Raw genomic sequence first — 281,243 nt, 5'->3', positions numbered from 1 at the left:
TAGGTCACTGCAGCCTCCATTTCCCAGGCTTAAGTGTTCCTCCTGCCTCAGCCTCTGAGAGGCTGGGACTACAGGTGCATGCCACCATGCCTGGCTAATTTTTTTTTTTAAGTAGGCATGAGGTCTTACTATGTTGCCCAGGCTGGTCTCGAACTCTGAGCTCAACCAATCTTCCTGTCTTAGCCTCATAAACTGCTGGCATTACAGATGTGAGCCAGCACACACAACCTCAGGTACATTTTTAAACGTGTCCTCAATACATTAATCTGGTCTCTGAAAAACTCTGAGGGGTCCCATCATATAACAGTAAACCAACTTAAACTGAACCAGTTGATGGTCCAATCACAGTTGTTTTTCTTGATATACTATCTTCATGAACACAGTCTCTGGCACTTGGTATGCTGCTCTTGGATGTGGGAGATGCGTTCTTTTCCATCCCCTTAAAGAAGGAAGAGGAGAAGTGCTTCCTATTTACTTGAGAAGAGTAATAGTACACATTTCTAATCGATCCAGAATTCTGTCAAGTCTTCTGCTCTGTCACAACATAGTTCAAAGGGACTTTGATTAGGCACTCCACAGCATGTCACGCTGGTCTATCTTATGGATGCTGGAAGAGCAGGAAGAAGCAAGTGCTGTAGGTGCTCTGGTAAGACACATCTGCACCAGAAGGAGGGAGATGAACCCTAGAGTTTCAGGGGTCCAGCCCATATGTGCCATCTTTAGCAGTCCATGCTCTGCATTCTTGTTTTGCATTTCAAGGCTCTAAGGAAAAAGCATGGTGCTTAACAGGCCTCTTTGAAACTCTTGGGAATACTGAATACTGCTTGGACTTATAGGTGACTTCAGCATCCACCCATTTTGAGTAGGGCCTGGCAGATCCAGGGAGAGGTAAAAGTGGCCCTGCCATTTGGGCCATAGGACCTAGTTGACTTCACAGTGCTAGATGTCTCAGTGGAAGATAAGAATGCCATGGGGCACCCCTGGCAAGCCTCAGTAGGAGCGGTGCAGGGCAGACGAGGGCATGTCATTTCAGCAGAGAACCACCCACCGTTCGGAGCCCCTAACACGCTGCTGTGCCAAAGTGGAGATAAACAACCCAAGCAACCTCATGACGCAGTGGCTCTGCCATTACCCAGCTCATGATGGGCGGCTCCAGCCACATGTCACTTGCAGTCTGAAGCTGCTCCCTCAGCTGTCACATGGATGGCTTTGTAAGGCATTCCCTATAATCCACTGTCAGGGGAGGAAGCAATCCAATATGATTTATGAGCAGATGAACTTGCAACAGTATGATTTCTTCCGTGCAGGATTCAAAAAACAACCAGGCCCTTGCTCAGCGCACTAAACAAGGGAATAATTACCCCAAGAAATGTCCAGATACTGTTTAACTCTGATAGCAGGGGAAAGACAGTTATGGGGTCAGGGAGAGGCATATAGGGGCTTCCAACGTCTTAATAATGATTGATTTCCTAGGCTGAATGGTGGGTACACATGTTTATTTTTAGTGCTTGCGCTATATAGATGCCTCATATACATACTCGTGTATGTGGTTTGTTTATTTATTTATTTATTTATTTACTTATATTTATGTATTTGAGACAGGGTCTCACTTTGTCACCCAGGCTAGAGCACAGTGGTGCAATCCCAGCTCAATGCAACCTCTACCTCCGGGGCTTAAGCAATCCTCCTATCTCAGCCTCCCAAGTATCTGGGACCACAGGCACACACCACCACACCTGGCCAATTTTTGTATTTTTTGTAGAGATGAGGTCCCACCGTGTTGCCCAGGCTGGTCTCAAACTCCTGGACTCAAGTGATCTCCCTGTCTTGGCCTCCCAAAGTGCTGGGATTACAGGTGTGAGCCACCGTATCCAGCCTACATTTTTATTTTAACTTTTATTTTTAACAAGTATCTGGCAATAAGATGGAAAGAAATATGAGGGTCAGGGTCAGAAGTCCTTTCTGTAGTCAGAGGGGTTGTGTCTCCAGGCAGGATACCAATGGCCATAGGGTGTTGTAAGTTCTCCCGTCCATAGCTCTGTCCAAGGAGTTCTCCAAGGCCTGCTTACCCAGAGGATGGCACCGAGTGTGCTCAGGAGCAGAGGCACCTTCAGGAGTAAGAGGAGCAGGAAGTAGACGTTGCTGGACCTGTAAGACAGAAAGAGTGACCGGCAGTGAGCTGCCTCCTCCGGGAAGTCCAGGCTCTGCCTCTCTCCTGCTTTTCTTCAAGATCTAGTCCTGTGCCTTCAAAACCCAACATCAGCATCAAGCCTGGTGGGTACTAGCGTCCGGTAGTCCCATGCTGAGGGTCACAGGCTCCTGACCTTCAGTTCGGAACTAACCTTGAGTGTCAGGACCCAACAGATGCAGGAAGGAGGTTGGTGAGGGATGGAGAAGAAGAGAGATATGGGAACCCAGGCAGGAACTGGCTCCACAAACAACTTCCTGAACAGATCCCTCAGCCACCGAGGCCTCCAGGAACTCAGCTCTTGCTGGGAACAAAATCTCAAGGATGAAATATTCCTGTACAACCACCCTCACTCAAATTAAATATGATCACGAGAGCAGCTCTTTGGCTTCAACTGCCTAACAACCTCAACCCCTAGGAGTGACCTCTCCAAGCTCAGCCCACAGCCAATCCCCTCACCCCGTGGGTCCCACTACACTGCCCCCATTCCAACTCCTCAAATGCTGCATTCTCTCCCTAAAACAGGCCATTGTGCCATCTCTCCACCTTCCAGGCCCTCCACCTGTAGGGCTTGTCTGACGCCCTCCCTGATCGTCTCTAAGATGAGCCTCTTTAACAAACCCTGTTGCTGCCCTGCCCCATACCCTCTTTGCCCACTTGAGCTCCTAGCAGCGGCAGGCAGTCTTGGCCCCACCAAGGATTTCCCAGCTCAAGCTCCCCATTTCTGCTTGAGTTTATCTACAGGAGCGTACACATTTTCCTGTGCAGAGCAAGCCAGATGGGCCACAGAATTCATGCCCCCAGGAGTGCCTTCTGCCTGGAAGATTCTGTCTCCGGTTCTGAGGAATATTCTACACAATCTCTCATAGGGTGCCCAGAAGGACTGAGCTCCAGTTACTCCAGTTACGACAGTGATAACCACTTCATTACGGTACATCTCAGTGACTTTCCCCTTTCCTGTGTCACTTTCTGCTCTCTCAATGTCCTTCCTGAGATCACCTCTCAATAAACAAAATGCTCCTAAGTCCTTCTCTCAGGACCTGATTCTGGGGAATCCCAAACTAAGACAGCCCCTTTGTTTTTTGTTTCCGTTGAACATCTTGTATTTCCTTGATAGCCTAAATTACGCCCCGCCAGCTTCCCACACACCCTGTCACCCTATCTCTTTACACCTGCTTTATTTTCCTCCCTAGTAATTATCATGAGTTGACTTATTTCCTTGATCTATCAGCTATCTATCCATCTCTATTACATCTACCATCTATCATCTCCATCTGTCTATCCAGCCAGCCAGCCAGACAGCCATCTCTGTCATCTGTCATGTCTCTATCTATCTGTCTGTCTGTCTGTCTGTCTGTCTGTCTGTCTATCTATCTGTCTATCTATCCATCTGGCCATTGTCTAAATCTAACTATCTGCAACTTCCTCAAGAGCACAATCTTGCCCATTTGTTCACTGTTGCATCTCTAGAATCTTGATCCGTTTCTGGCACATAACAAATAAATATTTGTTGAGTGGGAAACCTGTGTCTAGGAAGCCCCACCCTAGGAAAGAAGCTACACAAATGGCAAAAGACACTGGGACATGCGCACCTTACCGTTGGCATTGGCCGGGCCCGGTGGGAGATCCAGGTGTCTTCACAGAGTTCTCAGTCCCGGAGCCTGTGGTGGAGGCTGAGGGTAAAGAACGGAGGCTCAGTGCCCTATGCCTGACTCCTCCCGGCTGAGTACCTGGCGCCTGCATGGTTCTGACTTCATAAAGCAGAGGACACTCAAGGAGGCAGCTGGACAGATGTTCTGGGATCATCTCCCTGTAGGCAGACTGAGGCCTGACTGGAGTAAAAGAGCATCCCCGTCCAATCCCGTTCCAGTGGATGCTCCGCTCTGCGGCCAGGCGGGCATTTTATAAACCAAGACCAGAGGATGACAACCTTATCCCATGTTGGTGTCCCCCATCTCGCTGAAAACAGACATGCCGAGGTCAGTTAGACTGAGGTTCCCAAACCCCCCATCCTTGCCACACACCACCACTACCCTCCAGCATACTCTCTCTCACACACACACACACGAACTCTCACACCTGCACACACACTCTCACATGTGCATGCACACACCTTCACACATATACTCACACACACCCACTCACACACACATGCTTACACACACCTTCACACCTGCATTCACTCTTACTTGTTCACACACAACTCATCTTCACACACTTAACAAACACACTCACTCGCTCAAACACACACATATTTCCCACACACATTCACATGACACACTCCGTCCTGAGTCTCTGATGCACCACAGTTTCATGCCAAAATGGCAAGCATGGTTGTCTGCACCAGTATTTGTTAAACATCTTGTATTTCTCTTCATACCGACACTGCACACTCAGGGATGACCCCACAGTCCCCGTCCCAGTGCTGGGGCCACTCACAGTCAGACAGCCTAGAAAACACAAGTGCGTTTCCCCATCTTCACCCGGAAGAGCCTGGACCAGTGGAATCTGGGATGTCAGGTCCTCTGCATGCCCAGTGTTGCCTGAGGCTGGAGGAGGGAGGAGTCAGGAACCAGGTGTGATGCCCGGTGTGGGATCCTGAGACTCCAAAGGCCATGCCCAGCCTGGGTGTGCTCAGCCATCTTAGAATATCACAGGGAGAGACTTGACCTTGGAGGCTTCAGACAGGTTCTGGGTCCCTGAGAAGTGTCAGTCCTGAGAAGAAACACCTGTAGGGCTCCGCTCCACACTATATTCAGTCCAGACCCTGACCCTGAGCCAGCGTGGGCAGCCCCTCCTCCTCCACCCCGACCCCGCTGCCATCCAACAAGCTCCCCACCTACCCAGCCTTGCAAAGAAATTGACTTTCTCCTTCCACTGTCATTTACGGAAACTCTCAGACAGGCTGGCCACAAGTTCCCAGCTGTCTCACCCTTCTAGGTCAGACATCATCAGAGGTTCCTTCCCACCCCCACTTCTCTACAGCACCCATCCGCCTTGGCATGTCCCAGGCTGCTTCAGATCTTCTGCCTCCTCCAAGATTTCAACATTACTCTCCCTCTTCCAGTCCCCTTCTCATTCCTCCACCCATTCTGCAGACTCCGGGTCCAAATGATTAGGACCCAGCCGCATAAACTCTCTGCTTCCTGCCTCAGGGGCCTCACCAGTCCTAAACAACTGCTGTCTCATCTGCTCTTGGCAGGGAGGTGGTTAACCCAGGACACAAAGACTATCAAGAAATGGTTTCAGCAAAATGCCAAGCTCCTGAAAAGGAATTATGGATGTAATCTTTCTACCTATCATTTTTCTATCTATCCATCCATCCATCTTTCATTCAATCACCCATCCATCTAGGTAATATGTTGCCATCCACTGATGGCGATGCTTTGCTATGTTTTATTGTGAATCAAAAGTAAAACCTGGCCAGGGGTGGTGGCTCACGCCTGTAATCCAGCACTTTGGGAGGCTGAGGGGAATGGATCACATGAAGTCAGGAGTTTGAGACTAGCCTGGCCAACATGGTCTAACCATGTCTCTACTAAAAATACAAAAAAGTAGCTGGGTGTGGTGGCAGGTGCCTGTAATCCCAGCTACTTGGGAGGCTGAGGCAGGAGAATCACCTGAACCCAGGAGGTGGAAATTGCAGATGAGCCGAGATCCTGCAGATGAGCCTGGGCGACAGAGTGAGACTCCATCTCAAAAAAAAAAAAAAAAGAAAAGAAAAACCTTATCTTTTGCATCTTCATTTTATTATCTCACATTTTCTTATTTTATTTCCCAGAAAGCAGGCTTGAGGGGCCCACTGATCTATTCTGCGTTAGAATGCTGTCTGCTCTCTGAAGCAGTGGTTCTCACCTGGGTGGGTGAGGGGGACCATTTGGCAATGACTACAGATGTTTTTGGTTGTCCCAACTTGGAGTGGGGAATTGCTGCTGGCGTCTGGTGGGTGGAGACCAGGGATGCTGTTAAACATCCTACAATGCACAGGAAAGCTGCCCATACACAGAATAACGCAGCCCCACATGTCCACAGTGCTGAGGGCCAGGAGCCTTGTCCCAGGGAGCTAACTGCCTCCCAGACGCAGGCCTGGGAGGAAGGAAGGGGTGGCGGTACCCAGTCCTCTCCTGCAATTGCTGCTGCTCTAAGCTCAGGCTCTGGGGGCGCTGTTAGCCTGCTCTTTCAGGTCCTTAAACTTCTCTCTTCATGATTTGAGGCTAATTCCGCAGGTCTGGAAGAACATTGTGGGCACACGCTGAATCCCACCACGGAGCCTCCCTCCCCTCAGATATTCAGTCCAGACCCTGACCCTGAGCCAGCATGGGTAGCCCCTTCCACTTCCACCTCCACCCCAACCCTGCGGCCACCCAGCAAGCTCCCCTCCTACCCAGCCTTGCAAAGAAACTTTCTCCTTCCACCATCATATCATTTATGGAAACTCTTGGACCAGGGCTGACCACAGGTTCCCAGCTGTCTCACCTTTCCAGGGGCAGGGTTCCCACGCAGGGATGGACACCCAGGGTTCCCACGCCGGGATGGAACAGTGCCTCCAGATATGTAAGCAAAACTTTACAAGGAGGCATAGCGGAAATTGACATGGAAGTATAGAAGAAGCAATGATCTTGAAAATAAAAGTTTTTTAGGTTTGCACCTTGATTGTGCCTTTTATGAACTGTTTAATCTAAATTATTTGCACCTCTATGAGCAAGCCTGGGTCTCTCGTTTTCATCAGGATTGCAATGAGAATTAAATTAGATAATGGGAAACAAGACCTGTGATGAGCCCAGTAAGTACTGGTTTTCTGCCCCTTATTCTCCCTTTTCTCTGATGGATCGAGGCAGCATTCCTGATTTTAATAATGATGATAATAATGATTAAAGTTGCCAAATCTACTTAGGGCTTACTGTGTGGGAAGCAGTCTACCGTTTAATCCACACCCTATCCCGATGAGGAGATTCGAGAAGCTTCTATGCACACCTTCCTCCCTCTTTCTCGACATCATTTCTTCCCCTTGCCCCTGACCAGCCTTTTCTTGTCCTTCCTCACCCTGACCTGCCAGAGCAGACCTCCCTGCACCCAGGACCCACCCTGCTCACCTGGGACACAGAGAAGGAGCAGAGCTGAAGGCAGCCCGGCAGCCCGAGCCCTCTGAGTCATCTCACCGGCACGGAAGTCCCTTGTGGCAGCAGGGTCTGAGGCTGGAGCCCAGTCACAGAGGGTCAGCTCACCTGTGCCCTCTTTGCTGTTCCAGACACCGCTCGTTTCCTTCTCCAGCCTCTTCTGTGTTCGGTTTTCAGAGCTGGTCAGAGTATGGAGGAAGCCGGGGACACAGGGCACTGTGTGGTCAGGTGAAAACAGTGCTGAGAACTTGCTGAAGTTCTTCCTAGTAAAACATGTTTGCATTTACAGTTCCCCTTTCTGTTCCCAGTGAAGACAACGTTCCTCCCATTAACCACGACTGGCAGACCTGCCCTTCTCCAAATCACAGCACGGCCCGGGACAGCAGTGAGACTGGGCCAGCTGCCATCTGCATTTTCTGGGCAGGTCCTCCCCTCTGTGAATGGTCAGTTTCCTGTGGTCGGCATAAGCTGTCCCAGGGCCTGGCTCAGCCTTCTCTGGATGAGACCAGCGATTTGCAGGGCCCAGTGTAGGGTTCCACGTAGGGTTCCAAAATGATTAAGAATTTCAAGAATTTCAAGATGATGATAGCCAAGCATTAAGCATGGGGCCCTTCTAAGAGCAGGGCCTGTGAGGCTGCATGGGGTGGGGGCACACCCAGGATGCCCGCTGGTCTATCTCTGATCCTTGGTGGTACAGATGGACTGGGTGCAACCTCGGGGGCTCTGACCTCTTACCCCCTGGCTCTTGCTCTGACCTCAGCAGACCCCAGAGGTTCCTGTCTTGGTCATGTGCTCCTGACCGTTTCTGCAGACCTGGCACCCAGCAGGGCTTGACAGACCAGCTATAAGCCTTGTTTTTGAGCTGTGTGGCTCTTCCTGTCACCCAAGATGGTCACAGAAAAGTTTCAATAAATCAAGAGCTAACTCGGGGGAACCTGGCCAGAAGTGTGCCCGATATACACAGAATGGCTGCGGAAGATGTGTAAATGCAGGCACAGCTTCAGAACGCCTCATCCGGGGACTTGGATTCTTGGAACGAGGAAACTCGAAAATCCGGGCATTCTGCTATCAAATGTCTCCTCCTACGTTAGTGTTTCAGTAAGTGTATTTCCTGCTTGTTCATTTTTGCTGCATTTGGAGTCCTCATATTTTATGTGTGTGTGCACCTGTGTGTGGTGGATGGTATATGTGTGTGGTATGTGGGGTATATATGTAGTGTGTGAGGTCTGTGTGTATGTATGTACATGTGATGTATGTGCGTGGTGTGTGGGGTGGTGACTGTGGAGTGTGTATGTGTGGTGTGTGTGGTGAGTGGTGTGTGTGAGATGTGTGTAGTGTGTGTACGTGTGTATATGTGGTGTATGTGTGTGGTGTGTGGAGTGGTGTGTGGAGTGTGTATATATGTATGCATGTGGGGGTGTGGGGGTGTGTGGGGTGTGTGTCCATGCATGGTGTATGTGTGTGGTGTGTGGGGTGGTGTTTGTAGTGTGTGTATGTGTGTGCATTTGTGGGAGTGTGTGATGTGATATGTATGTACATGTGCTGTGTGTGTGATGTGTGAGACGGTGTGTGGTATGTGTATACGTGGGGCATGTGTGTGTCCATGCATGGCGTATGTGTGTGGTGTGTGGGGTGGTGTTTGTAGTGTGTGTATGTGTGTGCATTTGTGGGAGTGTGTGATGTGATATGTATGTCCATGTGCTGTGTGTGTGACGTGTGAGATGGTGTGTGGTATGTGTATATGTGGGGTGTGTGCGTGTCCATGCATGGCGTATGTGTGTGGTGTGTGGGGTGCTGTATGTGGTGTGTGGGGTGTGTGTGTAGTGTGTGTACATGTTGTATGTGGGTGTCTGAGGTGGTGTGTATATATGTGCATGTGTGGGGGTGGGGTGTATGTGTATACATGTAGTGTGTATGTGTGGGGTGTGGAGTGGTGTGTGGAGTGTGCGTATATGTGGTGTATGTGTTTGGCACGTATAGTGTGTGTATGTGTGTATGTGGTGTGGAATGGTGTATGTAGTGCGTGTATGTGTGTGCATGTGTGGGGGTGGGGGTGGTGTGTGTACATGTGGTGCATGTGTGTGGTGTGTGGGGTGGTGTGTGTCGTGTGTGCATGCATGTATGTGTGGGGGTGGGGTGTGTGTGTGCATGTGGTGTATGTGTGTGGTGTGTGGGGTGTTGTATATAGTGTGTGTATGTGTGTGGAGTAGTGTATGCATGTGTGTGCATGTGTGGGAGTGGGGTGGTGTATGTACATGTGGTGTATGTGTGTGGTGTGTGGGGTGGTGTGTGTAGTGTGCACATATGTGTGCATGTGTGTGTAGTGTGTATACATGTGGTATATGTGTACTGTGCGGTGTGTGGAGTGGTGTATGTAGTGTATGTATGTGTGTGCATGTGTGGGGTGGGGGTGGTGTGTGTGGTATGTGGGGTGGTGTGTAGTGTGTGTATATGTGTGCATGTATGGGGTGGTGTCTATAGTGTGTGTACATGTGGTGTGTGTGTATATGTGGTGTGTGGAGTGGTGTATATAGTGTGTGTATGTGTGCATGTGTGGTGTGTAGGGGTGGGGTGTGTGTGTGTACATGTGGTGTTTGTGTGTATGGTGTGTGGGGTGTGCATTCATGTGCACATGTGTGTGGAGGGGAAGCAAGAGCTGGGAGTGATAAGATGTCTCCCCTCGCAGCCTGCACAGCCAGTTTTGAGTCCCACCCTCTGTGCCTGGCTCTAGGCGCTAAGGAAAGGCTTGCCTGGTCCTCGTTCTCCCTGGAGTTGTGACGAGGGCTGCTCAATGCGCATTTCTCGGAAGGTAGGGATCTGAGTCTGTGGAGGAGATGGCTCATGGCTGCAGACTTTTCCAGAAGGCACTCTCACCATCCTTGTCTGCACAAGCCGCCGGGTGCACAGGTTGTATTAGTCAGCTCTTTCTGGCTCACGTTCCCATAGCAAAACTCCCAAATCTCAGCATGTTGTAGCCACAAAAACTTGTTTCTCACTTGTCTACATGCAAGCGGTGGGTCAGCATTGCCTGGGCACCAGGCTGCTGGAGCCCAGTCCGCTGGAGGAGAGGGAAGTCACCAGGTGGCTCTCACGACCTCTGCTTCTGCTCGCCTGAAGTCAGTGGGAAGGAGAAGTGCAGTCCTCCTGCAGGGCGAGGCAGCAAGTCACTGCCCACAACCACAGACCCCACCACTGGAGGTTCCCTAACTGGCTGGAAGGGACCCCGCAGCATGTGGACTCCGTGGCTTCTCGCTCATCCCAGGTCAGGGCAGGGAGAGGCTGCAGGGTCTGCTTAGAAACAGCCAGTGTGAGTTTCATGTTCTTAGCTAGAACCAGACACTTTGCCAAATGCAGAGGCCGTGGCAATGCCACGGGGAACCCAACTTTAAAGCAGATGTGCTCCAGGCCCTGGAATTCCCCAGGAGATGACAAATTCCTTGAAGAAATGGCCCGCATCTGGGACACCCAGGCTTTTTCCACGTCAAGGCCAGCATCTGGAGCCACTGTCCCCTCCCGAGCAGGCCCTTGTCCTCCTGTCTCTGAAACCTGTCCTGTAAAATGCTCTCTGCTCCAGGAGGGCGGAGCTGGGGGAGGATGGAGAATAATGAACACTGGTCATGAGGCACAGCAGGGCAGGGAGCCGGGGCCCGCCTGGCACTGCAGCACACTGAGACTCCGACCATCACTGACCTTGGAGGACAGCTCTCAGGGCTCCCAGAAAGTTAAGATCTCATCTGAGAGGGGTGCATTCTTAGGGCAAACTCCGGGCTTGTGATGTGTAGGACAGAGCGAGCAGCCTCACACACTTCTCTCTGCCTTTCGGAGCTGTGCTTGTCTTTCTTCTTCCTCAAAGGCCGTCGTCCTTCCTCCCTTCTCATTCTCCCAGGATGACCTCTCCTGGAAGGCATCCCTGCCTGCTCCAGGCCTTCCAGACCCCTCCTTCTGAGGTCCCTGTTATCTGCAGTGTTTATTTCTGTATTTAATCTCATGTCCCTGTGTTGTCATTGTCCTGTTGCATGGGGTCCATATCCAGGTGAGGCTGTAGCCTCCACAAAGGCAGGATCAACCTGCGCACCCAGAGATCAGACAGAGCTCAGCCTCCCTCGTGAGCTGAATTGGAAGGTGAGAGGTCCAACCCTTCCACACTTTCCAGGAAAGGGGATCAGGAATGTATGAAGGCCTTGGGCCTCCTTTCTCTCATCACTACTGCCCCACATCAATCCATTTGGAGAGTGGTTCTCAGTGACCTGTTGCATCGTGGTGAGAATGGACAAGCGCCCAAGGGTGGTGGACCCGCTGCCGGCTTTCCTCCCTCCCCACTGGGCACTCAAGGGAGACGTCAACAAATGGGAAGTCTCCCGACTAGCTCTGGGCAACAGATGCCTCTTTGGGATCTTGTTACAAATACCGGGCTCTTTAGGGAGCAGGGTGTGAGGAGGGTCTTTCCAACATGGGGGGCTGGGGCACTGTAGGGAGACTTGCTCAGGCAGGGTCTCTACCTGACTCACATGGGCCATGTAGTAGAGTGAGGAAGGTTCTGGCCTTGAGCTGGGAGCCCTGCACTCAGATTTTAAGGCCTGCTATTCACTAGTTACAGGACTTCAGGCGAATCAACAAAAGTTTCTTAGCATCAGTCTCCTCATCTGTGAAATGGGAATAAAAATATTCACCCTGCTGAATCCCAGGAGTTGAGCAGAGGCATTTGAAGGTGGTGGCGTCCCTCCGAGGAGCTTTCCTCTTTTGATCTACATACCGTGTACTCTATATATTTAAATTTTGCACACCCATCCCAATGCCCCTGCCAGATCACTTTTAAATAAGATGACTGGAGCTGGAAAGATGACCTAAACTGTCATAATGGGAAATGGGGGGTCAGGATTTGAAACCCGGTCTTTGGTGGGGTCCCAGCTCTGGCTTTTGTAGGGATTGCAACACTCAGGCAGGGGTAAGATGGGCTGAGAGATGGTAAGTGGAAGAGGCCTCCCTCTAAGACTTATTTCACTCAGTATCTGTTCCCAGAGCAGCAGGAAGTATCTTCAGGGGAAGTTAATAACACAACAAAGCCTGCTTCTGGGTCTCTGCTATGGATTGATGGGTTCCCCCCAAAATTCGTATGTTGAACCCCTAACCCATAATGTGGTGATATTAGGACATAAGGCCTATGGGAGGTAATTAGGATTAGATGAGGTCATGAGGATCGGGCCCTCATCATGGGATTAGTACTCTTATCAGAAGAGGAAGAAAGAGAGTTCACTCTTTCTTAGTCCGTTTAGGCTGCTACTTCAAAATACCACAGACTGGGTGGGTTATAAACAACAGAAATGTATCACTCACGGTTCTGGAGGCTGGAAAGTCCAAGATCAAAGTGCCAGCAGATTCGTTGTCTGTTGAGGGCTCAACTTCTGGTTCATAAAGAGTACTTTTTTGTTGTGTCTTCACACGGTGGAAGGGGCGAGACAGCTCTCTGGGGCCTCTTACACAAGGGCACTAATCCTATTCACAAGGGCTCCACCCCCACAACTGAATTATCCCCAAGGATCCACCTCCTCACCATCACACTGGGGACAAGTTTCAACACATGAATTCTGGAGAAATGCAAACACTCAGACCATAGGACTCTCTCTGCCATATGAGGATACAGAAAGATGGCGGCCATCTGCAAGTCAGGGAGAGAGTCCTCACCAAACACCAAACCTACCAACATCTTGATCTTGACTTCCCAGCCTCCAGAACTATAAGAAATAAAGATCTCTTGTTTATAAGCCACTCGGTTTATGGCATTTTGTTACAGCAGCCTGAGCTGACTGAGACAACGTGCTGGTGTCTGTCCCAACTCTTCACTATTCTGGGTTTCCAGCAAGCATCACCTGTGCTCCTTTTCCCTGGAGGAGTCCTGGCTGGGGCAAGACCTATGTTTGCAGAAACAGTGAGGCTTCTTGTCACTCTCCTCATTTGGGAATCAGGGATTTGGATGACAATTGGATTCCACCAACGGAGGAGTCTCTGAGGCCATTTGAAAGCCTCAGTTAGATAGAGGTTATCCACCATGGCTCTTAGCCATTGCTGTTGGTGAACAAGGGTGAGAAGGAACAGGAGACTTCGGTGAAGCAGAGCTCCAGGCTATGTTTTCTAGCTTCCTGGGTGACAAGAAGCAGTGAGGGCAGTGACACCTTCTTCATCTGACTTCCATTAGGAAGGTTCCTTGGATTGCAGCTTAGCAAAATTATTCTCTAGCTTCCTGGATGTGGAAGTCAGTTACTTGGCAGATACCAAGACTGTATGACCCTAGGGGCCCCAAAGTTAGGCTGTTCTGGGTGTGAGGGAAGATGGGGGGACAAGCTTAGGACCTGCTTCTTCGGCCCCTTTCAACAATATTATAAGCACCTAATTATCTGCATACCTTCCAGCTCAAAATACCTAGAGTGGGCACTAGACCTCAGTAGATACATACTCTTGGAAGGATCCAATCCCAGCAATAAGGTTGCTATTCACTCAAATAAAGGAAACCCACATTACACAGCTCCTGTCTCCGGGTCAAGGGCAAGCAGGCAGGCAGGAGGCTCATCTTAGAGCTGCATGCCGTGTGTTCTCATTCCATCCAGCAGGTGACTTGTGCCAGACGCTGCCATACGAGGATGAAGCAGGAGCGGCCACGAACAAACCTCTTGAACACCCAACTGGGAAGGAAGTGGCTTTTTATTCGGCTGGGAGTAACGGCAGACTGGCGTCTCAAGAAGCAAGCTCCCCGACAAAGAAAATCCTAGCCCTTTTAAAGGCTTACAATTCTAAAAGTACATGTGAGAGGGTCGTGATCAATGAAGTAGGAGTGGGATACACGACTAGGTGGGGGTTTGAGCAAGATTGAGCAAGAACAATGCTTTCCAGAAGGCGTTTCTCCATATTATGCCTGCGATCTATAGATAGGAGTGTGATTAAGGGTGGGGGGCTTAATCTTTAAACTCCAGGCCTGGTCAGTGGTACCAGCCGGCCTTGCCACTGACCTCATGCCCGCTATGTCTCAACTTTTACTTCTCCTTTTGAAATGCAAGGCTAAGGAGAAGTGGTCTTAGAAGCTTAAGAGGAAGGGGTCTCCTTCCTCAAGGAGACACACCAGTGAACAAGACTGAGGCCCAGCAGGGTGCTTATGGATACTAGATAAAGGCTCTTGTTCCACTGTGAGGCGGTTAACACTTCAACATAGATTGACCAGGAAATCAGAGGAACTCTCTGTTACTCCATAAGGACTATGGTTCTCAATAATAACCAACAGCTGTGGTTCTCAATCATGACCAAAATGCAGCAGCAATGCACTAGGCAGTGGCAGAACACTGCTGCATTTTGGTCATTCCTTGAAACTCATTTGCTTGAAACTGAGTTCTGCTACCACTGCAGGGATGTATGCAGGAAAACATTAACTCATCAGGCTTAGGTTGTCCAAACCCTGCACCATCCCATAAAAAGTCTAGCTTCTGCTTTGCTTCCGGGAGATAACCTCTAAACCCTTGGAATATCCTGCCTGGTTAGAGTGTCTTTGTTGATCTGGGGGCTTTGAGCCATGCTGGATAGTTCATATCAGCAATGTGATTATGGCAGGGGCTTCTAGCCATCTAGATGGTTGATGCTATCAATGTAATTCCTCGGGGGGTTGGGAGAACCTTGAACCATGCACTTTAGTTTGACCTCTGGAGACTTAGAACTGAGGTCAGTCCTACAGGTGCTCCATGGCTATATGAATGACCCCAGTGAACTCTGTGGATACCAAGGCTTGGGTGAGCATCCCTGGTTGGGACACTTTGTGTGTGTTGTCACACTTTGTTGCTAAGATGGGAGAATTAAACGCTGTCTGCAAAATTCCACTGGGAGAGGACAGCTGGCAGTCTGCACCATGCACTTTTTACCTTGGCTAGTTTTCATCAATATCCTTTCAGTGTAATAAACTGTAACCGTGAGCATAACAGCTTTTCTGAGATCTGAGTCCTTCTAGTGTGGCCGAGTCCAAAGCTCAAACTGCTTGCCAGCAACAGCCAGTAAGTCGAGAGACAAGCTTCTGGAGCAAGAAAGATGGTTTTACAAGCCAGCAAACCAAAGAGATGGCGGACTCATGTCTTAAAGAACCATCATAAAAGGCATGAATCTCAAGCTTCTTCTTATACTGGGGAAGGCAGAACAAGGAGGGGTTGAGCCAGGAAGTGACAGGTGACCACAGCCATCTGGGCACCAGCTGAGGAGGTTGCATAACTTCTTTGTCCTTGGTCAGGTCACAGTGCTACTATAAATCTTTAGCATAACATTGTTACCTGTGTGTATGTCTCCTTATTGTTTCAGGGGTGTTGCAAAGGGACTATTATCATCCTTGCTTTAAAGTTGAACTATAACTGGGCACGGTGGCTCATGCCTGCAATCCCAGCACTTTGGGAAGCTGAGGCAGGCAGATCACCTGAGGTCAGGAGTTTGAGACCAGCCTGCCCAACATGGTGAAAGCTGTTCTACTAAAAATACGAAAGTTAGCCAGGTATGGTGGTGCGTACCTGAAGCTACCTGAAAGGCTGAGACAGGAGAATTGCTTGAACCCAGGAGGCAGAGGTTGCAGTGAGCCAAGATTGTGCCAGTGCACCCCAGCCTAAGCAACAGAGTGAGACTCCGTCTCAAAAAATAAATAAATAAATAAACTATAAACTAAATTTCTCCCACAGTTAGTTTGGGTTATATGCCAAAAGATAATATTGTAGAGTGGGGGTGTGGTTAGGAGCAAATGGAGTTAGTTATTCTAGACCTGCTTTTCATGGTAACACGACTGATTCATTAAACCTGGGAGTGGTCTTGGGTGCCCCCAGTAAGAGATGGAAAGTTTGACTGAATCTTAGTGCAATATGATTAGAGAGCCACCTGTTGTGATGATCGGGAAACAAGATAAGTTACCGTCAAGCTAGATTCCAATGAAAAAGGGTGCTTACCCAGGAGTACTAGGTTCCAATGAAAAAGGGTGTTTACCCAGGAGTACTAGGTTCCAATGAAAAAGGGTGTTTACCCAGGAGTACTAGGTTCCAATGAAAAAGGGTGTTTACCCAGGAGTACTAGGTTCCAATGAAAAAGGGTGTTTACCCAGGAGTACTAGGTTCCAATGAAAAAGGGTGTTTACCCAGGAGTACTAGGTCCCGTAGGTGTAGGAGGAAGTATGAGCCTAGGAGTTTGAGACCAGCCTGGGCAACATAGCAATACCTCCTCTCTGCCAAAATAAAAAATAAATTAGCTGAGCAAGGTGGTGCATGCCTGCAGTACCAGCTACTCAGGAGGCTGAGGTGGGAGGATCACTTGAGCCCAGGAGTTCAAGGCTGCAGTGAGCTATGATTGCATCACTGCGCTCTAGCCTGGGCAATAGAATGAGACCTTGTTTCAAAAAAAAAAAAAAAATTTGCTCAGGTACACACTCCATGAACTAAGGCTCCTAGGCTCCTTTTCTTTTCTTGCTCTGCCAACTCAAAAGTGTTGACCTGAGCTGAGGTCAGGAGTTCAAGACCAGCCTGACCAACATGGAGAAATCTCATCTCTACTAAAAATACAAAATTTTCTGGGTGTGGTGGTGCATGCCTGTAATCTCAGCTACTCAAGAGGCTGAGGCAGGAGAATTGCTTGAACACAGGAGGCGGAGGTTGCAGTGAGGCAAGATCACGCCATTGCACTCCAGCCTGGGCAACAAGAGCAAAACTCTGTCTCAAAAAAAAAAAGAAAAGAAAAGAAAAAGAAAAACCCCATCATGATGAAATTTTATCAACAAAGTGAGTTAAACAATGAAAAAAGAGGAGCTTTGGAGAGCAGTGAATACATTTAAAAATAGAGGAAAAAAGAGTAAACAACAGTGGAAATGTTTACAGAAGAGAATATAAATATCATTGATACAAAAACCACCATGCTGAAAAAATTAGTACTGGGAAGAGAATGGTGGGAAAAGAGGAAGATACAGAAGTCCTCATCTTTTACTGCAGAGAGTCAATAGAAAGATTCAGTATGTTGTTAAAACAAGATGTGGGCCGGGCGTGGTGGCTCGCGCCTGCAATCCCAGCACTTTGGGAGACTCAGGCGGGCAGATCATGAGGTCAAGAGATCGAGACCATCCTGGTGAACATGGTAAAACCCCGTCTCTACTAAAAATACAAAAATTAGCTGGGCGTGGTGGCGCATGCCTGTAGTCCTAGCTACGCGGGAGGCTGAGGCAGGAGAATCACTTGAATCCAGGAGGCGGAGGTTACAGTGAGCCGAGATCACGTCACTGCACTTCAGTCTGGCAACAGAGCAAGACTTTGTCTCAACAACGACAAAAAAAAAACAAGACGTGAACATGGGCACTCAGGGAGTGTTGTGAGTTGGTGGGGTGTCCACACTGGGTGGGGCTGGGAGCGGTGCTGGTCAGAGCCTGAGCAGCAGACAGGACATGGGTCAGCCCGGAGAGGAGCAGCAGAGCTCATGAAGGGTGAGGCTGGAGCTGGGGTAGCCTGGATAATAACTACGACTTTGTCATTTTCTAGCTGAGCGATCCGTTATCTTTGAGCCTATAGCCTGCCTTCACGGCACGTACCCAGGTCTTTTCTTTATTTTGGTGATGCCTGTACTTGCACAGTGCCTGGTACTTAGTGGATGCTTAACAAATGTTTTTGTTTATTTTTAAATTTTTGTTTATTTATATAGTTTTTGAGACAGAGTCCCCCTCCGTCACCCAGGCTGGAGTGCAGTGGTACAATCTCGGCTCACTGCAACCTCCACCTCCCAAGCTCAAGAGGTTCTCGTGTGTTAGCCTCTCGAGTAGCTGGGATTATAGGCATGCACCACCATACCTGGCTAATTTTTGTATTTTTACTAGAGATGGGGTTTCACCATGTTGGCTAGGTTGGTCTAGAACTCCTGGCTTCAAGTGATCCACCCACCTTGGCCTTTCAAAGTTCAGGAATTACAGGAGTGAGCCACCATGCCCAGCCTTTTCGAATGAATGATGGTGGGGAGTGAATAAGAGCCTCACTTGTGTACAGAGACTGGCCTGACAGAGGGCAGCTGGGTGACCCTGGTTCACATTCCCAGAGGGAATTTCTGTTACTTAGCCTCTGTCAACCTCCAGATAGTCCCACTGGGCACGGGGCTCAGTCATCAGAGTCCAAGACTGAGAACCACCCTGGGGACCCGGGCAGGTGGTGCTGAGGACCCAGCCATCTGCAGCTCACGGTTCCAGCCCTGGCATCTAGTTTCTGAATTACGTCACAGTCCCCAAAATGCATGGGTGATCTCCCCATATACCCCAAACTGAAAGTAGCAGTCAACTGCAATACTCTTAAAAGAGGTAAGAAAACGTAACAGTCAACACCAATAGAAAATGTCACAGGGACAAAAGGAGGCCGTGATGTCCCCTCATCTTCAGTCATGCTCGTCCAGGCAGCTCCTGACTTCCCTTCCCGAGTGGCCGGAGAGTGGCCGGAGAGCAGCCGGCACGGCAGCCTGGAAACCCCTGCTCTCTTCCGTGCTCATTTTTCCTTAAGTTGGCCCATTACCAGAGTTTGGTTCCATTTTTCTGTTTCATGGGTTTAGGATTTTGAAACCCATTATTGACTAGAGCCTTGAACCCCATGGAATGCAAAGACAGGTTCATTAACATTGCAGGTGGCCCACAGACTTGAGATCACCAACGTCCACTATGGCGCAGGCGCCTCAGGGGGAAATGCATTCTTCTTGTGTCTTCTGTGTTGGAGGCCTCAGAAGGGAGAAGGGCTCTGTCAGGCCCCAGGGGCTGTGCAGAGAAGGGAATAGCCCCAGGTGGCACGGCTGCAGGACTAGGGGACTAGGGGACTAGGGCGCTGTTTCCTGAAGCTGGGGCCACCACTGCCTCTAGAACCACAGTCACCTCCCCATAGAAATGTTCTTTCTCCGCCAGGCGTGGTGGCTCACACCTGTAATCGTGGCACTTTGGGAAGCTGAAGCGGGTGGATCTCTTGAGGTCAGGAGTTTGAGACTAGCCTGGCCCACATGGTGAAACCCTAGCTCTACCAAAAAAATTTAAAAATTAGCTGGGCATGGTGGTGTGTGCCTGTAGCCGCAGCTACTCAGGAGGCTGAAGCAGGAGGATCACTTAAGCCTGGGAGGGGAAGGTTGCAGTCAGCAGAGATTACACCACTGCACTCCAGCCTGGGTGACAGAGCAAGACCCTATGAAAAGAAAAGAAGAAGAGAAGAGAGAGAGGAGAGGAGAGGAGAGGAGAAGACGAAAATGTTCTTTCTTCTGTGGGAGGGCCTTTCTCCCTAGACAGGGCATCGATGGGCATCACGGCTCTCATCACCGAGCTGACTCGGCCTCTTTCGAGACCTTCTCTGCAGCCTGTTCACCCAGAGGATGGCCCCCAGCATGCTCAGGAGCAGAGGCAGCTCCAGGAGGACCAGGACCAGGAAGTGAGTGCTGCTGAGCAGGGACCTGTAGGGACACGGTGACAGGAAATGAGCTGCCTCCTGGGTCAGAGGTCTCAGGTCTTCTCAGGTCTTCTCAGCTCTATGCCCAGATCCTGGCTTCCAGTGTCTATGTGAGGGCCAGCCTGGGCCCTCCAGCCAGGCCGGCCCCCGTGGCGGGGCACAGTCAGGCTGCTCACCAGCGGGGCCTCCAGTCCTCCCTACACCCCTAGTAAGCTCAGCCTGGCATTCAAGGTCCCGTCTGCCGACTCCCATGCAGCCTTTGTGACTGGTCTCCCATAATGCCTTCTCACCTGTCTTGAAGGGGTTTAACATTCCTTGTCTCTTCTTACCTCGGTTTCTGCTGCATTCTGCACCCAGAGGGCCTCTCCACCCTCATCACTACCTGTGCAAATGCTGCCCACTTTTCAGGTATCAGATCTAACGTCATATCCTTGAAGACCTTGGAGGTTTACCTTGCTCTGACCCTCGGCCCATGAATCCGCACCTGGCCCTGCAGTTCCTCACATTCCCTGTTTTTTCTATGGGTGTGTAAGGCCCGGGACCTTAGTGACCATCAATTCCGCCCCTCGCCATCCTCCACCCACTTCCCAGGGTCTCAGCCTCCCAAAGGGGGCCATCCTTGTTTCCTTCCCCTCTGCACAACTTGAGGCCACTCTCAGCTCATGGATAAATTTTAAAAATCGGGCCAAACATGGTGGCTTGTGCCTGTTATCCCAGCACATTGGGAGGCCAAGGCGGGCAGATTGCTTGAGCCCAAGGGTTCAAGACCAGCCTGGGTAACATAATGCAACCCCAACTCATAAAGAAAGAAAGAAAGGAGGGAAGGAGGGAAGGAAGGAAGGAAGGAGGGAAGGAGGGGAGGAAGGAAGGAAGGGAGGGATGGAGGAAGGGAGGGAGGGAGGGAAAGAAAAGAAAAATCAAAATTATATTCAACTCCAGAATGCTGGATGAGCCCTCAGATGGGACTGCGGTTATCTGGGGGAGATGGAAGAGGGCTGTGCAGCACGCACGGGTCGAAATGCCCCCAAAGGTCCTTCCCAGCTTCTTCGCTCTTGGGCCTCTCCCGCTACACCTCTGGAGTCTCTTGCCTCGCTCCCCTGACAGCTAAAATCCCATCAGTTTGCACAAAAGCATGGGAGGAAAAAAACAAAAAAGGAACAGTCAAGGAGTCCTAAAGCCAGCCCCACGGGTAAGTCTCTGCAGACACGTTTGCAGAACTCAAGATCAAGTGAATGAAAAGAAAAAAAACAGAGTTGAACTGCAGAGGGAACTGACAAGCCTTAAGGAACAGTTCTAGGAAGACTGAGCTAGAGACACGGGCCTCTGTGCTGGGCTCTATCAGGAGCAGGAGGGGCTGTGGTTTGGGCTCTGGCCTTGACCTGGGGGCCTTGAACACAGCAGGCTGTGATGGAATCCAATGGCTAGCTCACAGGTGCTGACCTCTGGGGACTCTTCTGGACACCTCCAAGGCTGGTGAGCATCAGACTAATCCTCCAGACCCTTCTGTCAGCTTGGGAGGGCAAGAATGCCGAACTTTCAGCGTCCCCATTTCCCTCTAGCATTTGCCACTCCCCTACTCTGGTACCTGGGGAGAGGGAGGCTGGAACAATATTTGTTCTTGGGCAGAAACTTTGAGCAGATGAGAGAGGTGTCTCTCCTAACTCACTAGAGGCCAAACCTTGATACGCCCTCTTGACCCCGGGAGGCGGGGAGGGCAGGTTCAGGCCCCTCTCCTGCCACCTAGCTGCAGTTTGCCTTCATGTAGCCAAAGCTTACATGGGAAATCTTGTTTTCCTCAAAGGTAAACTGAGGTTGGGGCAGACCACCTCAGGTTTGCAGTGACTTTACTGATACAAAGATGCAACAGTGGGGGCCTATGGGGGTCCCAGCCTGAGTACCCCTAGAAGGCAGGGTTATCAGAGTTAGCAAATAAAAGCATAGCATGCTCAGTTAAATTTGAAGTGCAGACAAACAACATATTTTTTTTTTTAGTGTAAGTATAGCCTGGGCTATACTTATGCTAAAAATGTTTTGTTATTGGTCTGAAACTGCGATTTAACTGGACATGCTGTTGTAGCTGGCAACCCCTGCTACTGGAGAAGCCATGGGACCAGGCCAGTGGGAAAGTGGTGGGACCTGGCTCTGCCTACCTGGTGAGGGGGGTGGCGGACTTCGGGGTGGCGGTCTTCGGGGTGGCTGCAGCTGTGGGTGCCAGACTTGCTGTTGTAGATGTCCATTCTGGGGCTGAATTTTGTGTCTAAACAGACAAAGCAGAACATAGTTCACCCCTTCCATGGATGGCCCAGCTCTGGCTGTGGCCCTCGGGCTTCCCCACCTAGGAATTAAGGAGCTTCTGCCTTGGAATCCAAGACTCTCTGGGCAATGTTCTGGGCAATGACTGGACAATCCAGGTTTCTTATTAACACAGTCCTGGAACAAGACTATGAAAGTATACTGCTGTCCATGCCAAGTGAACACGCCTGCCTCTGTTCTTCCTTCCTGATGGTGGCAGAAAGGATTCTTTTGCCAAATCAACAGTCACACACAGCATACCAGGTTACGTTCATCTACTCTAGTAAACCCATCACTGTTGGCACAGAAGCTGGAAATGTGGCTACTCCTTAATATGGTGGGGGGTGTTTTGTTTTGTTTTGTTTTGTTTTGTTGTTGTTGTTGTTGTTGTTGACAGGGTTTCACTCTGTTGCCCAAGCTGGAGTGCAGTGGCACAATCATAGTTCACTGCAGCCTCCAGCTCCTGAGCTCCAGTGATCCTCTTGCCTCAGCCTCCTGAGTAGCTGGGACTACAGTTGTGCACCATTGCACCGGCTAATTTAAAAAAAAAAAAAAACTTTTTGGTAAAGAAAGGATCTTGCTCTGTTGGCCAGGCTGGTCTCAATCTCCTGGGCTCAAGTGATTCTCTGCCTCAACCTCCCGAGGTGCTGGGATTACAGGTATGAGCCACCATGCCCAGCCTCTTGGTTAAGTTTTCACTAGCCCGTTGACCTCGGTAAATGAAAGGCAGATCTGACGGGATCACTGCTTGTTTCCATTGTCTTGGAGGGTGCACTCATCTCTGTGTTCCTGGAAGAATGTGCTATTGTTTGGGATTTACTTACTGTCTTGGCCACAGCAGAGGGACAGCCTCGGGGGCTTCCACTTGGCCTTCCCCAGTCTGATCACTTTTACTGCACAGACCAGAGAGTCAGTATTCATATGTGCCAGTTGCTAAGTGTATCCACTTCTATTTCTAGAAATCAGGGCAAGAACCCCTGGGCCACCTCTCTTGTCTCTAGGATCTTAATTTTGCCTCTGGTTCTGCTCAGGACTTGCTGCCTGGTCCAAGTGCTCAGTTCGTCTCAGACCACCCAGTGACTCCAACCTGCCCTCTTCCCTTCTGGAATTCTCTCAGCCCCGTTGCTCCTGTGGAGCCCAGTTATGTAATGACGTCTCCTCCCGTGAGCCTGGCCTACAGAGACAGCCACAGCTGAGCCTCACATTAATGCTAATGCCCCATCAGCAGCATGGTTCTTATTTCCCTGGTAATTGGAGTATCCTCCAGGGCATCCCAAGGATAATAATCACTTGGTGTGTTTTCAGGTAAAATACGCTAGCTCCACTGTAGATACTAATTTAGCATGATTGAGTTTTCACTGAAGTTTCACTTCTCTTAGTTTAGTATGCTAATTTAGTCTGCTGAAGTGGAACTGGCATATTTTTACCTGAAAACACAATCAAATAATTTAATTTGAGTCTTTTTAAAAAACAATCTTTCTTTTTTTAGCAGTTGTGGGCTCATGGCAAAATTGAGCAGAAAGTACAGAGATTTCCCATGTACCTCCTGCCCTCCCACAGGCACAGCCTCCCCCATTATCACCATCCCCCACCAGAGTGAGACGTCTGTCACAATTGGTGAACCTATGTTGACACGCCATGACCATCTGAAGTCCAAGTTTGCATCAGGATTCACTGTTAATGTTGCATTGTGGGGTGGAGACCCCATAAGTGCGGAGGCAGGAGTCAGAAGCCTCAGCCTCATATAAATAATGAAGAAGAAAATAACTAGAGATAGAACCATAGTAGTTATTCATAGGTGATCTTAGTTATTCATAGGTAGTCTTAGTTCTTTTACTAATGCCTCTCAGGTCTTGAAGTATGAACCTGGGGTGACATTGTAAAAGGAATGACACTAAGGCAAGACGCTTTAGGCCCTCTGTTACGCCCGAGTAAGGGCTGCTGGAGGGCGCCTTGGCTATGCAGCAGTGCCAGCGCTGGGAAAGTGCCCACTGTTTAGCAAGCTGTGGAAGGAGATGTCAGAGATGTCCCCTTCCCCAGAGAAGTGAGGAGAAAACTCAGCTCCCCCAAGCTCTTGCGGTGGGCCTGACGGCTGTAAGAGAGCCCCCAGACATCTGGGGGCTTAATTGTCTCTATGTGATGCTGTGCTTCAGTGGTCACGGTCCAGGTCCATGCTCATGTTCTGCTTCTGCACCTGGTTCCTTTTTTCTTAGAAGAGCTATCAGTAAAAGTAATAATGTCTTTGTTCTTTCTTGACAAGTATGGAAAAGTGCTGACTCATTATGCTCCTTACCTCATTTTGGCTACTAGAAAGTCTTGGGCCCCTACCTATATGACACACGTGATGTACTTGACCCTATCATTGACCACCAATGCCACGCCTACCTACCCTGCCCCCAGCTTTGCACCATGCCCTACCTACCCTGCCCCCTGCTTTGTACTCAATAAAAGTCAGAGCATCCAGGCACTCGGGGCCACTGCCAGACTCCAGGCTTTGGTTGACAGTGAACCTCAGGGCCCAAATTCTCTTTTCTCTGTCTCTGTATCTTGTGTCTTTATTTCTACAGTTTCTTGTCTCCACACCAGCAGAAAGGGACTCAAAGGACCCTGTAGGGCTGAACCCTACATGGCATATTCTATGGGTTTGACAAATGGATGATGACACGGATCCCCTGTGAAAGCATCATATAGAGCAGATTCGCTGCCCTGGAGATTCTCTGTGTTTCCTTGAGCCTTTTGATCCCTTCTTCCATACCCTGCATGACATCTTTGCATCATTGAATGTGGGGTTTCATTGCTTCCAAGCTTCTCAGAGCCTTCCCAGCAGTACACTAGAAGCAGTCTCCCAGCATTGCAAGTGGTGAGTCCTCCTACCTTGCACGGATGAGTACCCCTATGTTGACAAACCCTTCCTGCCTCAGCACTACAGTCCACCGCCCCGGGATTCACTCTCACACACTCTTCTGGTTCATGCCAGTCACTGTATATTAGTTCTCCTTTTCCCTTAGCAGCCCAGCGTGTCCCTAGGTGGGCCAGGCTGCCCCTCAACCTCAGTCACAGGTCAGGAAGAGAAGTGAGGGCGGATTCTTCAAGTAGGTCCTTAGGGGGCAGCAATGTCTGGTGAGGCATCTGCTTCATTGGAGACCTCAGCATCAGCTTCAACAGGGGAGCTGTTACCTTCTAACGAGTGAGTTGGGCCGCTCTGCAGCGGGAGGCTCAAGGGCTCAACTGAATCGTCAAATGTCCCATCCTCAGGTTCCTACTTTTCCCTCCCAGGAGCCTGACCTGTTGAGGCTAAGGATTGAGTTTCCACTGAAGTTTCACTTCTCTTGAACTTAGATCTTGGCCTGTGTATTAGTCCATTTTCACGCTGCTGAAAGACATACCCGAGACTGGGTAATTTACCAAAAAAAAAAAAGAGGTTTAATGGACTCACAGTTCCACATGGCTGGGGAGGCCTCATGGCAGACGGCAAAGGAGGAGCAAAGGCACGTTTTAAATGGTGGTGGGCAAGAGAGCGTGTGCAGGGGAACTCTCCTTTATAAAACCATCAGATCTCACGACTTATTCACTATCACAAGAACAGCGGCCGGGCGTGGTGGCTCACACCTGTAATCTCAGCACTTTGGGAGGCCGAGGCGGGTGGATCACTTGAGCCCAGGAGTTCAAGACCAGCCTGGCCAACATGGCAAAACTCCGTCTCTACTAAACATACAAAAATTAGCCTGGCATGCTAGTGCATACCTGTAGTCCCAGCTACTCGGGAGACTGAGACAAGAGAATCACCTGAACCCAGGAGGCGGAGGTTGCAGTGAGCCAAGATTACACCACTGCACTCCAGTCTGGGTGACTGGAGTATAAATAAACAAACAAACAAACAAACATAAACAGAGGCTGCTCAGGAGCCTCCTCCAGCACTTTCTCTCCCAGAACTGACCCACCACACCCTTCCCTGCTCCCACTGGCAAAGCCCTCTGCTGCTCTGCCTCTAATCCCCCACCCCTGCAAGGCCCTTTGCAGATGAAGATACATAGAAATCTCTGTACTTTCCTTTGTCGAAGGAAGGGTAAACTGGCAGGGCATTGGTTTGGGGGGATGCAGCAGGCAGTCAGGAGGCCCCAGACCCATGGACCAGGCACACTGACAGACCAATTTTAGAGTGAAGATGACAAGGAATTTACTTTTGAGCACATCTGAGTTGTTAATCGGGTGGATATCTCTATGAAACAACCAGTAGGCACTGGGAATGAGAGCCGAGCACTGAGGCGGGAAATCAGGTGGCAAACTGCTTTTGACAGTCCTGTGCATGGAGGAGACTTTAGAGTGCAGGTGAGGACACTCCCTGGAGAGAAAGGCCCCAGAGGAGAGCATCAGGACAGGCTCCAGGAGATGCAGAGTGGTGGGGGCAGGAACGGCAGTGAGAGCAAGGAGGGGCTTCAGCAAAGAAAAAAGAGGAGAGGGAGAGGGAACAGGTGACAGAGGAGGGAGGGGACCATCTGAAGGAAGAGGGGAGAGTCTGGGAAAGTCACTTTGGAGATCAGTAGAGTAAGCAGTTTTGGTACAGTGAGGCTGGCCAACAGCCAATCGCAGGGAAAATGTGCAGAGATGGGGAGGAAGCAGCCAGAGCCAAGTGGGGCTAGAGATGAAAGGCAACCTCCCCTCCCCCAGCTCCCCACCGCGAGCCTCCACTTTGGAGTGACTCAGGACCCCAGAGGAAGGTTCCCGAGGGAGGGACACCGAGTCAGGCTCAAGGAGAGACGACAGTCCAGGGCTGGAAGAGTGGTTTGAGATGCCCAGTGGTGGGGCCACCTGGAAAGAGCCTGGGGCACAGGCTGTTTCTCCAGCAAGGCTGGGTGGGAGTGGGGAGCACTGTGCTCTATGTTCTTCCTCAAGTGCAAAGCCAGCGTGCCGTCAATCCCTTCCATCCACGCTCTGAGCCTCACCACACTCCCTGCCCTGCATTGCTGGCAGAGGCTCCTAAATCACTGACAGCTGCAGGCGGAACCCACGCCAGGCCTGACCCTTTGCTTCCCCAGTTCACTGAAGATATATCGTCACACCACACACACTCCCAAATGACAACACTGTGTTTCTCCTAATTCATGAATTTAGGAAGTAACTAAAGAAAAAAAAGGAAGCAGTTGAGAAAGCTAAAAAATAATGATTTAGACAAATAGAAAGCAGTTTGCCTCTGGGCTCCGTCACAGGTTGCTAGAGGGCGGTGGTATTTGCTGATCTCCAGGAAGAGAGCACAGGCGGGCAGGATCACGTGGCGCCCACCGGCCCTGCTCCTTCTCATCCTCCCAGGTAAGTGGGGTTGGGGCTTGAGGAACTGGAACCCAAAAGGCTGAGCAGGAAACAGAGAGGGTCTGTGCTGGAGGGAAGGGGACAAGTTGGGGAGAATGCGCTCATCCGTGCACTTACGCATTAGAAAGAACGAAGGAAGGAAAGGAGAAAGAAAAAAAGGAAGGAATGTTTCGTTATCTGACAGTTACTAAGTAGGCATTGGGGATTCTGATTTCCTCAACCCTGGCAGATGATTGATAGATAGATAGATAGATAATAGATTATAGATAGACAGACAGATAAACAGATGATTAACAGACAAACAGATGATTGATAGATAGATAGATGATAGACAGATAGGAGATATGTAGACGGATGGATAATAGATGAGAGACAGATGGATGGACAGGTGGACAGATGGATGAAAGGACAGGTAAATAAGTAGATACATACATACATGCTTATACACACATATGCACACACTTTTTTTTTTTTTTTTTTTTTTTTTAAGACTGAGTTTCACTCTTGTTACCCAGGCTGGAGTGCAATGGCGCAATCTGGGCTCACCGCAACCTCCGCCTCCTGGGTTCAGGCAATTCTCCTGCCTCAGCCTCCTGAGTAGCTGGGATTACAGGCACGCGCCACTGTGCCCAGCTAACTTTTTGTATTTTTAGTAGAGACGGGGTTTCACCATGTTGACCAGGATGGTCTCAATCTCATGACCTCGTGATCCATCCGTCTCAGCCTCCCAAAGTGCTGGGATTACAGGTGTGAGCCACCGCGCCCAGCCATGCACACACTTAAACGCATGAATCCCTGAGGAACTTTAGAGGAGCACAGACACTCAGGTTCCAGCTCAGACCCACTCAGTCCTGGCGGGGTCCAGACACCTGGGAGTTTAGAAGCCTCCACAGCTGGTCTTGACTTGTAGCTGAAATGCAGCAGCTCAGAGTTACAGGGAGGAGGACAGGCAATGAGGCAAGGATGCGATCGCTCTCTGGAATGTAAGTCAACCCCAGTAAGGGTTTGAGTCCATCAAGCAAGAAAGAGAAAACTTCCTGGGTAAAGGGAGCAGCTTGTGCAAAGGTGTGGAGACAAAAATAGCGTGGTCCTTAGGCAAAGAAAAACAACTGTGTACCCGGGCGTGCACACGAGTGTGTGACTGTTGGGTGCAGGGGGGTATGTGTGTTTGGTTTCATGAAACTTCATTACATGTGCAGACTCACGCGGGAGGGATTTTAGGGGTGTGGGGTGCTGTGCCAGTGGGTAGAGGAGCTGGAGGAAACCAGGATGTCTACCTGCTCAGCTCTAAGATTTTAAAATAAACCAATGGCTGGCTGGGCTTGGTGGCTCACACCTGTAATCCCAGCGCTTTGAGAGGCCGAGGTGGGTGGATCACTTGAGGTCAGGAGTTCGAGACCAGCCCTGCCAATGTGGTGAAACGCTGTCTCTACTAATACAAAAATTAGCTGGGCGTGGTGGCACACACCTGTAGTCCCAGCTACTTGAAAGGCTGAGGCATAAGAATCACTTGAATCCAGCAGGTGGAAGTTGCAGTGAATTGAGATGGCACCACTGCATTCCAGCATGGAGTACAGAAGATCCAGCGGCATCCAGCCTGGGCGACAGAGAAAGACTCTGTCTCAAAAAATAAGTAAATAAATAAATAAAATAGACTGGTGGCTGCAGTGAGAGCCAGGGATTGCTGGGGAAGTGGGTGTTACTTCAGGGCAAAGGAGGGAAGGTTTCCAAAATGAGAGGGCATTCGGTGGTCGCCAGGATGAAGGGTGAACGAACAGACCACTGTGCTGGGCAGTGAGCCCTCAGGAGAACTTTGTCAGAGGGGTGACAACAAAAGACATGCCACCAGGAGTTAAGGAACAAATGGATGTGAGAATTTGAGAATTTGGGCGCTGAGGGCAAAGGCTCCTGGTCAGTCCCCAGGGAGGTGCCGGAAGTCCTGGGCAGTGCCAGGGAGGAAGGAGCTGAACACTGTGTTCTGCCTTCCAGGGTGTTTCTCCGTCTATGGTCCTGGCGCTGGGTGGGGCACAGAATGGGACTCACTGACAGTGCAGTGTCATTATGACCAAGGCTGGGAAACCTACAAGTGGTGGTGCCGTGGAAGTGGCTGGAAGTCCTGCGAAATCCTCGTTATGACCGCGGGATCGGGGCACACAGTGGAGAGAGACCGAGTGACCCTCAGGGACGAGCAGAAAAACCGTGTGTTCACCGTAACCATGAAGATACTCCGGAGGTCGGACACTGACACCTACTGGTGTGGCATTGAGAGGACGGGCACTGACCTTGGGGCCCAAGTTGAAGTGATCGTTTACCCAGGTAGGAGCAGCTCCCTCCTGTACCAAGCTCTGGTGCTAGCCCAAGAGGATTCAGTGATGCAGTCTTGACATTGCTCTGGGACTACCCATGTGCATGTGCTTGGGTGTGCCTGTGTGTGTCTGTGTGTGTGGGTGTGCCTGTGTGTGGGGGTGCCTAGGCTTGCCTGTGTCTATGTGTGCGCTGTGCATAGACACATGTGTACAGATGGGCCATGTGTATCTGTGTGTGCATGTCTGTGTGTGTGCACGTGTGTGGGGGGGGGTTACACCAAGATTCTGGAAATACTCGAAGACAGAGGAAGCCCCCGCATCTCTGCACATCTCTATCTGCTGTTATCAGACGGAGCCAAGTGGAAGTGGCCTGGCTTGGGCAGGCTCAGTTCAGGGTAAGGCAGAAGGCAGGTTCTCTTCTGCAAGTCACTTGGGGCAACCATGCCCCCTCAGGGCAGCCCCAACCTGACAGGGGCACTTATCAGGTGCACAGGGAGGGGAATGCAAGAAAGTCACAATCCCAGAGGTCTCAGCTCCAGGACAAGCATGTAGTGACCAAGAGCCTATTGGTGACCCTCTCCCTGTGCCACCCCCCTCTCTTCCTCTCCCTCCTCTGGTGACATATGGGCAAAGGAGGGCATGGGAAACTGACTCATTCCTGAAAAAGAGAAACACAGAATCCGGCACAGTGCAGAGCCCTCCCACGGGTCTCCCCTGGCTGCCCCGAGCCTCTGAGGGGACTCAGAACTCAGAACTGGGGACTCTCAGAAAGAAAGACTGTCACCCTCATCCCACAGCCCGGCCCCCACAGCTATCAGCGTCATCTCCACCATGGGCCCCAAGGAAACTCTCAGCTCCCCATACACATGCACAGATGCCCACTCAGTCATTTATCTGTTATTTGTGGGTCCATTTACAAAGCAGGGAAAAGCCCTTTTCAGCTTCGTGTATGCAGATGTGATGTGCCTGTGTGCGCGTGCAGTGGGGAAGTCTGCTGGTTTTAGAATGTTCCAGAAATTGACTTTAAAAGAGAACAAAGGCAGGAGGGGGTGTGGATGGGTGGAAGGAAAGGAGGAGCTGGGGGAGAGTTGAAGGCTGTAACCCTCCAAGCCTAGTGAAATAAGGAAGCTTTTGGGAGGCAGGAAAAACTCAGCCAGAAGCAGACACTCGGCCCAGCTGCAGGGGAAAGGAGCCCTGAGTCCCCAGGCAGAGCCCAGGGAGGGGCAGCCAGCTCTAAGGGTCACTTCTTCACTACACCAGCAGGCAGAAAAGAGCCTGCTCGAACCCCGGCTGAGACTCAGAGAAGAGCTGACTGGCTCTGATGTAGAACTTCAAGGAAGCAGGGTGTGGTTCTCAATGCTCTGCTGTGCCATGCAGGACTCTGTCACTAAGATCTGTAAATTGCCTACACAGCTTCTCACCACAAATCCTTCACAAGTGGTGCAGTGGTGTTTCTTTGTAAATGAAATAATGTTGCATTTTCGATAAGATTGCAAAAAGATACAAAATGAAACAAGTGTAGCTGACCTGTAGTGCTAAGACTAAATATTTCACAATCCTTGGAGGATGGCGTGGGCCACGGGAAAGCCACCTGGGCCACCCTCAGAACTATCCTTTGCTCTGTGTGTCCAGAACCTACGACCATAGTCACAGCTGTACCTGGGACAGCAGACACAGCATCACCTGGGACAACAGACACAGCTGTACCTAGGAAAGTGCAAACAACTGTGCCTGGGAAAAGGAACACAGCTGCACCTGGGACAGCAGACACAGCTGTACGTAGGTAAGAGGAAACAGCTGTGCCTGGGAAAGGGAACACAGCTGTGCCTGGGACAGCAGACATAGCTTCACATGGGACAAGAGACGCAGCAGAACGTAAGAGAACCACCACTCCAATAGTTCTGGCCTCCTGGGCTTCACTCAGCCGGAGCATCAACAGCAGCCAGCCCACGGCTCTTACCAGCCCCCTCGCCAGGTAAGCAAAGCTGTGCTCCCACAGACCTTTCCCTAGGCTACCCCATGACCTCTCCTTCAGGGGCTCCCGTCAGGGACCCTCATGTGGCCCTGGTCTGGGGAGAAACAGCGAAGTCTGTAGCAGGCCTTCCCCGCCCTGTCTACACCTGAGCACTGCGGGAGATTCTCCCCGAGAAGCTGCAACAGGCTGAGCTCTGGAGAGCAGGCTTTGGGCTCTGGGCTCCGCTGAGCCCCTCGAGCCCCAGGAAGCAAAAGCGAGGTGAACCCTTGGGCGTTCTGGAAGGGTGGCTGTCTCTGTGGCTTTCCTGTGGCTGCTGTAACTGATCGTTACAACGTTGGTGGCTTAAAGCAACACAATCTCATGCTCATACAGCTGTGGAGACCAAAAGTCCAAAATGGGTCTCACTGGGCTAAAATCAAGGTGTTAACAGGGCTGGTTCCTTCTAGAGGCTTCAGGGGAGGACCTGCTTCCTTGCCTTTCCCAGCTTCTAGAGACCACCCACATTCCTTGGCTTATGGCCCCTTCCTACCCAAAGGCAGCAAAGGTCAGTGAGTCTCCCACAGTGCATCACTCCACTGACTTTCCTGCCTCCCTCTTTCATTGATAAGGACTCTAATGTTTCCACTGGGCTCAACCAGATGATCCAGGATAATCCATCCTGCATCAGCTGACAAGCAGTATCAAATCCACCCACTGCTTTAACTTCCCCTTGCACAGAATGGAACATATTCACAGGCTCTGGGGTTAGGACGTGGTTGGTGGGCTTCACTATTCTGCCTACCACAGTCACAGGCAGGGCCATGCCCATCGCTCCGACTCTCCAGTCAAGGCTAGGGAAGGGCCGGGTGGGAGAGCAGGAAGCTGGGCCCCCTGCTTGTCTTTCACATTCCCAGCATGCTAGAGGGGTGTGGACATCAACCCGAAGCCCACCTCCCTTCGAGGGATCAATAGGATCTCTCATCACAGCACAAACACAGCTGCCCCTGTCGAACCCCCTCACAGTCTGGTGCTTCAGGGTCCCTCCAAGTCCAGGGTCAAGGCCCATTCTCTCCCCGGATCCTGCCTTCCCTGTTCCACCGGCTCACTTCCCTTCTCCAGCCCAACTCCCGTCTTCTCAAAGGGTCTCAATCCCTGCCAGAACCGGGCGCATGTTCCCTAGGAGTCCAGAAGAGGCGAGGCACTAGGGATGCTTCCTGACCTGGCTGCTATCTCGCTCCACTGTTTGCAGAGCGGTTGTTCTGCTGAATGGAGAATGGCAGTGCCAGGATTTCTAGCGAGACTGGAGAGGCACAAGGGGAAACTCGGCGGGGAGAGACCAAGGATGAGGCAGCTCCACAGGGAGAGGAACTTGCAAGAAGAGCACAGGGGTTTAAAGGATATTTTTAGGATGTGCAATATGGCAGCCTCGCTCTCGCTCAAGAAAACCCTGAGTGAAATCCACATGACTCATCACTGCTTCCATGCCCTGGGCTGGAGGCCAGTTTCAGGGAGAGAACAAGGGTGGCCTTCGGGGAGGGGCCCTGGCACTGGGTGTGGGGAAGAGGGTGAGGAATAGGATTGGGGAATCAGACTCTAACACACTGATGGGGACTCCCAGAACCCACTAGTTTATCTAGACCAAGTGTGAAACATGTGGATGATAGGACACAGCAGGCCTCGGGTCTGCTGTCATAAAGTGGGTCCAAGCAGGGAGAGACCCCTCCCAGGAGAACCAAGTAGATAAACAGCCAGGTTGACAGAAGTGGGGGAATCTTCCTCTGCTTCAGAGAGGTAATAACAATTAGATTTGAGCTTGAAAGATGGGCAGAAGTGACAAAGGGAGCGACCAGGCAGAGAGAGGAGCAGAAGCAGGAAGACAGGACACAGCATACCCTCGAGCTTGACGGGACACAGGTGAGTGGCAGGGACTGTGGGAGAGACCAGCCACAGGCAGGCCTGGTTGGGCACAGTGGCTCACACCTGTCATCTCAGCACTTTGGGAGGCTGAAGCGGGAGGATGGCTTGAGCTCAGGAGTTCAAGACCAGCCTGGGGGATATAGCAAGACTCCATCTCTGCAAATAAATCAATAAATTTAAAGACAGGGAAGTCACAGCCAAGGACAGCGAAGGGGCAGGGCCCCAGACTCAGCCTGTGGGGAGGCTACTGGAGGCTCAGCCTCTGGGTGGCATGACCTTGCCCCTTGCACAGGGCTTCTCTGGCTGTGGACCAGGCAGCTGACCAGGGTTGGCGTTGGGGTTAGGGTTAGGGTTAGGGTTAGTGTTAGGGTTGGGGTTACGGTTGGCCGCAGGTGTTGGCTTGGGGAAGAGGCAGCTCACTTTTGGCATCTTGACCCCTTTGTCTAGGATCCTGCTCTGCAACATCCACTTCCTGCTCCCGACCTCCCTGAAGGGGCTGCTGCTCATGGACTTGCTCTGTGCTATGCTGCGAGTGAGCAGTACTAAGGGGGCCTCTGGGGGAAATAAAGTCATCCCCTGAGCCAAGGAACCGCAGCTCCCACACCATCAACACCCTTGGAGGGGACAGCAGAACCTCCTGGCCTCCTATCAGGTAATGAGCAGTAATTGCAATTTCCCCGGAGACAAGGGTCCCTGCAGAGATGCAGCATCCCTCATCCTGGCCTCAGGAATGTAATCCCACTCTCTGCCAGCTCTGCTCAGCACAGGGACACTGATGGAGCTTCTCTGCCTTCTGCCACCTCTGCCTGAGGAGCAGATAAAGAAAGGACATCCCCCTTGCACACTGATTCCTAGGAGGTACCCGCATCTCACCTGCATGGATCCTCCCTCAGGCCTCCTTTCCGTGTTGCCCCGGGATGACCCTGTCAGAGAAAATGGACTATCATTCAGCTGCAGAGGCCCCAGGGCCCGTCTGGCCTTTGTATCCCAAGAGGGGCTCAACTCTGTCCTCTTTGTGCCTGTGACACTCTCCGCCCCCCACCCAGCTCAGAACCAGCACGGCCACCATCACCCACTCCTGATTCAACCCAACATTGGCCCTTTCCACCTCTCGAGCTGTGGACAGCAAATGCAGGATGCTCTGCCCTCATGTTTCACTCCCCCCAATTCACTTGTAATTAAATAACAACACATCTCTTTCTCATTTTCAAAGGTATATATGTTTCCTCTCAATAAAGTTAGTATGATGATTATTCTCTTCCACTTACATTCTTCCGGAGCTCTGTCTGCTCATTTTTTCCTCCCTATTTTACTTTGAATAGTTTTTTTGAATCACTATATTTCTTTCCTTAGCTCTTTTTTTTTGGAGAGATCTTGTTGTCTGTAGTTTCTCTGCAATGGAGGAGAATTTTCTGTCTGAACTCTTCCTCTATTGCCTTGAGCACCTCCTCTCCTGAGACGGGTTCTTCAACTGCCACTTGCTGGTGTTCATTTCCTCTCGCTGATCTCATCAGCTGTGAACAGCTGCTGGTTTGCTCTGTAACTTTTCTTTGAATGAGGTTGAAGATTTGCCAAGAGAGCATGAGGAGCCATTGGAGGCAGAGCCATGGAGGGCAGAGCCGTGGAGGACTGCTGACACATGGAAAGTTTGTTTTCAGTAACACTCACCACTTGCCACATCTTAAGTGCCTATGTCCATATGGTTCATGTGTCAGGAAAGGGCAAGACCTCAGGCTCCAGCAGCCTGCGTGCTGCTAAGCTTGGGAGAACAGCTGATGCTGTGATGTGTGAACCCCGGCCACACAGGCTGGTTGCTGTTGTCATCTGGAGGCTTCTTCACCCACGAGTCTGGAGCATGGGCTGGGGTGATCCAAGACAGCTCTGCTGGACTGTTGCCCAGAGACCCTACATGTGGCCTCTCTGTGACAGCTGGGTTCTAAGAGGGAATATTCACAGACCTTCCAGAGGGCAAGTGTTTCAAGAGACTGAGGAGGGAGCTACAGGGTTTCTTCTGACTTAGCCTTGGAAGCCACACAGAGGCCCACCCACGTGCAGTCCCCATGGGGGCGAATATTGGTTCATGCAGGGTGAAAACATATTTTTGCTCTTTTTAGGTACAAAACACAGAGATGGATAGAGAGAGAGAGAGAGAGAGAGAGAGAGAGAGAGAGAGAGAGAGAGAGATGGATGTATAATACATCTTTGGTATTAAAATTTCATAGGAGAGATTTTTAGGAATATTCCTTTTTAGGGATTTTTTTTGGGATATGCATTGTTATCCTAAGATAACAATGAAAAAAGGTTGAGAAACACTGTTCTAGCCCACTGGTTGAAACAGTCACAACCCACCCAGACCCAAGGGGAGGGGGCATAAGCCCCAACTCTTAATGGAAGGAGTGCCAAGAAGTTTGCAGCCATGTTTTTAAACTGCCATGTGGAAGAATCGTAATTTAGTGCCTTCTTGTCACATATAAGAATAGTGGGACCTGAAGGGATGAAGCCACCTGGTCCCCAGTCACAGGGCCAGAGAGCAGAGTTGGTTCTGTCCCTGAATGGCAGCCTGGAGCTGGCCCACACAGAGTCCCTGCAGGCCCATCTGTGCACTTTAGAAGGTCAGTTCCCAAGCCTGCTGGGGCCACCATATGGTCCCAGGCATGACAATGAGGCTCTGAAACACCTACTCTTTCCTCAGAGGTCACAGTCCAGCAGCCATTACATGCACAGACATGTCTTGTTTGTGTTCAATGGGTGAAAGGTTAAGTAAATTATTGTAAACTTGTGCAATGGAATTCTACTGAGAAATAGGAAGGAATCAACTATTGATTGTGATAAGTGCAACAACTCGTATGGATCTCAAGGCTCAGTGAATAAAAGAGCCAATCTCAAAATATTACATACTGAGTAATTTCATTTGTCCTCAAAAAGACAGCACTGTAGAGATGGAGAGCAGATTAGTGGTTTCCAGGGGGTAGGAATGGGATAGGGGTACAAATACAAGGGACAGCATAAGGGAGATCTTTGTGATGATGGAATGGTTCTGTGTTTTGGCTGGGGTGGTAGTTACACAGATCTCTTAAACTGCGTGGAGCTCTACACAAACACATCCATAAACCAATGTATGTTAAAAATGGTGAAAATGGAATAAAGTCTGCAGTCTAGTTAACCATTGTAACTAGATTGTAGCAATGTATTGTACAATTGTAACAATGCCAGTTTCCTGGTTTTGGTATTGTCCTACAGTTATGTAATATGTCACCACTGAAGGACACTGGATGAAGGATTCACAGGACTCTGTGTATTATATTTGCAGTGTTAAGCCTACAATTATTTCAAAATAAAAGTTTCAAACACTTTAAACCTCCAGGGGCTCCCTCGGTCTCCTGGACACAATTAAAACTCCTTAGTCTACCTTGAAGCCCTTTCATAATGTGGCTTCAGCCCCATACCTCAATCCTCTCCCACGTGCACTCTGCACACATAGTAGTGTGGCTCCTGAAGGTCCTGGTATCCAGCATGCTTTATGACCCTTCCCTACCATTGCCTGGGACAATCATCCCCCAGTCTTCTGCCTTATTTCTATAAATTAAGCCCTCAATTTTCCTTCTCCACCTGGCCTCATGGGAGTGTCTCGCTTCTGTGCCCCCACAGAGCACCGTGCAGACCCCTGACACAGATTCTAACACACTGCATTGCTATTGTTAGTCTACATCTTAATCTCCCTTTCTAAAGGAGTAGGAACTCTGCAGAGTTTAAGTCCTTATCTGTAATGCCCAGAACAATGCACCATAGACAAACAATAAAAGTTTATTAAATGAATGAGTAAATAAAAGGAAAAAGGAAAAGAAGAATAGATGAAAAAAGGGAGTAAGGAGAATGGAATTCAAAGCATAGAGAAGCCACTGTTTCTTTCTCCTGCACCTGCTGTCTACCCTTTCTTAACTCTTCCCTTCTGGCTTCTGCTCACGTTGCTCTGTTGATCTGCTCTTCTGAACTTGATTAGCGACCTTATGAAAAGTTCAATAGCCTCCTCTCAATCCTGGCCCTCATCCACCTCTCTAGCTCTGCTCTCCTCCTTGAAACATTCATGGCCCTTGACTTCTCATCTCCTATCTGTTTGTTTCTGCTCCAGCACCTTGTTTCAACGTCTCCGCCTCCTACCCTTTGTCTTTAAATGCAGGTGCCCGGATGGCTCTGTCCTTGGTCCTGAACTCTTCCCTCCATGCTTTCACTTCTTCCTGAGGTCCAGTTAATCTCTCTACACACGTTCCTCTCCAGCCCTCAACACTCTGCTAACCCAGATCTCTAGCTATCTACTAGACCTCTATGCCTGACAATTCCAAACACACAGAAAACTAAGCTCTGCATCACCCAAGCTGGCTCCTGACTTTCCTACTTCTGTCAGTGATGCCCCATTCCCTTGGTTTTTCAGGCTTGAGACTCCGGACTCCCAGACTCTTCCTTTCAGACTTTGCTACACATCTGCTAGGTAAGCCCTCCTAAAACACAACTGCAATCCCATCTTGATCTGCTCAAATCCATCCCACGGTAGCCTCATGTGGAGTCCCAGGAGGAGGAGGGGCAGGAGAAGCCTAAAGGAAGATGGCTCAGCCCATGGCCCAGGAAGCCTCATAGAGACCATAAGAGGGGGCTCCGAACACCCTTCACATGGACACTCTTCTTTTGTTTTGTTTCGTTTTATATATATATATATATTATTGCATTTTTGGTTCTGGGGTACATGTAAAGAACATGCAGGATTGTTGCATAGGTACATACACGGCAATGTGGTTTGCTGCCTCCATCCCCATCACCTATATCTGGCATTTCTCCCCATATTATCCCTCCTCAACTCCCTACCCCTCACTGTTCCTCCTCTAATCCCCCCCCCCACGACAGACCTCAGTGTGTGATGCTCCCCTCCCTATGTCCATGTGTTCTCATTGTTCACGTGGACACTCTTAAAGTCCACTGTAGGCCACCCCTAGGGAGGGGATAAGCTGTCACTCAGCTCCTCCTAGGGACTTCAGGTGACCAGACTATTGACATAGTCTACACCCTCATTGCCACTGGACCCCCAGCTCATAATCTCAGGTGTCAGGTCAGGTGCACCACTAAAGCGGTTGTCATGGAGGCTCAGCCCTTCACCGGGTGCCCACACAGGCTCAGTGTGATACGACAAGCAGCCTTCGACCTCTACTGCTGGAGATTCATTTATGGACATGACGCAAGCCCCACCCTGGGGAGGGGCAGAGGCGCATAAACAGATGGACTAACTTCAACCAGAAATGGCCCTGGTAAGGAGCCCTAGCAGGTGCAATGGGAGCACGGGGGAGAAGCCTGATCCACCCCCAGGCCAGCAGGACGGAGGGAAACGTGAGTGGCACCTAGCATAGGCAAATGCCGGACCACAGGATGCTTTTGGGAAGTGAGAGATGTGAGCGTGGTGATAGAGTCTGAGTCTGAGGACAAGAGATGGTGTGGGTAGCTAAGGGGCATGGGGCAGGGAAATTTGGTCCAAGGGGGATGGGGAGGCAGAGAACCACAGGACAAGGAGCCAGCCCCAGGAGGACCACCCTTGGACAGGATGGAGAAACCTGTCAACCTGAAAGGGAAGGGGGAAGAATGAGTTTAAATTGCATGAAAGGCAGACATACAGGAGAGTAATATTAGAAACTCTGAGCTTCTACTGGCAGCCACAGGCACCATTTTCTCACTTTTTTTTTCCCAGCAGCGCTAGAGCAGGTGGATTTTAGACAGGGTGACCAACTTGTCCTAGGACGTTTCTAACCTTAGCACTGAAAATTCCACATTCAGGGAACCCCTTAGTCCTGGGCAAACTGGGATAATTAGTGACCTTAATTTTAGGATTGGCCGGGCATGGCAGCTCACACCTGTAATCCCAGCGCTTTCGGAGGCCAAGGCAGGTAGATCACCTGAGGTCGAGAGTTCGAGACCAGCCTGACCGACATGGAGAAACCTCGTCTCTACTAAGAATACAAAATCAGCCAGGCATAGTGGCACATGCCTATAATCCGAGCTACTCGGGAGGCTGAGGCAGGAGAATCACTTGAACCTGGGAGGCAGAGGTTGTGGTGAGCTGAGATCACACCATTGCACTCCAGCCTGGGCAACAAGCTGCAAAACTCTGTCTCTAAATAAATAAATAAATAAGTAAAAGAAGGTCTTCCCAAGCAAGACAACACGGTAGGGGGATGCTCTGTGAGGAGGCTGCACGTGTGCGGGAGTGTGTCTTCTTTGCAACAGGCTTCCCAAAGGGCACGGTAGAAACAGTTCTGGCTCAGCATGAAAGGGCCTCCTCTATGCTGGGTAATGAGGTGAGGTCCGGGCCCTATGGGAGTGACAGAGCCTGAGCTTGGCACCCCCCTAGCCCACCCAAGGCTGAAGGATCAGCCACCTCTCTCCCTGCCCATGCCATAGGCACCTCCCAACACCACTGAGACTGATGACAAGAGACTCGCAGACACACTTCAGTGTGCTATCCACCCTCGTTCCCTGGTCCAGTCATACCCCAAAGCCCTGCTGCCGGAGCAAAGGGGAAACATACACCCTAACCGGGGTCGAGGGATCGTGTGACCACGAATCCAGGATCCACGCTGTCTGAATTTTGCACCAGTAAGATCCAGCATCATCTTCACTGAGGCTCTGCATGATCACAGTGAAGCCGAGAGCCTCTGGGCGGTCTCTAATGGACACGTGGCCATTCCTCTGCACGTTCCCTCCTCCCTTGGTCTCCACAATGCTCTTGCATGACGTGTCGTACTCTCCTCAGCACCAGTATTTTTTATATTCCTTGTACGTGCTCTCATACCGACACCACACACTCAGAGAGCCCCGCTCTGTGCCGCTCACAGAGCTGGGGCCCATCAGAGACAAACAGCCTGGAAAACACAAGTTCAAGTCCCAGGTCTCCATCCAGATGTCCCCATCAGCAGCCTTCTGTTTGAAGCTGGAGGGGAAGGTTGCCAGGGAGACTTGGGTGTTTCCTGAAATGGGGACCTGGAGGAATACCTGAGCTTAGGATAGAAGCCAAAGAGTCCCTGTAGGAGCAGAAGCCTGACCCCTGTGAGAGCAGAAACACCAAGTCACAGAGAGGAGCTGGTCATCCCACCTCATCCTGGGCCCTGCAGCCTCCTCCGGGCATGAGATTTGATCATGTACAAGATCATTTCCCTTTGGAGTGAGACCCATGTATTCTGGAGTCTTCTGCAACTCAGACCTATTCTTTAAAAGTACAACTTGTGGGCTGGGTGCAGTGGCTCACACCTGTAATCCAAGCACTTTGGGAGGCTGAGGCAGGGGTGGATCACCTGAGTTCAGGAGTTCAAGACTAGCCTGGCTAACGTGGTGAAACCCCATCTCTGCTAAAATACAAAAATTAGCTCGGCATAGTGGCAGGTGCCTCTAATCTCAGCTACTTGGGAGGCTGAAGCGGGAAAATCACCATCCTGGGAGGCGGAGGTTTCAGTGAGCCGAGATCACACCATTGCACTCCGGCCTGGGCAACAAGAGCGAAACTCCGTCTCAAAAAAAAAAAAAAAAAAAGTACAACTTGTGATTTCCTCCACTCTCAGAGTGTTCTTGTGGGAGGAAAAATAAATATCCAGCTCTGATCTTAACCACCCTCCAGGAAGAATCAACATGGCACTGGGAAGAGGGGTTGTGTCCAAAGGAAGCCCTGATAAGCTTCTTTACATGGATTTGGGATGCAAGATGACCCCCCCTTAATAGTCCCCAGGTCGTGGGTGTCAGAGGTCACCATGCATTCAGAGGAAAGAGGGAGGCTGCTTTCTGTAACTGAGTGAGGTGATTTGGGTCCTGGGGGCACAGTGGGGTTTAGAATCTGGGAAGCAAAGTGTGAGAATTTGATATGGAAGAAAGGCTGTAGGTAGGCGGAAGTTATGGGATGTGGTGCTCAGCAGAGACCCCCATCTTGAGCAAGTGTTGAAAAACTTACAAGATGCTTTGCTTGAGTGTATGTGTACATGCACGTGGGTGTGGGTGTGTGGGCGTGAGAGAGACAGAGAGAAAGAGAACAGTGGTGAGGCTGAGCTTTGCACCCCCCAGAGTAACCTGAGTTCGCAAAAAGAGGATGAACATGCGCAAGGGCCATCGAAGCTTAAGCCTTTGGAATGAGCAGAAATAGTGAAGGAGCCCTGGGCATCTGCAGGTCCTATGACTCTCTGGGCTCCTGAGCTAATTACCTCTAGATCTGAAGTGATTGAGAGGGTGGAGGAGTCCCTGACTTCTGGCTTTCATTCATTTCCCTCCCCTCCTCCCACCATCTGCCTTTCCTCCCCACTCTGTCCCCAGCTGGCTTTGTCTGTTATATGCCTTGGCAGATGTGTGAGTTGCCGCCATGCACGCCTTCCTCACCGCACTACCCATGCTTGGCCTGAGACAACCTCACTGTCACTATCTCTTCCCACCCTCCTGGCCCCTTCCACACTCAGCAGCACCTGTCGCCCCCACCCTGACCCCTTCCCAGCCCTACCCCAACCCCTGCTCCACATCCGTGTTCTGCTCTGTGCCCCCTTGACCACAGCCAAGTGGCTCCTGACCCCGCATCTTCTGAGGGTTCCTCATTTCTCTAATTCTCTAATTGCCCTAATTCTTATGAGAACCTTCCTCACCCTGGACACTGTACCCTTGGGAATCTTCCCATTCCCAAATCCCTGCTCCACACCTAGTTTCTCCCCTAAGAACCTGTTGCCCGGCAGCTGCACACCCCTCCTGAGATTGGAGAGCCAGTTCTCACCTCCTCCCTTCCACCCTCCCCCAGCCCCCTTCTAGAGGTGGCATATCCCAGCAGCACCTCCTCCCAGGTTCTGGACAGAGTTCAGGACTGCATTTCCCTCAGTGGGAACTTTACAGGGTACAAAGGTCTTGTCACAGCCAAGAGCCTGGCTGTGGAGGCAAACCCTGCCTGTGCTGCTTCCTAAAGGGATTCTTCCTGGAGAGCTTGGAGTTCTTCTTCTGCCAGGATCAGAGCCAGACCCTTCAGAGCTGAATGTGTCCTAGAATTCCTGCCACTCCAATCAAGAAGATGCCAGCAGCAGACGGGAAGTCAGACTCAAGAGAATCTTTAATTCTTCAGTTACATAAGAGCTGGCCTGGCCTTCTGCCCTGGCCTCCAGAAAGAAGCTTTCTCTTCTGGAATCTGTCTTCCACTCTCCTGATTACAGACTGGGCTTCTTCAGCCCCGCTAGGGAGCAAATGGTTTGCTCTTCCTCTCTCTCTCTCTCTCTCTCTCTCTCTCACTCACACACACACACACACACACACACACACACACACGGAGAGCACAGCTGAGGAAGAAAACCGCCGGATTATTCTGTTCCTTCCAGGGTGCAGAGCCACTTACTTTTAGCTCCCTCTGGGCTGAGCTGTTTCCTTCCCCAGGTCTCCATTGGGTAAACCTCCAGGTTTAGGGATATTTCTGGTTCACAAACTCTATGACTTTTAAGCCATTCTAAGCCAAGCAAACATCAGTCCTTTGCAGAGGCAGAATCTCATTCTGAAAAGCCTAAAGGTGCTACGGGGAGCCCCAAACCAATCTGAAAGGTCACCCCAGAAAAGAAAGAGCCTCCTGCATTCATGATGGCTATTTCTCTCCAGTAGGCAACCTTCTCATTGAAATGAAACCAATTCTAATTTATCTTCTGAAAGACAAAAGATGCTTCTTAAAATGTGGAAGTCGCTTTTAAAGACCTACACTTCAGAGGTAGGACAGGAGTGTGGATAAGGGTACTAGCTAAAGCTCAGTAAGCAAAGCCACCTCCAAAATGGAGGTGAAGCAAGGTAACTTGCAGAGGGAGAGGCTGGAGAGGTGAGCTTAAAGAAAAAGATAAAGGCCAAGGCAGGTGGAACACTTGAGGTGAGACCGGCCTGGCCAACATGGTGAAACTCCATCTCTACTGAAAATACAAAAATTAGCCAGGTGTGGTGGCACACGCCTGTAATCCCAGCTACTCAGGAGATCGAGGCATGAGAATTGCTTGAACCTAGGAGGCAGAGGTTGCAGTGAGCCAAGATCGCACCACTGCACTCCAGCCTGGGTGACAGAGCAAGACTCCTTCTCAAAAAGAAGAAAGAAGGAAGGAAGGAAGGGAGGGAGGGAGGGAGGGAGGGAAGCAAGCAAGAAGGAAGGAAGGAAAAAAAGAGAGAGAGAAAGAAAGAAAAGGAAGAAAGAAAGAAAGAGAGAGATGAGATGAGGGATGTGGCTTACTAAATCACAGACCCTCCATGGCTTATGGTTGCTTAGCTCAATCTTCTACTTAATGCAAAAAGATAACAAAAGCACATTTTCATGCAAAGTATTGGCAAATGACACCAAATTACTGTTGTTTGAAAGAAGAACCAGAACTGCATTGGGAAGAAGTGGGTGGATCTATGTTGTTGGTAACATTCCAGTTCATGGATTGGCCGGTGAGCTCACAGATGTTTGTTAAATTACATATAATTAAAATAAAAGAGGGTCTTGAATGGGCCAGTGATGAGAGAGTGTTCCATGAACCATGATCCAATCCTGGGCACCTGAAGTTAAGGAAAAAGTCGGTTATGCTAATTCCAAGATGCTTTCTTCTGTCCTGCTGGAATGTTACCCAAATGTAAGATTAAGAGGTCTCAAGGAAATCCGGCAAGTTCCTGGAAATGATGAATGGAATCATATAAATGTGTAAGTGCATTTTTTTGAAAAGTGTACTTGCTGGTTGCTTGAGGTTAATGGGAGCTAGTAAATATTGGACAGCCATCAGTTCAGAATGGAAATACCAGAAGATGTGCAGAGAGGTCAGCTGTTTTGCGACAATTACTAGGTTGGCCTTATTCTTGACACCATCATAGCCAATGGAAGGAGCTCTGTGGAGGACACAGATCTGGACTTCATTTCCAGCTTGTCTACTTAGTTCTTATGTCATAGGCTATCCCTACATCCTCTTATTTAGAAAATGGAGTCAATGCTATTTGCCCTGCCTAGATCACAAAATTGCTCAGAGGGTTAAATTCTATCATCTGTTTGGAAGTGTTCATAGGTGATAAAATGCATAATAAATAGAATTCTGGTTTTGCTCTTATTTTATTTTTTTACCTTTTTTGGTAGAAATGGGGTCTTGCTATGTTGCCCAGGCTGGTCTCAAACTCCTGGGCTCAAGCAATCTCCTGCCTTGACCTCCCAAAGCACTGGGATTATAGGCATGAGCTACCTCACTCAACCAATGTTTGCTTATTTTGTATCTGAATTTGCTTCCTTCCTCTTTGTCATTTCCCTTTCATGCTGGAATTGTTGCCCAAATGCAGTGGTGTGGTCCCGACTCACTGCAACCTTCATCTCCCAGATTCAAGCAATCCTCTGGCTTCAGCCTCCCTAGTAGCTGGGACTACAGGCATGCACCACTACACCCAGCTAATTTTTGTATTTTTAGATGGGGTTTCACCATGTTGGCCATGCTGGTCTCAAACTCCTGACCTCAGGTGATCCACCCACATTGACCTCACAAAGTGCTGGGATTACAGGCATGAGCCATCATGCCTGGCCCATTAATTCTTTCTCACAAGCCATTCCAACCCCTTTAAACTAAGCTTTGTCAAAACAGAACTATTGTTATTTTTGAACCCTCCACGGTCTTTAATATCCTCATACTTAGACATAAGCTATTCCTTTCCCACTCAGTCAACTCATTCATCCTTCAAGATGGACCTCCAGTGAAGCCTCTATGACATCTCCCACCCTTCCAAGAGCAAAGTGAGGGGTCTCTGTTGCATACGGTCATCCCCACATGAATGAGTCTCTAAGATAGCAACTTCCACATTGTATTGTAGTTAGTTGACTCCCTCAGTTCAGATGTTACTCATAATTATAGCACCCAGAACAGTCCCGGCACATATCTGGTGCTAGTAGGTGTTTGTGGGATCTGTGCATGAATGATTGGATGTATAGAAGGACCCACAGGTGAATGAATTAATGTATCTTTCCCTTTTCTGTGGACACTTCATCTCTGCCTTGAACCCCGGACAGCTCTTCTGGGTCCCGGAGGTTGCAGTGAGCCAAGATCACACCCTTGCACTCCAGCCTGGGCAACCAGAGTGAGACTCTGTCTCACGAAAAAAAAAGGAAATAAAGAGATCTTAAACGATCTAGGGTCTGGGTAGATAGTGCTGTCACAAGCAGCCCTACCATCTCAGTGGCTTAACGCAGTAAACATTTAGTTCTCAGTCAGATCATAACAAAGGAAAGTCAGGCAGACCCCTAGGTGGCAACTGGAGGACTGGGACCCTTCCATCCGTGCCATCAGCTTCATGCTGGTTTCTATGGTCACCATGGGGCATGTGCACAGGTGTCTAAGGTCAGGCCCAGAGTGAGGCACTCAACTTTTACCATATGCAGGGGACCAGGACGCTGTGGTAGGACATCACAGAAATAATGTGAGGCACTTGTATGCCTGGCCCTTAAAACCATCCCATGTACTTAACATTTCCAGGAAGACGAAATAGCCAGACTTTTCCCTATCCCTCCCATCAAGTAGAACCACTCCCTGATCTTGCATATAAAACAAGCGTGAAGGCCGAGTGTGGTGGCGCACACCTATAATCCCAGCACTTTGGAAGGTCAAGTCGAGTGGATGACCTGAGGTCAGGAGTTCGAGACCAGCCTGGTCAACAGGGTGGAACCCCATCTCTACTAAAAATGCAAAACTTAGCCAGGCAGGCATGGTGGTAAGCACCTGTAATCCCAGCTACTCAGGAGGCTGAGGCAGGAGAATTGCTTGAACCCGGGAGGAGGAGGCTGCAGTGAGCCAAGATCGCGCCATTGCACTCCAGCCTGGGTGAGAGAGCAAGAGTCCATCTCGAAAAATAAAAAATAAAAATAAAACAAGCATGAGAAGGGACTGACAGGTGGACAGAGAGGAGGCTGACTGAGGGTCAGTGGAACAGTGTAGCAATGAGTTATCTGGGTTTTCTCTTCCTTCATGTATCCCAGACTTGGAGGCAGCCCCGAGGGAGAGGCCACCGGTACAGAAACAGTAACAGGCACAGAAAAACCACAAAAGCTGTCCCTCTCTCTCTAGGAAAAAAAACCACGGAAGTAGCAGCCTAGCAACACAGAAGACTTAGACAATGATTTCTCTACCCTACAGAACACCCCAGAAGAAATGATGGCTACCACCCAGGCCAGCAAAGGCAGAGTGGGAGCTTAGATGTCCATCTCCATCTGGCTATAACCGGGCACCCGATCCCCCTGCCAGGAGCTGTCAGGGAAGGCTGGGTAGGGAACCTGGAATTCCACCCCCACTCAGCAATGAGAAGCCCAACTCCCTCCAGCTGGCGTGGCCTCAGTCAGGCCACAGGGGGAGTGGTGAGAAAGAAAAGAACTTTTTATCTGAGGAATGCAAGCCCCTTTAAATGAGCAGACTCAGAGGCATTCAGATGTGACAGCAGTCACGTCTCACTCCCCGCTTAAGCTGAACTGTCTCTCGAAGCCACCTGCAACACAGGTCCGAGACGCACGGACACCACGTAGCCATGAACACCATAAACACCAGGGACTGGACATCATAACTCACACCCGAGCTCAACAATGCACAGCCAGGCACCAACCGATGTGATTTCTGTGAACCAGTGAGAATTCCCATCGGAAGACTCCGGATCAGCCCCTCCTTGCTCCCTTTTGCCTTTCAAAACTTGCTTGTAGGCTGGGTGCGGTGGCTTATGTCTGTAATCCCAGCCACTCGGGAGGCTAAGGAGAATCGCTTGAACCTGGGAGGCGGAGGTTGCAGCAAGCCGAGTTTGCGCCACCACATTCCAGCCTGGGCGATAGTGCCACACTCAGTCTTGGGAAAAAAAAAAAAAAAAAAAAAAAAACACTGCCTGTAACAAAGGCCAAGCAGAGCACTCCCAAAGGCAACTTGGAAGTGCATCCCCGACAGCTGTCCTCACTTCACTCAAGTTAACTTTTTAAAATTATATTTTGTGCCTCAGCTTCTTCCTGTAGTTCTTTTGACCCCTCCTGGCCAGGGGCACATCAGCAGAGGTCCAGTGAAAGCCGGAATTCACGTCCTCCCCCACTGGGGTCCACGAAGCCCCTCTTACAAGCCCCTCTCGAGGCTGGGCTACACCATCCTCTGTGCATTCCCACGGTCCCCTGTGCATTCCTACCAGGAGACCGGGTTATTGTAATCACCAACATCCTTGTTTTCAAGCCACAATGCAGCCAGTAGGGCTGTGCCTTATTCAATCTGCTGTCTCCAGTACCCACTGCTTAGGGGCCCTTGGTAAGCATGTTCTGAAAGAAGAAAGGAAGGGTAGGGGGAGAACAGCCTGGAAATGGTAAAGAGATCAGGCCGGTTGCGGTGGCTCATGCCTGTAATCCCAGCATTTTGGGAGGCCAAGGCGGGCGGATCACTTGAGGTCAGGAGTTTGAGACCAGCCCGGACAACATGGAGAAATTCCATACGAGAACACGTGGACTCAGGGAGAGGAGCATCACACACAGGGGACAGTTGCAGGGTGGAGAGGAGAGACAATGAGGGGTGGGGGGAGGGGAGGGTGGGGAGGGAAAACATGGGGAGAAATGCCAGATATAGTATGCACCTAAAGTAAAATAAATAAATTTTAAAAAAATACAAAAAGTAGCCGGGTGTGGTGGCACGTACCTGTAGTCCCAACTACCCAGGAGGCTGAGGCAGGAAAATCGCTTGAACCTGGGAGGCAAAGGTGGTGGTGAGGCGAGATCACGCCACTGCACCCCAGCTTGGTCGAGAGTAAGACTTTGCCTCAAAAAAATAAATAAAATCAGTGTATACGTGGCTGCATTTCTTACACAACACCTCACATTCATTCAGAGAAATCTGAGACCCCCGCACCTTGCTCTCAGGAAGCAAGCACAGGAAAGCTAAAGCACTGCATGCCATCACCGGGGAGTGTGCACGCGACAGCCGTGGTGCTTCCAATGCAGAGGCCAAGGGATAGGGACACTTGGAAAATCCCACGCCAGACCTGACCTGTGGCCAAATGGAGTACTGCCTTCTCCAAACACAGATAGGACTTGAATGGCAGCCACTAGTCTTTGTTTTGTTTTGTTTTATTTTTTGTTTGCTTGTTTGTTTGTTTTTAGATGGAGTCTTGCTCTGTCATCTCGGCTGAAACGCAGTGGTGTGAACTCTGCTCACTGCAACCTCAGCCTCCCGGGTTCAAGCGATTCTCCTGCCTCAGCCTCCTGAGTAGCTGGGATTACAAGCGCCCGCCACCAGCCCAGCCAATTTTTTTGTATTTTTGGTAGAGACAGGGTTTCACCATGTTGGTCAGGCTGGTCTTGAACTCCTGACCTTAGGTGATCCACCCACCTCGGCCTCCCAAGTATATGAGCCACCAGGCCCAGCCTGACAGCCGCTGGATTTAAGCAGGGCAGACATAGGTCACCTCAAGTGTCCTGTGAGAGATCACAGTCTATGCTGAGAGAGAGGAAGTGCCTGTGCAGGCCCAGGGTCAAGTCCCTTGGTCAGGAATTCCTTCTGACCTGCTCTTGTTAGACAGTCTTTTCTCCACAATTAGGTGAGAGAAACTTGCCTCTTTGTGAGAGAAGACCAACATTATCATTAGACCTCCCCATGGAGGTCTCTCCCCAAGGAGAGAGAGAGAAAGGTCAGAATGCTCCTTTCTCCTGCTGGATCAAGGCTCTAAGACAGGCTGAAGGCAGAAATCCGCTGTCATTCCTGTCCCTCTCTCAGTCGCCAGGGGAGCGTGACCCGTTCTGGGGCTCCAGACACTATCACAGATTTGCTCTTTCTGGCAGGCAGAAAGAGGCCAGTGTGGTCCAAACTGAGGGTGGCAACCTGGTTGTGAGTCTTAAGCAGATTTTTTTCTTACAAGTAAGAGACCAGTGGAATCTCAGGATTCCCAAACTCACTATGCCGAAGGGAAAGTGAAGTTTGGGAACCGGGCCACCAATACGGTCTTCCTTTTGTTCCCAAACAGATGGCTGCGATGGCACGACCCTGTGCCACGGCCTCGTTTCCTGCTCTCCCGCTCTTTACATATTTACTTTATCTTGAGTCAAATGTCGATTTACTGAGCAGCACAAGACGTTATTGACTTTTTCCTCCACTTCCTCTTTTTACGTGTAAAACGTAGATTTACCAAAGCTAATCAGAGCCTCAGGAGAATGTAACCGTTTGCTTCACTGCCTCCCCTCCCTCCCTTTTTTTTTCCCTTCTTGCTTTCCCTTTCCCCTTCAAAGACAGAAGTTCCTGCTCGGGCACAGTGGCTCATGCCTGTAATCCCAGCACTTTGGGAGGCCAAGATGGGCAGATCTCCTGAGGTCAGGAGTTCAAGACCAGCCTGGCCAACATGGTGAAATGCCATCTCTACCAAAAATACAAGAAAAATTAGCCGGGCATGGTGGTATGTACCCGGCTGGTATGGTGCGGGGAAGTGGAGATTGCAGTGAGCCGAGACCTCGCCACTGCACTCCAGCCTGGGTAACACAGCAGGACTCCGTCTCAAACAAAAAAAAAAACCAAAGTTCTCAAAACCTCCTTTGGAAAAAGCACAGATCACAGATGCTCCTATGATCTGTGTTTTTTCCTGGACAACCTCAGCTAAACAAACGTCTAATGCATTGAGACCTGCCTCAGTCATGTTTTAGTCTACAGCAGGGTATGTCAGGATCAATCAGAACACATCTCAGTTCATAATGATAAATACTGAGACTTCTTTCAGGGTTGTCTCTGATGGACACTCACTGCTCTTGGCCTCCAGATCTTATCCTGAGCAGACAACTGGGGGCACGTCTGCCGACAAAGGCCTGTGCGGCAGCCCTTGTCCCTGCCCTGTATGTCTCACACTGGCCCTGCGTGGTCAGTGAACGTCCTGGGATCCGAGTCTCCTCCATCTTTCAGCCAGTCAGAGAGAAATAGCCTGCAACAGACAGCTCACAACCCCGTATTTTGCACATATGGTGGAGGGGCATGGGGGTGGTATGGATTTACAACACCTTAAAGGCTTTGAAAGATTCTTCATTGGCCAGACGTGCAACCTCCACCTCCTGAGTTCCAGCAATTCTCGTGCCTCAGCCTCCCGAGTAGCTGGGATTACAGGCACTCACCACCACGCCCAGCTAATTTTTGTATTTTTAGTAGAGATGGGGTTTCACCATGTTGGCCAGGCTGGTCTCGAACTCCTGACCTCAGGTGATCCACCCACCTCAGCCTCCCAAAGTGCTGGGATTCCAAGCGTGAGCCACCGCACCTGACTCAGACCCTGCATTTCTTTCCCCACTGGGTTTCATTTGCGCAGTCTGCTGCCACATACGGCGGCCCTACTACGTGTCAGTCCTACTTTGTGTTTGCAGCTGCAGGCCTCCTGCTGAGTAAGACTTCGCCTGGCCCTCGAGGGGCTCCTCACTATACCCTGGGTTGCCTGTGTGCCCTCTGGACTACCAGGCCTGGCATGGTGGCTTTCCATGGGCCTCTGGTTATCAGCGGAGACCACCTACCCATCTGGGGCTGGAGCTTGAAACTCTAGTCATCACTCTGATTCCCTCGCCCTCTCCCCAGTGCACTCCAGCCCCACCCACCTCCCCTTCCCCAGCCACCAAGCCTGCTGCTCCTTATGCTCTCACCAGCCTTCCCTGCCGCCCCGTCCCCCTGCCCCAGACCCAGGATGTCGAGGAGGGGCAGAAGCGTCACCGTGTCTCTGCTCTCCCTGCCTCACTTGGGGAGCTTCTGTGGACCGAAGTCAGCTTCCACGTTTCTTACTACTCCCTTGCATCTCTCTTTTCTACACTTCAGTTTTGTTTGTCTTCCCATCGCATCAACCTTCAAAAAGTACAGCTGTTCAGAAAAAGCAGAAGCTGGAGACAGGAAAATTGCTAATAACAACAGAAACTTTGTGGCTTTAATTCCCATAATAATTAGCATCATGAGGCACCCAGTTTCTCAGGAGCCCACAACTTCCAAAAATGGACAAGTTAGTCACATTTTCATTTATCATTGTGTCTTCAAATGTACTAATCCAGCAGATTTATCTGACAGAACTGGAAGTTGGGTATTCAGAGGGCAAATCTTCCCCAGAAATTGCTGACACAGCCCTCACATGTTACATTAATATTAATTGGACAGTCATTTAATGAGCATCTACTAAATAAAGGCACTGTGGATACAAAGAAGAGGGAGAGATCATGACTCCATCAGGATCCTGGGAACTGGCCAATGGCAGGCCGAAGTGGTAAAACAGGATAATCTAATGAAGGGGAAATTTACAAAGGGGAAGGAAAGAGTTAAGTGAAATCAACAAGAGATAGAGGAAAAAAAACCCAGGACTAGCAACAGCAGGAGGGCCAAGCACCTCTAAGTCTAACACAGGGAGCGGTGTCAGGAATGACCGGAACCCACAGGAACTGTAGGACGGGACACGCCGCAGGGGCTGTGGCTCTCAGAGGAGGAAAACAGACATTCCAGCCGGGCAGGGTGGCACCTGGGCAGGAGACACTCTCACCTTCCCTTCTTCCTGCCTTCCTTTCTCCTGCTGGTGTCGCCCATCGCCGTTCCTTGAAAGGAAAATAAATCTTGGGACCCCAAGCTCACTAAGCCAAAGGGAAAAGTCAAGCTGGGAGCTGGATCATGCAAACCTGCCTCTCGTTTTGGTTCCTAAATGAGATGGCTACAAGAATGAAAGGCTGCATACCTCCCTCACACCGCGACCCTTACCAAGATCTTTACCCTAAAGTGTTTCTGCTAAATTTCACCATGGCAATGTAAACTGAGAGCTTATCTTCACAGGTGCAAGACACAGGACAGAACCAAAGTCATCCCTCAGCCCACCTGAGACAAACGCATATCTGATTGTTTCCTCTGCCCTGCTGCTTCCCTTATCTTAGCTAAAAACGCAGATTCACTGAGCCAGGCAAAGGCATGAATGGCTATCTTCCCGGACTTCCCTCTCACAAGAAAATTGTGTATTTGTCGATATCCCGCCTTTTCCCCTTTAAATGTTGAAGCCCCCAAAATCATCTTCAGAGAAAGGTATAGACCTGTCTCCCAGGTGCGTTTCCTTAACTTTGGCAAATAAAGCTCCTAAAACGATTGAGACTTGCCTCAGTCATTTTCCTCAATGGACAACCTGAACCCAACCAGAAGCCGGAGTGCGGTTATCCACGTTCCACTCTCCAATAAGAATAGAAACCCCTACTCCAGAGCAGGCGTGGTGTCTGACTCATCTTCAGATCCCCAGCAGTGGGTCCAGCGACTGGCTCATAGCAGATGCTCAGTAAATGCCTGCTGTGTGAAGAGGTGAATGAACGAATGTCCATCCACTCGGGAACCAGAGGCAAGGATCGGCATTCAGCTGATAATGACCTTCCAGAGCCCTGTGAGATGGTATAGTGGCCCCAGGCATGCCCATGGAACTAGGTCTAGAAACTAGTTGCCCTACAGTAATAGGTGGTCCTGACGTTTGTCACTGGACCACCACTTAAGACAAAAGAACCAGATGTCCCAGCTCAGACTGTCCAGGGCTGGGGTTCATACATGGCCAGTCAGGTCTGATGAACCAGGAAGCAGGCCAACTCCAAGTGTCCATTTACGCTGGGGAAAAGGAGCCTGGAAGCCGCCCGAGGTCAACGTTCTTCTTCCTGCTCCCAGGTTAGGGCCTGAGCCAGAGGAGAGATGGCTCCAGGCAGCAGCTGATAGAGCCTGTTTCACAGTGGGCAGGTCTGTGCAAACCTATCCCAAAGTCTGAGGAAGCTGAAAGGCCAAAGAAAGCCAAGATACCTGGCCAGGCACAGTGGCTTATGCCTGTAATCCCAGCACTTTGGGAGGCTGAGGCAGGCAGATCACAAGGTCAGGAGTTCGAGACCAGCCTGGTCAACATGGTGAAACCCCATCTCTACTAAAAATACAAAAATTAGCCAGGCATGGTGGCGGACGCATGTAATCTCAGCTACTCGGAAGGCTGAGGCAGGAGAATCACTTGACCCAGGAGGTGAAGGTTGCAGTGAGCCAAGACGGCACCACTGCACTCCAGCCTGGTGACAGAGGGAGACAATGTCTCAAAAAAAAAAAGTCAACATATCCTGTTCCTTAGAAAGAAACATTTAATAGTGAAATTGTCAGAGGCATTCGAAACAGAGCAGCTCCATCCTGAGTGAGGAAAATGAGGCAGGGACTTGCGGGACTGCATTCCCAGAAAGAAAGATATTCCTAGCCTTGAGGTGTTTACGGTTAAGAGAACAGACTGACAATCTTTACCAAAGTGACCCAGACCTGGGAGTGTCCTGATATCCCAATATCTTGAAAACAGAAGCATTCTTAATTTTGCTTTAAAGATAATAATATCGATTCTTTCAAAATGTGGTAATTAAAACTAATTCTTTATCACAAACCATTGTCGCAGAGCACGTGTATCTCCCCATGATCTTTTTTTATCTTATATATATAAACAAGTATGGTGCCTAGGTTGGAGTTCCTTCTCCTACCTTCTGTGCCCAGGCTGGAGTGCAGTGGTGCGATCTCAGCTCACTGCCATCTCCACCTCCCAGGTTCAAGCAATTCTTGTGCCTCAGCCTCCCAAGTAGCTGGAATTACAGGCGTGCCACCACACCTGGCTAATTTTTATATTTTTAGTAGAGACAGGATTTCACCTTGTTGGCCAGGCTGGTCTCAAACTCCCAGCCTCAGGTGATCCGCCCACCTTGGCCTTCCAAAGTGCTGGGATTACAGACTTGAGCTCCCGTGCCCAGCCTGTTCCTCTACTTTCTTAATAAACTTGCTTTCACTTTACTGTTAAATGCACACTCTGAATGAAGAGACCCCCAAACAGGCTTTGTGTGAGCATCACAGCTGTTTATTCACCCGGCTGCCGTCAGGCCGAGTCCAAAAAGACAGTCAGTGCGGGCCAGTGAGATTGGAGTTGGTTTTATAGGTTTGGGGTAGGCAATGGAAAGTTACAGAAGTTACAGTTTAGGGTGGTTTTTACAAGCTGAGAGGGGGTCCTAGGGTCTGGAGTCTCGAGGCTGACCAAGGTCGGTTCCAAAGTCCAATTGCCTTATCAATTGAGGTGGGAATAAGAAACAATAGAAGAATGTCTCAAGTTAATTAGGCGCCACAGGGGTCGGTCATTCTTCCCCTTTACATGGTCTTCCAGTTACTTCAGGTTTTCTAATTCCGTGAGGCGATCCAGAGGTGTACGTGCAGGTCACGGGGGTCACCATGGCTCCACTTAGGGTACAGCCTATGGTGCAGCCAGTTCAAAGAACCTTGCATTTACCCTAGGACTCACCTTGAAGTCTTTCTTGCACGAGATCCAAGAACTCTCTCTTGGGGTCTGGATTGGGATCCCTTTCTGGTAACAAAACTGCCGTTGCAAAATTGTAACTGAAACAGTAAAGGAGATCTGACCTAACCGACTCCATCTTGCTTCTAACCTCCAAGCTGCCCTTGTTCGTCCCTGGGCATCGGCTGAACCAACTTTGGGAAAAATGCAGTTTACGGTTTAGAACAAAGGATAATAGCCCTTTCCCAAAACAAACCCCCTTCTTGTCTGAGGACTAGACTGTCTTTGTAGGACTAACAAATTAGCCAAAAGATTAGAAATTATGGTTTAGGAGTCATGCAGCTGGAGGCTACAAGATTCTGACCCTCCCCAAATTGATCCTGGGGATAATATCACTATTGTAAAGCCTAACCTCAGTGCTTGAGACATTTTGCAGACCCTGCACTCGATGGATCAGCTGGCATCACCCAGATCCATAAACTGGTTCATCTGATCTTGTGACCCTCACCTAGGAACTGACTCAAAGCAAGACAGTTTCATCTCCCTATGATTTCATCTCTGACCCAACCAATCAACATTCCTGACTCACTGGCTGCCCCTCACCCACCAAATTATCCTTAAAAACTCTGATTCCCGAATGCCTGGGGAGACTGATTTGAGTAACAGTAAAACTCCCGTCTCCCATACAGCTCTTTCTCTATTGCAATTCTCTTGCCTTGATATATGGGATCCGTCTAGGCAGTAGGTAAGGTGAACTCATTGGACAGTTAGTTACAATAAGGACTTACAAACAAAGCCCCATCTGTGTCTCTGATGGCAGTGAGACAAGACGGTGGATTCCTGTACCATTACCCTTCGACCTAGTGCTTCTGTACCACAGGGGAGAGACACACGTGCTTCAGAAGGAACAGACAGGAATTTGGCCTAAGGCCAGGACTCTTACACAACAAACAATAGACAAACTGGAAATCTCATGGATATCCCAGAACTGGAGTTAATCAGAAGCTACCATGCTGGGTTAGCAACCACGATAGAGTTTCTTCAGCCTAGACAGAGCCATCTTCACCAGTTCTCCCTCTCTCTTGTGCTAGAGGCACAAGCAACCCAGCCTCAGGGCCCAGGGACTGAGCATAATTCCAGAAGGGAGGAAGGACACGGCGTGGCCCCTCTGGACCCCAGGCGCTCAGATCTGGGCTTGCTTGCAGATCACATCCCTGGCACAGGCAGATGTTTGGGGCATCCCAGTAGCCACAACCGCGGGGCTCACTCAGGCAGCTTGGAGGACAGTGGGCACTGGTAAGCAGGCATGAGCAGGAGCAGAACTCAGCCGAGGCTGTGCTCACCATCCCAGGAGGACTGAGGGAGACTTAACAGGGACGGGAGCCTAGTGTCAAAAACGAAATATGGAGGGGCCTTACTGCTGTTGGTCCCCAGAGGCTGGTCAAAGCCAGGGCAGAGGCAGCCTCAACAGACGTTACTGGAAGGCCTCGATCTTCGTCAAGAAAGCACAGCTGCTAATTGATCTGTAAGACTGACCCTGGGGGTCACAGCCAGGACCTGTGTGAGTATCTCCTCCCTCCACTCCCACTGGAGATGTGAGATCCAGTGCCGGCCATGGTCCTGACCGCCTCCCTCCTGTGCCTTCAGCTTTGAGGAAAGGGTAGCAGGGGGCTCATGAATCCCCAGGGAATGAGTATTCATCCAGCACTTCCCATGCTCCAGGTGCCGGCGGGCTCTAGGGACTCAAAAGTGGGTGAGACAGACTCTGTCACTTCTGAGTCCCTAGAACCTGCCAACACCCAGAGCACACAGCTCTTGTGACTATTTATTTATTTATTTATTCATTTATTTTAGAGACAGAGTCTCATTCTGTCACCCAGGTTGGAGTGCAGTGGTATGATCTTGGCTCACTGCAGCCTCTGCCTCCCAGGTTCAAGGGATTTGCCTGCCTCAGCCTCCTGAGTAGCTGTGATTACAGGTGCCCACCACCACACCCAGCTAATTTTTTTGTATTTTTAGTAGAGATGGGATTTCACCACGTTGGTCAGGCTGGTCTCGAACTCCTGTCCTCAAGTGATCCACCCACCTCGGCCTCCAAAACTGCTGGGTGCGTGAGCCACTGCCCCCAGTCTGGTGAGTTTATTCTACAATGAGCACTCCTTGTACAAGACTGGTAGGGGCAGGGTGGGGAGATACAAAGAAAGAAGATGAACCCACCAGCCTACATATGCTCATAAAAGCAGGTAGGGTAAGGGGACCGCTGCCCCAGAAAGCCTCCAGGATTGGGACATGGCCGCAGACCTTGAGCCCTGGGAGATACGTGGAGACATTCTCCAGATTGGGGCTCACCTGGGTTTGGCTGAGCAGAGTTTGAGAGTCTCGCACTGCCGCTCTCCCGAATCACCATCCGTTTGGGACGTGGTCATGCACAGCCTTCTAGCATGATCCACTTATGATCTGGTTTTGGTCACGCATCACGAGCCACAGGTATAGACAAACTGGAGCCTCTGATTATCCTCTCAAGCCCACTGAGGAAGGGCTCATGCTGAGAGTCAGCAGTTTGGCTCCTACAAATAACTGGCATCAAAAACTAATGTAGACAGAGCATGGGGGTCCTGGTCCCAACTCCTCCCAGCAGCCTTTCTGAGGCTGGCTTGCCCAGATCACAGCTCCAGGCAGGCTCAGGGGCACGGGGGCCTTCAGAAGGATGAGGAGCAGCGAGGGCAGCTGATGAGCGAGGACCCGTGGTGGGGATATGGGGACAGGCAGTGAGTGGCTGGCTCATCAGCTCCCCCATTTCTTCCTCAGCACCCACTTAGACCCCCATAAGTAACATTGATTTTAATGACTGGCCCAGTAGAGCCATAGAGGGGTTCTACCAAGCGAGGAAGGTGCTAAAAGTAAACATTCAAACCAGACACATCTCCACTTGAAAGACATTTTCCTACCTTTTCTCACTGCCAATTGTAGGCCAGAGAGAAGAGGGCTCACTGGTTCCCACAAGAAACACTTTGTAAATCACTCATGAGATGATGTCTTCCAATAGAATAGCACATATCACCGGGCACGGTGGCTCACACCTGTAATCCCAGCACTGTGGGAGACCAAGGCGGGCAGATCAACCTGAGGTCGGGAGTTCAAGACCAGCCTGATCAACATGGAGAAACCCCGTCTCTACTAAAAATGCGAAATTAGCTGGTGCATGCCTGCCTGTAATCCCTGCTACTCAGGAGGCTGAAGCAGGATAATCACTTGGACCCAGGAGGCAGAGGTTGCGGTGAGCTGAGATTGCACCATTGCACTACAGCCTGGGCAACAAAAGCAAAACTTGGTCTCAAACACCTTTTTTTTTTTTTTGAGAAGGAGTCTTGCTCTATCACAGCCTCCGTCACAGGAGTGCAGTGTTGGAATCTCAGCTCGCTGCAACCTCTGCCTCCCGGGTTCAAGCAAATCTCCTGTCTCAGCCTCCTGAGTAGCTGAGATTACAGGCACTTGTATATCACTTTTCAAAGCATGTCTGCATCTGGCATGTAATTTTCTCCTCCCAATAATCCTCTGAGTCATTTGTACAGCACAGATAGGATCCAGGATAGATGGCTTCTCGAAAACCATCACTTTCAAGCTCTTTATCTTTCCTGGAAATCTGTATTGAAGCTGCTTTTCCATCTGAAATCTATTTTGGGGTCATTTGCAGTAAATGCCCCAAAGAAGGTCTTTTCTGCCTCCTTTGCTGTAGCTAAAAATGCTTTCTTTTGGTTCTGTACTTTATTGGACAACTGATTTCAGGCTGATATGGTTTGAATGTTTGCCCCGCTCAAATCTCATGTTGAAATTTAATCCCCAGTGTTGGCGCTGGGGCCTGGTGGGAGGTGTTTGGGTCATGGAGGATTTCTCATGAATGGCTTAGCACCGTTCCCTTGGTGCTGTCCTCGAGATAGTGAATAACTTCTCTCAAGATCTGCTTGTTTAAAAGTGTCTGGCACCTTCCCTCTCTCTCTCCCTCCCTCTCACCATGTGATGTGCCAGCTCCCCATCGCCTTCCACCATAATTGCAAGTTCCCTGAGGCTTCGCCAGAAGCAGGTGCCGGCACTATGCTTCCTGTACAACCTACAGAGCCATGAGCCAGTTAAACTTACAAATTAAACCTTACAAATTGCCCCACCCCAGGTATGTCTTTATAGCACTGCAAGAACTGTCTAGCACAAAGGCCAAAGGAGTGAAGTCTGTCAAGAGAAGATTTTTTTTATATATACCAAAATATATATTTTTTGGTAGGGATAGGGTTTCACCACGTTGGCCAGGCTAGTCTCGAACTCCTGATCTCAAGTGATCCACCCATCTCAGCCTCCCAAAGTGTTGGGATTACAGACGTGAGCCATCACGCCTGGCAAAAAGCAGACCAATTTTAGTGTGTATTTTTATAGCCCATTTGCTTATCAATGAACTATCAAGAGACTGAGATTCGGTCTGTGTAAAAAAGAGGCAGCATCGTCACCTGTAGATTCTCCATGGTGATGACGAAAGGGACATGACTATGGCCATCCTTACTGGAGACCGAGTCTCTCATCTCTTCATCTTCACTTCCTTTGTTCCTAGTGACATAGGAACCGAAGTCCCTAGACAGGTTCCTGGCACCAGTATTTCACACAGTACTTCCAGCCTGGCACAGCACGGCATGGTCAGCGATCCTCACTTCAAGCTGCTCTCCTGTCACTGAGAGGCTGTCTGAAAAACAAATGCCCATGCATCTTCTCAGCCATCACTGTGAACGGAAAATGCCACACTCTGGCACCAACACACACACACACACACACACAACACACAACACACAACACAAATTAAAACTGGTGGGAATATGCCCTGTGAACAGAAAAATAACCCACATTCATTGAGAGCCTGGTGTCTAAGAGATATTGCAGGCAACTCTCTATGGGAGATGCTGCATCCACTTTGTACAAATAGAGAAATTGGAGGGTTGGGGAAGTTAGATGACACGTCCAAGTTCATGACAACCCGCAGTGAAAAGGAGGCCTTCATGCTAGCGTCTGCCTTGATCAGCAAAGTATATTGCAGGACAGAGGGTTAAGAGGCGCCTGTGACTGGTAGATACTTTTTAAAAAACGTGCTTAGTAAATGTTTATAAATAATTACAATCATGCCCCACACTGATTGAGAAATTTCTACTTTATTAGCTTATTTCATCCTGACAATCCTTTGAGGAAGGCACATTTTTTTTTTTTTTTTTGAGACGGAGTCAGCTAACGCCCTTTTCAGCCTTAACCTACCTGCACCCAGGTGAATTATATATATATATTTTAAAATATTAAAAAGAGAGAGAGAGAGATGGAGTCTCGCTCTGTCACCCAGGCTGGAGTGCAGTGGCACAATCTTGGCTCACTGCAACCTCCACCTCCCAGGTACAAGCAATTCTCCTGTCTCAGCCTCCTAAGTAACTGGGACTACAGGTGCATGCCACCACGCCTGGCTAATTTTTGTATTTTTAGTAGAGACAGGGTTTCACCATATTAGTCAGGCTGGTCTCAAACTCCTGACCTCAAGTGATCCACCCACCTCAGCCTCCCAAAGTGCTGGGATTATAGGCACGAGCCACCATGCCCAGTCAGAAGGCACAATTGTTATCCCAGTTTGCAGATGAGGAAACTGAGGCTTAGACAAGATAAGTAACTTACCTGAGACCAGAAAGCCAGCAAGTGGCAAAGTCAGAGTTCATGCTCCGATCCCTCTGTTCCCAAACTCCCTGCTTTTAAGCAGCTTACTCTCTAATTCTATTGGTTTGATGAGACCCACGAAGATAAAAGAACAGACTTTCCCCTCCCCGTGCTTGGTTTCTGCGCTCTGAATCCAGGACTCTGTCAACGAGTCCCCTGTGCATTCTCCTCCTTTCTGGAAATCCCAGAATGCATCAGAGATGAGACTCAGAAGATCACAAAGGAATGTTGCATATCTTCAGGCAAGTGTGCAAGACCTGCCTGCAGATGTCAATTCCCTAGTTGGTGAACCCCATAGACGAGGATATACAAATGCTCACCAGCAAACACAAAGACCTTCTGCACATTCATTCACACACACACACACTCAGCTGGTCCTCAACAGAACAAAACAGGCTTCTGATTTAGAAACCACATGTCTGTGGTCACTCATATGAACTCCCCAACCTTGCACAGTCCCTTCTAAATCCAGCCTGCAGTTTTGATCCCACAGAGGTTTCAGTGTGAGCTCACGTGTGCTTGGGATGGGGAAGGGGTGGGTCCTGGGACGGAAGTTTATGCTCGGGGCTTTTTGCAGCCCCTGGTTAGGAGATTTTGAGTTGTTCCCGTAAACCTATGGGCAAAGTTAAACAAATGATCAATGGAATTGTACGGAGAGTCCAGAAATGGATTCACATAAATGTGGTCGATTAGTTAATGCATCAATTAACTAGGACAGTCCTTGTTTGGGCATACTGCCCCAGAGTCATTATTTTAAATTCCCTTTTCACTTTTAAAAAAATGTGTGTGTGTTCTACAACGGAACTCACGGACTAGCCTACGCAGTGAAGTGTACAGTCATCCTAGCCCCAGCGGGTTCTTCTGCACCCAACAGTTGAGGACCACACACCTAGACAACAAGGTTCTGAGTTCACAAGCCAGTTCTTCCCATCTCTCCTTGCGTTCCACCATGTATCAATCTAAACCTTCTGCTTCAACCACACTAAGCCACCTACAGCTTCCAAAAGGGCAACCTCTGTGCCTTTGCCCATGCATTTTCCACTGCCTGGCGCCACTCCTTCCCAAGCCTTTTCTTCTCAAGCTTTGCGCATCTCAAGTGTCACCTCCTCAATGGAGCTCCCTTGACCACACCCATCACCCCTTAGGTGAATTAGAGGTTGTGGTCACTGGGCCTTAATAGCACCCAATACGCACTTTCTTGACATTTGGAGGCATTTTGTACTTGTTGAGTTTTCTACTGGGCTTCCCCAGTAGACTCAGAACCTTTTGAGGGCCCTAATTATGTTTTACTCACCTCTGTATCTCCAAGCACCCAGTGGGGCTCCTCACAGTAGCAGGTGCTCCAAAAATGTCTCATGCATGACCAAAGCCATGATCTTCCACGGACCAGCTTCCCAACTTTGGCCAAGTTATTTACCCATATAGGCCTCCGTGGCCTCACCTATAAAGTGAAGGGACTCTTACTTCATTGCTGTAAGAACTCTGTCCTGTGAACACCTGCTTTGTAAATCTAATGACAAAAGGAATCCCCACCCAAGAGATGGAGCCCACAACTCATTATCCCAGGCCATGATTTGGTCACGGTTTATGAATTTCAGTCGCCTCCTGAAATATGATCAGGAAGTAGCCAGCATGAAGCCGATATAACTTGGAGAAAGACACAGAAAGAAGGAAGGGCTGTAATGTTTGCTGACCCCTTGCACAAGGACTGTCCTGGGTTCTGTGTGGTCGTTTGTTTATTTGTTTCTGGTTTTGCTTTGTGTGTGTGTGTGTGTGTGTGTGTGTGTGTGTGTGTTTTGTAATCTCAGCCCTCACATCAACCCTATGATGTTACCTCCTTTTACTTCATTTTCTTACACTGGACCTCAGATGCATAGAATTGAATTCATCGTAAACCTCAGCTTGAGACTTTTAGCACCACACATAAGTCCTCTTTTGCTTTTTTATTTTTACTTTATCTTCTCTTCCCCTAACCTCAATCCCATTCTTTTCCTCCTTAGAAATACCCCCTCTCGAATATTTATTTTACATAAAATTCAAATCAATCAGCATCCTGTTCAGGTTCTTGGTTCAACCGAACATCAAAGTTCTGAGATCCTCCCAAGAAGCTGAAGGTCATTCCTCTGACTGATGTGGACTTTTCCATCATTTCCAGATCCCACATTTTATCAGTCCTTTCCCCATGAATACAATTTCTGATGGGTTGCCAACATAATCCATGTTGCAGTGATCCACGTGCTCATCGCCCTGTGTATCCGTGGGCAAGCCCACTCCGGGAATTTCCTTGGGAATAGCCTCACCCCCAGTTATAGAAGAAGAAATGGAAGTTACACGTTTGCATATGATACAAGGAGTGGCAGGGCCAGGACTCACATGCTAGACCACCAGACTCCAGAGTCGGATGAGTCCCACCCCCAGGCACTGTGTCTGAGCCATGAGGCTGAAGATGGCAGGACGAGCATGTCTAACAACCAGGAAAGACTCTAGAAATAATAATTGGGAGTAACAGTGTGTTAGTGTTTCTCCAGCAGAAAGTGATGGCCTGTTACTGAGGCACACATAAAGCACAATGAGATACACAGAAGACTGAGTCAGCTCAATCCAGGCAGGATCCATTCCTGGCAACTAATTCTTTTTTTTTTTCCAAGTGATGTTCAGAATGAGCATGTAGTCTCCTGAACAGATCTTAAGGTGAAAATAACTAATTATCAGGCCAGGAATATTTCCTACTGCAAACCAACGAGTTGGAAATCTGGCTTATGAATTTGTCTTGGGGAATTTGGACGGGGTGACAATGAACTCCTCCGGTTGTGAAAGTCCATTTTACTCCTTTTTCTCTAGCACAGGACCTGAGACTTGGGTAAGGCAGATGTTTGCTGAAATGGAAAACACAATTGAGTTCTCAACTCGCAAAGCCAAGTTCCACTCTGAGGTGTAGTGACGCCCACTGAACTGAAACCACCTACCAAGCCCAGCCCCAAACAGGTGACCACCCTTTGCCATGATCTGCTACCACTGAGCATGCCCCCCTCTCTGTGCATGCCCCTCGGAGATGCTTCGTTACCACCCACTCACCTCCACCCTGGTCCATTGCCCCGGCCTCAGACAGTTGGGAAGAGCAATGAACTGGGAATCAGAGCCCTTGAACTCTAGTCTTGGCTCTGCTGATCACTTTCTATATGACCTTGGGCAGGTCTGATAACCACTGAACCTCAGTTTTCTCATGTATGGAGAAAGGCCTCAAAATGTCTACTTTGTCTTCCCTCCACAGAGTTGCTGTGCAAGTTAAATGAGTTAATGAATAGAAAGTTCCTTGCAGGCCGGGACCAGTGGTTCACACCTGTAATCCCAGCACTTTGGGAGGCTGAGGCAGGTGGATCATGAAGTCAGAAGTTTGAGACCAGCCTGGCCAATATGGTGAAACCCTGTCTCTATTAAAAATACAAAAAGTAGCCGGGCGTGGTGGCGAGCACCTGTAGTCCCAGCTACGTGGGAGGCTGAGGCAAAAGAATCGCTTGAACCTGGGAGGTGGAGGTTGCAATGAGCCAAGATCATGCCACTGCACTCTAGCCTGGGCAACAGAGCAAGACTCCATCTCGAAAAAAAAAAAGAAAGTTCTTTGAAACTGGGTGCGGTGGTTCACGTCTATAATCCTACCATTTTGGGAGGCCACGGTGGGGGGATCACTTGAAGCCAGGAGTTTGAGACCAGCATGGCCAATATGTTGAAATTCTGTCTCTACAAAAATTAGCCGGACATGGTGGCACAGGCCTGTAATCCCAGCTACTCGGGAGGCTGAGGCAGGAAAATCACTTGAACCTGGGAGGCGGAGGTTGCAGTGAGCCAAGATCGTGCCATTACACTCCAGTCTGGGCAACAGAGCAAGACTCTGTCTCAAAAAAAAAAAAAAAAAAGATAGTAAATTATCTAAAATTATTTCAAAATAAAAAGGATTTTTTGATGCTACATGCAGGTAAGAAGGGTTGGAATTAATTTCTGGAATAATGCACATGGTTTTCTCAATTCCTGTACTAAGCACATATACATGGCTGCAGAAATAAGCAGAAAGTCTTTGCCATTTCAATTGTCCGCCCCCATACTTACTATCTAAACCCACTTCTCCGTCAACACTGCCCCAGGCAACTAGAAGTGAGAGAAGGAAGGCGGCCAAGAGCAGGTTCATGGTTCTGCCTACTGAGCGCCTTTCTCCCCTCCGTGCAGCCCAGTCCTCCTAGACTCTGGGCTGCCCATGCTGCGGAGAACAAGGGCTGCATGCTCTGCCTTCTGCTTTGGTATCTCCCCATCTCTCCTTATTGTGGTCTCCATTCACACCTGCAATCATTGTTTATTCTGCTGCTTTTCTTTTCTTCTAAGGAAGACACTGAGACGGTAAGTAGCAAGTACTTGACAAGCAAGTGTTGGAAGCCACTGCGATGGCGATCCCCTTAACATGCTTGAAATAAATGAAAAGATAGAAGGTCTCAGCAAAGAAATAGAAGGCACAAATAAGCTGCAAGTGGGCATTTTACAAATGAAAAATACGATGACTGATTTTTTAAAATTGAGTGAATGGGTTCAACATCAGGAGGGAGCGGACAGAGGAAAGAATCGGTGAGCTTGAACACAGAACAATAGAAATTGCCCAAAATGAACAACAGAGAGAAAATAGGCTTTAAAAGATGAACAGAGCCTTAGGGACCTGTGGGGCTGTAATAAAAGAGCAAACATTCATGTCACGGAAGTTCCAGAAGAAAAGAAAGAAGGTAGAGTTGGAAAAAAGTATTTGAAAACATAATGGCTCAAGTTTTTCCAGTTTTAGCAAGACATAAACCTACAGATTCCAAAGATAACTATCCTCAAAGTCAGTCAGAGCCTGGGTCTAAAAACAATTTTGGGCAGATTCTTGGCAAACTCAATCTCTAATCCAAATGTCCTTCTAACCTCAGACCTCCTTGCCATCCCTGTCCTTGGTATCTGCACTTGGGCCATCTCAAAGATGCATCCAACTCAACAAGTCCAAAGTAAACTCACAATTATGCCCTCCAGAAAGAAGTCCCATCACCTTCCACTGTTTCCTAGTTTTCATCCCCAATCCCTCTGTCTCTTCATCCCCACACCCTGTCCTGCCTGGAACCTATTCAATGTTGTCTTCTGTCAAAGCTTTCAGATTTGTCCATCTCTCTGTCTCCCTCCCCACCAACCTAACCCCCAAGCTACCATCATCTCTCAACAGCCTCCCAGCTGGTCTGCCGATGTTCACACTTAGTTTTTCACCACTTTGCAGCCAGAGTGGTCCTCTCGCAAACAGATCTGATCTTGTCACTCCCCTGTAAGAAACATTCAACTGCCTCCCAGGGCTAAAGGATGAAGACCAACTCATCTACTGGATCTCAGTTTGGCCCCTGCTGACCTCCCAAGCCTCAGCCCGTAATAACCTCCCACTCAATCCCCAAGAGGCAACCACAAGGATTTGGTTCCTCAGACAGAACACATTACTTTGATTACAGTGACTTTTCACACCCTGTTTCCTGGGCCTAAAATGTTCCCCTCCTCTCTTTGCTTAGTTAACTCATACTCCAAATCCCAAATAAATGATCATTCATTCAACTCAACAAATATTTACTGAACACCTACTACATGCCAAATACCGTGCTAGGTGCTAGAATGCAGCAACAAATAAATCAAGCTCCTGTCTTCAAGAAGCTTACATTCTCCTGTGGTGGGGGGGAAGAGGAGAAAATAAATAAGTATAAAATGTACCAGGTGGTCGTAAGTGCCCTGAAGACAAAGAGGGTAGAGGAAGTGAGGGGAGGTAAATGCTATTATATTAATATCTGTTAGGGAAGATATCTATGAGAAGGTGACATCTCATTTTAACAGAGACCTGAAAGAAGGGAGGGAGTCATGCTGACAGCTGGGGGTAAACAGTGCAAGGTAGAGGGGGCTGCCGTGCAAAGGTCCTGGGGTGGGAGCAGAGCAGCCAGTATGGCTCAGGGAGTGGGAATGAGGGCAAGCGTGGAATGAGACAAGATCAGAGAGAAACAGAGTCATCATTTCAGGCCCATAGGCCTTGATAGGGAGAAACTGAGACAGCTCCCTGCATCACTGATTTCAGCTGTTGGAGAATGACATGATCTGACTTACTTTAAAAGGATCACACTGGCTGCTGCAAGGGAAAAAACAACAGACGGAGGTAAGGAAGGAAACTGGGAGACTATGAAAGAAGCAATCACAGCCTTGCAGGTGTGAGACGACGGTGGGCTAGGCCAGGTGGGGGAGGTGGATGGAGTGAGATATCGCTGGAGCCCAGATGAGCCAATGCCCCTGATGGAAGTTCCCAGGGCACCTCCTCCTTCTATGGTGGTTATAATGGGACATTTATTTGTGCACATTTGATTAATGTCTGTCTCCCCCTACTGGGCTGAAAGCCTCACGAAGCCAAGAAATGGGTTTTTGCTCACCATTGCATTTCCAACATTCAGTGCCCATAATAATATGCTCTATTTAGTTTTCTTGAATGAATGAATGAATGAATGAACAAATACCCCAAAAAAAACCAAAAACACACACAATGTGCTAAATCCACCTGGGAAGCCCAGCCCTCCCTGCTCTCTTGAGGCTCTGCAAGAAGCAGTCTGTGCCCGGAACCTCCCTTGCACAATATTAAAGAAGAGCAGGGACAGGGTGCGGTGGCACAAACCTGTAATCCCAGCACTTTGGGAGGCTGAGGAGGGCAGATCACAAGGTCAGGAGTTTGAGACCAGCCTGGCCAATATAGTGAAAACCCATCTTTACTAAAAATACAAAAATTAGCCAGGAGTGGTGGCGGGCACCTATAGTCCCAGCTACTTGGGAGGCCGAGGCAGGAGAATCACTTGAACCCGGGAGACAGAGGTTGCAGTTTGCCGAGATCGCACCACTGCACTCCAGCCTGGGCGACAGAGTGAGACTCTATCTCAAAAAAAAAAAAAAGAGTAGTGTGACATTTGCCACCCAGGCTCAGGTCCAGGGTCTGCCAGCATGGCCAGAGGTATAATAACCGCTAGCCATTACTGGGTTTACTTTGTTCCAGAGGCCACTTGAGATGTTTTCTGTTATTACTTCGCTTAAACCCCATGCAAATCAAGCAAAGCAGGTATTATTATTATTGTCCAGATGCGTAATCTGTATGGCACACTCACACATTTCTGGGTCCTCCTAGGAGGGCCACCACACTCTGAAACTCCTTTCTTTCCTATTGTTTGGAGACAGAGTCACTCTGTCACCCAGGCTGGAATGCAGTGGTGCGATCTCTGCACTGTGATCTCCGCCTCCTGGGTCCAAGCGATTCTCCTGCCTCAGCCTCCCAAGTAGCTGGGATTACAGGCACCCACAACCATGCCCAGTTGATCTTTTTTTTTTTTTTTTTTTCAGTAGTAGAGATGAAATTTCGCCATTTTGGCCAGGTTGGTCTCAAACTCCTGACCTCAGGTGACCAGCCTGCCTCAGCTTCCTGAAGTCCTGGGATTACAGGCATGAACCTCTGAAGCTGGCCTAAAACTCCTCTCTGAACCTAAGTTTAGATTTCCAATTCCACTGAAATCTCACCCAAATGCAGGGCAATCAGAGGGAGAAGCTTCTACACACCCCAATCTCAGGCTCTCTTTCCATCTCCTTCCCTTGGCCAAGTGGCAACCTCACGAAGGCAGCCACAAGGCACCCAGAGACCAGCTGCAGAGTCCACTGGCTCTGTGGGAGTCCTGGAGATAAAGGACACCACTGTCCCCTCTCAGATGCCCCAGGCCAAATGGACCCAGCAGAGCCTGGCCCAGCAGCTCAAACTGCTGTCTGTGGGGAAACTGGCTGAAAGAGCTCCGGGGCAGGCTCTGTGTCTTATCTGTCCTGCAAATCCAGAGCTGTAAGTGCCAGGAGCCAAAGCCTCATTTCTGAGCCTGGTTTGTGTCCTGGCTTAGCCCAGATCCTGAAAGTCAGGAAATGAAGTAATGGCCATCATTCTTCTTGACTCAACTGCATGTTTGAGACGCCAGGACTTACAGTGGCAGGAGAGGCAGTATGCAGTCACCCGGTGCACAGGAGCTGCACCCTGAGGCTGGTGTGTCTGAGAAGAGCTGACGCAGAGCTGCAGGCCCTACAGATCCACGGGGAAGGAGGGGAAGGGGAAGGCAGAAGAGGGTAGCAGTTGAGGAGGGCTCCCACAGCCTCACCTGAAGCCGAAACTTAGCATCCAGTGGGTGATAGCGCCTGGCGTGTTGCATTTTTCAGGAATGGAAAAATCTACTTTTGTCCCCTCTAACCAGTTGGAGGTGTGCCTGGAAAAGTGAATTGAGAAGGGTGGGGGCTGAGCCTGGGCTCCCTGGGCGATCACAGCCACTGAGGAGTGCTAAGTGAAGAGTGACGGCTGATGACAGAGGGAAGCAAGGGTGGGTGTGCGTGCACCAGGCTTTCACCGCTCCAGTTCTGAGCCGCTCCAGAGCTCATATCGATAGAGACAGAATAACTTCATCCACAGGACTCTGCCTGCTGAGAATCAGAAACAAGTTCTGTCTTCCTGGCCAGCCATGCCAAGACCCCTCAGCTAAGCCTGGCAGGGTTCAGGTCCCTAAGGGGTACAGAGCCTCCACCAACTGTCCTATTTGTGATGTTAGACTCTGGGAACAGTCGGCTTCCATCTGATCCAGCAGCAGCAGGAAAACGTCACCACACTTGACCCAAGAATCCACCCTGGGACCACCAGGCAACCAAGCCACCAGGCTGAAGTTGCAGGCAGCCCCCAGCCCTCTCTCCTCACCCCTCCATCACCCCTTCCTCTGCGTTTCCTGCCATCCGCCATTTACCGAAATAAAAACTCAAATTTTAAGGACAAATCCTAGAAAATGAGTGAATACAGAACATTGGGAAAGAGAAAAGTAGCATTAGTTTTATCCCTTAGGCTCAGAGCACTGATGAGTTTAAAGAGGGAAAAATCAAGAAGGAAACTTAGGCCAGGCACGGTGGCTCACGCCTGTAATCCCAACACTTTTGGAGGCCGAGGCGGGCAGATCATGAGGTCAAGAGATTGAGATCATCCTGGCTAACATGGTGAAACCCCGTCTCTACTAAAAATATAAACGTTAGCTGGGCCTGGTGGTGTGCGCCTGTAATATCAGCTACTCAGGAGGCTGAGGCAGGAGAATCGCTTGAACTTAGGAGGCAGAGGTTGCAATGAGCCAAGATCGCGCCACTGCACTCCAGCCTGGTGACAGAACAAGACTCTGTCTCAAAAAAAAAAAAAGAAAAGAAAAAAAAGAAGGAAACCTAAGTGAAGAGAGGCAGTGAATGGGGGAAAAGCTGGGCAAGATGTTAGAAGGTCCAGATTCTAGCCCCAACTCACCACTCACCTGAGGCCTGAGTGTTCCCATCTGCAGGTGGCACCAGTCATCACTGTTCTCAGCTGAGGTCCTGGCTGGCACAGGGTTATCTATGGGCATTGGGGCGGGGGGAGGGGGCAGAACCAGGGAGCTGGCCCCCAGGATCACCCCACATCACTTAATGCAGCTTCTAGATTACATTTTATTTTTAGTAGAGACGGGGTTTCGCCATGTTGGCCAGGCTAGTTTTGAACTCCTGGCCTCAAGTGAAACACGTGCCTCAGCCCCTCAAAGTGCTGGGATTACAGGCGTGAGCCACCATGCCTGGCCTCCAGATTACGTTTTATTTAAACAAGAGGTTCTACAACCAAAAAGCTAGAGCATTAAATATTTTCTACAAAGAATACATACAACCTATAAATAAGTTATAAAGAATAATAAAATGCACACCTATGTACCCCCACCCAGCTTAAGAAAGAGAATAACTTTAATCAATGCATTCATTTTTTGGTTTCCTGATTTAAATGTAACAGATATTGACTATACAAATGTTGCAAGATCCAGAAGAGAGAAAATAAGCATCACCACAACTTCATTACCGTGCTGCTAACATTCTGGTGACAATACTTCCCTATTTATTTGGGTTGTGTATCTTTTTTCTGAAATTGAGATCCTATTATGCAAAATGTTCCCTTTTTATTCCATCATGGCCATCTTCCTTGGACCAGCCTTTCACCTGGCACCCTTTCACCTCCAAGATTTCAAGTTAAAAACCCCCGATTTTTTTAGCGGGGGGTGGGATTCAGAGTTGATTTTCCAAAAAGAAGCAGTAGCAGGAATTGATCAATTGGGAAAATCTGTCCTGTCTGGCTTCCACCTAAACATACACTAAATTAAGAGGTTGATAAAGCGCATCCTGCCGTGTCTGGCCCAGGGCGGTTATCTCAGGATTAATGTTGATTGATGATTGTATCTCATGAGGCTGAAAGCAGGAGGCATCTCTGGAGATAAGACGGAAAATGAATGCCAGTGCTTTGGGGATTTTTTTAAAAAAATGCCTTGCAAGGCTTCTCTGCAGCTCCAAGCCAGGCACCTGGGCCTGTGGCAGATTCTCAGTTCACATCGAGTGCCTGTGCCTCCTCATTGTGCCCGTTCAGTCATCATTTATCCAGAGGAAACGGCACAGTTCTATAAACCTACCTAGAACACACTTAGGCAAAGGGGGACATGCGTTAGAGGAAGACGAGGGTATCACCCATCATTCAAAGAAATTCCATGGGAAAGGCAAGGATCCTGTTGGGTGTCGGGGACAACTGGAACCAGCCAATCAAACAGCCCCTGGATTCTCTCTTCCTTGTCCTCTCTGGGCTCTATTCTCTCACCCTAAAGACAGTTTTCTCCAAGAAGAGGGAAAGATGGCCACTGACCTCGTTCATGTTTTCCATCTTAGGAGTTTTACTCCCAGAGAAAGCCTTACTGCCTTCCTTAGCCTCGGTTAAAAGACAAACAAAATGCTGCCTGGGAAGAACTGAGATTGGCCTGACTTTCATCAGGTGCCCCATCCTGGACCGTTCCACTGTGGCCAGGGTCACTGAGCATGGCAGCACACTGCCCGCATCACAGCCATGCAGCTGGGAGATATCTGAGCCTGAGAGCAGTGGCTGATCCCAAGCAGGAGTTGAAATCATGAAAGCAGCTGAAATCACTCAGTGAGCATACAGAAGGAAAAGAAGAAAGCAGGGCAGAACGCTGGGCGTAAATGCAATTTAAAGAATGGAAAGAAGACAAGGAATCCAGGAAAAAAAGAGGACATGACTAAAAAGGCAAATAGGTGGAAAATCCAGAAAGCACAGAGCCACAGGAGCCAAGAAGTCTGGGGTTTGGAGGAGGAGGAAGTGCACCAGCCTTGAAGTCCAAGAAAACATGCAAAGGAGAATGGCCCTGCGGTCTCGGGTCTGGCAGTAAGAGGGGCACTAGTGATCTCTGCAAATACCATTTCCCTGGAGGTAGGAGTGGAAGACAGCTGAAGACCAGCAAATGCAACCTGAGGGTGGTTCTTGAGAAAAGCAGATAGGGAGGGTGGGGAAAGTGCTGGAAGAGGAAGCAGGAGAGGCGGAGGGGACAGTCCCTTCCACCTTAACCACATGGGTTTATAGATTAGACCTCCCTTGACACTAAATCCTTTGCATGCAATCCCCTGCTATTCAATCCAATGTCACATTAAATATGCATACTGTACACTGTGATAAACTATTTCTAATAATAATAGCTAATATTTTTTTTTTTTGAGATGGAGTTTTGCTCTTGTTGCCCAGGCTGGGGTGCAATGGCGCAATCTTGGCTCACTACAACCTCTGCCTCCCGGGTTCAAGCAATTCTCCTGCCTTAGCCTCCTGAGTAGCTGGGATTACAGGCACACGCCACCACAACCAGCTAATTTTTTGTATTTTTAGTAGAAACGGAGTTTCACCATGTTAGCTAGACTGGTCTCGAACTCCTGACCTCAGATGATCCGCCAGCCTCAGCCTCCCAAAGCGTTGGGGTTACAGGCATGAGCCACCGCACCCAGCCCTAATAATAGCTAATATTTCCTGTAATAAATCACACCGGTCTGACTCAAGCTCACATTCTCACCCATTCTTTCTGCTCCTTCCCCACTGGTCCACTAAAGTAAAGGAGTAATTTATCCAGAAGGAGATGATAGAGCAACAGAGGCCACCTCCTCCCAGACTTACAGCCTTCCCCTGAGAAAGATGAGTAATCTCTCCTTCTATGCCTGCCAATCATCTACCTCCTTTCTACCAACACCCTCTCCCAGCTCTCTGAAGGAAGCAAAGCCCTCTCTGAGTTATGTTTGCAGGCACAACCATCAGTTTTGGACCAAACAGCAATTCTAGACAACTGCGATGTTCAGGGTGTCTGCGCCCTAGCTGATGGCCCCCTCCCTGGAGTCTGAATCTCCTCTTCTCTGCTTCATGCTGTAGGATACTGCAGGACTGACCATGAGGTCACGAAATGCCTGGGTGTGTAAAAGGCAGACAGTGCTGGACTACAGGAAACAATTCGGGGCCGGCTTTATTTAGTGTGTCTCACAGCCACTAATTACCGGGCAGATCCTGATGCCATAGCTGTTAGGTCAGCACAAGGCAGCTAGGACACCCACCACGTGGCCTTCTAGAAATGAGACCAAAAGCCCATTCTCATAACTTGTCTTAAAAGTAGGTTCCCCTCTAGTTCAGCCACCCGCTGCCAGTGACCTCACTTCAAATCCGGCTGTGATGCGTTGGAGCTGCTGACACTCACCCGACCGTCACAAGTCCCTGTCCTCTGTCACATTCTTCCTGTTGATTGCAGTATTTTTCTCCCTGCCTATGGCCTAATTTTTAGGGCAGGAAGATGAAATAAGACCTTCCATCTGTTCCCACTTCTAAAATATTAGGTGTAAAGAAATATTCTCTCTGAATTTAAAACTTCCCACGTTGAGCTACTAACCTGAAGGTTACTCTTGCCTCTTTTATTTCCCCTTTCCCCTCTTCCTTTCTTCTCCTTTGATTCCTCTTCATTCAAGTCAATCCCCGCCCTCTCCTCTCTCTCCACATTACCCTCATCCCTCTTCATCAGTTCTTATCCCTCTATTACCCATCTTTTCTCTTTTCCATGGTCCAGACCACAGCAAGGCAAGAGGGGCACCTAGGGCACAAAATCTAAGGAGGCTGCCTAGGTGCAGCCATGACCTTGAGAGTCATTGACCATAGACACCTCCGTCACCTCACCCTAGACCCAGCCCTGTTCCCTCCTTCCCCATGTCTCTTCCTTTACATCATTCAAATAAGGATTTGTCTTCCATCTCTCCCTATTCCTTTGCTGTTTGGGCCACCTGGTAGAATGTTTTTTCCTTATACATGTAACAACTGTATTAACTAGAAATGCCCATTCAGCTACTGTATTGAAAGCCAACTTACATAGGGCATACACAAGATAGAAATCTATTTACTTTTCCTCCAACATGTGGGAGTAAGCAGTCCCAGGCTAATGTGGCAGCTCCAAACCTCAGGGTTCTTCCAGCCCATGGCTCTACCGTCCAGCAGCAGGCTTCCATCTCAGCGTAGGATGGCTGCTCCAGCACCCACCACCACCCCTGCATCCCACCCAGAGGAGGGGAAGAGAGGAAGAGGAGGGTTTTCTCCAACCCCTCTCTGGGCTTGACTTCTGCTCACACATCCCATTGGTCAGAACTCAGTTATGTCACCACACCTCACTGCAAAGGAAGCTGAGAAATGTTTTTTAAATTTTGTGCCCAGCCAAAACGTGTTACTAAAAAAGGGAGAGTTGGAGGATAGCAATATTTTCCACGTTTTTAGTGTACTGAGAAATTGCATCTTTTCTTCCTCGAACAAGTAGGGAGAGGGAAACAATAGCAGCCCTCCGCTATTCTTTTCCTTAATAGTGAACTTTAGATGAAATGCAATTAGATGCACTTCTATAATAAGTGGAATTGTGGCAGAATAGTGACAATGATGATGACAAAGACAAAGATGAAGGCAGCAGCTGACACCTACATATCACTGTCTAAGTGTGGACACTATTCTAAGCCTTTTTGTTAAGCCCTCCATATTAACCCACTTTATCCTTAGAACAACCTGAGATATACATTTTTTTTTTTTTTAGATGAAGTGTCGTTCTTGTTGCCCAGGCTGAAATGCAATGGCGGGATCTGGGCTCACAGCAACCTCCGCCTCGCTGGTTCAAGCGATTCTCCTGCCTCAGCCTGCCAAGTAGCTGGGATTACAGGCATGTGCCACCAGGCCTGGCCAATTTTGTATTTTTAGTAGAGAAGGCATTTCTCCATATTGATCAGCCTGGTCTCAAACTCCCAACCTCAGGTGATCCACCTGCCTCTGCCTCCCAAAGTACTGGGATTACAGGCATGAGCCACCACACCCAGCCGAGATATACATTATTGTTATTCCTATTTTACAGATGAGGTAATTGACACAAAGAGAAGTTGTAGTGACACAGCTGAAGTCACACAGCTATAAGGGATGACTCTAGCGTCAAGCCTAGGTAGTCTGGCTCTAGAGAGAAACATTGTAAACAATATCATTAGATGTTATTCCTGGTGGTGACACTCATATCGAGTGTCACCAGTTCTTATCCCTCTATGAGTGTCACCCTCATCTCGAGTTGCCCAGTTCTAGGAGACCCCATGGCAGACAGCACCATGCCGTGCTCTGGAGGTGACAGTAGGGTCATTAACACCGTCTTCTACAAGAACGTGCAATGTGGCGGTCTAGGTCCTGTCCGTCCCTCTCCCCTAATAAGTCTAGATTCTCTTCTTAATTCTGCCCGGTGCCCGTCTCCTGCTCAACTGAAGTTCTTCATCTCTCTTGAGAAACTGAAGCCCTTTCTGAGTGGTTTTCCAGGGCACATTGGTTGATGCCATCAATCCAGGAGTCCCTGAGCTTGTCTTCACGTCAGAATCACTCTTAGAACTTTATAATAATGCAAGTGCCCAAGCCTCACCCCAGGATATTCTGAACAAGAAAGTCTGGGGAAATCTGTATTTTTGACACCCGATATTTGAAGTCTGGACAGGGTAATAGTAATACGTTAATTAATATGTTAAATTAATAGTAATAGGCTGAATCTGATATTGAATCTTCTCTGCAGTGTCCCACCCTAGTGACACTCAGCCTGTGTACGGAGCCCATGCTAGTCCCAGGTCTACAACAGAAGCTCACACTGATTGAGTACTCCAGCCACCAGGACAAGGATTGACAGATTCTCTCATTGAATCCACCCGAAAGCCCTCAGCGCTCAGTGCGATTAGCACTGACCGCAGGGAAACAGACTCCAAACGGTGAGTGTGCGCCTCAGGTCCTAAGCTAGTTAAGTGAAGTGCTCTGGTGCATGTGAGCCTGTGTGCTGACTTTAAAGAGGGCGTGCTTACCTGCCATGCAGTCCTGCTCCTGCACTGCAGTGCCTCCTCCCAGCAGTGCTTTGAGCTCTCCTCGTACCTTATTCTTTTTACTTTTTTTTAAGACAGAGTCTCACTCTGTCACCCACGCTGGAGTGCAATGGTGCAATCTCAGCTCACTGCAACCTCTGCTTTCTGGACTCAAGCGATTCTCCTGCCTCAGCCTCCCCAGTAGCTGGGATTACAGGCATGTGCCACTACTCCTGGCTAATTTTTCTATTTTTAGTAGAGACAGAGTTTCACCATAGTGGCCAGGCTGGTCTCGAAATCCTGGCCTCAAGTGATCCGTCTGTCTCGGCCTCCCAAAGTGCTGGGATTACAGGCATGAGCCATGGCACCTGGCCTCTGTTTTTAAAATATGAAAATGGCAATTCAAATAAATCAAGAAAGTGGTCCAAGTCACATAACTTATAAGTGGCTCAGGTAGACCTTGAATGCCATTTATCTGAGCCAAAATCCCAGGTTCCTCTCCACAAGTCACACGGCTTTCCTGCAGAGCCCCGCAGCTCACACCACCCAGCCATGTGTGACCTGAGCGTAGGCAGTCATGCAGCCTACTTGAAATAAATGCTTCTGGCCAGACGTGGTGACTCACACCTGTAATCCTAGCATGATGGGAGGTGGAGGCAAGTGGGTTACCTGAGCTCAGCAGTTTGAGACCAGCCTGGGCAAAGTGGCAAAACCCTGACTCTACTAAAAATACAAAAAATTGGCTGGGTGTGGTGGTGCACACCTGTAGTCCCAGCTACTTGTGAGGCTGAAGTGGGAGGATCACTTGAACCCAGAAGATGCTGGTTGTGGCGGTGAGCTGAGATCGCGTCACTGCACTCCATCCTGGGCGACAGAGAGAGACTCTGTCTCTAAACAAATAAATTAATTAATAATCACTTTTCACATGGGAAGACGACGAGAAACTCTTGCACACAGACAACAGGAGATGTGTATGTGAAAGGCCACTGCAGTGCTGCTCACAGCAGATAAAATCAGGAACAGCCCCCACGCCCTTCAGTGGAAGAACAGATGAAGGAAACGTGGGCTATTCACTCAGCAGAACATTATGCAGCAGTCAGAACAACAGAGCTGCCACAATACAGCAGAATCTGAGCAATATAATCTTAAACCAAAAAAGCAACCAGCCAGGCACATTGACTCACAACTGTAATCCCAGCATTTAGGGAGGCAGAGGCAAGAGGATGGCTCAAGCCCTGGAGTTCCAGACCATCCGGGGCAACATAGCAAGACCCCATCTCTAAAAAAAAGAAAGAAAAGGCCGGGTGCAATGGCTCATGTTTGTAATCCTAGCACTTTGGGAGGCCAAAGCAGGTGGATCACCTGAGGTCAGGAGTTCAAACCAGCCTGGCCAACATGGCGAAACCTCGTCTCTACTAAAAACAAAAAACTAGGCAGGCATGGTGGCACATGCCTGTGGTCCTAGCTACTCAGAAGGCTGAGGCAGGAGCATCACTTGAACCCGGGTGGCAGAGGTTGCAGTGAGCTGAGATCTCACCACTGCACTTCAGCCTGAGCAACAAAGCGAGACTCCATCTCAAAAAAAAAAAAAACTAAAAAATTTTAAAGGCATCTTTAGGAATGCATATAGATGCAATAAAATGACCTAAAAAGGAAAATAAAGGATTGATGGACAGAGAAATCAGGATGATTCCTAATTTGGGGAGTGGGGTGGGAAGAGTATATGGATAAACGTAGGTTATTGTCAAGGCCCTAGCTTTTGAGTTGCATTTACAGGGCCTAATTACATTGGAATAAATGAATGAAAGTGGACGGTCCATGGGTGAATGATGAGTGTGTCGGAATTCCATTATAATGGTTAACCCAAATCTGTGCACCCAGAGGTCCAATTAAAGAAAGGCCAGGTTAACAGATGAATACATGGTTTGACATGATGCATTATCAGCTCTTGGAAGGAGGGATTGAATTCTCTTCCCAGTTTTGGTGCTCAGCTGTGTGCCTTGAGGAAAACAATCACAAATACCAGGAAAAAGGAGCCCAGAGAAAACACCTGAACTTGAACCCACTGATCGCTGCAAGCAGGGCAGGTTGTTTAAGAGGGGATTCCATGGCCATCAGCAAAGGCTCTCAAAACTATGATCCCTCCCACACAGAGAGCACACACGCATGCATGCACACACACCTGCTGCTGCTGTGGAAAAAAATCACCTGTAACACCCACAGTCAAGGATAAAACCTGAAGAGCACATGCTTCCCCAAAGGTAACATGTGCATTTAAAATCACAGTACAATGTAAATGACATATCTTCTCTCCTAAAAGTATATTTCTCACATAGAAAGAGGGCTATGCCACATGAGAGAGAAGAAATACAGCAGAAAGAGTGGCTGACAGAAGTCCAGGTAAATTTTGCTGGTTTTTTATTACTTCAACTGGCCCTCCCTGAAGACTGGGCATTCGAAGTCCCTCCCTCCAGGGCTGTTGAGCTTCTCAATTCTCTGATGACACTGTCACCAAGTTCTGAGACCCTGCTGGAGACAAATGTCCACAAGGAGGAGGCAGCGAGTTGCCAAAAGCCTGGCACTCAGTAGAGGAGCCTGCCTGGATGCTCCGCTTCTCACACAGTCTGCAGCTGCTGTGCTCCGTGCCACAGAAGAGTACTACGGGACTGACAGCCATCAGAAGGACCAAGCACTACAGCACTGACAGCCATCAGAAGGACCAAGCACTACAGCACTGACAGCCATCAGAAGGACCATGGGCTGAAGTCCCAACTACTTGGGAGGCTGAGGTGGGAGGATCACTTGAGCCCAAGATGTCAAGGCTGCAGTGAGTTGTGATCACTCTGTTGCACACCAGCCTGAGCGACAGAGAGAGATCCAATCTCAAAAAAACAAAAACAAAAACCAAGAAGGACCACAGGCCCCTGGAGTCCTAGCCCCTAGGAGTAGTCTTATTTTTAGATAGAGTCTTGCTCTGTCACCCAGGCTGGATTACAGTGGTGCGATCTCTGCTCACTGCAACCTTCACTTCCCGGGCTCAAGCGATTCTCCTGCCTCAGCCTCCCGAGCAGCTGGAATTACAGGTGCCTGCCACCATGCCCCACTAATTTTTTGTATTTTTAGTAGAGGTGGAGTTTCATCATGTTGGCCAGGCTGGTCTCGAGCTCCTGACCTCAGATGATCTGCCCACCTCAGCCTTCCAAATTGCTGGAATTACAGGTGTGAACCACCATGCTCAGCCCCATGGGGGCTACTGTATGTTCCAGGAATTAGGGTATTGGGGCAGATGTGGCGATGTCACCGAGCACTTGTACAGCATGGGAGAGGCAGACCCCCTTGGCGTCTCCTCCTCCTGATCCTGACTGAGTGGCAGGATAGTTCTGTGTGCCAGAGAGTTTTTCCAACTATGGAGCTAAAAGCTCCAAACAAATCTCCACAGTCCCTTCCTGAACTACAATTCCTGGCTGATGATTCCACAAGCAGAAGGCAGCTGCAGGATGGCGGAAAGGGTATCTGTGTGGGGCCAGACCACTGGGGACTGAATCTTGGCTCTGTCTGCCACCTGCAGGTTCCTCATGATTAATTTAATGTCCCAGGGCCTTACTTTCACCATCTATAAAATGGGAAGAATCATTGCCTCCTCCAGGGGAGAACGGAGTAAGATTAAGTAGATAATACATGCAAAAGAGTCTGTGACACCACATGACACAATGGTGTCACAATAAAGTTTCGCTTGTTCATCATGCATTCTTGTATCTCCCAGAAAGCACCCAACGGAGAAGGCAAACTACATGGCAGCAGAAATCTGGCATCATGGGCAGGGCCCAAGTGGCCTTCAAGAGGCTCTCCCTCATTGGAGGCTGCTTCTCGATGGTCAGAAATGTGGCTCCTTGGGGTGGTGGGACAGGAGACGGTATCACTGGCGGGCCTTTCTCGGGAAGGAAGCATTGGTGCCTAGCGACCACTTCCTGGGTAAAGCCCTCCCTCACTCCCACCTTCCTCCTCACCTCCAGGCAGAGCAAGGAGTCATCCTGTCCTACAGACTTCTGGCACGCTCGGCCCATGTTATTCACAATGACAGCTCCCACACTGAGCACTCAGTAAATACCAGGCACTGAGCTCAGCACTTACCATGCATTTTTCTTTATTTCTTTCTTTTTTTTTCAAGTCAGGGCCTTGCTCTGTTGCCCTAGCTGGAGTGCAGTAGAGCAATCTCGGCTCACTGAAGCCCCTGTTTCCCGGGTTTAAGCAATTCTGCTGCCCCAGCCACCCAAGTAGCTGGGATTACAAACGCACACCACCACACCTGGCTAATTTTTGTATTTTTAGTCGAGACAAGATTTCACCATGTTGGCCAGGCTGGTCTTGAACTCTCGACGTCCAGTGACCCACCTGCCTCAGCCTCCCAAAGTGCTGGGATTACAGGCTTGAGGCACTGGGTCCAGCCGCATTCTTGCATTTCATCCTCATAACGACACTTTGTTGTTGTTGGTGGTGGTGGTGGTGGTTTTTTGTTTTGTTTTGTTTTTTCGAGAGGAAGTTTCACTCTTGTCACCCAGGCTGGAGTGCAATGGCTAGATCTCGGCTCACTGCAACCTCCGCCTCCCAGGTTCAAGCAATTCTCCTGCCTCAGCCTCCCAAGTAGCTGGGATTACAGGTGCCTACCATCACACCTGGCAAATTTTTGTATTTTTAATAGAGATGGGGTTTCACTGTGTTGGCCAGGCTGGTCTTGAGCTCCTGACCTCAGGTGATCCACCCACCTCAACCTCCCAAAGTGCTGGGATTAGAGGCACGAACCACCACGCCTGACTCTAACGATACTTTGAAAGAGGAAAGCGAAGATTAGCAACATGAAATAATAGACAAAGCTGCACAGATAACACATAGCAGAGTCAGGACGCAGATCCGCGTCTGCTGGGTCCGAGCTCCAGCTTTCAGCCACTGCACTACACTGCCTCTCTCAGGCACCATCGTGACTCTTATCCCAGAATATGACCTTTCTGCACCTGTTAGTCACAAGTGGTAGACCGTCAGCTGTTTAGAGTCAGGAACTGCAGCTGTTTTGTCTATTATCCTGAGTGCCTAGCACAGGACCTGGTGAAGAATGAATGAATGAAAAATAAATAAACAGATCTTCTCCAAAGCCCCAAGGAAGGAGACAGCACCATTGTCCCTCCTAGGTCAATACAACTCAAAACCTCCATCCCCATCAAGTGTGTCAGAGGGGAGGAGACAGGTGGCTGCCTATGGAGCCTGCCCATTCCCTGCAATGCACCCCTCACACATTCCAAGAGCCCAGAGCTTAGTCATGGGATAAATGTTGCTGGAACTTTTTTTTCTGTTTTTTGAGACAGGGTCTCACTCTGTTGCCCAGGCTGAAGTGCAGTGGCGCCATCTTGGCTCATTGCAGCCTCAGCCTCTTGGACTCAAGCAATCCTCCTACCTCAGCCCCCCAAGTAGCTGGGACTACAGACATGTGCCACCACACCTTGTGTGTGTGTGTGTGTGTGTGTGTGTGTGTGTGTGTAGAAATGGGGTCTCACTATGTTTCCCAGGCTAGTCTCAAACTCCTGGGCTCAAGGAATTTTCCCTCCCCTCTCAGCCTTCCAAAATGCTGAGATTACAGGTATGAGTCACTGTGCTCAGCCCATGTCTATATCTTTAATGCTAGAAAGGCCATCCTATCTTCCTGTTTCACAACTTTTTGCAGCATTAAATCCACATCGAGTTGATTCTAGACATTTTCTTCAAGTCCTGCCCACTGGACTCGGCAGTTCTCTGTCTCGATTCATTACTGTGGTTTATAGATGATTTCCTTAGTGACCCAACATGAAGCTGCCACTTAATCTCCATAGGAGCTTCAGTTTCAGAATCAAAATAGAATATTGGTTAAGAGTGGGAACTCTGAAGTCACAGAATCCTAGGTTAGAGTTCCAACTAGCTTCATAAGCTTTTTAGACCTCTCTAAGCCTCAGTCTCTGCTTCCATAAGATGGGGACAATAATAACGACCTTATGTAATTATTGGTCAGATTAAATGGGAATGCACAAAACAGCATAGCATCTGGCAAACAGTAAATGCCTCAAAATGTTAAATTTTTTTTGAGACTGCGTTTTGCTCTTGTTGCCCAGGCTGGAATGCAGGGGCGTGACCTTGACTCCCTGCAACCTCCACCTCCCAGGTTCTCAGCAATTCGCCTGCCTCAGCCTTCTGAGTAGCTGGGAAATGTTAAATTTTTTAAAGTCAGGTCTAGTCCAGGGACACCTAAGGCAGCTATATAGATGTTAGTATTCCCAGAATAAAGTTCCAATCGCTCCAGCTCTAGGGTTTCCTCAAATTACCAGTAAACTCCCTGATCAGTCACCCCAAAGCTTCATCTACTACAAATCCTGCTTACATCCAGGGTTGCAGGCAGACTTTCTAATGCCTCATTTTTTTAAATTGTATTTTAGGTTTTGGGGTACATGTAAAGAACATGCAAAATTGTTACATAGGTACACACGTCGCAGTGTGATTTGCTGCCTTCCTCCCCTTCACCTATATCTGGCATTTCTCCCCATGCTATCTCTCCCCACCTCCCCACCCCCCGAACGCCTCATTTTTTAAACGTGAATAGGCAAGCAAGAATACCCAGGCATTTAAGGGGAAAATCTGCAACATGAAAGAGAAAATTGGCTGGGCATGGTGACTCACACCTGTAATCCCAGCACTTTGAGAGGCAGAGGTGGGAGGATGACTTGAGGTCAGGAGTTGGAGACCAGCTTGGCCAAAATGGCAAAACCCCATCTCTGCTAAAAATACGAAATTGGCCAGGCATGGTGGCACATGCCTGTAGTCCCAGCTACTTGGGAGGCTGAGGCAGGAGAATCACTTGAACTTGGGAGGCAGAGGTTGCAGTAAGCCAAGATCACACCATTGTACACTAGCCTGGGTGACAGAGTGAGCCTCTGTCTAAAAAAAAAAGGAAAAAAAAAAAGAAAAAGAAAATCAACATAGATTTAAAAAAAAAAAAAAAACGTAACCCGAGACAAAACACTTAGACTTGAGAAGATACTACATCCGTAAAACAGAGCCATAAAAGCAAATTGAGTGGTGATTCCTCAAAAAAAAAAAATATATATATATATAATTGCCATATGACTCCACAGTTCCACACTCAAAAGAATTGAAAACAGAGTCTTAAAAAAAATGATTTTTATTTATTTCCCATGTTCATAGCAGCATTATTTACAATAGCTAAAAGGTGGAAACAACCCAAATGTCCCACAATGGATGAATGAATAAGCAAAATGTGATCTATACATACAATGTATTTAGCCTTAGAGAGAATACAATATGGCCAGGCTTAGGCAGTGGCTCGTGCTTGTAATCCGAGCACTTAGGGTGGCTGAGGTGGGTGGATCACTTGAGGCCAGGAGTTCGAGACCAGCCTGGCCAACATGGAGAAACCCTGTCTCTGCTAAAAATACAAAAAAAAAAAAAAAAATTGCAGAGTGTGGTGGCGCATGCCTATAATCCCAGCTACTCAGAAGGCTGAGACACGAGAATCAGTCGAACCCACGAGGTGAAGGTTGCAGTGAGCTGAGATTATGCTACTGCAGGGGCAATAGGGCAAGACTGTCTCAAAAAAAAAATTGTATTGTATTGTATTGTATTATGTTCTAAGATTATGATATAATATGTTATATTTAATGTATTTAAGAATACAATATTGTATATTAGAAAAAGAAAGTCATTATAAGAAAGTTATCTAAGTACAAAGAAGCCATCCTATATAATATTATCTATTAATACATACTATTGTATTCTCAAATACAATATTGTTCAGCCTTAGAAAGGAAATTCTGACACAGGCTACAACATGGGTGAATCTTGAGAACATTATGCTAAGTGAAATTAGTCACTAAAAGAAAAATGCCAAACGATTCCATGCCTATGAGATACCTAGATTAGTCAAATGCATACAGACACTGAGAGTAGAATAGTGGTTGCCAGAGGCTGGGTGAAAGGGGAATGAGGAGTTGTTGTTTAATGGGTTTAGAGTTTTAGTTTTGCAAAACAAAAAAGAGCTCTGGAGATGAGTTGTAAAACAATGTAACACTACTGAACTGTACACTTAAAAATGGTTAAAATGGTATATATATTTTTTTTTTTTTTTTTTTTTTTTGAGACGGAGTTTCGCTCTTGATACCCAGGCTGGAGCGCAATGGCGCGATCTCGGCTCACCGCAATCTCCGCCTCCTGGGTTCAGGCAATTCTCCTGCCTCAGCCTCCTGAGTAGCTGGGATTACAGGCACGTGCCACCGTGCCCAGCTAATTTTTTTTTTTTTTTTGTATTAGTAGAGACGGGGTTTCACCATGTTGACCAGGATGGTCTCGATCTCTTGACCTCGTGATCCACCCGCCTCGGCCTCCCAAAGTGCTGGGATTACAGGCTTGGGTATATTTTATATTAGTTATTTTACCACAATTTTTTTAAAAAATCAAATGAGGATATATATACATGTATGTTTTTGGAGACAGAGTCTCACTCTGTCTCCCAGGCTGGAGTACAGTGGCGTGATCTCAGCTCACAGCAACATCCACCTCCCAAGTTCAAGTGATTCTCCTGCCTCAGCCTCCCGAGTAGCTGGAATTACAGGTACATGCCACTACACGTGGCTAATTTTTGTATTTTTAATAGGGACAGGGTTTCACCATGTTGGCCAGGCCCCAACTCCTGCCTCAAGTGATCTGCCCACCTCAGCCTCCCAAAGTGCTGGGATTAGACATGAGCCACTGCGTCTGGCTAACAAAAATATAATTCTTGGAAACTGAAAAGAATTTTGCTAAAAAGTAATGCATTGTAAAAATTTTAAAGATGAGAGTAAGTAAATATCCTTGTTCATAGAACAAAAAAGACAGAGATGGAAAATGATTATATCTGACTACTTGGGAACTTCAGAATATAATAGTAACAATTAGTAACAATTAAGAGGAGAAAAAAATTAAATCAAGAGAATTTTCCAGAGAGGAAAGGAGACACACATCTTCGAATTGAAAGGGTGGACTGAGTACCCAGAACAATAGACGTAAATAGGCATATGGTTATATAAACTCATGCAGAATATCAGAAAGCCATAGATCAAGAAGAGATTTTAGAGGCCTGGCGTGGTGGCTCACGCCTGTAATCCCAGAATTTTGGGAGGCCGAGATGGGTGGATCATCTGAGGTCAAGAGTTCAAGACCAACCTGGCCAACATGGTGAAACCCCATCTCTTCTAAAAATACAAAATTAGCCAGGCACAGTGGCACACACCTGTAATCCCAGCTACTCCTCAGCAGGAAGGCTGAGACAGGAGAATAGCTTGAACCCAGGAGGCGAAGGTTGCAGTAAGCTGAGATCGTGCCACTGCACTCCAGCCTGGGTGACAGAGTGAGACTCTGTCTCAGAAAAAAAAAAAAAAAAAGTTTAAGAAACTTCCAAAGAAAAATAAATACTGAAACAGGCCATCTCCAGAGGCAGAGGAATTAGTTTGGCAAAAGACTTTCTATGAGCAGCACTTCTATTAGCAATATTAATCCCTGTAAGTATCCCAGAAGACAAGGCAGTGATGTCTTCAACCCCGGAAAAAGAGCCTTTAACCTGGAATTCCAAATCCAGCCCATCTGAGTAGAAGCGGAACAAACACATTTTCAGATATGTAAAGAGTCAGGAAGTTTACCTCCCAGGTCCCCTTTCTTAAGCAATTATTTGAGTACATTCTTCCGTCACTTCTTCGAATGTTTATTCATGAGGAATAAAGCAAGAAAAGTGAACCAAGTTCATGAGAGAGTAGACCAAGAAAGCAGAATAAATGAGCCACAGAAATGCCGAATCCACGTAAGAATAGAACTAAAGGAAAATGTCAGAGCTATTAGCTATGCAGCAGGCCCAGAAAACAACCCATTCTTGGAATAAACAGATAGAAAATGTATCAGAGAGGTTTGTGAGATGATGTAGATGAGAGCTCAGAAAATGAGCTTTGACCATCTGATAAAGGCCCTGAATTCAGTGTTTAAAAACAAATTAGAGCCAGGAGCAGTGGCTCTTGCCTGTAATCTCAGCACTTTGGGAGGCCAAAGCAAGAGGATTGCTTGAGCTCAGGAGTTGAAGACCAGCCTGGGCAACATGGTGAAACTTCACCTCTACAAAAAATACAAAAATTAGCCGGGCATGGTGGCTCATGCTTGTGGTCCCAGGTACTCAGGAGGCTGAGGTGGATCACTTGAGCCTGGGAGGTCAAGGGTGCAGTGAGCCATGTTTGTGTCACTGTACTCCAGCCTTGGTGACAAGGCGAGACCCTGTCTCAAATAAATAAATAAAGCAAATCAGAAACTCGAGGAGAAGCATAACAAAGTCATTATCAAAACACAAAAAGCCAGTCCATATCAGAACACGAAGTCACTGTGATTTAAGAAAAGAATGGAAAGCTGGAAGACATGAGGAACGTAATGAAGAAGACGTGCATTTTTTTCCCAACAAGCAAAAAGAGAGGCAATCATAAACTTAAGAGCAAACAATAAGTGTGTAAAAAGACCAAGTGCATATTAAAACAGAGCCATGATTTTGAGCAACGGGTGTATTATTAAAAAGAGTAAGTGTGGTGTGATTCCTTAAATTGAATCCTGGATCAGAATTAGAAAATTGGGTAAAAACTATGGCAATGCAAGTAAAAGATGGACTTCCATAATAGTGTATCAGTATTGGTTCATAACGGAGACAAAGGCACCATAATAATGTGAGAAGTTACTAGCAGGGGAAACTGGGTGTGGGATACGCAGGAACTCTCTGTACTACCTTTGCAACTCTTCTACAAACAAAATCATTCTAAAATTTAAAAACAAATGACAAAAAAAGGCCTGGCACAGTGGCTCACACCTGTAATCCCAACACTTTGGGAGGCCGAGATGGGCAGATCCCCTGAGGTCAGGAGTTCAAGACCAGCCTGGCCAACATGGCGAAACCCTCTCTACTAAAAATACAAAAATTAGCCAGGCATGGTGGCGGGTGCCTGTAATCCCAGCTACTCAGGAGGCTGAGGCCGGAGAATCCCTTGGACCCGGGAGGTGGAGGTTGCAGTGAGCCGAGATCGCACCACTGCACTCCAGCTTGGGCAACAAAAGTGAAACACTGTCTCAAAAATAAATTAATTAATTAAATTAAATTAAACTTCATTTTCAAAAAAGTATATCTGAAAGAGGTTGAGAAAGGATAGAGGAAAGAAGTGAAAGGAAGGCTAGGAATGCTAATGCTTCATCTTAGACCTTGGCAACTCAAAAATGCAATCTACAGTTCACAAAGCAAGGAATTGAGGTTGGAGCCTGTTACGTGAAATTGCAGAGTCAACTGGTGGAAGAACAGAAAATGGTGGCATAGCTATATTGAAAAGAATGTGCAGAGGAAATATAAGGGTACTAGTCAAAAGATGTTTATAACTGGTAGACCAAAAAAATGGCATTACAGGAACTAAAACCAGAAAAAGCTAAAAAAAAAAAAAAAAAAAAAAAAAAGGAGGGGTGGGGGGAAGTTGCCTTGAGGGAAGTTACCTTGGAGGAGAAGGACTGGGGGTGGAATAAGAGAGATATCTAAGCCCTTCCATACCATTTAAATTTTTGACCACATGCATTTGTTACTTTGATTAAAATTTTCAAAATGAAACAAACAAAAGAAATTTTTTACCTATCCAGTTCACATCATGACATGGAAACAGAATCAATTATAGTGATTGTAATTCCCAGACAAAGGGCCGAAAGCTTCTGTATTAACATGTAAAGGGGCACTCTTGGTAGGCACGATGGCTCACGCTTGTAATCCCAAGTATTTTGGGAGGTTGAGGCAGGTGGATCACCTGAGGTCAGGATTTCGAGACTAGCCTGGCCAACATGGTGAAACCCCCATCTCTACTAAAAATACAAAAACTAGCCAAGTTTAGTGGTGCATGCTGTAGTCCCAGCTCCTTGGGAGGCTGAGGCAGGAGAATCACTTGAACAGGGAGGCAGAGGTTGCTGAGCCAAGATTGCACCATTGCACTACAGCCTGGGTGAAGAAAATGAAACTGTCTCTCAAAAAAAAAAAAGAAAGAAAGGGAAGGGGAGGGGAGGGGAGGGGAGAGGGGAGGGGGGAGAAGGGAGGGGGAGGGGGGAGAAGGGAGGGGGACAGGGAGGGGGAAGGGAAGGGGGAGGGAGAGGGGGAAGGGGATGGGACGGGGAGAAGAAAAGAAAAAAGGAAGAGAGATCCAAGATGGCTGATCACTAGCAGCTCGGGCATTCCCACTGAAAGCGCAGAGAACGAGAGGATGCTACACTTTCAGACGAATATTTGTTACTCACGAACCAAGAGATTCCCAGCGGAGGAGCCCCACGGGTCGCCAGGGCGACTCTTGTGGCCGGCGTGGCGGTTTTGCTGGCACCTTAGCGCGGCAGTTCTTGGTGCAGAGTCTGGAGATTCCCGGGCAGAAAAGCACCATCAATCTTAACACCGCTGTTTTGGCCGGCGCAGTGGATTGCTCAGATTTCGGCGCTGGGAATTAACAAGTTAGACGTCCGCTCAGAGACCTAGTTAGAAAGTCGGTAATTACAAAGACGACAGAGGGATAAATATATAATGAAGGGAAGAAACCAGCCTAAAAAGGCAGAGAATACTCAAAATCAGAATGCCTCTACCTCTACAGGGGATCGCAATTCCTCATCAGTAACGGAACAAGGCTTAATAGATTACACGTGTGTTCCAATAACAGAAGCAGGTTTCAAAAGGTGGGTGATAAGAAACTTCTGTGAATTAAAAGAACTTGTTCTAACCCAATGCAAAGAAACTAAGAACCTTGAAAAAAGGTTTGATGAAATGTTAATAAGAACGAACAATTTAGAGAGGAATATAAGTGAATTGATGGAGCTGAAAAACACAACACGAGAACTTCGCGAAGTATGCACAAGTTTAAACAGTCGAATTGATCAAGCAGAAGAAAGGATATCAGAAGTCGAGGACCAGCTCAGTGAAATGAAACGAGAAGACAAGATTGGAGAAAAAAGGATGAAAAGGAATGAGCAAAGTCTCCAGGAAATATGGGACTATGTGAAAAGACCTAATCTACGTTTGATAGGTGTACCTGAATGTGACGAAGAGAATGAATCCAAGTTGGAAAATACTCTTAGGATATCATTCAGGAAAACTTTCCCAACCTGGCAAGGCAGGGTAATATTCAACTCCAGGTAATACAGAGAACACCACAAAGATATTCTTCAAGAAGACCAACCCCAAGGCACATAATCGCCAGATTTATCAGGGTTGAAATGAAGGAGAAAATACTAAGGGCAGCCAGAGAGAAAGGTCAGGTTACCCATAAAGGGAAGCCCATCAGACTCACAGCAGATCTCTCAGCAGAAACCCTACAAGCCAGAAAAGAGTGGGGACCAATATTTAACATCCTTAAAGAAAAGAACTTTCAACCCAGAATTTCATATTCAGCCAAACTAAGCTTTATAATCGAAGGAAAAATTAAATCTTTAGCGAACAAACAAGTACTTAGAGACTTCACCACCACCAGGCCTGCTTTACAAGAGCTTCTGAAAGAAGCACTATACATATAAAGGAACAACCAATATCAGCCTTTCCAAAAATATATCAAAAAGCAAAGAGCATTAACACAATGAAAATTTTACACTAACTAATGGGCAAAACAGCCAGCTAGCATCAAATGCTAGTATTAAAGTTATATATATTCTAATTGGATAAAAAGCCAAAACCCATTGGTATGCTGCATCCAGACCCATCTCACATGCAACGATACACAAAGACTCAAAACAAAGAGAAGGAGGAAGATTTACCAACCAAACAGAGAGTAAAAATAAACAAATAAACAAAAAGTAGGAGATGCAATTCTCACCTCTGATAAAATAGACTTTAAAGCAACAAAGAGCAAAAGAGGCAAAGAAGGACATTACATAATGGCAAAAGGATCAATGCAACAAGAAGAGCTAATGATTTTATAGATCAAGACAGAAAATTAACAAGGACATCCAGCACTTGAACTCAGACCCGGAACAAGTAAACTTAATAAACATTTATAGAACTCTCCACTTCAAATACACGAAACATACATTACCACCTCACACCTATTCCAAAAGCGACTACATAATTGGAAGTAAATCACTCCTCAGTAATCGCATAGCATTTCATAGGTTTAAATGAAATATTGGTTGGCTGCTTGTTTGTTATTTTCTTCCCTTATTCCTTCCTGTCTACATCAAGTATAATTATTGGTATAAAAGAGGTTTTCAATACCCATTACTAAACTGCATTCTAGCCTGGGCAAGAAAGCAATACTCCCATTCTCTCTCTCTCTCTTTCTCTTCCTTTTTCTTCCTCTTCTTCATTCTTTTTCTTTCTTTCTTTCTTTCTAAATAAAAATTAATTAATTAATTAATTAATTTTAAAAAAAAGAAAAAGAAAAGAAAAAGGAGCACTCTTGAGAAACTCGCCTATCAGGGAGATACTGATTGAGACTAATTTCTCAGGGAGGACACAAACTATTATCGAAATGGAAATGTGGACTAGAACCACAAATGTAAGAAGAAAACTGTCAACTGAACCATGTAACCCCAAACTGCTGATCCCTGGGCTACAGTTATGCAGGAATGGAGCATACATATAAAGAAGGGGAACTGAACACAGAAAAGTCAATATTCACAACCTGACAACTAGGGCTGGAAGAGGGAACCTAGAGACCCACCTTTGGACTCCATATGCCAGCAACATTTCCCAGAGGGAGCTGGGGCAAGAGGCAGCTACAGAAGAGCGAGTTAACAGCTGGCAACAAAGCTGCCCCTCCCTGTTTGGGAAACATGCTTGAGACAATCCTTATCCATACAAATGAGCTCCCTAGCACTTGGAGACAGCATTAGAAAATGTCCCTTCTAAAACTTTTAGATCAGAAGTGCTGCAGAATGAGCCACCTATCCTGAGAGATGGTCTACAAATGTACTTACCAATGACACTTGAATGCCCCCAAATCTCAGAAAGATATCAATCCAAAATGCAATTACTGTGAGAATAACTTTTCTTTTTAAATTATCGTGTTAATTTAAAATGTCACAAAAAAGGCCCAAAGGGCATGAAGCTAAAAATAAGTGATTAGAGCTTGAAATTTTTTTTGGTAATTTTCACAGGGAAGATAATACTCTAATCTGAATGAAGGGCTTTTAGTTTTAGCTTTGACAGGTGAAGAGCTGGAGGTCATCATCCCCACCCTTACAATAGGAAAAAGCTGAATGAGCTCAAAATCAGGGACTTTTCCTGGACCATCAGAGAACTGAGTTTGCAGGGAAAACTGCTCCTCTGAAATCTGGAGGGACAGGTGCATCCAGAAAGTCATAGCTGAGGTCTGCTTATCTGGAGCAGAAGCCACTGGAACCATGAACTTGTAGGAACATGGTAACTCTGAGGCACTGTTGGAGGCTGAGTGTGGACTAATTTGAGAGTGAGAAACTCTGAGGGGAGGCCAGTCTTAGGTGGGTACCCACGTTTTCATGGACTCTATCTTGGGAACCTCACCAGGTTTTCATGGTGATGACTGGGAAAACCAAAAACAAACAGAAAAATCTTGAAAGAAGCCAAAGGAGGAAAAAGTAGGTTTCCTGTAGAGGCGCTGGGATAAAAATTACAGAAAACTTCTCCTCGGAAAGTATGTAAGCATTGGTAGCAAAACAGGACCAGTATAGTTAACAATAATAGATTGTATGTTTCAAAATAACTACAGGAGTGAATTTGGAGTGTTCCTAACACAAATAAATGATGAATGTTTAAGGTGATGGATATCCCAACTACCCTGATTTGCTCACTCACATTGTACACATATATAAAAATATCAGATGTACACCATGAATATATACAACCAGTATGTAGCCATAAAAATTAAAAAATATAACAAAAAAGAAAGTATGTAAGCAAAAAGACAGTAGTGTAAAATATTTCAAGTGTCAGAGGGAAAAGTCACCAACCTAGGATTCCACATCCAGGGAAATTATCCTTCAAAAATGAAGAAGCAATGAGCATGGTGGTGTGTGCCTGTAGTGTTAGCCCTTTGGGAAGCTGAGGTGGGAGTTTCCTTTGAGGCCAGAAGTTTGAGATCAGCCTAGGCACATAGCAAGACCTCATCTCTACAAAAAAATTTAAAAATTATCCAGGCATGGTACTGTGCACCAGTAGTCCCAGCTACTTGGGAAGCTGAGGCAGAAGGATCACTTGAGCCCAGGAATTTGGGGCTGCAGTGTACTGTAAGTCTACCTGTGAATAACCACTTCACTCCAGCCTGGACGACATAGCAAGATCCCATCTCTTTAAAAAAATGAAGAGGCCGACGGTGGTTTATGCCTGTAATCCCAACACTTTGGAAGGCCGAGGCGGGTGGATCACGAGGTCAAGAGATCAAGACCATCCTGGCCAACATGGTGAAACCCCGTCTCTACTAAAAATACAAAAAAATTAGCCAGGTGTGGTGGCGCGCACCTGTAGTCCCAGCTACTCAGGAGGCTGAGGCGGAAGGATCACTTGAACCTGGGAGGCAGAGGTTGCAGTGAGCCAAGACTGGGCCACGGTGCTCCAGCCTGCGCCACTGCACTCCAGCCTGACCACAGAGCAAGACTCCGTCTCAGAAAAAAAAAAAAATAAAGAAATAGATACTATCAGACAAACAACTGAGGAATTTGACATTAGCTGACTTTTCTTGCAAGAAATGTTAGAAGGTTTTTTTTTCAAGCAGGACAGTAATACACATCAGAAACCTGGATCTTCATGAAGCAAAGGAAGCCGTCAGATCAGGTGTAAATGAAGGTCAAATAAAATCTTATTTTTCTGATTCTTAATTGATATAACAGATAATTGTTTAAAGTAACAATAGTAGCCAGCATTTAGTGATTATAGCATGTGGATAAGTGACGTAAATGAGAGCAATGTCAGAAGGTTGAAAGGGAGAAATCAGGAATACTGTGTTTAAAGTTCCTGCACTACACATGAAACAGAAATAGTGTTATTTAAAGGTAGACTTAGTTTAGATTCAAGAATATACTGTAAACTCTAAAGAGAACTGCTCAAATTTTTTCTACTTCTTTTTTTTTTTTTTTTGAGATGGAGTTTCGCTCTTGTTGCCCAGGCTGGAGTGCAATGGTGCAATCTTGGCTCACTGCAACCTCTGCCTCCCAGGTTCAAGTGATTCTCCTGCCTCAGCCTTCTGAGTAGTTGGAATTACAGGCACGCACCACTACACTTGGCTAATTTGTTCATTTTTAGTAGAGACAGGGTTTCACCATGTTGGCCAGGCTGGTCTCAAATTCCTGATCTCACCCACCTCAGCCTCCCAAAGTGCTGAAATTATAGGCATGAGCCACTGCACTTGGCCTAAAACTTTTTAAGAAGAATTTTTTACTAATATTCTGAAAGAAGATAAATTTTTTTAATTTTATAATTAAAATTATAAATTGCTCAGAGAGTACAGAAGCAGTAGCATGTGAAAATGAATAAAAAGCAGTAACGAATATGGTCAATATTATTCCGAATATATTAACAATCACTTTAAATATGAATAACTTAATAAACAAATTAAAGGACAGAGATTGTCAGAGGGAATAAAAGAACAAGACCCAATTACATGCTGCCTACAAGAAATATACTTTAAATAAAAGACTCCAAAGTTTAAAAATAAAGGAATGAAATAAGTTATACGATGCACGGATCAAAAGAAAGCTGGAGTAGTGATGTTAATTTCAGACAAAGAAGACTTAGAACAAGGAAAATTGTTAGAAATAAAGAGGAACCCGGCCGGGCGCGGTGGCTCAAGCCTGTAATCCCAGCACTTTGGGAGGCCGAGGCGGGTGGATCACGAGGTCGAGAGATCGAGACCATCCTGGTCAACATTGTGAAACCCCGTCTCTATTAATACAAAAAAATTAGCTGGGCACGGTGGCGCGTGCCTGTAATCCCAGCTACTCAGGAGGCTGAGGCAGGAGAATTGCCTGAACCCAGGAGGCGGAGGTTGCGGTGAGCCGAGGTTGCGGTGAGCCAAGATCGCGCCATTGCACTCCAGCCTGGGTAACAAGAGCGAGACTCCGTCTCAAAAAAAAAAAAAGAAATAAAGAGGAACCCTACATAATGACAAAGGGAATTAGTTCTCCAAGAAATGTACATGCACCTAACAACAGAGTGTCAAAATACATAAGGCAAAAACGAATAAACATAAAAGGAGGAAAAGATAAAGCCAAAACCATCTGTCAGTAACTGATAGATCTAGCAGGAATATCCATAAAGGATATAGTTGACTTGAAGAACACTATCAATCAACCCAATTGGATTGACATTTATAGAATACTCTATCCAGCAATAACAAATCACACATTCTTCTCAACTTCACCTAAATCACTCACAAAGATAGTCCTTCCAACACATCTTAACAAAGTTAAAAGAATAGGAACTCACAACATGTAATTCTAAAGTAATAGTATCGTTATTTCACTGATACATTCTCTAAAGAATACCTACTTTCCTTTACTTTCATTGTTTGCTCAAGTGAAAGGAAGAAGAAATCTTGGGACTGCAAAATCAGTAAGCTAAAGGGAAAAGTCACGCTGGGAACTGCTTAGGGCAAACCTGTCTCCCATTCGATTCAAAGTCATCCCTCTGCTCACTGAGATAGATACATATCTGATTGTTTCCTTTGGAAAGACTAATCAGAAACTCAAAAGAATACAAACATTTCTCTCTTATCTACCTTTGACCAGGAAGCCCCCCTCCCTACTTAGAGTTGTCCTGCCTTTCTGGACCAAACCAGTGTACATCTTACATACATTGATTTATGTCTCATGTCTCCCTAAAATATATAAAACCAAGCTGCCACCCAACCACCTTGGACACATGTCATCAGGCCCTCCTGAGGCTGTGTCATGGTGTGTGTCCCTAACTTTGGCAAAATAAACTCCCTAAATTGACTGAGAGCTGTCTCAGATATTTGGGGTTCACACTTAACAATATGCCTTCTGATGGTCTCTTCTGCCTAGTTAATGCATACTCATGCTTGCCCAAACTTAAAGATTAAAAACTTTAATATAGTATAATAAAAGTATAAACAAAGTCAATCATTGAAAAGTAATCTACAGCAAAGTACAGTGGCTCACACCTGTAATCCCAACAATTTGAGAGGCTGAGGCAGGAAGATCGCTTAAGCCCAGGAGTTCAAGCCTGGGCAATGTGGCAAAACCCTGTCTCTACAAAAGATACAAAAATTAGCCAGGCATGGTGTCACACACCTGTTATCCCAGCTAGTCAGAGGATTGAGGTGCAAGGATCGCTTGAGCCCAGGAAATCAAGGTTACAGTGAGCTTTAATTGAGCCACTGCACTCTAGCCTGGGTGACAGAGTGAAACTGTGTCAAAAAGAAAGGAAAGGAAAAGAAGGGAAAGGAAAGGAAAGGAAAGGAAGGAAGGAAGGAAAGAAGGAAGCAAAGAAATCTATAAAAAATAATGCAGTATTTATGACATAAAGGATTAATGCTCATGATATAAAAATAGATTTTATAAATCCATAAAAGAGCACATTTGTTCTTGACTTAATTCATTCTCTATACAGTAGTCAAAGTAGTATCTTTAAAACCCAAATCTAGCCATGTCATTTCCCTACTTAAAGTCCTTCAATGCTTCACATTGCTCTTAGAATGAGGTTCAAAACCCTTAGCATGACCCACATGATCTGGTCCTTACCTACCTCTCTAGACTGGGTCTCTCATTATCCCTCTTCCCTCTTCCTCAGGACTCCAGCCACACTGGTCTTTTCTCAGCTTTTCATACCTTAAAGCCTTTGTATGTGCTGATTGCTTTGCCTGGAATCACCCCACCGCCACCACCCTCTTTGACTAATGCCCACTTTTCCTTCAGATCTCAGCTTAAACATCATTTCTCATGGAAGTCTTCCATCATCAACTCTGGATTGCTTCAGATCCTCTGCTATTTGCTCTATAATCCTGAACAAACAGATGAAATCATGTTTCTGAACCTTCTGAACTCCAGACCAGACCCTGAGGAGTGACCCTTCCAAGAAATGTGAGGTTCCAGGCAAAGGCTCTAGAACATTCTTATCTATAGTAGTCAGGGTTGGTGAGGAAGCTCAGGAGAAAGTTGAGATGAGAGAGTCTAAGGTATTCTTTCTGTACTTTTTTTTAGTACAGGCAACTTTGAGAACTTAATGAAATCCATGGGATTCATTTCTTCTTCTGGAGATTTATTCTCCCCCAGAAAAAGGCACAGAAGCAAAACTTTGTGTAGTGTTATCAATCTTCCAAAGTTCCCCTAACATCCATTTATTCACCTCACATTAAGAACCCCAACGTTGGATGGTATGTAATGTAGGCCCAGTGAGCAGCTCATAAAACAACACGTTGGTTCCCTAGCTTTGTTCATTTAATTAATATCCATTGAGTATCTACAATGTAGTGATTCCAGCAATAATAATACCTTATAAATGAAATTTGCTTTACAATTTAAAAGAAAAGGAAGACTTTTCACATACATTGTCTCCCTCTTCCCCCAAACCCAATCAAGTGGACATAGATTACCTATTTTGCAGATGAGAAAACATAAGCAATCCCGTGGAACACGAGTGATCTGGCTCACACAACTCAACCAAAAAGGAGTGAAACTCAGGAGTAAAATGCACTCTTCTAACCCTAAGCCTGGCTCTTTCCTTCCATGTTGATACTGACTCCAAGGACCGGTGGGTGTTACTAGGACTTGTCCTTAGTAATCTTACAATCACCCCACACACCACAACCTCAGTCTCCAGTTCCCATGGTGGTCACCTTCATACTCTCATATTCCAGGTGATGATGCGATTTTGCCAATCGAAGATCCCAGCAGAAGGAGTCCCCTGATGTTTAGGGGGAGTAGTCACTCCCCGTCTCCTTCCCAGAGAGTGTAGTAGCTCACATTTATTGAGTTCTTAGTACATGCCAGGCATTGTTCTAGGCTTTTCACGTGAATTAACTCATTAAATCCTCAGAACAAAACCATGAAGCAGGTACTTTTATAATATTATCTCCATTTTGTGGACACTTAGGCAAGATTGAGTAATTTGCTCAGGGTTACACAACTAATAATTTTCAGAGCCAAGATTTGAATTCTGGGGCCTGTGTTCCTAACCAAACCACCATCTGCCTCTCCTGAGTCCATCGTTCTTACCTTCTTGGGGTCATGTGTACTGGAGAGAGTGCGATTAAAGCTCTGGACCTTCTCCCTAGGAAAACGCAGGTAATTTTGCATATTTCGGGGACTTCCGGAACATCTAAGACCCAGCGTCTGTCGACCTCAGCCTTAGAACCTCTGTTTATCTCATACATCCTGGAGAGAATTGTCCAGGGACAAAAACAGCAGCGCCGCCAGCGCCGCAGGACTTCGCCTCTGCAAACATGTGAGGACAGCTGCGCGGCGCTGAGCTGCGTGGTGACGGAGATGCCTGTTCGCGGGGAATCAGGAACGGTGAGCTCCCGGGACCGCAATGCCCTGAGAACGCAACCGGGTCGCTGAGCCTCCGGAGTTCGGCAGCTGAATGAAATACGCAGGGATCACCAGCTGGACTCAAATCTTGCGTCCCTGCCAGCATCCTGGAGTCCTAAGACGCGGGGATTCGAGCGCACAGGCTCTCAGAACTCTGGTCCCAGGCGCACCGCGGCGGAGTCGCTGTTCGTGGTGCTGAAACGCTCGGTCCTGGAAGAGCGCGGCCGTCCGCCCGCCCGCCTGGTACCGCGCCGCGGCCACTGCGGGGAACTGTCCAGTGCTGAACACGGATGCGGCCCGGCCCGCAGGGCTCAGACCCGAGCCTGCCGCACCCAGCGGAGCTCGGAGCCAGCTCCCGGAAGCGCTGACGCAGAGCGCAAGGAGAGTCGGAGCGGCGAGCTCCAAGCCAGGCATGGACCTGCAGAGACCCGATTCCTACCAGGGAGGAGCTGGCCCTGACTTCAACGAGCACGTCCTGCATAAGGTAAATATTTCCTGGATTCTCCCAACCTAACATTGGGAGAGGCGCCAGCACCAGGAGTTTTCTCCACTCCCCTGACGTTGCTTTGGGATGTAATGAGAAACTAGCTTGTATCTGCGAGTCTGGGGAACCCTTTCTGTCTGATTCTTTTTGCTGCTCAAAATAGAGATGTGTGAGCTCTTGGGGAAAGGCTGCCACCAGAGGCTCAGATGGTCAGAAGCTTCATTCATTCATTTAAGTCATCTGTGTTCTTTTTTCACCCCCTCCTTCTCCTTGCCTATTTATGCCCCTGTATGCCCCCCATCACCTTTGCCCTCCTAACCCCTGTAGGAGATTGCTTTTGTCCCTGTTACATCTGCTAGCAGTGGCCAAAGACCCGAATTCCTGGCCAACTTGACTGAAATTAGAGAAATGGTTTGCAGCAGAGATGAACTGCTATTTTCAAACCAGACTCCCTCATGGCTCCAGAACGCTTCTCTCCAGCCATGACTCACTCATAGCCCCTGTAAGCATTTGCTTATTTCAAAGTTCTAACACATCCATTGCTTCCTTCATTCAAGTTTCTTGTGCAACTCAGTTGTCAGTAATGCAGGTCTCCCCCTAAATGGTCGTTGGGAAAAATAGTAGCCTCTCTCAGGATAACAGTTTTAATTCAAAATCCATCACTCTGAAAGAATCAAAGCCTTATATTTGCCATAAGAAGTTATTATGGCTCACCTTCCCTTTCTCTGACTTGGTCATGCCTTCCTGCTCCAGCCCTTATATTTTCTGCTTTGATAATGCCAGTTCACCTGTTAGTCACTTAAAAGGCTGTATGTGACCCTATAGGTGGAGTTTCTTATTCAAAACATCACTTTGAAGAGTCTATGAATGCAAGCTTTGAAATAACCTAACCCAACCTCCTCCTCTATCACACAGTTTATATTTAAGGAAACTAAAATCCAGAGAGGCAAAATGACTTGTCCAAGAAAGCAAGCTGGTAAATGGCAGAGCTGCTCCTAAAAGCCAGAAATTACTACTCCACGTGTAGTGGTTTTTTTTTGTTGTTGTTGTTGTTGTTGTTTTGTTTTGTTTTTGTTTTTTTAAGATGGAGTCTTGTTCTGTCACCAGGCTGGAGTGCAGTTGTGTGCTCTGGGCTCACTGCAACCTCCGCCTTCTGGGTTCAAGCGACTCTCCTGCCTCAGCCTTCTGAGTAACTGGGGCCACAGCTGTGCAGCACCACGCCCAGCTAATTTTTTGTATTTTTAGTAGAGACAGGGTTTCACCATGTTGGCCAGGCTGGTCTCGATCTCCTGACCTCATGATCTGCCCACCTTGGCCTCCCAAAGTGCTGGGATTACAGGTGTGAGCCACCACACCTGGCCAGTATTTTTTCCTCTATATCCTTACTAAACTTCTCATCAAAGTATACAGTCCATGGACCAGCAGCATTGGCATTACTTGGGAACTTATTACAATAGAAAATAAAATCTCAGCCCTGACCCTAAACTGGCTGAATCTGAACCTTCATTTTAGCAAGATATCTAGGAATAAATATGCACAATAAAGTTTTGGATGCATGGCTCTGTCGTATGCTGCCTGCTTCTGACACAGAAGAAAGAAAATCAGCTATTGAAGGAAGCAGGTCTGCAGATTTGACAGCCCATGTGTCTTCTCCCTCCAGGTCTCTGATTTCCTAGGATATAGAGAAGGAGAAAAATGTATAGCAACTGCTCCAGCCTAGAAGTTTTAAAGCCGTCACAGTTTGAAGTAAACTAGAAGAAGTTCTGTGTTATTTGATGTTGTAAATCTCACCCAGTAAAAAGTGAATGGAAGGCTGGGCATGGGGGTTCACACCTGTAATCCCAGCATTTTGGGAGGCCAAGGCAGGTGGATCACTTCAGGTCAAGAGTAAGAGACTAGCCTGGCCAACATGGTAAAACCTTGTCTTTACTGAAAATACAAAAATTAGCTGGGCGTGGTGGTGCACACCTGTGATCCCAACTACTCAGGAGGCTGAAGCAGGAGAATTGCTTGAACCTGGGAGGCAGAGGCTGCAGTGAGCCAAGATCCCACCACTGCACTCTAGCCTGGGCAACAAAGCAAGACCTTGTCTTAAAAAAAAAAAAAAAAAAAAAGTTCATGCAAGCAGAGGAACATAATTACAAATCAATTACAAAATTATCTTGGTGACTAGATCTGTGGGTCTCTCCAAGTTTATACCATCTTAAAGAGGTATAAATAATTATTTTGAAAGCATTAAGATTGGGATCTCAGATTATTCAAAATATTGATCAGATGTGGTATTTTCCATTTCAATTACCCACACATGAGATGTAGGATGTAGTCCATGAAAACTTTTACTTCCTTTGAGTTTATTGATCACCAAATTAAGAGTGGAAACCCATTCCAACAAATTCCAATATCTTTAAAGACAAGTGTCTATTTACTACTAGTAAAGGCTCGGTGTCATCAGCTTGGCTGTGTGAGTACCTTGAGAGCAGGAGCCAGCCTTAACCTCCTGTGGTACCCAGCAGACTGACATATGTATGTAAGGAAAGCTTTTCTACTTAAATAGTGCTGACGACCTCCTCCTAATATTACTTTATAATTAATTGTGTGTGATGTTTTATTGTGATCCACTTAAAACTCTTTTTGTAAAGAGGGAGGGCAACAATTTATTTGCATTATTTTAAAAATTACTATATAGTAGAGTCCAAGGAGTTCCCATTGATTAATTAGTGGCCTATTTTCCATGAAAAGCAGGGCTCCCCTCCAACATTAACTGCTAGGATAAATGAGTTTTTTTGAGGTGGGGTCTCACTCTGTAACCCAGGCTGGAATGCAGTGGTGTTATCTCAGCTCACTGCAACCTCTGCCTCCCAGGCTCAAGTGATCCTCCCACCTCAATCTCCCCAGTAGCTGGAACTGCAGGCATGTGCCACCATGCCTGCTAATTTTTGTTGTTGTTGTTGTTTTGTAGAGATGGCATTACACTTTGTTGGCCAGGCTGGTCTCAAACTCCTGGCCTCAAGAGATCTGCCCACTCAGCCTCCCAAAATGCTGGCATTATAGGTATGAGTCACCAGACCCAGTGTGGAGAAATAATTTTTTAAATAAACTTGTTATTGACATATAACAAACACCACTTTGGGAAGCTAAGACCAGAAAGATAACTTGAGATCAGGAGTTCGAGACCAGCCTGGCCAAGATGGCAAAACTTTGTCTCTACTAAAAATATAAAAATCAGCCAGGCATGGTAACACACTCCTGTAATCTCAGCTACTAGGGAGACTGAGACAGGAGAATCGCTTGAACCCAGGAGGTGAAGACTGCAGTGAGCCAAGTTCATGCCACTGCACTCCAGCTTCGGTGACAGAGCGAGACTCCATCTCAAAAAAAAAAAAAAAAGAAATATAACAACAAAAAATCCTGAATCTTATGTATCCACCTTGGTGAATTGTCACAAAGTGAACATACCTGTGAAACCACTACCAAGAGGAAGCAATAGAACTTTGTCTGCTTCCCAAGAGCCCCCTCCCACATTCCCCTTGCCACACACCCTCACCAGAGATTATCATTATAGAGGAAGAAGAATCATCTCACGTTTTGACAGCACAGCAGATGTTATGTAGGGTAGTCCTAGAAACTTGCCAGAGAATAGATATTGTTGTATGATGAAACAAAACTCCAGGCTTGAAATAAGCTGAACCTTGATGTGGCTTTGGGCAATATCTGTGAGTCTTACTTTTCATAGCTATAAAATAGGAGTGATAATACCTGCCTTATTATTTTTGAGCAAAGATGTTAGCTAATATAATGTAAAGCATATAGATAAAAATCTCTGGAATGTAGGAAGCATTCAATAAAAGTGGTTGCATTAGGGCATGCATCTTGGGCTCCAAAGCAACTTCAGTGAGTGTCACATTCAGTCTTGCCTAAAATGATGAGCTTTGTGAGAAGAGCAGCAGCTTCATACACAGAAAACCTCAGAAAAACACACACTGCGTATTTCACAGGCACGAGCCCATGGAAACAAAATCACACAACCCACCTACACAAAAAGCATGACGTCTATACAAACATCCCAGTTCTGACTTCCTCAGTTGAATATCTTTTTTCTCTAGGAGGCAATGTACGGGACATGATGAAATTTCTTTATATGAAAAACACACGCCAAATATCATCATTGGCATTGTGTAGCTCTTGCGGTTCAGCTGGCCCCCGTAGTTGGAGGCTGACCCAGGCAAGCCCAGGTGACTCTTAGAAGATTCCTGGAGGGCGGGCTGGAAGCCGAGAACTGTCTGAAAACATTGAGCTCATCCATCACGTGCTTAGAGTTTTTAAATAGAGTTGCTATTGCCACCAATCTGAATATTTGATGCAACTAAATAATTTAAAACCAATGAGCAACCTGGCTGCTCTTCTCCTCTGAGAACTCTCTGTTCTCTCTAGCTACCAGCTTCGAGAGCCCTCCAGGGCAATGGTATGAGGTAGGACTTAGGAACAGTGCACGGCTTGGGTCCCTACTGTGCTGGGGTCTGACCTTGAGCTCTGGGAAAATTAAAAGATTCATTTCATTTTCACAGAGAGGGGCAAGCTTTTGCCCCAGATACCAGTGAATTAGGACAAAGGGCTTCAGTTCAAGCACTTGCTTCCTAATTCCCCATCACCAGGGCTCTGAGGAACACCCACATACCAGTCTAGCTTCCAGAGGGACGAACAATTCCTAGGGCAAAGTCAGTCTCAGAAAGACCGGGGAGAGGGGGCAGAAAAACGTGGGTTACTCATCCATTCATCCAGGGCTTGGTTCTTGTTGGGTGAAAAGGGATTACCAGGTCCCTGTCTTCCAAAATATTTCCCTTTCCACCTGGCGCAGTGACTCACACCTGTAATCCCATCACTTTGGGTCAAGACCCCATCACGAGGTCAAGAAATGGAGATCATCCTGGCCAACATGATGAAACCCCGTCTCTACTAAAAGTACAAAAATTAGCCAGGCGTTTGGCACACGCCTGTGGTCCCAGCTACTTGGGAGGCTGAGGCAGAAGAATCGCTTGAACATGGGAGGCGGAGGTTGCAGTGAGCCGAGACTGCGCCACTGTGCTCCAGCCTGGCAACAGAGCAAGACTCCATCTCAAAAAAAAAAAAAAATACAAACCTTTAGCCGGGCATGGTGGTGTGCACCTGTAATCCCAGCTACTCGGGAGGCTGAGGCAGGAGAATCGAGTGAACCAGGAAGGTGGAGGTTGCAGTGAGCCGAGATTGCGCCACTGCACTCCCACTCAACAGTCCGAGACTCCGTCCCAAAAAAAAAAGAGAGAGAGAAAGTATTTTCGTTTCCTCCGACTGCTCTAACACCTCTTCTGGGTGAAAGGAAAAGGCAAACAGGTGACTCTGCCACTCCCGCCCATCTCTTGTGCTTGTCCTTCACTTCCTTTTCTACTACCCATCTTGTAATTGCTATGTCTCTCAAAAGTCCACATGCCTCATCGATTCATTCAGCAAACATGCAATGGACATTTCCAAAGTGTAAAGAATTAGTCTGGTCACCATAGAGAACATAGATGCAAATGGTGCCCAGCTTCACTAAGCTTGTGGCCTAGAAGGCAGGTACACAAATGGCTACACTCCTCCATAGTCTTGGAAGTGTCCTAAGAAAGATACAGGAAGATGCAGGGGAATGACCCAGGAAGAAAAGGTCGTGTCTGACTCCATTTGAAGTGTCCTCTCTCACTTACAGCCTCTGATTAAAGTTAATATCCAGGCTGGGCACAGTGGCTCACGCCTGTAATCCCAGCACTTTGGGAGGCCGAGGTGGGTGGATCGCAAGGTCAGGAGTTCAAGACCAGCCTGACCAACATGGTGAAACCCCGTCTCAACTAAAAATACAAAAATTAGCTGGGCGTGGTGGTACGTTCCTATAATCCCAGCTACTCAGGAGACTGAGGCAGGAGAATCGCTTGAACCCAGGAGGCAGAGGTTGTAATGAGCTGAGATCGCACCACTGCACTCAAGCCTGGGTGACAGAGCGAGACTCTGTTCCCCCACAAAAAAATTAAAATTAAAATTAAAAAATAAAAACTAAAGTTAGCATCCAGGAGAGACAGAGTTCTACACACCAGCCAGCTCTCCCCTGCCCTCAGGCTGTGGTCCATTGATCCTGGGGAAAGGTCTCGATACAACAGCACTGTCCTTCCCTGCCAGAAAATTGTACAAGGGAAAGACAAAACAGCAAAAGACCACACCGCCATTCTGTGTTCCTCTCCCGTTCTCTATCCCACAGGTGCTTCTTTTATCATTTTTTTCAATAAAACAATGATAATGGTATGCAAATTTGTCCTCAAAGAGTCCAAATCCACAAAAAAAAATCCATGCCCTGTAAGTGAAGAGATTTTGTTTTCAAAGTGCACTAGCTCCAATACTCAAAAGATTTCTATTGTCAGCTCAGGAACAAACAAGAAAGCCAAGAAAAGCTAGCTGCTCCCTGTATAATATTTCCACTGACTTGTTTTTCTGTCTTGCTTGCTCTGAAGGCTTACGGAAACAAGTGAAATGTATATTACGTCACTGGCAATCTGGGGCCGTCTGGGACTCCTTTGACTAATAGGTCGGTACTGCCCAGATCTCAGAGCAGGCAGCTGGCGAAGGGAGTGGTGCCTGCTGGTTCCCTTAGGATAACCTCAGCAGGAAATGATGGTGACTCAGTCCAATGCCTCAAAGTCATTTTCCAAACTCTTCGGGCTTTCCTCTCCTAAGCATCCTTCCCTTTAATTTGTGGTCCCTGGGGCCTTTTGTGAGAAAACATCTGAGATTCACTCGTGTTGGTGCCCTAATATTTCCTCGTATAAGCTGTTCTGGGGAGGGACTTCCTTCATTTTCAGGGCAGGAAACTCCACCTTGCTGGGTGGAAGTAAACAGCCAGAGGTGAGCACCAGGCTGGAGAATTGTTGAAGTGGGCATCTGAAGTGGCTCTAAACTTATCCCAATACGTTTCTTGCTTCCTTCCTCCCCTTCTCAGGCAAGAGAAACAGTTACTAGAGACTGCAAATGGGAATGGAGATCACAGCTCCTTGTTAACTCATGCAGGCAATGCAGTTCCCAGCTGGGAGTGGCCCTGGACATCCTCCCATTCGTTAACCAGAGGAGGTTTTCTGGGGCCAAGAGAGGCAGCTCCAAGCAAACAGATCTGGAAAATCTTAACCCCTAACTGATGACACCAGACCTCGCCCCGCTCCTGAAGGAAGCAGTCCTGAGTGGTGCAGTGATAATAACTTGAGACGTGCAGGACTCAAGCATTCCCCTAGCACATGGTTCCTATTTCCCTGACCTTGATGCCAAAGTCGGCTCCCTCCCTTCTCATGTCCTTATTACCACCTTCTCATTTGCTATTTGCAGACAGCTTCTACCCATCAACATGAGGGTGTTATCTAATCATTTGTGCTTCTGCAAATGCACATGCTTTTAGGTACCTTAAACCAATTTAAGTCCAAATTTTCTCTTGCTTGTTAGCCCTCTGCCCCTGGCCACCCCGCCATACACACACACACACACCAGGCACACATACACACACGCACACATATGCCTCCTTCCTCTCATGAGCCGAAGGCAGGGCCAGTGATCATCTGTTTTGTTCTCTGTCTCCACTTCTCTTTTGTTATGAGACGTTTATTTATTTATTTATTTATTTTAGAGACGGGGTTTCACCTTGTTGGTCAGGCTGGTTTTGAACTCCTGAGCTCAGGTGATCCACCCGCCTCAGCCTTCCAAAGTGCTGGGATTACAGGTGTGAGCCACCACGCCTGGCCCATTATGCGTCTTTTAAAAGCACAGCAGGCTGGGAGCAGTGGCTCACTCCTGTAATCCCAACACTTTGGGAGGCAGAGGTGGGCAGATCACCTGAGATCAGGAGTTCAAGAACAGCCCGGCCAACATGGCAAAACTCTGTCTCTAGTAAAAATACAAAAATTCGCCAGGCGTGGTGGCAGGCATCTGTAATCCCAGCTACTTGGGAGGCTGAGGCAGGAGAATCACTTGGACCTGGGAGGCAGAGTTTGCAGTGAGCCAAGATTGTATCACTGCACTCCAGCCTGGGCAACAGAGCAAGACTCTGTCTCAAAAAGAAAGCAAAGCAAACATTTCTCCTCCTCTTCTTCCTCCCTCCCCCGTTTAGATTTTGCATACATGCCATCTCCCAGAAACTCTGTTTATTAAAAATCAGAACTGTCATTAATTAGAGCAATACCCCTAGGGGAGAGTCAGGAACTGGTAACACCTTCCCCAAGGTCACATTGAGAAGCAGTGTAAGCTTTGGAAGGGAATAAAGTCTGGCACACAGTCCAGATGAGGCAGACACCCCCCTTCCAGCCCCTGGAATCTCCCTCCTCAACTCCCCTTTGCCTTTACCCAGATTCTTCCTCCTTCTCAGGGTCCCACCTTAGGTTTCATTCGGTTATCAAGTGAGAAATATTAAAAATCATCTCTGCACTATAATCTGAAGGGACCCAGTAAGACTAATAATTGTTCCCAATAAATGATCCAAATAAGCATATGGTTTATTTGTGCAGCATTTAACAGCTTACAAAACACTTTAACATATGCCAAGACACTTATACTTAACATATGCTTTTTCCAGAAGATGTTACTATTCACTCCATATTAATAGGACAGGGAAACAAAGGTCAGATGGCTGGGTGCGATGGTTCAAGCCTGTAATCCCAGCACTTTGAGAGGCCGAGATGGGCAGATCACAAGGTCAGGAGTTTGAGACTAGCCTGGCCAACATGGTGAAACCCTGTCTCTACCAAAAATACAAAAATTAGCCAGACACGGTGTCAGGCACCTGTAATCCCAGCTACTCTCGAGGTTGAGGCAGGAGAATTGCTTGAACCCGGGCAGCGGAGATTGCAGTGGCTGAGATCGCACCATTGCACTCCAGCCTCGGTGAGAGAGTAAGACTCTGTCTCAAAAAAAAAAAAAAAAAAAAAAAAAGACTTGCTCAAGGTCACAACCAGCATTGTGGAAGCCTGAATCATTACAGCGACCCTTAGATAGCACTTGCATGCCACGTAATATTCTAAGCACTTGGCATCTCTTAATCCTACAACAACCCTATTTTAATCTCATTTTACAGATGAGTAAACTGAGAAGCAGGGACATTAAGAAATTTGCCTACAGTCAAGTCCAAGCGAAGTAGGCAGGCAGAGGGATAGAGTCAGGAGAGGATAAGTGGCTTCACCAAGAGGGTCACGGATCGTCATTACTTTAGAGCACTGACAGCAGTCCATTGTGTGGCCATCAGCTCTGTAGGGCTGGTTTTGCTCACTCACCCAAGAGAAGTGCCCTCTCTCCAGTCAGGCTGATGTTAATCAGACTCACAAGACACGTATTGCCCTAGATGCCAAGCCACATTATAATCAGGAGATTGTTTGCTAAGCATGAAATCCAGGGGGAAAGAAGGAAGTTTGAGGATTCAAATGTTTGTTTAATGCTATCGGGCTGACATGATTTGGTAGCTGGCTGCACTATAGGGACAGCCTCAATCTACAACCCCATCGGCCCTTTCTACCCTTGGGTCCTCTCCCGTGTCCCTTGCCCCACCTCTGCCTCCCTCAGCTATATGTATTTAACTGTGACTTGGGCCGGGCAGTCACTCTATTCTTTCCAGGTCTGCCTTTCCTGCAATCCTTTAAGAACCACTTGCCTTTGAGCTTGAGAATGCCCTGGACTTAGGGAGGGAAAGGGAAACATTTTCCATCTTTAGAAACCTCTATCAGTCATAGTCAAAGTTGTCATGTCATATTTCTTCCTCTATCTCATTCAAGGCCTATGTCAGGGCCTTAGGGACTTGGGTTTCAGGGGCAAGAACCATGAAAGCGTAGAAAGGTGATTGGGGTCATTTCCTTATATACCTCCACCACCCCTGCCCACATGCTCCCCTTGAAATCTGGTATTTCTGCCTGAGAATCCTGAGAGTCAATTCAGCAAACGTTTGCTAAATTGAGTTTTCCAAACTTTTCAGGTTTTCCTCTCCTCTAGACGCCACATTCCAGACCCCAGGAACAAGACCCACTCTTCATTCCCCAAGGAGCTGAGTCCAGCAGGCTGGGTGGATCAGAGGGATGGCACAGAGAGAGATGGCTCAGGCCACATCTGACTGCAGCCCAGTGTACCACATGGACCTTCATGCTCATGAAGGTCAAAGGCCTCTAGTCTCATATGGTGGGAAGCTGGCCCTTGGGACCAGGTCAAATGCTTGCTGCTCTCAAGGCTGCCAACTTCTGGCTCCTGGCTGATTGACTGATCTGAAGGGCTAGAAAGCCCAAAGGCCCTGGATGGGGCCCCACCTCTGAAGGTCAGAGGGCTCTGGGCCCCCAACACAGGGATCCCTTCAAGCCCATGTCCAAGAAAGGAAGAGACTCCTGGTGCACTTCTGAGAAGTGTCCAGTGCAAACAAAGTCCCCTGTCCAAGAAAGAGCACTGGGCTTTGAGTACCAAAGAGCCAAGCTTTAGCCCCATCTCTGCTGTTAGCCAACTGTACATCCTAGGTCAATCCATTTCAACAGCACTTTCCAATTTGCAGAAAACTTGCACATAAATGCTCTCGGTTGATTTCCCCAGCACTGGGTGTAAGGAGAACAGGCATTATTCTTGACTGCAAAAGGGGAAATCTTGTGGTCAGGACTCTTGATTTCCAGTGACAAAACTCAACTCAAATCAGCTTTAGCCAAAAAGAGAATTCACTGGTTCTTGTACCACAGAAGCCTGGGGGTGCAGCTGACATCGAACTCAGCTGGATGTCAGTGTAACTCTCAGTGACTTCAGCCTCGCTCCCTTTGGCTTGGCTCCATTCACAGACAGTCTTCTCCTTGTGAGGCCCCATTATTGCCAGCAGCCCCAGAATCACATCCTCATGCCTCCCAATTCCAACCAAAGTCCTAAACCCAATACTCACTGGAGACTGAGGCTGCCACACGCCCACCCCTGAACAACACTGCAGCCAGAGGGTAGAATACGATGGATGGCTTAAGCCTGGGTCAGATGCCCACCCCAAAGGTGGAGTCAATCCCACCCAAGCCCTGTGGATCATGAGTGGAAGAAAGTGGCTTCCAGGGAAAATGGGATGGTGTCCTCTGGAGGCTAGCCATGCAAACATAATAGCTGTCCCATGGTAATCCCGGGGTTGTGGGGGCTGGGTCCCAGCATTTTTAAATCTTTATGAGAAGTGACTGAAAAGAAATGAACTGAACTTGTCACTGTCCCACCTGAACTGAGTTCTTGGTGTCTCACATGTGGTGTCATTTAAGATTGAATAACTGGGCGGGCACGGTGGCTCACTCCTGTAATCCCAGCACCATAGGAGGCAGAGGTGGGTGGGTCACAAGGTCAGGAGTTCGAGGCCAGCCTGGCCAAGATAGTGAAACTGCATCTCTACTAAAAATACAAAAATTAGCTGAGCTTGGTGGCAGGTGCCTATAATCCCAGCTACTTGGGAGGCTGAGGTAGAGAACTGCTTGAACCCGGGAGGAGGCGGAGGTTGCAGTGAGCCGAGATCATGCCACTGCACTCCAGCCTGGGCGACAGAGCAAGACTCTATCTCAACAAACAAACAAATAAACAAACAAACAAACAAAAACCAAGTAACTGGATTTGGGTTATTAATGATGGGACTTGGGAAATGAATTACTGTCACTCTATGAAGCAATCGGCTTATTCGGGCTGCAGAGCCAGACCTCCCTCTATGGGTGGGAGTAGAATTTTCTCTGAAGGAAACAGATGATCCAACTGTGGACCATCCAGGGAAGAGGTTGACTGGAGCAGGGAATGAGGATTCAGGAGGTGGAGCTGAGACAGGAATGAGAGGAAGCTCTTCCTCCTCTCTTAGGGACCACGGTGAGCTGCTATGGAGACATCTGGATTTTTCCATTGCTGGGAAGGGCGTGTCGGCCCAGGACTACATGAACACAGATGAGAAGTGAGGCAGAAAAGCACCAAACAAGCCAGCTTTATGAGTGTGCCGCCTACGAAGTCACATAAGGCCCTGCTCTTAGAAAGGCCCTGCCTTTGGTTTAGCCCTTTGCATTCGCCATCTTTAAAGTCTTAATAATGTTTCTACAAGGAGCCCTGTATTTTTATTTATTTTATTTTATTTTATGTAGTCATTCTTGCTGTCAGATAAAAAGCCCTGCGAGGTCTGAGCCTGGCTCTGTGTAGTAGTTCTGAGCTATTCCCTGGGGCATCTCTGCCTTCTCATGGCCTCACACCCCTCCTGGTTCTGAATGTGTCCCAAGTAACCAGGGAAGAGTCATCTTATGCTTTGGGCCAGATGGCAAAGGAGTGGGCAGCACCACAGTGGCATTCGCTGTTGAGGGGTGACTGCGTCCCCAGGACATCATCTGCAAGGGTCACAGGCAGCCAGAAGTGTGGGCTGGAAGGCAGATCAGACAGCCCAAAGGTGGATGGGTGGGCAAGTCCTCAGGGGTAAGTGGCTGTGAGAGAGGCGGGGTAAGAAGTATACAAGGCTCATGTGTGATCTGAGCATCGTGCTGAACAAACAATAAGGTTGTATTGGTGGCTATTAGCGAATAATGGGAGTCATTATTTTATTATTTCTTTATCTATCTCTTTATTTATTGAGACAAGTCTCTCTCTGTCACCCTGGAGTGCAGTGGCACGGTCTTGGATCACTGCAACCTCGGCCTCCCAGGTTCAAGTGATCCTCCCACTTCAGCCTCCAGAGTAGCTAGGATTATAGGTGTGTGCCATAAAGCCCTGCTTTTTAAAATTTTATTTATTTATTTATTTATTTATTTATTTGTATTTTTAGTAGAGACAGGGTTTCACCATGTTGGCCAGGCTGGTCTCGAACTCCTGACCTCAAGTGATCTGCCCACCTCGGCCTCCCAAAGTTCTGGGATTACAGGCGTGAGCCACTGCACCCGGCCCTAGTTTGGTTACTTTGAAATCACAGCCTGGTGGGTCTGTGGTACTTTTAGTTATACGCCACATTGTAGAAGAGAAAAGAGATCTGAGAGACATTCAGTAGTTGTTCAAAGGCGCTTGGCAAGGAATAAAAGAAAAACCCCCAACTCAGGCTTCAACTCCAGACCCTAATGCTTCCACTTACCTCTCCCTAGATTCCCAGTGTCCTTAGGGAAGGGAAGGCTTGGACTGGAAGCTCCCCCAAACCCCTTTATCACTGACCTTCAGAAATGCTAGCGAAGCCAGGTGACAATCTCAACCTACCCAGGATAAACACCAAAGCAATATCAATGCCAATGGGGGACATTCATTCGCAAAGCGGGTTCAAGACCCAGCGTGCAGAGCTGCTCGGGTAAAGCAGGCCCAGATGCAGTTAGTCACTTTTAATTGGGTCCCAGGAGCAGAGAAGCCAAACAACGGCATTCCCCAGGGAATTGCCTCCATCAGTCTAACTGCAGGATAAGAAGCCCAGGAAAGCAAGCCAAGCCTTGCAGGCACCGGCACTGCTCCTGAGCGGACTCCACTTTACCTCCACCTTCTCTCCCATCCGCCCTCATATCTTATTATATTTTTTTTCTTGAGACAGAGTCTCCCTGTGTCGCCCATGCTGGAGTGCAGTGGCGCCCTCTCAGCTCACCGCAGCCTCTGCTTCCCAGATTTAACCAATTCTCTTACCTCAGTGTCCCTGGTAGCTGAGACTACAGGCACACGCCACCACGCCTGGGTAATTTTTTTTGTATTTTTGGTAGAGACGGGGTTTTACCATGTTGCCCAGACTGGTCTCAAACTCCTGAACTCAGGCAATCCACACACCTCAGCCTCCTAAAAGTGCTGGGATTACAGACGTGAGCCACCATGCCAGGCCTATTATTACTATTTTTGAGACAGAGTCTTGCTCTGCTGCCCGGGCTGGAGTGCAATGGCTCCATCTCAGCTCACTGCAACCTCCACCTCCCAGGTCCAAGCAATTCTCCTGCCTCAGCCTCCCAAGTAGCCAGGATTACAGGAGCACACCACTACACCTGGCTAATTTTTATATTTTTTTTAGTAGAGATAGGATTTTGCCATGTTAGCCAGGCTGGTCTCAAACTCCTGACCTCAAATGATTCACCCGCCTAGGCCTCCCAAAGTGCTGGGATTACAGGCCTGAGCCACCGCAACCGGCCTCTTCCTGTATTTTAAGCCAACATACTGCACCTACGTCTCCACTGCCAGACAGCAGGATGTTGCAGTGCAAGGATGCCAGGTCTCGGGGGCTCAGTCCTTCTTTGCTTTTGCAGCTTATTGTTAATTTTGCACAGGCTGTGTGGGGTTTTGAAATGAGTACAGCATCTGAATTTCACAACCCTTTCCACTGACCTGAGGGCAGGCGCCAGGCAGTACAGCTGAGATCAGGGTCTCTGATCTGCTGCTTCTCTGTCATGGAAACCCTCCATGTCTTTGATAGAGGGCAGCATTCTGCATGTAAACGCCAACAAGTGACAACACTCTGCTCTGCTCATAGCAGATTTCTACTACACTAGGGTGCAGAATGTCTCTTCTGTATTTCTGACCTTGGGGGACCGTCTTTCCCTGCCCTTAATTCTGAGCCCCTCCTCAGAGGTATCTTCAGAAAAACATATGAGTCAGTCACTCTTTCTTTTTATTTATTTACTTTTTAAAAAAATAGAGACAGGGTCTTGCTCTGTCAAGGCTGGAGTGCAGTGAGACAATCTTGGCTCACCACAGCCTTGACTTCCTCAGCTTAAGCGATCCTCCCACCTCAGCCTCCTGAGTAGCTGGGACTATGGGCATGCACCACCACACCCAGCTCAAGTTTTTAGTTTGTGTAGAGATGGAGTCTTATGATGTTGCCCAGGCTCTTGGCCTTAAGCGATCCTCCTGCCTTGGCCTTCCAAAGTGCTAGGATCACAGGCGTGAGCCACCACACCCAGCCTAGTCACCCTTTCTTGATGCAAGAGTTGCAGACCCTCAAGAGAGGGCTATGTGAGGATGTGGTCACAGTGGACTACTTTGGGGAAGGGGCTTGTGCTAGGATGGGGGGAATCTGATTGCTTCAAGGGGCCTTTTCACAGCTGATGGACAGCTCCAGGGCCTTCATGAATGACACTTTTTATCAGCCTCCAAACACAGAGGGTCATGAGAGGCCCCCAGGGGAAGCCTCACCACACCAGCTGAGACGTGGCAGAGAGGATCCATCCCTGGAGAACAGTGTGAACTGAGTCCACGGCTGCCAATTGTCAGTCCATACCTAAGTACCAGCCCCTGACCAAAGACCAGTCCATGTGTAGGAGACGACACACACACATCAGTACAGTAGGTGCTGGCATAAAGTTACCAGCTGTCCTTTCTTAGGAAACACTGTCTGTTATCCTGAGGCTTGCAGTGCTCAAATGTCCTTTCTTTTTTTTTTTGAGATGAAGTCTCGTTCTTGTCCTCCAGGCTGGAGTGCAATGGCGCAATCTTGGCGCACTGCAATCTCTGCCTCCCAGGTTTAAGTGATTCTCCTGCCTCAGCCTCCTGAGTAGCTGGGATTATAGGTGCCTGCCACCACACTCGGCTAATTTTTGTATTTTTAGTAGAGACAGGATTTCACCATGTTGGCCAGGCTGGTCTGGAACTCCTGACCTCAGGTGATCTTCCTGCCTTAGCCTCCCAAAGTGTTGGGATTACGGGCGTGAGCCACAGTGCCTGGCCAAATGTCCTTTCTTTCATGAAATTATGGTGACAATGGATTGTTGAGTAGAAATGTTCTTAACCCCTCACTTAACCAAGTTATTAGGTCAACCAATGCCCTTCGATCTTTTAGTGGAGCACACTGACTATGCCTGAGGCACACTGAGAGTCACAGCTGGCGGACCCTTCTCTGCTGTCACCGTTGAGGTGCCTGGTTAACAAGAATGCATTTGGGTCCATACTTGCTTATGCTGGCCATACATGTTAACTAGAATGATATAATTGAATCAATTCACTCATAAGCAAAGGAATTGGCCGGGCACAGTGGCTCACGCCTGTAATCCCAGCACTCTGGGAGGCTGAAGCAGGCAGATCACCTGAGATCAAGAGTTTAGACCAGCCTGACGAACATGGTGAAACCTCATCTCTATTAAAAATACAACAATTAGCCAGGTGTGGCGGCGAGCACCTGTAATCCCAGTTAGTTGGGCGGCTAAGGCAGAAGAATCACTTGAACCCGGGAGGTTGCGGTTGCGATGAACCGAGATTGCACCACTGCACTCCAGCCTGGTTGACAGAGCGAGACTCTGTCTCCAAAAAAAAAAAGAAGAAGAAAGAAAAGAATTTAAACAGAAAGACCTTGACCAATAAAATAAGAGTGTAAACAACGAGAGAACTGTTATCTCTACAAAAACTAAACTGAGATTGCTTTGGAAAGACTCTATAAAAGCCTGTCATTTTTTTAAATGCTACCAAATTAGGAATGAGTGATAGAACTGTAAAATATTGGGAGGAAACACATGAAAATGAAGAAGGATTTTGCAATCAGGTGGCTTCATAGTGTCTAGAATTTCTTGCTTCATGTTAAAGAAACTGGAACTGAAACCCGGGGCCATGTGTGTGCGGTTTGTGTGGGAAAGGCAATGGACCCCACATTTCAGCAGACTTGTAAGCAAAGCCAAGGCTTTAGGTATTCATCAAAGTGCTTGCTAATAACTACACATTTTGATATTTTAAGTCAAAATAAAACATGCAGAGAAAAAATAGGCTGGACATGGTGGCTCACACCTGTAATCCCAGCACTTTGGGAGGCTGAAGCAGGTGGATCACTTGAGGTCAGTTCAAGACCAGCCTGGCCAACATGGTGAAACCCTGTCTCTACTAAAAATACAAAATTAGGGGCCAGGCGCGGTGGCTCACGCCTGTAATCCCAGCACTTTGGGAGGCCGAGGCGGGTGGATCACGAGGTCAAGAGATTGAGACCATCCCGGTCAACATGGTGAAACCCCGTCTCTACTAAAAATACAAAAAATTAGCTGGGCACGGTGGTGCGTGCCTGTAATCCCAGCTACTCAGGAGGCTGAGGCAGGAGCATTGCCTGAACCCAGGAGGCAGAGGTTGCGGTGAGCTGAGATCGCGCCATAGCACTCCAGCCTGGGTAACAAGAGAGAAACTCCGTCTCAAAAAAAGAGAAAAAAAAAAAATACAAAATTAGCTGGGTGTGGGCCAGGTGTGGTGGCTCACACCTGTAATCCCAGCACTTTGGGAGGCTACGGCGGGTGAATCACCTGAGGTCAGGAGTTCGGGACCAGCCTGATCAACATGGTGAAACCCCATCTCTACTAAAAATACAAAAAGTAGCTAGGCATGGTGGCATGTGCCTGTAATCCCAGCTACCCAGCTGAGGCAGGAGAATCGCTTGAACCTGGGAAGCGGAGCTTGTGGTGAGCCAGGATTGCGCCACTGCACTCCAGCCCGGGTGACAGAGCAAGACTTCATCTCAAAAAAAAAAAAAGAAAGAAAAAATACAGTATATATTTTTTATGAGTTCCTGATTTAACAAACTTTTTCAATGAACTGACCAATTACCAATTCCAATGACATTGAATAACACCTACTTAGTTCAGAAGTATTTGACTTTGGCAAAGAAAACTAAAAAGTTAAAAAAAAAATGTGCCTACTTGGTAGAATAAAAGGCTGATCATTGTGTCTCTCTCTGCCAATCTAAAAATTTATTGGTACATGAAATCAAGTGATTCCAGCAGTCTGCGCTTTTCAAGGCTAAGCAGTTATGAGCTCTATTTTTCAAGGTGTCAAGCAAAGGTAGCCTTTCACCTCGCTTCAGTGCAAATTCACCTTGCTCATGGATTTTGGAGGTCGCCAGCTCAGGGTTGTTGCTCTTTCTTTCTCCCTCAACTGACTCTCAAACAGTTCTGTCTTCTGAAAGCCAGTGATATGCACATAGTTCTCTAAAGGAGGCTGTCCAGACCTTACAGGCTCATCAAGAGGAATCTTTTTTGAGACAGGGCCTCACTTTGTCCCCGAGGCTGGCGTGTAGTGGTACCATCCCGGCTCACTGCAGCTTCAACCTCCTGTGTTCAAGCGAGCCTCCCCTCTCAGCCTCTCGAGTAGCTGGGACTGCAGGCATGCACAACCACACCCAGCTAATTTTTTATTTTTTGTAGAGACCTCCTTTTTGTAGGTCTGCCTATGTTGCCCAGGCTGGCCTAGAACTCCTGGGCTCAAGTGATCGCCTACCTTGGCCTCCCAAAGTGCTGAGATTAGAGGTGTGAGCCACCATGCCTGGCCCAGAATCTTTAAACATTAATAATTCAAAAACCAAGAAGGGAAATCCCAGCAACTTTAAACAGCTATAAATAATTAGGCACTCAATCAGGATTGAGTGCTTAAAAATCTTGGAGTTTGTTTTAACAGAACATGTTTTCCTAGAAATCATACAGCAAGACAGTAAATGCTACCCTGACTCAGACCTGAGGAACCATATTTAAAGTCCTCTCTTTTGCAATAAAGGTACTGGCCAGCCACCCAAAATCTGCCTCAGCACAGTCATGATAGAGTGTGGGGATACAACTAAGACGACACCCACATACAAATTTGTAAACATTATGAAACAATTTCCTTTCCTGCCTCTTGTGCATAGCTGCCTCCCTCCTCTCGCCCCGGCTACTTCTCTAGCACTCTAAACTCTAGCTCAGGCTTGAGCAAACTGGGCTGGATTAGCAGCTGACTCCTACAGTCATAGCACTGCAGAGAGAACCCAGACACTTCTCAGGACCACGAGGCAGAGATCTGCTCTGTCCAGCTCTGAAATTGACTGTACTGGCTCATGACTATCAACCCCATTTCTGAGAACATAAAAGGGTCCCTTTTCAGACTGCTACCAAGCCAGAGGGCTAGCATTTTGGGTAAAAACGATATATCCAGTAATCTATTCTCTCTTGTAGATACTTCCTTTTTTTCTCTCTGTCACCCAAGCTGGAGTGCAGTGATATGATCACAGCTCACTGCAGCCTAGAACTCCAGGGTTCAGCTGATCCTCCTGCCTCAGCCTCCCAACTAGCTGGAACCACAGGTGTCTGGCTAATTTTTGAAATTTTTTTGTAGAGATAGCAATCCTCAAGCAATCCTCCCACCTCAGCCGCTCGAGTAGCTGGGACTACAGGCGTGCGCCACCACACCTAAAAATAAATAATTCTTTTTTATTTATGTGTTGTAGGTCTCCCTATGTTGCCCAGGCTGGTCTCGAACTCCTGGGCTCAACTGATTGCCCGTCTTGGCCTCCCAAAGTGCTGGGATTAGAGTTGTAAGCCACTATGCCTGGCCCGGAATCTTTAAGAATTAATCATTCAAAAACCAAGGGAGGGAAACCCCAGCAACTTTAGATAGGATTACCGTGTTGCCCAGGCTTGTCTCAAACACCTGGACTCAAGTGATCCTCCTGGCTCAGCCTCCCAAAGCACTGGGATTACAGATGTGAGCCACCGTGCCCAGCCTGTAGACACTTTTTTTCAAAGTTCGACTAAGGCAACTAAAAGGGATTAGAATGGATCGGTCTTCCCATGCTGATTCACCAGTCCTTGGCTCAGCCAGGATACAACCTTCCTCCCAGCCCATGTCCACCATCCGGATGAAGATAGAAGCAGCCCAATTCCTCCAGCCAAGCCAAACTGAGCTAATTTCTAGTCTTCCTTGTGTGTCCAGCTTAATGTCAGAAGTTGCATGGCAATAATCTTCACTGGGATCTATGATTGTATATTACCAAAAAAGATGAATCCCTTCCTATCCAACATAAGCACGTACTTCTACGTTCTGTGTAGCACTGGCTGCTTGAAATAAACTCTGAAGTAAATCCACTTTATGCACAATAGTTGAAATGGCACAGTGATGCACCGGCCCAAGGCCTTATGTTATGACTTACCTTGACTCACTCTAATTTGGCTCTGCTTTGAACTTTTCCATTTTAAGATCTCTCTGTGGACGCTTCTTGCTCTGTAAACCTTAAAACGATCTGCGTCAAAAACAGTCTCACTCTGACCTGACCAGCTTAGATGACTAGCTCAAGAATGATCAAGCTTGCTTGGGCTCTGCGAAGTCCCCCAGGACGGAAAAGCCCTTGAGCTTCTAGGGAACCACCTTTGAGGTCATGGGAGCAGGATCTCTTCACCAAGGCCACCAACGCCAGATGCCCTTGGGGTGTCCATAGCTGTGAGAAGTCAGGCAAAGCCCAGGACACACTGACATGGACTGCTAAACATGCCCACAGGCTGCTATCCACTGGGCCACAGGCCTGTGGTCCTCAGCCATAGTTCATCATCTCTTCCCAAGCCACAATGCCTTTCCCTGACACTTTATTCCCAATCCCTCCCTACAATCCCCACCTCCAACAAAATCAACCTAGGTGAAGTGATAGACAAAGGTCCTCCAGCCAGAGGCCATCGTAAGCCCTCACCTCTCTCCAATTTTCAGGAGGGGAGAAAGGAGTCTTTCCACTTCATGCTTCTGGGTAGTCAATCCTGAAATTCCTTAGGTTGTTTGGCCCAGGACTCCCCTCCCAGAATGATGAATACCTCTGCCTTTGCTCTGAGAGCTTGCCTTCTGCCCCAAATGCATTGTTTCTTCAATGAGTCAATCAATAAACATTCGAGAACCCACCATGTGCCAGACAGTAACTAGGCATAGGGGATATAGGAGTGAATGAGACGAAGTTTCCACATAAGACAGTACACAGCCTAGTGGAGATGGGGGCAGTGATAAATGTAGACCCCACTAAGTCATTTCACCAAAGGAAATAAAGTAAAGCAACGAGACAGAGAGAAATCAGAGGCAGGCTGCAAGGGTCACTGCCCTTCATAGGCCAAGGAAGGCCTCTTCTGAGAGGTGACATTTGAGCTGAGGTGCAATGATAAAAAGGAGCTAACTATTCACCCATCTGCTGGAAGAGCATTCTGGAAAGGAGAAATAGCAAGTGCCAAGGCCCTAAGAAGAAAGCAAGCCTTATCTTGTTAGAAGGACAGAAGAAAGGCCGGTGTGCATGGAGCAGAGCCTGTGAGAGGGAGAATGAATGGACATGGGGGTGAAGGGGCAGGCAGAGTCCATGGATCCCCTAGGACCTTGCAGGCTGGCAGGGAAACCACCAGAAGGCTATAAGCAGGGAGTAATAAGATCTGTGCTTGGAAAGGACCACTCTGGTTGCTGGGAGGAGAATGGACTCAACGGCAGAAAATGAAAGAGGAAGACCAGGCAGGAAACGGTTGCTTGGGCTAGGTCAGAGATGATGAGACATGGTGGGGTTCAGGGTACTTTCTGGAAGGAAGGCTGTCAGGTTGCTAGAATAAAGATAGTAAGTCTGGCCAGGTGTGGTGCCTCACACCTGTAATCCCAGCACTTTGGGAGGCCGAGGTGGGTGGATCACTTGAGGCCAGGAGTTCGAGACCGGGCTAGCCAACATGGTGAACCTCCATCTCTACTAAAAACACAAAAATTAGCAAGGTGTGGTGGCACAAGCCTGTAGTTTTAGCTACTTGGGAGACTGAGGCAGAAGAATTGCTTGAACCCGGGAAGCAGAGATTGCAGTGAGCCAGGATCTCACCATTGCACTCCAGCCTGGGGGACAAGGTGAGGCTCTGTCTCAAAAAAAGATAGTAAGTCCAGCATCTGTAAATGCTCATGATCCCTGTGTGAGCAGCACACACACACACACACATACACACACATGCACATACACACTATCCTCCTTACACAAACAGTGCAGACTCCAGGCTCTGAGGTCAAATGGGCTCAAATTCCAACTCATCTGCTTACTTGCCATAAAACTTGGTTCAAATCACTGAACCTCTCCATCCCTCAGTTTCCTTGTCTGTAAAAAGGGGACAATAGGCTCAGTGCAGTGGCTCACGCCTGTAATCCAGCACTTTGGGAGGCTAAGAGGGATGGCTTGCCTGAGCTCAGGAATTCAAGACCAGCCTGGGCAACACAGTGAAACTCCATCTCTACTAAAATACAAAAGATTAGCCTGGCGTGGTGGCATGCCTGTAATCTCAGCTACTCAGGAGGCTGAGGCAGGAGAATTGCTAGAACCCGCCACTGCACTCCAGCCTGGGTGACAGAGTGAGACTCCGTCTCAAAAAAAAGAGGGGGGACAATAATAGAAGTGCCTCGTGGTTGTCGTGAGGATTAAATTAGTTACTACGTGGGAGGCATCTAGGGACAGGCACCTGCCATGTACCGAATGAGTTTCCTGTTGCTGCTGTAACAAATTAGCACCAATATTGTGGCTTTTTTAAAGCAATGCAAATTTATTCTCCTGCAGTTCTGGAGGCCAGAAGCTCAAGATCAGTTTCACTGGGCTCAAGCCAAGGCGTGGGCAGGGCTGGTTTTTTTTGGAAGCTCCAGGTGGGGGAATCCATTCCTTGCCTTTTCCGGCGTCTGAAGGCCGTGGCATTCATGGCCCCGGTCACATCACACCAATGTCCACTTCCACCATCACACTGTCTCTTCCTCTTTGACCTTTGGGCCTCCTTCTTATAAGGACCCTTGTGGTTAGATTTTGGGCCCACCTGAATCAGCAAGAATAATCTCCCTATCTCAAAGCCCTTAACTTAAATACATCTGCACAGTCCCTTTCTGCCACAGAAGGTAACAGTCACAGGTTCTGAAGATTAGGATGCAGATAGCTTTGAGGGCCATTATTCAGCCCATGGCATGTGGTAGGTAATAAATAAAGGTTCACTGTATTATGATAGTGATACTTTATGATAATAATGATAATATTTTTACCATTATGATCTTTATCATTCCCGTGAAAGCCCCAGGGCATAGCCCCAGCCCCCTCCTCAACTGTGTAGGAGAGGAGGGGATGGTTAGAGAACCCTAACTCCTTGAAGCCCCCTAAGACTTGGCCCCGAGCCCAAGCCAGAGCAGGGGGCAATGCTGGCTGATCAGGCAGAGGTACCAGTCCCCAGCTGGTCCTGAGGAGGGGAGCGAGGGACAGACGGCAGAGGAGGCAGGAGTGTGCTCACAGCCTGGGGTCCAAGAAGGAGCGTGGAGTGCAGGCTAATGCCTTCTGATGGTGCTGTATTCCAGGGACTCTTCGGGGCCCCCACCGGGGATGGGGCTAGCGAGTTGGCCCGTGTTGCAGTAGGTCGGCTCCTGATTCTCAGCAGCCAAGGTCAGAGATGCATAGGAAATGTCCTCCATCGGCAAGGGAGCCTGCAGCAAAGGTGGGCAACAAGTCAGAGAGGGTGGTAGGAAGCGCTGGTCACAGGGCAGAGAAGCCCTCGGAGGAGGCTGGTAGAGGCAGACCCTTCAGAGCTTCTGATCCCTCTCAAGCCCTCCAGCTTCCCCCCTACTCTACCAACCACCCTGAGCTTCACCCACAACAGAACAGAGTCTCCCCCAACCCTGCACCAGGGCAGCACATTTCCTATGGAATCTCAAGTCACTCGGCCTGTCTGGCACTCTCCTGCCCAGCTCAGGGATGGTGTTTGACCAGTCCCTGGATCCCCAGGGTTGAGACTTGCCTAGGGGAGCTCCTAGGCAAGTCTTGAAGTAACTATGGCTGTGCCCCATGCCCCCTTCCTCTGTACCCACATGAGTGGGAGAAAGCCCACCCTCCAAAGGTGGGGGGTGGGCAACAGCAGGCCTCTACGCCCCTGCCCCAGCCTCACAGCAGCCCCCACGAAGGACACACCATGGTGACATATTCCACTTCCACCTGGTCAGCCTGGGCAGAGGAGGAGGGCTTTGTGGTGGCCTTTTTGGGGGAGGTTCTGGTCTGCTGCAGGGTCAGGTTTGCATAGCAGAGGTCGCTCTCCGGGGACTGAAGTACCTGGGACAGGGAACACAGGCTGGGGAGTCACAAGATCATCTGTGGACACAGATTCCTTTTCCGAAGTGGGACGAGAGTCTCTCCCACATCCCTGGGTACCCCTCTCCCAGTTCCCTCTGTGCCCCCCACTTCTCAGGCTCCCATACCCCTCAGTCAGTCCTCATCCCCCTGGCTGTTTCCAGGCCCCTAGCCCCCAGGCCCTGCAGGGCGGCCTGAGGATGGGATACTTTGGCACAAGACTCATCTGATATTTTGGACCTTCTGGGAGATGGAAAATGAAGAAGGGGAAAGAAGCTGCCTGGTCTCTCTGGTCCAACCCTGGGGGCTCCTTACCTGCTCTGAGGACATCTCAGCTGCTAAAAGACAAACGACAATTCAGAATTAGAAAGCTCATCCTCCAGACTCACAAAAACCCCCAAGTCTAGGGAAGAGAAATATGGAAAAAAAGAGGTGAATTAGGTCCAAGCTTAGAGACAGGGACCTGGTTCTAATTCGGATTGCTCAGATGACACACTCTGTGACAGTGGTCATGTCACCTCTCTAAGCTTTCATTTCTCCACCTGAAAAAGGACACCCAGCCCCCCGCTCCCCACATCGTAGAACTGTGCACTCAGCTGATCAGGTGGCCCTGCCAGCCATCGGCTCCCCTGGGAGTAAGTTTCCTTCTGCAGAATCCCGACTCGGCCTGGAATTCCACTGCGTCTCTACCTGATTCATCCTTCAGGGGTCAATTCAAAGTCATGCCTGCCTTCTGCAGCTACCCAGGTTGTCTAACTCCCCTCCTGGGCCCCCAGAGGCACTTGCTTTATGTCTGTCTCATCATATTCATCCCACTGAATTCTAGTTAGTCCTCAGGTGGGCTGTAAGCTGCAGGGTGGCAGGGCCTGTCCCTTCCTTGCAACCTGGGTGCTGGCTATGCTGGGCAGGTGGTGCTCTGTCAGTAAAAGTCATCTGCAGAGAGATAGGATCGCGCCAAGCTGCCCCTAACCCCGAGTAGAGTGTATGAGCTGGGTTGGCACAGTACGGATTGGTTTGGTTTGGTTTTGAGACAGAGTCTCACTCTGTCTCCCAGGCTGGAGGGCAATGGTGAAATCTCAGCTCACTGCAACCTCCGCCTCCTGGGTTCAAGCAATTCTCCTGCCTCAGCCTTCTGAGTAGCTGGAACTACAGGCATGTGCCACCATATTCAGCTAATTTTTTGTATTTTTAGTAGAGAAGGGGTTTCACCATGTTGGCCAGGCTGGTCTCGAACTCCTGACCTCAAGTGATTCACCCACCTTGGCCTCCCAAAGTGCTGGGGTTACAGGCATGAGGCACCGGGCCCGGCCTTGGGACCAGTTTTCAGGCGGTTGCCAGTCCTGTCTTCTTTTTGCCCTCCCCAGCCACCACCTCCACATCCCTGCTCTAGGGACAACAAAGAAATAGGCGGTTTCCCCCTGGGTTTTAGTTTCAAAATTCTAGATGCTGAAGAACACAGAAACCACTTAGACCTTAGGTCGTGGGCAATATATTTGGGAGAAAAAGCAATCACTAAAAAGCATCTCAGAAAACAAATTAACAAAGAGTCAGGCTCCCCTCTTGCCAGATGAAAGATTTCCCAGGCTATGGGGAAGCAGAAGTGTTGGAGATGACCCCATGAGAGCTAGGACCCAGCTCTTCTAGATGGGAAAGTGTGAGAATGTGGAAGTGAAGTCAGATGCAAAGGGGTTTGGTTGAGGCCAGACCTCGTGATCTGTGAGTGCAGGCTCCTGCGCCAAGAGGCTCTTCCTTGAAGAGCAAGTTCACACAGGGCAGGTAGGCAGCCTGGAAAGTCCAATGGGAGGGGGAGGAACAGAAGGAAAGGCCATTCCGATTTTCTGATCCGACTTGGAGGGCTATGTGTGTGTGCGTGCATGTGTGTAATGTGATTAGTGCAAATGCACTGTGGTATCCATGCAGTGTGTGTGCACGTGATCGTGTGTGTGTGCACGTGTGTAATGTGGTGAGTGCACATGCCCCGTGGTATCCATGCAGTGTGTGTGCACATGATCGTGCATGTGTGTGTGTGTAATGTGGTGAATGCATATGCACCATGGTATCCATGCAGTGTGTGTGCACATAATCATGCATGTGTGTGTGTGTGTAATGTGGTGAATGCATATGCCCCGTGGTATCCATGCAGTGCATGTGCACATGATCGTGCATGTGTGTGTGTGTAATGTGAATGCATATGCACCATGGTATCCATGGTATCTGTGCAGTGTGTGTGCTCGTGATCGTACGTGTGTGTGTGTGTAATGTGGTGAGTGCAAATGCATTGTGGTATCCACGCAGTGTGTGTGCACATGATCATGCACGTGTGTGTGTGTGTAATATGGTGAGTGCACATGCACCGTGGCATCCATGTGGTGTGTGTACACGATGTGTGTGTGTGTGTGCGTAATGTGGCAAATGCACATGCACCGTGGTATCCATGCAGTGTGTGTGCACACGATCGTGAATGCATATGCACCATGGTATCCATGGTATCTGTGCAGTGTGTGTGCTCGTGATCGTATGTGTGTGTGTGTGTAATGTGGTGAGTGCAAATGCATTGTGGTATCCACGCAGTGTGTGTGCACATGATCATGCACGTATGTGTGTGTAATATGGCGAGTGCACATGCACTGTGGCATCCATGATCATGTATGTGTGTGTGTGCATGTGTAATGTGGCAAATGCACATGCACCGTGGTATCCATGCAGTGTGTGTGCACACGATCGTGCGGGGAGGGTGTAATGTGGCGAGTGCACATGCACTGTGGCATCCATGCGGTGTGTGTACACGTGATCGTGCATGTGTGTGTGCATGCACTCTTATGTTTATGTCTGTTTCTTCCTCCCCACTCCATGTCAGCTCAGTACCTCCTTGACAACCACACAGAGCCGACTCTAGCATCTAGTCTATACACCCTAGGCTGGATCACTCACCTAAGACCACTGCCACCTCTGCCACCAAGAGCCATTTCAGGAAAGAGAGAGGGAGGTGGGTCAGAGAGAAGAGAAGGGGAAGGACCGATGTGCAGGGCAGAAGAGAATGCCAAAACCTCCTGGTCTCCCCTGCAAGTTCCAGAGTGCCCCCTGCTCCCCTGGCACTGCCAGCTGCGAGGGCCTTTGGGACAGTGCCCTTCCCAGATCGTGCAGGTCATCCCTTGGACCAGATAGCTCCCAGATGCCAATACTGGCCATTGGCCACACACCCAGCCACCCAGCCCAGTCTCAGCCCAGCCTCACCCAGCTCCTCTCACCTTTCTTCTGGCGCTTCATCATCCTCCAAACCAAGAGTGAGATGGCCACCAAAAGAAGCAGCAATATGCTGAAGATGAGGGGCAGGAGGACGCTGAGCTTCAGGAGTTTGTACCTAGAAACAACCACACGTGGTCCCTGCACCCCAGGCTCGCTGTCTGCCTCTCAGCCCAATCCCACCCTCCTGGCGGCAGGGGAGGGGAACACACCTGATGAACTGCAAGTCTGTGGTTTGCAGCCTGGGAACCCTCACTCCTGAGGACCCTCAAAAGTGGTTTTACAACTAGCACACATAGACACAAAGAAGGGAACGGAACAAGAGACACCAGGGCCTACTTGAGGATGGAGGGCAGGAGGAGGGAGAGAATCAAAACCTACTTACTGGGTGTAAGGTTTGTTCTTGCCGAGTTTAAAAGGAAGAAACTGAGGCGAACACAAGAAGATCCAATATGAAGGGTTTATTCAGGCTCCCGGGAGAGGTTCTACGGTCCGACAGGAGGGGCCAGAGAAGTCGCACAGACTCCTCTCAGACGTGGGGTTTTATAGGGAGTGGAGGAGCTCGATTGGTTGTGGGAGAGCAGGACTACTATTGGGAAAGGTTACAAGCCTTTGTTTGCATACAGGACTTGGCTGCTATTGGTTAGAATTACTCGGCTGCTATTGGCTAGAAAGACTTGGCTGCTATTGGCTAGAATCACAAGACCCCGCTTGCATACTGGGTTCTTTAAGGGACAGCCAGGCTGTGCGAGAAGGGGAGAAGGGAACATGCCCGAGCATGTCTGAGCTTTCAGAAAAAAGGCAGGGGGGATGTGCGTCTGAGCCCCCGGCAAGGCAATCGGCCTTACACTGGGTACTATGCTTATTACCTGGGTGAAAAATAATCTGTACACAAAACCCTGGTGACATGCAATTTACTGATACAATGAACCTGTACATGTACCCCTAAAGCTAAAATAAAAGTTTTTAAATTTTAAGAATTTTAACAAAAGATAGTTGGGGTTTTTTTTTGTTTTTTGTTTTTTGTTTTTTTTTGATACGGAGTCTCGCTCTGTCCCCCAGGCTGAAGTGCAGTGGCACAATCTCGGCTCACTGCAACCTCCACCTCCCAGGTCCAAGAGATTCTTCTGCCTCAGCCTCCAAGTATGTGGGATTACAGGCGCCCACCACCATGCCCATCAAATTTTTGTATTTTTAGTATAGACAGCATTTTGCCATGTAGGCCAGGCTGGTTTCGAATTCCTGACCTCAAGTGAAATAAATGAGTGAATAAACTATCTGATGCTAATCAAAGGCCCTAATCGGGTACTTACATAAGGCTTTGACTCATAAAATAATTTTTAAAACCGTTATTTATTACTTATTTGAAGCAGTGTGGTAGAAAATAAACTTTCTTTTCTTTTCTTTTCTTTTTCGAGACAGAGTTTCACTCTTGTTGGTCAGATGGGTCTCAAACTCCCGACCTCAGTTGATCCACCTGCCTCGGCCTCCCACAGTGCTACCATTAACAGGCATGAGCCACCGTGCCCAGCCAGAAAATAAACTTTCAAAACAGAGAGCATCGTGTATTAGTTTGCTTAGGAAAAAAAAGAATGGGGACAAAGCAAGGTGGCTCATGCCTGTAATCCCAGCACTTTGGGAGGCTGAGGTGGGCAAATCACTAGAGGCCAGGAGTTGAAGACCAGCCTGGTCAACATAGCGAAACCCCGTCTGTACTAAAAATAAAAAAACTGGCCGGGCATGGTGACTCATCCCTGCAGTTCCAACTACTTGGGAAGCTGAGGCGAGAGAATCACATGAACCTGGGAGGTGGAGGTTGCAATGAGCAGAGATCACAATACTGCACTCCAGGCTGGGAAACAGAGTGAGACTCGATCTCAAAAAAAAAAAAAAAAAAAATTTAGCTGGGCGTGGTGGCAGGTGCCTGTAGTCCCAGCTACTCAGGAGGCTGAGGCATGAGAATCCCTTGAACATGGGAGGCAGAGGTTGCAGTGAGCCGAGATAGCACCACTGCACTCAAGTCTAAGCTACAGAGTCAGACTCTGTCTAAAAAGAAAAAGAAAACTTTAGAAAGCTTAAACTGTTTTAAAACAGAAGGCAAATGGGAGAAGGGGAGTAGAAGGGTCTCAGGTAGTTGGAATACTGGGGACTTCCCACAGGGATTTTGTAGCAAGGTCCCAGAAATAAGAGACCTTGGCACTTGGCAGACCTAAAAATAAAGGCAAAGGTCAGGCGCGGTGGCTCACACCTGTAATCCTAGCACTTTGGGAGGTTGAGGCAAGCAGATCACCTGAGGTCAGGAATTCAAGACCAGCCTGGACAGCATGGTAAAACCCGGTCTCTGCAAAAATACCAAAATTAGCCGGGCATGATGTCAGGTGCCTGTAATCCCAGCTACTCAGGAGGCTGAGGCAGGAGAATCACTTGAACCCAGGAGGCAGAGGTTGCAGTGAGCCGAGACTGCACCTCTGCACTCCAGCCTGGTGACAGAATGAGACCCCATCTCAAAAAAAAAAAAAAAAAAGGTCAAGAGAACCAAGAAGAGTGAAAGGAGGAAATGAAAGGGGACTTTCCACTTCTAGAAAGCCCATCTCACTGCAGATGGTTGGGCAGGGCACTAGAGGCACGACTAAGCTGTGGTGTGGAATCCAGAGACTTCCATCCAAGCTCCAGCGCCACCCTTCACTGAGGAAGGGACTGAGGCTCAGTTTCTTCTGTAAAATTGGAACGTGTGTATCTGCCTGTTCTTCCACATCGGGTGGTTGTAGGAAAGGTCAAAGACAACAAAATAATGCCCAGGAAAGCCTTCTGTGGCTGCCAGGAGCGCTAGAGATGCGAGGAACTATCGGCACCACTGTTCTGGCCATAACAGTGATCAGAGGAAAATCAAGGGAAGCAGGACTTCCCCAAGCCCTCCTTTCCTTGTCCTCCCAGAAGTTGGACCAAGAGCCATCCCTGTGGCCCCACGCCCCACGCCCACACTCACATGAGCCACACCGTCCTCACTCACTGCCGACTCATCCGTCTCTTGCACTAAGCTCTGAGCTCCACGGGGACAGTCCATGTCTGTGTCCCCAGAGCTCAGCATGGGGCAGCCATGTAGACGTTATTATAACACAGTAAAAGAGGGACGAATGAGTGAGTGAACCCACAGACAGCACTGAGCTGCAGAATGAAGGATCTGAGGGGAGGGACTGAAAGGACACCGTGTGGTCTGACGGCAAGTGGGAGGGACTCCCAGCTTCCTCATCGTCACCAAGGAGCCTGTAGCTTCCAGACAAAGCTCAGGATGGAAGCTGGGACTTCAAAGAGTTCTCCATTGGAGGAGTTTGAGCCAAGTAGGACACCGTGGAACCAAAGCTGGCTTACCTGTTGTCCAAATGGTGGCTGTTCAGAGTTGGGGAGCTGCTGGTTTCTTCCAGAGTGACTAGCGCTGTAAACGTAGTGGAGGTAGGCGTGGTGGGGGTGGCAGTCGGCGCTGTAGTTGATGCTGATGTATTGACTAGATCAGAGACTTCCCTGCCCACGGCCCACCCACAGCCCTGCATGCGGCTCTGAGCCTGGGGGATTCCGGACTGCTACTACGGGAAGGGGCTGCAGCCTGGACCGCTTATTTCTCCCTGGCCTCTAGGAGACTCCAGAGCCTCAGAGGTAGGCGGGGCTGGGCAGGGTCCAGGGAGGACTCTGAGCAGGCCCTGGAAGGGTTAGAGGGGGCTGGGAAGAGCCTAGAAGCAGCTGGAGATCATCTGAACTTGAGCAGTACTGCTGCTTATGACAGGGCCTTGGCCAGTCTCCACCCCCAGCCCTATTTATCCAGCAACAACAGGAGTAGAGTGGGAACTTGCACAGTGACTGACTAGATCTGTGACATCGAAGGCCAGGACCAGCCCTGAATGAAATCATAATATTCAGAAAGAACCTTGACTTTGGGCAAGTAACAAAGCTTCAAAGATGGGGATGCCCCCTTCTCAGGGGTATTGTGAGGATTCACTGAGACAATGCACGCTCAGCGCTGTGCAAACCAGAACATGCCCCAGAGGCTCCAGGGACAGCATGGGGCCCTGAGGACTGTGGTGCTCCCCCCACGCCACAACGACCCTCGAGCTGGTGCTGCTCATCTTCTGAGGGACAGCAGAACGAGCCCAACAAATAAACCCATGCAAACCAAGGCACTGGGACCTCTGAGCTGACCCTGCCAGAGTGTCTGCGTTCTAGAAGGATGTAGGAAGAGAACATCATTAAGTCCACATGCACGAATGACTCATGGTGGGATTTCAGGGACCAGGAATGAAGCCGTTTGACTGTGAGGACCTTTCTGGACTTGGGAATTTGACGGCAGCACCCCGACTATGCTGAGCCTCTCTTTCTCCCAGGTTGTGTGTGGAATGGGAGGTGGGAACAGCGGCTACAAAGCCCTAGCCCAGAACTCCACCAAAAACAGAACACCCCTGGGCACTGAGGTCTCCAGAAAGCAATGACAAGGATTGGGGTCTCTGCGTACCATGGAGGGCATCCCCTTGGCCCATGGGCTGAGACTGGGACCATCACCTTGTCCTCAGGCACTGAGCTTTGCAGAGGAGAAACAGTGTGCCTAGAAAGGCTTAATCCCAGTGTGGAGGGAGCCCTGGGAGCCATAGAGGCATTGATGAGAGGCCCTGACCCTCCCAATCGTAAGTGGTCAGTCGGGGTTCTATGAGACTCAGGACTCAAGTGGCAGATCACTCAGTGGCAATGAAGTCACTCGGGTAGGACCTCAGAGACCAGGTCAGAGCAGGCCCTGAGAGACAAATCCAAGCATACACGCCGTCTTACCTAGGTCAATGGTCACTTGAACTTTGACCCCAAGGTCAGTTCCAACTCTCTCAATCCCACACCAGTAAGTGTCAGCATCATCTCTTCTGAGATCCTTCATGGTCACGGTGAATGTGTAGTTTTTCTGATCATCCCTGATGGACAGCCGGTCCCTCTTCACCTCCTGTTCTGATCCAGTAGTTTTAACAAGGATCTCACAGCTACTCCAAACAGCTCCTCGACACCACCACTTCAAGTAGGTCTTCCATTGTGAGCCGTAAGCACACCGCACAGTCAATGAGCCCCGCTCCAGGCCATTCACCATGGTTGGACCAGTGATTTCAGTGGCAATGGAGTAGCCTGGAAAACACAAATCCGTGTGCCATCACCTCCCACCCCAAGGGCAGGGCCACACCTCCTGTTTAGGGAATATCTCCCAAATCCAAGTCTCACAAGTTAAATAATAGTCAAGGAAGAAATATACCTTCCACATATAAAATTTTTGTCCTTCAGTTTTCCACTGGGTCAAAGCCATCAGGAAAATCACTGACGCACACAAGAACAGATCCCAAAAGAAATAAAAATATTGGCACTGAGCAATCATAGCTTCCTGCAGTTCACCCCTCTCTCCACCCTATGGTCAAGGTAATCTGTAGATTTCAAGGAATGTCCTTTTGCAGCCATCTTTGTGTTAGACCAGCCTGGTGGGGAGGAAATACCAGGAGACCCATTTCCACAGGGTCTTACCTTGACAGCACTGATGACCCTCAGGAGGTCGAGCTGAGGCAGCCACATCAGCTGTCTGTGGAGAGGCTGTCCTGGTGGTCCTAATGATTTCTAGTGGTTCTGGAATAAACCACCCTGGGTGAGTGCCTTTGAAGTTGACCAAAATAGCAAAGGCAACTGGTGTCCATGTGCTATGGGATCCATATGACATAGATTCCACTTTCTTCATTGAATTGCTTTGACCCCTTTGTCAAATAGCAAATGTATGGATTTCCCATTCTGTTCCATTGATCTACTTGTCCACTCTTATGCCAATCCTACACTGTCCTGATTACTATCACCTTGTAGAAAGGCAAATATTATCTTTCTTTTTTTTTGAGACAGGTTCTCACTGTGTTGCCCAGGCTGGAGTGCAGTGGCACAATCATGGCTCACTGAAGCCTTCGCCTCCCAGGCTTAATCGATCCTCCCACTTCAGCCTCCCAAGTAGCTGGGACTACAGGCACAGGTCTCCTCCCACTTCAGCCTCCCAAGTAGCTGGGACTACAGGCACAGGTCTCCTCCTGGCTAATTTTTATATTTTTAGTAGAAACAGGATTTTGCCATGTTGCCCAGCCTGGTCTCGAACTCCTGGGCTCAAGTGATCCACCCACTTCAACCTCACAAAGTGCTGGGATTACAGGCTTGAGCCACCACACCTGGCCTGCATTTTCTTAAAATATATGTTTTTCTTCAAAATTGTGTCCTTTACAGCAACATGGATACAGCTGGAGGCCATTATCCTAATTGAATTAACATAGAAACAGAAAACCAAATACCACATGTTCTTGCTTGTAAGTAGGAGTTAAACATTGGTTACCCATAGACATAACGATGGGGAACAACAGACACTGGGTATGCCAAAACGGAGGAGGGAGGGGAGCAAGCATTGAAAGACTACCGAGTGGGGGCCAGGCATGGTGGCTCACACCTGTAATCCCAGCACTCTGGGAGGCAAAAATAATACAATATGCTAAAATCAGCACAAAGGAAATAGAAAACCTGAATAATCCCATAGCCGCTATATTTAAATAAATCAAATCTCTTGTTTAAAACTTCCCCCAAGGCCAGGCACAGTGGCACCTGCCTGTAATCTCATCACTTTGGAAGGCAGAGGCAGGCAGATCATGAGGTCAGGAGATCGAGACCATCCTGGCCAACATGGTGAAACCCCATCTCTACTAAAAATACAAAAATTAGCTGGGCGTGGTGGCGTGTGCCTGTAATCCCAGCTACTCAGGAGGCTGAGGCAGGACAATTACTTGAACCTGCGAGGTGGAGGTTGCAGTGAGCCGAGATCACGTCACTGCACTCCGGCCTGGTGACAGAGCAAGACTCCATCTCAAAAAAAAAAAAAATCCCTCAGAATAAAACTTCAGACCTATACAGCTTCAATGGGAATATTTACCAAACATGTAAGCAAGAAATAATGTCTATTTTATATATAATTTTCAGAGCATAGAAAAAAAGATGAAATCCCAAATCCATTTCACGAGATTAGCATGTTCTTTATGCCAAAACCTGACAAGAGCAGAGCAAGAAAGTACTATAGGCAAATATCTCTCATTGGCCAGTCGCAGTGGCTCACACCTGTAATCCCAGCACTTTGGGAGATCAAGGCAGGTGGATCACAAGGTCAGGAGTTTGAGACCAGCCTGGCCAACATAGTGAAACCCCGTCTCTACTAAAAATAAAAATAAAAAAATAGCCGAGCGTGGTGGCAGACGCCTGTAATCCCAGCTACTCTGGAGGCTGAGGCAGGAGAATCACTTGAACCCTGGAGGCGGAGGTTGCAGTGAGGTGAGATCGAGCCATTGCACTCCAGATCAGGCAACAGTGCAAGACTCCATCTCAAAAAAAAAAAAAAAATGCTCATTAACATAAATGCTAAAGCCACCATACGAAATCTGGTGATACATAAAAAGGATAAAACATTATCATCAAGTTGGGTTTATGCCAAGGATCCAAAATGGTTTTAACATTAGAAAGTCAATAAGAAGGCCGGGCGTTGTGGCTCATGCTTGTAATCCTAGTACTTCAGGAGGCTGAGGCAGGTGGATCACAAAGTCAAGAGATCGAGACCATCCTGGCCAACATCTCTCAACATAGCAGAGAAAACCCGTCTCTACTAAAAATACAAAAAATTAGCCGGGCATGGTGGCACGCACCTGTAGTCCCAGCTACTTGGGAGGCTGAGGCAGGAGAATCGCTTGAACCTTGGAGATGGAGGTTGCAGTGAGCTGAGATCGCACCACTGCACTCCAGCCTGGTGATAGAGCAAGACTCTGTCTCAAAAAAAAAAACAAAAAAGAAAAGAAAGTCGATAAGGGTAATATGCCATATTAACAGAGTCAAGGAGAAAAATCGTGTGATCATCTCAGTAGATGCAGAGATAAGTACCCGATAGGAATCAACTTTCATTCGTATTTTTTCAAAAAACTCTTAGCAAACTAAGAGAACTGCCTTTATCTGATAGACTGTCATCAAAAACCTCAACAAGCACCACACTTCATGCGAGACATTCATATGTACTTTGTGATTATTTGTTAACATGGATGCGGATGTTTTATGCACCTTTTTGTATGTGTTATTCTCCACAGTTAAAAAGACTTAGGAAATCATAAACAAAGAGCCAATTATTCTTTTTTTGTTTGTTTGTTTTTTGAGATGGAGTCTCACTTTGTCACCCAAGCTGGAGGGCAGTGAGACTTCTGGCTCTCTGTACGAACATGGCTCACTGCAGCCTCAACCTCCTGGGCTCAAGCTATCCTCTTGCGGTAGCCTCTCATGTAGCTGGGACCACAGGACCACAGGCATGCACCATCATACCTGACTAATTTTTTTTTGCAGAGACAAGGTCTCACTTTGTGGTCCAGGCTGGTCTCAAACTTCTGGGCTCAAGTGATCTGCCCGCCTCCGCCTCACAAAGTGCTGGGATTACAGGCATGAGCCACCATGCACCACCAGCCAAAGTATTCTTAACAGTGAAATACTATAGACTTTCCTACTGAATCATTAACAAAACATGAATTGACAATATATATAATAACATGACTCTGGAAGTTCTAATCAATGTAGGAAAATCATAAATTTATAATTATCAAAAGGGAAATGATAAGTTATATTTTAATTCATAATTGAATTTAACAGAGTGGCTAAATAAACAATAAATATGTAAAAATCAATGACTTTCCTATAAACCAGTAATAAACAGTTGGAAAATAAAGTGGAAAAGTGCTCATTTACATTAGCAATAAAAGCGTATTAAATTCCTAGGAATAACTTTAAGAGAAACAATAAAGACTTGTAAGAAAAAAGCACAGTGCGGCCGGGTGCAGTGTCTCACGTCTGTAATCCCAGCACTTTGGGAGGCTGAGGTGGGTGGATCACTTTCATTCAGGAGTTCAAGACCAGCCTGACCGACATGGTGAAACCCCATCTCTACTAAAAATACAAAATTAGGTCAGACTTGATGGGTCATGCCTGTAATCCCAGCACTTTGGGAGGCCAAGGCGGGCAGATTGCCTGAGCTCAGGAGTTTGAAACCAGCATGGGCAACACAGCAAAACCCCATCTCTACTAAAAATACAAAAACAGCTGGGCATGGTGGCACGCACCTGTAATCCCAGCTACTCGGGAGGCTGAGGCAGGAGAATCGCTTGAGCCCGGGAGGCAAAGGTTGCAGTGAGCAGAGATCGTGCCATGTGCATGCACTCCAGCCTGGATGACAGGGTGAGACTCTGTCTCCAAAAAATAAAAATATAAAATTAGCCCACCACACCTGTAATCCCAGTTACTTGGGAGGCTGAGGCAGGAGAATCGCTTGAATCCAGGAGGCGGAGGTTGCAGTGAGCTGATATTGCGCCGTTGCACTCCACCCTGGGCAACAAGTGCGAAACTCCATCTCAAAAAAAAAAATCTCTTTCTTGCCAGGCACGGTGGCTCATGCTTTTAATCCCAGCAACTCAGGAGGTCAAGGCAGGAGGATCACTTGAGTCCAGGAGTTGAGGCTGCAGTGAGCTATGATCATGCCACCGCACTCCAGCCTAGGCAACAGATTGAGACCCCAACTAAAAAAAAAAAGACACCTTCCTTTCTCACAGAAAACGAACTTCCTGATGGGTATTTTTTTTTCTTGAGTATTTTAAAACAATGAATTATTTAGAAGAGGGAAGCAGTGCAGGCATCGTTGCTGCTTGTGGGTGGAAGTTCCGCGAAAGAGGCTGGCAAGAGCTGACACACGAAGGCTCACAGTGCTCTCCGGGCTCCGTGTCGCCACCCAAGCTGTGCCTGCTGGCATCTCTACCCACTTCAGACAGGTCCCAAACCACACCTACCCCCAACACAACTCTCACATCTGCTCGCCACCAAATTATCCCATTTCCAGATGTCAGAGAAAAAGCAGCCGCGCCTGTCCAGGTCTCACTGTGCCAACGTATTTCCTAACATCTCACCCAAAGTCTGCCTTCTCTATTTCCACGCTGAAATTCAGGGCCAAGTGTTCATGAGCCTCTCCCTGCTCCACCTTTACCAGCCTCACAGTTCCGGACACGTCACTTCCCTCTGCAAGACCTTTCCTCCCAAAAGATAATAATATCCTCCCCTCTGATCTCCCCACCAGGCTCTTCTGAAGCCTGTGACCGTGCTGACCTCCCTGTTCCGCAGAGGTGCCCACGCCAAGCTCATTTCCACACCAGAGCCCTCGTCTTTGCTGTTCCCTGTGCCTGGAAGACTGGTCCCAATCCTGTGTCTGATCCTTCTCCAACTTATTTTTCCAAGGTCCCGGCTCAGACAGACATCTGGGACCCTCTTCAGGGGGGTTGTTCAGCCCACCTGACCCAAAGCACCCCCACCACCTGAGTCCCACTGCATCATACCGTCTTGTTCTGTTTTCCTCACAGTACTTAGCACTTCTTTACATTTTGTGGTGGTGTTGTTTTCTTTCTTTTTTTTTTAAGAGACAGGATCTCATGCTGTCACCCGGGCTGGAGTGCAGTGGCATAATTACAGCTCACTGCAGCCTCCGTCTCCTGGGCTCAAGTGATCTTCATGCCTCAGCCTCCCAGGTAGCTGGCACCATAGGTGCATGCCACAGCGCCCGGCTAATTTTTGTATTTTTGGTAGAGACAGGGTTTTGCCATGTTACTCAAGCTGGTCTTGAATCCCTGGGCTCAATCAATCTGCCCACTTCGGCCTCCCAAAGTGCTGGGATTACAGGCATGAACCTCTTTGCCTAGCCTCCCTTCATATTTACTCAAAATTGTATGCACCAACTTAAGGTGTCTCCCGCCCTCTGGCTCTGCCCACGTCTCTGTCCCTCCTTTCCTCTACGCCCCTGCTGGGCTTATCTCCTCTTGACCTTTCCAGTCCCTCAGCAACTTCTACTATTCCCTTCTGCCCCAGATGCCTAGAACCACCACTCCCTCTCTGCCCGCAAACTCCCTCTTTCCTCCTTTCAGAGCCTCTCCAGCCTCACTTCTTCCCTGACGCCTGCCCTTGCTCAACACATCCACGCAGGTGACAGACCACCCAGTCCAGGATCAGGCCTTTGCCCGCTCTCCTGAGCAGCCTGGGTTCCTCCTCTGCTTTTCCCTGGCCAGTGGGGCCTACCATCTGTCCATTTCACATGATCAGCCTCTGGGGGTCAGGAATTCTGCCTTCACTGGCTTCATGATGAAGTCCATGCCCTGTAGTCCTGCCTTGGCCACAGAAACACTGGGTGAGTGTGTACGTGGATGAAACTCACAAGGTTCATACCATAAAGGACACCTTCTGGCCAGGTTCCTTCTTCCCTATGTCAGCCAATTCCTCCTGCTGGCTAAGCTTCTCCCAAGAAGACCGACCCAGGCCCACTTACCTGAGAGCCAGAAGAGGAGGGAGAAGAGCGTCAGCAGGGGCATCTTCTCTTCAAAAGGGTCCCCGTTCCCCTCGGTGGAGCCTGGCGGCAGGAATGAACTACAGACTCCAACCCATCTCCCAGCCTTCTGCTGGCACTCACTCTCGCCCTTGAACTTCCTCCTTCAGTCACTTCCCATGGGTGAATGAGACTAAAAGAGGAAGGAAGTGGCTGGTCAGCCGCGGTGGCTCAGGCCTGTAATCCCAACACACTTGGAGGCCGAGGTGGACGGATCGCGAGGTCGGGAGTTCAAGACCACCCAGGGCAATATGGTGAAACCCCATCTCTACTAAAAATACAAAAATTAGCTGGGCATGATGGCATGTGCCTGTAGTGCAAGCTACTCGGGAGGCTGAAGCAGGAGGATCACTTGAACCTGGGAGGCAGAGGTTGCAGTGAGCCAAGATTGCACCACTGCGCTCCAGCCTGGGCAACAGAGCAAGACTCTGTCAAAAAGAGGAAGAAGGTGAAAAGGGTGAAATATCAAGGCAGTTGGCAATGCAAGGGGTCATAGCGATCATAAGCTTTTGAGAAATACCTCTCTGTCCACAACCACCATGGGTTCACTGAAAAGAGAACTTGGTAGCTCCTTCTCTGTCACGTGGAAACCTGCAGACATAGACCCACTGGGTCTGGTCAGTCCTTATCCAATCCTCCACCCCTGGTGGGTCAGCTGGGGGCAGAAACACTCGGCTCCACCGGAGGGGTCCTGGAGAGCCACAGCTGATGGATACAACACCCTAAACCTTGACCTTAAGGTATAGCCAGATTCTTACGAGCCCAGAAGGCCAGGAGTTCAACAGGACTGAGGGGCACTCGGGGCCAAAGTCAGAAAGCCGGAGGAGAGATTCTGGACCAAAGGTTAGAATGCAGATGTGAGGAAACTGATTGGGTATTTAACCCCAGACTACAGAGCCAGGTATGGTGGCTCACATCTGTAATCTCAGCACTTTGGGAGGTTGAGGCGGGAAGATCACTTAAAGCCAGGAGTTCAAGACCAGCCTGGGCAATGTGGCAAGGCTTCATCTCCAAAAAAAAGTTCGGGTGTGGTGGCTCATGCCTGTAATGCCAGCACTTTGGGAGGCCAAAGTAAACAAATCACTTGAGGTCAGGAGTTAGAGACCAGCCTGACCAACATGGTGAAACTCTATCTCTATTAAAAAATATAAAAATTAGCTGGGCATGGTGGTGGGCACCTGTAATCCCAGTGACTCAGGAGACTGAAACAGGAGAATCACTTGAACCTGGGAGGCAGAGGTTGCAATGAGCCAAAGTCGCATCACGGCACTCTAGCCTAGGCAACAGAGCAACAGTCCGTCTCAAAAATCATAATAATAATAATTAGCTGGGCATAGTAATGCACGCCTGTGGTCCCAGCAACCTGGGATGCTAAGGCTTAAGGATCACTTGAGCTCAGGAGGTCAAGCTGCAGTGAGCTATGATTGAGCCACTGGCCTCTACTCCATCCTGGGCAACAGAGCAGACCCTGTCTCTAAAAAAAAAGAAAGAAAGAAAGAAAAAAGAAAAACAGACCACAAAGAAAGAGGCTCAGAGAGAAGGGAGATGCAAGCAGAGAACTACTGACCCAATGGACAAGAGGGGCTTTGTCCTGAGAACATGCAGGAAGCTCCTACTGCTGTGCCCAGCCCACCAGGTGAGGGCCCAGGGATACCCACATCTGCTGGAATCTTCCAGAAACTCGTCCATTGTACCAGGGGCTTCTACCTGAGGAAACCAGTTCATTGCTCAGGACTATTACCCCCTCACTCCCACCTCCCACCTTATAACTATTTGTTGAAGGAAGGAAGAAAGGAAGGAAGGACCAGTTTTGCCCCTGACTCTCCTCCTTCTGATAATCGTGCCCATCTCCCATCTCTCCTCTCCCATCAAGACGCCAGCAAGTCCCTGGGGTGAGGATGGGGGATGTAAAAGGATTAGGTCTTTCTCACCTTCTGTACCTGGAGCCACTTTTGCCATGTGTCACATACACCCTGTGACATCTTGAGAAGGGAGTGAGTCTCAAAGAGGGACACAACCCCCTCACACCCTAATCAGCAATGAGTGGGTGTGCAGGAGGCTTATTTGCACAGAGAACCACAGCAGCTGATAAGCCGTGGCTTTTCCAGGACGTGGCCAGAGATGGCTTCTGACTTTACATATCTGCGGACCATAAAGTAGGTCAAGAATCTGGGGTGAGGGTTCAGCCAGACCTTTGGTCCTCGCTGCATGTCAATAGCTCCTCTCCCCGGGGCACCATGCAGATACACAGAAAGAAATCATACCTTTGCAGTAGGGAAGCCATTGGCTTCCAGGAAAAAGGACCAGGAATTAAGCAGAATGGGAGCAGCCCTGAAAAACAAGGGACAGAAGCGTTGAGGGTCGTGAGGGTAAGCTTTCCTCTCCTGGGCATGGGCAACAGGGAGCAGGGAACAGCACTGTCTGTTAGAACTGCCTGTGGCCAGCCCCTCTGATCCTGGCCTCTCCCAGACCTGGCCTCCACAAGGAGGATTCCCCTTTGAATCAAGAACAGAGAATTCAGGCCGGGTGCGGTGGCTTATGCCTATAATCCCAACTCTTTGGGAGGTGGAAGCAGGTGGATCACCTGAGGTCAGAAGTTCAAGACCAGCCTGGCCAACATGGTGGAACCCCATCTCTACTAAAAAATACACAAAATGAGGCTGGCGTGATGGTGGATGCCTGTAATTCCACTACTGAAGAGGCTGAGACAAGAGAATTGTATGAACCCAGGAGGTAGAGGTTACAGTGAGCAGAGATCACAGCACTGCACTCCTCCAGCCTGGGTGACTGAGAAAGATTCTGTCTCAAAAAGAGAAAAAAAAAGAACAGAGAATTCTCCAAGTGCTTCTCAGTAGCTGTTCCTCTTCTGACCAAGTGCCTATGGGGAATACAGGAGAATTGGCTTCTGTGTCCTCAAAAATTCATTTGAGTCCATAATCCTGGTTTGGCCATTGACCTATACACGAGCCAGTTATCTCCCCGGGTTTCTCTTTCCCCATATGTGAAAGAAGGGATTACACAGGTCATCTGAGATTCTCCCTGCCCTAAAGCACCTATGTATGTATGTATGTATGTGTGTTTGCATGTGTGTAGGGGAATGGTTGTGTATGTACATACATGTATGTACATGTGTTATGGATGCTCATGTTTGTGAGGCAGAGTTGTGTGTATACACATGTTTATTGCACATGTGTGTAAATGTGTGTTGTGTGGGCATGTGTACATTTGAATGCTGTGGTACATGTGTGTACATGTGTGTCCTGATGCATTCGTTGGGTTCTCCTGGTTACAAAGACAGTGATGTGCTGACACAACTTCTCTTGATCACTTTGGACTTGAAAACTGTAGTCGATCTTTTCAGAACCCATCCTGTTCAGGTAGACGAGCTCCCGTGTTGCCAGGGCCAGTTCCATTGGGTCTCCCCGACTCTGCAACAAAAGTTTACAAGAAGTTTGTTGTAAGGCCCACTTGAGAATTAGAAAAACCAAATGTCTGAACCAGATAGAACTGAAAAAAAAAAAAAAAAAAAAACAGAGAATTAAGCCTCACAGCAGAGAAGCAACTGGAGGCCCATGCCTATAATCTCAGCACTTTGGGAGGCTGAGGCTGGTGGATCACCTGAAGTCAGGAGTTCGAGACCAGCCTGGCCAACATGGCTGTTGTAAATAGATGCTCAGTGCCGCAAAGAAAAATTAGCACTGAGACAAAGGATCTTTTAGCAACACAAATTTTACTTCCTGGACTGCAGGAAGGGCACTCCCGCTAGCCATTGGGCCACAAGAGTGCAATGAACAAAGGAAAATACACAAATTCACCCCTTACGTATTTGCAGTCATCCTTACTGCTGTATCTGATCTCTGCTGGCTGGATCCAGACCTCACAATCTAAACTAAAACCCAATTGGCTAACAACTTAAAACTCTTCTAAACAGGCAAAAGCAATGGGGAGCTGGGACACGCCTGTAAGCACGTCCAGCACAGATATCGTGGTTAAAGTACAAGGACATAGAATGTACTACGTGCCTGTAAGCATGGCGTGTCTAACAGCTACATAGGATAGGGCTTAACAAAGAGTTATTAGCACACTTATAAGTTATTCTTTAACAAGGAAAAAAACTTTAAAAAGGAACTTCTCTACTTCCCACACGGTGAAACCCTGTCTCTACCAAAAATACAAAAATTTGCCAGGTGTGGTGGTGGGTGCCTGTAATCCCAGCGACTCAGGAGGCTGAGGCAGGAGAATCGCTTGAACCCAAGAGGCAGAGGTTACAGGGAACTGAGATCACACCACTGCACTCCAGCCTGGGCAACAAGAGCAAAATTCCATCTCAAAAAAATAATAATAATAAAGGAGAAGAAATTAGAACAGCATTCAGCCAGATTTCATAGGGACCCAGGCAGAAAGTGGCTGAGAACACAGGGCCAGAGGGCAAGAGGGGCATGAATGAGGGGCTTCACCCTCGACTCTACCACTGGAATGATTGGGGCTGGGCTGGGCTCCTCTTCTCAGCTCCACTCAGCGGGACTTGTAGGGACTCCCAGGAAACAGATGGAGGTTAGGTATCTGCACCCCCAACTTGATCAGCCTCCTTTCAAGACCTTACACCCGTTTTGCATTTCTAATTTGGGCATCCTTTTTCTTCACAAGGGCCCCCAGAATTGCACAAGTTTCAGGCTATGGTGGGTGGATGCAGGGTGCCTTTCTGCATATACACCCCCTGACCTCACAGTTCTTTTTTTTTTTTTTTGAGACAGAGTCTCACTGTCACCTAGGCTGGAGTGCCATGGCATGATCTTGGCTCACTGCAACCTCTGCCTCCTGGGTTCCAGTGATTCTCCTGCCTCAGCCTCACAGGTAGCTGGGACTACAGGTGCGTGCCACCATGACCAGCTAATTTTGCATTTTTAGTAGAGATGGGGTTTCACCATGTTGGCCAGGCTGGTCTTGAACTCCTGACCTCATGATCCACCCACTTTGGCCTCCCAAAGTGTTGGGATTACAGGCGTGAGCCACCGTGCCTGGCCGACTTCACAGTTTTTCTCACTACAGAGATGAGTCTATTACCCAATTCCCTTGAGTCTGGGCCTGACTTATGACCTGCTTTGCTCAAGAAAATGCAGCAGAAGTGATGACGTGCCCGTCCAAACAGTCCAAACCCCAGCTGTGAGGCCTCCTGCGTTTCCTCGGTCTCTCTCTCGGTCTCTCTCTCTCTCTCTCTCTCTCTCTCTCTCTCTCTCTCTCTCTCTCTCTCATACCTCCACTTCTGCCAGGGGAGCACACCCAGGCTAGCCTGCTGGAGAGAAGCTAGAGACACAAGGCACAGCCAAGCTGCCCAGCCCATGGCCAGCGGACCCCAGACACACAAGGGGGCCCACCTGAGACCAGAATGGCAACCCAGACTAAACTGCCGACCCACAATCCTGTGCACTGCCAAGCTTTGGGTAGCATTATTGTGGCAATAGAAAGCAAAAACAAAACCCTGCAAAGCCTAGACCCAACCCAGGGCAGCTGTCTCACCCTCCACTCTGCACAGCAGTGACTGCCAGGTGGCTTCCACTCCCTTCCAGCTGTCCCTCGAAGCTCTTCACGATGGCCTCTTCTGCCGATCCTGTGCCAGCCCCCACTGTCACTGGTGACACCCCTGATGCTGCTCAGATCATAGCAGGCCTTGCACCTAGAGAGGCATTTGCAACTTGTGATTGAAAATAACAAGTGTGGGCCAGGTGTGGTGGCTCACGCCTGTGATCCCAGCACTTTGGGAGGCAGATCACTTGAGGCCAGGAGTTCAAGACCAGCCTGGCAAACATGGTGAAATCCCATCTCTACTAAAATTTCAAAAATTAGCCGGGCATAGTGGCACATGCCTGTAATCCCAGATACTTCGGAGGCTGAGGCAGAAGAATCGCTTGAGCCTAGAAGGCAGCGGTTACAGTGAGCCAAGATTGCACCACCACACCCAGCTTATTATTTTATTTATTGTAGAGAGAGGGTCTCCCTATGTTCTCAGGCTGGCCTCAAACTCCTGGGCTCAAGTGATCCTCCTGCCTTTGGCTTCCCCAAGCACTGTGATTACAAGAATGAGCCACTGCACCTCACCAAGCAAATGATGTAAATAATTTTTTAAAAAACATAGAAAAAGATAAAATGAAAAGTGAAAGCCTTCCCTCCATTTCCCACCTATAATCCCCACCCAGAACCTCAAAGGCAATCCTGTTGGCCTCTGTTGCCTCCCTGAGAAAAAGTTTATCATACTGTAGCACATAAACCTAAGTAACATACACACTATTCATCATACTATATACCTCACTCTACCCCTTGCTTCTCTTGCTTAATAATGTACTTTCTCCTAAATAGTGAAACGGGAGAGTTCCCTTGACCCTTTTGTGGGTAGGAACCGGAATGCACCAGCTCTGGCTCCAGTCAGCCACTTTGGCACCAACAGAGACGAACTTTACTTGATCAGACCCACTGGGCTCAACCCCTCATGGGAGGGAGCACACAGGCAAGTGGGTGCTGGGGCCAGGACAAGCACTTTTGGGCTCTGGCCCCACGGCAGCATCGAGGAGTGGGTTACAATTAATGTTCTTTTAGGCCAGGCACAATGTCTCACACCTATAATCCCAGTATTTTGGGAGGCTGTGGATCACCTGAGGCCAGAAGTTCAAGACCAGCCTGGCCAATATGGCGAAACCCCATCTCCACTAAAAAAAAAAAAAAAAAAATACCAGCTGGGTGTGGTGGCTCACACCTGTAATCTCAGCACTTTGGGAGGCTGAGGTGGGTGGATCACCTGCGGTCAGGAGTTTAAGACCATCCTGGTCAACATGGTGAAACCCTGTCTCTGCTAAAAATATTAAAAATTAGCTGGGCATGGTGGTGGGTGACTGTAATCCCAGCTACTTGGGAGGCTGAGGCAAAAGAATCGCTTGAACCTGGGAAGTGGAGGTTGCAGTGAACCGAGATCTCGCCATTGCACTCCAGCCTGTGCAACAGAGCGAGCCTCTGTCTCAAAAAAAAACAGAATTACTGCTCTTTTAGCAGTTGCCTTCTACAGATGGCTAAGCATTAAACAGCTCAGTAGAGAACCAAGGTGACAACCTTTTTACCCTGCCCTCTTGGTACAGAGTTAAGTGTTAACCAGCTCAGTGGAGAGTCAGGGTGACAGCCTTTTACACCCTGCTCTCTTGGTATCCAGGTTCTTGTCCAGCATCTGGGAAGAATCAGGTTACACAGACTTGAAGGTTGGTGAATGCAGAGATTTTCTTAAGCAGTGGAAGTGGCTCTCAGTGGAAGGGGAGCTGGAAAGGGGATGGTGTGGGAAGAAGATGATCTTTTTCTGAAGCCTGGCCTGAGATAACCGGGCTCCTCTCTGAAGTCATGTCATCTAAAGTTAAGCCATGTCTATCGATAGTCTACGAGGCTCAGTTGCTTTCTCTCTTCTCAATGTTCAGCTGCTTGTCTCTTCTCTCCTTCTTAGCCACACTGCTCTGCTCCTCTGCTAGTGGAGCTTGGGCTTTTTATGGGTACAGAGTTGGGGATCATGGTGGTCCAGGATGGTTTTGGAAAAGGCAATGTTCAGGCAGGGAAACAGGAATGCATATTCTCATTTAGGGCCGCAGATGCAGGCTTGAGGGTGGAGCCCTTGCCAGGGACCTCACCCTCTTTTACCCAGTATTTCCCTGCCCCCTGTTTGCATCAACAGTACATTCTGATCTTCCTCATTCTTTTACTGTTTTCACAATGCTGCGTTGTATGGATATTCTGGTGTTTACTCCACAAGCCCCTACTGCTGAATTACTCGTTCCTGCAAACACTACAATGAGCATCCTTATTCACATATCTTAGTTTTCTTTTCTTTTTTTTTTGAGATGGAGTCTTGCTCTGTTGCCCAGGCTGGAGTACAGTGGCAAGATCTTGGCTCACTGCAACCTCTGCCTCCCTGGTTCAAGCCATTCTCCTGCCTCAGCCTCCCAAGCAGCTGGGATTACAGGTGCACGTCACCACACCTTGCTAATTGTTGTATTTTTAGTAGAGATGAGGTTTCCCTATGTTGGCCAGGCTGGTCTCAAACTCCCAACCTCAGATCATCTGCCTCGGCCTCCCGAAGTGCTGGGATTACAGGTATGAGCCACCACGCCTGGCCCTCTTGGTTTACTTTTGCAAGGAAAGCCATATAGTTGCTAAGTCAAAGGACTTTGCACTTGAAACCTTGATAGATATTGTTACTTGCTCTCCAAAATGGTTGCTCAATGTATACTCCCACCAATTGTGTATGTATGAGTGCCTGTTTCTCCAAATCTAAGCCAATACTGACCATTACCAAACTTTTATCAAGCCACTATACATTATATTGTCATTGTATTGGTTACAGTTCTCCAGAGAAACAAACAGTAGGCTATAGAGAGATAGATAGAGAGAGAGAGAGAGAGAGAGAGAGAGATAGAGATATTTGTCCAAGAAATTGGCTTACATGACTGTGGGGGCTGGCAAGTCCGAAATCTGTAGGGACGGCCTAAAAGTTGCAAATTCTCAGGAAAAAGTTGATACTACAAACACGGGGCAGAATTTCTGCTTCCTCAGGAAAACCTCAGTTTTACTCTTAAAATCTTTCAATTATGTGAAGAACATGCAAGATTGTTGCATAGGTACATGCATGGCAGTGTGATTTGTACCCCAAAACCTCAAATGCAATTAAAAAATATCACACAAAAAAAATTTCAATTAATCAGGGGACACCCACCCAGATTACTGAAGACTTAACGTCATCTGCTTGAAGATGTTAACCACATCAACAAAGTATCTTCACAGCAGCATCCAGATTCGTGTTGAATTGAATAAGTAGGACTATAGCCCAGCCAAGCTGACACATAAAACTAACCATATGTACACAAAAAAATATATCGACCTATTTACAGCCTTTGTTCACTTTTCTTTTCTTTTTTTTTTTTTTTATTAAAGAGAAAGAGAGAGAGAGAATGGGGAGGAGGAAAAAGGAAGAGAAAGAGAGAGAGAGAGAATGGGAAGGAGGAAAAAGGAAAAGAAAGAGGGAGAGAGAATGGGAGTATTGCTTTCTTGCCCAGGCTAGAATGCAATTTAGTAATGGGTATTGAAAACCTCTTGTATACTGATAATTATACTTAATGATGTAGTCAGGAAGGAATAAGGGAAGAAGATAACAAACAAAGAGCCAACCAATATTTCATTTAAACCTATGAAATGCTATGCGATTACTGAGGAGTGATTTACTTCCAATTGTATAGTCACTTTTGGAATAGGTGTGAGGTGGTAATGTATGTTTTGTGTATTTGAAGTGGAGAGTTCTATAAATGTTTATTAAGTTTACTTGTTCTGGGTCTGAGTTCAAGTCCTGAATATCCTTGTTAATTTTCTATCTTGTTGATCTATAGAATCGTTAGCTATTCTTGTTACATTGATCCTTTTACCATTATGTAATGTCCTTCTTTGCCTCTTTTGATCTTTGTTGCTTTAAAGTCTACTTTATCAGAGGCGAGAATTGCATCTCCTGCTTTTTGTTTATTTGTTTATTTTTACTCTCTGTTTGGTTGGTAAATCTTCCTCCTTCTCTTTGAGTCTTTGTGTATTGTTGCATGTAAGATGGGTCTGGATGCAGCATACCGATGGGTTTTGGCTTTTTATCCAATTGCAATATATATAAGTTTAATACTGGCGTTTGATGCTAGCTGGCTGTTTTGCCCTTTAGTTGATGTAAATTTTTCATTGTATTAATGTTCTTTGCTTTTTAATATATTTTTGGAAAGGCTGATATTGGTTGTTCCTTTATATGTATAGTGCTTCTTTCAGAAGCTCTTGTAAAGCAGGCCTGGTGGTGGTGAAGTCTCTAAGTACTTGTTTGTTCGCAAAAGATTTAATTTTTCCTTCACTCATAAAGCTTAGTTTGGCTGGATAGGAAATTCTGGGTTGAAAGTTCTTTTCTTTAAGGATGTTAAATATTGGTCCCCACTCTTTTCTGGCTTGTAGGGTTTCTGCTGAGAGATCTGCTGTGAGTCTGATAGATTTCCCTTTGTGGGTAATCTGACCTTTCTCTCTGGCTGCCCTTAGTATTTTCTCCTTCATTTCAACCCTAATAAATCTGGCAATTATGTGCCTTGGGGTTGGTCTTCTTGAAGAATATCTTTGTGGTGTTCTCTGTATTACCTGGAATTGAATATTACCTAGCCTTGCTAAGTTGGGAAAGTTTTCCTGAATGATATCCTGAAGAGTATTTTCCAACTTGGATTCATTCTCTTCATCACATTCAGGTACACCTATCAAACGTAGATTAGGTCTTTTCACATAGTCCCATATTTCCTGGAGACTTTGCTCATTCCTTTTTATCCTTTTTTCTCCAATCTTGTCTTCTCGTTTCATTTCACTGAGCTGGTCCTCGACTTCTGATATCCTTTCTTCTGCTTGATCAATTCGACTGTTTAAGCTTGTGCATGCTTCGCGAAGTTCTCGTGTTGTGCTTTTCAGCTCCATCAATTCACTTATATTCCTCTCTAAATTGTCCATTCTCGTTAGCATTTCGTCAAACCTTTTTTTAAGGTTCTTAGTTTCTTTGCATTGGGTTAGAACAAGTTCTTTTAATTCACAGAAGTTTCTCATCACCCACATTTTGAAACCTGCTTCTGTTATTGGAACACACTCGTTCTCCATTAAGCCTTGTTCCGTTACTGATGAGGAATTGCGATCCCCTGTAGAGGGAGAGGCATTCTGATTTTGAGTATTCTCTGCCTTTTTAGGCTGGTTTCTTCCCTTCATTATATATGTATCCGTCTGTTGTCTTTGTAATTACCCATTTTCTAACTAGGTCTCTGAGCGGACGTCCAACTTTTTGATTCCCAGCGCCGAAATCTGAGCAATCCACTGCGCCGGCCAAGACAGCGGTGTTAAGGTTGATGGTGCCTTTCTGCCCAGGAATCTCTGGACTCTGCACCAAGAACTGCCACTTTAAGGCACCAGCAAAACCGCCGCGCCGGCCACAAGAGTCGCTCTGGCAACCCGTGGAGCTCCTCCGCTGGGAATCTCCTGGTCCGTGAGCTACAAATATTTGTCTGAAAGTGTGGCGTCCTCTCGTTCTCTGCGCTTTCACTGGGAGCTAGGTGCCCGAGCTGCTAGTGGTCAGCCATCTTGGATCTCTCTCTCTGTTCACTTTTCTATTGAAGTTTTCTTCTGAGAGCTCTCCTTATTATGAGGGATATTACCATTTGTCATATATCTTGAAAATATCTTCCCTTTATCATTTCTCATTCTACTTCATTTCTGGAATCATCTGTCAACCAAAATATTTTTATTGCAGCAAACCTATCGATCTTTTTCTTTATGGCACCTGAATTTCCTGTCTTGTTAAGAAGGTCACTGAGATGCACTTTAGGAGCCATAGTAACCATCCCATTTGTCAGATTTTCTAAACGCTTTCCCTGAATAATAAAGTTACAGAAAAGCAGCAATAGTGTGCTTAGACAGCATTAGCACGGCTCCCGTCGAGAGGCCAGATAAAGTATGATTTATGTTATGCCCTGCTTTTATCAATGGTCAATACAACAGCTTTAGAAAAAGTTTTGCAGGATGGGCGCAGTGGCTCACGCCTGTAACCCCAGCACTTTGGGAGGCTGAGGCGGAGGATCACGAGGTCAGGAATTCAACACCAGCCTGCCCAACATGGCAAAACCCTGTCTCTACTAAATATACAAAATTTAGCCAGGCATGGTGGTGGGCGCTTGTAATCCCAACTACTCAGGAGGCGAGGCAGAAGAATCACTTGAACCCGGGAGGTGGAGGTTGCAGTGAGTGAAGATCACACCATTGCACTCTAGCCTGGGCAACAGAGTGAGACTCTGTCTCAAAAAAAAAAAAAAAAAAAAGGAAAAAGCTTTGCATCTTCCTCAAAATTGCAATTGCCCATTTTGTTATTCAGAGCCCCTTGCAGTAGGATCCGCTTAACAAATTCCTTACAGCAGTGTATACCAGGAGAAAATACCCAAAGGAAAGAACTCAGGCATGCAACATCAGACAAGTACCATACACCCCACATGGCTTTCCACTTTGCCTCGACTGTCAGCAAATCTGTACCCAAACACCATGCTCACACGCAGTGACCTCACTCTGGGGTGGAAGATTTGTCCCAACCCACCCCACCCCTACACACACACTATTCTTTGTATGTTTTCTCAGGCACTCTCTTGAACTGCCTTCTTGTACTTGTGGGTTTGTTTGAAACCACCTATCTCCATTGGAAGTGAATGAGGCACAAATACAGACATTAAAAAAATGACTCAAGCAGAGAGAACAAAGATGCTTGTCCAAATAATGGCAAAGTTGACCCAGAGGTTTCTGTCTGAACCACAACTAATTAACATTTCCATAAATGCTAAGAGGAGCGCAAAGAGGGAAGGCATGGTAAAAAATCTGGACCCAAAGTTGGCATTCAGCTTCTCCAAGCAGTGAAATTGGGAAGCAACCTGGAGAAACTTGAGGAATTTTCAGCAACTGCTGACTGGCGAGAGAAGCTCCACTATGCATCTGTGAAACCAGAAAATCTGAGACAAGTCTCAGTTAATTTAGAAAGTTTATTTTGCCAAGGTTGAGGACGTGCCCATGACACAGCCTCGGGAAATCCTGACGATGTGTGCCCAGGGTGGTCAGGGCACAGCTAGGCTTTATACATTTTAGGGAGACAGGAGACATCAAGTACATTTGTTCGGTCTGGAAAGGCAGGACAACTCAAAGCAAAGGCGGAAGACTAGAAGCGGGGAGGAGCATTCTTTTGAGTTTCTGATGAGCCTTTCCAAAGGAGGTAATCAGATATTTCTCTATCGGCCGGGCATCGTGGCTCATGCCTGTAATCCTAGCACTTTGGGAGGCCGAGGCAGGCGGATCACAGAGTCAGGAGATCAAGACCATCCTGGCCACGGTGAAACCCCGTCTCTACTAAAATGCAAAAAATTAGCCAGGCATGGTGGCACTAGCCTGTAGTCCTAGCTATTCAGGAGGCTGAGGCAGGGGAATCGCTTGAACTGGGGAGGCAGAGGTGGCAGTAAGCCAAGATCGCACCACTGCACTCCAGCCTGGCAACAGAGCAAGACTCCATCTCAAAAAAAAAAAAAAAAAGAAGCTACACATCTATCTCAGTGAGCAAAGGGGTGACTTTGAATAGAATGGGAGGCAGATTTTTCCTACGCAATTTCCATCTCGAGTTCTCCTTATTGTTTTTAGGGGCCTGAGATACTTTCCTTTCACATATCTGAAATAATGAATTTAGGCAGCTCCATCCCCGACATTTGGAGGCCAGGGCTAGAATACAAATGGAAGCCCACACACCACATGTCTTAATATCTTAACATTCTAAAGGAAGCTCAAAAGCTATCAAATCAAGTGTGTCTAATCTTCTCTCCTGAACAAAACACCGTCTTACCAACCTGGAAGCCAGGTTAGCATGTGGGATTCTCAGAAGTTCCATACTAAAATGTAGCAGCCTAGGGACAGCCAACCTCCTGTCCCCAGCCCCCCGCCCACAAGCTCCTCTCCTTCTCCTCCTACCCTTGCACACCCCAACCCCAAAGGCTCTCAGAAGAATGCATGAGGCTCCACATCAGCTCTTTCCACAGTCCCTGCCAACAGTCACCCCTTGGCCACACCACAGACTTCGGGACGCAACAGTAACAGCGACCTTGGGGCAAAGTGCAGTCAGTCTACAGGAGGAACAGGAGCCTTTGGCCTTGTGGACACATTGCTTCATGGGGAGGGGCACAAGCAGAGGAGGAGCAGGCCTAAGGGAGGTCCTAGGCTTAGGAAGAGATAATTCAACAATGCTTGTAAATAGATCAGTGCTGAGCAATCCATGATGGCCTAGGTAAAAAGCTCTTAGTCATTGCCAATGGATTTCTTTCTTTTTTTTTTTTTTTATTTTGGAGACAGAGTTTCACTCTGTCACCCAGGCTGGAGTGCTGCAGCACGATCCTGGCTCATCGCAACCTCCGCCTCCTGTCTTCAAGTGACTCTCCTGCCTCAGCCTCCCGAGTAGCTGGGATTACAGGTGCCCACCACCACATCCAGCTAATTTTCGTATTTTTAATACATATGGGGTTTCACCATGTTGGCCAGGCTGGCCTGAACTCCCGACCTCAGGTGATCTGCCCGTCTTGGCCTCCCAAAGTGCTGGGATTACAGGTGTGAACCACCATTCCCAGCCATTGTCAATAGATTTCTGAAGCTGATAAAAAAGACCATGACCAATGTGAGAGGATCATCCTGCCCCGCCCCGAGCCGAGGTTCAGCTGAATCTGAAACGCTGAACCCTGTGTGCACCCCTGCACCCCACTGAGCCAGAAAAGGTCCCAAGAAGACAGGACTGTTTCCTATGATGAAAACTGATGGAAACTCATCACCCTGGAAAGGAAAAGGATAAAAGCGAAAAGAATTAGAATCTGTCACGTTCTTTAGGACGTGAACAAGGGAAACATGGATGGACTACCCCTCGCATTTTGGAATATTTTCTCTAGAAAGCACTTCTTAAAGCCTGAGGAAGTTAGATTCTAGATGTAAATTATTAAAACCACTGCAAATAACAAACAAATGAGTTCTCTAACCCAAGAGGAAATAAAAGCCGGAGAGGTTCAGGAGGTGGGTGGGGGCACAGTCAGGGGACATCCAAGTCAACACCATGGACAACCTCATGGTCAGCAGACACTGATGCGGATTCCCTTCCACACCATTGTCAGAGTTTAACAGTGGCTGGGCCTGACCCAAGGAGGCCCGGTCAATCACTATGCTTTTATGGATTTGTTGTTTTTATGTCTTTATGTTTTCACAAGTCCAGCTAAAGTTTGCATCTCCTAGTCCTTTTAAACAGTCTTTAATTCTTGTCTTTGGGAAGAGTCCACTGTCCACTTTGAAACTAAGGCATTGGCTGGGCATGGTGGCTCACACCTGTAATCCCAGCACTTTGGGAGGCCGAGGCGGGCAGATCACGAGGTCAGGAGTTCGAGACCAGCCTGGCCAATATGGTGAAACTCCATCCCTACTAAAAATACAAAATTAGCTTGGTGTTGTGATGGGTGTCTGTAGTCCCAGCTACTCAGAAGGCTGAGGCAGAAGAATTGCTTGAACCTGGGAGGTGGGGTTTGCAGTGAGCCAAGATAGCGCCACTGCACTCCAGCCTGGGTGACAGAGTGAGACTCCATCCCCCCGCCCAAAAAAAAGAAAGAAAATAAAAAGGAAAAAAAAGAAACTAAGGCATTTATCCACTCCCCCACTCATTCATCCATTCATTGAGGGTACCAGCCTCTGGGTGCATGTAGCGTTCTTCTTAGTTGTTTATGATTTTCTTTCAAACCTTTCACCTGAACTTCCAAGCTAATTATTGCCCCTACTCTTTCTCAGTTCAGACCTCCCAGAGGAAGGCGCCTTCCCCCTCTTTCCCAGAATCTGCTTTTCTTTGAAAAGTTGTCTGCTCCTTCCTCTAAGGCCAAGTGTGAAAGACACATACCAGCCATCTGATTTTGTTTTCTTCTATAGACTGGTTTTTTGGGGTTCTCCCATGCAGGAGATCTATGGACATTGTATTAGTCCTGGTCTTCCAAAGAGGAGAGTTAAAAGGGAATTAAGCCAGGCACAGCGGCTCACACCTGTAATCCCAGCACTTTGGGAGGCCAAGGCGGGCAGATCACGAGGTCAGGAGTTCGAGACCAACCTGACCAACATGGTGAAATATCATCTCTACTAAAAATACAAAAATTAGCTGAGTGTGGTGGTGTGCACCTATAATCCCAGCTACTCAGGAGACTGAGGCAGGAGAATCGCTTGAACCTGGGAGGCGGAGGTTGCAGTGAGCTGAGATCAAGCCATTGCACTCCAGCCTGGGCGATAAAGCAAAACTCCATCTCAAAAAAAAAAAAAAGGAAATTAAATGTGCAAGAGTTTTACTGCCGGAAATGACTACGAGAAAAACAGAGTAGATGCCAGGGAAGCTGGGGGAGCCTTGACACCATGATGCAGGTTGGATCCCCCGTGAAGGAGAGAGGGCAGAAATGTTGTGTGGAAGTATCCTAGACCACCTTGGAGTCTCTGGAGGGTCGTGCAAGGCCATGAGGGAGTCCTTGAGCAAACTCAACTGTTAGAGGGGTCCTGTGTCTCCCAGGAACAGGGCTGCCTCAGTGTCCCTGCCTTGCTCTGCCTTTGGCTTGTAATTGCCTGTAGGAAGCATGACTTCGGTGCAAACACAACAATGATAGATTTTAGAGCATGGCAGTGGGGACCCTCCGTCATTTATGCCCCTGTGGTTGGAAGTCTGAAAGACACATTCTCATGGTCACTTCAGATGCTCATAAACTTGGGTTGGAGGGAGATCTCCTCTGTGCCTTCATGCCTCTTTCAGTGACTTCAGTGGAAAATCGAGACTTTAATATGTTTGTGTGCCTGGGTGTATGTGTGGGTGTCTGTGTGTCTGTGTGCATGTGTATGTGTTTGCATGTATGTATGTGCGTGTCTGTGGCTGTGTTTGTGTTTATATTTGTGCATGTTTGTGTGTATGCTGCATGTCTGTGAATGTGTGTGCCTGTGTGTCAGTGCCTGTGTATATGTGTCTGTGTGCATGTGCACATGTCTGTATGTGCATATGTATGTGTATAGATATATGTTTGTTACACATATCTCTGTGTGTTCATGTGTGTGTGTGTGTGCATGTCTGTATATGTATGTCTGTGTGTTTCTATTTCTGTGTATGTACATGTGCATCTGTGTCTCTGTGCATATCTGTGTACGTGTGTTTCTGTGTGCATATGTTTGTGTGCACATGTGTCTGTGTATATGCATGTCTGTGCAAATGTGTGTTTCTGTGTGTGCGCATGTGTGCTTGTATTTGTATATGTGTGTACATGTTGGTATATGTGTGTACATATTGGTACACATGCTTCCATGTGTGTGTCTGTGTGCATGTGCACATTCTGTGTGTATGTGCATGTGCATGTGTGTGTTCTATGTGTATTGTATGTATGCATGTGTGTTTCTGTGTACACATGTGTTTTGTGTGTCTGTGTGCATATGTGTGTCTTCTCTATGTGTGTGCATGTGTTCGTGTGTGTGCATGTTTGTTCTGTGTTCCTGTGTGCACGTTTTTGTGTGCATGTGTTGTACATATGTGTCTGTGTATGTATGTATTTCTGTATGCATGTGTGTTTCTGTGTGTGTCTGCATGCATGTGTGTGCTCTATATTTGTGTGTGCATGGGTGTTCTGTGTGTGTATACATGTGCTTTTCTGTGTCTGCAGGTGTGTGTCCATGTCTTGTGCATGTGTGTTTGTGTGTGTATGTGCATGTTGTGCACGTGCATGCTTAGAAAAACCCACTCCCACAGCCACAGGGACATCTCTGAGGCTGGCTCACATTGCAGCCCCTCACCCCTCTCTCTGTTGCTCCCTTCCAGACCATCCTGGTGGGCGACAGTGGCGTGGGAAAGACGTCTCTGCTGGTTCAGTTTGATCAGGGCAAGTTCATCCCGGGCTCCTTCTCGGCCACTGTGGGCATCGGATTCACGGTAAGCACTGGCTGGCACTGCCAGCTCTGCACCTGGGCTCAGGGCCCCAGTGTGTTTCTGTTGAGCGCCAGCAGGAAGCAGCTGGACACCACTCACATTGGCTCATTCATGGAGGATTAACGAGAAGACTGTTCCCCGAGGTGCAGGAGGGTGTTGGGTGGCCAGGAGGGAGGGTGCACTGCCCCTGGGTAGTCTAGGAATTCCGCTCACCTCTACCCTCAGGCAGGAAGGGAAGGTACCCTCACCAGAACCCAGGGGCAAAGAGGACTGTTGGGTGAGCCGCCTGGCAGGAGCTGCGTGGGAACTTCAGTGGACGGACCAAGCAGCCCATGCGAGCCCTCCAGGGAGGCAGCCAGGAAAACAATCCCCTATTCCTCCTCACTCTCCTGATGCTCCCCATCTCCTTCTGGGGCTCCACACTGGATGAACACAAGTGGAAACCAGAAAGCAAAAAAAAATCTTAATATGGGATCGCTCAGGTCAGCCCTCCAAGGCAAGAAGATTCCGGAGGGACAAAGGGATGACAAAGTTTTCAGCACAGTCCAAACTTAGCATTGATTGACACACGGGTCTCAGGGAGCTGGCAGGCCAAGGTTACAGTTCCGTGTTTAGCCCTCGGTAAAATGGTAAGAGAGTGGCTTGGGTTAAGGAAGCCCAGCACCCTCCCAGCGCCCTCGGCTTTTTCTGCCCACAGCCCTTCTGTGGGCCAAGAGATTCCTCCTCTCCCACACATCCCATCTCCAGGCACTGTCCCATGCCTGCAGCCGCAGCTGCCTAAAATTCCTGGGAAGACCTTGGGAGAGGGTTCCACTCCTCTCTCGGACTGTGGCAGGAGGAGCAGGGCCCTCTCTTGGGACCCCAGAATCCTAGCATCCCGAGATGGAGAAGAGCAAACATCTCTTCTTGGACAACGCAGATGTTTGGGAGCTTCTGGGACCAGAGCACAGGGCCTGTGAGGTCACACTCGGGGTCTGGTCACAGCAGTGCCATGCTGATGGGAAGAGAGAGAGGAAAACCCAGAAAATGGGCTTGCCCACTGGGTCACAGCCAGGAAGACGGGTTCAGAACGGACATGGTTTCTGGGTGAACTTCCAGGAGGCAAAGTGGAAGCAAGAACTTGACTCGGGTGTGTTCTGGGGCCTGGAGTCATCCCTGAAACACCAGTGCCCAGGGCTCTCACCCGACTGGGAGCGGCTGGGCTCCGGTAGTGCTGAATAGGGCAGGGCTGAGACCCAGGAGGCCAAGGCTGCCTGGCAATCCGTCTTGAACCACACTGCCATGAAGCGGACCAGAATGACCTGGTGGCAGGCGTCACCTGCCCCAGCCCAGGCCCAGTCTGCCCTCAGCAGCCAGGGCACACCCTGCCCTCAGGGGCACACCACATCTCCTCACCCACCTTTCTGCCTGTCTGGTGAGGAGGGAAGAGTGGGGTGAATGTGGCTGAATCAGACATGCAAAATCTGATTCACATTCCACAGACCACAGAGGTGAGATCTCCACATTTTGCCGCTAGCTTGGGAAGAAAATTGGGGCCGATTCCTTTTGAAGGAAAAAGAAAATGTGTGGTCAACTATGAGCCCAAAGCTCTGAGACGGGACAGGCTGGGCTTTCTCCGTGGGCATGGCCAGCACCCGATGTCCTGGTATATCTCAGGACAAACCTGTTGGCTGCTTACACTGAGTGGGGGCCTGAGGCCCTGGCCCGAAACAGCCTGGGGACACCTGAGCAAAGAACTGGAGGACATCGGGGTCTCCTCCAGATATCAGCAGTCTGGGGGTCCCCAGAGAGCCAGGCTACCAGACACTCATTTACCCATCTGTCCTTCACACTGAGGTTTGATATTGCATGGATAAGGGCCCTATCGCCGGCCAGGCTGAAGCCTGGAATTCCTGCGTGATGCGAAGGGAGGCAGAAGCTCCCACTGGCTCCACTCAGGAGGCTAAGTGCGGCCCAGGTCAGGGGAGGGACGGAGCCCCTGGTCTCCCACTTTGGAGGAGCCAGAAGTGAGCAAAGTAACAGCCTGGGGAGTGCCTTCACCCCATAAACTACCAGACCCACTGCCTTCTGGAAGTGGGATCTCCCCAGGTCCTGTGTAGATGCCTCTCAGCCAAGACCTTCCCTAAATTCTCCAGCACCAGCTCTATCAAACTGGCTGTGGGGGTCCTGCCGATGCGGTTATGGGGCACTGACGTCAGTAGCGTTCACCAGCCAGCCCCTCCCACCACAGTTCAGGTCCTCCTTGTTACCTCTCTCCTCAGTTTCCCCCAAATTCCCTAGTCTTGCCTTAAGACTGCCGCAAAATTCCTCTTTCAAAACCCTCACTCAGGCCCGGCATGGTGGCTCACGCCTATAATCCCAGCACTTTGGGAGACTGAGGCGGGCAGATCACTTGAGGCCAGGAGTTTGAGACCAGCCTGGCCAACATGGCAAAACCCTATCTCTACTAAAAATACAAAAAATAGCCTGGTGTGGTGGTGTGAGCCTGCAGTCCCAGCTACTCAGGAGGCTGAGGCAGGGGAATAGCTTGAACCAGGAGGCAGAGGTTGCAGTGAGCTGAGATAGCGCCACTGCACTCCAGCCTAGGCAACAGCGAGACTCCATCTCAAAAAAATAAATAAATAAAATACTCTCACTCTGCTCATCCCCTGCCTGAATGCGTCCGCAGCAGGTGGGGTCCCCATGACCCGCTCCCCCGGGGGGCACTCGCCCAAGGCTGCCCTTGAACACCCTGCAGAACATTACAGAGGCTCTGGGGAGAGTGTACGCACCCTCCAAGTATGACATTGCCCACACATCGCAGACCCGGCAGGCCAGACAGGGACTGCCGGGAGGAGAGCCCACAGCTCCTCTCCCGTGTTCAAGGACTTCTTCCCTCGATCAGAATCCTCCATTCAAACTAGCACAGCAACACAGCAAGGAAGTTTCGCTGCTCCTTCTGGATGACTCACGCTGATGTTCAACCCTCTCTGTTCCAAACCCATCAGAGGACACAGAGGGCCTTGGAGCCAACAACACGAACCACAGCTGGAGGCTGGAAACCTGAACGCAAGGTACCCGCAGGGTCATGTTCCCTCTGAAGGCTCCAGGGAAGGGTCCTTCCTTCCTCTTCTACGGCCCTGGCGGCTCCCAGGAACCCTTGGCATTCCTTGGCTTGCAGCCGCGTGGCTCATCTCACCTCTGCCTTCACCTGGCTGTCTTCCCTGTGTCTCTCTCTTCTCAAGACACCAGTCATACCAGATTAATGGCCCACCCTATGCCAGTATAACCTCATCTTAATGAATATCTGCAATGACCACATTTCCGAGTAAGGGCACGATCTGAGGGGCTGGTGGTTCAGACTTCAACCTATCTCTGGGGGACACAATTCAACCTATAACAGCATGGTTTACAGTAGAAGGTGAGCACGGGGCACAGCCCCCATCCCCTCTCTCATTCTTCCTCCACCGTCTACCTCCTGCAATGAAAACCCGAATCCAGGTCAGGCACAGTGGCTCACGCCTGTAATCCCGACACTTTGGGAGGCTAAGGTGGGCAGATCACCTGAGATCAGGAGTTCAAGACCAGCCTGGCCAATATGGTGAAACCCTGTCTCTACAAAAATTAGCCAGGAATAAAGGTGGGCACCTGTAATCCCAGCTACTCAGGAGGCTGAGGTGGGAGAATGGCTTGAATCTGGGAAGCAGACATTGCAGTGAGCCGAGATCGTCCCATTGCACTTCAACCTGGGCGACAGAGCTCCATCTCGAAAGAAAAGAAAAGGAAAGAAAAGAAAAGAAGGAAGGAAGGAAGGAAAGAAGGAAGGAAGGAAGGAGGGAGGAAGGAAGGGAGGGAAAGAAAATCGCATCCCAGGTCAGGTGCGGTGGCTCAGGCTTGTAATCCCAGCACTTTGGACTTTGGGAGGCCAAGGTAGGCATATCGCCTGAGTTTAGCAGTTCAAGACCAGCCTGGCCAACATAGTGAAACCTCATCTCTGCTAAGAATACAAAAATTAGCCAGGCGTGGTGGTGGGTGCCTATAGTCCCAGCTGCTCCAGAGGCTGAAGCAGGAGAATTGCTTGAACTTGGGAGGCAGAGGTTGCAGTGAGCTGAGATCCCACCACTGCACTCCAGCCTAGACGACAAAGTGAGACTCCATCTCCGGGAGCCCACGGCATTGAGCAGACCTGGCATTATTTGCAGCAAGAGCCTCTGGCATCCAAATAGCAATCAACACCATGGCTCTGTAGCGGGCTGTGCAGCCTCCTCTCCGGTTGGTGTCTCCCTGTTTGAGTCCTGCCCTATGCCCAGCTGAGGTTATAGCATGCCCACCTCCAGAAGAGATAACCCACACTTCTTACTGGAGATCAACTCTGTCCCCACTCAGGGCACTTCTCCCAGCTGCCAGAAAATAGCTCCAACTGATGAAAAAAAAATACAGGGCTGGTGGCTGGTGTGCAAAGTCAGTCCCCACAGGCCTAGGGTGGCCCATAAGCCACATCTGCCCCTGCTCCTCACCTCCACACCTAAGTTAAGAAGTGCAGGCCAGGTACAGTGGCTCGTGCCTGTAATCCCAGCACTTTGGGAGTGTAGGAAGGGGAGGATCACCTGAGGTCGGGAGTCAGACCAACTTAGCGACATGATGAAACCCCGTCTTTACTAAAAACCCCAAAAAATTAGCCAGGTGTGGTGCCGCGCACCTGTAATCCCTGCTACTCAGGAGGCTGAGGCAGGAGAATCGCTTGAACCAGAGAAGCATCTCAAAAAAAAAAAAGGTACCGGTACCCCTCTCCAGCTCTCCTCTCCCTACACACCCCCCAAACAGTCCCTCTGTAAAGCACCCGTCCTGTTCCTTGGTGACCTGAAGCTGCTTACAGAATGTGGAGATGGGGGTAATGGAAAGGGCGGCCCAGGTCACAGAGCCCCTGAGCTCTGCTACTGGCACCCCAGGTGCCTGGGATATCCTGGCAGCTCTGCTCAAAATGATCCACGACTTCATGAATTCATTTGGCTCCTCCTCCAGGCCAAGGTGAGTGTCACAGGTTAAGAAGGCCCGCCCCGCCTTCAGGAGCCGTCCACTTGGAGATGTGTGCTGCGCTCTCCCCTGGTGGGACGTTCTGGGTACAGCCCAACAGGCCAGGGTGATCCAGGGTCAAAGTCCCCGCACCAGGCAGAGGCCCCAAAACACCTCAGCTTACTTGTGCAGCAAGGCGAGTGTGGGTTGGTTAACAAAACTATGTTCAGATGAGCTCGGGCCGGGTGTCTTAGCAGAAGCGGAACTGTCTGGGCGCTATCCGCGGAGGCACAGCCCAGGGGTCCCCAGCTCCCCGCCTCGCCACCTGGGGACCGCCCACGGCCCGGAGCTCGGGCGCCGCCTGCTGTCGCGCTGCGCAGCGGCTACGGGAACGCGTCCGCAGCAGGCGGGGTCCCCGCGGCCCGCTCCCCCAGGGGCAACCGAGCCCGCGGCTGGCGACCACAGGGGACCGGAAGATGTGGCCCAAGCCCACGGAGCCGGGCCGGTGTTGCTCGGGAAGGCCGTCTGTCCCTTGGCGCCAACCCCGCGGCTCTGCGCGCCCTCGGGGAACAGCCAGCTCCTAGCCGGTGGCGTCGAGGGGGCGGCGGGAAGGAGGGAGGAGCCTGCGGGGTCCTGGTCTAAGGAGGGGAAGGAGTGGGCGGGGCGGTTCCTGCGCTCTCCCTCGCCTGCGGGCCGGCCCTGCTCACCTCTCGTCTGGGGACATGACGGGCACGGCTGGCGCCACTGCCACCCAGGATGGCGAGGCCCCCAAGCGCTCCCCGCCCTGCAGTCCGAGCTACGACCTCACGGGCAAGGTGGGTGGGCCTTCTCCGTGAGACCCCCGCCCTCCTCGGCGCAAGCCCCTTCCTGGCTGCGTCTGGGTTGGACTCAGCCCTTCCCCCGCGGGTATCTGGGTCTCCCAGAGATGAGAGGGAGAGAGGGTCAGGACACAGCCCCTGGGGCCGTCCCAAGCCCTAGGGGTCTCTGCTGGTTCGGTGGGGGCGGGGCGCGGAAGATCGCCAGGACTGAGTGATCCCCCCCGCCGGCCCCAACTCAGTTCTCTTCTGCCACACTCTGGCCGATTTGAGCCCCCGGGAGCCCATGCTTCTTGGTGAGGGTTAGCGCGCAACTCTCAAGGTTGAGAAGCGCTGGGAGCTCAGGCTGGGAAGCGCTGGGAGATGGGGACCGCACGGAGACTCGGAGAGGACGTCCCCTGCTGGCGGAGCAACTGGCGGTAATGCCATTTTCCGAGCTAAGCCCTGAGCTCTGACATCCCGGTTTGAGGCCTGAGGTCCCCCAGCTGCTCCCTTCCCTTTTCACCCGCTCCAGGAACTGCCTCCCCACCTTCCTCTCTCAATCGGAAGCCCCTCCTCCCAGAAGGAGGTTGCCAGCCGGCCTGCAGCCCACCTGGGAATTCTTCCAACCTGAGAAAGATCTCAGTGAATGGTCTCTCACATCCTGCACTTGAGAGAGCTCCTGGGATGCTCTCTGGGGCTTGCTCCCTTTACAGGAGTGCCCTGTATGGAAGCGGGTGGGGGCAGCAGTGGACACTGGTCTGTCGCTTTCCATCTATGTCCTTAGAGTGAGCAGGTACCAGAAACTCTGAAAGAATTGCTGAGGGAGCCTAGAGCTTCCACTTCTCCTCTGCAGGGTTAGGGGTGGCGTGAGGGCTATCCTGGATTCTGCCGCATGGCCTTGAAGGAGACCTGCCTCTCTCTGTGCCTCGGTTTCCTCCCCAACACCAGGGCTTACCCTTGCTGGAAGCCTCAGCCTCCACCCCAGTGTTTCAGGGGAAGCCACTCAGCAAGTCATCTGCCCAGAGCCGTTGAGATAGGCGTCCTGTGTGGGCTTGTGGCAGGAAATGGGCCCCTGCACCCTCGGGGAACGGGGAGCTGCTGCTGCCCAGGCCCCAGGCTGAGGGGGACTGCCTGACCTTGTTGCCCTGCAAACCAGCTGGATTGTTTGCCTAGGAGGTGGCCATGCTAGGCTGCTGTTTGTGTTTGGTGGAATCACCAAGCTGGGTGGGTAGCTGGCATCGTTTGCTCAAGGCAGCTGTGATCTGTAAAGTACACAAAGACTGGCCCTCCCTCCCTCCTTCCTGCTCCGGGGCTGGAACCCAGGAGCCAGGGAGGAGTGGAGGCTCCAGAGAGCTCCTATCTCCCACCAGGCCATCTGTTCCCAGGCCAAGCAACACTGGCAGGAGAGTTGGTCCCCAGCCTCCCCGGAACTGCCCCAGGGGACTGAGCCCAGGACCCTCTGAGCGGAGCCTGGCAGGCACTCCTTGGACCAGACGGGTGATGGGGGCCACAGGCAGGCAGTTCCCACCCCTGTGCCAACTCTTCCCTGGGTCTTAGGTGGTTCACACCACAATGACTTGCTCTAGCCATGACCAGACTCTAGAAAGGCCTCAAAGAAATTATCCCTCCTCCTTCTACCAACTATGGAAACCATGCCACAGAAAGGTTAAGGAATCTTCCTGAAGTCACACAGTAGGCCATTTACAAACCAAGACCCATCTTTCATACTCCTTCTGCTCAGCCGCCCCTGCTTCTCCACCAAAGTTAACTCATCCCAGTACCCCATGCCAACAGCAGGAATGCCTTTGGGCTCCACAGTCAAATTCAGAGCCTCAAAAATCATTCAAACCTAGTCCCCGCTCAACCCATGAAGTCATCTAACCAGCAGTTGGGAAAATCCAGCATTGGGTCTAGATCCCTGTTCTCCAAGACTGGGGAATGACGGGACAAAGGGCTCCTCTCCACCATTCCTGCGTGTCCCTGGAGAAGATGAGCAGAGCCTCACAGACAGTAAAGGAGAGGGCCACACCCCTCCGTAGGTTCCTTCCCTGGCACTCCTGTCCCCGCTACCCACAGCAACCCCAGGATGCCGATCTGCAGCCATGCATCCCACAGGGAAGGTTTCTGCTGAAAGAACTTCCGACTACACATCTCCCCACTTAAGTATAAATTTCAACCTTCCCTAATTCATGCAATTTTTTTTCTTTTTGAGATGGAATTTTCCTCCTGTTACCCAGGCTGGAGTGCAATGGCGTGATCTCAGCTTACTGCAACCTCCACCTCCCAATTTCAAGCTACTCTCCGGTCTCAGCCTCCCGACTAGCTGGGATTACAGGAGCATGCCACCATGCCAGCTAATTTTTGTATTTTTAGTAAAGATGGGGTTTCGTCATATTGGTCAGGCTGGTCTAGAACCCCTGACCTCAGGTGATCCGCCCACCTCAGCCTCCGAAAGTGCTGGATTATAGGCGTGAGCCACTGTGCCAGCCTTTTTTTTTTTTTTTTTTTTTGAGACAGAGTCTCACTCGGTCACCCAGGCTGGAGTGCAGTGGTGCAATTTTGGCTCACTACAACCTCTGCTTTCTGGGTTCAAGCTATTCTCCTGCCTCAGCCTCCCAAGTAACTGGGGTTACAGGCATGCACCACCACTTCCAGCTAATTTTTTGTATTTTTAGTAGAGACGAGATTTCACCATGTTGGCCAGGCTGATCTAAACTCCTGAACTCAGGTGATCCGCCCATCTTAGCCTCCCAAAGTGCTAGAATTACAGACAAGAGCCACCGCACCCGGCCTTATGCAACCTTTTAATAAACATAAAATGTCATTAGAAACTTCCAGATGAATGTCGCAACCGCCCCCTAAAAGGAAACCCAAACAATAGTCGTTATAGAATATGCAAATGACCATTCCCCACCCCCAGCAGATCTTGATAGACTCCCTTGGGTGGGAATCCTTGTCCAAGATATTGACACTTCCTTTCCCATCAGCGTAGTCTAGCCCATGCGTGTACTCACGAATGGGATGACATGAGCACACAGAGGCGCGGAATCTCTGCACGATGTGGCTATGGGCAAATGTGGCCAGCGTCTAGACTGTGCAAATGCGGTGTTTCTCTGGGGCCACCAAGCGCACTTGGGGACCTATTCATGGTGAGGTCTCAACTCAGGCTTCCAGGAACTTGAACGAGGGCAGGAGGGTCAGAGGGAGAGCCTAGGAGACTGAGCCAAGGAGCTTGGAGAGGAGAGGCAGGGTGAGGGTGGCGGCAGGCTTTCTGGAAGCAGGTGCCCCTTGGTGTGGTCAGCATCCGTGCCAGCACCCATTTCTCCTCTGATCCTCTCCATGTGTCCCTCCTGGAATCCCAGAAGCTCCCTCTGACTCCCTATTAACTGCCTCTGCCCCCACCTCCTAGGTGATGCTTCTGGGAGACTCAGGCGTCGGCAAAACGTGTTTCCTGATCCAATTCAAAGATGGGGCCTTCCTGTCCGGAACCTTCATAGCCACTGTCGGCATAGACTTCAGGGTGAGGTGGCTGCAGGCGCCTGCTTCCAGCGAGCCAGGGCTGTGGCTCAGGCACAGGGGGTTGCCCTCCCATTGCTCACCCTGGCTCCCAGGGACTCCCGAGGCTCAGGGCTGGAGGGCACACAACCCACTCCCCCAGGACCACAGAAGTGGCCGGGTCAAAGTAGACTGGGCAGGGTTGGCTCCTTGCCCAACTACAAGATACAAGAAAACAAGACTGAGTCTTCATGTCCACCTCCATTCCTGGGGGACTTCTCCCAAGCAGGGCAACCACACACATGGCATAAGCAGAATGTCTTGGCCCTCAGAGCCCCTGCTCCTTGCCCTCCTACCTGTGCCCCTTTGGCAAGACCTCAAAAGTCAAGCAGTCTTTCTGGAGTTCCTGGGAAGCACAGCCCTGCTCTGGGGTTTAGGAACTGGGCTTGGCCCAGTGCAGTGGTTCACACCTGTAATCCCAGCACTTCGGGAGGCCAAGGCAGGAGGATCACCTGAGGTCAGGAGTTCAAGACCAGCCTGGTCAACATGGTTAAACCCTGTCTCTACTGAAAATACAAAAAAAAAAAAAAAAAAATTGCCAGGCATGGTGGTGTGCACCTGTAATCCTAGTTCAAACCAGTTAAAAAAAAAAAAGTAAAACTAGTAAAAAAAAAAAAAAAAAAAAAACCACCAGGTGCGGTGGCTCAAGCCTGTAATCCCAGCACTTTGGGAGGCTGAGGTGGGTGGATCACGAGGTCAGAAGTTCAAGACCAGCCTGGCCAAGATGCTGAAACCCTGTCTCTACTAAAAATACAAACATTAGCCAGGCATGGTGGTGGGCATCTGTAATCTCAGCTACTCGGGAAGCTGAGGCAGGGAATTGCTTGAACCCGGGAGATGGAGGTTGCAGTGAACCGAGATCGCACCACTGCACTCCAGCCTGGGTGACAGAGTGAGACTCCATCTCCAAAAAAAAAAAAAATAGCTGGCTGGCCACGTGGGGAAACAGCAGCTCACCAGGGACCCTCCCTCTCACTTTGACAACTCCATCTTACAAATCCTCGTCAGAGATGCTGAGTGCTACCACCCAAAGCACCCGACAGAGAAAAGATCTTACCCTGGCAGGTGGGGCGCTACAGCTTCAAGCAGGCAGAAGGCAAACGCTTCCTTCACTAGAAATTAGCGGGCAGCTAGAGGAAAGATGCCACTGCAGATGTAGCCTCAGGACCCCAGGATGCAGGCAAGCACCCCATCTGCAGGGGCTCAGTCACAGTCCCAGGCCAGGCTCCAGGAGAGGGAGACCAAAGTGAAAAAAAGGGCAGGGCCTCCAGCAGCACCCAGGCCTCCAGCCCTGGGCTGCCTGATCCCTGGAGAGCGCCAGGAAGCTTCTCAGGGTCCTCTTGCCCTGCTGTTGTGTGAAGGGCAGACACAGTCCCCAGAAGAGAGGACTCCCACAGTGGAGGTGTCTGGGGATGTGGTTCCTGCTGCCCTGATGGTATGATCCAGCTGGAGATGGTTCTGGAGCTCGCTGCACCCACTCTAGGCCTGGAGAGGGACCAAGACAGGATGTCTACAGAGCTGAAGAGCCACCCAACTCCTGCCCTCCCAGCCTTTGCCTTTTTCTCTTTCAGAACAAGGTGGTAACCGTGGATGGCATGAGGGTGAAGCTGCAGGTGAGACCAGAGGCTGGGGTTACGGAGGGATGGTGGAGGATCTGCCCTTGCTTCTCACCCTGAACCACAGGAGGCCTGCAGCCCTGCCCTCTGCCTGGGGTAATTTCCTGTGGGGCCCAGGAGAGGAAATGGCTTTTGTTTGTTTGATGTCTGCAGAAAAAGCAGTTCCCAGGCACCCTCTCATCTATGAAAGGCGACTCAAAATGCCTTCAGACAAACTTAGCCTCCATCTGTCTCCTCCCAAGCTGCCTAGGCTTTGTCTGCTCTTAGGAGGTGGGACATCCCCAGTCCCTGGGCTGGGGGAGAGGAGATGATCTGAATGAGCTTGAGAACTCAATAACTGCTACTCTCCAGGTCATCGGATGCTTAGGAGCTCATGAGAACCTAAAGAGGGAAACAGCCCCACCTTCCCACAGACATCTCATACCACAAAGCAGGCCCCCTCCACCCAGCACAGTCCTTGCACCCTGCCTCCTTCTAACCATTTCTCCATCTCTTCCCAGATCTGGGACACCGCCGGCCAGGAACGGTTCCGAAGCGTCACCCATGCTTATTACAGAGACGCTCAGGGTAAGTCCCTTGCACCCTCCATCCCCTACCCCAGCCCCTTGTAGCACCGGTGCTGCTGCTTAAGTCCCCTCTGTGATCCTCTCCCCCTCCAGCCTTGCTTCTGCTGTATGACATCACCAACAAGGCTTCCTTCGACAACATCAGGGTAGGTCCTCCCTTCCCCAGACTCCCACACATAAGCAGCCACAGCAAGGTCTCTGCAGGCTGAGGCTGCTTCCGGCCCTGTGGAAAGGGGGTGGAGCGTGGAATCCTGCTGCCTTCTGAAAAACACCTGCTTGTGACTCAGAAGTCGTGTCTGCTGCTTTGTATTTGATGGCCATGTGGGCATGAAAGCCAAGGAGGGGGTTGTGACCCTGTGCCACCTGCATACCCCTCATTCTGATTCATGAAAGTGTTTCGTGAAAAAGTGTTCAGAACGGCCCCCACTCCACCTTGGATAATTATCCACAGAGACCAAGGGGAAAAACCCAACCAGAAAAGTCCACACATACATCCAGGGCAAGTTGCAAGAAAGTGACTCAGTCAGGCAAAGTGAGTGGCTATGTCCTCACAACCAAACTATTATAGAGACAAAAATTTGATAAATTCGAGCACCAATTCGGTGCATAACATTGTATAGGATTCATGAATTCCCTGACCTCAAGGACAGTTTGTTGACAAGCAAACTAAGAGAATAAAACATCTATATAGAAAAAGGATGGAAAATCCATGGCACTCATACTGCCACCTCCAACCCCACACTTGTGGCAGACATCACTAATGGATCACAGTACTTTTGATCACTGAAACCCTTATGTGGTCTTAGAATCTTCAAGAGGACACACCAAGAAATCACTGGTGACAATCAACTGATTTGTTAGATAAGGTCTCCATACAGCTGGATCTTCCACAGAACTGTTAGTTGCACAGCATGAAATGGGGAGGGAGAAGCCATTGTGTGAGCCACAAGGAAGGCCATCCAGGCCTGGACAGGCCAGAACAAAGGTACAGATGAGAGAATCCACAGGGCATCATGTTCAAGGTAGTGAGTAACTGGGGATAGTTAAACTGGGCAGAAGAAGGAAGGGGCGGCGGGAGGAGAATGCCAGTCTCAGTATGCCTCTCCCACAGGCCTGGCTTACTGAGATTCATGAGTATGCCCAGAGGGATGTGGTGATCATGCTGCTAGGCAACAAGGTGAGTGGCTCCAGGGCAGGGTCAGCCCAGCCCTGCACTTCCTCAGCCCTGGCCAGCATCATAACCACCCAAGAACAGTTGTCTAGGCATCGTTCCTGAAAAGGACTCTGCAGGCTCCAGCTCGGAGGTCAGACATATCTGGAGGCTTCTGCCCAGCCCACCTGCCCCCTTTAAAGCTCTGGAAAGTCCAACTTGCTGTCTGAGAAAGCAAGGGACACCCACTTCTCAGCCCCCTCAGAGCAGAGTGAACAGGGTCCTAGGTCAGGGGCTAAGACTGCAAAGGGTTAGTCCCAACTGCTGTCCCCTTCCAAGACTGGGTCACCACACCCTTTACCAAGGGTGAGATCCCAAGGCTGGTAGCAAATTGGGCAGAAACCCTGGCCCCAAGCCAATCACATCTGCCCGCAGTGCCTTGAGCCACCAGCAGAGGGCAGGCAGTGCCTATGCCTGGGGCAAAATATGGTCCGGCTGGGGCGGACGCCTCCTTCCCCTGAGTGACCCATTTGGGCTTGACAGGCTGATATGAGCAGCGAAAGAGTGATCCGTTCGGAGGACGGAGAGACCCTGGCCAGGGTAAGTGACTGTCTGTGGGACAGGGTGAAGGGTGGGGGCAGCCCGAGGCTGGCCCTGAGGACACACTCTCCCGGGCAGGAGTACGGAGTTCCCTTTCTGGAGACCAGCGCCAAGACGGGCATGAACGTGGAGTTAGCCTTTCTGGCCATCGCCAAGTGAGAGCTGAGCAGGGAAGGGAACTGTGCAGGGCAGGGCGGCACCCTCCAGGAATCCAGCAGGGCCCCGCCCCTGGACACACCTGCATTCTGCAGGCTGAGGTCCATTTGCTCTGGACCATGGGGAGGGGGAAGGGGGCTGCTCAGCTCCTCACCCCAGCCGGGCCCAGCCCAGCCCATTGCTTTTTCTTCAAGGGAGCTGAAATACCGGGCCGGGCAGTCAGCGGATGAGCCCAGCTTCCAGATCCGAGACTATGTGGAGTCCCAGAAGAAGCGCTCCAGCTGCTGCTCCTTCATGTGAATCCCAAGGGGCAGAGAGGAGGCTCCAGAGGCCCAGGGGATGCAGCCATCCCCCGCAGGCCTGGCTTATTCCGAGCGCCTGAGCCAATGGGGAGAAAGATGGAGGACCCAGTGCACAGCCCGTTCCTGCCAGCGAGCGGTACTCCAGCTCCTGCTTGAGTTCCTGTGGTCTCCCCATCCAAGGGGAGGGTAAAACACTTAGCTTTTATTTTAATAGTACATAATTTAGTGCCAAAAAAAGCACCTGGATGCCCAGAAAACCAAGGCTGGGACCTGGTGCCCCTTTTGCTTTCTAGGACTTGGGGGGGCTGGGCCTCCCTCCTAGACATAACAAAGGTGGTGATGTTATGGCCCCAGCTCCGCCCCAGGGGACACAGATGCACTTTGGGGGTGAGGGCAGGTGATGACTCCACCACACCCTCAGTTCAGCTGGAGAGAGGCTGAGCTGACCACAGCCTTCACTGGCTCCTGCTCTCCAGGAGCTTATCTGCGCCACATCCCCCAAATACGTGAGCCTTTGTGCTGTGAGGGAGACCAAAGCCTCAGGGACGTTGAGAGATACTGGAGATGGGAGGGGGAAGCCAAAGAGCAGAGACTAGGGTCTGGCTGGCGACCTCTGGCCTTACTAACAACCCCCTGGAGGCGTGCCCCCTTTCTCCAGCACACAAGCACATTGGGGCACCTGGAAATACTGGTTCCAGGATCCTGTTCTCTGGACCTCAGATCCTGGGGAAGCCCCTCCCTGCTGAACCCCTGGCTTAGCTACCTTTCTGCCTGTGCCCCTAAAAACCTCAGGTCAGAACTAGGAAAACACTTTTGCTTTTTATTTTTTTGAGATGGAGTCTTGCTCTGTCGCCCAGGTTGGGGTGCAGTGGTGCAGTCTCTGCCCACTGCAACCTCTGTCCCCTGGGGCTCAAGCGATCCTCCCATCTCAGCCTCCCAAGTAGCTGGGATTACTGGTGTGCACAACGCCTGGCTGATTTCTGTATTTTTTGTAGTCACGAGGTTTTGCCATGTTGCCTAAGCTAGTCTTGAACTCCTGAGCTCAAGCGACCTGCCTGCTAGGGTGGGATTACAGGCAGGAGCCACCACGCCCAGCCTAGATGTTTCTTCTTATCCCAATCCTTTGGCAGGCATGCAGCTCCACAGGCGATTTCTTCAAACAGCTGAAGTGTTTAGCTTTCTTGGGTTAAGAGCCAGATAAGGAGAAATCCCTTTCCTAGGTTTGGAATGTGTTGTGAACAAAAAGAGAAATCCCTGGCTCCTGGAGCTGGTGGGAGATGAAACTCAGCAAACCCCACCTGACATTCATCCGTTTAAACCCAAGCTCTGTCTCCTCCCTGACCACCCATGCCTTTTTTTTTTTTTTTTTGGAGACTTGTCTCACTCTGTTGCCCAGGCTGGAGTGCAGTGGCGCGATCACAGCTCCCAGCTTCAAGCAATTTTCCTGCCTCAGCCTCCCAAGTAGCTGGGACTACAGGCACATGCCACCACGCCTGGCTAATTTTTTCTTTTAGTAGAGATGGGGTTTCACCATGTTGCCCAGGCTGGTCTCAAACTCCTGAGCTCAGGCAATCCGCCCACCTCGGCCTCCCAAAGTGCTAGGATTACAGGCGTGAGCCACCATGCCTGGCCACCTTTTTTTTTAACTTCTCAAACAGATAACAGGGCCTAAACTGCTTTACCTCCCCTCCTACTGAGTCAGGTTAGGGGGTGGGAGGTCACCCATGAATGAATTAAACCAATGCAGTATGTGTAAAGCAAGCCCATGTGGGTACGTCTGGGGTAGAGAGAGGGGTAGCAAGGAGTTCCTGTGGCCTCCTTGGTCACATGTCTCCCAAAGCCCTGACCCCTGCCATCGGAAGTGGACAGGAGACATGAGGTCATGACCTACAGGCACCTTTTCTGCAGCTCTGTAGGTCTGGGGAGGGGGAAATAGGGAGGAAGAAGTATGTGCTGCACATTTCTGAGGCTACTGCATTTGCTTTCAAGGCAGAAATCTTGCTCTCAGCAGTCAGCAGCTCCAGTTTGGGCCCGATAAGGAAGTTCTCCGTGGCCTCTCCCAGGCACAGCAGGGAGGAGCCTGACATTGCCAGTCTCTTCTGGGGCCCAAGACAGGTTGCAGGAGATCCAATCACCTAGACAGCTCTGGGCCTCTTGCATTTGAGTTTTTCAGAATTAAATTGCAGTATTTTGGAAAGCACATCCCGTCCACCGTTTCTTTGAAGTGAGTGTGGGAGGGGTGTCCTGTTGACGGAATTGTCATTCACTGCCAAAATCATTCCATCCTCCTTCCTCAGTGTCTGTCCTGAGGGTCAGCTCCCCCTTAACGGACTGTCTCCCTACCTCTGTGACCAGCCTCTCTTTGGCAAGAGGGAGCTAGAAGGCTTATCTTACAGTCCTAATCATTTTTCTTTCTCTGTTGAAAAAAAAAAACCAAGGCTCTGTTCCCTGTGGAGTGTACCCAGAGGTTGATTACCTGAGTCTGTTCTGCCTCTCCCCTAGCCAAACGCTGACACCAAAGCCCACGCCATTGCCCTAGGTGTCCTGTCTTCAGTGAGTTGCCCCTCGAGGTCCCAGGCTCTCCACGGAGTCCGCACCTCTGCACCTTCCCAAGCAGGAATCAGAACCTGCACTCCTCTATGCGAGCCCTGGGACAGTGCAAAGGGCTCCCAGGGTTCCCACAAACGGAAAAATGTTATTCAAACAATTCTGTAGGGTCCGAGGAGGTCCTCAGTCTTAATTCTCAAGACTGCCTGGCCCTCGCTGCCCTGCAGGAGCGGTTGCCGAGGCAACAGCCGCTCCCCCTTAAGCGGAGCTGCTCCCCCTTAAGCGGAGCTGCTCCCCCTTAAGCGGAGCTGCACACATGCGTTGGCTAAAGGCTGTTAAAACGTTGGCCAGTGCAGTGGCTCACACCGGTAATCCCAGCACTTTGGGAGGCCGAGGTGGGCGGATCACCAAAGGTGAGGAGTTTGAAACCAGCCTGGCCAACACGGCGAAACTCGGTCTCTACTAAAAATACAAATAGCCGGGCGTGGTGGCGGGCGCCTGTAAATCCAGCTACTCGGGAGGCTGAGGCAGGAGAATCGCTTGAATCCAGGAGGCGGAGGTTGCAGTGAGCCGAGATCGCGCGACTGCACTCCAGCCTGGCGACAGAGCAAAACTCCGTCTCAAAAAAAAAAACAAGAAAAAAAAGTTAGGGTCCTTTACCCGAGGGCCTCTCCTCACTCCCCGCCACAGGTAGAGGAAACCAGGCCGGAGCCGGCGGGCCCCACCGCCCAGAACCGAGAACTGAGCGGGCCCCGCCCCTGCCGCCCCAGCGCTGGCCGCTCGGCAACAAACACTTCCACTTCCTGAGCGCTCTGTCTTCGCCCGCCACTGGGCTCCGCGCCGAGCACAGGCCCCGCCCCGCGCGTTTCCATTGGCCGGCGCCGTTCACCCGGCCGCAGCGCCCCGGCCCACGGCCTCCGATTGGCTCGCGGAGTGCCACACCCTCTGCGTGGTCCCGCCCCCGGGGTAAGGAGCCTGGGCGGGCTCTGGAAAACTCAGACGCCGCGCGGGGCGGGGATTGGTCCGCGCTCCTCTCTTTTTACCTCAAGACTCGCGGCGGACGGCGGTTCCCGGGACACCTGCTCGTTTCGCCTGTCCCGCGGCGCTGGGCTTCCCTGCCGCGCTCCCGGTTCTCTGGGCGGGAAGAAGGACTGAGCCTTCCCGTCCCCAACGGAACCCCGAGTGGCTCAGCTGAGCCGTCGCAGGGCGAAATGAGCGCGGACGCGGCGGCCGGGGCGCCCCTGCCCCGGCTCTGCTGCCTGGAGAAGGGTCCGAACGGCTACGGCTTCCACCTGCACGGCGAGAAGGGCAAGGTGGGCCAGTACATCCGGCTGGTGGAGCCCGGCTCGCCGGCCGAGAAGGCGGGGCTGCTGGCCGGGGACCGGCTGGTGGAGGTGAACGGCGAGAACGTGGAGAAGGAGACCCACCAGCAGGTGGTGAGCCGTATCCGCGCCGCGCTCAACGCCGTGCGCCTGCTGGTGGTCGACCCCGAGACGGACGAGCAGCTGCAGAAGCTCGGCGTCCAGGTCCGCGAGGAGCTGCTGCGCACCCAGGAAGCGCCGGGGCAGGCTGAGCCGCCGGCCGCCGCCGAGGCACAGGGGGCTGGCAACGAAAATGAGCCTAGCGAGGCCGACAAGAGCCACCCGGAGCAGGTAAGCCGGCCCCGGGCGGCTCCGACTGGAATGGTGTGGGAGGGGGATCGGGAGGGACCCAGGCTCCCCCGCCGTCCAGCCCCGCGCCCGCCGTCGTCTTTCTGAAACTCTAGCTGCGAGGGGGAGACCGCTTCCGCCCGCCGATCAGGCGCCCCGGTAGATCCTAGGCAGGCCTGGGGCTGCGTCCCGCGACCTCCTCTCCTTCCCTGGCTGTGCTGGGAGCCTGAGCGCCTTTGCCACCTGCACCTCTTGTTCCCTGGCCTTTGAGAGGGCGGCGCAGGGGAACCCAGTCCCCCTTCCCTCAGGTCTGTGAGTGTCTGCTCGTAATCGCCCAATCCTGCGCCTCCCTGGCGCCCTCTCCTCGTTCACCCCAGTCCGCAGATGGGCTCGGGAGGAAGGACTCTCCGCCTCAGAGGTGCCAGCTTCGTCCACCACCCCTACTTCAAAAGCTAGAGGAATAGGCTTCCTCCTTCTGTGCGGAGCCCCGGCGCGAGGAGGCCCTCCCGCAGCCCGCCTGTGTGTGCCATCAACTTCAGCCCTGCTGGACTTCATCCTCCCGGAGTCCGGTGTAACTTCCAAGGGAGAGAAAGCCCCACCATCTCAGGGCGGTGTGGGGGTGCTTGGCGGGAGGAGGAGCCAAGGCATCTCTGAGTGGTGGTTCTGCCACCCAGGAGGATTTACGACTCAGGAATGTGAGGAGTAAGCGCCTGTATCAGGGAGGGGAGGGGGAAGACCTTGGAAGAAGGGGAAGATGGCTGGGGGGAGGGGAGAGAGCTCCTGAGGCACATGGCGAGCCGGTGGTCTTGCCCTGGCCTTGCCACGCTCACTCTGGTGCCCACACAGCCAGCAGGCCGGTTGCTTTTTGCCCATGTTTGGTGTTTGCCCATGGGATCCCAGTTTGGATCAGCTGCAGGAGGGGCAGCTGGCAAAACAGGAGTTGTGCTGAGCCTCCTGTCCCCAGAGAGTGGAGTGGGGAAGCTTCGGGCGCACACTGCGGAAGGCAGGGCCTGAGCCTCCCAGGGCCCCTTCAGCTTGCACCAGCTCTCCCTGGTGGCAGTGTGTGGTGGGAGTGTCCGTGGGGCCAGGAGGATCCTCCGTGGACAGAGAGACCGCACAGTTCAGCATTAAGGTGGAAGGCGAAGCCCTAGGGGATCAACTGGTTAGGTGGAAGTGAGGTCACCAGAGACCTGTCCGGCTAGAGCTGGGTGCTGGGAATGCCAGGGCCACCAGGCTCCCACTTCCTGCCCCTGCTAAGCTGGCACTGGCAAGGGGAGGGGGAAGGGATCGGAGCACCGGAGCAAGGGGTTGACACCAGAGGTTGGGGCCAATGATCTCCAATCCCAGGCAGAAATCCAGTGTGAACTTTGTGCTGAGTCCATCGATCGATTTGACAGTCTTTTTTTTTTTTTTTTTTTTTTTTGGACTTTGGCACTCACAAATACCCCCACCCCTACTACAAGTTGCAGTCTCGTTCAGCTCCTCCCTTTGCCCTTTTGGTTATGCTGCTGGGTGCCAGAGGGCCTGGGAGGCTACTGTGGAGGCTTGGCGTAGCACACACACTCAAAAGCAGCGGCTTTGAGCTTCCTGGGCGAGCACAGAATCCGATCCTTGCAGGTTTTGGAGGGACACCTACATTTGTGTGTACTTCCTTAGACTAGGAGATGAGAGGAGAGCCACCAGCAGATCCTGGGGACACTACCACCAGCCAAGTCCCAGGATTTCTGAGTTCTGGTTCTCCTGTCTGTGAGGTGGAGGCATTAGATGATGTGATGCCTGCCTTCTCTAGAACTTTAGAAATGATGTGAAGTACTCAAGCCCCTTACTCAATGCTGAGCTGCACTCCGTCATGCCCAGGCATTTGAATCCCAGCTCCTTCAAACTGACTCACAGTCAGCACCACTGAGTCCCTCTAGCAGAAAATCCCACCGTTCTGTGTGTTGAGCTTGCAGGTGGCCCATGCAGTTATTGCAAAAAATGTTAACAAACATTGTAAGAGTTCTTTTTTCTAAAACGCATCCCTTTCCTACATAAAGCATCAAATTGAGGTTTGGCAGTTTGTTTTTGTTTGAATTTGTGTGCAAGGTGGGGCCGTTTCCTTATCTTGATCAGCTCTTAAGTGAATATCTCAATGGAAAAGTGTGGCATAGAGAGTCGTTGGCTGGGTGGCCTCTTGTTGGGAAGACCAGCTGTGTCCAGAACCACTCAGGACAGAGGCTGAGGAGTGCCTGTAGCACTGGCCATCCCGCTGGGGAGTCTAGGCCTAAGGAGGTGGAAGTGACTCTCCAGCTCTGCCCACCAGCTTTGCACATGGCCTTCCCCACATGCCCCATGGGGAGAGAGGAGCAGCAATACCCGCCGTGGCGCTGCCCCACTTAAAGCCCTCCTCCCCCCATTCACCACCAGTCACAGGATGAGGCCTAAACCCTTGAGCCTGAGTGTGTAGTGCCGGCGGGCCAGGCCTAAGCCAGCTCAGCTGTACTAGTTGGAATGTGTGGAGCCAAGTTACTTCACTTTGCAAGCCTCCGTTTCCTCTTGTGTAAGTTGGGGGTGATGGCAGCTACCTCAGAATTGCACGAGGCTGTGTGTAAAGCAAGCAGCTCAGTGCCTAGGTTCAGCCGGCCTTTGCAGTTGGTTTTGGAATAAATACATATTTCACAGTGATCATTGCACACCTCTCCTGGGGCAGCTAGCACTGGGTCAGCCTGCCTAACTGGGCAAGTGCCACTGTGGGCAAGCCTGGCACCCACTCAGTCAGTGCCCAATCGATGGTCACTGTTGATGAAGAATGATATGTTGTAACCAGGTGTGGTGGCTCACACCTGCAATCCCAGCACTTTGGAAGGCTGAAGTGGGAGGATTGCCTGAGCCCAGGAGTTTGAGACCAGCCTGGGCAACATGACGAGACCCTGTCTCTATTAAATTTTTGTTTTTTGTTTTTTTTAAGAGTTCTATACTGTTCCATGGCCCTTCTCCATCTGGCAGCCTGTTCTCACCACTGCCTCCGACCCCTGAAACCACACCCAGAGTCCGAATTCCCCTCCAGCCTCTGAGTCTTCACACCCTGACATTCCTGTCCCCTCCCAGGGAGCCTGTCCTTAATCCAGTAGGCAGAGTTAGCACTTCCATTCCTTTACTTTTTTTTTTGAGACAGATTCCACCCAGGCTGGACTGGTGTGGCAATCTTGCCTCACTGCAGCCTGGACCTCCAGGGCTCAAGCAATTCTCCCACCTCAGCCTCCCTAGTAGCTGGGGACTACAGGCATGCACCGCTATGCCCAGCTCATTTTTAAATTCTTTGTAGAGATGGGGTTTCGCCATGTTGCCCTGGCCGGTCTTGAACTCCTGGGCTCAGGTGATCTGCCAGCTTCAGCCTCTGCCTCCTCTTTGTCCTTACATCTTTTATCGCTCTGAACACACGATATTTTAATCATCTGTTTGTGTCCTTTTTCTCCACTACATGGTAAGCCCAAGAGCATCAACTGTGGCCTATTTGTGCTTCTATCCCCAGCGCTGTGCTTGGCACACGGTAGGGAGGCTCTCAAAAACAGTTTTTGAATTAAGGAATGAATATATAACAACTGTCAGGGATCTTTGTCCTCATTCAACTCATCCCACCCCACCCAGAGATTGGAGATCCAGGTAGAACCTACCCACTCCTCTTTCTTGCCTGCTAGCAGCTTCCATTTGGAAACTAGAAAGCCAAAAGTCTGGTCTTTGGGGTCAGCCAAATCAGTGTTTGAATCCCAGCTCTGCCGTGCGCTGGCTCTAGGATCCTGGGAGCTCATTTTTCCTTGCAAGCCTCAGCCTCCACCTCTGCGAAAGGCACTGCCCGCAGGGTTATTGGGAAGATTCAATGACATGACAGGTGTGTAAATGAAAGTGCCCAGCTTAAGGTGGCTGCTGCCAGCCCTGACCCTGATCCCAGAGACAGAATGCAGGCACCCCAGGGAGCAAGGTGGGTGGGTGTGCACAGTTAGCCAAGGGTCATCAACCTCTTTCCTAGGGTGGGCAGGCTTTTCTACACCAACCAAGTTGGAGGTCTGGTAGGGCAGAACAGAGATTGAGCTGCAGGGTGTTTGTATTTGAAATGGACAGGGTATGTAATTGTGTGTTGGGATCTCCTTTGCTGGCAAAACAGTGTAGCCCCTGGTTCTCACCTTCAGGCTCCTGTGAACTCACTAATTCTGGAGATGATTATCTTGGAGTTACAGAGGGGCTTCCTGGCCAGGTGCGGTGACTTGTGCCAATAACCCCAGCACTTTAGGAGGCTGAGGTGGGAGGATCACTTGAGCCCAGGAGTTTGAGACTGAGACCAGCCTGGGCAACATAGTGAGATCTTGTCTCTACCAAAGATAAAGGTTGGCGGAGGGGAGAGGGTGAACGGGGACTTCCTTCTCAAGAAACTCCACATGTCTAAATGGGGTCCTTCTCCCCTTTCCCAGAGTTTCCATCTCAGTGGTCCTTGGGAAAGTGGGGCAGGGAATTAAAGAAATAAGAAACTCAAGCTGGCATGGTGGCTCACACCGGTAATCCCAGCACTTTGGGAGGCCGAGGTGGACGGATCACCTGAGGTGAGGAGTTTGAAACCAGCCTGGCCAACACAGCGAAACCGCGTCTCTACTGAAAATACAAAACTATAGCCAGGCGTGGTGGCGGACACCTGTAATCCCAGCTACTCTGGAGGCTGAGGCAGGAGAATTACTTGAACCTGGGAGGTGGAGGTTGCAGTGAGCGGAGATCACACCACTGCATTCCACCCTGGACAACAAAGTGGGACTCGGTCTCCAAAAAAAGAAATAAGAAACTCAGCCGAGGTCTTGTTGGTGTTGCAGTGCTCTTTATAGAAGGAAACCAGAGCTCTAGACTCCAATAATAAATGTTCCTCTGCTTCTGTTGCTCTAAGATAGAGTGGCCCTACCTGGAAGGAAACTCAGGTTTGTAGTTTGCCTTTAGGCGCTCTGCCTATGACATAAAGTTATTGATATGCATTTCTTTTTTTTTTTTTTTTTTTTTCGTGAAACAGAGTCTCGCTCTGTGGCCCAGGCTGGAGTGCAGTGGTGCGATGTTGGCTCACTACAACCTCAGCCTCCCGTGTAGCTGGGATTACAGGCACCTACCACCACACCCTGCTAATTTTTGTATTTTTAGTAGAGACAGAGTTTCACCACATTGGCCAGGCTGATTTCGAACTCCTGACCTCAGATAATCTGCCTGCCTTGGCCTCCCACAGTGCTGGGAATACAGGCATGAGCCACTGCACCCAGCTGATACACATTTCATTGATGCCCCCAGACAAATTAGCTATTGTTTTCTCCATTTTGTAGGTTGACAGTAAGTGTTCAATACATGATAGTTAGTATTTGTGTCTAGCAATGTGCTAAGTACTAACCCTGTCTGTCTCATTTAATCCACATGACCACCAGTGAGCCAGATACTGGCCCCATCCCCTGCCTATGGAGGCTGAGGCTTGATCAGTTAAGGTGGCCATGGCGGGTCCCGGGACTCTCAGCTAGTGACTCTTCCCAGACAGCACAGGGTTGTGTCTTGGAACCCAGCCCTCTGACTCTAATGCCTGCACATCCATTTGGCCACATGAGTAGTCTGTGCTTGATGCCTGACTCTGCCAGGTGTTTCTGCCCATTATATTCTGAGCCACAGCTGGACCATCACAGAGGCATAAATTCGGGCTGCTTGAACCGGCTTCCTGTAAGGGTCCAGGGCTTTCAGGTGCTCCTGTCCCCAGCAGGGCATCCTTGCAGTGCCTCAGCCCAGAAGGAGCAGGCTCCTGCCCCAGACCTTCTCACGTGATGTGATAGTTCAATCTAGAATCTGGTAACTAAGTATCTACCCCACCCTCACCCCCCAGAACCTGCACAGAGAGCCCCCCTTGAGGGTGGTCTTGACTGTTGACTGAAGCCTTCCCCTCATGGTAGGACAACTCACCACGTCCCTGGACTCCGAGGCAATGTTTAGGTTCCTGCGCCCTAGAAAAGCACAAGAGTGATCCAGACTCCCTGAGGTCCAGGTCATCTTGGGGTGGTGTGGGAACACACAGAAAACACTGGCCAGGTTCAGGTCCCACTCACTGCTGGGTGCTTGAGAACTCTGAATTCTCCGAGACAAACGCTGCAGCTTCTCCCTGTGTTAAGGTCAGGGGAACAGCAATGGCCGTGGAGATTTAGAGGAGTGTGTTTGGGGCAGTCTCAGGCAGCACAGTGGCTGGGAGTGAGACCTCTAGGTCTGTGCTGTCTGGGCAGTAGCCACCAGCTTCCTGAGGCTCCAGGCACTCGAGGTGTGCTAGTCCACATGCAAAATGCACACCAAATTTTGAAGCCATAGTACAAATAAAAGGATGTACAATAGCTCAATTGCTAAAAATGGATTCCACGTTGAAGTGATAATATTTTGGATACATTATGTTAAGTAAAATATTAAATTCTATTATTTTCCCTTTTCTTTCTTTTTTGACATGGAGTTTCGATCTGTCATCCAGGCTGGAGTGCAGTGGTGCGGTCTCGGCTCACTGCAACCTACGCCTCCCAGGTTCAAGCAATTCTCCTGCCTCAGGCTCCTGAGTATCGGGGATTACAGAGGTCCGCCACCACGCCTGGCTAATTTTTGTATTTTTACTAGAGACGGTTTCACCATGTTAGTCAGGCTGGTCTCAAACTCCTGAACTTGTGATCTGCCCACCTCAGCCTCCCAAAGTGCTGGGATTATAGGCGTGAGCCACTGCACCTGGCTATTATTGCTTTTTTTTTTTTTTTTTTTGGAGACAGACTCTCACCCTTTCACCTAGCCTGGAGTGCAGTGGTGCAGTCTCACTGCAACCTCCATCTCCCAGCTTCAAGTGATTCTTCTGCCTCAGCTTCCGGAGTAGCTGGAACTGTAGGTGCATATCACCACGCCCAGCTAATTTTTTTTTTTTTTTGAGACGGAGTCTCCCTCTGTCACCCAGGCTGGAGTGCAGTGGTGCCGTCTCGGCTCACTGCAGCCTCCACCTCCCAGGTTCTTGCAATTCTCCTGCCTCAGCCTCCTGAGTAGCTGGGACTACAGGTGCAAGCCACCATGCCTGGCTAATTTTTTTGTATGTTAGTAGAGACAGGGTTTCACCATTTTGCTTAGGCTGGTCTCGAACTCCTGAGCTCAGGCAATCTGCCTGCCTTGGCCTCCCACACCTCCACTTGGATTACAGGTGTGAGTCACTGCGCCTGGCCTTTTTTTTTTTTTTTTTTTTAATGTAGAGACAGGGTTTCACCATGTTGACCAGGCTGGTCTTGAACTCCTGACCTCAAGTGATCTGCCTGCCTTAGCCTCCCAATATGCTGGGATTACAGGCATGAGCTACCACACCTGACCTATTTTTCCTTTTTTTTTCTTTGAGATGTAGTCTCACTCTGCTGTAGCCCAGGCTGGAGTGCAGTGGCACAATATCAGCTCACTGCAACCTCTGCCTCCCGGGTCCCAATTCAAGCAATTCTCCTACCTCGGCCTCCCAAGTAGCTGGGATTACAGGCACGAGCCACCATGCCTAGCTAGAGATGGGGTTTCACCATGCTGGCCAGTCTGGTCTTGAACTCCTGACCTCATGATCCGCCCGCCTCAGCCTCCCAAACTGCTGGGATTACAGGCGTGAGGCACCGCTCCTGACCCTATTTTTCCTTTTTTAATGTGATGACTAGAAAATCCTACATTCCACACATGGCTGGCATTATATATCTACTGGACAGCACTGCTCTGAATCTGAGCTCAAATCCTGCCTTTGCCTGTCAGCCATGTGTACTCGAGCAACTGACTCCAGCTTCTTGAAGCTAGGTTTTCCTTTTCTGTGAAATGCTAGCAATAATACCTTCCTTGTAGGACTATAACTGGCTCCTTAAGAAAATACATCTAAAGCCCTTAGCTCCGTGTTTGGCATGCAGTAGGTGTTCAGTAAATGGCAGCTGCTATTTGTTACTTCAGCGTTGAGCCCCGATTTCTTGAGCTTATGTAGCCTCTTGGGACAGCTCCTAGGCGTTAAATCCACAAACTTCTGGGAGGGGGAGGGATGAGGAGGGATGCAGAAGGGAAGGCATGGGGCAGCCGGCCCTGGATGGTGTCCAGCCAGGCCGCAGCCCAGGTACCAGCCTGCTCCATCCCAGGCTTGCCCAGCCCTGGGGAGACGTGAGCCAGACTCTGCCCCCTCCTGCCCCTGTGGGTCTCCATGGCTGGCACAGGGAGAAGAGGTTACTAGCCAGAGGGAGAACCTGGTTCAGGACCCCTGAGTCCCGGGGTGTCTGTCAGACCAGCAGCCCTCACTTTAGTTTATGTCTCCCTCCTGGCTCCCACCCTACCAGACTCCAGGGAAAGCTCTTCCCACTGAGAAATAGGAAGGCGGAGATCAAGGGCTAGGAATGGTGAGTGACCTTTTTTGTAAATGGAGGCGTGCACATTCCCCGCTGCCTGCACAGACCTGGAGGGCTGTGGGGGTGGAAGGGGGTCCCATAGGGTAAAATGAGATGACATCAGGGCCACTGGGCAGGGGGCCAGTGGCAGCCAAGCCCATGGTACCTCACTTAGGGTAAGGAGACGACACCTTCTGCCTAGAGGTGTGGACACTGGCTGAGTGCTCGGAGCCCCTCAGCACTTCCCACTGCCCCAGGCTGCCCGTCACGCAGCACCCTAGGCAAGGCAAGCCGTCTTCATCCTGGCTTCCTTGAAGAGCCAGCACTAGGCCCAGCCTTGTCTCCAGAATCTGTGGAACAAACTGAGCTGCCTCCCACAGCAGCTGTGGCTCTTACCCTCCAACGTAGTCCTGCCACACACACCCCAGACCCCAAAAATAGCCAGGACTCCTTCCTGCTCCCACCACCCTGCCCCCTTCCATCCTCTTGTTGGGGCTGATATTCCTGTATTGGGCAGCAGGGCACTGGTCTTATTTGCAAAAACAGGAGTCCTGGGCTGGGGGAGGGGCAGTCTTGAGAGGTGGGGTTACCTCTGTTGTTCCCCTGGACACCCTGGGGGTCTTCCTATTTCTCCAGCCCCTTTCCTCCGGGGACCCTAGCTGGCTGGCTTGAAGGAAGCAGGCTGGCTGTTTCCGTAGGGCCCATCACCATAGCATCAGCCAGGGAGGGGCTAGGCCCTATGGGGTGTTGGCCCCCAGGCGCCTGCAGCTCTCCCCGAAGGGAGGAAGGAGGAGCAGGGAGCGGGCCTGGGCCTGCTCCCCAGAGACGGTCACTGGGATTAGGGTATCATCTTTCCCCAGCTTTCCAGGTGGCTGCTGGTGGCGCCTATTGAATTCCGTGCCCGCCATCCGCTCCCTGGACTGCGTGGGTGGAGGTGATGGGGAGGCCACTTGGGGTGGGGCAAGTGTCCCTGGGGGAGGACAGCTGAAGGGAGGCAGCGTGAGGGTGGAGGAGGCCCCAAGAGAAGCGTGTGAGGGCAGCTCTCCCGGCAGGGTCTTTTCTGGAAAGCCAGTCAGCATTGTGTGAAAGTGAGAGTCCCCAGCCTGTCTAGCCCTGGGTCACCCCAGCCCAGCTATGCTGCCCGCAGGCTGCTGTGGCCTCCTGTTCCCTTCTGTCGATTCTGGCTCTCTGCCATCTCCTCTCTGAGCAGATCCTGATTTTGTCTCGAGCTTGGGTCTCCCGGGCTGTTGTCACTGGAGGTCCCACTTGCCCTCTGGAACTCACTGGAGCTGTGTTCCTTTTGTTTCTCCTCCTCCCAACATGCTCTGGGTCCCCCTGTAGCTGGCTCCTCCTGAGCTCCTGGGGGCCACACACCAAGCTCAGCGTGCCTGAACATCACTCCCATTTGCCCCCTTTCCCCAGAGGCAGAACCCAACCCTGCCCCAGCTTCGGGGTGAGGGTCCAGGAGCAATGGTGGCTGTGCTGGGCCAGGTGCCCCGCCCCTCCCCATCGTCTCCTCTCAGTGCTGGGCCTGGCCAGGCCCCACAGATCCCCAGGGGGCCTGCCCCAAGGGACTCCTGTTGCCAGCCCCAGCCTCCACCCAGGCTGGGATGGGCTGGTTTGATGGGCTGACTCAGCAGCTGGCACTGACACCTCCTGGAGACAGCTGGGAGGCTCCTGCTAGGGGAGGGGTGAGGAGGAACAAGGCTGGTCTCCCTGGGAGAGTGGGAATCCCCCTCCCCATGTGAGGGGAGGGAGTCTCTAGGGACTTGGGCAGGAGGCTCTGCAGGTGCACTGGAGCTGTCTAAATGCTGTTGGGGCCTACTTGGGGCTTCCCATCTCCTTGTCCAGCCACCCTCAGGTCCTGGAGCCACCACAGAGCCACATGTAGACAGAGCAGTGGAGCAGGTCCCAGTGCAGGGGAAGGGAACAGAGGGCACCTGAGCCCCTCAGGCTGGGTCCACTGTTTCCCCTTGAACTGCACGACTTGGAGCTTTGGCACCATGTGTCACCAGGTGAGGTATACTAGGGTGAGGATCAGTAAGGGAAGCCCACAGCACAGAGACCAGGGCCAGGGCATCCCAAAGGCAGCTAGCACAGTGCTGCCCTACCACCCAGGAGGGGGGGTACAGGGGTGGGTGCCGGGAGCTGCCTGTCCCCAGCCCAGGCGTGCCCCTGCCCTGTCACCCATGCTAGGCTTCATCCCCCAGCTCAGGCTGTAGTTCCAGCTTCGAGAAGCCCTGAGCACCCAGAAGGAAGGCTGTGGTTTCTTCAGCTCCCAGCCCACCTCCAGCAGAGGCTGTAGCCAGTGCCCTGGAGAGAGTCCCCGTCTGCCCTCCACTGCCCAACTTCTGCTGGGACCTCACCTCCCAGTGGGTTGCCCCATTCTGGACTTGGATGCTTAAGGAGCACCCTGCAGTGTGGTGGAAGGAGGACAGGCTCCAAGTCAGAGACCAGAGTTGGAGTCCTGGCTGTGTGATGTCGGGCAGTGGGCTTAATATCTCTGAGCCTCAGTTTCCCCATCTCAAGAACAGCTGGCAAGCCCCAGCCAGGTTGCCATGGGAAGGTTTTGGGGAGCATGGGGACTGTGGAGGGAGGTTGGAGGAGGTCACTGGAGCTGCCCCCTGCCTGTCCTGAGATTTCACCGCCCCACACTTTCTCAGGGTGTCAGGCCAGGTCCTGCAGCTCGGTCTGGCTGAGGCAAAAAGCTGCGCCTGTCCTGGTGACGGCAACTGGTCAGACCTGTTTCTGCTCACCTAGACGGCCCAGGGGAGGGCCTGGTTCTGGCTTGGAGCTTTGTGGAGGGATTAGCTCTAGGGGAGAAGAACCTCACTTACTCCCGGAACAAGATCCCGTAGGGCTATGGGAGTGCCAGGGGTGAGCCTGGGGCAGGTGACAACGGAACAAGCTGGAAGTGGGCCTTGTAGTGAGGCAGGGGATGGGCCAGGGGAGAACGGGGCAAGGGGAGGCTTCATTCAGCCTGACTTTGGGGTTCCTGTGCCTCTGTGAGCCACTCATTTTTTTACCACTCACTTAACTGCCTTCGTTGTTGGGGTGAGGGGCCCTGGAGCCTGGATTTGGGTATGAAACACAAGCAAGAAAGACCTGCCCAAGCTCTTAAAGGAAGGCAAAGTCACCCTTTAACCACCCCCAGAGACGGAAAGGCTAGGGATTGAGTCTCCTGCAGATGGTAGCAGCCTCCTGGGGCTGGCAAGTTGGGGCAGAGGCCCATAAGCCCTCCCGTGCATGCCTTCTCACCCCTCCCGGCTCTCTCCACTCCCAGCTGGGGATTTGGGTTTCAGAGCAGCCTGGCACACATGCCCCCACCCCACCAGAATCTCACTCCCAGCTTCCTATGACTATTCATCAGTATTCACAACAATGGGAAAGTCTGGGTGTGCACAGAGTTTTTACAATTAGAAAAGGTTTCATTCAGTTACCTCATTGGGCCTCACAGCAACCCTGGGAGGCAGATGGCAGTCAGAATGATCCATAAATAACTTGTCCCAGGTCACACAGCTCCTAAGCAGAGGAGCCGGAACCTGGCTCCGGGCCTTGACTATCCACTGTTCATTGCCTGATGTGCTGAGTGATAACCCAGGGCCAACAGGCTGGACAGCAGTCAGTGGCCCTGCACCAGGCCTGGAGGAGGGGGACAGGGACAGGGACTTGGGCACAGCATAGTCCTTGGGCACAGGCTTCGGCCAAACTGTTTTCAGCTGAGTCTGAGTGCCCAAAAGAAATCCACATATGCCCTTTTAGTAGGTCCCACCCTCCAGGCCACCCTGGGTTCCCGTTAGCCCAGCCCTGCTCTTCTCGGTCCCCTCCCCATTCAGGCTCCTCCATCTCTGGGGTCTCTATGCTTTCATTGCCACCTCTGCCCCCCGGGTGGTGGCAGCGGGTGGGGGTCCTAGAACACCTGAGGATGGTCCCCTGTCTTATCCACATCCCCTTGCTGTGCCACACAACAGGATTTTGGTTATCTGCTCCTTCTGGCTCCCTTTTGGCTGGGCCATTTGGCTTGGTGGGGGTGAGAAGGAATTCGTGTATATGGGGAAAGGCTTTACTGTAAACACACTGGCCAGCTTTCAGTAAACACCTGCCTCTTCCTTCCCTGCTGCAGAGAACGGGGTACAAAGGGGCTGGGGGTCCTCAGTCACATGCCCCAGGTCCCCAGCCAGGCTGACAGGGGTGCCACACTCTGCCTTCTCTCCAGGAGGGACAGACTGAGCCACCAATGGGGAGGGATAAGGGTTTGATCAACACAGCATGTGATTCACCTTAGACTGTCAGAGGGGCAGGCATGTGAGAGCTAACCTGGTCCCACCCCTCATTTGCCAGAAGAGGAAATTGAGGCTTGGACAAAGCAGTGTTTTACCCATGTCACCTAAGCAGTTTGCTGCAGTGCTGGGTGTCCAAACAAGTCTTTTGAGTCCTGGGCCAAAACCCTCTCAGATTGCTTTGTAAGATCTAAGCACATTTGCATCCTTGCAAGCCCTCCTTGGTGGGGGAGATGGGGTCAGGCAGAGGACAGGGAAGGCAGAACCGGGGGCATCGTGGAATAGCCATGGACCCTCCCTTGTCCCCACAGCGAGAGCTTCGGCCTCGGCTCTGTACCATGAAGAAGGGCCCCAATGGCTACGGCTTCAACCTGCACAGTGACAAGTCCAAGCCAGGCCAGTTCATCCGGTCAGTGGACGCAGACTCCCCAGCTGAAGCTTCAGGGCTCCGGGCCCAGGACCGCATTGTGGAGGTGATGCTTCTCGCCCTCTTCCTATCTGACCGCCCCCGCCCCCTGCAGAGCAGCAGTGCCGGGGGCAGCCATCATACCATCATTAACCCATGGGCACAGCCAACCTGGAGCTGCTGGGTGGATGGGTGAATAGGAGGGAAGGTAGGGTGGTAGATGGATAGATGGACGGATAGATGGACAGACAGATGGAATGACTGACTTCTTTCTTACCCTCACTCTCCCCTGGGCTCCTCCTTGCCAAGCAGACACACTCGGCACCTATGATTCACCCATCGATCAGGGAGATGTCTGGGGCCACCTCCAGAGCTTCCCTGCTGCCAGGCACACAGATGGGGGTAGCAGTAACAAAACCCCACTCCCAAGTTAGGCTTTTATTTTTGTAGTTACATATCTATTTTTTAATTTTTTTAAGATGGGGTCTCACTCTGTTGTCCAGGCTGGAATGCAATGGTGCTATCTCAGCTCACTGCAACCTCTACCACCTGGGTTCAAGTGATTCTCCTGCCTCAGCCTCCTGAATAAATGAGATTACAGGTGCCCACCACCACACCCAGCTAATTTTTGCATTTTTTTTTTTTTTTTTTTTTTGAGACGAATTCTCGATCTTGTTGCCCAGGCTGGAGTGCAGTGGTGCAACCTGGGATCACTGCCATCTCCGCCTCCCGGGTTCAAGCAATTTCCTGTCTGAGCCTCCCAAGTAGCTGGGATTACAGGCATGCGCAACCATGCCTGGCTAATTTTTTTTTGTATTTTTAGTAGAGACAGGGTTTCTCCATGTTGGTCAGGCTGATCTCAAACTCCCGACCTCAGGAGATCCGCCCGCCTCAGCCTCCCAAAGTGCTGGGCTTACAGGTGAGAGGCACCGTGCCCAGCCCCGAGTTAGGCTTTTAGACTTTTAAGACTCACTCATTCAGTGCACTGGCACTGTGCTCCTGGGAGAGGAAATGTGAACCAAATGCTCAGGCAGGTCCCAGAATCACAGTCTTAGAACCTTAGAGCTGGAGATCAGCTCTCCCAAGACTTCTCATTTTACACATGAGAAAACCAACGCCCAGAGAGGGAAGTCGGACAGCAAGTCCTTACCCAGGCTGCCCCACCCAGCCTCCCAGCTCGCTTCCATCCCATCTCTCCCATCCCGTCTCTCCCAGCTGTGTTTGTTTAGTCTCGTCCGGATATTTTCGTTGGCCTTTCCCATGTGTCCTGCCTCCCCAGCTGATTGGCAAATGGGAGGACCCCTGGCCTAGTCCAGAACTCTGCAGACATGGTGGGGGTCGGTATTCCCAGGTTGTGAACTGCAAACTGGTTGAGAACCAAGGTGCCCCTCTGACCCTACCCAGCCCTCCTCCACCTACCTGGCCCAGAACCAAGGCCCATGCCCGTAACACCTCCCCGACCCCGCCCTGCAGGTGAACGGGGTCTGCATGGAGGGGAAGCAGCATGGGGACGTGGTGTCCGCCATCAGAGCTGGTGGGGACGAGACCAAGCTGCTGGTGGTGGACAGGGAAACCGACGAGTTCTTCAAGAAATGCAAAGTGACTCCATCTCAGGAGCACCTGAATGGTAAGCCGGGTGGGGATGCTGGCTAGAGGCCCGCAAGTCATGGATGTGAGCCAGGGCTAAGACTTTGCTGGGTCCCATGCGAGGGGTGGGCAGCTTCCCAGTGTGGGTGCTCCCTCCCTCTCCTTCAGGAGAGACCTAGAGGTGTGGGCTGGGGGAGCATGGGCCTAGTCTAGGGAGTGGCAGTGGGTTTCTGAGGATGGCTTGTGACAGGGTCAGCTGGCACGAGGACAGTCAGAGGGACGACAGAGCTTCTGATTCCCGGCCAAAGCTGCAGCCCCAAAGGGAGGCCTGAGCCCCCAATTCTGCCTCCACCAGCAAACTTTCAAAGCAGTGTCGATATGAGGAAAGGGTTAACTCTGGGGAGGCCTCCAGCCTTTGCTTGGTCAGATCAGAGTCCAGTGACAGGGGCCCAGTGCCTCCCCTCCCTCCTCAGGTTGTCTTGGAAACTCAGCCTTGCTGGCTCTAGAGAGTAGTGCGTCACCCTTCAGCCCCTGGGCCCCTGCCCTCCCCATCCCCCATCACACTGCCAGGCCTGGCGCCTCCCCCTGCCCAGGCCAGAGCCAAACAGGGCAGGGCTTCTGTACCAGGGCAGGGAGGGGTTAAGCAGTGCTCTGCTCCCTGGTCTGGACTTTCTCCCTGGGAAGATGGCTCCCTGGAGGGGGCAGAGGGTGTTCACTGGGCCATACTGAGGGTGGAACCTCTTGGGACTTTGCAGTGTGCACGGAGACTCAAGATTGTCTGTGTAAAAGGGCGTTCACACAAAGGTCCTGCTGCAGACTCCGATCCCCAGCTGGAAAAACCCACTGGGGAGGCCCTGTCCCTGTCTCCTAATCTAAGGCCTGGAGGCTCCTAGACTAAGAAGGGATGGCCCCTGGAAGTCCCTAGCTGGCTCTGGGCATGGGAGGTGGGGCACTGCCTTACCCTTGTCTCCCAAGTTTATGGAAACTCAGAGAATCCCCTTCTCCGGTGAAGGGGGGAGACTAGGGCCCAGAGAAGCCCCAGCCTTGCTCCTAGGGATCTGGTACGAGGAAGACACAGCTGAAATCTGGATTCCACTCGGCTCCTGAGATACTGTCCCCTGCTTCCTCCAGCACCCTTCCCCCACCCCTTCACCCCGCAGGTAATTGGCCCCTCAGGCATTCCTCCCTCTCTGCCTGTCTCTGGCTGGAGGGGCTGCAGCCTCTGGCCAAAGGACCTGAAGAGGAAGAGGCCTGGGAGTGGTCTCCTCCCCAGTGTCGGATGGCATCCTCATTCTCTCCATAGGGAGGAATGCCCCCCTCCGGCTGCCAGGGTTTCACCCTGACCACTGTGAGCTGATAGGGAGGGGACAGTAAGCGTCCCTGTGTCCTGGACCAGGGACAAGGGAAAAGATGACCATGAATTTTAAGCCAAGAGTTCAGAAGAAGCCCACCTAGGCTGACCAGTCCCTGGAGATGGAACAGCCACTCCTGAAGCCATGTGGGACCCCTACCCTGAATGAGCCCAGTGAAGGTGACTCCAGACCTGTCTCCCTCTGACCCCTCCAGGTTTCCCACTGGCTAGGGGAGGTGACACCCCGCACACACCCCTTGAGCCTTCTCCTCCCCCTTCATTTCCTGATTGGCCAATAAGAGTTGGGATTTAATTTTCTTTTCACTTTTTTTTTTTTTTTTTTTTGAGACAGAGTCTCACTCTGTTGCCCAGGCTAGAGTGCAATGGCTCCATCTCAGCTCACTGCAACCTCTCCCTCCCAGGTTCAAGCAATTCTCCTGCCTCAGCCTCCCAAGTAGCTGGGATTACAGGTGTGTGCTACCACGCCCAGCTAATTTTTTGTATTTTAGTAGAGACGGGTTTCACCATGTTGACCAGGCTGGTCTTGAACTCCTGACCTCAGGTGATCCACCCACCTCAGCCTCCCAAAGTGCTGGGATTATAAGCATGAGCTGCCATGCCTGGCCTGGAATCTGTACTTTTAACAAGCTTCCCAGGTAGGAGTTCCCATTAGGCAGCCATCCTGGAATTGCATCCCCATCCGGGACAATTCATTTTTTAAACACCTTGTGACCCATCAGTGCCTCATAAGGTCAATTTAATAGATAGAGACCAGCCTTTTTTTTTTTTTTTTTTGCCTGAGTCTTGCTGTGCTGTCCAGGCTGCAATGCAATGGTGCAATCTTGGCTCACTGCAACCTCCGCCTCCCAGGTTCAAACAATTCTCCCCGCTCAGCCTCCTAAGTAGCTGGGACTACAGGCGCGCGCCACCACACCTGGCAAATTTTCTTTTTGTATTTTTAATAGAGACAGGGTTTCACCAAGTTGGCCAGGCTGGTCTCAAAGTCCTGACCTCAAGTGATCCACCTTCCTCGGCCTCCCAAAGTGCTAGGATTACAGGCGTGAGCCACTGCGTCTGGCCCAGAATTTTTTTTCTTTTTTTTAATGAAATGAAATTAAAAATAACAAAGAGCACTGTAGTAAGGGTATTGTTTTGTGAAACTTTTGTTACACAAAATCTTTGTGTGTGCCAAGTCTTCAAAATGGCAAACATAGGCCAGACATTTGCTCACACCTGTAATCTCAACACTGGGAGGCCAAGGTGGGAGGACTGCTTGAGCCTAGGCATTTGAGACCAGCCTACACAACATAGTAAGGCCCCATCGCTACCAAAAAAATTATTAATAAATAATAAGGCAAATGTACTCATAGTGGGTTGTAGTCAAAAAATTTCAGATGTTGACCTAAGTGACAAGAACTAATTATCTGCCCGAACCCAATCCCCGCCTCCTCCATGCTCCATTCCATCCCCATTCTGGACTTACCTCTGCTCTGTCCTTCACCTAGGTCCCCTGCCTGAGCCCTTCACCAATGGGGAGATACAGAAGGTAAGGGTGGGTCCCCTGTTTCTCTGGATCTCAATCCTGGGGGTGCAGGACATGGGTCAGAAGGTGCTGTGGTTGGCAGGATAGCCATCTGGCTAAGGCCGAAACCTCAGGATCCCCAGTACCAGCTCCTTCCTCAACTCCAAGCTATAGAACTGCCAGAACCCTCTTGGCCTCTGCCTGGAGCCCAAGCTGTCAGGAGGGAGAGGGCTGGCTGGGCGCCTCTGCAGCCCGCCATCCTGGGTGACAAGCCCCCGCCTCCAACTCCCCACCATACAGAAGGGGCCATTCTTCCCCCCAAGAACAGAGCTTCAGTGTCTGGCCGCGGGCAGCCGGGCCCCTGCTACTTCCAGTCTGGGTTGGAAGAACAAAGCCCCATCCTCCCCCCTTCCCTGGGTAGAAGGGAAGGGGGTGAGGCTGGGGAAGAGATGGTGGGGCTGGGTGCCAGCTGAAGCCATGGAAGAACCCAGGAAGGGGCTGGGTGCCAAGCTGACACCCCAGCCAAAGCCTGCACTCTGGGACAGGACAATTCAGAGTCAGACCACAGAACAGGAACTCGTTTCGGGGTCTGCTCAAAGGTTCCCCTTCCCTAAGAGCTCCTGCCAGGGTACTTTGCAAGGGGTAGGGTCCTTGGACCCAGGTCTAAACCTTCTGTCACCTCAACTTCAGATCTAGAACTTTCCATCCACCTTCTTCCTTCAAAGCCCTCCTTTGCTGCTTCAAGGTTAGGGTTTCAGGGTTCCTGGGGTCAAATCCAGGGGAACAGTCAGGTGGACCACAGGAGATTCAGGGAGCACCACATGGGTTCCCCATGCCAAGCAAAGAGGCCCCCAGTGTCCCCACATTCCAAGAAACCCCTCCCTGGTCATTGGCCCAACAGGCAAGTCAGTACCTAAAGGTCACCTCGGAGAGGGCCAGGGAGAGGGAGCAGTTCAGCCAATCCCATGATGGTCTGCATCCCTCCAGCCTACGAAGGAGAACCAGGCTGCCCTCTGATCCTCGAAGGAATGTGAAAAGGAGCCCCAGCAGGCTCAGGCAGTGGGAATCGGGGGTGGGGTCAGGGCATCAGCACTGCCTCTTCTCAGACTGAGGCCCCTACTTCCCCAGGAGCTCCCTCCCTCCTCAGGACCCCCTCACCACACCCTCTGACAACCCACACCCCTCTCCTCTCTGCCAGGAGAACAGTCGTGAAGCCCTGGCAGAGGCAGCCTCAGAGAGCCCCAGGCCAGCCCTGGTGAGAACCGCCTCCAGTGACACCAGCGAGGAGGTAGGCCAGCCATGTGGGGGGTGGCAACTGGGTTACAGGAAGCCGATTCCCAGGCCCCACTTGTTCCTGGCACACCAGCCTGCCTTTGAAGTCACATGCTGAGCCGCATTCTGTTCTTGTGACCTGGCTTCCCTGGGCATTGCCCCAAGGGAGCCACCTCATTGAGGCTGAGGACCAGGGAACCTAATGAGGGACTAACTTCCAACTTCCTGCCCCCCATCTCTCTACAGCTGAATTCCCAAGACAGCCCCCCAAAACGGGATTCCACAGTGCCCTTGTCTACCTCCTCCTCTGACCCCATCCTGGATTTCAACATCTCCCTGGCCATGGCCAAAGAGAGGGCCCACCAGAAGCGCAGCAGCAAACGGGCCCCGCAGATGGACTGGAGCAAGAAAAACGAACTCTTCAGCAACCTCTGAGCGCCTGCTGCCAGACTCCCAGTGACTGGCAGGGCCGAGCCAGCCTTCCACCCCACCTTTTTCCTTCTCCCCAGTTACTCCCCTGAATCGACATACAAATCAGCACCCACATCCCCTTTCTTGACAAATGATTTTTCTAGAGAACTATGTTCTTCCCTTACCTTAGGGAAGGTGAATGTGTTCCTGTCCTCCCCTAATCAGAAAGCAGACTCTGCCTCCCTCCTCCTCACTGAGTGCCTCATCCTACCAGGTGTCCCTTTGCCACCCAGCCTGGGACATCACTGGGACCTACACCAAGCCAGAATCATGGGACCGGGTGAAAGGGCACCTTCCCTTCCACCCCCATGTGATAACTGGGTTCAGGGCTGATCAAAGAACTCTGACTGCAGCAACTGCAGCTCGCAGTGGACAGGGCATCCATTATCCTGAGAGCTGTGGCTGATGTATCTTTTTTTTTTTTCACCTTAAAACAGAACGTATCTCGTTTTCATTTGATTTTTGTTGTTTAAAGGCTGCAGTATTTTTGCAGAGTCTAGAGGAATTTTTGTTTCCTTGATTAACATGATTTTCCTGGTTGTTGCATCCAGGGCATGACCATTGGCCTCAGCCTTAAACTTTTGTTCCTACTCTCACCCTCAGAGAACTGGGCGGCAGGGGGAGGGTTTGGCTACCCCTGCCCATCCCTGAGCCAGGTACCACCATTGTAAGGAAACACTTTCAGAAATTCAGCTGGTTCCGCCAAACCCTCCAGCCTCCGTGTCTTCCTTGGGAGTTTTGTCCTCTGGCCTTGGACGCCTTATAGGTAGAAAGCGAGAAATGGCAAGCCAGCGTGTTCCTAGGAGGGGTCTTTGGCTTGGAGGATGGTGTACACTGAAGGGAGGGCCATCTAGGGCTCCCTGTGACCCCAAGCCTGAGTAGCTTTAGCTAGAGGGCCTAGCTGTGCAGAAGTCCTGTGGGAAGGAGGATGCACCCAGCCGGGTGTTCAGCTTGGTGGTCAGTGTGCCTGTGTGCCAGGCTGCAAGCTCCAGTGTGGGCTAAGGACCCCCTAATGGCAACATTTACCAGGGAAAGTGGGAACTCAGACCAGCGTGCTCAGAGGACTCTAGGAAGTTCCTGTAATTGTAGGAGCGAGGAAAGTGAGTCCCAGAATGGATCTGGGCTTGGAATTTGAGGACGTGGCCGTACTTTGCTTACAGCCAGTGGGGTGCAGGATTCCCAGGGGCAGGCTGGGCTGGTACCAGATGCTCTATCTTATCTGGCCTCTGTGAACTGATTGGAGGGCAAGTGTCCAGTGCCAGGGGAAAACAAACCGGTCCACTGAGCCCTGGGACATGCCGTGTGGCTAGGTGGCATGGAAGGGACTTTTCAAGGGCGAAATGCCCTGCCCTCAACAAGAGACCCAGGTCCCTTATACCTCTAGCACCTGAAGCCAGATCTGGAGGTTGGGAAAGTGGCCTCTGAGAGCTGAGGCTGCAGGGCGGAGGTTCTGGGCAGGTGGCCCCAGGCTAGTCTCCACCCAACCCACAAGGACATTCTCAGATAACAGGCTCCTGAGCTGAGGGGAATGAGGAGGAAGATCCCCACTATCTGGCCATCTCCTACTCCTTGTCAGAGGAACCATCCAAAACCCTTAAGACAGCAGCACCCTGCTCAGCTGACCTGATCCTACCCCACCCTTGCTTCTGCCCTTTGACTCCTGGCGAACCTTTGACTCTTCAAGAACCTGAAGACTCGTGGAAGGACTGGGTGGCCCCGAGAGAACTCCCATTGCTGAGGTGCATGCATTACAAAGAGAGCCACAGCAAGCAACGTGTTCATTTTGTACGGAGGCATGTTTTCAGCTTCAGTTTTTCACATGCAGTCTGGTATGAGACTCCAGGATGAAGGGGGTTGGGAGCCCTTGGGCAGGTCACCTTATTTATCTGAGACTGTTTCCCCACCTCAGAAATGCCCTGCAAGCCTCCTGTGGCTGTGCTTTGAAAGCATGCTCGGCCTTGACAGCCACACCAGATGATGGCAGGGCATGGAAGACTGTAAGGAGTCAGTGTGCCCCCCTCAGGGCAGGGAGACTGGCCCAGCTCTACTTTGTAAGCCACGGGTCCCAGGTAGCCTGGCCACCCTGAGCCTGTGCCTCCGCTGCCCCCACGTGGCCTGATCAGGTGCAGCTGCTCCCAGAGGCAGAGCGGGAGGAGCAGACCTGGGAATGCCGGAGGGACAGAGCTGACAGCCTGAGGCTCTCCTCTTCAGGAGGGCACCCCAGAGGGGCCTCTGCTTCCTCAGCGACCCTGAGCTTCATCAACAGAGGAGCGTTCTCCAGCCACAGGGAGCTGTATCCAAACTAATGCCTCTAAACTTAAGACTGACTCCAGGAGGAGGAGAAGGAGGAGGAGGGATGCTAGGTTGAGGGGCCAGGCCACTCTCTGGACCACCTGTTGTTCCCAGGTGAGTCACACCAGCCTGCTTCTGCAGGACAAGAGGACTGAGCTGCCCTTGACCGGACACTGTGAGGCTGGGCCTCCTGGTAGCTCTTCACATGAACCAAATGGGAAAACAAGAAAAGTTGGCTGTGCCTGGAGCTTCACTCCCTGTCAGGGCAGTACCTCTGGCCTCTAAGGGGAAAGGCCTGTCCACTCCCATCCATGCTCCAGGTCCCCTGCACTTCCAGCTCCCACCTTTATCCTGACATCTCTCGTGGATTCCTGCCCTCCATTCCAGTCTCCTAGAGTCTGGATTTGGCCAGGAGGGGAGAAGGGGACTGGCCCTGGTGTCTGCTCTGCTCGGCCACACCACCAGCTGGAGGGAGGCCACACGGTGATTCCAAAGGGTGATTCCCAGCCTGGGGCTGGGCCAGGAGCACTCTCCCAGTGCTAGGCTCTGGTCTTTGGAGGGTGTGGCCTCAACACCCTGCTCACAAGGTTGGCTGCTCACAGGGCCCAGCCATCAGCAGGGCTCTGCCGACCCATCTCTGTAGGGCTTCTCTTCCACATGGCTGGTCTGCTCCAGAAGCCACTGATGCTCACACTCACTCATTGTCAGTCTGAGCGTCACCTCCTGGAAAATGCTGCTCACAGCCACCTACATGAGCCAGAGAGAACCAAGCCTGCTAAGAGTTACAGTTCTGTTCTTTAGGGAAAACTGAGGAAACAGAGTAAAAACATTGAAAAAAAAGTTTAAAAATAAATAAATAAATGAGTTACAGTTCTAACACCACCAGGCCCACCACCCAATCTAGGCCTCACTCTGCCCAACAACATCCTTACCTGCTCAAAGTGAAGTTTCTGGAACATTCGGATGCTTGGTTCATTTCCTTGCCCAATTTTAGCCTCAAACTTGGTCAGATCTAGTCTGGTCACTCCTCACAGAGGAGATGAGAGAGGGGCAAGTAAGGAGGTACCTACCCCCACCCACCCAGTCCCAAGCTGCAGAGGAGGAACCTGTCACCTGCCCCCACCCTCAGACCTGAACAAGGTTCACCCGGGGCCTGGCCACGTCCCACATTGTCTGCCCACACTTTCTTACCATAAGACAGCATCATGAGAACAGCCTCAGTGCCAAGGCCCTTACCCCTGCAGCTGGGCTCTAGGAGAAACAACAGTAACAGCACTGATGCCCTGTGCCAGGCTCCATTGTGTGCACTTGACAGATACCAACCATCTCATTTAATCCTCAACAACTCTGAAGTTGCTGCTATCATCACCATTCTGCAGATGAGGAAACAGGCACAGAGAAGTGCAACTCGGCCCAGGCCTCACAGCGTGCAACCCAGCAACCTGACCTCAAAGCTGACTCCCTTCACCTCATGGAGACAGCTCACGGGCATAGTCAGTAGCCACTTGGGGGAAACTGAGGACCAAGAAGAAACAGAAACAGGAGGGGCTCCTCCCGTAATAGGACAGGATGCTCCAGAGAAGACCATTTATTTTCAGAGGGTGCCCAGCCCACCTCAAGTATGACACTCACTATCCTTGAACCTACCCCAAACCAAAGGTTAAGTTCACACCTAAGCATGAGAACAGTGATGAACCCAGGGGTGTACCACCAGGCTGAGGGGGGCTAGGGGGGTAGGCTGCCCAGCCAGGCCCTGGGCTCACCAACATGGAGCCTCCCAGTGAGCCCCGTGAGTGCCCACCCTATGTGGCCTCGGCAGGCTCGGAGTCAGCAGATCTGACAGCCAGGCAGGGCTAGGTGAAACAAACCTGCAATCATGACCTCGATCTCCCCCAAGGTGGGGTCTTGTAGATCTGTGAGGAAGAGGTTCACATCTCCCACCATGCAGCTCTCTTCGGTGGCGCCTGGCTGGGCCTGCCACTTTTCAGCATCCAGCACAATGAAGGTACACTCTGAGGAGGAGGCAACAGGGTTACCGCACACACACTCCATAGGAGAGAGGAGAGGATAAGGTTCCTACCTAAGCCAGAGCAGTGTACAACACCAGCATCTCTAAGTCTGCCAGGAGAAGAGGGGGTCCCAGAGCTTGCTTCAGCTCATTACAAAATTCCAAATTTGCCTCATACAGAAAAAGACAGCCTCTCCAACCAGCAACCAAATTCTCAGAGAGCAGGGAACACACAGGAGGACAATCACCACACTAGGCTGTGGCAAAGGATGTGAGGGGCAGGGCCTAAATTTACAGGCAGAGTCCCAAATGTTCTACTTTCTCTAAATCCTTTCAAGCCTGATGCAACAGGTGGGGAAGAGGACAGAAAGGTCAGCCACAGGGAACTGCTTCAGGGGGCATGAGAATTCCAGAGTTGCAGCACCTTCTAGGCTTTTCACAAAGTCTGTGGCTGAGGCTGAGAAAAAAAGGGAACCTGGAGACTGCCAGTGGAATCGCCCTCCCAGAACCAGGGCTAGGGGAAACAGGAGGCGCTCCTTACTATCTGCATCTTCCCGCCAGCTGCGCTGCATGGCATACTCCTGCTCCAGGCTCAGCGGCTCTGAGGCTGTCAAATGCTGCAGCTCCTCTGATTTCATCCACTCGTGGTACCTGCTGGGACAGGGGTGGCCTTAGACATTCAGGACTCATTCAAAGGCATACGTCTGACACGTAATAATGTGAGGGTCCAGAACCCCACAGGGCTAACATAGGGCTCAAAGAAGACCCAAAGAGTTATGATTGCTCCTAAGGCGGGGGCCACAGGCACAAGACCCAGAAGCAAGCTAGTTTTACACAAGAACAGCAGTAGGAGTCAGTTCTATCTGTCCAACTTCCTATCCTGTCTTGGGTCAGTGCGGAGGAGCAGTCTGAAACCAAACATTCTTCAAATTCCAGAAGGGGAAGTATATGGCAAGCTGACCTCAAGGAAGGCGGCTGCACAGATCCCCACAAAGTTAGGGCACCAAGTACCGTCAAAAGGAAAACTACAAGTAGAGAATACCCATCTACAGCACCACTATCCCAATCTGCCAGACATGTGCCAACACCCCCCACAAGAATCCCATCATGACTCAGTCCTGGCCTTTCGAATGGTAGATATCACAACTCATCAGCTCAGAGTTTAAGGACAAGCTAACATTAAGTCTCCAAGAACTGAGCATATTCACTGGCACCAGGGAAACATCACTAATTTACACTTGGGTGAGAAGATAATTTCTTTTTCTGACACTTTTAGTTTACATAAAGTAATTCCTTGCTGAAAGGCCAAAGGAAAGCTGAGAAAATGAAAGGGAAAAAGAGGATGAGCAGCATCTTCTAGAGAAGTCACAGTCCCCAGTTTCTGCTATTTTTTTTTTTTTTTTTTGGCTCTTGTTCTGTCACCCGGGATGGAATACAGTGGTGCAATCAGAGCTCACTGCAGTCTTTATCTCCTGGGCTCAAGCAATCATCCCATCTCAGCCTCCCTAGTGGCTGGGACTCCAGCTGTGCACCACCACAAGCAGAGAATACCCATCTACAGCACCACTATCCCAATCTGCCAGACATATGCCAACACCCCCCATGAGAATCCCATCATGACTCAGTCCTCCCTAGTGGCTGGGACTCCAGCTGTGCACCACCACGCCTGGCTAATTTTTTATTTTTTGCAGAGATGAGGTCTCGCTAGGTCTCGAACTCCGGTGCTCAAGCGATCCTCCTGCCTCAAGCCTCCCAAAGTGTTGGGATTACAGGCGTGAGCCACCGCACTAATTTTTTTTTTTCCTCATATATAATTACTTCTCACAACGAACGTTTCTTCTTAGGGGAAATAGCCCTGAGACTGGGGCTAAAGAAGGCTCCTCGCTGTGCCTTACACAGCTCTGGGACGGATATGCACCCCATGTCAAGCGGGAAATACCTGGGCACATGCTCTGAGGTGTAAGGTACAAGGACCACCTTCTTCCCCAGCAGCAAGGTGTTCTGATTCAACCTCATGGTAGCAGCCTGCATGCAGATAGGGAGAGCAAGGACTTCAGGACCCTGAATTTCCTCCCACTTTGGGTGGGAGCTCCAGCTCTCCTGCTGGGGCTAAGTTGACTTCCGCCCTTCTTTCCTTTCAGACACTTCAGAGAACTCGGACTGTAAAATTCTTGCAAGAAAGAGAACCGGGCTGGTTAAGGATAATTAAACAATCCTTGATTCTCACCCCAAGGGACCAAGCCTGGATTCTGTTTTTGCCGGTTCCTTCCGTCCAATCCGCAGAATGTCGATTCCTAAAACCCAAGCACCAAGTACCAAGACTTATCCCCAGAGCTCGCATTACTTGCCCCGCCGAGGAATTCCAACCAGAATCAACTTTCAGCCCTGTCTGAAACCTGCTTCCAACCTCTCACCCAGGCGACCACCCGACTGGGCTCTGGCCACTCCCTCCTCCCCGCCCCCGACCACTTCAGGGCAAGGCGGGCTTAGTCTCAGGCCCTCCTCTTTGAGTGGCGTTCCAGGCCACTCTCCTCGACCCTCCAACCACGGGGACCTGGGCACTGCCAAGCTCACACCCACCCACCGCCGACAAAAGCGTCCACTGCAGAAGAGGTGATCCACCTCCTCTAACCGGCCACGCTCACAGGCCCGGTTCCCGCATGCGCGTGGGAGCGCGCCCCGCCCACTTCCGCCGTGGTGACGGCAGCCGCCAGGCCCCAATCCCGGTCCCGCCCCCGCTTGGCGGCCCAATCAGCACGCGTGAAGGAGGTGGGCTGCGGGACCGACGCATGCGCGCTGCGGGCGCTGGTGCGGGACAGCTGGCCCCGGCAGCAGCCTACCGGCGGGAGGCAACAGCTTAGGAGTTGGCTGTGCTGTAGGTGTCGGTTCCGGCCGGGCGGGAGGGGACGAAACGGGATAGGTTGGGGCGGGGCGGTGCGGTGCCAGACTCGGGACTCCTCCAGGAGGGAGGGAGAGGGAGAGACTGGGAGTGGGGTTCTTGAGAAGAGAGGGAGCTTTGAGGGTGGGGACCCTTAAGAAAGCAGGTGGAGGCATGGAGTGGAGGTCCCGCTAAAAAGAGGAGGCCTTAGAGCCAGGAGTGGGGTTGGAGGGGCAGCGTAGGAAAGCCTCCAGCTCCCTGCCGTAGGCAGAGGTAGCAGACGGTTCCTTGGGCTCCCCTTTGTGATAGTGAGCTCCCGGTTCCTGGAATTAAATGGATGTAACCACCCCAGAGCCTGGAAAGGGGGCTCTTGTGGTGGGTGAAACTTCGTGGCTTTAGAGGCGCCTTAAATCACTTGCACTCCGAGCAGCATTGAAAACATCCATGCTGCGCACAGAGTAGTGCCCTGCACAGCAAGGGAAAAGTTAGAAGAAATCGTCCAGATTGCTGTCATCCAGGGTGACCCCTCCCTCGGGGATGAGTTTTGTGACAGATACTGGGGCCTTAAGTGTCTGTGATAAAAGAGGTGGTGGGGAAAGTCTGCAGGCCTCCTCCCACCCACTTCTCAGTCCATCAGTTAGGTGAAGTCTGCTCTTCTGTTTTAAGGAGCTGCGGCAGCCGCCGCCCCTGCACCTAAGGAACCTCTGCTGCCAGCCCTTCTTCACTTTGGAAATGGCGGGTGAAATTACAGAGACCGGGGAACTCTACTCTTCCTACGTGAGTGTGACTTACAGAACCTTTTGCTCACTGAAGTACTCCTGGCTTCTAGAGAAGCATGCTGCTTCATGGGGATAGGACTAGTGAGTGCTTGCTGCTTGAGCAGTCTCTGGAGGAAGCAGGATAGGGGAGTTCCATGAGGCAGCAGCTATGCTGCTGCTGTGGTGGCTTAGAATGCAAGTCAGGTTTATTTTCTTTTTAAGGTGTTTGTCAGAGTTGGGCAAGCCAAACAAAATCGCCGTGCTGTTTATAATGTTAATCTCGGGCCGTGCGCTGTGGCTCACGCCTGTAATCCCAACACTGGAAGGCCATGGTGGGATCACCTGAGGTCAGGGGTTCAAGACCAGCCTGGCCAACATGGTAAAACCCCATCTCTACTAAAAATACAAAATTAGCCAGGCGTGGTGGCACGCGCCTGTGATCCCAGCCACTCGGAGGCTGAAGCAGGAAAAGGACTTGAACCCGGGAGATGGAGTTTGCAGTGAGCTGAGATCGAGCCATTGCACACCAGCCTGGGCAACAAGAGCGAAACTCTATCTCAAAAATAAATAAATAAATAATGTTAATCTCAAGGCTACCACCACTTGCCTTGAGTGCTTCCCTTCAGATGAAGAGTGATTGACAAATGTTGACTATGGGTTTTGCTCATCTCAGCAGTTTGAAACCACTTTGGTCTTTACTGAATTTTAAATTGCACAACTTTTATAGTCTTGGATGGTGTAAGAGGCAGCAAAGGCATGCAGAGACTTCTAATTACAGTTTGGTGGACTGTACAATTAGAACAGTTAGAATGATTGATTCTCACTGTGTTAGGTCTGTGTTACCTCTCGCTGCCCCTCACACACGCTCAGTTTATTTTCTCTATGTGACATATGATTGGTCATGGTTTTTACATCACAGGGCCCTCTTGCCTGGATAAGTAGCTGGAGGGTTGGAATAATCAGATGGTTGACTCAGGTTGCTACCAGGTATCCCAGGCAAAAGCAGCACTGCATCTTCTTTCTAGAACTTGCCCTACCTTGTACACTGCCCTGCCTTGTACATAACTTCCTCGCCTGGGGATCCCTGTGCTGTTTCTGCTAGCTTCACAGACTAGTACTGTGGTATGATGGACAAGGAAGTGTCTTCAAGACACTTCCTTCACAGCTAGAAGAAAGCCCTCCTGATTCCAGGGTCTTCCTGTTGGGCCTGGGCCATTCATATATGGCATTAAAGGAGACTCCTTCACCTCTGTAATTTCTCAGGGGAAATCTTCCATGAACCATGGAATGGAATGAATGGTGTCCCTCTCATTTGTGGATATATGTAACAGCTCCCAGCCTCTTGCTGTCAGCGATGAAATGTCCATGCTGTCTGTTAATAGAAAAGTCACCACAGTTCCTGCTTTTTCTTACAACATCTATAAACTTAGAGATAAGGAAATGAGTCACCTCTATAAGTTTTGTAAGAAAAACTTTGACATGTCCCCATTTCTTGTGTCTACAGTTGTTCAAGGGGTCCTTTCACATGTCAGCATGTGCCTACAGGAAATCAGGCAGTTAAGCCTGCAAGCTTCAGTGCGCTCTGCTCTTTTTTGTTCTCCATTTCTTATGTGTTTTATTTCTTTCAGCGTCTTTGTTGCCCAGAGGGCCAGCTCTGGGCATCGGCCATAAACAAGTGCTTGTGTTCTTTTATACTACTGGTGAAGAGAGATGTAGGGAGGAGATGGGGGGGGGGATGATGTGGCGTCACCCAGGGGGTAGTAGTCAGGGTTCTGAGGGGAGAAGACACCTTCTTCCTAAGCGTTCCTTAACTCCCCTATCCTGGAACAATTCTTGGTCCTCTGTAAGACCAAAAGAGTTTGTTGTCACTGAGCCCAGATAAGCTGTGGAACTAACTCACTGCTGATGCTGCTCTGAATTCCCCGGCAGGCTCCAGCTCAAGACAGTGTGGGCAGAACTCTGCTCTGGCTGCCTTGGGAAACCAAGACACCAGGATGTAATTCATACATGTGCTTCAGCCCATGGTCACTGAGAAGACAAAGCCTCTCCTTAGCTCTTTATTGCCCCATTCATTGTGAGTTCTTTTCCCCTCCAGGAATTCCAAGGATGTTTGCTTTAGCTTGAATTATTCTGCCTAAAATATTTGTAACAAGCGGCTGAGCCTCCTGGGGAGCTCAGATGTCACACCCTCTCAAGGATAGTGCTGAACATAGGAACATGGTTCAGACAGGTACATGTACTCATAAGGGATCTCAGGACAGGCATGTCTGTTTGCCCATTTATGAGGACCGGGAGTGACACAGGACTGAAGTAGTTGTTGTGTGATCAAAACACAGGATGCTGTAGGTTGCGCCCGACCGAAGGGTCAGCGCTGAGGGTGCCTCTGCCCGCTGGTTCCTGCTGAAGATTGTTGCGGTTGCTTTCGAAGGAGAGAGCGCTCGTTTCACACCCTGAAATCCTAGTCATTGCTTCCACATCTTTGCTGCCTTCTGTTTCCTTTGACAACTGTCGGGGGAAGCTGTTGAAAAAAGATACTGGTGACGTCTGCCCCATGAAGGTCACGGGTGAGGCTGCTGGGCAGAGGAAGGCAGGTTGGATGCTGCACTGAGCTCTCTAGAGCATAGGGGAGCAGGTCAGCAGGGACTGTGCCTCCTCCAGTGCAGCCACAGAAGAAGAGCTGAGAATTGGAGGAAACTCAGTTTAGGCTGCATGCATTGGTCCTCATTATCGAGACTGCAGTAGAGCCTATTCGACAGCTTTCTGCCCCTACTTGCCAGGAGTCTGGCCTACAGAACTGTCCCATGACCAGTAGAAGAGAACGTCTCCTTTCTCTTCCTTCCCCACAGCCTCTCTTGACCCAGCCTATGGCTCAGCCCAGATTTGCTTCCTGCCTCTATGTCCCCTCCTTGTGATTGGCCCTTACTGATGACCTTTACAGAAGGTAAAGAGGATGGAATGCTCGCCGGGACTGCTGAAGTCCTCAGAAGACAGAGAGGGCCTACGTTACCTTGCAGGATTCTCTGAGCCCCCAGTAAGCACACAGGGCTTGCTTTGGAACTAAAAAAATTGCAACAAAGCAAACCAACTGCGATTACCCATTTCTGCTCCCAACTGCCAATAGTTTCTCTCTTCATCTCTTCATTCATTTCTTTGTAAAGTTCTTTTGTTTCTTTTTTGTTTGTTTGTTTTTTGAGACAGAGTTTTGCTCTTACTGCCCAGGCTGGAGTGCAATGGCACGATCTCGGATCACCACAACCTCTGCACCCTGGGTTCAAGTGATTCTTCTGCCTCAGCCTCCCGAGTAGCTCGGATTACAGGCACCCACCACCATGCCTGGCTAATTTTTTTTTTTTTTTTTAAGACAGAGTCTAGCTTTGTTGCCAGACTGGAGTGCAGTGGCGCGATCTCAGCTCACTGCAACGTCCGCCTTCCGGTTCAAGCAATTCTCCTGCCTCAGCCTCCCGAGTAGCTGGGATTACAGGCGTCTGCCACCATACCCAGCTAATTTTTTTATTTTTAGTAGAGATGGGGTTTCACTATGTTGGCCAGGCTGGTCTCAAACTCCTGACCTCGTGATCTGCCCACCTTGGCCTCCCAAAGTGCTGGGATTACAAGGTAAGCCACTGCGCCCAGCCAATATTTTTTATTTTTTAGAGTCGGAGTCTTGCTACATTGACTAGGCTGGTCTCGAACTCCTGGACTCAAGCCATCCTCCGACCTTAGGAGTGCTGGGATCACAGGCACGAGCCACCATACCTAGCCTAGAACTGTCACTTTCTTATGCCTCTCTGCTTTCTCTTTTCTTCCATTATGGGAACATCGTTCTCCATAAAGAAGTAGTTTTTATCCCTTCCTAAGTATTACTGCTAATAGAAGCAATAAGCAGAGAACAGAGCTGCAGGGAGGACAGACATTAGGTTGTCCGCTGGGGTCTATTCTGTTAGCAGCCTGCTTAAAATGCTCCAAAACATCCAACCCCCTGTCCCGTCCAAAAGGGCTCTGCGCAGTCTGACTGCAGCCTCTTCCAGCCCCACCCCTGCCTGACTTGCTGTGCTTCAGCCACACAGCCTTCTGAAAGCTCCCAGAGCCTGCCTGCCTCTTTCCCACCGTAGGCCTCTGGACCAGGAAGTGTCTCCCTCATTTCTTGCCTTGGCAGCGCCTTCTCATCCTCCAGGTCCCTTCCTGGGCTACCCACCGTTTCCAGTGCTTTCCCACTGCGTCTTCTCACAGTGCCCTGACTCTGCTTCACCACACCTCTCTCCAGCTGTAACCGTAGTTGTTTTCTTCCCAGGCTGGAGTGCAATGGTAGGATCTCAGCTCACTGCAACCTCCGCCTCCTGGGTTCAAGTGATTCTCATGCCTCAGCCTCCTGACTAGCTGGGGTTACAGGCATGTACCACCATGCCTGGCTAATTTTTTTTTTTGTATTTTAGTAGAGATGGAGTTTTACTATGTTGCCCAGACTAGTCTCGAGCTCTTCAGACAGTACGCCCACTTCAGCCTTCCAAAGTGCTAGGATTGTAGGTGTGAGCCACCACTCCCGGCTTGTAGTTGTTTGCCTGTTGTCTGCCTTCCCCTTAGAACGTAGCCCCATGAGGTCAAGGTCCGTATCTGTCTGGTTTATCATCGTATTCTCAGCTCCAAGCACAGGGCCCAGTTTGCAGAAGGCTCTTCTTGGTTGTTGAATAAACCAACAGAACTGAGCTAGCTAGATGACCCATTCCTACCCTTGTACACACGAGCATGGAAGTGCCAGCGACTGAAATTAACCTCAGCAAAAGTAAAAATGAGCTTGTTACAGACATTCACAGTCAAACTGTGACAAGCCATTCAGAAGACCAGCAGTCCAGCTGCTGCCGTCAAAGTTATTCTAGCAGCACCGCTCTGAGCCAGGACTCCCAGAGGGGAATCATATCATGATGATGCTGTGATCCAAGCAAGGCAGTAGGAAGATGATTCAAATTTGTTTTTATCCTTCTGGGATTTGTCTGTGAGATCAAATTGAGATTATGGGCTGGGCACAGTGGGAGGCCGAGGTGGGCGGATCACTTAAGGTCAGGGGTTCGAGACCAGTCTGGCCAACACGGTGAAACCCCGTCTCTGCTAAAACTTCAAAACTTAGCCGGGTGTGGTGGTGGGTGCCTGTAATCCCAGCTACTCCAGAGGCTAAGGCAGGAGAATCGCTTGAATCCAGGAGGCGGAGGTTGCGGTGAGCTGAGATCACGCTACTGCACTCCTGCCCAGGTGACAGAGCGAGACTCTCTCTCAAAAAAAATAAAAATTGAGATTGTGATGTCCAAAACCGGATGATGAAAACTCTCAGACTCACATCAGATATAACCCAAGAGGGGTCCAGTGCAGTCAGCTGAATGTTCCCATCTTCAGGCTGTGTGCCAGGCACCCTGAGAAATGCAGAGAGAAGTGAGATGCAGCCCACGGCCACAGTGAGCTTCATATTTAGCAACAGGGAAAAGAGAACCATGCCAATATCTGAAACCCAAGATCAGGCATAAGAAGTGTTATTGCCACAAGGATTCAAAGGCGGGAGGCAAGACAACTGTGGGATCCTGGGAAGGACTTTGCGGTAGAAGTCGCATTGGAATGCGCCCTGAAGGCTGGGTAGGAATTGAGGGGCCGGGGAGGTGGCACCAGAGGGCTTAGGTCCTGTGCCAGGTGTTCAGGTACTGCAGGCAGACTGCTTTCCTCTCCACAAGGGGTCCTCTCATTTGTCTTGCTCTCAGATGTCCAGTTAGCACCTGCTGGGGAGCCTGTCCTCTCTAACCACTGCCCAGCCCCTCCTTCCCCCCGCCAATGGCCCCAAGGCAGGAGTTGTCCATCTCTATTTCTTCATGTTTTTTTTTTTTGAAATGGAGTCTTCCTCTCTTACCCAAGCTGGAGAGCAGTGGCGTGATCTCGGCTCACTGCAACCTCCGCCTTCTGGATTCAAGCCATTCTCCTGCTTCAGCCTCCTGACTAGTTGGGATTGCAGACATACGCCACTGCCTAATTTTTGTATTTTTAGTAGAGATGGGGTTTCACCACGTTGGACAGGCTGGTCTTGAACTACTGACCTCAGGTGATCTGCTCGCCTCGGCCTCCCAAAGTGCTGGGATTATAGGCGTGAGCCACTGCACCTGGTCTATTCAGGCTTAAAAAAAAAAAATAACTGAGTCTGGGAGAATGGGCACCAATTTGTGTATTTCTGATCACAAATTCAGCATGGCTATCTTAGAAAAGCTTTAAAATAGAGAAAAGCGCATCTTTCTAAGAACAGGAAGTGAAAATGAGAGATGGGTAAGCATTCCCAGAGATGAGGTGTTTGTCTTTTTTAATGATCAGAAACAGGTGGTAAAGCATACAGTAAGTCGCCCAATTTAGCAGGATATAGGAAGACAAGTTAGGAGTCTACTGCACCAGTCCAGGCCAGAAAGATTAATTTGAATTGTAAATAAGGATAGAAGCCAGAGTTAGCCACAACAGAAGTGCCAGAAATAAAATCACTAGCACTGTGATCTGGAGGGGAAGGAAGGCGAATGTGGCCACTGATGGGATGTCTAGGTGTAGGTGACTAGCAGGCAGCTGGACTTGAGGTCTTCGGAAAGGTTGTTACTAAGAGAAATCCACCGGGAAAGGAAGTATGTGCTTGGTGGAGCCCTCTGCACCAGGAAAGGAAGCAGATGATGCCAAAATAGGGGTGGGCTTCTATCTAAAACGGAGGATTGGCAGGGGAGGAGGCTGGGGGACTAGGGAGCATCACAGAAGGGCAGGGACTCAGGCCAGACAGGAAGCTCATGGCTGAGATCTTGGAAAGGGAATCATTGTAACTGTGGGTTGTTTAAAACCTGAAGTAACAGCCAGGCACAGTGATTCATGCCTCTAATCCCAGCACTTTGGGAGGCCAAGGCGGGCAGATTCCGAGGTCAGGAGTTTGAGACCACCCTGACCAACATGGTGAAACCCTTTCTCTACTAAAAATACAAAAATTAGCTGGGCGTGATGGCACACACCTGTAATCCCAGCTACTTGGGAGGCTGAGGCAGGAGAATCTCTTTAACTTGGGAGGCAGAGGTTGCAGTGAGCCGAGATTGTGCCACTGCACTCCAGCCTGGGCAACAGAGTGAGACCCTGTTTCAAAAAATAAATAAATAAATAAAAACCCTGAAGTCGGTGATCTGAGAAATCACCCTGAAGTTGGGTGGGCATGGGGGTGAGGGAAGAATGGGGAGTGGCTGCTAATGGAAATGGGTTTTTTTGGAGGATGATAAAATGGAATTAGGTGGTGGTGCTGGTTGCACAACCTTGTGAATATTACTAAAACCCACTGATGTGTGTACTTTAAGTGGGTGGATTTTATGATATGTGAATTATATCTCCGTTTTTTTCAAAAAACATGAAGTTGGTCTGGGGAAAGGGATGGAGAAAGGGAAGCATGAATGTCCGTGTCCCAAAGGACAGTGGCAAGGATAGGTGAAGAGGAGCCTTGAGTCACATGCTCAGTGGTCTTGGAAAAGTGGGTGTTTCTTTGAGGTCAGCATTATGTGCTCACCTTTGTGCCAGGTGCCCCACCTATGTTACTCTGTCCCCAGGAATCCTACAGCCTGGTAGAGCAGAGCGCTGACATCTGCGATGCAGCTTTAGGAGGGGATGGCAGTGGTGATGGCGGGAAAAGAGACTGAAACTGATCGTGGAGACGTGAACCCCAGGGCTTGAGTCATCCACCTGTTAATGTTTGGTTAACAGGCTCTGTGGTTGCAGAGCCTGGCTCCTTAGTCCTCAGGTGTGATTCTCCTGTCCTGCCTGCTTTCCTTTCTCAAGTCTGGCCTTCCGGTCTCCACAGTGGTGCCATCACCCAGGGTCATTCCTTGGGAGCGGTTAAGGGGAGAGGTTGATTAATTTCTGGGCTTGAATGTCACCTCTGTCGGTTCCAGGTTGGGCTGGTGTACATGTTTAACCTCATCGTGGGCACGGGCGCGCTCACCATGCCCAAGGCCTTCGCCACTGCCGGGTGGCTTGTCAGCCTCGTCCTGCTGGTGTTCCTGGGCTTCATGAGGTGAGAGGCAGCAGGGACTTTCCCACAGGGGCTGGGAGTGGAGCAGGAGGGAGTTAGCCCAGGAGGCCCGAACATGAGGGCACTGAGGGGTGGGGAGACATCTGTCTACCCTGTCTTTAGCTCAGTGAGTCCTTGCCAGGGTAGTCAGAGGGGGGACAGTAGTCACAGAGGCCTCCTGGTGGCTCATGTTAGTGGAGCGGCTGCACAGCCCTGATCAGATAAAAGCCTGGACATCCACTAGGCTTTGGAATTTCACATGATGCTGGCCTCTTTCTTCCCCAGATTTACATCCCCTGCTATTAAATGTAGGCTTTATTAACATTACCGTCAAGTTTTGCTGTCTGAGAAAATATCACCCAGCCACAGAAAAAGGATCTAACAAACATGTAAGGTGATATGGGAAATCAGCTTGGAATTTAGAATTTGCTTAAGGTAATTCACAAAGTAGGTAATAAACACATGCCAATGGGCATGATCAAGTGTGGCACTCGCCTGCCGTGTACCTCCCCAGGCCTTCACCTGCTCCTTGACCCAGGTGTGTGAGCCTCACCAGCGGATGCTTCCGGGAGGGTGGGTTCTACTTGAGGCTCTTCTCAGGGATTCCCGCACACGTAGGGACTGGTCTGAAGTTGTCAGCAAGTGCCCCGGCCAGGAAGGGATTTAGGACTAGGTATTACAGTCTTCTGTAGTCCAGGTAGGAATCCACAAGCTGTAGAAAACAGATGGGAAGGAGCACCTGGAAACACCTCTCCTGAGAGAGGCAAGCCCCCCATCTGTACACCAAGCACCCTTCCAGGTACTGAGGGAGCCTCACCAACAAACATCCCTGCCTGTGCAGACTTGACTTTATTCTATGGACACAGACAGTGAGCAGTGAAGATAAGAAATGGGTAAACTGAAGAGTAAGCTGGAAGGCAGCGAGTGCTGTGGAAAAAGAAAGGCATAGCAGGGCGAGGGGACTAGGATGCTGGGGGAAGCAGGGTTTGGGAGGGCTGCTTCTAAGTGAGGATCTGAACAGGGACGGAGTGGGTGCCGGTGGAAGGACTAGATGGAGCTTAGTAGTTGGCGCAAACTAAGATGTACAAGAGGCTGAATGGGGTAGGAAAACGCTCGTTGTTTCCAGTTTCTTCATGCATTTCCTTTGGGGAGTTTGGAGGGTGAATCTTGGGGCACTACTGGTTCATTACCTACTGTGAGCCCTGGCAGCCAAGAGCTCTGGAAGTGCGTGTCCTTACACGACTCTGCTGTCCCCTTTAAAGGACCTTCAGCACAGGCAGCCATCCGAATGAGAAGTGTTCTTTGGGGGCTCTCAGGTAGAGGGTGCCACACCCCGCTCCTTGCTCAACCCATTTGTGTTTGGACATGATCAATGAGTTGGCCTTGTGCAAGCAACCATGAGAAGTCTCTCTATGCCTGAATTAAGATCGATTTTAATTTTACTTCCAAAAAGAAGGGTAAATCCAAAGCCCTTAAAATGGTCACTTAGGCAAGATAATGAGAAACCTTTCCAGGAGGTGCTGAGGTGATTGGAATGGGGGTTTCCGAGCTGGCTGCTCCCCCAGGGTGGGAGTAGGTATGGGTTTAACTGGTTTAACCTCATCGTGGGCACAGGCGTGCTCACCATGCCCAAGGCCTTCGCCACCACAGGGTGGCTTGTCAGCCTTGTCCTAACTGGTGTGGGACCAAGCGACTCAGCTCCCTCCTGACCTCGGAGCCGAGCGGTCAGCCCCCCAGCTGTCAACACTCAGGGAGGGGCAGGGGTGAGTCTGGTGGCAGAGCTGTCCTGGCCTCAAGAAAGCAGGAGATGAATGTTCGTCCCCCACTGTTCCATGGCAGAGATGGATTCATACCTCAGGTTTAATTAGCAGGAAGGCAGCCCACTTCTGTACCCTCCATTAACAAAAGCGTTCGTGCATTCTAGCTGTCATCTAGGTCTCTCAAGTTTCTTTAAGAGGAAAAGAAAAGATGATTGTTCCAGTCTAGTCTGACTTCTTGGCAAGCATCTGATGCCACCTCCCAATCTCCCTTTCGAATTAGGCCATAGAAGTGCAAGCTTATTTTAATATTAGCCAGATTATTTGGAAAGTAAAAAGTACTGCCGAAGAAAAAAAGGATGGATTCCGGAGCCAAGTGCCCATTGCCAATTATCCATGCCTGCGCTCCTTCCATTCGTGTATGTAATTGGGAGGTGACCGCTTGCCTGTGTCCTTGCAAGGTGAGGTGAAAACTGCCTGCTGTCCTTCCAGAACCTGGAGGGCCCTATGTGAACCAGCCTCCCTTCACAGAGCATCCTTTGGCGTCTCCCCACCACGGCCCCTCCTGGGTGTGCAGCTCAGCTTGTCCCAGCACCACCTCTGCCCCCAGCTCCCTCTCTTTTTTGGGTTGTTTCCCTCCCATCACTTAAATCACGCCCCTCTCTCTTGTGCACTGGAAATATGTTCTCACTGTAGACAGCAACATCAAAGCATGCACACCTTTTTATGAGGTAAGACCCACCTCTAAGGAACACCTCTCAGAAAAGAGAATGCTCCGGGCTGGTGGGTCTGGTCGTGTCTTTCAATGGTGTTTCCCTTCTCTCTGTGCCTCCTCCAACCTCCTGTCTGCCTTTGGTGCTGGGCACGCGCCCCCTTCAGCTTCGTGACCACCACCTTTGTGATAGAGGCCATGGCCGCAGCCAACGCGCAGCTCCGCTGGAAGAGGATGGAGAACCACAAGGTATGTGTGTTGCCCTCATCTCCAGCCCGTGCCTCTGTTCCGTTGGGTACCCAAGAGGCGGTCTCAGCAGCCTGTTCTTTTCCTCTCAGTGCGTGGCGGGCTCTCTCCACGGTGCTGCTCCAGGAACGCAGTCCCAGAGCTGAAGCTTAATGGCCACCTAAAGTTAGAGTACAAATGGAGCCTCGTCCACTTTCCCGTCTTGGCCTCAGGCCCTCCTGCTCTGACCCACACCCAGCTCAGCTGTTTAGAACCTTCCTACCCAGGAACTGCTGTCACTTATTCCTCCACGGCTTCTAATAGGGCAGCATAGATGTGCTGAGAGCTTCCTAATCCCATACAGATGCCCCGCAGAAAAAAAGAACACAGGGGCTGGCACGGGGGCTCACGCCTGTAATCCCAGCACTTTGAGGGGCCAAGGCGGGAGGATCACTTGAAGTCAGGAGTTCAAGATCAGCCTGGGCAACATGGTGAAACCCCATCTCTACTAAAACTACAAACGTTAGCCAGGAGTGATGATGTGTGCTTGTAAACCCTGCTACTCAGGAGGCTGAGGCACGAGAATTACTCGAACCTGGGAGGCAGAGGTTGCAGTGAGCTGAGATCATGCCACTGCGCTCCAGCCTGGGTGACAGAATGAGAGTCCATCTCAAAAAAAAAAGAGAGACCAGGCGCAGTGGCTCACACCTATAATCCTAGCACTTTGGGAGGCCGAGGCGTGTGAATTACCTGAGGTCAGGAGTTCGAGACCAGCCTGACCAATATGATGAAACCCCGTCTCTAATAAAAATACAAAAATTAGCTGGGCGTGGTGGTAGGCGCCTGTAATCCCAGCTACTCTGGAGGCTGAAGCAGGAGAATCGCTTGAACCCAGGAGGCGGAGGTTCCAGTGAGCCAAGATTGCGCCATTGCACTCCAGCCTAGGCAACAAGAGCAAAACTCCGTCTCAAAAAAAAAAAAAAACAAAGGAAGCAGGTTCTCCATTGTCCCAGGGCTTTTCTGTAGAGTTACTTGCTCCTCTTTTTTATTTTTTGAGACAGTTACTTGCTCCTTTTTTTTTTCTCTCTCTCTGTCACCTAGGCCGGAGTGCAGTCTTGGATTTGCAGCTTTCTGCAGCCTCGACCTCATGGACTCAGGTGGTCCTCCTGTCTCAGACTCCCAGGTAGCTGGGACTGCAGACGCATGACACCATACCTGGCTAACATTTTGTATTTTTTTGATGTGCTCCTTTTTTTTCCCTTGTTTTTCTCCCTCCTCCTCATCTATCCCACCACCTACCAGGAGGAGGAAGACGACGACTCCTCCACAGCCTCAGACAGTGATGTTCTCATCCGGGACAACTACGAGCGGGCAGAGAAGCGGCCCATCCTGTCTGTGCGTAAGTCTTGGGGTCCTAGTGGGCCCACACTTCCCTCTGGACCACAGGGTTCCCTTTCTTCGTGGAAAGGGCCCTGGGGAGTCTCCCCACAGACTCCTCTGGCGTTTCCTGCTCTCAGATTCTGAGCCAGGCCCTGTGGTAGAGCAAAAAGAGCAACAGGGCTTCAGTCCTGGACACAGGCCTGGCCCCTGCTGGCTGGGCTGCTTACTTAGATTTGCAGTTTGGTGAATTCCTTGACCTCTGTGCCTCAGTTTCCCCCCTTGTTGCTGAGATGATTAAATGCCTGGTTCCGTGCCCAGTGCTCCCTGGAAGCTTAAGTAAATATCGTTCTGTGGCATCTCTTCTTCCTCCTGCCTGTCCCTCACGTCCACACACGCCGCTGCCTTGCTTTCTCCTCCCTGGTGGCCTGGGCTGGGCTGGGCTCCGACACCCGCTCTCCCTTTCACCCCAGCAGGAGTGTCTCTGAATTCCCTTTTTTTTTAAAAAAAAAAAAGACTGTTAAACCATTTCAAGCAGGAAACATTAGGAAAAGTTTTCTCGAGTTTGGACACTTAGGGATTTTATGGTTTAGATGATTCAGTGAGGTCCACACCACCCTCTGAAGCTCTCCATGTGAAGAACCACTTCCTCTTCCTTGTTCTTTTGGCTCCACAGAGAGACGTGGATCTCCCAACCTGTTTGAAATCACAGACCGGGTGGAAATGGGACAAATGGCCTCCATGTTCTTCAATAAAGGTAGAAGTTCTTTTGGGGGTGGGGTGTGGGGAAACGGAGCTGGTGCTTCCCTGCAGACCTGTACTCTTGTAATGAGGGTTCCACCCTGATGGCCAGGCCAGGGGCAGAGCAGATGGAGGAGCTGCTTCCTCAACACCTGAGAAGCCACCTTGCTGACCTGTTTTCCTGGATTCCTCCCTGTCTGTGGGCATTAAAAATAAAGAGGTGACTTCTCTAGCAGAAGTCAAGAACCCAAGGCAGCTACTCCAGCAGAGGTCAGGAACGCAGGCAGCTACTCCAGCGGAGGTCAGGGACCCCAGGCAGCTACCCCAGCGGAGGTCAGGGACCCCAGGCAGCTACCCCAGCGGAGGTCAGGGACCCCAGGCAGCTACCCCAGCGGAGGTCAGGGACCCCAGGCAGCTACCCCAGCGGAGGTCAGGGACCCCAGGCAGCTACCCCAGCGGAGGTCAGGGACCCCAGGCAGCTACCCCAGCGGAGGTCAGGGACCCCAGGCAGCTACCCCAGCGGAGGTCAGGGACCCCAGGCAGCTACCCCAGCGGAGGTCAGGGACCCCAGGCAGCTACCCCAGCGGAGGTCAGGGACCCCAGGCAGCTACCCCAGCAGAGGTCAGGGATCCCAGGCAGCTACAAAAGAAGTTTTTCCTTTTCCTGCAAAGGAAGCTGATGGAGGCTGGCTGTTGGTTTTACACCTCCTGCTTGATTGCCTCTGACCTTGCCCTGTTCTGGCCGATTCTGTCTGGAATAACACCTGACAGCAATAGGATCTGCCACACGCACGCCTGGGCCTGGCTTCCCAGTGGCCGGCAGAGGGCGCTAGGAGCCCACAGGCAGGCTGGCCGAGTGGGCCAGGAGCCCTGGAGTGTGGTGGTGAACCTGCTCCTTCCTGGGATCTGGCTGCAGTCAAAAGAGAGCTACCTAATTCTGGGGTTGGGTTGTTGGGTGTTACAGTGACATCTTATACCTCCATGGCAAATCTTGTTCTTTTGGAAGATGAGCTATTTAAGAGTTTAGTGGCCGGGCATGGTGGCTCATGCCTGTAATCCCAGCACTTGGGGAGGTCAAGGCAGGCAGATCACCTGAGACCAGGAGTTAGAGACCAGCCTGGCAAACATGGTGAAACCCCGTCTCTATTAAAAATATGAAAATTAGCCACGCATAGTGGTACACACCTGTGGTTCCAGCTACTCCAGAGGCTGAGGCACAAGAATCACATGAACCCAGGAGACAGAGGTTGCAGTGAGCTGAGATCACACCACTGCACTCCAGCCTGGGTGACAGAGTGAGACCTTGTCTCAAAAAAAAAAAAAAAAAAAAAAAAAGAGAGAGAGAGAAAAGAGTTGAGTTTTTAATGTGCCCAGACCTTATTTCCGTTTCAGTGAGTCAGACACATTCTCAGTTCACCCTTCCCCTTGCAACTGTCTTGGGAGATTTTGCCCCTTTGTCAAAGCCCCATTTGTTGAATGGGCTGCCCCACCAGTTCTTTCTAGTCTTAAATATGTCTGCACTTAACTTAGAGCTGGGGGGACTGCAGGAGCTAGAATCTCCTTGACTGCTCTTTAGGACATTAAGCATTTAGTTTGTTATTGGTGGGGCGATGTGATTATTAGCCAAAGGCCGCCCAAGGGCCCAGTTCACCCTCCCTGCTGGACTGGCCTCACAGAAGGTTTTCAGAATTCATCAAAACCAACTGGCCAGTTCAGCCCGCTTCTGTGCTTCTCCTTTGTTCCATTTCTATCCCTTCCATCTCACCAGCCTGAGCAAGCGTAAGCGTCTCCTCCTGGCAGCCACACAAAGTCCCCTTCCAAACGCAGTCTTTAAAATAAAGTGCACGCTGGAGGGAGGACATATGCCTTTTAAACCTCCTTTCTCAAATTCGTGTTCTGCAATCTGCCCTGATTTCTTAAGATTCTAGGAACCAGCGGTTTTACCTTTTATCCCCCCATCACAGAGTAGACTCCTAATTTGCCTAAATCTAACAGAAAATAAAGATATTTGTCTGAGATCAGCCTCACACTTAGAGGGAGTCTCCTTCTCTACCCCAGAGTTTCTCAGGCTTAACCCTGTTGATGTTTGGATGGGAGAATTTCTCTTTGTGGGCCTGTTCTGTGCCTGGTAGGGTTCTGTGCCTGCCCACTAGTTGCCAGTAGCACCTCCTAGTTACGACAGTCAAAACTGTCTTCAGATATTGTCAGATGTTCCCAGTAGAGTCTGGGAGGCAAAATCACCCCAGCTAAAAACCTCCGTTCTGCCTCATTCCTGATTCACAAACTGTCAGATTGTCATCTTCGCCCTTGGTGGGGCTGCCCCCTCTATAGGAGGCTCCCTTAGGGTCTCGGCTCATTTTTTGTAATCAGAAATGCAGGCCTAGCCATCGATGTCCTCTCAGGAAGTTCATTGATCCTCTTATTTTGTGTCTAGTAATGAAATTTATTGATCAGGGAGGGCCAATGGCAGTTTATAAACAGAGCTGATGCCAGAGTCCATTGGCAGGTGGAGGAAAGGCTGGGAGTGGGGCGGGGGACAATGCGTCCTCTCAGAGCTGAATGCAAGCTGGAGTGCACGCTGTACCTGGAGCCTGGGCCTGAGTGACAGGCCAACCCCAAAGGCCGCTAAGCTTGGACATCAGGCTAGCTCTGACATGCCAGGGAAGGACATGCCATATTCAAAAAGCGGGTGCTGAGACCCTCCTGGGTCCCCTCAAGAATCGTGTTTTCTCAGCCTTTTCCCCCCAGACTCCTAGGAACAGAGCTGACCTCACATGGCCCAGGAGTAACATGTCCTAGGCTTTCCCTTGGGGACCCTGCAGGCTCTTCTGAGCCACCAGGATTAGAAGGGAACTGTCACTTCATTTTTCTTTATGTTCTCAGAGAAGCCAGCAGCTTGAGACCAGTGACATCAAAAACGTGAGCATCTGTCTGAGCAGGGGTGGAGACCGGTTGTCTGGGCAGTAACCCTTAGGTCGTAGGGCCCTGCCGCTCTTTTCAGAGCCCTTGTACCTGACCTTTCTAGCTGGAATCATTTGTGGAAGATGACCAGATGGGATTCTTCTCCTATCATAGGTTAGGAGACGACTTGCTGGGGTCCTGAAACAAGTCTGATGGAATCAGGACTACAGCCCCGTGTTCCCAACTTCTTGTTCAGCCTCCTGCTGGAGTGAGAGGGGAAAAATGTGGCCTCTGCAGCAGGAGTGTCGGCGTCACGCACCTTCCAGAGTCAGTGCTTCCCATAAGAAGGAAAGAGAGCCTGTCTTGAGCACCGTCCCCCGCAGAACACCAGGCCACCGTGTGCTTGCGATCAGTCAGATTCAGAATGAGGCACTTGGCCTTTGGAAATCAAGGGCTTTTTACCCTTTGGATCTCAGCTTCAGAGAGCTGGGCTGTTTCCGTCAACTTCTCTTTGCTTCAGCTCTTCAGTAGCAATCTCTTGTCTTAGAGCCTGGTGTTGCCTGACACCGGAGGGGGCCCCCAGCCCAGATGCACTCAGGGGTTCAGGCTCCTGACTTGGCACCCCTCCTCCCTCCCGAAGCCTGTCCCAAGCATGAAGGCACATCTGGTTCCTCCCTGGCCATGCCAAGCTTCACACTCACCATACACCTGTCTGGCTTCAAGATCTCTCTGATCCTCCCAGCCTCGCTGAGCCCTCTCAGGTGAAAGTCATGAGCTGATCTATCTCCTGTCAGCATCACAGTGTAGCCAGCCAGAAAAAGAAATAGGACTTTGGGGTCATTTTCCCACTTTTTATAGAAAGTAAACAGCTTGGAGAAGTGAAAGCTATGGGAGAGGTAGAGATTTAGTCAAAAAAAAAAAATGCAGACATCTCTTTGTGGCTCCCTGACTGATGGCTGTGTTCCTTCCAGTGGGGGTCAACTTGTTCTATTTCTGCATCATCGTTTACCTGTATGGGGACCTCGCCATCTATGCTGCTGCCGTGCCCTTTTCCCTCATGCAGGTGACCTGGTGAGTTCCCCCCAACCCCCAAGCTGACTGTAGCCAAAGGGGCTTCCTCAGCCAGTCAGCCAGAGCGTCCAGGGGACAAGCACCATGCTGAGTGACTTCATTGCGTCTAGGGAATGCAGATTCCCAGGCCCTTTTCTGCACAGACCACAGCCAGCCGTGCTCTCTGTCCTTAGCTCATGTCACTGTCCCCTTCCCTGCCCCACTGGGCTCCCACCAAGGGCTCCTGAGTCATTGGGAAATGGTGCTGCAGGAATAAGGAGGGTGCGTCCTCAGAGATGCATCTCGCAATGTGGATTGTGAAAAGTCTGATTGTTGGTGCTCAGGCAGCTGTGCAGGGAGTGGCTTCTGTCTCCCCCAGCCAAGCCAAGTGGCCTCGCTGAGCCTGGGCCTGCTATCATTCTCTTTATCAGCAGCACCACTGGCAATGACTCCTGCGGCGTGGAGGCAGATAGCAAATACAACGACACTGACCGGTGCTGGGGGCCCCTGCGCCGTGTGGACGCCTACCGCATCTACTTGGTGAGTGTCTGTGCCCCAGCCCAGCCTGGGCAACTGAGGGCATCTGAAGTGCCTTTACTTCCTGGTAGAACCCTTTCCCTGGAGAGGAGGGTCTACCCTTCTCCACACTCTGGCTAAGCACTGGGGCCTTGGCGCCAGGCAGAAATGGATTGCATCACTAAGCGTCTAGCCCCCAAGGCTCCTGGGAGCAGGCCTCAAAGTCAAGCGTGGTTTGGAGTAGGCACTCGGGTCATAGCCACCAGATTCAAGACCGTGACTGTTGTAAACCTAGCTCAGGCTCTAGGGCCACTCTCAGCAGAGTTCTCCAAGAGTGCCAGATCTCATTTTCCAGAAACTTCCATATTTTGACCTTACTCCTGGGCAGCCCGAGAGCATATGGTTCGATGCTGGGTCTAGCCATAAACATCCTCTCCAGATAAGGAAGGATCAGCCCAACTCTCTTCCTATCTTTCATCCTCCTTTCATCTTCCCAGTGGACAAAAGAAGATGATGAATCTCCAGGCTTGTTCTTGATTGCTTTGTGCCATTGTTGGGGGCAGGGAGCCGAATAATATGCCAGACAGGTCCTGGATAATAAGATACAAAACCAGAGACGGTTATTTATCTCTGCCTACTCTGGGGGCGGGACTCAGAAATGTTTTTCTTTAACTGTTGCAGTATCTATTAATATTCTCTGCTTCCTCTTGGTCCTCCTCAGCCCTGACATAAATTTAGGTGTGCCAGGTGACACACAGTTTGACACGTGGCCACTTGGCTGATTTGGAGTGGGGAGGCAGGGACCAAGAGAGAGCCAAGCTTTTCAGGGAGCTGGCCTCCTGACTTCATTATCCCTATCTGAGTAAAGGTTTCCACAGGCCCTGCGGGCTATTTGGTTCCGGATTTGTTCACCCCAAGGAGCCACTGAATGGTTTTTCTTGCCCTCCTAGTCCCGCTCTACAGACCTACTGCAGGAACTCTGTGGCCTGGGCCACGTGGGTGTTGGTTTTCCTCTCTGCATCTCTGGGGCCATCGGCTAATGATCTGTGTTTCTTCTCCTGCACATTCAGCTGTGGCTAGCAGTTTGTCTTTTAGTAGAACTGCATCTGATTCCTCCGTCACACATCTGGTGGGAATTTGGTAGCAGGTTGATTGTCTGGCACTCTTCTCCATATCCCCCAGCTTTGGGGCGGGAACAGGAACCAGCATGGCAGCCAGAGGGGAGAACCCAGGCACTAGCAGCACAGCTGAGGCTCGTTAGCCTCTTAGCACTCAACAAACCATGAGTGACAAAATTAGCAAAGGTATTAGTAAGTGAAAGTCCCCATCTGGATCTCTAGCAGGGTAGATGGGCAGAAGGAGGTGGTGGAGGACAGGGTTCGAGCAGCTCGCACAGACACGGTAGCATGTTCAGGACTGAGCAGCCACAGCAGAGCCAGTCTAGTGGGTCTTTGCTGGGGATGCGACTGGAATCTAAAGACCCTGCTGGGCACACTCCCCACCCACCAGCAAAATGGATACTGCGCTGGGAATATTGGCTGCTGCCATTTGCCTGATAAATTATTTAGAAGCGTTATTCTTGCCTTGTTAAATGGTTCCCTCACTGATTCCTATAAACCTTCCATATGATGGAAGCCTCTCTCCCTGGATCTCAATAACTCTCTAACTGAACAGAAGGAACGCTTCAGGAAAGCAGACGGGCATTAATTACTGCCTTCATTGCCCAGATATTGCATGTATAACTCATAGAGCTAATTGTCATCAGAGCCTGCAGAAAGCCACGAAAACAGGAAGCAGAGGCTGCAGAACAGGAGTGGAGACCCTGGCTACCCACAAGTGCCTTCTCTTTCTGGGCCAGTGACTGTATCCTTCCCCACACCCCAGTACCCTGCTGGGGGCTTGTGTTTGCTCCGAAGGCTTTTGGTTTGCATGGGCTCCTCTATCCAGTTTGGAGAAGTCAAGGCAGATGGGCCTTGGTGTTGTCTCAGAAGTCACTTCTCAGTTTTGCATGTGGCTCCCAGGGTGTGAGGTTCTGCAGAACAGTAGCCTGCTATTCCCATGACCCCAAACTCTGGTGCTTTTATCGCTCTGCAGGCCCTTCCCCTCCCTCGGTGAGTTGGAAGGGGCAAAGTGACTGGAGGAAGGGGTTGGCAAAGATGTGTTTTCTCCCTCAGTCCTGAGCTCTCCTGCGAGTGAGGACAGCATCTTCCCTCCCAATTCTGGCCTGCAGGGCTTATCCCTGTGCATCTTTGGAAAGGTCAGGGGAACTAGCTTCCAGCAAGTGGCCCCTTGGGCCCCAGAGGAGGAGGGCTGTCCTTCCCCCTTGCCCCCTAGTCATTCTGTTTCAGAAGATTGTCCATCCCTTCTAGAGACGCCGTGCGGCCTCTTACCACCAGCTATTTCTGATTTTGCTGCCAGCCAGACTTCACTCAAAATGTTCAGCAAGGCAGCAAGCAGGTTGGGGGAGGATTGAAAGCACCTCCCTACCCTGCACACAGATCTTGTTTGTCTCAGGTAGATGATGCCCCTACCCAACCTGCATTTTTAAAAGGGGCCTACTAATAATCTCTTCTTCATTGCCATTCTGCAGCAGTAGGTTCTGGGGGACAGAGATGCAGACTTTTATATTGTGATCTAACTTTCAGAAAGTCGTCTGGAAGCGATTTCTTCTGTGTCTTCCCAGGAATGCTCCTGAGACGCACATGCACAGTGATAATCCTTGCTGTAGTAACTGTCTCCAGGGCTGGCCTGTGTGTAGCATCATGGTTACCTAGAAAAAAAGCCCTTGACCTTCACCAGTGGAAAATTCCAACCCCTCTCTTTGCACCTGACGACCCTCATCCACGTCCTGTGCTTCCCGGCGCAGCTGATATGAGTCACTTTCTCCCTCTCCCTCCCTGGAGGAGCCACAGAGCAGGGTGCCATGGGGCGGAGGTCCCCTGAGTCACTTGCTGCTTCAGTGGGCTCTCTGGGGTGTCCCAGCAGGCCACTGCAGCTGGAGGCTGTTATTAGGGCCCATGGAGATTATCATCAGGATCTGCTGTCAGCTGGCCTTGGATTCTCAGGCCCTCCCCCGCCCCAATCATCCCTCCTGCTCTTTTGAAAAATCAAATGGGAACATGTGAGATGCTCCAGCTCTTTCAAACAGGTAACCTTGCCTCCAGGCTGGGGAGCATCTCAGGATTCTTTCTGCAGTTTCTCCGGCTTTGGTAGACAACACAGTCAGAAGTTGTCATTTCATTCCTTCCTCTACAGCACGAAGGAGCCAGGGACCCCTGGTGAGGTGATAGGATTGTGTGCGAACCAGTTGCGTTTGGGACTCAGACTGTCCCAAGTGTCTGGGATGCAGGCGTGTGGCACTCTCCCCTGGGATCGAGGGCACTACCCAGCAGCTTTGTTGCACTTCCTCATTCCTGCATCACCTGCCAGCCGATATTCCTGTCCCCTCCCTGGACCCATCCCTCCTCCTAGAGAGAGTCAGAGGGAAGCAGTGTCAGAGGTGACAGTGGGGACTCCCAAGTGCTGAAAGCCTCTCACCGTTAGGAAGAGTGAGCAGCAAGCAACATTCACCGCTCACAGGTGGACAGATGCTACTGGGTTGCAGGTGGCCCTGCAGGTCCCAGCTGAACAGAGCTGGGAGTGCAGATGGCAGAGCGGAGCTTATCCTGGCTGGAGACCTGGTCGCAAACGGCCGTGTTGAGCAGGGGGCCTCTTGTTGGCTGCCCTGGGACAGGACAAGGTCACCCTGGCCGCCTGTTCTGCCTTGAACACAGGAGCTGTGAGATCCACCTCCAGGGCACAGGTGACTTGGGAGAGGGATATGGCCTGCAAGTGCCTGGCTAGTGCCCTGCCACCCCCTGTGACAGAGCCAGTCCTTCCCAAGCTCCCCCCAGACACCCCCTTGAAGAAGTGGAGGGCCAGGGGGATTTCTGTCTGCTGGCCTCTTCCTAGAGGGCTAGGTCAGCCTGAGATTCAGGCTCACGTTGACACCAGAAGGGTCCTTCCTTCCAGGCCTTTGTGACAGCCCTGTTCTCTCTCCCTCTGCCAGGACTCCATCTTGGCTCCCTCTCACATGGCAACACTGGCCTTTGTCTGTTTGCAACACTTAAAACGGTGTGCAGTCCCCATTTCAAAACCAAATGGTTTCCTCCTAAAATAGTACCACTCAAGGAGAAAATATCCTTTTCGTGAGGGTGCAGATGGATTGATGTGCCCGCATGGCAGTGCCTTGCGTGCTGTGAGTGCCCCGCCCTCCCACGGTTTACCTTGCTTCCGTGTAGCATGTATCAGTGACTTTTGACTCCCAGCCACACAGTAAAGTACACGGCATCATCCCATTTCACAGCAGAGAAAACTGACTCAGAGACAGGGGCTTCCTGGGATCCTGGAGCTGAAGCAGACAGACAACTGCTCAACTCTTTGGCCTCTCAGCTCTGTCCTGCCCTGGTGACACAGACTTGCTCCATTTGCCCAAGACTCAGGTCCGTGGGCTCTGCTTTGGGGGCAGCCCCCACTGCCATGCACAGGCCGGGGCACGGAGCACCTGTTCTCAGCCCTGGGAGCCTGACGTTTGCAGGCGGTTGGGGTGAAACAGCCGAGTGTGGTCCCTGGTGAGTGAGCGCCTTTGCAGGTCTGCCCGTCATTGTCACCGACTCAATCAATGCCCCGTCTGCCTTGGTACCCCTCGCTCCTAGATAGCAAGGCTAGCTTTTCCTGGGCACTCAAGTAGTGTTGGAATTAGTGCCTCTTCCCAAGGACACTTCTTCCCCTGCCGTGGTCTCTGTTCTTTCAGCGTCAGCCAACTGTGCCCTGGGGCTGTGGCATCTGCTAATAAGTGGGTCACTGCTGCCTTCACTTGAATATTTATTCTTACCAGTGCTGGGGTAGGAGGTGGCCTAGAGGAAGGACCAGTGAAGAGGGAAGATTAGAGAAACAACAGGTTTTAAGAATGGCAGTGACCACCAGACTGGAGACTCTCAGGACTCTGTGCTGCCCGCCTCCCAGGCACTACTCCTGTTGCTTTCAACGTCAGTGGTGCCCCCAGAGCACAACTCCAGAGAACACAGGTGAACGCTGCCCCTCGGGTTTGTGAGTGAAACGCAGTCAGACAAGAAAGGTGGCCCGGGGAGGGCCTGGCAAGAACGTGGACAGGAGAAGTGAGCTATCTCCGTGGACAAGTCTAGTGGGTTGGCCCGTCTGGAAACAGAAAGCAGGACCCTCAGCCCAGCAAGCAGGCAGCCTGGCGAGAACGTCCCTTCCTGGGCAATGTTCACCCTCCCATCTGGCTCACACCAAACCAGGTCGAGTCAGAAGGAGACTCCAGGATGCCCGGAGGGGGAAGGGTGTTGCTTCCAGGGTTGGGGACATCCAAGTGCCCCCTTAATAGGATGGCGACCACTGGGGGCTCACTGGGGTGACCCGGGAAGCCCATCTTCTTTCCTTTCCTTTTCTTTCTTCTCCCTCCCAATGCACCTCTTGTCAGTTCCTCCTCATTCAGTTCTGGAGACTCCATAAGGGTCGAGTTTGTTTTGCCTTTCACCCTTTCTTCCCCTCTCACCTGTGGAGATATGCCCATCACCCCTGGGTGGCACCACAGGTGCACTGAGTGCAGTTGTTCAAACCTATGCCCCCCACTGCCAGGAGTGGGACTCAGTGAGGCTTCGCGGTGTCTTCAGCCAGCTTTGTGTGGGGTCATGAGCCCCTGAGATTCGTGTCCCAGGTCCTTTTTGTCCCACAGGTGCTAAGCCTTCTGCGTTCATCCCATGAGATTGGGTTTCAAGGAAGAATTCATTTCTTCCCCGCATCCCAAAAACGTACGTGCCCGTGTCCACTACGCAAACAGAGCTGAGAGTCTAATGCTGAGTGAGCTGTAACTTCAGGCAGTGACTGCGCTCAGACTGAAATGGTGACTTCAAAGGATTAGCTTGTCTCTTTTTCAAGGAAATCAATAATACAGGGACAGGCCTGTGTTGTTCTTGCTTGCTTGGTTTTTTCCTGAGGAGCTGTCTGTATATCTTAGACCAGGAATGGCTTCTTGTCCTTCTGTGTGCTTTCCATCCCCCCACCCCTTCCTAAATGAAATTCAGGTTGCCTGTCACTCACTCCGACACTGCAGCTTGTCTCGCTAACTCTGGGCCAGGGACAGCGTGAGCCCCCACCACCCCTCCCGTTCTTCCACCACTGTTGCTCCTATCTGAGTCTGGCCCCCTTCCATCCTTTCTTCCCCTCACCTTGCTGAGGACACCACAGTGACACCTCCCTGAGTCACCCTGTGACTGCCTCCTACACCCTCACCCCCAGTGCCCTTGGGGGTTTGGCCCATGCTTCCTCCTCCTGCTCAGTGAGAGGGTTGCTGTTTTTGTTTTTTGTTTGTTTGTTTTGAGATGGAGTTTCACTCTTGTTGCCCAGGCTAGAGTGGGCAGCGAGCTGAGTGGTGTGATGTCGGCTCACTGCAACTTGCACCTCCCACGTTAAAGTGATTCTCCTGCCTCAGCCTCCTGAGTAACTGGGATTACAGGCATGTGCCATCACACCTGGCTAATTTTTGTATTTTAGTAGAGACGGGGTTTCTCCATGTTGGTCAGGCTGGTCTCGAACTCCCGACCTCAGGTGATCCACCCACCTCGGCCTCCTAAAGTGCTGGAATTACAGGTATGAGCTACTGGGCCCAGCCACTGTTTTTGTTTTTAATGTCACTCTCAGGGACATGGGTTTGGTTAACTGGCCCACCATTCATCACGGCCCACAACCTGTCCCCACCTTGGCCAATAGCTGTGTGCCAGCTGAGAGGACAAAGCCTAGTCTCCCATGCCATCACCTCCATGGTCTCAGTACGGGTGCCAGACTGGGGGACTCCGAGTCACAAGGCAGCAGGCAGTGGCTTCTTCTCCCTACCGCTCCCTTCCCCAGCTCGGAAGCTGCTCATGGACCTCTGTTGAGGTCCTGAGGGGTGACAGGATCTTGCATTCTAGCTTCTGAGCAGGCGTCCAGCGTAGCCCCCTTCACAGATGACAGTTGAGTTTCTCTGGCCCTGGTAGAATGTGCAGGTTGGGTATCCCTTCTCTAAAATATTTGGAACCAGAGCATTTCTGATTTCAGATTTTTTCTAGATTTTAGAATATCTCTATTATACTTACAGTAGAGCATCTCAAATGCAAAAATCCAAAATCCAAAATGTTCCAATGAGCATTTCCTTTGAGGATCGTGTTGGTGCTCAAAAAGTTTCAGATTTTGCAGGATTTCAGATGTTGGATTTTTGGATTTGGCGTGGTTAGCCTAAACCATATTTCTTTACCTCCTCCATTGTCGGGAAAGTAATGAGAACAGCCTTGCAAAGACCACCTGCCCACAGCAAGCCAGTTCTACTCCCAGGCACATGAGGAAGTGTAACTTACCTGGTTCCTCCTCCCTCACCCCACCTCCACTCACCAATTCACCCGGGAAGTGAATGGAGATGGAAAATGATCTGTTGCCATGAACTTGTCCCCCACACACCCAGCATTCTTAACTCCTAGGAACCCCACTATATGAGAATCCAAATGTATAAAATAAATTGAGAAGGTAGTTACTTGCTACAAAGTGATTTGTTGCTTTATAGAAGGATTTGCCTCAGATTTCCTTTAAGTTCTTAGTTTCTCTAGTGTATTTAATGTGGTGTTCTGTGAAAATTCAGAATTTATAAAAGAACTTTAGGAGCCCTTCTGTTGTGTAAAGGGAGGTATCTGTGTATTCATACGCAAAAGTGTAGAACCCCAAAGCCTAGTTCCTATTGCTGGAGAAACAGGAAGACAGGTTGGGATGGACATCATAAGCAGCCCACCTGAAAGAAGTAACCAGCACCCCTTCCCCTCCCCATCCACATCCCTGAGCTGGGAGAGCTCCTCCGAGCTTGATAAGTATATAACCAAGCCCCACACCTGTGCACAGGCCAATTTGGTTGGGAAGCTTCCAAGTAGAGCTCCGTGGGGGAGTATGCATCCCTGCTGGGGACCTTCTGCGCTGAGCTTTTTCAGGACCGTTTCTTTGTGGCTCTCACACTGATCCTAGTCAGACCCTGAGCTCGAGGCCTGAGCCCTCCTTGTTTGTGAGCAGTGCAGTCAGGGATAAAAACTGGGTGTGCCTCACTTCCCAAGCCACCGGGGCCGATCATGGCCACCGACCCATGTGTGCACACACATTTGCAGTCATTCCCCTGGAGAAGCTGAGCCTCAGGCAGGCTCCCAAAGCTCAACAGCCCCATCCATCCCACACTCTGCACCCCACTCCACTTCTAGAACTCCCATTTCTGGGCAAATAACTAAAACTAATTTTATTGTATTTGTTCAGGGTACATCCCAGTTGTTGATTTCAGATCTCCTCCCCGTCCCACCTTGTTTTTTTGTTTTTGCTTCATTTCACCAAAAAAAGAAAAGGTGCCAAAAACCTCCATAGTCTGTGGAATCTAGCAACCTACCAGTAGCTTGAGAGTAACGTGGCGTGTTCTTAAATATTTTTGTGCTAACTAAAATGAACGTTGTATATGCCACACCATTTTTCTTCTGCTCCGTGTCTGTCTGCTCATTTTATCCCGTAGATCAGTCTGTGGCATTTGTGGTGGCCCTGCCAAGTTCCGTGAGGCTGTGCTATTCCCTGCACGATGCTTGCTCTGTTACAGGGTGCATATCATAAGCAGAACCTGATGTCTTTCTAAACAGCGCCCCAGGGCCGTCGCAGTAATTGTTTAATTAAATAAAGCGCTCACTCTAAAGTAATAGCTGTGATCCTCCACGTGGCTGGTGTCCCAGCCAGCGGTGCTGGCCCTGCACACTGGCTCAAAAGCAGCACCTGTGTGCAGAGAAGAAATAGTGAGTGTCCCTCTCCACTGCACCCTGGCCCTGAGGAGACAGGAGCCACAGAACCCCAGAGGTTTCACAGCCAGCAGAGAGGTGCGAGGGACTTGACTGCGACGGCCCTTACACAGAGCGGAACGATTAGAGTGCACATTAATGAAGATATCGGATGAATTAGCATGAGCCCGATGTCTTGTGGATTCTTTGACAGTGAACCAAGGAATATTTTCATAAGCCCCAAGCACAAAAGGAGGCACCGGGGGTGTGGCAGCAGATACCCATGTGAGTGTGACTCTGGAAGGGTCATGAGCCACCGCAGGGCATGCATAGTTTGGCTATGGCAAGAACTTCCTTCACCCACGGAGTGAGACATTTTTTGAAAACCTTGATGTTCCAGAAGAGAACTCAGGGCCGGGTATTGGGTATTGGGTGCTCACTGAGGCCGAGAGGCCTCTGCGGTCTGTGATGTCCAAGCCATTCCGGCGCGTTCTCCCACACTACTGCAGGGAGGCTGTGCTTCACCTGAGAGGCACGTGAACAGTCTTGGGAACAGTTCCCAGCTGGTCCCCTTCCTCTGGATCAGGAACAAGAGTCTCGAAAGTGTTTTTCAAGGTCTGGTTGCCCAGCCACTAGCACAAGAATGCCTCCAGGCCCTTAATAAAAATGTAGATTCTTGGGTCCTGCGCCAGGCCTGATGCAGCAGATTCTGAGGCTATGGAGCCCAGGAATCTGCATTTCCAACCAGTTCTGAGGATAATTCTGTGTGTACTTCCCTTTGAGAAATCCTGCTGGCACAGACCTCTCCAGGTGGTGAAAGGTGTCCCGGGGAGAGGCCCACTCTGATCTTCCTCCAAGAACTGCTCCCCACAGCACCGTGGTGGAGGCAGCTGTCAGAGAAAGGGGAGGGGCTGGGTCAGCCACAGGTCTCTGGCCTGGTGCCACCACATCCTGGAGTTCACACCTAAGGCGCTGCCAAAGAGAAGTGGGGCTCTGCATACCCATTGGCTGGGGGCTGCTTTGTCGCCTTCGGCTGACTGGTACGTCCCGTGTCCCTAGTGGGTAGTGCTCTAGGCTTCCCCTGTAGCTTCCTCTGAAGCTGCTGGTTGGGGACTCTAGACCCCACAGCATGCCAGCTCCCCAGAGAGGGTATCTCACTCTGACCCCCGACTAGGGAGGAAGCTGGGGGCTCGCTGGTGTCATTTCTCAAACCTACTTCAGCAGAGCTCGTTAATCAGCCAGCTTGATATGCTGTCTCCCCTCTGTCCCGCCTCCAAGGTTACTCAGTTCCCAGTCTATTTCGAGGCCAGACGTCAGCAGAGAAGGGGTGGAGCCAGCTGGGCCTGTGCAGCCCTCTCTGCAGGGCTCCCGTGTTCTGGGCACCTGACTTCCCTCCCTCGCTTCCTCCAGCTTCTGCTGGAGCGTTCCTGCTGCCATTGCTCTTCCTGCGCCGAGAGCATGGACCGAGGAAGGGAAGATGCCGAGAGCATCTCAAGTGATCACCTGGCACCTCTCCTTGAGTGTCGCACAAGCTCCAGGCAACAGAGGGCAATGGCACTGCCTCCTCCTGTTCCCAGAGCAGGGCAGGGGATTGAGGGCAAGACTCTGGACACCAAAAGCCATCAGATGCCAGCTGGTTACTGGAGATGCAGTGGCTCCATGGGTTCTGGGGCCTGTGGGTACACACATCGCCACCACTGAATGTTCCTAGCAGTTCAATTCCTGGCAGAGTCAGATGGTTGTAAGAGTGGGTGTTTTTTACCAAGGGAGTTGAGGGACTAGATCGTGGCCCGGAATTCCCATCTTCTGTCACTCACGACACAGCCCACCTGTTCCTCTGACACCCTCTTGTTCTTAGGACCTGTGGGGACCGAGTTGACCCCTAGCCTGACCCCAACAGTGGGAACCCAGCCCTCAGCAGTTATGTAGCCAAGCAAGATATGGTGCAGCCTTCTTGTTGGTACAAGATTGTGGTATACTGTGACCCAGACTAACTGAGGCCCAGCCTCTCCAGGCACAGCTGTCGGGCAAAAGAGTGCCATGCACCCATCCCCTCCCTCTTCCTTCACATCCACCGTAAATACTAGAAGAGCTGTGTTTGTAGAGAGATCTCAAAAGCTAAAACATGAGAGCCAGTAAACCACACTTGTAGTGCCTGGGAAGTTTTGGTCTTTGCATCTGTTAACTCAGCTGAGGAGAGCCTGGAAGAGAGTTTATCATGCTTTTCAGAGTCAAACCCTCTAGAAGAGCCCTGCCTTTCTTCACAGTCCCCATTTTGTTCCTGATATGGCAAAGAAAGGCTTCTCTAGAGCCTGCCCCAGAAAGTGGGCATCCCTGGCTCTGCCTCCCATCGGGTTCCCTGGGAGGGCCTAGGATGGCCTTTTCACTCCTCTGTCCCGATAGGATATGAATGAACTTCCCTCATCTCCCCCTACCCGTGTCTATACTCCTAGTTCAAAGGATCAAAGTCCATTTTAAAAACCTCATCACGTTAGGAGGGGTGTCCTGTCCCAGGGCTCCATGATGAGGGACAGCCTGTCACAGCCCCCTCCCTGGTGTGCAGGCCCAGTGCCTCACAGCAGAACTGCCCCAAGGTCATGAAGGTTTTCTTTGTCAACCTGATTTTAGGTAAATCTGATTGCCATCTCCCTGGTTAAAACCCCATAGAAGCTCCTCTCCACAAAGCAAAGTCTAAACTCCCTCACATGGGATGGTCTGCCCCTGTCTCCTGGAGCCTTCTCTCTCCCCCAGATGCCAGGTGCTTTCATGCCTGGCCCACTGCATGCCTGTGCCTTGCTTCAGAATCAGAGGAACATTCCCCTAGTCCACACTGAGCTCAAGGGCTTCTTCCCCGACCCCCTGCCGTGGCATTCATTGGGCTTTTTTTTTTTTATGATTATTCTGTTCCTTGGCCTCGCTGTGAGCTCCTTCAGGCCACAGGCTGCATCTCACTCACCTTTTTATCTAGAGCCAGTGTGGCCCGTCGCAGTGCGGTTGCTCCTGAAGGTTGGAATGAGGAAGACCACTTACAGGTGGACGCCACTGCTGGGCCTGTGGCGAGGCGTTGGCACACATCCCTCCCCTGGGCCTTGGCCTGCTGGTGGCCAGAGCCCACCACAGCTAGCGGCTGCTGCTCCGGCCAGACATACGGCATGCACAGCCAGCCCCTCCTTTCCCAGCGGGCGGATCATCCTCTGGGCCTTGCTGCCAGGACAAGCTTCCCCTCCGCAAGGGCCAGGGCACCCCTGTCTTTGGGGGGCAGAAGTAGAAGCGAGCCGCTGGAATCCATCCAGTGCCCTGAAGTCACAGACAGCTTGCAACCCGTCTCTCTCCACCACTACCTCTTTGCATCTGAAATGTGGACAGTGACAGATTAGAGTAGGCGCCAGCTCCAGAGACAAGTCTGTTCCTCGCTTCCCACATGTGTCTTCTGCCCCACCCCAGCTCCTCACTAACCTCCATAAAGCTCTCTTAGGTCAAGGTCGGACCTCGTGGTCTTTTCACCTGGACATGCGGGTGCTAGATTCCATGGCTCTCCAACGTGCTTGTGAGGAGCCAGGCTGTCCTCTATCAACTCTGATAGCCTATAATCATTAAGCAAATGACTGCGTGGGTTTTCCACAATATTTATCTTCCCCTCCCCACAAACCACAAGGGTTGCAGCTCTGGCATCACATACTTGGAACTCTGCCCACCACCAGGTACCATCTGGCTTTTCAGCCGAGAAAGAGACAACACAGGCAGGCAGGCTTGTCCTCCAGTGAGAGGGTGAGGGAAGCACCACCCAGGCCAGGCCAAGGCCACTGGGCCAGCCCGGTCCTCCTGCCCTGAAGGCTCCAGCCTTGAGGGGGCCACAGAGTAGATGGCAGAGGAGGTAACCCTTCCATCAGGGTGTAAGCGAAGGAGGCAGTTGAGTGCTCTAAAGAGGGACTGGGCTTCGAATAAAGATGGCCTGGTTCAAATCCCCACTGCGTCTAACTAGTGTGAGGTTTGAGACAAATGAATCGTCTCAACCTCAGTATTCTAAAGTGGAGACAGTCACCCAGGTGCAGGGAGGAGCTCTCCTTGAAAGATGCCATCCTGCCTGGGCACTCCAGTCATGCCTGGCAGGGCCAGTCCACTTGCTGGTTCTGAGCCTCGCCTTCCCTGCACCGGGGCAGAGCCTTCTCTGAAGTGACAGACATCAGTCTCAAGTGTCTTGGGAAGCTTGGAGAGCTTGGGAAGGGCTCTAGGTAGAGAAGGGTGTCCTGCTCAAGGGCTGGTCTCTTGCGACCAGCATGCCTTCAGTGTGACCCTTGTACCAGCTCCCAGCTGGAAGCTGGGAGACAACGGGTGGGGTATTACCAGGTATGTGGACTTGTCCTGTTTCCAAAGGTGGTGGAGTCTGCTGCCTGGGGGCCACAGTGTGTGTTCTGGGCAGACACAGGCTCCCTCTTGCAGCGGCCACAGTGCGTGGACAGTTTCCTGGCAGGTCACAGCCAGGCTGCCCACCCGGTGCTGCAGGAGCCCCGGTGGGTCATGGTACCAGGCTCCCTCCCAGGTGGCGCCTTCCAGCACACGCCTCTCACACACGGGCTCCTATGAGCCACACTCTGCCTGATAGGAAGTTTGGGATGAGTTTCCTGATGTTCATTTTTCACCTTCAAGGGGTTAGGGAGAAGATGCTCATTTTGTTGCCTCCCAGAGCTCCATTAGAGATAAGTTACAAACCTCAGGTCCCTAACTAAGAAATTCAGCGTGTCATTTAAGTAGAGGTACGGGGTGTTCAGAGGAGGTTCAGAGAAGGAAGTTGTGTGGGTTTTTCTTGGCTGTTTCCAGTTGCCTTGAAAAGGGGGAAGCAGAGGGGTTTGAAGAAGGGACCTGGAGAGGTTTTCGGCTGTCACATATCCAAAGGCTCCTCAAGAGTTGCTGAGCAGTGGCCCAGTGGCCCTGGACTGTCCCTGCCATGCTGTCCAGCTCTCCCCATCTTTCTTGGAGCTGACACAGGCAAGTCCAGGGGATCATCCCATGCAACCTGCATCACAGCTGCCATGGGACGGCCAGCCTCCCAGAGCGGCACCGCCTCGGTTCTGTGCGGGAAGCTCTCACGCATTCCCTTCATGCTGCCTCCTTCCCAGCCACAAACAGGCTGACTTTGCATCCTGGGAGGTGGCGTTCTGGACCTGTAACAGCTCGGGCAGGCCACGCACCAGAGCTGCTTGGGAGCCCTGGCCTCCCAGGTCCAAGGGGGCAACTTTACATAAAAGAGAGCAGCCACCTTTACCCTGGTTTCTTTCTCCCTGAAATCATTCTTCCAAGCTTCCCAGCGTCAGAGTTGAATAACATTTCACAGGTGTCTGAGCAGAGGTAGTGCGAGTGCCCCACTGTTGGCCAGTCTGCACCTGTACCAAGTGTACCAAGAAGGTGCCCAGAGTTCATCCTCATCTTCGCTAGCCGGGCAGAGGGACAGGTCTTTCCTCCTGACCAGCCCCTGGTTGGTGAGCTCCTGTTGCGTGGATTTGGTTTCTTCTGCTTTGTAGCTTGGTGGCCGTTTTAGCACACCCTGCTGGGATCTTCACTCTTGGCTCATGATTGCCTCTGCCTGGAAACTCAGTGTCCTCCCGCCTTTGAGGAGAGCTGTAAATCTTCCGTCTCTCCACTCGTTCAGAACGGGGCTGCCAGCTTGGCGGGTGCAGCCATAGATTTTTACTGAAGAACGTGGTGACCCAGTGACAAGATGCATAGAGCTGACCTCTAATGCACAAGGGGCACTCACTTCTTTAGAGTCATCTAGGTGTCAGCTGTCATCACTTGAATGTTTCAGACTTGCAGTCTATGCAGCAGGCATCTCCCAAGGACATTCTAGTTGAGGGGTTTGGGAAGATCAGGGGAGCCGGGGACAGTGGACCATGGTAACTTGTTCCAACAGTGCATCATGGCAAATGTTGGGCTGACACTGATCACTGCTGCCGAGGGGAACGTGCGCTGAGGGAGGCAGCCGGCCTCCTTCTGTCCTCATCACTCACTCTGCAGCAGGTACACAGTATTTAAGAATTGGCAAAGGAAAGATCGCCACTGTCTCTGTCATGGTTGGGTCAGTGTCTAGAGCCCGATAGCCTGTCCTGGCACAAATCCCATCCCCTCCCAGTCTCTGGGTCAGCCCATTCCTGGGCTGGTCTTCAGGAAGGGCGCCGCTCACCCCTTGCCCTGTTGAGAACATTTTAGGACGCTGGTCCTTACATAGTTCCTTGTGAAAGTGCGATGTTCCGCAGAATTCGGACAAATTCCTCTAGATGGCATGGTGCCTCTCATCACAGAGTTTTGGCAAATAAGCCGTGACAGTGGTTCTTGGGATTTGGTGCGCACACGCTGCCAATGTGGTTTCTGACATGGCTCCTGCTCTCTTTCTCTGGCAGATGTCTTCTGCATGGTGACTGATCCTTTGTGTTTGGTAGGGAAGAACTGGGACTGTCCTAAAGAGCATTTGGACTGTAGTTGAACTTGGGTAGAGGTCATGGAAGTCAAATAAGAATAGTGTTGGGGCTGGGCACAGTGGCTTACACATGGAATCCTATCACTTTGGGAGGTGAAAAAAGGCAGATTGCTTGAGCTCAGGAGTTTGAGACCAGCCTGGTCAACATGATGAGACCCTGTCTCTACAAAAAATACAAAAATTAGCCAGGCATGGTGGCACACGACTTAGTCCCAGCTATTCAAGAGGCTGAGGTGGGAGGACTGCTTGAGCCTAGGAGGTCAAGGCTGCAGTGGGCTATGATCACGCCACTGCACTCCAGCTTGGGCAGCAGAGCGAAACCTTATATCGAAAAAAAAAAAAAAAAGCATTTGGGCCATAGTTGAACTTGGGTGGACATCATGGAAGTCAAGTAAGAATGGTGGAATAGTATTGGGGGCCAGGCCTGGTGGCTCAGGCCTGTAATCCCAGCACTTTGGGAGGCCAAGGCAGGCGGATCATGAGGTCAGGAGCTCATGACCTGCCTGGCCAACATGGTGAAATCCTGTTTCTACTAAAAATGCAAAAATTAGCAAGGTGTGGTGGCACATGCCAGTAGCCCCAGCTACCTGGGAGGCTGAGGCAGGACAATTGCTTGAGCCTGGGAGGTGGAGGTTGCTGTGAGCCAAGATCACACCACTGCACTTCAGCCTGGGCAGCAGAGTAAGATACTATCTCAAAAAAGGAAAAACGAATAGTATTGGAGCTAGGCATGGTGGCTCCCATCTGTAATCCTAGCACTTTGGGAGGCCGAGGCAGGAGGATCATTTGAGGCCAGGAGTTTGAGACCAGCCTAGGCAATATAATGAGACCCCCATCTCTGCAAAAAAAAAAAAAAAAAAAAAAAAAAATTTTAGTTAACAGGATGTGGTGGCATGCACCTGTGTCAGAGCTACTCAGGAGGCTTAGGCGGGCAGATCGCTTGAGCCTGGGAGTTCAAGGCTACAGTAGGCTGTGATTGTGCCACTACACTCCAGCCTGGGTGACAGAGTGAGATACTACCTCAGAAAAAAAAAAAAATAGCATTGACTTAATATTCTTTGGATGGAGCTCCTCGCTTGGCTTCAGGAGTGCTGCGTTCCGCCACCGAGGTGTTTGGATGGGAGTGATGACTTGGTGTTTGCTGACACGGGGTCAGGAAGCCACGCTTATGTCTGTTGAATGTCTCCTGTGCACACACAGAATGCTTTGAGAGGTTCAGGAACCTGAAGGGTCTCATAGTTAGCAGGGATGTCAAGATGCAGATCCTCCCCCTAGCCATGAGACCCTGAAGCCTGTGGTCCTGCTGCTGATCCACACTGACTCAGAACTCACCTTCCTGTGGGTGAATCCCAGATGCTGTAATAAGTTGGGAAAATAAAAACTCCCAAACCACAATGTTCATAGCCACTTGAAAAATGAAAATAGAGTCCTTGAACATTTCTTCACTACACTTTAAGGACGTGTTGAAAGTTCACTTCCCAGATAGGGACGGGTTCATGCTGAGTTGCCATTAACCCCAATTAACTCTTAATCCCTCGTGCCCACTAAGGGCAGCCCTGTAATCCGGAGGATTCTTTCCTTTAGCACTTGAAATAACCTCCAGGATCAAGGAGCTCGGCTGTGCGATGTGTGTGCTCCGCCTCCACCCAGCGGAGCTCCCCCTCGCCCTCCTTACTCCAAGCCCGAGTGCTTCATGGTCAGCCCCCACAGGTCCCTGTGCATTTAGGGTAGCCCTATTTGACCTTTCAAGCCTTGCTGCTGTGTGAGAAGTGCCTCTGTCGCCCCTGCTACCTTAACAGAGAAATCCCCATCGGCCCCCAGCCCTGGAGTGAGAAGGCTCCAGGTGGACTTGCTGGCCTCCCTTGTTGAAACTCTGGGAGCTGACAGCTGGACTGAAGAGAAAGCTGCTGGTGCCTGAATTCTTGGCTCCAGAAACTCCATCTCACTACACCGTGGAAGCCAAAACCAAAAAAAAAAAACCCCATATTTTTAGAGGGAAATAAATAAGCACACACTTAGAGAACTGCCCACGTAGTAACCAACCAGTCCACTGCCTCAACAGTGTTCGTGGGAGCCCACGGGTCACAGTATCACCCCCCTGCCCCGGCCCACTTTGGTTCCAAGCCACCTTGCCGCTCCAGGATGAAAACACCACAAAAGCATCACCTTCATGCTTCCCTGGCCGCTGCTGGCTGCTTCAGCCACTGGCATTTGGGTCCATGGGACACTGTCCGATTTCACGTCTCAGTCAGGAGGCAGGGCTGGGAGGGACCCTCCCCTGGGGGCATCAGTGGTCAGCTGACTGCTGCCCTTCCAGGTGTTTTCTCTGTCACTTGGTTCAGAGGGTCATTCTATGTCACTCTTTGTGCCATGGGTTAGTTTTGGCGTGGAGTTGCTCAAACAGTTCTTAGGACATTTGTCCTTTGTTGCAGCCCTCAACGTCAGCCCCTCATTCTCCTGACTCCCTTTTCTTCATGGGTTTTTTTGTTTTGTTTTGTTTTTTGAGACAGGGTCTTGCTCTGTCACCCAGGCTGAGTGCAATGCCACAATCTCATCTTACTATAAACTCTGCCTCCCAGGTTCATGCAATTGTCCTGCCTCAGCCTCCTGAGTAGCTGGGATTACAGACGCATGCCACCACGCCCGGCTAATTTTTGTATTTTTAGCAGAGGCAGGGTTTGGCAATGTTGGCCAGGCTGGTCTCGAGCTCCTGACCTGCCCGCCTTGGCCTCCTGTGCTGGGATTACAGGTGTGAGCCATCATGCCTAGACTTCTGTCTCCCCTTTCTGCCAGGGAAGTAGCCCTTCTGTCTTCCTTCCCCTTTTTTGAGGGGACTGAGATGGAACCATGAGTGTTGTTGAATTTTATCGAAGTCTGAGTTCCAGTTAGAAGCTGCAGTCCATTCCATCTCCTTCCAGCCAGAGGAGAGATGATGGCCCGCAGCACTTGGGGTCTTAGTTTTGTCTTGTAAGCATTTTGGTGGGTGGCAGTGGGTGACTATTAGGGACACTGACTCCACTGTCTCCAAAAAGTAGCAGTGGAAAGGATGACTCCTTTGAAGACCTGGAGGTTCTTCACTTCAGGTTCAGATGTCTTCTAAGACACCACCCCTCTGGGAGCCAGGCCGACTGAGAGTGGTCACAGTTCCTCAGGCTCTGCTTCCCTTCCTCGTGGGGGTCTTGGAGATGCTGGTAATGGTGGGGAGCCAGGCACCCCAGCTCTTCTCAGGTGCACTCTTTCTCCTTTGTGGAGGGATGAATATCATTCTCCCTGAAGCCGGTGAGTAAACTCAGAGCCATACTGTTTGGATTTGATGTGTGTTTCCTAAAATCAAAACATGTCGATTCCTCAGCTGCATTGGGAAGAGTTTTTTCCTGAAACCATGTGCTGTTTTCAAGCAGAGCAGGTGACTCTTGCCTGTGTGCTGCCGGCTTTGCCAGGTCAGGCACTGCCCCCCAACCCCTACCCCGCAGGAGGCATGGAAAACGTGTACAAGGCAGGTTGGCAAGACCGGGGCTGCCTCTTCACCCACTCTGCCAGGCACTGCCCCCGCCAAATGCAGCGCATTCTACAAAGCTTTCTTGAGCATCCCACTTTTGAGAGCCTTCCTAGGTACTGGGACAAACAAGGATGCAGTCCTTGCCCTCAGAGTGCTTATACTCTGCCAAGGACACAAAATCAACCCAAGAAAAAGCAGCGGTTCAGAGCCTACCAGAACAAAGACAGGTGGTACCAACTGTGTGTTGGTAATTCAGTCAAGAGCCCCCAGGGAGGATTAAAATAACTTGCAGAGGAGATAGGTACTTGAGCAGGGCTCAGAAGGGGGTAGAAGTAAAGAAAGTCACAGGGGAGATTCTTTGCCAGCAGGAGGGTGAAGGCATGAGGTTGAAAATGTGGGGACAGGGTGTCAGAGAGGGGGACCTTCCCTTCTCCCTCTGCCACTTTCTTACTGTGTCAGCGAACCTCTCCAGCCCCCAGTTTCCCCATCAGTAAGATAAGGGCATCGTCACCTGCACCAGTGACCTTGCAGGGGGCCATGAGCGTGAAATGAAATGGCACGTGTCAGCACTTGGCAGAGTGTGGAGGGGCTACAGCTCTGGGCAGCGATGCTATCACAGGGCAGCTTTGATAGCTCAGGGGCAGGGCCAATCAAAGGACCAGGGGCTGGGAAGATCGGGGTTGCAGGCAGAAAGCCGGACCCAGAGACTGTGCAACCTCTTAAACAGTGTGTTTAATCTGAGATTGGCACCAAGTTTAAAATTTCATTTTGTTCCTCTGACCAGCTAAATAGGGCAGAGAAGTTTGGGGACGGGGGAGGTAAGTATCTACCTGCTTTACTTTTGTGCTCTGACGTTGACACCCTCACTCACACGCTCCTATGTGATGCAGTTAAACAAAGGACATACCACGTTGGCAGTCCTGGGCTCCTTTTGTATATGGCACAGAAATGAGCTGAGCTGGAGCCTTTCTTCTGTAAGTGCCATGTGCTGTAGGGTTAGAACTGGAGAGAAGGGAGGCAGGTGGTGGACACGGCTCAGCCTCAGCAGGAGTGAGTTGAGCGTTCCTGATTTAAAGATCCATTCTCAGAAGTAGCACAGCATTTGTTTCTCCCATTCCATCGTTGGACAGCTGACTATTCAGTCTGTTCCAAACCACTCCAAGAAGAAAGTGGAGGCTCCAGTTAGTGACTGAGCCTTTGGTACCCAGATGTCAGGCTACTCAAGTAGGCAGAAGCGTCAGTACTTCCGGGTCCTTGTCAAAGCCACATCCTGTCCAGAGAATCTCCAGGCACATCCCACACCAGGCCCCTGTGAGGCTGCAGGGTCCCTTCCCCACATCTTTGAGTCACTGATTCTGAAGAGTGGATTTCTTTCCTGTCCAAGGGACAGAGGGCTGAGGTTGAGATTAGGCGCTCTCTTTACTCCCTACTGGGTGGTTAAATCTCATTTCCGGTGGCATCTGGAGGAGTGACTCCCCTCTGCCCGTGCCATCCTTAATGCGTGTGTAGGACTGGGCTCTGTCCTATGGGGGGCGCTGTTGGGAGCCTTGCCTTGCAAGAGAGCACTTCTGGCTGGGAGAGAACACACATCTGTGGTTTGAAGCCCCCCAGTTTGTGGTGATCTGTAATAGCAGCCCCGGGAACCTAATTCAGAGAACAAGGAAGGAGTCAGAGATTGCTGGAAGTCTGGAGCCTGAGCAACTGGAGGTGGGCAGTGCATTTAAGGGACACAGGAGGACAGGCAGCCCCGTTGAGCTATAGACTCCAGAATGTTCTAAAAGAACTGTGGCTGAGCATTGTCTGCAGTGCCCTGGGAATGTGAGCCTCCTTGTCTCCATCAAGACTTCAGCAAGGCTGCTGTGGGGCCCTGGTGTGTCATCTAAACTCACTGACCCAAAAAGAAAGAGGATCTGAACGGGCCTGTTTGTACCTACCCTCCTGGGTCTGTCCCGGACTTTATTCCCAATGACCAGTTTGAAGATTTTATTAGAAATCAGAATTGTGCTTTTTTTTTTTTTTTTTTTTTTTTTTTTAGAAATGTGCTTGGCTGCAGCGACTCATGTCTCTGCCTCCTGTAATGAGTTGAGCTATAAGAGTCCTTGAACAGAGACTGAGTTTGAACTGATCAATGGCATTTGGGGGTTGGAAATCGCTCAGGAGCCAGCTAATTTATAATGTCATATGGGCTAGACTGGAAGACCCAAGAGAGTAGGCTGTCTCTTGGCTTTGTATGTCTCCTTCTTTAAAAAGAAAAGAAAACACAGAGTGCCACGCTTGGCTGTTGAGCATTCAGAGACGGACACTGCCCCTGCCAGACCATCTGGAGATGGGGACTGTTCCTTCTCCCACCCCCCTCCCTCCCTGAGACCTCAGCAGCCACACTGTGGCATGGCAGCGCATGCCACCACATGCCACCGCCTCTGTCCTCATCCTTTGTCACTCCGGATGCCTGCTCCTGCAATTGCTGAGTTCTGGCTCTAACTAATTTGCAGAGGACACCTGTTCCTTAATTAGCCCCAGCTCACAGTCTGTGTCTTCATCTGGGCGCTCTGATGCGTGAGCTCACGGCCCCATGGAAGGGCTGCTGTTTGGTAGTCTGTGAGTGTTTGCTGTGACTAAGTGGGCCCTGAGCCTTCCCAAGCCTTGTGGTCAGTCTGTACTCCTGAGCATTAAAAGAAAAGTCACATTTCAACCACCATCCAACTATGGATGTCACAGCCATTGGCCAGATCTTCCAGAAGAGTCCTTCACTGCCAGTTCCCATGGTGAGGACAGACCTGCTGTCCCCAGAACTGGGTCTGAGAACACTATGCGAGTGTGAACCCTCATTCCAACTCCTCTAGATTCATATTCCTGGTCACTCAGGTGGCACCTCATACATACCACTTATAATATCTTTTGGAGGCACATCTGATTAAATAGAGGGATGCTGTCAGCAGGCTGGGATTCATCCATACAGGGTTTTACAGAATAGGACCTTCTGTGTCCTAGGATCCTGACAAGCATCTGCCAAGGACAAGGACAGAGGGGCCCTGTGATGGGACCCAGGCAGCCTGCAGGAGCATTCTCTGCCTGCCTTCGGGGGTGGTTCTGCTGCCCCTCTGTTTTTATGGTGTAGAACCTTCTAAAAACCAGTCTTTAGGCTTCAGAGATGAGCTCTGACCTCCCACATAAGCACCCCCATGATCTCCAGCCCCCACAGCTGGAGGACTGTGATTTCAGCAGGAGGCATCGCAGGTCAGAGGCGAACCACCCAAATACCCAGGCACACCAGGAGTTCAGTTTCCGGCAGACCACAGTTACTTGGAAACATTTGTGGCAGGTGGCTCTGTGTTTATGCTTTCTTCTACCTGACATCTCCCTCTTCATCCTTCAAAAGAGAAATTCATCAGTGGAAAGTTTCCCTGAAGTGGTAATTTTCCTAAATGACTTACTGATGGTGCTGCGTGCAGACCTGCTCCTCCAGAGTTGGTGTTCTGCATGCGTTACTGTGTCCCCAGCTCCTCTCCCTGGGCTGAGGGGACGGCAGAGGCTGTCCATTGCTTTTGTGAGGAGAGCCCTTTCTTCTGCCTTTCCCTGCCCCACCCCGCCAACCTGATAGAAAGGCTGCTTTCCCCTCTCCTGAACGGAAGCAGGGCCAGTTCTGAGGCCCCCAGCAGAAAGCTCTTCTTTCCAGAGCCTTCCTCGCCTGGTGACTGCCAGGTCGCCTTCTCCAGCCCAGCTAATTAGAGCCTTTCCTTAAGCAGCATTCAATCCTCCGAGTCACTCATCCTCACAGTGATAATGAGCTTGGATAAGAGGTCACAGCTTCTCCCACATCCTGCCCTCCTTATGGCCAGAGGTGGGGGGCAGGACAGGCTCAGCCCTGCTTCTGTGGGGTACCCGCCTACCAGTCACAGGGGCTGGCTGAGAGCTGAGCAGCTGTGATGGATTCACCCAGATGACAGACCAGAGCCTGACTCCCCGAGCGGGCCCTCTCCCCACATTCTTTCAGGCTTCCGAGCTGCCTGCTGCATCTCTGGTGAGTGTCATTAGCATTAACGTGGTGAAATGGCACTGTGTAAATGTTAATAAGGTCTGATGCCTCACGCTGCTTCCGAGTGGCAGATTGGAAATGGTACCATCATCTTAACTGCAACGAGCAGCTCTTAATTCCTCTACTCCCTGAGCAACCAATTTGGCATGGAAATCCTAACCTTCCCCACACCCCAGTCTCTGCTCTGCCACGTTTACCCCCATTTTCCTTTGCAAGGAAGGTTCCCATTTCCCACATACCAGTTTTCTGGGACACAGTTTGACTTTTGTTTTTTAACTCAACACTTTCCCCTTTTCTCCAAAGAGAAACTAGAGGACCCGTGCCGACCGGCACCTCCTTCTCTGCCTGGGTCACATCCTCACTCCCGAACTTCCTCGCCCTGGTTTTGCTAGATGCAGCTCCTTTCCTTGGTCATCCTGCATACTTCCGAGGGGCCTGCCCTGCAAGCCAGGGGCTCTTGTTCTCCAGGCTGCTTCTCTTGAAGCTAAAAACGCGGCCCAGGCACATTCTGATCACTCCTCTCCACACCCTTCAGAAGGTGCATCCTCTCCTGCGAGGCTTTGTCCAGGCTCCTGGGGCCCCTCCCCACTGTGTCCTTTCTTCCCAGTAAACTGAGAGCCAGACGCATGGCTGGTGTTTCTTTTGGATCCTTCTTGCTGTTGCGTCTCTAGTCCATGCTCATGGGCAGCTTGAGAGTAGGCAATCGTGGATCTTCAATCCATGTTTGCTGAAGAGAGCAGGATGCATGGGGTCCCTGGGATGACACCTGGGACTTGCGTAGAAGGCATGGGATTGTCAGAACAGTACATGTGAGCAGCAGCAGGGAAGCGTGGCTCTGGAGCTCTTGTTCCACCCCTGGCACTGGCACTGACCCAAGGTGACCCCAGGGAGCCCCTGCCAGTCCAGGTGTGCCCAAGTCAGGCCCAGCCTTAGCTGTGGGCGGAGGCCACGTGAGCAGCAGCATCCTCCACGTGCAGATGGTCTGCTGGTGTGGCCTGCGCCCCCCTTACTCTTGTTTCCATCCCCCAGGCGATCTTCACTCTCCTCCTCGGACCATTCACCTTCTTTGATGTCCAGAAGACCAAGTACCTGCAGATCCTGACCTCTCTAATGAGATGGATCGGTGAGTCTGAGAAACATCTCGAGTCTCTGCCCTTTCCCCTCTCGTAACTTCCGTCACCTTTCGTGAGAGCCCATGCAGGGCCCTCAGCCATAGCTGGAGTGTGGTATTGGTTTCTGTTGACTCAGGCCTGTCTGGTCTTCCCACCTCTCCAAAGGACAAGGAGGGGGCAAGTACTCAGCTTGCCTTGTACTGCTGGGGAAATTTGGCACCAAAAAAGGTGATTTTTTTTGAAGGTCACATAGTATGGATGGAACTGGGGCTAGAGCCCAGGCCTGTTGATTCTAGGACCAGCTTCTTTCTCATACAACCACCCTGGGTGCCCTCTGACCCACAGGCTGGCAGGGAGGCTCCAAAAGGCCTGGGTTGGACTGTGCCCTGCAGGGCATGGGCACGTCATGGCTCTGCATTCTCATGAGTGTGCTATGTGGCATAACCATAAAAGCCAGCGGGCCTTGGCAACAGCCACTCTCTGCCTCTGAGTCTCTAGCCAGCAGGGCACAAAAAGACACCTCCTCTACGACGTCTTCTAACCGACAGACGCCCTGCTGAGTACGAGTGCCATTGTCCTCAGCTGCGGTCTTGGGGTCTGTTCCCCCAAACCAGGGTTGGTGGTAGGGACTGGTCCACTTCTGCCACACCATCCTGCCGGCCACCTCAGGGAAAGGGCCAGCTGCCGATCCGCCTGGACAGAGGACAGGAGCCAGCGGGGCCCGCTTTGGCCAGCACCGCTCTGGGTGTTCTTTGGACGCTTCTTCTGCTTAATCTAAAAGCAACGAAGGCTGTTGCTGTTCTGATAGAGGGCCCTGGAAGAGTGAGTGTGTCCAGGCTCCAGGAGCTTGCTTGCCTCTCAGCACAGAGGCTCTAGAGGAGCCAAGGTTGGGGCTCCTCCTTCCTGACCACCTTCCCCAGCCCCCTTTCCCACTGCGCTCGCCCCTTCTACCCTCATCCAGACTCTGGGGGTGCACACTGATCCTGATTCCATGCCAGGACTCAGCAGTGGGTCATGGTTGCCGAGGACGCTTTCCTATCTAAATGACTTCCAGCAGCTCAGCATCTGCAATTCCCCTGGTTCCCCAGACTCAGGGCATTACAAGATGTCAGTGTAAGGAGCCTCCGCACATGGGAGTCTTGGCATCTTTAGTTGGAAGGTGCCACAGCAGTCAGGTAGCCCTGCCCCACCCCTCTAGGAGCAGGCTGTACAGCACAGGGGACAGGGTGGCCTCTGGGGCCCAGAGCTCACAACTGGGTGAGGCTCCCACTCCACTCTGAGGGGCTTATGTCAGTGCTGGAAAGTTTTTCCTTGTCTTGAGCCAAACTCACCAGCCTGTAACTTCTTTGCACTCTTGGTTTGTCCTTGCAAGGAAATGAGAGCAGGACAGAGACGAGTTGTGAGGCGCCCGCAGGGGTACATCATCTGGGCTGAGCCCGTCCTTGGCCATCCAGCTGACACAAGGAAGCAGGAGGACACTTGTCCATCCCCGGACCGGGTGGAAGGCTGCATCTGCCCCGTTCAGTCTGTCTGGTCACGTACTTACCAGTGAGTGCTGTTCCCACATTTCACTCGCAAGTTCCAAAGCCCCAGGTTAATTTAACATGACTACCTGGGGGAAGATGAGAATTGTTACTTAGGACCTGGGGATCCCGCCGGCTCCAAGGACAGATTTAGAATGGAGCCTCCCCGGGTGCCAGGAGGGATTATGTCCAGAAGTCAGAGTCAGCAGGGATCAGAAACACCAGCGCTCAGCCGCCCGCCTTTCCTGTTTCTCTGCTTATATGAAGTATTTGAAAGCTCTGGGTAAGGCCAAGTGGGTAAGACCTGGTAGTCTCAGAAGAAGCTTTCTCAGTAAAGCAGGGTTGGAGAAAACCATTCTCCCCTCTCCTTGCCTTCCTGGCCTAAGTCTGGTGCTCCAGCTCCTGTGGCTTCCCGCAGCTGTGTCTGTAGCCCCAAGGTCTGGCCCCTACCCTGCGTGGGGACTGGCTGCACTTGACCTGCCCCTCAGCAGTGGGGAGGAGGAAGGGCCCCTTGGACACTGGCATGGAGAAAGCTGAGCTGATTCCCGTCTCCTTCCCCTCATCTAGGAGGACGGGAACAGTCTGGGGAGAGGTAGAGGGGACATTCCTGCTTTAGCCAGCGTGACAGCCCAAGAGGGGATGACACCCAGGATAGTGACAGGTAATGGCTTCAGAAGACTCCTGCACTTGTTTAGCGCGACAGATTCCTCCCTGTGTCTGGGAGAAGATTGTGAAAAGGAGAAGAGGAGGCTGAGGGCAAATAAAGAGCGATTGTCTCTGAGCAGGAGACCAGCTGTACCCCTGCGTCAGTCAGAGGAGGAGCCGAGCTCCGTGGCCATCAGGGCCCGGGGTCCTGGAAGGCAGCAGGGGACAGCCTGGGCCCCTTGCCATTCTGCTATTGAAGACCCTCCTTCCCTGGAGTCAGGCTCACAGTAGACTTGACAGTTGCTTTAGAAAGTCCACTGCTGTTTCCCCTAGCCTCTTCCCACCCCCAGGTCTCCCACCCGAGGCTCCCGGGGCCCTGCAGTGCTGCGGAGCAGGTGACAGTGGCCTCGAGAGAGGCTCTTGGCAGCATCAGGAGCCGGAGGTGGAGACCAGCTCGTGAAGGTCGACAGCACTTGTTTTTTTGGTGGTGACATTGTTGTCTTGACATTGTTGTCTTAGCAAGTCATCTGCCTTTCTTTTCCTTTGATCCAAGAGATAATCAAATGTCAGGAGCCTCCCTGGCAAACCTTTCCTCCAGAACGCTGCTGGGGGCGACAGCACAGGAGTGATTTTTCTCCATGAGAGACTCAGACCTCTGGGCTTAAAAAGCAAACCTTTCTATGACACAGCCCTCTCGCCAGAAGAAAAATTGCCCAGTTAAGTACACTCTGAAATGCAGCCGGGTCTAGGGTTCTGTCCCCAGCAGCCAGCACTGGGACCACTGGGGCATTTTTCTTCCCAGCGCTGGAGGCAGGTGTGTTCCCCTCCCAACTTTGGATGCAGCAAGGCTCAGGAGGGGATGATGGGGATGGAGGCCGGAGGTCCCCCTGGAGCCACCAAGCTACACAGAGCTGGCAGCCCTGCTTGGGGGAGGGACCCCATGAGGGTTTCTCACCTCTGGGCCAAGCTCACTCCAGGCAGTTTTTTGAGAACCACCCTAAAGGCGGTGGAGCTCAGAAGCCTGTTTGTCCTCTCAAGTCTGTGCCAAGTTGTCAATTCGCCACAAACTCCCTTTTCATTCTGTCTTAAAAGCAGCTGTGTGACCGAGTCCCGCACAACCCTCCCTCCTTCCCACACTCCTGCCATACCCCTTCCTCTCCCCTCTCCCCTCTCCCCAGATGAGGCCATGCTTTCCCAACAGCAGAGTGGGGAGCTCAGGGTTGGCAATAAGCTGGCTTGGGTTCCAGGAAGACAAAGGGGAAGAATGAGCACCAAAGGGACCGGAAAATCATAAATAAATGTGCTGAGCCGGAAACTTTCTTGGGCTTAATTAGGAATTAGTTCTGCCATCTGTTGAAATGAGGCCGGAAGAGACAGCAGCCCTGGAACTGTGCTGAGGAGCCTTCGGGCCAGCTCCTCCAAGGGGCTCTGCTCTGCCCTCCTCCCCTTTAGTAGCCTCGGAAGCCCTCTCGTTCTGCCAGAATGGCACTGAAAGGGTTAAATGCCTTTGTAACTACCACTTGTCCAGGAACTCAAAGCATGGATGATATGCCATCATGTCTGCGCATTTCTTTTGCTCCCCAAATAAGTTCAGGGGAGACTGGACTGGTCAGCGTGGAATGCCTGGGTGGCGGATACCTCTGAATCCACACGGGGAAGGAGGGTCTCAGTGTCCTGTCCCTAGCAGTGAGGCTGTTGTGCTTCCTGGCCGGCTCACCCCCAGGCGGCCGCCACAGGTTCCTGAGCAGTCGGGTCTCCAGTAGCTGCTCTGCGTCAGGTGGCGCACCTACTGGAGGTCACGCCGGACCTCCCTGCCTTGTTCCCTGCCGTGTGGGACAGGTGGTGTTTACTCCCAGTGTTCGCAGATGGACCGAGCCTCCTCCGCCAGGCTCCTTGTCTGTGCTGTGGCAGTGGGGCCTCGAATGGGACCGTGTTAGCACAGCACCTGCACGGTGCACAGAGGGGAGCCACCGTGAGCGTGGCTGTCTTCAGAGTCATCTTGGTCAGCCGCCGCATCCCAAGAGTGGCATCAAGATGAGCCTCTCTGGAGGCTGGCCGTGAGACCGGGGACATGACCACAGCCACCTCAAGAGAGCATGGCACTGGGTGTCCACACTGGTGTCACGGTGAGGTCTAGAAGCACCCAGATTGGCTCTGGACAGCCTCCCCTCTGCCACATCCCAGCTGTGGTGCCTGGAGAGGAGCCCTTTTTCTGCTCCACAGCCCCCAGCATCTACTCCGATCCACTTCGGGGAAGCTCTGAGCTGGGAGAACGAAAGGCAGGCCCATCTCACAGAGGAGCAGGGGCTCTAGCTTCTGCCGGCCGCAGGTAGACCAGGGATGCTGAGGGGAGACGCAGCGCAGGGGCTCGGAGCCCAAGCCTGAGCACCTACACCGATGGCTGGAGGCCTGCGCCTGCCACAGGGAGCTCTCCGGCTGGAAGGGACTTCAGTCCCATTATCAACTTTCCCCGGCAGATGCCTGCAGATGCCTCCCATGAACAGCTGGCTCAGCACAGGGTTCCCCATTTGGGGTTATTAAAAACTCAAACCTTTCTAATAAAGGCTGCTCTGGAGCGCCACAGCCTTCCTTGGACCTGGGCAGCCGAGGACCGCAGGGTTCCCTTCCCTCTCATTGTGTATGCAGAGCAGACGCCGCACACACTCTTCCCAAGTCTGTGTTCCCCTCAAAGTGGGTCAGACGCTGTCCTCTCCAGGCGTTTGTGGATGAACTTGAGCCTGCCTCATGAAGTTCTCAGCCCCACTCTCCCCACCTCCCGCAGCAACTGCCCCAGATTTGTTTTCCAAGCTGACAGGGAGAGGTGGGACGTGGCAGTGGTGGCAGGTGAGGCCCCCAAGAGGAAGCCATCCCCTGGGAACATGAGGCTTGCTGGTGTTTACCTGTCCCCAGACCCGTGACTGATCCCTGTGGACAGCCTCCCAGTAAGACCGTGCCGATCCGTCACCACTGGCAGCCGGGGTCTCATGTCTGGGCCATCTGGTGCCCACTGCTGCCAGCTTGGCATCGGAATTCCTCCACAGCCACTCAACTAGTGCCTCTCAGAGGTCCCGGAAGGACCCCCCAAAATGCCCCTGTACACCCATGCAGACAGCCTCATGTGCCAGCCCCACGCCACCTTGCCGTCAGCAGTCCTGCATGGCCCAGGTCTCTGTGGCAGCCTTGCCCACCCTCCTACTGGGCCGCTGTGCGGGGCTCTCCTGGGCTATTCTGTGTCCAGCTGACTGGTTACACCCCCAGTGGAGGAAATCTAGAAAAACCTTTTGTGTATGTTTCATTTTGGTCTTAATTTTATTCTTGGCTTTCTAGTTCTTTTTGCAAATGCACAGAGGTCCGCTTATAGGAGAGAAACCCAGTGTTTCTGTCTTAAGGTAAAATAGGCAGTTAACGAACGCTTGCTGGCGAACAGCCAGCCGTGTGCTGCCAAATTACGCCTTTCCTTAGCATCAGTCAGGACTGATGTGAGAGTTCACTTGGCCCTGAGCAAAGGGTGTTGCCCTTTCAGCCACACCTCTCCTCTAAGCAGCCTTCGTTATCAGTTCTGATCTGTGTGCAGCCGAGATGGGCAGATCCAGCTACCAGATAGAGACTCCTGCTCTGCCCAGGAGGTCGGTGGCCCAGCTGTCCGGGCACTGACAAGGCAAGGAAACTAAGTCCCAGATCACTGGTGGTCATGGGTCGAGTCTGACCCAGCAATGATGACAGGCCTGGCCTCTGCGCAGAACTGGGCTTCAGGTGGGCAGGGTGAGTCAACCTTGCAGCAAGTCAGGCAGTCATACTCATCTGCAGGGCTGACCCGGCCCATGGCAGCGCTGGAGCTCCAGAGTTACATTCAGACTCAGGAGGGGCCACACGTCCTTGCTCTGTACACCTCTCCTCATCTCCTCACTCTCTCCTTCCTGTCTCTCTGCATCTAGCTGGCTGCTGGAAAGGAAAGGGCTGAGCAGCCTGCAGGAAAGGTGACAGGGCCTGAAATTTTATGTTTCCAATCTCCAGGAAGGAGATTAGGCAGCCAGCAGCCAGAGGCCCCTTGGCCCTGCCTCCCCAGTGATTGCACACTGAGCTTGCTCTGACAACTTAAGAATGAAAAATGGAGACCCTGCCCTCCCAGGCGCCACCTGCCAGGCTCCAAGGGTGTGGGGAAGTGGAAGGATGAAAAGGCCAGAGCCCTTGATTTCCAACGGAGGCTTGATTGCTCCAGAGGCTCAGACACCTGCCCTTCACCAGCTGCCGCCGCCTCCTGCCACCCTGGGGAGAGGCGGACTCTGCTCTCAGTCCTTTGGGCTGAATAATTTAGCCATGGTATAGAACCTCGTCCTATAGAGCTGATTGTTTCAGCGCTCTTTTCTTCTCCCAGAGTGAGGAGTAGACGAAGCTAGAATCCTCCAGAAAGCACAGGAGCTGGCCCACGTGGGAATATCGATTGGCTTTAGATTCCCTCCTTTCAGCAGAAACCCAAGTGAGTGGTGGGTGAGTTGGTAGGCAAAGCTCGCACATGCTGAATGCCCTACAGGTCTGAAATGAAAACCAGACCCAAGGCAAGGATGCTTTTGGTACGTAGCACATCCGTGTGGGGACTTCTCATAGTCCCCAAAGAGAGCTCCTCCCAGGCAGAGCCCTCACCCACACCACAGGCCAAGTGCAGGTAGGTGCCGCCCCAGGAGGGATGGGCCAGCTCAGGCTCCAAAGAGCCTGTCTCCTTTAGCCCCTCCTGGAGAGGGCATATACCGGGACGCCAGAGGTAGGTGGTGGGGACCGCTTGGCCTTGAGTAGCCTTAAAGATGCTGGTGGCGTCAGGGGTGGAGAGGAGGAACTGAGGGTCACTCTGGTTGACAGAGGAGGGATGAGCAGCCTGTTGGGATCCTCCTTGCCCCCCTTCCCATCCCTGACCCCCAGAGCCCCAAAGTTTAGCTGAGGCCAGTGATGAGGTGTTCCTGGGAACTGTTCTGTCAGCAGCTTGACCTGGCCAGGAAGGTAGGGTAGTAGTATCATCTAGTCCCCCTCCTCAGAGCGCAAGGAGAGCTAGATGAGAAGGGTTTGACAAAGGTTTTCCTGCTTGCCTGGGAGCTGGGCTTTCGGGAGGAGAACTTGGTTTCTGCAGGGATCGAAGGTATGTGCAGCTTTCTGAGTGACTGCTGCGAGCCCGCTTTGCCCAGCGAGGTACTGCCCCATCTCACTCCACCCGTCAGCATGCCTACAATCATCTCCATTTATCTATTTATTTATTTATTTATTTTTTTGAGACAGAGTCTCGTTCTGTTGCCCAGGCTGGAGAGTAGTGGTACAGTCTCAGCTCACTGCAACCTCAACCTCCTGGGCTCAAGTGATTCTCCTGCCCTAGCCCCACAAGTAGCTGGGATTACAGGCATGAGCCACCACACCCAGCTAATTTTTGTACTTTTAGTAGAGATGGGTTTTCTCCATGTTGGCCAGGCTGGTCTCGAACTCCTGACCTCAGGTGATCCACCCACCTCTGCCTCCTAAAGTGCTGGGATTACAGGCGTGAGCCACCGGCCTCATCTCCATTTTTAAAGGTAATGAAACAATTTGCCCCAAGATTGCACAGTTAAGTGGCAGATTCAGGAGCTGTGCCCAGTGTGACTTGGCTGTTTCCAAGCTGGGACTGTGTCCTGGTGTCGCTGACACCTCTAGGCTACAAGATCCGTGGGTTCCTCCACCTCCAGCTTAAAAAGGTGGGTCTCCTTCTGCTGTGGTTGGTCCGATTATTTTAGGAACAAATGCCCAGTCACCTGCCCGTGTTTTAGGCTGCTCTCCAGTGGTTCTCTGCTCAGGCTGGTGCTGCCCACCCATCTCTTCCGATGGCCCAGCTAAAGCCAGAGAGCCCTGCAGCCTGGCACCTCTGAGGGCTGAGCAGTGGTGAAGGAGGAAGCTCGCACCGAGTCCTCCCCTAGTCCTGTTCCCTGCCTGGAGTGCGGGTGCCCAATCTGGTGATGGGCACACCACCGACCGTTTGTTATCATTAGCCCTGGCATGTTGATTCTCTGCTTGGAAAAGAGAGCGCTGCTCCCAGACAGCCGCCGTGATAGATGGCCTCCACCTCGCAGTGTCAGAGCCAGAGCTGCACATGGGGAACAGAGAATGGCATGGGGCTTGGAGCGGCCTGGCCTCAGGGGCATCTGAAGCCAGGTTCAGAGGTCAGAGAGTTTCAGGGGCAGCTCTCCAGGAAGCAGCCATCCCAAGGCAGAGCTCAGTCCTGGCATGTGTGAAGGGCCGGGGGGCCCATGCCTGGGAGGAAATCAGTCCCCTTCTCCCTTGGCTGTCAGGGTCAGGGCTCTGAGTATGCGTGCACAACTCAGGCACCCAGGGATTAGGGAGGAGGAGTTGCCATATGTGGTCTGGCCCTAATGGATGCGTGCTCCCCATACTCCCCGTTCCTTCCAGGCCCTGTAGAAAAGGATGAGCAGGCTGGGGGTGGGGGCCTCTGGGCAGGGACCATTGGGCAGGGCCCTCCGTGGCTCCTGAGAGCCTCTGTTCCAGCTCACACCCTTATGGAGATGTCCCTCTGATAGTGGCCTAGGACCACAGACCAGTTCCATAGCACCCTAGACCCAGCCAGTGCCCCTCTTGGCAGGTCAGGCTGCTCTGGTGGTCACAGTCTGGCACTCAGAGCCCATGTGTCCTTAGGCTTTCCGAGAAGGATTCATGCAGCATCACAGATGCACCCTAGGTCTTCAGGGTCCCCATGCAAATCAGGGCAGGTGACTGGATTAGAGTGAGGAGTCCTGGGCTGAGGTCAGTGGCAGGAGGCAGAAATCTTTCAAATCCCCAGCAGCTGAAGTGCTTCCCAGGTACACACACATCCACACAGCCCACAGACCCCCAGCACAGCCCACAGAAACCCCCGCTGAGACACCTGTGGAAATACAGGGCCAGCCACCTGGAGAAGTTTTTAATATGTAGTAGCCACATCTTGAAATTCAATTCATTTTGATAATATACTGATTTAACATATCAAAAATATCTTTTAACATGTAATTGTGAAGAAAATGAAAGTGAGATACTTCACCTTCCTTTTCCACACTAAGTCTTTTTTTTTCTTTTTTGAGACAGTCTCACTCTGTCACCCAGCCTGGAGTGCAGTGGCGTGATCTTGGCTCCTTGCAACCACCACCTCCTGGGTTCAAGCGATTCTCCTGCCTCAGCCTCCCTAGTAACTGGGACTCCAGGCATGTGCCACCACGCCCAGCTAATTTTTGTATTTTTAGTAGAGACGGGGTTTCATCATGTTGGCCAGGCTGGTCTCGAACTCCTGGGCTCAAGTAATCCGCCTGCCTCAGCACCAGGCCACACAGTAAGTCTTTGAAAGTTGGTGTGTTTTACACCTGAGCTCCCCTCAGTTTGAACCAGCCACATTCCAGTGCTCAGTAGCCTCGGCCTTGTGTGGCCCTGGTGGTCAGCACAGCTCTAGATGCTTCTCGGTGCTTCTCTGTCAGAGCCTGATGGGTTTGTTGCTACTTTCAGGGAGAGCGTGGGCAGCATTTAGGCTGCTCAGAAGTAGCCCTTGTGTAATCCCAGAGCTAGTCATGGGGATGAAGAAACAGGAAAACCACCAGGAGGGGCTCAGTGCCCCATCCTCACATGCTCATGGGGAGAGCTTCATGTGCGCCCCCACAGCAGAGGTGGGGGCTCCTGGGAGGGCTCTTTCTGCCCCCTACCCAGACCTGGAGAGCTCTGGCCCCTGTTCCCCAACTCCAGTGGTGCCTGGGCAGGTCACCCAGCTCTCTCCAGCCCCACACGAACCCAGCATTCTGTAAGGAAGGGTGTTTGTTGACTCCTGCTTAGGCTTCACATGGCTGAGACCAAGGCTGCCTGCGAGGACCCGGAAGGAGCTCCTCCCTCTCCACACCTCCAGCTCAGCCGGCGCTTATGTTGATGCCCAAGGGTGTGCATTCAGTGCAGGAAGGATGGGGCTGGCTACTGACAACTCTGATCTTTCTGCTGATAGGACTCCCCAAACATGAGCATTAGGGCCCTCGGCCCCAACTCCAGACACCTGCTCATCCCCCATCTGGCCCCAATAAGTCACCTGCAAGGTCTTGGTCCAGTCATGGCTTCATCTGGCCAACAAGGCCCCTTTCTTCCCCCAGGCCCGCAGGGTGAGGTTCCAGGAGGGCAGGGGATATTCTGGAAGGGAGGGATTTGGGAGAGATGTGGGTGTTTGTTGACTCATCGCCTTATAAACCAGCGCCACCTTTACCATTTGGCAGGTGTTCAGAGGGGTGGGCTTTCCTGGCCTCCTCCCTGTCAAGGAGAGGAGTAGTGAGGACAGACAGATGTGGAGGCGGTGCCTGCAGGGACTTCTTATCTGGCTCTTGCCGGGCTGAGGCTGTCTGGGGAAGGGCCGCTTCTCTTCTGACTGCTTTAGGAGCCTGAGGACTCGCATGTTGTGAGAACATATCTTGATGTGAAATTGCACCTTGACTACCATGCTTGAGGTTGCTGCAGAGCTGATATTAACATGAACCTTGGCTTGTCCAGATGCCCGTACACTGGATGTGCCTCCAGGCAGCTCAGTCCTCAGAAAGGGAAGGGAGGCGCCTCCTCTCACTGGCCTCTGGCAGCTCAGGACTGGTGCCTGTTTTATCTCAGCCCCGAGACAGTGACTTCCTGTGCTTTCACTCCTGTGTCTTCCTCACTCCCTCCCCGGGTGTCAGTGTGCAAGGGGGGGAGCGGCTGCAGCTCAGGTGAATCAGGATGGCGAGGCCCGAGTGTGGAGCTGAGATCCACTGTCAGGACAAGCCTGCGAGCAGCCAGCAGCCTTGGCAGGCAACCTCATGGGCCCTCAGTGAGGCTCTGCCTCTGGGTGCCCCACTCCTCATCTTCACCCTGCATTGACCTGCTCCTCCTAAAGCGTGAGGAGTCACAGCAGCCACAGGCCGTGTAGGGTGGAACGGCCCTGAAAGGCCCTCCACCTCCTGTCTGATGCCTGGTTCCCTCTGGGACCCCCCACCAGGTGGCCTCCTCCCCTTGGCCTTGGCCGCCTCCCGTGACAGGGATCTCATCATATACCTAATAACTGGCCCGTTCTTTGGTTGTAATTTGTCCCCATACCTTCTACCTGTTGTCCCCTGGACTCTGGGCTCCGGAAAGACAGGGCCCTTGTCTCAGTCCACTGTCCCCAGATGGCTAACATAGTGCCCGGCACCCAACAGAGACACAGTCCATTCTTGTTGAAGGAATGAACGGTCCAGTTGGGCCCATGGGTTACACAAGACAAGTGCAGTGGCTTTTGCAGTGGCTTTTACTCAGATATGGAAAGAGAAGTCTCCTGCCTCCCCTTGTCACTTTGTAGCTGAGGCTTCTGAGGCCCAACAGCTGCTTGTGTGACCCATATCAGCCTCCTCCCCCGTCCTCCCCTCTGCCTCCTCCCGGCTCCTCATTGCTGGTCCCCACCTCTCGGAGCAGGACTCCCGGTGTGGAATTGTGGGTGAACGTGGACGCAGGTGTTTTGGACATTCACTGCCTGTGATAGGCTCTTGGGGAACTGCCGGCCATGCTGGGGGCAGACCCCCCTGCACATCTGACCGTGGGTGTCTGGTCCTTAGCTGTCTGGGGAGCACTTTCTGCTCTGTCCCGCCTCCGCGCCCGTCTGGCCTCCCACACAGCATCCACGAGGTGGCCGCAGGCTGTCTCGGCGGCTGTGGCCGAGCCCCGGATATCGGCGTGGCGCTCGGAGCCCTACTCCCTGCCACGCATCCTGGCAGGGTCTCCACAACCTGTCATCCTCATTTCATCTTGATTTATAATCAGACCTAATGAGGTTTTGGAGCAGCTGTCTCCCAGGGATTCGGCAATCAATCTAGGAGATGGCTGTTGAACTCTGCTCCTTCCGCAGCCAGGGGAAGGAGGGAGGAAGGGGCCAGACAAAGGGGTGGGGTCACAGGGGCCTGGCCAGGTGGGCTGTGGGGGTAAGCCTTGTGCTTATGGTCCTGGGACCCCACAAGGTCAGGACCCTGACCTCCCCTCCCTCCCTCCCTCCCTCCTTCCGTCCCTGCCTCCTTCCCCTCCCTTCCTTCCTTCCTTCTCTTCCTTTCCTCTATGTCTCCAGGGAACTTGAGGTTCTAGGTGGTGCTAGTTTGTTTTGAACTTGCTGGTTTGGAGACCAGGCTGGAACAGTTCCCTTCACTCTCCACTCCCAAGGGACAGAGTCCAGCACCCGCCTTCATAGCCTCATGGTGATGGGGAACCGGAGGGCCCTGCCCCCACCTCCCCAGGTAGCTGGGGTTCACCCTCCGCCTTGGCTGGGGCCATTTCCACTGAGAAGCTGGTCCTCACCCCTGTTTTGGGGGCCGTGGCTCTTGTAGAACCACCTGCCCTTCCCAGGTGCACTCCTCACCACGGCAGCCTCTCCCCCTCCTGGTGTGTGGGTGCTCTGAGCACAGGTCAGGATTCACGGGTGAACGACCCACCTTGGCTGGGTGTGCACTCTGTCTGCTCAGCCCCAGAGCTAGTGGCGTCTCCGTGCAGCCGAGCTGCCACACAGCTGGGTGAGCTTTGGACAGCAGCACAGGGTGTGACCAAGGGGAGCTCACGAAGGCCCACACGGCCCTGCAGCTACACCTGCCCCCGGTTCATCCTACTTTCTAATGCTCTGGAATCACCTCCCAAGAGCTTCTAGCATCTGCTCTGACTCCCAGGCAGCAGCAAACATCCAGCTCACGAAGGTAGACTTGGTTTTTGGAAATAGACTTGTTTAAGACAATTAAAAGAACAAAATGGATGACTAATCTAGGTAGTGGCATTATGAGGTAAAACTAATTATGGCTGAAAGACCGTGAAATCCATTTTTTAAATCACCCATGGCCATGGCTTCATTCTTTTTTTTTTTTTTTTTTTTTGAGTCTTGCTCTGTCGCCCAGGCTGGAATGCAATAATGCAATGATCTCGGCTCACTGCAACCTCTGCCTCCTGGGTTCAAGTGATTCTCCTGCCTCAGCCTCCCAAATAGCTGGGATTACAGGTGTGCACCACCAAGCCCAGCTAATTTTTAGTAGAGACTGGGTTTCACCATGCTGGCCAGGCTGGTCTCAAACTCCTGACCTCAGGTGATCTGCCTGCCTCAGCCTCCCAAGGTACCGGGATTACAGGCGTGAGCCACTGCGCCAGGCCACAGTGGCTTTGTTCTAGCCAAAGATTCTAGAGGTTGTTCCGTACCACTGTTGGCCTCAGAGGCAGCCTCTTCCCAAGACAGCCGCTCTGGAGGATGCCAGTTAGAAGGGGTACATTTCAGGGGTGGGGTGCATGTGTGTGCGCTCATCTCATTTCTTTGGAAACCTACTTTGTAAATTATTTTATTTACCGTGAGGAAATCCCACAGTCAGGGCTGTTAGGAGAGCTGCCTTTCTTTGGAGATGTAAGGCTGGGAGCAGAGAAGCATGAGCTGCGTCCAGGGCAGGAGAGAGCAGTGACAGGGATGCTCACGTCCAGACAGCTGACCTCTTCCTGCCTTCTTGCCTGCTCAGCAGACCCAGGGCCAAGCGTCAGACAGCTAGAGGAATTCTCCACTTGCCTTTTTCTAAGTTCATGCCAGCCTTGGCCAGGGCCAAGTGCCAGGTGTCAAGGTGGCGCCCTGAGATGGCAGTGGCAGTCCAGGATTTTAATCTTGCCCTACAGCAGCTGCCCCCGTTGTCCTGACCCTCATGCCCCACCTACGATGGCAGAACTGCCTGCTGCAACCTCCTGAATAATCACCAGGTGCCCCTGGGCCCATTCTGCCCACTGTACCCCAGTGCCACCCTGCTTAGCTCTCCCTGTAGCCCTTTCTGGCACACAGGGACTCCACCTCCAGCCTGCCTAGTCTCTCCCTGGCACCCCCTCCCGCACACCCTGCCCTGCCACACCCCCTGTGGGGTGGATCTCCCACACAGGCTTCTGCTGCGCACACCCCCCGTACCCACCCTCAGAAATCTCTGGGGCAAGCAGATTGCTCAGGGTCCTGGGCTGTCCCACAGGTGTCCTGTGCCATGCATCCCCATTGGGAGAAGCTGGAGGCAGCTCCCTGGGCTGAGACTGGAAGGAGCTAGGTCACCATTTCCCCTTGACTGACCAGGACTGGGACGATGTGTGATGCCGGGGGAGGAAGAGTCCCCAGGCCCTCAGAGTCATGAGTGGCAGGGACTGGAGTGGGCGGTGAGAGGCAGAAACAAATCATCTTCTTTACTGGCAATTTTCTCAGGCCGGTTTCCACATTCCCCTCCTCCCCTCCCATCCCCGACAGTGTCAGGCAGTTCTGATTAAAAGTAATAGATGAAGATTCCATCCCACTCCCAAGTGTCATTATGGGAAGACATTGCCTGGCTCCCTGTGGGTCCCATCAGAACCACCTCTTTCTTCCAGGAGTTGGGGAGTGTGCCTGGCCCAAAGGGGACCATAGAGTACCCAGATGCCCACCTGCAGAAGAGCCCTGAGGCTCTGCCCAGGCCCCAGACAGGAGCCACCGAGCTTTGAGCTGGCCTATTTGGCCACTGCCCCTTCACACTTGCCTGTGCTGCTCACCAAGAAATGTAACATGTCCCCGTGGGCTTCACCTGAGGGGTGAGGGCGCAGGCTAGAGGGGCTGTCAGATATGTTCCAAACAGAGAGAACAGGGCTTGGTCAGCTTCAGAACAGACATGGACGCCGGTGGTCTCCATGTGTGAGTAGCTAACCGCGGTTCTGGGTAGACCAGAGGGCAGAAGCCAGAGACGCAGAAAGATCTAAGCATGCCATCTCCTCAGAGTGCCGGGACACAGCCCCTTGTGCCTGGGCTGCGCAGGCTGCCTCTGGGGAGCTCGGTCTGGAGGACGTGCTGTGAGCCTGTCTCCCGTGGCGGCCCAGAAGGAGGGTCATCATAAAAGGCTGCGAAGTGAAGCCAGCCCGGTCTCCATCAGCAATGCAAGCTGTTCACTCTGAACAGATAAGGTCCACAAGCCGCCTTCCACTTCCACGGAGTCCCTGTAGCTGTGCTGCCAGGCCCAGGAAAACAGAGCCACGTGCCACCTGCCTCCAGCCTCGGTATCAGCAGCCCAGGACTCGGCAGTCCGCAGCCAGGGTCCTTGGTGTCATTTCTGCCCTGGCATGACCACTGGCAACTTCCTGCCTGCCCTTGGCCCCTGGGTACCCACCTGTCTGCCCAGGGCTCCCAGCACTCCTGCTTGTCGGCCTCAGCTGTGTCTAGCAGATGCCCTCAGCCCAGGAGGACACCTCCTCATAAATGCTCCCTGCCCTTCTGCATCTACCCCACCAGCTCCCCAGTCTCACATTCTTTAAACCAAAGGATAGAGGGTGACCCTGTGTCCTGACCCAGCCTGCTCCCTGCCAGGAAGCTGGCAGAGCCCCTGAGAGCCCTGGGGGGCTAATGAGGGAGCCAGCCAGTGCCTGGCCAGGACTCATCCTCCTCTAAGAAGACAGAGCTGCCACCTCTGCAGAGCCAGGCCACCCTGCCACTGGCCCCAGCGCAGCCCTGTCCCCCCATACCCAGGCCCCCTGCAGGGGAGAACAGGACAGAGAGGGATGCAGGACCTCCTTCATCTAATGAGCAACCACCGTTGAGCTGCCCAAGAACAGGGCTGCGTGATTGCACCTAATGATTCTTTCTCATGGGGCTCTAGTCCTCACAAAGGTGCCACCAGGCCAGAAACTCCAAGGTAGGGCTGTGCCCGTCCCCACTGGCTGACTCCCCTCTCTCATTTCCCAGCTTTCGCTGTCATGATTGTGCTGGCCCTGGTCCGCATCGGGCACGGACAGGGGGAGGGGCACCCGCCCCTGGCCGACTTCTCGGGGGTCCGGAACCTGTTTGGGGTGTGCGTCTACTCCTTCATGTGCCAGCACTCCCTGCCGTCCCTCATCACGCCCGTCTCCTCCAAGCGCCACCTCACGAGGCTGGTGTTCCTGGACTACGTGCTCATCCTGGCCTTCTACGGCCTCCTCTCCTTCACCGCCATCTTCTGCTTCCGAGGCAACAGCCTCATGGACATGTACACCCTCAACTTCGCGCGCTGTGACGTCGTGGGCCTGGCCGCTGTGCGCTTTTTCCTGGGCCTCTTCCCGGTCTTCACCATCAGCACCAACTTCCCCATCATTGCCGTGACCCTGCGCAACAACTGGAAGACGCTTTTCCACCGCGAGGGCGGCACATACCCGTGGGTGGTGGACCGCGTCGTGTTTCCCACCATCACCCTGGTGCCGCCCGTGCTGGTGGCCTTCTGCACCCACGACCTGGAGTCCCTGGTGGGCATCACAGGGGCCTACGCGGGCACCGGCATCCAGTACATCATCCCCGCCTTCCTGGTGTACCACTGCCGCAGGGACACTCAACTGGCCTTTGGCTGCGGGGTCAGCAACAAGCACAGGTCCCCTTTCCACCACACCTTCTGGGTGGCTTTCGTGCTGCTCTGGGCTTTCTCCTGCTTCATCTTTGTCACGGCCAATATCGTCCTCAGCGAGACCAAGCTCTGATGGCAGGACAGGCAGGTCTGGTGCTGGGAGGCGTGGGGTGCCCAGCCCCGCCCCTCACCTGCAGAGCCCAGATTGAGTTGCTCCCAGGTCTCCATGGGGCAGGTGGGACTGTGGCTCTAGGGGGAAACCCTCTGTCCAGCTGGGGGTCTTCTTCCCACCCCACCTTCCACCCAGTCTGCACCTGGCGTCATTCCCCCGGGCTGCTCTCCCAGCAGGTCCTCCTGCCTGGGTGACACATGGCTGCTCCCAAGTTCTAGGACTCATTACTGGAATCACATCCCTCTCCCACATTCTCCAACATGCTTCACCCCCGACCCCACCTCCAGAGGCAGGCTCCTCCCTGGAGGGTGGGAGATGCGGTGCTGGCACTGCCATCATTTGTCCCAGCCCATGTCCCTCCCCTCTCCAGCCCCCTCCTGCATCCTTGTCTCAGAACCCTCCACTAGCAGCTGCTGCCTCTTCAGAGGTGAATCCGGGGCTGCAAGCATCCCAGCCAGGCCTGCTTGTGACAGCAGGGGCCACCCTCCCACCAGGCCTGGGAGGCGCTAGGCGCCGCCTCAGAGAGGGCCTGGCTGGCCCCCTGACAAGAACAAGAAGTGCTAACTGGTACCAGAGTCCCAGACAGAGCTGCGAGGGCACTCGCTGTGGGCGCGAGCTCGAGTAGCAGGCTGGATGGAGCGTCCCTTCTACAGGGACACAGCCACCTGCCAGCTGGGCCTAAAGCCTGGAGCTTGTCCCTAAAAGGGACCCTCTGCTGCCCTCGCTGCCCCGCTGGAGCCCTCAAGGCCTCCTGTAGTGCAGGTGGTCCTACTAGAGGGAAGCCATCCCCACCTGGCACCTCCGAGGCTTGGCAGTGACATGGCAGTGGGAGGACTCCGAGGTTCCCACCCTGACGGCGGTCAGGCTGCCCCTGCTCCCACTCCAGCACTAAAGGTGGCTCCCTTAGGGGCTGGGCATGGGTGCTCGGTGTTCACACTGTCTGTGTCCCTTGGGCGATGTGGGGTTGAATGGGGCCCCTGCTGCCATTCTCGTGGAAGGAGGCCAGGTCCCCAGCCACCTCCCACTCAGCCATGCACACACTTGCTGGGCTGGCCTCCTGGGAAACACAGGTGACTCGAATGAACTCTGCATTTCGACGTGCCTTCTACTCTTTCAGGACCTGGGGGTCCTCCTGACCCTCACTGGCTTGCCCTCAGCCCTGGGCCTGGTCCCACCTGTCCTAGAGCCCAGAGCTGCTGTCCTGGAGCTGCCTCTCTGGGGTGGGTCTCAGGCCCCACCCCTCCCTCTTTTGAGTTCAGTGCCTTGCTCAGCCCCTCCCCTGTGTCTCACCGTCTTCAGACCTCTGACAGAGCAACGATGCAGGGTCTCCTGGGACCCAAGGTGGCCTCAGGGTCGGGGGGATGTGGGATTTACAGGAAACGTGGGGAGCCCGCAGGTAGCACCACCTCTGCCCTGGCAGCTGAAGCCTGGGAGAGTCCCTCGAGGTGTAATTGGCCTCAGTCTGCTTTCTCACTGCCGTCACCCCTTGGCGGTCCTCACAGCTTATCCCCACGTGTCATTATTTTCCATCCACAGGAAAAACAAATGCCCCTGCTCCATCTGCCATTGTGGCTCCTCCCAGGAGGCCCCTCAGGGTGGGTAGAGCAGGGGCCTGCAGTGGCCAGGCCAAGAGCAAGGAAGACCTGGCCTCGCTCCTGTGGCCTGGGCTCTCTCTAGATTGTTTGCTGAAAACTTAAAGCATCTGGAATTCCCCTTCTCCAGTTACATTCCCTCTTGCTTAGAGACAAAGCAGATTGAATCATCCTGCCGCCCCAGGTTCCAAACCAAATTTTGGAGCAAATTCATTAGCTTCATAAAGCCCAGGTTGATTTATGTGACAGTCTGGAGCCGCCCAGCCATGGAGTCGGTGGCTGTGCTCCCTGCCATCTCTGAGCCGAGGCAGCCCCAGCCTTGGCGGGAACAGGCCCACAGTGACCACATTGCTGAAGCCAAGCGGGGACCCTCCCCACTGCTGTTGTCGAGCTGCTTTGCTCCTCAGTGTCCTCCTGCTAGAAGTGAGATGAGGTCACCCTCCTCTCCATGGATGCCAGGCTTCCGCCACTGACAGCCAGCGGGGCTTGGGGCCAGGGGCAGAGGACCACAGCAGCGAGACAGCCCCAGGTGCTGCTGGCTCTCCATGTGTATCAGGCACACTAAACTGCAGCCGTCATCAGCTCGGCAAAGTAGGCAAGTTTACGTTGTGGTTTCCATTTTGCAGATGCGCCCCAGGGTCAGTGGTGGGGAGAGCAGAAGAGGATGCCGCCCAGCCTGACCCAGTAACAGGTGTCGCCGTGGAGGAAAGCTTAAAGCCAGCAGCCTCTACCCAGATGCCCCCAGGGGCAGGCCAGGTCAAGGTGGGAGTAAACGTTTTTTGCCTCCCTCCCTGCAGAAGCACCAGACTCACCGGAGCCCCAGCACCTCGTGCCAGCAGCTCCTGGCTGTTCCTCACCTGAGGCTAGACAGCGGCTGCAAGATTATAGATGGGGCAGGGGGCAGGTGGCAGGTGACAGACCGGGAGGCACTGCTGGGTAGTGGAGGTGGGCTGTGGCGCTGTGTCAGGCCCCTAGCCACACAGCTATTCTCACCACAGAGCCAGGAGCAGCCCCAGCAACAGGCAGAAGCCAGAGTCAGAGGGGAGGACACGGGCTGCTACCCCACTCCTGGAAAGCCACTGCAGAGGGGCAGTGACTGGCAGTGCCAGGCCTGGGGGAGGTGGAAGCATCCTGTCTAGGGGGCAGATTCCCAAGCAAGGGTGACCCATGGTTAAGGGCCACTGGAAAGCTGGAGAGAGCTTGGGATCCCTTCTGTCTGGGCCAGGGGTATTGATTGCACACTGGAGGGGTCACCTCCGCCGAGGGTCATTATGTGCCAGGCATGGCATTGGGTACTTTCTGCGTGGATCACTTGCAACCAGCGAGCCTCCGTGACCTGTCCATCCCCATGTGTAAAGTGGGGTAACAGTAGCTGTGTCACTGGTCAGTTGTGGGGGTTAAAGTGCTGAGCTTTAGTGCCCAGCACAAAAGTGCTCAATAAAGCTGTTCAGTGACACCTGTCTCCCACATCACGCGCCAGCCATACCTGCACTTGTAGCCAGCGGCCCCCGACTCGTTAGGACACCTACTTGGTTTCTTAGCCTCCTAATGAGCTGAATTGTCACCAAATTGCAATTCAGAAACAGGAAATTGGCCTGAATTCTCTGGAATCTAGAGGGCTTTGGGGAGAGGGGTTGTCTCTGGTTCCCCCGTCTCCTAGGAAACTAGAGGACAGTCCTTCCCTTTCAAAGAGCAGGACAGGCTAGGCTGGAGGGTCCTGGCATCAGCCTGCCCTTTTGCATACTCTGCGCTCCTCTCCCACACACACCTGGCTCCCTGCAGAAAGCTGGCTTGGGCGACAAGCCACTCGGCTAGACACAAGGAAAAACAGCTACAGCAGCAGCAGAAGGGACCCCAGTTAGTAAGATTTTCCTGCTCTGAGACCAGTAGCAAGGGCCTCTCTCTTCCTGTATCTCACCAAAAGAAAAAAGGCAGTATTTGAGCGTCTGGGTCTCCAGGCCCTTGCTTATGATGATTACACATCTATGGCCTTACTTCTCTCTCCTCTCCCCTGCCAGGCTTTCTTCCCTTCCCTTGGTGGTACAGGAAGCCAGGCCAAGCTAGTTCTGAACTCAGGATGTACCCTTCCTGCTACCTGTCCCCCAGGACTCATAATCTCCCTGCCCCCCTTCCCCCCTCCCCCTCCCATCCCCTCAGCCAAATATATTCCTAGAGAAGGTACAAGGCAGCCAGCGTCTGGCCTGGGAGCAGGAGTCGCCCCTCCTCAGAGCCAGCAGCAGGCTCAGCTCCACTTGGAGGCTCAGCTCTTAATGATCTTTCCAGTTCTTGGTTATTAATGATCTTGGGCAGAAAGTGGAGCAGCCCTGACCTCACAGCTGCCTCACCTGCCGAAACCTTCCTCCCAGGGCCAAAGGCAGACCCTGACTTCGGGGAGGAGGAGGGGGTCAGTTCCAGGGGCTGGTGGCCAACAGTTAACCCCCTCACCACTAGTGGCTGCCACCAAGGTCAGGCGCCTCCCCTCCAGAGTGCTGGCCTCCAGCGCTCACCTAAGCACACTCCCCACCTGCTGTCCTGGACCTGGCTCCAGCCCGTGAAAACGCATAGGATAGACAGCGTGAACTTGGACAGGGCCACCCATTCCGGGGTAGTTACTCTCCCACCAAGAATGGAGGTGTATCCCACCCCACCATTTCAGCTGCCTTCACCCCTAAAACTAACCCAAAAAAAGTCCAGTTCTCACGGCCCCAACCCAAGCAGTGGGGTCTTCAGAGACTAAAGAGTCAACCTGGCTTCCTGGGAACCAGCAGGGAGCTGTGTGGGAGGGCAGTGGCGGAGACAGCCAGCACCACCCCTCCCGGCTTCCTCTGTCACGTGGAATTAGCCTCTGCCCTGCCTCCACCCAACTTGTCAGGACAGCCGGGGCTTGGCCTTTACATCCTCAGCCGTGAGGAAAGGGTCTGACAGAATCAATAGTGCTCACTGTTTGTGGAACGGATAGAAGAACGAACGCCTGCTTGCTCCACAGTCACTGTAGTGGGAATAAGTGTAATTGCAGATGTGAAAACACTGAAAATGATAAGCAAAAGCCATCTTTTCAGATGGGCCAAAGAGATGTGATAGAAAAAGGAAGTGGGCTAGAAGCCCCAGAGGGAGGACGGAGGATAAGACCGCAGGCAGATTCTCTCGCCACAGGAGTCCTGGCACCAGCGAGGCCAAGCTGTGCCTGACCCTGGCAGCCACCTGCGCCAGGATTCAGAGCCCAGGCAGTTCTGAGCCTCGCGTGTCAGCCACAGAGAGAACGTGGCCAGCCAGGGTTCAGCAAGCCCACAAGCTCCCACCTTTCTCTGCCTCTGCCACCATGGCACTGTCAGGCTCCCCCGGACATCCCTGGTAGGGCAGGACAGCCACCACTCCTGGCACAAGCCTCCCTTTTCAAGGAGACTGAGGGCTGAACTCCATCCATCATCACCAGAGCCCCCGTGCTGAGCACATGTCTCACATCCAGTGCCAGGATGGGTGGGAACTGGCCCTGAATACCAAGTGGTTTCTGCTGCCCAGAGCCCCCCCTCAGCCTCACCTCCTTACCACATCCCTCCCAAGGCTCCGTCTCCCCTACAGGGAGCTGCCCACCTGCTTTAGGCAAACACCCCACCTGGGATATTCCCATGACACTACTGTCTACTGCTGTGCTGTGCCCCCTCCAGAATGCAGAATGAAGCAGCCAGGACCAGTGGGTTGTAAAAGGTTGGTTTAATGTCCCAGTGCTGTGATGAGAAGAAACTCCAGCCAGGCAGAGCAAGGATCAGGATAGCCCTATCTCAGTCACAGGTTCCAGCCTCCATGCCCACAGCAGCCATGACCAGGAACTGGCTAGCCCCAGGGCAGGGAGAGCCTCAGGGTCTGACCCCCACAGCACATCCTCCTGGCAGAACTTTGTATGACAAGAGAATAGCAAAAGCCCAGCCCACACCATGATTTGAGGCTGCTGAGGTCACTGAGCTGACCATGGAAGACATCATCTGTCACTGGGGTCGAATGGCCAGGATTTCATGGTAGAAGCCAGAAAAGCCCAATCCTGTCTGCCCCTTAACCCTGACAGTGTCAGGCAGAGAATCCAGGTGGCTAGGAGCCTGAGTGGCTGATAACTCAGACTTCTGACTCCAGACTGGAGATCCGCCTCCAGGTGCAGGGTCGCAGGAAGCCTTGCGTCCCACAGGCTACCCTGCTGACCCCGTCCAGTCCCCCACTGTCCCTGTAGCCTGTGCCCAGCCCCAGAGTCCTGCCCCTGTGCCCCAGAGGCCCCCAGGCCCCAATGGGCCAGGAGCCGTGGCTCGCACAGGGTGGGAGGTGAGGACAGACAGCCCCCCAGCAAAACGGCAGGTGGGCGTGGGCGTGCAGGCAGACGTGCTGTCTGTGCCGCCAGGCGGGAGGCCCTGCCTGCTCGCCCTCCTTGCAGGCCTCCTGGTAGGTCGGTAGGCACATCGACTGCGCCTGCGCCAACCGCCTGCAGGCCATGTGGCCGTCGGGGCGGACGCAGGCGGGGCCGGTGCAGCTGGCAGGCAGCGAGCTGGGCCGAGCGAAGGCCTCGGCCACAGAGCTCGGCAGGGAAGCGTGGCGCGGGCGCGAGCCCCGGGCCCAGGCCGCGTGCAGCAGGGCTTCCCGCCGGGCAAGCTGCTCCGGCCCGAGCAGCGGCAGGTCCTCCGGCTCCGGAGGCTCGGGGAAGAGCGGGAGGAAGGGGCGCCCGGATCTGTCGGCTCGAGGAAAGGAGCTGTAGTGACAGCGCGCGGGCGACAGGGGCCGCTGTGGAAGCGCGCGCCGCTCGGAGGCCGAGAGGTGCCTCCCGCAGTGCCCCGCCCGCACCGGCCACCGCGCCTCCCAGGCTGGGCGGCGCGACACTCGGGAGACGTCTGGCAGGGGCGGCCCAGGCGTCGGGGGGCGGCCCGGGGGCTGCGGAACCCTGCGCACAAGCCCCGCGCGACCCCCGTCTGGCGGTCCCCAGCCCCTGGGGCTTGGCTCTGGGGGTGGGCCGGGGGTGGGCGGGCGCGGACTGGGGCCAGACCGCGGGGTCGGGCAGGGGGGCGGTGGGGGCGCACGGAGGCCGCCACCCCAGTTCTCGATGGTGCGAGTGGCGCGGTCCAGGGAGCTGCTTACGCCCGCCGTGGTCACCATGTCGCGGGCCGCCTGCAGCATCTTGAGCACGCTGGCCTGGGCCGAGCTGGCCGTGAGGTCCGGGCTGGGCTGCCGCGGTGGGCTGGCCAGGCTCTGCACCCCGTTGAAGCAGCTGTAGATGCCCTGGGCAGTAGGAGACGACACGCTGTGAGCAGCGCCCTCCGCTCAGGGACCCGCCTCGATTGTCTCCCCCTGGTCCCAAGACATCGTCAGCCTTCTCTAAGTCTCAGGAAGCAGCTAACTGTGAAGCGTCTCCCATGGGCTTTGCAGATGAATGAGTGGTCTGAGCGCCCAGTGATTAACTCGTTCTCCTAATCACTCTAGCTAGCACCTGGCACGTGAGGGTTCCAACCTGGGCACACCTGTGTGGAGGGAGGGCTCTCCCCCTCTTCAACCCTGCCACTCTGGTGAGCCATGCCGCCTCTTAGGACTTTGGGTTTTTTTGTTTGTTTTAGAAACAGGGTCTCACTCTGTTGCCCAGGCTGGAGTGCAGTGGCGCCATCTCAGCTCACTGCAACCTCTGCCTCCTGGGCTCAAGCGATCCTCCCAACTCAGCCTCCTGAGTAGCTGGGACTGTAGGCGCGCACCACCACACCCAGCTAATTCTTTTATTTTCTGTAGAGATGGGGTTTCGCCATGTTGCCCAGGCTGGTCTCAAACTTCTGAACTCAAGGTATTCACTGGCCTAAGCCTCCCAAAGTGTTGGGATTACAGGCGTGAGCCATGAGCCTGGCCAGAACCTTGGCTTTTACCTCTGGAAATGGGCCATGGCCAGCCCGGACTTATCTGGGTAGGTGCCCTTAAAGCTGCGGCCTGTGTGGGGAGGGGCAGGCACCCACCCTGCTGAAAGCCAGCAGGAAGTCCAGCTGGGATGTGTTGGGCACCGAGTGGCGCAGCTTCCAGTAGACCAGGTGCTCCCAGGCGAAGACCAGCAGGGCCAGCCCCATGGCCACCAGCAGCATGTAGAAGACGCCCGCCATGTTGTCGATGTCCAGCTTGCTGCTCATCACCTCGTTCTTCTCATTCTGGCAGATCCCTGAGAGCCACACGGTCTCCAGTTTCTGTGTCTCTCCTGGAGTGGGTGGGGGGGGTACACATCTGGCTCAGGAAACTATAGCAACCCCCTCACAAAGCTCACAAGCCTGGAGTAAGAAGGGATCTGGGGCCAGGGCGCCACCCCCTTCTTCCTCAAGCGGACCACACGGGGATCCAGCCTGGCTGGGACAGGATGGTGGGGCAGAGAGTGGAGGGTCAGTGAGCAAGGAAATAGGAAAGCAGGGTGGAGGCTGGGGTGGGCAATGCTGGCCTTTGGGTCCTCCCGCTGTGCACCCCTAGTAAAGGCTCGTGGACTGGGTAAATGTTAGCATCCATTCATTCACTCATCTTCATAAACTTATCACCATCTACATGTCACTCATGGAGCTGGGCACATGGAGACAAAAGGCCTCGGCTCCTAAGAGACACGCATTGTGATCACTGTCATTATTTTGAGACAGTCGTGCTCTGTCACCCAGGCTGGAGTGCAGTGATGTGATCATGGTTCACTGCAGCCTGGATTTCCTAGGCTCAAGCGATCCTTCCACCTCAGCCCCGTGAGGAGCTGTGACTACAGGCATGCCACCACACCTGGCTAACTTTTGTGGTTTTTGTAGAGATGGGATATCCCCACATTGTCTCAGATGATCCCGATCTCCTAGACTCAAGCAATCCTCACACCTTGGCCTCCCAAAGTTCTGGGATTACAGGTATGAGCCACCTCACCTGGCTGCTCTCATTATTATATGGTTTGAGAAATCCAATTTTTTTTTTTTTTGAGACAGGGTCTCACTCTGTCGCCCAAGCTGGAGTACAGTGGCACAATCCTATAGCTCGCTGCAGCCTCAAAATCCTGGGCTCAAGGGATCCTCCTGCCTCAGCCTCTCAGGTAGCTGGGATTATAGGTGCATGCCACCATGCCTGGCTAATTTTTTAAATTTTTATTTATAGAGACAGGATCTTGCTGTGTTGCCCAGGCTGGTCTCAAACTCTTGGCTTCAGGTAATCCTCCTACCTCAGCCTCCCAACGTGCTAGGGTTAGAGCCATGAGCTACCACACCCAGTCCAGACCATGTCTTATCTAACAAGGATGGAACTCCTCTAAACTCAAAGCTCTCTCTGGGTTTGCAGACAGGCTGGGCTGGACAGTCACACATGTGGGACTAGGCAGGTTCATACTACCCCAGGTAATCTCAAGATGGCCATAGAGATACTCTACTGAGCAAAGGAGGTGCTCATCTGGGAAGGAACATGGGAGGGGCCTTAGGACAGAAGAAAGGAGTTCAGCCACCCCACCCCGCCCCCACCATGAGGCCTGAGCCCCTTCCTGCCTTCCTGCCCTTCAGGGACTCTCCAGCCCAGTTCCTCCTCCCTCCCTCCTATCCCTTCCTCGGGTTTGTCTCTAATTGCTCCTAGTACCTGCCCCCCTCAACTGTCCCAACCTCTCACCCCCCAGAGCCCACTCCCTGCCCACAGGCCTTGGGGACTTGAGTGGTGGCAGAGAGGCTGACCACCATGGGCTCCACAGGCCACCCTGGACACCCCAGCAGTAGCAGTACCCACCGTCCCCCAGGAACTGCAGGAGCGCCAGGTCTATGGCCCGCTTCCAGTGGGAGTCCTTCTGCATGGCAATGCCGTAGCCAGTGGTGGCAAAGACCTTGCCAGACCCAATGGTGACCAGCTTGCAGCCCTCGTCCTTGCCTGCCATGTAGTTGAGGACAGCAGCATCATAGATGAAGGCATCCAGCTTCCTGGGGACAGGCTGAGCCTCAGAGCTAGGGACCGCATGGGAGGGGAGGGGGCACCGACACTGGGGCGTGACAGGGCTCCGAACATGAGCCTGCTGGGCACCCCCGGGAAGGACGAGTGGGTCCTGGATGCAGTGAGGACCCCTCCCACCCTCCTCCACAGAGAGACCAGGGGACTGTCTTTTCCCAGAAGACACACCACCCTTTCTGCTCACCCCCTCCACGCCCCTAAGACTCAGAGAATGTCCCAGCCACCTCCTCAGGCCGAGACTGAACATCAGTCGGCACCACAGCTGTGTTCTGAGACACGTGGTGGCTTCCATTGTGCTTCAAGCTCCACTCCGCCCCAAGATCTCCTCCCTCCACCCCTCAAGAGTCTGCAAGACAGCCCAGCCCCACTGTCCCTACATGGAGAGCTAAGGTGGCCACTGGGGAGACACATGGATGGAGACGGTGGGTGCAGGGCCGGGACCCACCCCATCTTGAGGCTGCTGAGCGCGTCCTCCACCGAGCGCTGGTTGAACTTGACCATGTGGGTGTGCATGTCTCGGTAGTTACTGCGGATGTTCCGCTCTGTGCTGCCGTTGGGCACCGTGCCGAAGCGGAAGGGTGGGTACTGATCCTGAGGCCGCTGAAACTGCAGGCGGAGGGCAGCAGCCAGTCACAACCCTCCCTCCAGCCTTCCAGGCACCAAAGCCCCAAACCCAGCCCAGAGCCAAGCCCCGTAGTGTGGACCTGCATTGTCAGAGCAGAAGGTCCTAAGAGCTGTCCAGGCCACTCTTGTGTTTTCCAAATGGAAATTCTGAGGCCCGAGACAGAGAGAGACTTACCCAAGGCCTCTTGGTCGGTGGCTCTGAATCATCTCTTGCCCCAGCCCCCAGCCCCTCCTCAGCAGGCCCTGAAGCTTCTTCCTGCTCCAATCTCCAGCTCACATTCCTGGGTCTGCCCACTCACAGCCTGTCCCCACCCTCAGTGTCCCCCCACCCCCACCAGCCACAGCCCCACAACCTTCTTGTCACTGAGACCGGACACAGTGTCGATGTACTGCTCCTGGATCATGAAGGCAGCCAGGTTGGCCGTGTAGCTGGCAAGGAAGATGACAGCGAAGAAGGCCCAGACCAGAACCATGATCTTGCTGGTGGTGCCCCGGGGGTTCTCAATGGGCACTGAATTGTTGAAGACCAGCGCCCACAGCAGCCACACGGACTTGCCGATGGTGAAAGATGGGCCCCCGGACTCTGGGGGCAAGAGGGGGACGCTGGGGCTCCTCCTGCCCACCATGAAAGGGCTTAGCTCAGCCCACCCGACTGCACAGCTCTGGTCTCAGCCTGGCCTACCCATCCCTGGCCGTTCCCTTGCCAGGTCAACTCCGCTCACCCGTGTGTGTGTGTGTGTGTGTGTGTGTGTGTGTGTCCCATGTGTCTCTCTCATCTGACTGGCCCCCAGCGTGTGTCATCCGAAGGCCAGGGACCTCCCACAGGTATTCTCTGGAGGACCCATTGCCCCTGAGCCCAGCCCTCAGGATGCCCTCCTCCCAGCCAGGGTGCCCTCCTCCACCAGGTGTGGCAGTGTGCACCTCCAAGCCCCACCCTCCTCCCAGCCCCAGGCAAGGCTTACTCTTGCCTCTGGTGAGGTTCTGGTTGTAGCTGACGGGGCTGAAGTACTCAAACATGAAGACGGTGATGGCCACCACCGTGAGGCACATGACAAACATCATCACCCACACCGCGGGGCTGTACGGCTCTGGGGACAGAGGGAGGCAGCTCAGAGGCCTCGGTGTGTCTCCTGCCCCCAGCCCAGAAGCACTGGGTGGAGACAGGTGGGTCCATGTGGTCAAAGTAGACGCCCACCAGCTCTGCAGACCCAGCCAAGAGGGCTTCTGACTCAGAGCAGCAGAGCCCCAGGAGAGGTCCCCAAAAGAGGTCAGGCTTTCCAGCATCCTTGGTGTCTCCCCAACCCCAACTTCTTTGGGACAGGTACAAGTCACCCACTCCAAGAAACGTTCCTTTGACTTCACAAACCCTGCCTGGCCTGGAGTGGCCGATCTGGTGGTTCTGCCCAGAATCAGAGCCTCTGAGGCCAAGTCTTGTTGCTCCTCCCACCAACATGGAAACTCACGCCCAGAGAACTGGAGACACCCACCCCAGGCCCCAGACAAGACTGTTCCTATCTCCTAGAATAAGAAATCACTACTGCTGGCTGGGTTCGATGGCTCTCATCTGTAAGCCCAGCGATTTGGGAGGTCGAGGCGGGTGGATCACCTGAGATCAGGAGTTCAAGACCAGTCTCACCAACGTGGCGAAACCCTGTCTCTACCAAAAATACAAAAATAAGCCGGGCATGGTGGCGCATGCCTGTAATCCTAGCTACTCAGGAGGCTGAGGCAGGAGAATCCTTGAACCCGGGAGGTGGCAGTTGCAGTGAGCTGAGATTGCACCACTGCACTCCAGCCTAGGTGACAGAGTGCGAGGAAAAAAGGAAGGAAGGAAGGAGGGAGGGAGAGAGGGAAAGAGAGAGAGGAAGGGAGAGAGTGAAAGAGAGGAAGGGGAGGGAGGGAGGGAAAGAAAAAGGGAAGGGAGAGAAAGGGAGGGAGGGAAAGAAGGAAAGAGAAAGGGAGGGATAAAAAGGAAGAGAAAGAAAGGGAAATAAAAAGAAAGGGAGGGAAAGAGAAAGAGAAATAAATAAATAAATCACTTTGGGAGGCTGAAGCAGGTGGATTGCTTGAGTTCAGGAATTCGGAGACCAGCCTGGGTAACATAGTGAAAGCCAGTCTCTACACAGAGTACAAAAATTCGCCAGGTGTGGCAGTGTGCACCTGTGATCCCAGCTACTCAAGAGGCTGAGGTGGGAGGATCACAAGCCCAGGAGTTCCAGGCTGTAGTGAGATGAGATGATACCACTGCACTCCAGCCTGGGTGACAGAGGAAGACCCCATCTCCAAAAAAAAAAAAAAAACGGAAAGAAGGAAGGGAAGGAGGGAGAGAGGGAGGGAAGGAGGGCAGTCACTCCCACCATGAGCACTTGCTATTCTATGAAGTGGGTTTTTTTTTCTCTCTCCAGTGGATAGGGAGTCTGCTCAGAGAGGTTCTATGACTTGCCCAAAGCCACATTGCAGGACAGGGCAGAGCCGGGGTTCCAACTCCTGTCTGGCCAGCCTCAGCTCTTCCCCTGCCCCCCTCCTGTCCTCACAGCTCTCTACCACCTCACACTGCATGTCCCGCCTAGCCTCTGACTGGCACTCTCTGAAGGCAAGGACCACGGCTGTAGCCCCAGCACCCAGCATGGGACCCGGCACAAGGGGGCTGCCCAGCCAATGCCAGACTCCTCACCCAGGAAGGAACACAGCTCTTCCCACACTACACTCACTCCTCAACTCCCCACGGGCCTCCCACCCTGTTCCACGGCCCTGCCCCACAGCCCCTCCTGAGGCCAGCCTGCCTGCCTGGTTTTCCTGTCACTCACAGTGGCACCACGACCCATCCCACTCCTCCAACCCCACCCTGGCCGGGTAGCCATACCTAGAACCCAATATCCACCTCACCTCTCTCCTCTCCTCTCCACTCACCTCCAGCCAATCTGGCTGCTGTGCCAGGCCTCTGAGAGCCCACCCACTCCCCATCTCTACCTAAGCTGTACACACCCTCCTCGTGGGCCCCTCTGCCCCTGGAGCCATCCCTGCCCGCCCTGGGCCTCACCCAAGAAGGCCGAGGGGGAGACGGTGCCATTGCTTCGAGCCACCATCACGCTGATGCCCGTCTCCACGAAGGGCACAGAGAAGTCCACGATCTCAGAGCGCTCCTCATTGATGGTGAGGGAGCCGATGGCCATGTCTGCCCGCTTGTAGTACACCTGGGGGCCGGACACCACGGGGCGTTGAAAGAAGGGGTCCCGAGATGTGGACATGCTGCACAGGCGCTTCCGGGCACCCCTCCAGCACCCACAGGCTGAGTCAGTCATTCCCTCTGGGGCTCTCAGAGCTCGGCTTTCAGTACTGACCACCACAAGAATCATCACTGGTGACAGCTCATGCCCCACTCTAGAGGGCGTCTGAGAGCTGCGTGGGGTCTGGGCAACAGACGAGCAGGCAGGGCGGGCAAAATGGGAATGGGGCAGGGCCTACCTCCCCAATCATGCCGTTCCACACGCCGCGCACTCGCTTGCCATGCTTGCCATTGGTCACCAGGTACAGGTCGTAGGAGAATTTGACCACCCTGGCCAGCTTCTTGAGGATGTCGATGCAGAAGCCCTTACAGCAGAGCTTGGTGTAGGGGGCCACATCACCGCTGCTGCAGCCACCGCCATGAGACCACCGGGAGTCAGAGCAGGTCGTGGCCCAGCCCTGCCCCAGTCACTCCTCCCAGCCTGGCACTTGGACCCCTGCCCCACATCCAAGCATGAGACACACACGACACCTGACCATCACACAATGGCACCCAGCTCACACCAGCCTCCCAGGGCACCCACAGACCTGAAGGTGTGGTTGCTCTGCCTGCGGCAGGGCACGGTGTTGGGGACACAGCCTCCTGTGCCAGGGTCAGGGCTCTCCACGATGACAAAGGGCCGCTCTTCCAGCGTGGCCACCGTCAGGTGCCGACTGTCCACCACAGGCTGCAGAGAGGCACTGTATCGAGGCCACACGGGGTACTTCATGTATAGGACCCCATGCTCCCAGCGCCCTACCTGCAGAGGGTGACAGCTTCAGCCTGGAGCCTTCAGCCTTGCAGCCCCTACCCTCTAGGTGGGGCCTCTGGGTGGAGCCTGCCAGGGCCAAGAATCCCCCTCTCTAACGTAGGGACACTGGGGCAGGTCAGAGTAGGGCTGCTCCTGGCAGCCTCCCCGTGTGTCGGGTCCCTGTGCTCTCCAATCCAGCCCTACACTGACCCACAGCATCTTCCTAAAGCCCAGACCGGACCCTGTCTCACTCACTGTACTGGTCCCCCCTTGACCTTGACTCAAGGCCCTTCATGCTCAGGTTCAGTGTCCCCCCATCACTCGTACTTCCTTAGTCTCCATACCCCCAAACACACCCCTGCATCACCGAAAAATGCCCCAAATCCTTCTGCCCCTCTGTCTATATCAGGCTAACACCTCTTCCCAGTGGGCTCCTACTCAAACCTCCATAGCCCAGCTCAAATATCCCATCTTCTGGGACATCTTCCCCAGTTTCTTCCTTTGAAGGCAGAACTAATTCCTGTTCTTCATCTCTAATCCCACAATGTTTTGCAAGTGTCTACTCAAGCACTGGTCTCTCTGTATTGTTTACAAGCCTGTCTGGCCAGCATGGGCATGGGTTACTCCTGCGGGGGCAGGACCAGGAGATAGGAGTGCTCGAAATGTTCTATAGTGGAGGGAAGCTGGGGTGTTATGGGAGCCCAGAGCAGGGCACCTCACCCACCCTGGGGCACCTGGAGGCTTCCCAGTGGAGATGTTTGTTTCAGCTGAGACCTGGAAGATGAGGGGTTGGATAAGGGACAGAGGGACTCTCTGCTCAGCTGTGGGCACAAGAGGAGGCGGGGACAAAATGAGAGGACACTGAGGGCCCCTGGGCTCACCCCCTTCTCACCATCTCCCAGAGGCGGTGCCGGTTGAGGGCGATCACCACCATGGTGGGCTGGAGCAGGTACCCACCAGGGCTGAAGAAGAAGTCTCGGCCCTCCCAGGTGACATTCAGTAGGTGCCTGCCAGAGGGGAGAGATGCCTGCAGCCCTGCCAAGGACCAGGCACCCCCTGCCTCTGCTTCACCACTGCCACCGGCAGCAGTGGCATTGATCGTATTTATTGTTCAAAGTGCTTCCCTGTATTGGCCCCACGGTCCTCGCCACACCCTGACACCTGCTGTTTTTTCAGATGAGGACACTAAGGCCCAAACAGGTGGGGTAATGTGGCTGTGGCCCCAGGCATGCAGCTAGTGGGAGGTGTGGCCATCCAGACCAAGCTCACTGCCACCCAGTTCCCCTGAAGCGCTCCCCACCTCCCATCCCTATGCCCCGGGCAGGTGCCCACCTGTAGAAGGCCTCCCGGGCAGGGCTGACGGGCCCAGGGTGGGCGCGGCAGTCCCCAGCCGGGGCTGGCAGGGTTCCGTGCTGGCGCCGGTAGCCGTGGGCGCCCAGGGCCAGGACGGCCACGCCGTCGCGGACCTTCTGGCGCAGGCTGAGGCGCCAGCTCTCGGTGACGACGCTGATAAGCCCCACGGGGAACGCGGCGGGGGGCGCATCGGTGCTGCCCAGTGCCAGATTGGGCACCAGCCACACGTGGCCAGGCCCCACCAGGCCGGCCTGCGCCGCCTCGGCGAAGAGCACCTCGGCCTCTTCGCGCGAGCAGTAGGCCACGAACACCGGCGCGTCGAGCTGGCGCAGCAGGCGCTGGGTGCGCGCGCGCTGCTCGCCCGGCCCCAGCTCCAGCGTGACCACGTCCAGCAGCCGCCAGCTCAGGTGGCTGGCGTCGGCGACGGCGCGCACGCCCTCCAGGAAGAGCGCGTGGCCCGGGTGCAGGCTGGTGATGACGGCGAAGGCGCTCCAGTCGTACTCTTCCAGCACCTTGAACAGCACCTGCAGCTGCTGCTCCAGGGACACGCCCAGCTGCAGGAAGGCGGAGCCCGGCTCCTGGGGGCGGGACGGGGCCTGAGCCGGGGCGGGGCGGGCCGAGCCCCGCCTCGCGCCCCTTCCCCGACCTCGGCCCCTCCATCCGCTCCCAGGCGCCCTTGCGCCGGTGGCTGCTCCGTATTCCGGGAGCTCCCTGGCCTGCGCCTCCCTCCTGCCCCAACGTGGTTCTCCGCTGCCCGTTAGCCTGGGCATGCCCGGCCCTCAGCCCACCACGCTGGCCCGCAGATCCGCAGCATCAGCACCACCGAGGAGCTTGTCAGAAATGCAGATCCTCAGGCCGCACCCCGCACCGACTGGATCAGAATCGCTGGGTATGGCTCCTGGCATCTGTATTCTAACAAGCTTTTCAGCTGATCCTTGAGCCCGCTAGATTGAGAAGCTCTGCCCCAGACCAACTGAATCTGAATTCCAGAGGTGCAAAGCCAGGCGTCTGTATTTCCTAAGGACACGATGAGGGTTGAGAGCCAATGTCCTGAGGTCTTATGCGGGGCCCCATAAGAGGGACTGGGAAGCACCATCCTGGTCGGAACCCTGCGAGTGGGAAAACTCCTCCTCTCCACCCCTCTGCCACTGCAAAAGCCCAAGGCACTGACTGCTGGCACCGGGCCTAGCGCAGTCCCCTCCTAATTGCTCTCCCTGCTGCCACTGTCCCAGTCTTTTAAAAAAGCAAAGGGAAAATTCAGAGGCCAAGCAACCCAGTTTCTTCAACAAACAAATTGCAAGGAAAAAAGTGGGAGAGACGGAGGAGGGGCCCAGAGGTTGAGAGAGGCTTAGAAGCCACACCAACCAACCGGCACGTGTGGACCTGACTTGGCTCTTGATACAAGCAAACAGACTGCAAAATCAACATTTATGACAGTTATGAGACAATGGGGAAATGTGAACACTGCCTGGATATTTGAAGATTAGTTAAGGAGTTTTTATTTTTTAGATGTGATCATGGATGGTGGTTTTACTTTCCTAAGTCCTTATCTGCAGGGATACATACTGAAATATTTATGGCTGGAATAAGAGGATGTCTGGGCTGTGCTTCAAATTAACACAAAAGAAGGGGAAGGTGGTGAGGGTGAGGCTGGGGTGGATGACCAGGGCAAATGGGGGAAATATGAGCCTTCCTTATACTCTTCTGTGTATACTCAAAAATCTCCATATAAGAATGAACAAAGGCAAATCAGATCAGTCTCTTCCCTCGACTCTCCTCCGCTCATCCCTGAATGGCTAGATCTCCAGGGACAGGTCCAGGAAGCTCAGGGGGCTGAGGCGGGCATGGAGCATGGCCACTGTCACAGCCGGCTCACCCTGCCCTGGCTGCCCACTTGCTTAGGGGAAGGCCCGAACATCTTCCCCCGTGGCCGGCCCCCACCTCCTTCTCCAGGCTTTTCCTCTATTCCTCCAAAGCTCCGAGCGCCTTCCCCACCTTGGGACCTTCACACCTCCTGCTCCTCTGCCTGGGTCTCTCCCCCTCCCCACCGGCTCACCCTTGGCCTCCAGGTCTCAGCTTAGACATCATTTCTCCAGAGACCTTCCCTGGCCAACACTCTATGCAAATGGGGACCGTGAGCTCCCTCACAGCATCCTGTTTTTCCTTCAGAATGCTTATCCCAGTTGTAACTGCAGATGAACGTGTGTTTGGAATGTTCACAGGAAGCTACAGGCCTCCCCCAGGGCTCCCAGGGTTCCCTGGAGTGCTCACCCTACAGGTGAAATACAACTGCCCAGAGGGCATGGCACCACCTCCCATGCCCGGCCGGCCCTCTGGGTCTCAGCCTGACCTAGGAAGCTGAGGGAAGCAGAGAGAACCAGGGCTGGAGCCTGAGCCCCGCAGCCAGAGGTGGGCCTGCACCCTGCCCACCCCACATCCAGACACAATGTGAGACCAGCCCAGAGGGTCTCCCTAGAACACGGGGATGCCGTTCCCATCGCCTTCTCCCCATCACCCACGTCACGCCCTCAGCCACCACCTCCCTGCCGGTCCCGTCTAATCCCAGCCTCCCAGAACCTAAGCATCCCCTACCCCAGCCTGGCTCTAGGCCCAAGGCACAAGGGGACATGAGTTTGAACATGCACCTTGGGGGTGAGGACCACAGCGGAGCCCCCACTGATGCTGAGGATGGGCACGTGGGTCTGGGAGGAGATGAAGTCAAGGATCTGGGCTACCGCCTCGGTGCCCACGTTGTCCTCAAAGACAATGCCGTGGACTCGGGCAGCACCCAGGAGACTGCAGATCTGGGTAAGGAGGCTGCTGGGGTTGGTGTTGTTGACCCCCACGGTGAGTGGCTGGATCTCCAGGGGCAGGTCCAGGAAGCTCTGGGGGGTGAGGCGGGCACTGACCTGGGCCTGGGGCGGCCCCGAGCTGCCAAACACCACGGCCACCGTCACGCCCTGCTCGCCCTGCCCGGGACCCGGCCCTGCCGAGGCACCAAGGAGTGAGGTGAGCAATAGGGCCAGCCCCAGGGCCCCACCCATGTCCACCGGAGGGTCCTGCGGAGAGACCAGGACAAGCACAGGGAGGGGGACAGAGGTTTGAAGAGAGGCAGATGGACAGACAGGAGGGACAGAGGGACACACGTACAGAAGATTAAAGAGGGGAAAACCTCCCTCCTCAGAGAGAGGCAGAGAGAGAGGGAGACAGACAGACAGACACAGACAAAGAGAAAGAGAGGTTAGTTGGGCATCCCAAGGGCATCCCAGAAGAGCAAGCGCTGGAAAGAACAGGGACGGCGACCGGGACCCAGCCCTCCAGTCTACTGATGAAACACGTGCTTGGCTGGAAAGGCCAGGCCTTCCAAAACTCAGCCAGTGGGTTCTGCCCTAGGAAGGCACACTGAAAATGCCAATCTTGGGTTCAAGTGCACGGATTTGGGTCAGACAGATCTGAGTTCATGTCCCAGTTCTGCCACTTACTGGCTGTGTGATCTTAGGGAAGTCCCTCAGCCTCTCTGAGCCATGTTTCCTTGCCTGAGACCATCACGGCAGTCTGAGGGCTAAGATGAGCCAACAGGCTATTTGCTGGAATTAGTGACCTTATCCTGCAGGTGCCAGGCCCCCAGCCAGGTGAAGGAAGACAGCTCTTGCATCATCCCCAATCCCCCCGCCAGTCCTCTCTGCAGTCTAAACCGGATCTTCCATCGGTCTCTCACCAGGCCCTGTGCTACTGGTCAGTGCACCCTGCTTGCCATGGGGCCAGCCCCGAGGGCTCTCCTTTGCATGGCTCTGCCTGGCACACAGCCCCCTCCTCCTGGGCACTGGACATCACTACAGCCCTTCCTTCTGTGGCCTCAGCTAGTAGCAGCTCTTCCGCAGCAGGGTGCAGCAGCACTGACTTGTTCAGAGCTCAGGGGTACCCAAAACCCCAAGCTGCTGAGCTGGGGTTTGGTCTCGTTACACATGAGCTGGTAAGCTGGCCTCTCAGGCCATCACTGGTGTGCAGGATCTTTTTAACCCAACCCAGGGGCCTGACGTGTATCCTTGCTAAATGTCATGATTTTGGGTTGGGACCAAGAGCCACAGCAGTGAGGCTAACGCAAAGCCTGAGTGGAATGGTACCCACGGATGCTGCTCTCCCTCCCACTGGCCATCAGCCATGGCACTGCCACCTCTTCCATCTTCGTCACCTCCTTAGCAAAACTTCTGAGCCGGGGAGAGCTAAAGGGTGGACAGGGGGAGCCTGCCACTCCAGCCCTCCCCCTCGCCCCCAGGATCCGCACATCTCTGCTACAGAAATGTACACAAAAATCAAGCAGTTGCCAGAAACCACACCTCCGAAAGGCAGATGACAATGGCTGGACAGGCTCCAGCTTTCTCACGGGGCCTTCCTTTTCCCTGTCACCAAACTTCTCTCTCTCTCTCTCTTTTTTTTTTTATCCAAAGCCTAATGTCTTACAGCCATATGGGACTTCTTGGGTCTCTAGTTCTCTTTAGGGAATCCAGAGAGTGGGGAAGTGCAAGAGGCTACCAGAAACATTCAGGAAAATTCCTCTTTTCCCCAAGGTGGCACTGAAAAGATCCCTCCAGGGGAACCCACTAGATGGACCGACTTTAGTGCAGAAACATAACTTGGCCCGTCTGTGCTGAGCCTCTTCCCTGCACTAGGCACTGGACGGCGGAATGTCCCTGTGGGTGAGCCATGGTCCCCGCCCTCCAGGAACTCAGAGTCGCATCTGCAGAATGAGCTTGCTGCTGTTAGCACCTCCAACCTCCTTTTTCCTAAATGTATTTCTCTTTCCACCCTTCCCTCCTTACTTCCCTCAAGCTCCCCAGCCTCCCCCTCAAGACCTTCTCTTAGCTAAGGATGTCGAGCTCATTCACATGAAGGCATCAGTCCCTTGACTGATCACACCTGAAAGCATTCTCATTCCCAAGAGAGATGTGGTTTAACAACAGAGCCTTAAGCTAAAGTGCCAGGTGGTAGAATTTCAGGCTAAGAAGACAGGAGTTTGGGCAAGGAACGGAATATCGTTCTCGTGTGTGGTTAAAATCTCCCCATGTGTGTGGTTCCCTGGTACAGTGACACAGAAGTGGCAGAATTGGCAGTCCGGAGACACATTTGAGTCTAGCATGGGATCCTAGCCATGCCATGCCATGCCTCACTACCACCACCAATCAGGGATGTCAGATCGCAACCACAGAGGACACTGATGTGCTCACCGCTCCCTTCAAAAGGCCTCTGCCCACACCTCCAGGCCCTAGCGGTTCCTTGCCCTCTGGGGAGCCCCAAGTCTCCTACCTCCCCTGCCTCCCAGCAATGACCTCTAGATCTGTGCTGCCTAGTATAGGAGCCGCCAGTCACACACGACTGTTAGGTACCAGAAACATCTCTCACCCAAACGGGGGTTGCTATCAGTGTAAAATTTCATCCCACACTGCAGATTGAAGACTATGGAAACAGAATGTAAAAATCTCATAAACATTTGTGTCTTGATGACATGTTGAAATAATAACATTTGGGGTATGTTTAGTCAAAGAAAATATACTGTTAAAATTAATTTCATCTGTTTCTATTTGTTTTAATGCGACTACAGGAAAATTTTTAATTTCACTTGTGGCTCCCATTTTATTTCTTTGGACAGTCTGACCCTGGATGAAGGGCCCACGCACTCCCTCAACTCAAAGGGGCAGAATAAGCAGTCTGCCGTTAGCATCTCAGCCTCCTTTTTCCAAACGTATTTCCCTTTCCACCAATAGCCTGCCCTCCTACTCCCCTCAAGCTTCCAGCCTCCCCAGTCAAGACCTTTTCTTAGCCAAGGATCTAGAGCTCATTCACATGAAGTTGTAAGGGTCGGATAGTAGCTGAACGTTTCTCATTCCTGCTCTCTCCAGTAGGAAGGCATCTCCCTGGGCTGGGGACACCAGAGACTCTCTCCAAAGGGAAAGTGTCCTCCTGGGTTGGGGGTCTGGAGGTGGGGGGCTTCAGGAAGGTTGTGCCTCTAACCAAAGGGTCTAAAATCAGGGAGGGATCCCAGAGTTCCTCCAGAGGTGGAGGCCAAAACTAGGTAAGTCTCTGGACTCCAAATAGCAAGGGGCAGATCAAGGAGGCTCCCATGGCTCATTACCCCATGGAATCCAGCTGCCCTACAGAGGTAGAAGGGACAAACTCCGCTCTGCCTGCCACAATCTCCTCCATTGCCTCCCCTCCCCACCTCCCATCTACCCACCCTGGAGGGCCCCACAGCACTGTTGAAGCCTTCCTCCAGCCCCTGCTCCCTCCTCACACAGGACAGCTGCTTCCCTGGTGCCCACAAATGAAGTCCAGACACCTTAGTCCCATGGACAGGGCCCTCTGCACCCTGACCGAAAGGAGCCGTCCTCCCCTCCCCTGGAGCCCACAGCTCTGCCAGTCTGGTGGCCAAACAGCTCCACCCTGTCCTCATCTCCAGGCTTTGTTCCAGCATCCCCCAGGCTAGAACATCCTCTTCCCAACGGAAGTCTACCATCGTTCAGGGCCCAGCCAAAATCCCTCTCCCACAGGTACCTGCCTTGATGCCTCAGTCTCCAGGTGCAGGGTCTGCGGCCAGGCTGGGGCGGCCGGCCTTCTTCCCTCTGCCCTGGCTTCCCCTCCTGGGCGGGGAGCTCTGTGCAGTGGTCCCCTCCACCCCTCCATTCTGCCCTGCGGCAGGTGTGTGCGCATTCATGAATGCCCTGTCCCACACTGGACCGCAGGTTCCTTGAGGGCAGACGCATTGTCTCAGACACTTCTGCCCACCCACCCACTCAGGGTCTCACCCCCTCCACAAACAGCCCTTAAACTAATGTTTGACTGACACAGGGATCCCCAAAGAGCCCCGCAGAGGATGGCAGTGGTCACTCCTGCAGGACACAGCAGCATTTGGAAGGCTCTGAGCACCTTCCCAGGCTGGGGGCCTTCTCCTCCTGGGGTCCCCACAACTCAGGCAGACCCCCGGCACGGACCTCCACACACAACACGCACACTCCCACACTCACACCGGCTCACACCTGAGATGCTGATGGCTCCCCCTCTCCCAGGCTAGGAAACTTGGTCCCAAGAGCCCGCCACACCCGCCAGCAGACCTCCAGGACCCCCTGCCCTTCAGGTGAGCCGCCCCTCCTCTGCCGTCGGGTTTCCCTCCCTCCGTTTTGCCCAGCCAAAACCCAAACCCAGGCGCCAGGGGAGAGGACCGCCCTTCTAGCTTGCCCCAGGGGCATGGAGTTCTCGCTTCTTCGAGGCTAAGGCCCCCGTCGCTGATCCCGCCTGGACTCCCCCCACCCCCCAGGACGCTCTGCCCCCTCCCCTCCGCAGGAATCTCTTACACTCGGGCTGTGAAGTTCGGGGTATTTTTAGGCCGGCGATAAATAATTCATAGGGAACGTGGCATCAGGCTTCCCCCGCGGGAGAAGGGGGCGCGAGCAGCGAGAGCCACCGTCACCCACGGCTCAAGGACACTCGCGATGCGGCGGCGGCAGTGGCGGCGGCTCAGGGCGGGGACCCGCGCCACGCCTCCTGGCGGCCGAGCTGCGCACCACGCACCCGGCGCCCCCAGCCTGGCGCTGCCCCCCGCCGGCGTCCACGGCTCCCGGGCCCCCACCCCCACTCCCCCAAGCTGGGTCGTGACCCCGAGCCCCGCAGTCGGGGGACCGAGCCAGCCTGGCAGGAGGCCCCGGTACCAGCCCAGGCCTGCCCCAGGGCCCTGGGCGAACTCAGGTGTCCCGGACCTGCCTACCTGCCCCTTGCACGCTCGTATTCTTTGGGAGTTTAGAAACAGGCTCAAAGACATTAGCACCGCCAAGACCTGGATGGACTCCGAAATACAGCCAGCGCGATGGCACCCTCCCCAAATAAGTTTCTTTTCTCAGTTTTCCTGTGGCCTGGGGTCGAGGACTGAACTAGGACGACGCCACCATCCGAGGGCTGGGAAGTCCCCTTGGGCGACTAGGCCTGGGAAACAGAGTGGACGAATGGAGTGGGCGTCAGGGTGAATGAATGGGGTGGGCGTCAGGGCCGGGCGGGAATTCCCGTCTTGCTCACCCAGCAGCTCCTTGCAGGGTCGCGGGACACACCTGGGGGTTCAGGCTGCCGGGTGCCTTTGCTCCGCGTGTCCCCGCCCTGCCCGCCTAGGCGGGAAACGGGAGGCTCTGGGCTTCCCCTCCCCGCCGTCGGGGATCCTGGGCGAAGCCCCCAGAGACCGGCGCAGCCCGCTGGTGCGCAGCCAGGGCCCAGCGCCAGACCACGCTCGCCGAGCGCCCTCTCTGCCCACCCTTCCCTTCGCGCTCTGGAAGCCCGGGATCCGGGCACCGGCCAGCATCATCTGCAAGAGGCCACTACCCTGGAAGGCACTCCGATTCTCCCAGGTCGCAGAGGGGAGAGCACTAGGCTGGGGCAGAGAGGGGGCAGAGCTGTAGGGGAAGAACCGGGACTCGCAGCGGGGGAAGGGGTCCGGGCGCGGAGGCAGGTGCGCAGCAGGTGCCCAGCAGAGCTGGGGGAACCCGGGCACCAGGCTGGGGAACCGCGCAGCCCCCGTTCGCCTTCTCACTCCCTTCTCACTCCCTTTCGCCTTCTCAGCCCCTCGCTCTGGTCGATCCCAGCCCCGGCCCCCGATCCCGGCCCTGTTCCCCGCCCTCCGCCCCGGCGGCTACCAGCAGCAACAGTTGAGGTTCGCGGCAGCCCAGACTC

The 281,243-nt window shown here is 51.4% G+C and overlaps 6 protein-coding genes and 1 long non-coding RNA gene across 31 annotated transcripts; 4 read left to right on the top strand and 3 right to left on the bottom strand.

The window, feature by feature from the left end:
- Nucleotides 1-27,229: 27,229 nt before the first annotated feature.
- Nucleotides 27,230-34,777, top strand: LOC105718153 (uncharacterized). The gene is made up of 4 exons (XR_010339781.1): nucleotides 27,230-27,347; nucleotides 29,337-29,663; nucleotides 31,286-31,628; nucleotides 33,972-34,777. It is a non-coding gene; the product is annotated as an uncharacterized LOC105718153 (long non-coding RNA).
- Nucleotides 34,778-97,777: 63,000 nt separating this feature from the next.
- RAB37 (RAB37, member RAS oncogene family) lies at nucleotides 97,778-169,849 on the top strand. 4 transcript variants are annotated; one of them, XM_064369494.1, is made up of 10 exons: nucleotides 97,778-97,872; nucleotides 153,808-153,918; nucleotides 163,114-163,224; nucleotides 164,831-164,872; nucleotides 165,376-165,442; nucleotides 165,535-165,587; nucleotides 166,553-166,618; nucleotides 167,135-167,191; nucleotides 167,270-167,346; nucleotides 167,542-169,849. In XM_064369494.1, exons 1-10 carry the CDS (start codon nucleotides 97,801-97,803, stop codon nucleotides 167,645-167,647), a joined length of 762 nt encoding a protein of 253 aa, XP_064225564.1. In that variant the 5' UTR covers nucleotides 97,778-97,800; the 3' UTR covers nucleotides 167,648-169,849. The 4 variants fall into 4 exon arrangements, with proteins under 4 accessions (XP_064225564.1, XP_064225566.1, XP_064225565.1 ...); XM_064369496.1 differs by lacking the exon at nucleotides 163,114-163,224; XM_064369495.1 differs by lacking the exons at nucleotides 97,778-97,872; nucleotides 153,808-153,918 and adding an exon at nucleotides 159,630-159,722.
- Nucleotides 120,075-136,473, bottom strand: LOC105718149 (CMRF35-like molecule 1). Of its 11 annotated transcripts, none has more exons than XM_012453767.3 (8): nucleotides 136,308-136,473; nucleotides 130,433-130,531; nucleotides 129,707-130,045; nucleotides 128,264-128,384; nucleotides 124,900-125,012; nucleotides 121,967-121,989; nucleotides 121,496-121,633; nucleotides 120,075-121,014 (listed from the first exon to the last, which is right to left on the bottom strand). In XM_012453767.3, exons 1-8 carry the CDS (start codon nucleotides 136,348-136,350, stop codon nucleotides 120,859-120,861), a joined length of 1,032 nt encoding a protein of 343 aa, XP_012309190.2. In that variant the 5' UTR covers nucleotides 136,351-136,473; the 3' UTR covers nucleotides 120,075-120,858. The 11 variants fall into 11 exon arrangements, with proteins under 11 accessions (XP_012309190.2, XP_012309191.2, XP_012309192.2 ...); XM_012453768.3 differs by having other exon boundaries at nucleotides 128,264-128,372; XM_012453769.3 differs by having other exon boundaries at nucleotides 128,264-128,327.
- Nucleotides 169,850-171,279: 1,430 nt separating the features above from the next.
- NHERF1 (NHERF family PDZ scaffold protein 1) lies at nucleotides 171,280-191,828 on the top strand. Its single transcript, XM_012453756.3, has 6 exons — nucleotides 171,280-171,848; nucleotides 184,824-184,985; nucleotides 186,392-186,545; nucleotides 189,362-189,402; nucleotides 190,577-190,666; nucleotides 190,897-191,828. Exons 1-6 carry the CDS (start codon nucleotides 171,408-171,410, stop codon nucleotides 191,083-191,085), a joined length of 1,077 nt encoding a protein of 358 aa, XP_012309179.1. The 5' UTR covers nucleotides 171,280-171,407; the 3' UTR covers nucleotides 191,086-191,828.
- Nucleotides 191,829-192,071: 243 nt separating this feature from the next.
- On the bottom strand, nucleotides 192,072-198,074 carry NAT9 (N-acetyltransferase 9 (putative)). Of its 9 annotated transcripts, none has more exons than XM_012453761.3 (8): nucleotides 198,002-198,073; nucleotides 197,649-197,715; nucleotides 197,361-197,446; nucleotides 195,963-196,072; nucleotides 195,282-195,425; nucleotides 194,605-194,664; nucleotides 194,346-194,440; nucleotides 192,072-194,160 (listed from the first exon to the last, which is right to left on the bottom strand). In XM_012453761.3, exons 3-8 carry the CDS (start codon nucleotides 197,435-197,437, stop codon nucleotides 194,026-194,028), a joined length of 621 nt encoding a protein of 206 aa, XP_012309184.1. In that variant the 5' UTR covers nucleotides 197,438-197,446; nucleotides 197,649-197,715; nucleotides 198,002-198,073; the 3' UTR covers nucleotides 192,072-194,025. The 9 variants fall into 9 exon arrangements, with proteins under 9 accessions (XP_012309184.1, XP_012309183.1, XP_064225562.1 ...); XM_012453760.3 differs by having other exon boundaries at nucleotides 198,006-198,065; XM_064369492.1 differs by lacking the exon at nucleotides 197,649-197,715 and having other exon boundaries at nucleotides 198,002-198,074.
- A 168-nt stretch (nucleotides 198,075-198,242) lies between these two features.
- Nucleotides 198,243-260,069, top strand: TMEM104 (transmembrane protein 104). 3 transcript variants are annotated; one of them, XM_012453754.2, is made up of 10 exons: nucleotides 198,243-198,296; nucleotides 198,966-199,076; nucleotides 206,986-207,107; nucleotides 209,741-209,822; nucleotides 211,101-211,197; nucleotides 211,852-211,932; nucleotides 215,788-215,887; nucleotides 216,301-216,406; nucleotides 240,244-240,337; nucleotides 256,209-260,069. In XM_012453754.2, exons 2-10 carry the CDS (start codon nucleotides 199,032-199,034, stop codon nucleotides 256,967-256,969), a joined length of 1,488 nt encoding a protein of 495 aa, XP_012309177.2. In that variant the 5' UTR covers nucleotides 198,243-198,296; nucleotides 198,966-199,031; the 3' UTR covers nucleotides 256,970-260,069. The 3 variants fall into 3 exon arrangements, with proteins under 3 accessions (XP_012309177.2, XP_012309176.2, XP_064225671.1); XM_012453753.2 differs by having other exon boundaries at nucleotides 216,298-216,406; XM_064369601.1 differs by lacking the exons at nucleotides 198,243-198,296; nucleotides 198,966-199,076; nucleotides 206,986-207,107 and adding an exon at nucleotides 207,269-207,493 and having other exon boundaries at nucleotides 216,298-216,406.
- Nucleotides 260,070-262,292: 2,223 nt separating this feature from the next.
- On the bottom strand, nucleotides 262,293-280,991 carry GRIN2C (glutamate ionotropic receptor NMDA type subunit 2C). 2 transcript variants are annotated; one of them, XM_021670892.2, is made up of 13 exons: nucleotides 279,884-280,025; nucleotides 275,183-275,596; nucleotides 272,517-273,115; nucleotides 272,077-272,191; nucleotides 270,982-271,193; nucleotides 270,634-270,799; nucleotides 270,209-270,362; nucleotides 268,131-268,256; nucleotides 267,522-267,751; nucleotides 266,990-267,150; nucleotides 266,329-266,516; nucleotides 264,570-264,802; nucleotides 262,293-263,853 (listed from the first exon to the last, which is right to left on the bottom strand). In XM_021670892.2, the coding sequence occupies exons 2-13, from the start codon at nucleotides 275,579-275,581 to the stop codon at nucleotides 262,708-262,710; spliced, it is 3,729 nt and encodes a 1,242-aa protein (XP_021526567.2). In that variant the 5' UTR covers nucleotides 275,582-275,596; nucleotides 279,884-280,025; the 3' UTR covers nucleotides 262,293-262,707. The 2 variants fall into 2 exon arrangements, with proteins under 2 accessions (XP_021526567.2, XP_064225236.1); XM_064369166.1 differs by lacking the exons at nucleotides 262,293-263,853; nucleotides 279,884-280,025 and adding an exon at nucleotides 280,599-280,991 and having other exon boundaries at nucleotides 264,325-264,802.
- Between the last annotated feature and the right edge of the window lie 252 nt (nucleotides 280,992-281,243).

Source organism: Aotus nancymaae, unplaced genomic scaffold, assembly GCF_030222135.1.
Source record: "Aotus nancymaae isolate 86718 unplaced genomic scaffold, 86718_ANA_hifiasm-v0.15.2.pri h1tg000089l, whole genome shotgun sequence".
Lineage (NCBI taxonomy): Eukaryota > Metazoa > Chordata > Mammalia > Primates > Aotidae > Aotus > Aotus nancymaae.
This window is presented reverse-complemented; position numbering and strand designations above follow the sequence as displayed.

Bases quoted from the DNA above. Each gene is read 5' to 3' on its own strand.
- RAB37 (XM_064369494.1), top strand. From the start codon at position 97,801: ATGGACCTGCAGAGACCCGATTCCTACCAGGGAGGAGCTGGCCCTGAC. The intron at 163,225-164,830 runs GTGAGGTGGCTG...TTTCTCTTTCAG, and splicing joins CTGTCGGCATAGACTTCAGG to AACAAGGTGGTAACCGTGGA. The intron at 165,588-166,552 runs GTAGGTCCTCCC...CCTCTCCCACAG, and splicing joins CTTCCTTCGACAACATCAGG to GCCTGGCTTACTGAGATTCA.
- LOC105718149 (XM_012453767.3), bottom strand. From the start codon at position 136,350: ATGCCCCTGCTGACGCTCTTCTCCCTCCTCTTCTGGCTCTCAG. The intron at 121,990-124,899 runs GTGAGAGGAGCT...TTTGTCTTTTAG, and splicing joins GATGAAGCGCCAGAAGAAAG to CAGCTGAGATGTCCTCAGAG. The intron at 121,015-121,495 runs GTGTGTCCTTCG...CCTTTGCTGCAG, and splicing joins AAGTGGAATATGTCACCATG to GCTCCCTTGCCGATGGAGGA.
- NHERF1 (XM_012453756.3), top strand. From the start codon at position 171,408: ATGAGCGCGGACGCGGCGGCCGGGGCGCCCCTGCCCCGGCTCTGCTGC. The intron at 171,849-184,823 runs GTAAGCCGGCCC...TTGTCCCCACAG, and splicing joins ACAAGAGCCACCCGGAGCAG to CGAGAGCTTCGGCCTCGGCT. The intron at 184,986-186,391 runs GTGATGCTTCTC...CCCGCCCTGCAG, and splicing joins CCCAGGACCGCATTGTGGAG to GTGAACGGGGTCTGCATGGA.
- NAT9 (XM_012453757.3), bottom strand. From the start codon at position 197,762: ATGCGAGCTCTGGGGATAAGTCTTGGTACTTGGTGCTTGGGTTTTAGG. The intron at 196,073-197,360 runs GTATTTCCCGCT...CTGTCCCAGCAG, and splicing joins ACCTCAGAGCATGTGCCCAG to GTACCACGAGTGGATGAAAT. The intron at 194,665-195,281 runs GTTTGTTTCACC...TGTTTCTCCTAG, and splicing joins GATCGAGGTCATGATTGCAG to AGCCCAGCTGCAGGGGTAAG.
- TMEM104 (XM_012453753.2), top strand. From the start codon at position 199,032: ATGGCGGGTGAAATTACAGAGACCGGGGAACTCTACTCTTCCTAC. The intron at 216,407-240,243 runs GTGAGTGTCTGT...TCCATCCCCCAG, and splicing joins ACGCCTACCGCATCTACTTG to GCGATCTTCACTCTCCTCCT. The intron at 240,338-256,208 runs GTGAGTCTGAGA...CTCATTTCCCAG, and splicing joins CTCTCTAATGAGATGGATCG to CTTTCGCTGTCATGATTGTG.
- GRIN2C (XM_021670892.2), bottom strand. From the start codon at position 275,581: ATGGGTGGGGCCCTGGGGCTGGCCCTATTGCTCACCTCACTCCTTGGT. The intron at 268,257-270,208 runs GTGAGGCCCAGG...CTCTGTCCCCAG, and splicing joins CTCCCCCTCGGCCTTCTTGG to AGCCGTACAGCCCCGCGGTG. The intron at 263,854-264,569 runs GTGGGTGCCTGC...CCTACTGCCCAG, and splicing joins TCCTGCTGGCTTTCAGCAGG to GGCATCTACAGCTGCTTCAA.